Source organism: Podarcis raffonei, chromosome 4, assembly GCF_027172205.1.
Source record: "Podarcis raffonei isolate rPodRaf1 chromosome 4, rPodRaf1.pri, whole genome shotgun sequence".
Taxonomy (NCBI): domain Eukaryota; kingdom Metazoa; phylum Chordata; class Lepidosauria; order Squamata; family Lacertidae; genus Podarcis; species Podarcis raffonei.
The window spans coordinates 34,572,341-34,860,698 of NC_070605.1; the positions used below are offsets into that span (position 1 = coordinate 34,572,341).

Below are 288,358 nucleotides of genomic sequence, written 5' to 3' on the forward strand. Positions count from 1 at the left end.
AAAGGCCCAAACTATATATGATGTAGGAGACATTTACTTCTTCTTTTTAAAGTATAAAATCAACTGGGGAAGGGCCTGAACAGGATCCAGTCACTGGTGCTATTGGAGGCTGTCACTGGTGCTATTTGACTCCATTTCCCTACACTGTTTCCCCAACTAAAATCAATTATCGCAAAGCTGCTATTAGTTCTAGTTGAGGAGTGGGGAAGCCCCCACATGGGCTAACATCAATTTAGAAATGGGGAACAATTACTATAGGGCAATAGGTAGTGGGGGAAAGGGTTAAACTTTGATCAATTTCAGCCTACAAAATAAAAAGAATTTTGAGAAACCTCATCATGACTTTCATGCGATTTGGCCCAAAGTCATAGAAAACTGGATAAGTGCTTAATTAGATCTAATCTGAGGCAGTGGTTGTTTTTTAAAAATCTGAAGTTTTTTGCCAAGCTGACTACTGCTAGATGCATCTGATTCACTTTATCAAGCATGTTAAATTTTTAACAAATCATTCATTGTTGTTATTTCTTATAACTGTGAAGGATGAGTTTACTTCAAAGCATCTGACTCAAACTCTGGGTTGCAACATTATTATGTTTTTCTGTTCAGAGTTCCTGCACACAGCCAGCTCATATGCTTACCATATGAATATTATTCTTCCTGTATTCATTGTACTTTATTTAAACTGGATTTTATTTTCCATTTCACTTTTGGCAAATAACATTGTATTGGTCTTAAACAATCAGCTATGATCCTAGCTTGGCCTCTGACATCCAGCTATTTGTAGGGGTGTTGCACAAACACGAGTACATGGATATACTGTGTTGCCTGCCTTTACCAATGCAGATAACTCAGGTTGACGTAGCAGAGGGAAATCCTGAGATGCAAGGAAGAGAAACCTGAAAAAGTAAAGAAAGGAGCTACAACTGTGTGGTCCATGAGCACACCTTGGCAAAATAATTTCATTGCGATGTCTTCACTCCCATAAAATATGCTAATGAAAATGAAGCAAGCTTTTCATATCTTTTCTTTAATCCCTCCTCATAATAGCAGGAATGATTTGGCTAAAAATAGTCTCATTTCACAGATGAGAAATTGAGTTTGAGATCTACAACACAATTCTACTAGACTTTTAGAAGACATTTAGGGAAGCTTTTAATGTTTGATGCATTACTGTATTTTAATATTTTGTTGGAAGCCGCCCAGAGTGGCTGGGGAAGCCCAGCCAGATGGGTGGGGTATAAATAATAAATTACTATTATTATTACTATTATTATATTCATGTTTACTTGGAAATCCCACAGTATTCAGTTGCTGACATCCAGGTAGCTCAATATTTGCATGATAATTTTAATACAAATAATTTTAGTACTTTATAATTAATGCAATATTGTATCATTGATTATCATTGAATTTATGTAGCTTAACCTAGGCCAGCATTTTAAACTTTCTAATAGTGTCCCCCATTAGCTCACATCTTAATTAAATCAGGAGCTCTTTACAATACACTATAACCAGGAAATATTATTTTCCCTTTCTGTCTGTTGGCCCTGTCTATTGCAATACATTCAGCTGATCTTAGTGGAATAAGGTGATTCCTGGGTGACTATACCTGAAATTTCAAAAGACCATGCTTAGTCATTAGGGAGAAACAGTCTCGTGTATGATGCTTGCTACAACGTGCTTTGAGAGCGCCTTCAGCAATAACTGAAACTGGTTTACTCTGGTGAAATAGATTGGTTCTGAGGTGACTTCACTCTGACTTTGTACTTCATGCAAAATTCAACTGAGAGAGGGATCCAGATTATGTTATGAGGTTGATGAAGACTCAGGCTCCCCAAAGTTTCAGAGGGGAGAAGCTCCTTACATGATGTAGTCTAGACTGAAGTCTTGTTCTAGAAGTATAGACTAATCTAGGCAGGACATAGAAGCAGCCCTGTTTCCTGAGCCCTTTCCACTCCTTGAAGCAGGGCCTTTTAAAGCCCCCAAGAGTCCTGGGTGGGGGGTGTACATTCATTTGAGAGGCTCTCAGGAAGAATGTACTGTTTGTCAATATCCATGTGGTCCCTCTGTGTATGAGACCTGGGCCTATCCTGAATATTGTGGACATTACCCTTAATATAGAGCAAAGGCTGTTTTTAGATCTGACCTTGGATCGGGGTAAAACTCATGAAACTCAATAACAGAAGTTCAGTTGAAGTTCAGCAAGGAAAGAGAAAGGATGCTGTTGAATGTACAGAAGGGAAGCCTTGTGGCTAATAACCTTCTAGTACACTAATTCTCAAGGATTCCTCCTGCTATTTCTAGATCTGGATAGCAATCAATTGTGACAACACAGATTCAAAAATAATGGGTCAGATCAATGGGTCCTAAACTACAAAATGATAGGCGAAACAGTCATGAGAACTGGTAGTGGTTGTGACACCATATTATTCAGAGCCTCTTTGTTTTTGAAAGTTCATATAACAATTGCATCACCTAAAATTCATGTCAGCTGCAGCCACAAGGTCAGATGCTTAATTAAGGCACAGCTTTTTATCTAATTGTGTGTGTGAGAGAGATACTTAAAGGATACACAGAACAACAATATCCTTGATAAAATAATATAACCTAGTTGTACCCAGAGTAGACCCACTGAAGTTAATGGACATTCAATTTTTTATCAGTTATATACCACTTTATCTTCAAAGGAGCCAAAGGCGGTGTATATTGTTGTCCCCTCCCCATTTTAATCTCACAATAACCCTGTGAGGTAGGTTAGGCTGAGAGACAGTGACTGGCCCAAGGTGACTGAGTGATGTGCCCATCATTAGGGTTTATTAGGGTCTACTCTGAGTAGGACTTAGTGGAATACAACCTAGAAGAAGAGGAGTCTGGACTTGATATCCCACCTTTTACTCCCCTTAAGGAGCCTCAAAGCGGCTAACAATCTCCTTTCCTTTCCTCCCTCACAACAAACACTGTGAGGTGAGTGAGGCTGAGAGACTTCAGAGAAGTGTGATTAGCCAAGGTCACCCAGCAGCTGCATGTGGAGGAGCGGGGAAGCGAACCCAGTTCACCAGTTTATGAGTCCACCGCTCTTAACCACTACACCATGCTGGCTCCTATTGTAAGAGAGCACAGATGCTGGATCTAGTGGGATCTGAACTTGGGTCTATATACTTTCACACATTACCGACTACTTACTTACACAAACGTTTCCCATGCCAGCTTCTAGCATTTTCCATATCAAGAAGTTTGCCTTGGTTTCTAGTGAATAATCAACATTGGATCCTACACAGCAACCTTTCCACCAATGTTCCAGCACCATCTTTCATTCAGATGGTTCAAAACTGACTCCGGATATTATTGACGGTGACTTTTGACCAACTGGATCCGAGAGTCAAATATGTAGCCTAAGGAAAGACACTTGCAGAATCTGCAAAATCCCATGGCCTGAGATGCTCTCTCAGGAACCATAGGATTCCACCCTTATAAATGGCCGTAGCCATGATTTTTGTTGGGGGGAGGAGAAAGGCCTTTTGTTGGGGAGGGGGAGAACCCCAGTAAGCTATGTATTTCTATTGATTTGCATTGATTTATGGGGGGGGGGGCAGCTGCCCCTCCCTGCCCACCCTTGACTATGCCCATTCCCTTATATAAATGACTTGTGATCCGCCCTGTGATTCTCGGATGAAGAGAGGTATTGTGATAATAACAATATTTAAAAATTGAAAAATCACTTAGAAGCATCATTTTTGTTGTTTAGTTGTTTAGTCGTGTCCGACTCTTTGTGACCCCATGGACCAGAGCACGCCAGGCACTCCTGTCTTCCCCTGCCTCCTGCAGTTTGGTCAGACTCATGCTGGTAGCTTCGAGAACACTATCCAACCAATTATCTCGTCCTCTGTCGTCCCCTTCTCCTTGTGCCCTCAGTCTTTCCCAACATCAGGGTCTTTTCCAGGGAGTCTTCTCTTCTCATGAGGTGGCCAAAGTATTGGAGCCTCAGCTTCAGGATCTGTCCTTCCAGTGAGCACTCTGGGCTGATTTCCTTAAGAATGGATAGGTTTGATCTTCTTGCAGTCCATGGGACTCTCAAGAGTCTCCTCCAGCACCATAATTCAAAAGCATCAATTCTTCGGTGATCAGCCTTCTTTATGGTCCAGCTCTCACTTCCATACATCACTACTGGGAAAACCATATCTATGCCTTTTGTCTTTGTCCATGGAGTTTTCATGGCAGGGATACTGGAGTGGCTTGCCGGTTCCTGCTGCAGGTGGATCACGTTTGGTCAAAACTCTCCACTATGACCTGTCCACCTTGGGTTGCCCTGCACGGCATAGCTCATAGCTTCTCTGAGTTATTCAAGCCCCTTCGGCATATGTTTATTAAAAAATAAAACAGAGAGCCCAGTGTATCTATGTGTGTGTGTGTGGTGTGGGGACACCCGCAAGCCACACCTATCAGGTTGCAGCAAAGGTGCAGTTCTTTAAATCCCAATTCAACGACCGCCTCCTGAGCCCTCCGCATTGCACTTCTTTACAACGCTCCGCGGGGGCGAACAGAGATTTCCGTCCCCCGCTCCCACCACCACAAAAAAAACCCGAACCGACACCGGAAGTTGCGGGGCGTGCCTCCCGCGCGCGCTACTGCGCAGGGCCAAGGTGCCTTTGGCGCTCGGCCGCGTGGGCAGCGGCGCAGATTTGTGCGAGTCAAGCGAGCGGCGCGCTTCAGAGAGAGAGAGAGGGACGTACGCGGAGACGCCCCATCGCGGGGCTCGTCGGATGGAAGCGCAGGGTGTCCTGGACGGGCTCCGGTCCCGCGTGCTGTTGCCTCGCCGCGCGGGGCGGGCTCCGCGCGCCTTCGGCTGGGCTTTGCCCACGGCGGTGCTGTGCGGCTACGGCTTCTTCGCCAGCTTGCGGCCGTCGGAACCTTTCCTCACGCCTTACCTGTTGGGGCCGGACAAGAACCTCACCGAGACTCAGGTATTCCGGGGGCGGCGGCGGCATTTTTAGTCCGTAGCATTTCGAAGAGGAGATTCGTCCGGGGGGGGGTCTCCTCGGAAGTAAGCCCGACCGAGGTCTGTAGAGCTTTACTCCCTTCAGTGCTAGTAGCCCGGGGCTTTGTGTTTCCGCCTCAGCCGTCGGTCCTGCTAAGGAGAGAGGGCTCTTGAACATGTGCAGAGGACGCTTTCCTAGCGCCGAATTATTGCGGGTATGGGTTCCAGGTAGGCTGAAGCCCCCCCCCGACCCCCCTTGGTTTGGAAAACTAAAGTTTCCGGGGACTCGGCATGGATGAATGGCTGGCTGCTGGAGCTATAGGGGAAGTCAGAATTACGGGTAGATTCATAAGCGCGTGATCCCCTTGGTGGAAGCGGGAGGGAAAGCGGATGTCGCGGCGGGAAAGTTTGGCACTGTCCTGAGCAGCAGCAGGTGGATCTGCTGACTTCGACTTGCCAAACGGTTACTAAAAGTACGGGGACTTTTCTTGCGTCATTAGCCTGCGATGGGGTCCTGCTGTCACTGGTATACTGCATAGTATGCAGAGGTTGACAGATCAGGGTGGGTTTGCTTACTTATATTTTTACTGGAATCTTGTGCAAAAGGCATGCACTTAGAATTAAAGAATCCTGAGCCCACACATTTATTTTGAGTGCCGGAAATCAATATAGCTCATAATCCTTATTTAAGAAAAGTCCTTTCCTCATGTGAACACCTCTGCTTCCTTAATTTCAGAAGTAGAGTATAATGGGAGTATACAGTATAATCCTTTGTTAGACGACTTGGAATCATAGAATTGTAGAGTCAGAAGGGAGCACCAAGAATCATCTAGGTCGATTCCCTGCAATGTAGGAATCTTTTGCACAAAGTGGGGCTCAGGCTCACGACCCTGAGGTTAAGAGTCTCACGCGCTACCAACTCAGCTATCCCAGACTTGGATTCAAAAATCATTGTTGATCTACTGCAGAATCCTATAGAGCCATACGCTTCAAACTTTTCAGACCCAGAACCCACTTTTAACCCAAACATGTATTTGGAGACCCATTTCATAATTTTTAACCATATTGGTAGAACATGAAACTCTTAATCTCAGAGTCATGGGTTCAAGCCCTACCTTGGGCAAAAGATTCCTGCTTTGCAGGTGGTTGGAATAGATGGCCCTTGTGGTCCCTTTCATCTCTACAATTATATGATTCTATGATTTGCATGGTGGTAGTACAAATGAGTGATATAATTGCTACCAGAAGATCTTGCTCTATCTCCTGCCCATCCCTCACCTAGTTCAAACTTGCATCTACTGTAACTGTTTTTGGAATTGCCGTCATTCACTCAGTTATTATGGAGACTTCAGTTGCTGCCTGTTGCATTTTAGTGTTTTCTCATTCAAGCCTTGGCCTGCAGCAGTTCTTCCAAGCTGCAGCCCTAGGCCATCTTGCATGGATTAAGCATTATTGACCCTTGGTTGAGGGCTTGGGGAGCTTACCTTTGTTCCCCATCACCATCAGCACAAGCTGGTTGACTCAAAGTTGTTGAGAGAATCTGCAGTCGGTGTGCTGCTGGCCTTCAACCTCATCTAAACCTGTGGTCGCTTTTGGCACCTGGTCCCTGCTTCAGTTTTTCAAGGGATGTATTGTCTGCGTTTTGGAGAGAGTGCACATGCTTGACCTTCATTTTCTTAAAAATAAGTAAATTCATTTCTGTTTTTTGCAGAAGGAAAGCTAATAAAAACAAAGGTAAACAGGACAGGAAATAATGCCATTTGAATTTAGGAAACTAGTCATTAAAGGGCTGAACACCTTTAGTAGGGAGAAAATCCGTCCAGGAAACAATTAAAGGACCAATTTCAGTAATGCGCCATAATGAACAGGTAGACCTTTGCTGGTTGAAGACTGCATCATTAACATACTCTCCAAGGAGTAATCCCATTGATCTGAATAGGACTTATTTATGAGAAACCATACTTTTAAAATTTTGCCCTTGGAGACAGGTATTGCAAGGTTGTAATGCGTAGGACACCTGTCACTTGGATACTTTCTAAGTAGAAATCATGAAACAAGTTCCATAGTTCTCCTACCTCTATCAGTTTTTTAACTGGGTTTTTTTTTACCTTTTATGAATAATGACAATGAAATAATGCAGACTGTCTCAACCTTTAGCAATCTGTAAGTCCTTGCAAATGATTTTATCCTGACTCTTGCAGATGACAGCAAAATTGACTGTAGATTTTGTGATAAGGTTCTGAAATATCCAGTCTTACAAGTTTTTATCTACTCAGCTCACTGCTCCTTTTTATACATCTTGATCTTTCTTGCAACAAATCTTTTGTGACTGTTGTTTCGATTAGCTGTGTGTGACTCCATATTTTCAATTCTGTTCTTCTAGGTTTGTGTGCTTGTTCTCCATAGTGAAGATTAAAAAACAACAACACATAACTTTTTCGTGCAAATGAGCTTGTAAACATTACAGGGTCATCTTCTATTGCCTTTTCCAACTAACCCCACGTGCACTCTGTTTCAGTATGTATTTGGTACATTTCAAGCTGGAAATATCAGCCTGTACTACTACTGCAGTGTCCAAGCCTGAGATTAATAAAGTGTCATGCCAGCCAACCCTAGTAAGGCACTGCTTCTGAAACTTTGATTTTGCACCACTCTTCTTAACCTATTTTACCTTCTCTTCTCCCTCCCCCACTCTAGCCAGCACAAGTTTATTTTTCTGCAGTGAACACATAAAAATAATTCCTTGCAGCTGTGTGTAAAGGTCAGTGGGGTGGAGCCTGAATACAGGGATGGGGAGCCTCTGACTCTCTAGCTGAACTGCAACTCCTATCAGCCATGAATATTACCCATGAAGCCCGGGACTAGTGGGAGTTGGAGTCCAACAAGAAGTTCTGGAAGGCCACAGGTTGCCCATCCTTTCCTTAACAGAGCAGGATATCTCTGACTCAATCCTAAAACCATGAATAGGGAAACATGAGGGGGAAAATAGCTGTTCTTCCTGAGGTTGTTTCTTCTACAATCACACTGGGGTGATGGAGTGAGGTTGCAGTGTGGACCAGCAAGCATACTCTTCTCATTCTCCATTTTCCCTCTCTAAGAAATGACTACCAAATGCCATCAGATGCTCCATGCTTTCTAAGGGACTCTGACTGTATGATAGCCTCTCTAGAGAGAATTTGCTTGGCAACTACCCCTTGCACAGTTTGATGTTATGCAAAAGCTTGGATTTGAAAGAGCTGTAAATTATACCTGTTAGAATATGAATTTTCTGTTAACAAATGTTCATATCTTTTTCTTCTTCATTTAGGTCTTCAATGAAATTTATCCAGTATGGACTTACTCCTATTTGGTGCTGCTCTTTCCTGTCTTCCTGGCAACAGACTATCTCCGCTACAAGCCTGTCATCCTTCTACAAGGACTAAGCCTTATAGTGACATGGTTTATGCTGCTTTATGCAGAAGGACTGCTGGCTATTCAGTTCCTGGAGTTCTTCTATGGACTGGTGACTGCCACAGAAATTGCCTATTATTCCTACATCTATAGCGTTGTGGACCTAACGTTGTATCAAAAAGTCACAAGCTACTGTCGGAGTGCTACACTTGTGGGTTTTACAGTGGGCTCTGTTTCTGGACAAATCCTGGTGTCTGTATTTGACTGGCCTCTGTTCAATTTGAATGTGATCTCTCTCACTGCCGTGTCCGTTGCCTTCGCCATGGCCTGGTTTCTGCCCATGCCACAGAAAAGCCTTTTCTTTCACCATCGCCAGTCAAGCACCCAGGTCAGTAAGGAAACGAAGGTGGTAGATCCTGCCTTAAAGAGGGTTCCTGGGTGGGAAGATGTTGAATCGGAGATCCCTTTAAATAGAGATGATGAGCATCCAGCAGTGCAACAGGTAAGCAATAATTCTGTTTTCCAGGGGAATGGAAGGTGCAGCTCTCTCATTGCACAGAACATCTCTGTTGGGTTAACTGACCATTACATTGTCTGTTGCTTGTGGCATGTCAGGGCAGTTCATTGGGTTTTCAGGTGTCTGATCACTTTAAATTCTGGGGATGTGATCTTCAGCATGCCTCTGGCAGTGGAGTCCTATTGCCTCCTGGAACACGTACAAGTTCAGGCCAATCAAATATGCCAGTTTTATTAACTTCCAATTTATTATTCTTGTTTATGAGATGCCTCGTTAAATGAATTTTCTAGGTATTCAAAGGGAGAAAAATATAGTATTACAATAAAAACCTACAATTGCGTAAAACAAGCCAGCATAAAAGCCAAATACAAAAATCAGGCACAATCAAATACTGTACAGAGTGCAGAAACTGGAACCATCAAATGCTTATGCTAAAAACACTAACCATTCCATAGGAACATAAAAATAAAAAAGGCCTGAGAGAAGAAAGCAGATTCTTTTGGGAATCTATTGTTGCTGGGGAGGAGAGGTGGTAGCTCCAAGAACAGGTATTCTTGTGTGTTTCTGAAGGTGGGCTTCAGAACCCATCTTAAGAATATGATACCTTTAAACTGTAGACATTCTTCGCAAGTACAGATGCTACCACAAGCTTCTTAGGAGAGCCTATGGAGAAGTTTTGGCCAATTGTCAGGGTAAACTAGGTCCAGAGATAAGAACCAATGAAGTGAAGACTGGGTCAGAAAAAGTGAGACACTTGTGTGGAGATGCTTCTAAAGGAGTTTGCAGGACATAGTGAAGCCTGAATGAGCACTTCAGCAGAAAGCAAACTTCTGCAATTGTGCAAACAAATCTAGAAATTACTTTTTCAAAATCCTGTCCCTTGGCCAGAAAGGGTTCTGTGTTTTTGTTCTTGTTTTGTTTGCTAGGCTACAATTGGTAATTAAAGCTCTTAGCATTCCATGGAATTAAAGTTTCCCAGTCAAGCTCTGCTTCCCTAGCAGAGGATTAGCATGAAGCTGAGGGAACCTGTATGGATAGATGGCAGCGCTTTCTTCAGTTCTATGTAAATTAGCACAACAGTGTATTCTGGTATAGGCTAATACTGTTCCTCCTCCTCTCCTATTCTCTCATTCCTTCATCTCTCCCCACCCATGCCTTCTACCGACATTTTGCAACTCAGGTGTTTTCATATTGTATTCTAGTATTCTATACATTGAAAGTTGAATGTATTGTCAGTGCTGTGTCCACCAGCCTACTCAGTGCACTGATGTTGAAGTGAGAGTTCTGAATGGAGAAAAAGTCCATTCTAAAAAGAGATTCTTTAGTTATAAAGGTAAAGATAAAGGTATCCCTGCCTGTTCAGGCCAGTCTTGCCAGACTCTAGGGTTGTGCGCTCATCTCAATCTACAGGCCGGGAGCCAGCGCTGTCCGCAGACACTTCCGGGTCACGTGGCCAGCGTGACAAGCTGCATCTGGCGAGCCAGCGCAGCACACGGAACGCCGTTTACCTTCCCACTGGTAAGCGGTCCCTATTTATCTACTTGCACCCGGAGGTGCTTTCGAACTGCTAGGTTGGCAGGCGCTGGGACCGAACGACGGGAGCGCACCCCGCCGCGGGGATTCGAACTGCCGACCATGCGATCGGCAAGTCCTAGGTGCTGCGGTTTTACCCACAGCGCCACCCGCGTCCCTTTAGTTATAGGGAATGGCAAAAAAGCCCCTTATCTGCAGGCTGTGTACACAAGCAAACTGCAAATACAACTTGGTCTTGGCCTAAGCACATATAATCTTAAACATCCTGGTGGAACCCTACAGATTATAGATTCCAGGCAGCAGGCTCTGAGAGAGAGGAGAGAATACACATGCAGATCTTGCATCAGTCTGCTAGGGTATTGGCGGTCTGCATTTTTTTTCCCTGTCTTTGAGTATAGACCTCTATAGTTGCTCCTCTTTATCCTGTGCTGAGGAGGGAACTTGTGTTTCCTTAGTTCATGAAAACTGAAGGCAGTATGTTTTCTTTGGCACCACTGTGCAGCACAGCATGATTTTGGAGCATTTGGAGGGCATCAGCATTTGGAGGGTGTCAGGTTGGTGAATAGGTGTTGATGTTGGCCAGTTTTTGCAGAATTTGTACACTTGCTCCAGCATATGTTTTGTGTCCCACTTAAGGAATCGGAAACTAGACTGCCATTAATAGGCTTTTTACTCTCTAAAAACAGCTTGAATGCTCTTAAAAATGCAAGTTCTAAAACTTTAGTAAAACACTGGATCTGAATTTAGGTGTGGGGCAGTATTGGAATTTCCCCCTTTTTCCGGTAAACCTGCTCCAAGCTGCCCATGAGTTTTACTGTTGGGAAAGTTATCCTTTCTCTTTTGTTCACAAATCACATTTTGTTCACCTTGAAAAGTTACATTCACTCAGAGCCGCTGTGCGATAAATTACTACAGCAGCAGCATACCACTTGCAACTCTTGCTGTGAGTCTTACTGTGCAGTCACGCTGCTTCGGGACTTACCGTACTTTGCTAGCCATTTCATCAGTAAAAGGTGGAGGAAATATTATTGTTTATTAAATTTGTAAACCACCCTTCATCCGAAGATCACAGGGCAGTTCACAACATTAAAATACAAAATGATACATAACAAAATAAAAAACAAACAAACCAATAACTCCCTCCCACAAACACATTTAAAAAGCCATAGAGTGTGAATGTTAGAAGGATGCTGGAATGAAGTTATATGGCTTTAGCAGAAATGTTACAAAGAATTAAGTAAAAATAGATTGTTAATGGACTAAAGGGAAAAATAAGGTTAGATTGTGTTAAGATAAATTATAGGACAGAAAACTGAGGAAGATGGAAAGGATTTGCTGAAATAGCTAACTGAACTGGAATACCAAAAAGGGAGGTGCGAGGAGGTCGCTGAAACAAGTAAATGAAAGATAAGATATGGAAATATTGGATGTGTTTTTAATTGTTTCTGTTTTTGTTTTGTTAAGATAAGTAGTGTTTTTGTTTTTCTTGTATTCTGTTTTGTTTAACTCTTTTTTTTGTAATCTTTAAACTCTTAATAAATATTATTTTTTTAAAAAAATTAAAAAGCCATAGAATGTAAATAAACATTGCTTTGTCCCTGTGGGAAAAAAGAGTTAGCTAGAGTAACTAGCAGCAGTGTACAGCCATTCTCTCCATTGATTTTAAGCGTGTTAAGCTTGCTTGGCTCCCATCATGAGAAACATAATTCCCTTGTACCATTGGATGTGCCCTAGCTTGTTTCTTCAGTAATAAGCAGATGTGGTTAGGCATTCTTTGATTGTGGCTTTAAACCACATGTGGCCTAGCCTGTATTACTCCTGTTGTTGGATGGCCACTGGACAGAGATGATGGGAAGTATAGTTCAATAACGTCCGGTGGGTTACAGGTTCCCTAAGGGATTGGGCTACTAGCTGTCCGCTGTCATATATTGACTAAAGATGGCGGGTTCTGAGTCCTCTCTACAATCTCTTTTTTATGATTATGTGGCATATCCATTGCCTGTGTATTTTTTGGCACATTTTGCCGAGTATTTCAAAATAATAATAATAATAATAATAATACCTTTATCATCATTGTACAACCTGTGTACAGTGAAATTAAACAAGCCTCCCTCCCTCCCCAACACACTATTGAGTAATCATGGCAGCTGTTTCTTAATAAGTTACAGCCCTACCTCAGTTGGATGTACGTTGAAAAAGTATGTGGTTTTAAATATTAGGGCTGAGCGGAGTGCTTGCTTGTTTCAATTGTGGGAGGGAAAGTTGCTCATCTTGTTTGTTGCCTGTTTAGTCTCTGAAAAGCTGCTTCTCCAATGCTTTAAAAAAATTGTTCTGGGAATATACTGGGTGATACTAAACTAAGTTTTACTCAGAGTAATGAACATGACTAAGTTAGGTCAGTGAATATAAATAGGTGTACTCTGAGTAAAACCTGGTTGAAAATGACCCACTGATTTTAGTTAATCAGGCATATTAACTAGCACAGCCAATTGACAGCAAGGAGTAGTGCTTTTTAGGCTACCATTGTCTTCGCTCTGTATGCACAAGGTGAAATATTATGCTGCCGCCTGCAATGGAGGGGGGCAGACTCCGTGAGGGCTACTCAAGAAGCCCTTGTGGCGTCTCCCACTGTGTGTGTGTGTGTGTGTGTGTGTGTGTGAATGAATCCTTTCTGGATCCTCCTCCTCCTGTCATCTGATGCGGCTTTGCATCGACTTCTCCATTCAAAAGAAGCTGGTGCAAAGCCCTGCCCCGTCTCTGGGCTGGTGTGTGTGTACGTATGTGTGGAGGGGGGAATCTCCCTTCCACACATGGCAGCCAAGCTGGGTGGTGGAACACCTCTTCTCTCATCGACTCAGCAGCAGGGGAGGCATTTCACAGAACTTTGCTGCCGGTCCCTCTCTGCCCCTAGAGGCTGGGGAGACCAGTGGCAAAGCTGGGTAGTGGAAAGGGTGTGTTGCCTCTTGGGGGCAGCTTCCTCACCCCACCTCATTGGCTGGCTGGCTGTGCTTGTACCCTCCCCCTTAATTGCTTGAAGGGTATCTGTGCAGTTTTTGCTGGAGGTGAAGGCTTAGCATCCTGCACCTTTTAGTTCAGCTGTAATAATTCCCCATAGCTGAATATACAAAGAGTATTATCATTCTTATCTTGATCGTAGTCATAGCAATCCCGTGGGGACTGTGGCTGTTTTTATTTATCGGAAAGGAACTAAGGCAGAGAGCAAATGCGTCACCTACTACAGCACCTTGGTCATGGGCAGTTGGGATCAAGCATATAAATAGTCTCCCTTGTTAAAAACAACTGGCATGCTATGAACCTTTGGCTGTTTGACCTCAGCCATAGAGTAAATGTTTACCTGCACAGAGTATAGGCAAGGATTCCATGTGTTACAGCCGATTGTAGGGTGTTTGGGAGTCGTGGTGTGCAGGGCTGAGCAAGCGTTGCAAGCCCTGGGCCTTGGAAGTTCTGGGCACAGGGTTTGCCAAGTGGTTTTTGTAGAATTCTCCATGTGTCCAACCATTGCTGCCCCATTATTTAAATGACCCACTTTCTACTACATGTTGAATGTTGAGTATATGGGATATGGCTAGCAGGAACTAGCGCTGTCCATCTTCACCCCAGAATTGCATATTTCTTCAACTAATTCTCCACCCAAAGCCACTATCCTGCCATCCCATTGTTTTGTCCATACATGGCATAGACTCTTTTCTAAGCAGGAATATTATATTTGTTTAATACTGTAGGTAGCAACGTATTAACAGTTGAAGATTTTGGGTGGCCAGTTCGTATGATGTCTCTGTGCACCACACAACCTTTTTACCTCTCTACCCAGATTCCATCATGCAGTTTTTTTCCTAGCACAAACAGGCTATTTTTGTACAATTATTCAAAGATCAAAAAGAATTGTGGTGGCATGTATAATCAGGCAGGGCCCAATCCAGGATGAGAAAAGGACCATAGAATCATAGAATTGTAGAGTTGGAAGGGATCCCTAGGGTCATCTAGTCCAACCCCACGAATGTATCTGAACTATTGGTCTTCAGTTTCACTGTTATGGATTCATCTTTTTATTGGAAAGATAGCCAGGGGCTCTCTGGTGGTGCTTCTTCTTGAATAGGAGACAGTTTTATATCTTTAGCCCTATTTAGATCTGTATTCTTCCTATTGTGCTGTTGTACATGCAAGTAACTGACAGAAAGATTAGCTGAATTTTGTGTGTGTTTTAAATCTATGCAGGAGGAGAGAGTGGACATTGTGAAAGTAATCAAAGAGCTCTGGCAGGACTTCCTTCGGTGCTACTCGTCCCGGCCTCTGTTGTGTTGGTCTGTTTGGTGGGCGCTCTCAACATGTGGTTACTTCCAAGTCATAAACTATGCTCAAGGTCTATGGGAAAAAGTGCTGCCTTCTCAGACCTCTCCAATCTATAACGGTGGTGTAGAGGCTGTTTCCACACTGTTGGGTAAGTTCCCTCTGTAACTATTTTTTTTAAAGAGGTAAGAGCTATGCTATGGGACTATGTTAAGCACTGGATCTAAAGGACTAAACATACCTTACCTACAGGGTATGTGCATTGTGCAGCTGCCAAAACTGGTGCTTTCCTCTTTCGAGCAAGAGACCCTTTCCCGTAAACGGCACTCCCTTAAATTACTGTTGAGTGAGTTTCATACGATGTGTGCATGTGATGACTCACTTGCTTTTGCTAGCAATTTAGTGTTTTGAAATTCTGTCTGGAGATGATAGTGTTTATAGCAACCTCCTGAGGAGCTTTACCCAAGCAAAGTATGCCCAGGTTTGGTACATGAATATGACCAATGCAACACCAGTTGGAGCAATAGGCTGATGCTTACACAGGCTTTTGTGCACAACCACAATTGAGTAATGATTGTAACTGCTAGTACTGGGCAACATTTCTACATTAACCTCCCACCTCTTTTCTCTCTGCCCTCAAAATTCTCAAGCCTGCTTGCACCATATAACTGTAAAAGCCCTGAAATGGGGATGGTTAAACTTTTTTGGGCTGAGGGCCACAATGACCTATGACAAGGGAGTCACATATCAAAGTGGGTGTGGCCAATTTTACTTCTACAGTGGTAGCTCGGGTTACATATGCTTCAGGTTACAGACTCCGCTAACCCAGAAATAGTGCTTCAGGTTAAGAACTTTGCTTCAGGATGAGAACAGAAATTGTGCTCCGGCGGCGCGGCAACAGCAGGAGGCCCCATTAGCTAAAGTGGTGCTTCAGGTTAAGAAGTTTCAGGTTAAGAACGGACCTCCGGAACGAATTAAGTACTTAGCCCGAGGTACCACTGTATTTAGAAGACAATTTTGGGTATGTGTGTGTTTGGCGGGGGGATGTCTCGCCCCAATTTATTATTATATATATGTAAAATGACATATTTCAGGGATGTGTCTTTTGGGTGGCCACAAAAACTGGGGGGGGGGGATGAGTGGTGGATGTGGGCCACAGATTAGGCAACCCTGCCCTAAAGGCTAGCTAAATACAGTTTGTTTTTTGCACTTACAGGAGCTGTGGCTGTGTTTGTTGTGGGCCACATAAAAACATCTTGGGCTACCTGGGGCGAGATAGCCTTAGCCATGTTTTCCCTCTGCATTGCTGCCGCCGTGTATATCATGGACAGTGTTCATAACATCTGGGTCTGCTATGCTGCGTACATAGTATTCCGAATTGTTTATATGCTGCTCATCACAATTGCAACGTAAGTAGATCTTTGCAAACTGACAGTTTATAATTTATCATCCATGTTTCAGTAAACTCAGCACAGAGCTGTAGTGCGTTGTAAGCACTGAATTGATGTTCTGCATTTAAGAATGTCAAACAAGCAAAGGCAATCAACGTGCATCTAGATTCTTGAATTTTAGAATGCAGTGCCTTGTTCAATTATGTCTGCTGGAGCACAAGTCAATCAGGTCAATTCAGCCTGAAATCAGAAAATTGTAATATAAGCAAAGAACAGCGGGTACTTTTATTCAATCTGTGCTGTTTACATTCTGTGGCCTAATTTAAACATGAGCTCTGTTGGTGGAACATGGGACTCTTAATCTCAGGGCCACGGGTTGGGCAAAAGATTCCTGCATTGTAGGGGGTTGGATTAGACGATGCTCGCGGTCCCTTTCAACTCTTTTGATTCTATGGTTATGTAAGAAAAAGTGCCTGACATTTTGTTTTGAATTGAGTTACTAATGTTGCACGTAGCAGATGAGGGTTCTGTTTTCAATGTAAAGTCGGGTTTGCATACCTGGTGTCACTTTGAAACTAGGCCTGGGGTTTCCAGCCTGTCTTATGCAACCATTTGTCTTTTTATTTTTCTGGCAGTGCACATCTAATTGCTGTCATGCCAAATGACTGCGACTTTGGGCATGCAGCCAGTAAGACACTGGCAACCAGAAATGTCAGAATTAAAAATAGATTCTCCATATTATGATATCCTCATGTGTTGGGTTTCTTCCAAGCTTATTTGTTTGGATAAAGGTGAAAGTTAGGAAGAGCAATAAGTGCTTTGTAAGCAGTGTTTTCACATGCATCAGCTATGTTGTGGGTTTGCATAATTCATTTTGCAGTGTAATGCAATAGTTCAGGAAAGCACACAAACTAAGACAGATTGTCCTAGTTACTGCAGGTACTATAAAGTAGCTGAATACTGAGCAATGGGCAGTAGTTATAGACAGTACATAAGTAAGAATAGCAAGGACACAGGTATCAATAGCTTTCATCTTTTAATTGTCATGGAAGGGAAACTGTATTATCAAGAGACTCATGTGTTTACATGTGGGAACAAAGAAAACTGTCTTCTACTGAGCTGGATCAGCTATCTTGGTAATTTCAACAGAAGTTCTGCTGGATTCCAATTTCAGTCAGTTCCAACCAGCATGGCCAATGGTCTGGGATTACGAGAGTTGTAAACCAGCAACTTCTGAAGGGCCACAGACTCCCCCCCAGTGATACTGGCACCAGCTTTGCAGGGTTTCAGACAGAACTTTCCCAGCCCTTCCAGGAGGGATTGAAGCTGGGATTTTTGCATGGGAAACGTGTGTTCTACCATTGAGCTACAGTCCTTCCCAACTGATGTTCATTATTGTTTTGGAACAGTGCTTTTTGCTTACAAAACTGGAGTTGGGTGGGAGTTATTGCATCCAAAAGCTTAAAACCACATCTGGATGACCACCCATTTCTCTCAAAGCCTTCAGAGAAGGCTGTTGTACAACTTGCCCTGAAAAACTGTGCCAGTGAGCAAATGCAGATAAGAACACCCTGATTTTCGGTATAAATTAATTCTATGTGTGCTTTCAGAAAAGTAAGCCCCATTGAATGATTGGAGTTACTTCATAATAAATGTGCATCAGATTGGGCTGATCTGATGCTTTGCAGATTCAACCTAGTTTTGCTTGGCCCTCTACCAGCTGCACTGGGAAGCAGTGATTCTTAGTTGGCAAAAATGACTGACTGATTTCCCACCCATTGAGTCTTCTCAGTTGTAGTCAGAATTAACTAGTCACATCTCCATTGTGCATCTTGGCTCCTCCCTTCTGCCCACTGTTTACAAATTCTATGCAATTTATCAGTCATTTTATCATTAGAGCTCCTGGCAGTTAATATTTCAGCACCTCGTCTATCCTCCTCAGCACTGAATTAGGTCACTGTTCCCATTTTACAAATGGGCATGTCAGCCTCCATTTCCTCCATTGAACAAGCTGGGATAGTATAACCAGCTCAACTGCTTTGATTTTCCCTTTGATATACTCAGCTGGGAAATGACATCTATGTGTGTGTGTTTTGGTTTGTGGGTTGAAGCAATAAGATCACTGCATATGCAAATATTTAAGGGCAAAATTACACATGATGGTGGCACTTCATTGTGTTATTAAATTTGGAGCTGCCACTAATCATGTAGAGCAGGGGTGGGGAACCTTAGGCTCAAGGACCAAATGGGATTTTCCCATTCTCTCTGTTTGACTCTTGGGACTCTCCCCAGGCCAGGCCCATTCCCATAGGCCACACTTTCTGTAAGTAATTTTACCTGACTTTAATGTGTCCTTGGATTGTGGTAGTGCCTCGTTCTTACCTGGAAGGATGATGGAGGGATGTGCAAGAACTTCTTGGCTTTTGTATGGCTGGAATGCATCCTGCAGTTAGTAGAACTGTATATGCAGGTTATCTGAAATCTCAGGTATCTGAACACAAACCTTGCTACATGAACAGCTGATTCAGATAGCTGAACAGCTTGAGTTTGCCCACTTCCTTACCTGTTTGTGAAGGGAAGGAAGAGGTTTGGACAAATCAGGAGCAAGAGAGATTTCCTGGGAATGCATTGAGTTCAGAAAACAGGACCTGCATGTATCCATTGATTGGCTCATTTTGCATGTGCACACTCCTCCCCTTTATGTGGTCTCCAAAAGGTTGCTGACAAGGAATGCAGCCTTAGGATTGAAAAAAAGCTTTCTCTCCCGATGTAGAAAGAGGCAAAATATCCAGTTTTTTAAAAGCAAAAGAGATGCACGGGGTATAACTTCTTCCCTGCGTGTAGGTTACTTTTCCATAGGCAAGTATCTTGCCATGCATCTTCTTCTCCCTGGGGGCTTTGATGACAAGAGTCACCCCAGCTGAGATTAAAAGTTACTGGGATGAAAGCAAGCCATGGGATGGAGGATGAGCTTGTTTCCTTGGTCCCATATATATAACTCATTTGCTTTTAAAATATCTGATTGGGATATTTCCATGGGCAGGTGCATCTAGTCCCAGGGTAACTAGCTTGGTGCCCTCCAAAAATTGGACCCCAGCCGGCATAGCCACTGATGAAGGATGGTAAGAGTTGCTGGCTGGGATCCAATGTCTGGAGGGCAGCACACTGGCTGCCCTGATCCTGTATGATCCCAACTCTTTTGATTATTAACTTGTGCGGATCTCTTCTGTTTGCCTGAAAAGAGGCTTTTGTTTTCAGTACTCATGCTCTCTATTTCTTCTTCTTTTTCTGTGAAGTTTCCAGATTGCAACAAATCTAAGTGTAGAGCGCTATGCTCTTGTTTTTGGCGTCAATACATTCATTGCCCTGGCACTGCAGACTCTGCTCACATTGATTGTTGTTGATGCAAAAGGGCTTGGCCTGGACATATTCACACAGGTAAGGCCCATTTTGGCTGGGTGGGAAAAAAGAGGGTATACAGCCTTCCTAGTAAAAGCCTTTTGTCTGCCTCAGGGCCTGAGAGGTCATTCTGGTTGCAACAATTTTTCATTGTGGGGTGGATAGTGCCTTGTCCTATGCTTGCTGAGGGGAGGAGGTTTCCTTCATACACCCCATTTTCTAATACATGTTGGGAATGCTTATCTGTCTTAATGAGTTGCCGGGAGATAAAACCATTGCACATGTTTTGCTTGAAATGGAAGCTTCTCTCAGGCTTGGCTTCAAGACTGCTTCCTATTTAGATATACCTAATAAATGCATTGACAAAAATGGGTGGCGAGTGTAAAATCGAGCACAAAATGTGATTCTTACTCATTATAATAAAATGATGGCTCAGACAGCCCACCATCTTAGTGCCTGAGACATAAAATCCAAATAGTGACTGCCAACCTCCCATTGTGCTGAAGATAGCACTATTTATTGGCTGTTTACTGCCCTATGATGTGCAACATTAGCTTACCAGCCGTCTTACCCTTCCTAATGGTAGGACTGGCCCTGATTTAGGTTAACGAACTTTGCTTCTCAGTTCACCACTCTCTTCTCTTTTTGTTCCCTGCAGTTCATGATCTATGCCGGCTACTTTGCTGCCATAGCAGTAGTGTTCTTTATCAGTGGGACATGCAGTATTATCAGGAAATCCTGGAAGAAGGAGAGGAGAAATGAAGCAACAACAGATGGTGCTTAAAATGAAGAATATGGACTTGTTAAGCCCCTGTGTTAGGGAAGGGGGATCTATTTAAATATGCTGGTTCCTATTTATTAATGTATCCAAATGCTGTTAATTCAAGACTGTTACCTAAATTGTCGTGATACATGTTTGTACTATATTAGTAGCATAAATTAGGAACAGATTTATTTACTTATATCTTACGTAAGTAAGAATTTTATATGCAACACATTGGTCTTGGATAATGCCTTTTAGGTAAAAACTGCATAACTAGAGATGGTCAGAAGCATCCTTGAGGTTTACTGATTGCTTCCTGAAACAGGCAAGCCCATAAATCAGCCATTGAAGTGAAGGTGTTGTTGAAACTAGCCCAGTTCATGCTGTTACAGGGGTCTTGGTAGGCTGGGTTTTGCAGGTATAGAAGAAATATTAAGGCAGTGAGGTATATCAAAAGTAGTCTTAAGTCAAGTTGGACATAGCAGAAGAAGAACTCTCCCAAGGCTGGTAGATGCAAACTCATGAATATTGAATAGACTTATCATATACATGTGCAAACACATATCACAATGTAGTAGGTCATGTCTTGTCTGCCTTTTGATATTTCTAAAGGCTCAGCTTCCTTTGATTACCCTTGCACAGCAAGGTTAAATAGATGGATTATCCTGCTGACCTTATGACAGTTTTACATCTTCATTCATAAATAATATAGGGAGCACGTGATGAAAATTTGGCTTGGTTTGGCATCCTTAAAACCTCAGTTACCCCTCGATTCCCTGTAAGCTTTCTTCAACTTCACAGTAGATTTTCATGACATCTGGGAGAATGAACTCTCACAACAGTAATGTTATTTTGCTTAACTCATTCAAATAATTGAAACTTCCTTGATTAGCATTTTCCTCTATTGAAACTTCCTTGATTAGCATTTTCCTCTATTGCTAATGGGGACGCGGGTGGCGCTGTGGGTAAAAGCCTCAGCGCCTAGGGCTTGCCGATCGAAAGGTCGGTGGTTCGAATCCCCGTGGCGGGGTGCGCTCCCGCTGCTCGGTCCCAGCGCCTGCCAACCTAGCAGTTTGAAAGCACCCCCGGGTGCAAGTAGATAAATAGGGACCGCTTACTGGCGGGAAGGTAAACGGCGTTTCCGTGTGCGGCTCTGGCTCGCCAGAGCAGCGATGTCACGCTGGCCACGTGACCCGGAAGTGTCTCCGGACAGCGCTGGCCTCCGGCCTCTTGAGTGAGATGGGCGCACAACCCTAGAGTCTGTCAAGACTGGCCCGTACGGGCAGGGGTACCTTTACCTTTACTATTGCTAATATGTTTTCCAGTGGTGACCAAATGCGTTTGACTGGATGAAATCTCATCCTCAAGAATTTAGAATCTCTGATTCTATTCCTCCATTGTAGGATGGATATGGAATGGGATTACACTGCAAGAGTGTTTACATGGTTTGTGTTTGTAAACACTATGGGGAACAGGGATGCTGCTAAATTACATGTTCTATTTCCTCTTCCCTTCCATGTCCACTTACTTTGGCCACAGTTACTTCCTGTGGCTTGCAAAATAATTGCAAATGAGAGGGTTGAATGAATTAGTAACAAGGAGCATTTGCCTCAGGATTGCAGAGTTGTTTCCTGGCAAGCTGCTAAGGATGTTAGACCAGCCCAAATAATGAAGCTGTTGTCAGTGGTACATACTTTAACATGAAAAGCATTTCTATGTAACTTAAAAGCCATAAGTAGGTTTTACACCTGAAGACTGCACATTTTCTTTAGCTGTGTATGCAGACTTTGGGAGTCCAATGCTAGTTGTGTTTCCTAATTCATGTAAATCAAGCAGACATGTGGTGTGGTTGTTGTATGTTCAAGATAGAAGTGCTCTGCAAGTAGGAAAACCAGTTTGTAAAGTATAAGTCCTGTCCATTGTAAGTATCCAGTACTTGTTCATCTAGTGCTCTCTTTGCCACATTAAAATCCAAATGAGGAAAATGGAAAGAAAGGATGGATATTACTCCTGAATTTACAGTACTGACCCTGGCTATCATATGAGATTTAGCTTTTATATAATATGTGAAGCATACCATTTCCCCTAATGTTCAGAGAGCTTTAACTTGGACTTTAATTTTAAATATGTTTTTCATTGGAGGCAATGGATTGAAGGTTCAAGAACTAACTCATCAAAAAAAGCCAAATATATTTGCAGTTGCTTTTGTGGTGAGATCCAACTGCAGGTCTGGCTTCTAAACCAATTTCTAGGTACAAACTGACAGGACTAATATTTCTTAGTAACAAGGCCGTCCATCCATCCATCCATCCTAAGGTAATTGTAACAGTTTACTCAAGTTGATGAGGAAATAGCCATGTGAATCCTAGATTCCTTTAAACACACACTTGAAAACATTGTTAACAGGAACAGGTGAGAATCCACACCCATTCAGAAGCTTGAGAGAGAAGTGTTGGGTAACCAAAAGAGGAAGCTGGACCTATAATCAAGCAGCAAATTCTTATTGCCTCTGGACCAAGATGTGACATTCATTTCATGAATGTAATTTACATGCATTAATATATATATATAAATAAGCACTGAGGTTAGGCCTGAGCAGCTTTGGGACTGGGGGTCTGTGAAGAGGAGTTTTAACTCTTCCTCCTATTGCTGGGTTCCTAATAAAAATTACTTTTATTTGCATTTCAAGGGAAACCTCCCTTGGTGTCAAGGGGAACTTCTGTGGTATGAAAACAGCATCTTCTGAGAGGTGTTTTGTTGTGACACTTACAGGGAGAGAGTTAAACTCTAGGCTTCCCTTCAGCTGCTACTTGCACTGCAAATGTGAATGTTAAAGGAAAGCGCACAACTCTAGATTAGCCTTCTGTGTTCCTCCTGGGAGGAACTGAAATAACTAGAAGACCTCATCTCTAGATAAATCCTGTTAATATAATGTAGATGACCAAGATGTCTTCCTTGCCTAAGAGTTGCCTTGTAGTAATTTGCATAACTGGTTATGCAGCACTAATCCAGTCTGATGAATGTAAGCTTGGAGATGGCTCCAGGTTCTCTTGCATTGTTGTAATGGTATTGGGATAGGAAAACACTACTCTAGCCAAGTGGCAAACCTATTTTTTAAATCAAATAAAATTATTTTATGATATTCTTTAAAGTTTGCTTGTTATTAATAGTGCAATGTTATAATTACATTAAATGATCTTAACAAGAGTTCTTACAATTTCATGAGAAAATCCAGCTCCCAAATTTTGCTAGCAGAATAAATCAAACACACTCCTCTATAGCTTAAGAAAATATATGTAGCTACATTACAGTGGTTTTCAACCAGTGTGCTGTGGCAACCTGGGGTGCCTTGAATGATAGGTTGCTGTGGGCAACACTAGCCTCTGTCCCTCTTTCCTTCTCTCCCTCCTCTGATGCCTCCAAAGGCTTGCACAGCTGTTCGTTGTGGCAGCTCTGACTACAAGCTCCCCAGGCGAATGGTGCCTCGGTGCCTCGAGCTGGAAATCGAATGCTGCAAACCCGGAAGTAAGTGTTCTGATATGTGAACTTTTTTCAGAATCCGAACTGTTCCGTTTTGAGTGTTACACTTCCTTTTCAGTGCCATACTTCCGTTTTGAGTGTCCCTGCTCCTGCTTCCACGGGAATAGGAGCTAGATCGGGCTGCTCAGCTGGGGAGGTGCAGGCTCCCTCACACTTGCCATTGAGGGGTCTGCGGCTGGGGGCTCCTTTAAACTTCTCCCTTGAGGAGAGCATCAGAGCCCCTGCAGCACCGGAAGGCAGCCAGGTGGAATAGTTGCTGGGGTGGCGAAGGTGGAGGCAGCCCGGCAGCTGCATCTGAGAGCCCCTAAACTGCCACTGAGGCAGCTGTTGGGCTGTCTCCACGTTGCCACGAGATGCTCCTTTAAACGTACGTTGAGATGAACGCAGCTACGCACCCCTCAGTGGAAAAGTGTGACGGAGCCTGCACCTCTCCAGCTGAGCAGCCCCATCCAGCTCCTACTTCCATGAAAGCAGGGGGGGCGGAGATCTCTCAGTTAGGAAACGGAGGCTTCGTGCTCCCCAGCTGTCATTCAAAATTAAAACTGAAACTATCCAGAAAACCACATAGCCAACAAACTTGCAAGTCTTGAAAAAGCAGCAACACAACAAATTGAAAAGAGCAATCAAATCGCAAATGAATCAAAATCACAAGAAAACATAAAACACTGACCCTAACCCTAATTCTAATCCTTGCTCTCAACGCTTACCCAATCCTAAAATTAACCTAACCCAGAAATGATCTTGTTAGATAGTAAAATTCATGTTAAATTGCTGTTTTAGGGATTGTTTTTAAAAGTCTGGAACGGTTTAATCCATTTTGCATTCCTTTCTATGGGAAAGCGCACCTTGGTTTTAGAACGCTTTGGTTTTAGAACAGACTTCAGAAACGGATTAAGATTGGGAACCAAGGTACAACTGTAGATGAATCAGAAGTACGAGAATACATCCATCCATCCATACCGCTATTCGTTATGGGTGTCTGCTTCCCAATAGGTTCTAAAGGCAGTTTACAATATACGTTTTTTTAAAAAACAAAAAACGCACAAAAGTTAATAGTGGTAGTTCTAGAATAAGCGTAACCCGCAATCTGAGATCATTCCATTTAAATTCGAAAGTCAAAAATGCACTCAAGATTACTTTTTCATCATAGGCGCAGATAAGTATCCCAGTTGTAATAAATATACTTTTTTACTCCCCGATGCCATGAGGGAAGGAGGTCGAGAGGCCACTAGCCCTCATTAAACGACCTTGAAGCTGACCGGTAAAATGCCTTCCTTGCCAAGTTACCACATATAACCTCAGTTTAGCAGAGCAGGCCGGCGGGAGAGGATTTCCCGCCCTGCGTGACGTTTCGCGGCGTCTCCATGGCGACGGCAAAGGGCCGCGGCGGGGAGCCCGCGTTTGTCCTCCCGCCGGCTCGTGCTGCCTGCGGTGGCTATGGAGACGGCGAGCGTGGTGGGCGGCGCGTGAGAGGCCGCGTGTGGACCTTCGCAGCCGCCGTCGTCCTCCGCTTTGGTGAGTGGCGTGGGGAGGGGAAGTCTCGGCGGCATGACGGGCCGCCGGGGGGCGCAGCGGTTACCATGACAACGCCATGGAGGGCGGGTCGCGGCCCGGCGCCGTCCACAGGTGGAGATGAACGACGGGAGGGCGAGGGCCGAGGCGGGTCTGGTCGAAGCGGACTCCGGTCTACGGCCAGCAGCCAGTCAGAGCCTGGGCTCGGTGGGGCGGCGCGGACCCGTCCGAAGCGCCCCCCTTGGCTGGTTGTCCCTGCCAGGAGGGGCGAGGGAGGGTCGGGCAGCCGCTCTCCGCCGACGGAGCCGAAGGGTCGGCCGGGAAAGGCAGGAGCGCGGGGCTTGAGCGCCTCCTCCGGCCCCGTGGTTTCGGCAGAGAGCGGGCCTCGCCCTAGGGTGGGCGGGGAGGCGGCTGCCATGGCGACGGGCGTAAATCGCTTTAGGCGCTCGGGAAGCCTCGGCGTCCGAACAGGCAGGTTTCGCCTCGGGAGGGGCCTCGATCTTTCTCATCAAGTGGCCGCTCCGAGGCTTGGTTTGGATCCTCCGACTGGATCCGGAAAGTTGGTCGGAGGCTGCTTTGCAGGCGATACCTTCATCGCCCAGCCCGGCAGATTTGCATTGTAAGAATGGGATGATGCTTGGCCAGTTTTCCTTGATGGATCAACGCTCCACTGCTTACTTTGCAATATGTGCTGTTGAGCTTAGTGGAATTTATTTCTGAGTAGGCATGCATAAATGGTAAAGGGACCCCAGATCATTAGGTCCAGTCGTGGCTGACTCGGGGGTTGGGGCGCTCATCTCGCTTTATTGGCTGAGGGAGCCGGTGTACAGCCACCATGACTAAGCCGCTTCTGGCGAACCAGAGCAGCGCACGGAAACGCCATTTACCTTCCCCCTGGAGCGGTACCTATTTATCTACTTGCACTTTGACGTGCTTTCAAACTGCTAGGTTGACAGGAGCAGGGACCGAGCAATGGGAACTCACCCTGTCGCATGCATAGGACTGTGCTTTTAGTTTATCAGTAATCAGGTTAATGTGACACTTACTAAATAACAACCCGAATTGGTGACAATTTTTTAAAAAAATTGTTGTGAACATGTGTCTGCCTATCAGAGGGCATTTCATGCATTTCTCTGCCAGTATGCATAAGTAGCAATGCAGTGTTGATAACACATTCAACCCTCGTTAACTGCAACATAAAAGAAAAGTGAATAATCTTGTAATTGGAAACATGATTAGTACAGAACAGGAACTATAGAGTTCAGGCAGTATTTCTTGTATCTAGGACTCTCAAGGAAACTTTCTATAAGTTATTTGACCCAATCTTGTAGACCTATGGCATTTTGTACAAGCTACAAAAAGCTGGGTGACTGTAGGTGGTCATGAAATTTGGGTAAAAAAGCAGACATGGTCTGACAGGCAATAAAGGTATGGAATTACAGCTGTGAAATAATCGGGTTCAAGTCATGAAAATATTCTGCAAGATTGCCTTCTTAGAGTCATTAAAGTGTCCATATTCCAAAACACTTAGTTTCTTTGTAATGAAACACTTCATATATTTTTTCAATTTGTAGCTTTCCATTAAGGAACATCCACAATGAGTGACAAAAAAGACACTAGTGAATCTTCAGACACTGGAGGTCCCACAGATGGTGGGGACTACGAAGATGATTTTGAAAAAGATCTTGAATGGCTAATTAATGAAGAAGAAAAACAAATCTCTAATGATATACAGGTATTAGCAAAATACTACATTAGTCTTGTGCCAGTATCTCAATTCCATATGAAATGTGCTGACGTAAATAGATAGACTGGAATGAGAGGACATTTATGATTCTTAAAATATTGTTGGGTATAGGCTGAGATCCAGGGAACTTAGACCTTCAAGATCAAGCCAGTGCCAACTTTCAGAAACACCTGGAGTGACCTCACCTGACATTAATGGTACAAGAGGAGATAATTCCTTGTGTGCACCCAGAAGTGTGTGTTGGAATGAAGAGATTCTTTGGTTTGCAGTCTAGGGCTGCAATCCTAAATAATAATGAGTAGGCTCTGTTAAACGCAATGTAAACATGCATAGGATTGCACTGTTTAAAACTTTTTTAAAAACAGTCAATCTAATATTTTATTGAGATGACATATATATATATATATATATATATATATATATATATATATATACACACACACACACACATATATATATACACACACTTTGGTAGAATTGGTCACTTTTAAAGGAGGATACAGTAGTATCTCGGCTCCTGAACGTCTTGGGGGTCGAACGTTCCGGCTCCCGGACAATCAAAAACTGGAAATGATTGTTCCAATTTTCAAACGTTCTTTTGGAAGCCGAACGTCCAACGGGGCTTCCACGGCTTCCAGTTGGCTGCAGGAGCTTCCTGCAGCCAATCAACTTGCGCTTTGGAAGTCGAACGTTTCGGAAGTCAAACGGACTTCCGGAACGGATTCTGTTTGACTTCCAAGGTATGACTGTAATTGACTTCGAATAACTCAGCACAATTGAGTGAGGAATGGAACCTGGGCTTCCCACATCCAAGCTCAACTTCTCAGTCATTGCACCTCACTGGCTATTCTCCTAGAATGTTGTTTATACGCATTTTGAACTTAAGCTATTAAGTTTTTATTTAGTTACAACGAAAAGCAAATTTGCCTTGGGAACTGTGTGAATTGGCTCCAGGACACATAGTAAGCTGCTTTATTCAGAGCTGGACCACTGGTCCATCTAGTTCGGTAATGTCCATCTCACTGGCAGTGGCTCTCAGGGTTTTAAAGGGGACATGCTTGTAAGATGCTGGGGATTGAAGCTGGGATCTTCTGCATACAACACAGATGCTCTACCCCCAAGATACAAACCTTCTCCCATATTCTTAAATATAATTGTTAATGACACACTGGTTGTATGTGCAGATTATACTAAACCATAGTTATGCAACATGAGCAAAAGAAGTGAGTTGCGATCAGCCTCAAGCTCATACCCCTCCTGCCAGAGAGGAGGAATTTGAATGTTTTGCTTCTGGTTCTGCTTGACACTGGTTTGTTGTTGGACTGACTAACTGTGTTTACTTTTAGCTATGATTAGTTTCAAACAAGCCAATTTCAAACGATAGTTACCAAAGCTGGCTTGTTTAACACTATTTAAGATTAACCACATTTTTTAGGTCCAGATGATACGGCAAGTTTGGTTAATCAAAAGTGGAAGTGAATTATTCCAAATTCCTTCCTGCATGGGATAAAGAGAGGAAGTGTGTGGAGTATGTCAGAGAGGAGGCTAGGCTTGTTCATTTCATAAAATGGAGTTTAGCATGACATTTGAAGACAGTCATTTTATGTGTGCTTCCCATTACATACTAACATAAATAGGTACTTTGAATTTCTTTGTAGAATCATGATGAAAATGAAGGTGTTGACAAAGACTTAGAATGTATGGAAGACAGAATAAATTCTCCACAAGAATCTTTTGAAGGTGATGAAGTGGGAGAACATCCTTCACAAGAGCCTCCTGAGCCTGAGGAAGTTCTGGATGAGAAGTCACAAAATGAAATTTATTCAATACTTGAACTTGATCCTAAGCAGTTGGAGCAAACATCAGATTCTGACAGTGAAGGTTCTTGTCAGGAATCAAAGCTAGAAGACCAGGAGGATGATGATGAAGATATAAAGCGGTACATCTTAGAAAAAATTGAGGAAGCCAACAAACTACTTCTATCTCAGGAACCTTTAGATGAAACGAAAGAAAGGAAACTAAAATTCAAGGATGATCTAGTAGATCTTGAAATCCCCTCTTTGAAAGCTTTAGAAACTGAAAAAAATGATTCCCACAAGAACATTTCAGGCAGACTGTCTCAATTGCACATTTGTAATGGAGCAGGAAAGGAGGATATTTCTCTTTCTATTAATGGTGGTACAGATGATGAGCACAAGGATGGCAAGATCCTAGTAGAAAGAGATGGGAAATTTGAACTCCTCAGTATCCATGACATTGAGAGCCAAGGCTTCTTTCCTCCACTAAGTGTTTCTTTTAGTGACATTGAAGCTCAACACATTTCTCCTAAAAGCTCCTACAGTACTGCTTTCAGCCCTGTCTGTATAACAAAGGAAGACTCCTTAGGACAAACATCTGTGACCAGAGAAGGGTGCATTCGTGTCCCTCAACCACCACCCATTCGGCCATGCTCAGCAATCAACATTACAAGAAACACAGAAAGGGGGAAAAGTCCACGAAGGGTGCAGTCAGCAAATGTGAGTCTCGGTGCAAGAAGCTCTACATACTGCCTGTCACCCAGGCAAAAAGAACTGCAAAAGCAAATGGAACAAAGAAAAGAGAAATTAAAGAAAGAGGTGAGAGTACAAAGGAAATGAGAAGATCAGTGCACTGTAATTGGGTCTTGTTTTCGACACATCCCTCCACAACTCACTTTCTTGTTAAGAATAGCAAGGAGCATCTTGTGCAGAGTCCCATCATTCCACTAGTACAGCTGCAAGTAGTAAGCCCTTTTCAGTTGTGGCTCTACAATTGTGGAACAAGCTGCCTGTGCATATATGCAAGTGTATTTCACTTTGCCTTCAGAAAGAGGAGCATTAACTACCTTTTAAAAACCACAATTTTAGGTATTAGTGCTGCTTTTAGCATAATAATGTAAAATTGGGGTGGGGGTGGGGTGACTGGGGTTCTAGCCTAGCAGTCGGTTTTCAGATCTAGCAGGTAGAGCTGAAATGCCCACAAGCCATTCACAAAGGCAATAAGCTACCCCCATTGTTTATTCCCACTTCAACTAATATTCAGAGATACACTGCTTTTGAATATGAAAATTCCCTTCAGCTGTCATGGCTAATAGCCTTTAATGAGAACTGCCAATTCCGCTTTTAATACCATCTAAGCTAGTTGCCATCAATTCATCATTAGCAATAATTAAGTGTTGTATACTGTATTTGCTTTCAGTGTAAAAATGTATGTATGTATCTTTAAGGCAGAGGGCACCAATCTTTTTGGGCCACTGGGTACACTGGGAAATTTGAGGGAGTTCTGAGAGTACCAGTCACAAAATGACTGCTGTGGAGGTTTGGCATAACACAAAATGGTTGCCACATCTAAAAGAATGGAAAAAGAGATGGGCACTCAACTGTACCATTTTGTGGTCCTGGTAGCCACTATCATTAGAAAAAGACACCTATATCAGTCACCATCATGCTCACTCCTTGCACCTCTGCTCTATTCAATATGGGAGGATGGATGTCCAGTTTTAGCATTTAATAAAACATGGGCATGTTTAGAGGTGTGTGTGTGTAGTGTAGGGGAGGCTGAGCCAGTGCAAACTGGAGCTGAGTAGGAAGAGCAAACAGTAACTCACACACTCTGGATTTTTAGGGGACATATACTGAGATCTTTGGTGCTAATGCCCATGGGCACTATTCTGGCAACCCCTTTTGTAAGGAGATAGGTTTTTACCCAGGGACACGGGTGGCGCTGTGGGTTAAACCACAGAGCCTAGGACTTGCCGATCAGAAAATCGGCGGTTCGAATCCCCGCGACAGAGTGAGCTCCCGTTGCTCGGTCCCTGCTCCTGCCAACCTAGCAGTTCGAAAGCACGTCAAAGTGCAAGTAGATAAATAGGTACCACTCCGGCGGGAAGGTAAATGGCGTTTCCATGCACTGCTCTGGTTCGCCAGAAGTGGCTTAGTCATGCTGGCCACCTGACCTGGAAGCTGTATGCCGGCTCCCTCGTTCAGTAAAGCGAGATGAGCGCTGCAGCCCCAGAGTCTGTCACGACTGGACCTAATGGTCAGGGGTCCCTTTACCTTTACCTAGGTTTTTACCCACTTTCAATAGAATTACATTTTGCTCCTTAAAAAGTCTTGTAGGAAAGATTTGTATGACTTGAAGAGAAATCTGAAGTAGATACGGTGTTTTGCATATCGACATCTTGCTTACCTGTATCTCTTCCACCTAAAACCACTTTATCATTAAAGCATTGCTCAGATGCAGTTCCCCTTATTGTTGGTTTTGTGCTGTGGTTTGAAATTGGAAATGGGGAATGGGAGGATCTTATAAAGAGGTGCCAAGTAATATGTGACTTCACTGCAGCTGTCTCTAAACTTGAAATTCTCCTTTTTTTTTAATCCTTCTAGTATTTTTAGACACAAATAATGATCATTACTGTCCCCACCTAGCTTGCAGATGTGTAAATGCAGCACCAAAAAATCATTCCATTCACCTTAATGTTCTTAATATCTCCCAGACACACTGATAACATTGTTGCATTGTAACCTCTGAAACACATTACTATCATCACTCTGTATTCATGCTCCGGTTCTTTTCAGGATGGTCTAGAATAATTTCAAACACCTTTTACTACCGCTGCTTGAAGAATTGCTGAATTTTTGAATTGGGATTGTTGAAAAGTTCACATTCTTTGTTCACATTTTAATGTAAGGAAGAAATTCGGAAAAGAATACAGGAGGAGGAGAAAAGGAGAGAGAATGACATGGTCTTCAGAGCTTGGCTGCAGAAGAAAAAAGGGCAGCTGCAGGAAGAGAGGCGAATTCAGAGGGCAAAACAGCTGGAAGACTTGAATAGCAGAGTAAGTTTTCCCATGCCTGTTGTCCTGCTGCAGCCTGTTTTAATTCTAAAAAGTTGAAACGAAGAAAAACCTAATCTGCCTGACAAGGATTGACGGCAACCTCACCTATTTTCAGAACTGTAGCTGCAAGCAGGTATATGGCCATGACAATTTTAGGATCACTTGCCTACAGTCAATACAATTATCAGTTATTTAGAAACCCATTTGCTATGCTGTCAAGCATCTGCAAGACTCTTTTTGTGGCAGTTGTGGTATTTGCATGCTACCCTTTAATTAAATTTAATATGGCAGTTTCCCCCCTAAGCAGATGTCTGTGTCCGGTGTAGGCATCCATTGGAGACTACTTATCTATGTCATGACACATTTATTTGCTTTTATCAAACGTATTTAATGCCTGGTATAACTATGCAGAAGGCATAGAAAATAAGGTGGCCTTATTTGTCTTTGGCTCTTGGGATGGTGGTGGTAAAGAGTAAGGAGTGTGCAAGACCTTTTTATATCCAAATAATAATGATGATGATGATGATGATGTCAGTTGCTTCAGTCTTTTTATGGCAGCTGCATTTAGCCCTTATTGTACAGGAATATTGTTCTTACTCTAACTTGAAAGTTCTCAGTGAACTAAAGGATGGGGTATAAATTCTAATATCAAACATCTCATACTAAAATCATTGTGTTACTGAGCAAAGCAAATCACTTGATATGCAAATCTGAGGCTCAATTCCAAAAAACAGCATCCTTTTGTGACTGACCAGCTTGAAAACTGAGTTACATCTAGTTTTTTCTCAGGTTGTGAAGTTTTTCTGATGTTAAGGTTCAGACTTCCACTGCAGGTAAGTAATATTGTTTCCTCCAAAATGTATGTGTATATATTGGAATATATATATATTTATATAGCCTTTAGTGTATCTAGCCATTTCTGGAAAGCTGGTATGCTGCCATGAGCCTTAGCTTCAATATGTGTGAATCTGAATGCCTTCTAGATGCATTTTTGTGGATTATCAAAAAACTATGCCTCCTCAAAATATATACTGAATACAGTCGTACCTTGGATCCCAAACGCCTTGGTACTCAAGACGTTTTGGCTTCTGAACATCACAAACCCGGAAGTGAGTGTTCTGGTTTGCGAACATTCTTTGGAACCCGAACATCCGATGAAGCTTCTGTGGCTTCTGATTGGCTTTGGGAGCTTCTTGCAGCCAATCAGAAGCTGTGCTTTGGTTTCTGTACGTTTTGGAAGTCGAACGGACTTGTGGAATGGATTCTGTTCAACTTCCAAGGTGTGAATGTAACTGGAAAGTGGTGTAAAATGCTCACATTAGCATTGTAAACAAGTTGCTAATATTTGATTTATTTGGAGTAGATCTCTGGGGAGTTTATTTTTCTTTTGAAGCAGGAAAGCAGAAATCCAGAAGCAGCTTACAAGTCATGGCTTAGAAAAAAGCAGATAGAACACATGAAAGAAAAACAGATACAGAACCTGAAAGAGCAGGAAGAATGCATGTTTTTCCTTCCAAGAACAGCGGAAAATGACAACGCTTATAAACAGTAAGTTGTTCAGTGTTGTGTTTGTCCTGTTACTGCCTAACAGGAACAATTCCATCTCACTTTTTATCAACTTAATTTGGATTGTTTCCCTAGGAAGCAGAAGATGACAGCCTTTCCCCTCATTCCGAAGTGTCTTCCCTCACTCTACAGTTTTCTTCACCCTCTAGAGCCCATGCATTTCTGAGGAGCATCCTCCTGCTAAAGAGCAGTGCTGCTCTCTTAACATCAGCATTGCAGCTGCTTACTAGGGTGGTACATGGGCTGGGTCACTGTGAGGATTTGGCTGCACAGGCACACCAGCAGAGTATATGGTCATGTTGGGAAGGTGCCTATGCAACACCATTTAACTGTACCTGCTACTAAGACAGCAGGATATAGCACTAGAACAATACTGAATTGCCAAGAGCCAAAATTTTAGAAAATTGAGACTGCTCCCAAACTGATCGAAAGGGGCTGTGGAATATCATATCATTATATTTCACAGCCCTCTTTAATTCATGATGAACTCAATTCTTATAACAGGAACTTCAAAAATGCATATTAGCTCTCAAGCGTTATTATCTAGTCAAAAGCACTTGTGGTCCACCTAGTATTCAGTGTTCTTATAGCTCTATAAACTATCCTCTGATGCTGTGTTCTATTCTGGAGAGTGTGCTGTTTTTGCTAAGGGTAAAGTAGGTGACCCGGTTTTAGTAAACCTGGAAGAAGTAATCAAATTAAGCTTGGACCACTTCATATTCAGTTTTTCAAAATAATTAATTTCTCTGCAGATGGCTAAAAAGGAAGAGACGGGAGAGGCGAGAAGAGCAAATGGCTGCCAAAGAGCGAGCAAGGCAGCTTAGGCAGGAAGCCAGAAGAGCAAAACAAATAGAGAATATTCTCTGTTCAATTTCTGAACCAAAATCTCTTCGCTTCACGGACCAGTACAGCTGAGATTTAGAGTCACCGGATGCCTCCAGTATGACTCACAGTACCTTTGTATAGCTTGCTCTTGAAAGCAGCTTCTTCTGGGATGTTTCATAGTCCTTCAATAACGGCTTAATTTTCTCAATCTTACTAATCTCTCCCCCTCTTAAACTTGGAATAAGTCTCTATTTGTGAATGGGTTGGGGTGGTGTTCTTAGTTCTACAAAGCAAAAAACAGAATAAATGCCCATATGGCAATTGTGGTGTAAATCCTTTTTAAATAGCTTGCCTTGGGGGCCAGTGTTATCTTCATACCAAGTATTTTGTGTAAAAGCTACACTACTGTCACAGCTGATGGCAATGTGCTAGCACATAGCACTAAGGACTTTACCAACATCTAGTTGGCACTTACTCCTGGACATTGCAGTTTCAAAGTTCTGTCCTAATGTTCTTCCCTGTTATACTGATCCTGAATAGGTAGTGGAGGGGGCAGTGTGAAAATAACAACTGAAACTTAATGGTATTCACCATTTCTTCAAGCACTGTTTGCTCATTTGGGGGTACTTACTGTGCCTAAGAAATGTCATCCTTTCCTAGCACAGAACCAATGGAAACAAGCACAGACTAATTACTGCATTGGTGAAGGTAGGTAAATGTTAGAGAATGGTTCTTGTGCTCAGAACACAACTAGTAAAGTGCAAGGTGCTTTGATACTGTCTGACATTATTCTTACATTTTTGTCAATTTGTTCTCACCCATACAGTACACATTTGAAGATAAACATTTGTTGCTATTGCAAAAACAGCACACATAATCATGCATTATTAATTTTAATTGTCAAGTTACTTAGCAAAGGTTGTTCACATATACCAGCTTTGGAAGAGGTAGAAAATTCCCCCTGCAAAATATGCAGCTAACATTTATTGTAAAATTGTCAAAATCAGAGTAGGCCAAAACTGCGGCATGTCTCAATCCATACATTCCATTAACCGAACATAGGCTGTTGCATGCAGACACAGAGCAGGTACATCTGCTTAGTATTTCAGTGTAATATGAAAACGTTAGAAATGTGATTGTCCCAGAAATGAAAGGAAAAGCCTCTTCCTTTATATATAGCAGTAGACCCTTTTTACCTATTTCCAAATTAAAAGATGAGAAAGGAATCCTCAAGGCTTATTTCCCTAAAAGTACAGGTAGAAGAGCAGTTCTGTCACATTTAATAGCACCAATGAAATATGTCCTTATATAAGGTCCACCAGGAATACTTATAGGCTGTAAAAGCTGGTTCAGTAGAGATACACAATCCACAGAGAATCACCTCCAATAGTTTGACCTAGAAGCTTGTTGCTACTCTTTGGCTTCAATTTTTGTGCATGCCAGAATTCATTTTGCCTCAATCAATAACCAAATTCATTCGAGATCAGTTTCTATCATAGTAAGAATGCTGAGCTCTCACATTTTCACCTGCTATGTAACAATTGCTATAATAGCACTAGAAACAGGTTCTAAAAGATACTGAAGCACAGCACTCACTATCATTCTAAATTAAAATAAATACTTAAACTAGTTATCTGAACTTCTTCACAGAAATAAAATCCAAATGCTTGATGCTGGTAGGGTTTCTATAATACTCCCCTTCAGCCTTCTCTTGAAAAAAAGTTTGCATGTCAATTCTATTTAAGGGCCTATGCACACACTGTTCTAACATTTTCTTATTTGCCTTGGAGAACAGCTTGTGTTGCTCTTATTGCATTATGATCCCAGCCTGATAAAAAAAAGTTTGATAAAAGAACTCTTAGAGGTCTGAAAGATGTGTGACAAGTATATTTCTAGCACAAGCCCACCCTATCTGAAAAAAAGCATAGAAAAGTGAATACTGATCACTAAGAAAGTTAGCATATTCAGAGACAACATCTCTGGCTATTAGGCATAGTGTCTTTTTTTTTTTTTTAAAGCGCTATCAATTCTCCCTGGCAGTGATTGCAGCAGTTGAAAGTTATGTTCTCATATCTAGTATATGGGTGAAACCGTCCAATATTCTTCCTTGGGGAAAGGAAAGAGGATGGTGAAGGATCAGAAAAAGGAAGTTCTGGAGATGCTTCTGTACGAGTGCCGGGATCCAGCATTCTCAGAACCTGCAAGAAAATAATCATTACGTTATGGTGAAAGTCTTGGAGCAGTGCATTTTACATGATGAGCTTCTGAACTCCTTGCTATTAAGCAAACCCTTATCCACTTCATTAACAACAGTAAAGGTAGGATGGGGCAATGTTTTTATCTCCAACACTGTTCTGGGCTGGGGGAGAACTGCTGTATGTTGAGCAACAGGTATGGAAACTCCAGCGATCAGGAATCATGACTGGTGGCAGAACTGCTCCACCTGCCCCAATGTCTTTAGATGCAGTTTCTTCTGCATGGGTAGAAGTCCTGCATTCTAATATACTGCACAGTTCAAACTGTTTAGGGCCAGGGCAACTGTCCCCATCTTTCACTGAATGGACAGCCCATGTAAGCTGGGATTTCTTTAGTTTGTGACTATACAATTTTGTATTCAGAGTATGATAGACCTGTTGGGATAGGGTTAAAGGCTCAATAATGTAGCACCAGAAGATAATGCTTTCTGTTTTCAGAAGATGACATTGAAACATCTTAATGCTCAAAAGAGTAAATTGAGAAATCTTTAATAAAAATATATATTTTTTTAAAAAGGTAAATTGTGAGGCCAAAATGAAAGGGTTTTTACCATTTCAGCCATTTTCTCAGCAGGTGTGTTGCAGAGTTCTGTCAGCGAAGAGCCCTTTTTGGGACTGTTAGTGCTGTCACTGTTTCCAAGCAGGTGTGAGGTCACTGCTCTAGCTAGCTTGTGGTTGACAGCTGCTAATTCTGCTGTACTATGAGGCTGTGCGCTAGGATAATAAGTTTGCTGCCTTCCCCATTGCAGAGAAACCAGCAGCTCCTCCAGCAATCTGTATAGAAAATAAAGATAATAGTTTATTTTGGTGACTAACATTCTAGACCGCTGTGAAAAGATTTAGCAGGGTAAGGAAGGAAGGTGGGAGACAGCATTCAACTGCAGAAACTACCAGATACAATCTTGATGCTAAAAGGAACATCGTACAGTTTCTGGACAAAGTTTCTGATTGGAAATCTTGCATGAAGGACTGGGGAGACCTTGAGCACCTCCAGAGCCCCTTCCTGAAGCGGAGGCTATGACAATGTGTGTTAGAAGAATCCCAAGCCATGAAATGGTATGCAACGATAAATCTGTTAACTGTTAAGGAGACGTAAGAATGCTGTTCCCTACCCCAACCCACAAATATGGATATGAATGACCCACAGGTACAAATGGGGAAGAAGCTGTTAGAAGTTGGGGGAAAACCAAATGTTCATACTTCTGTGCAGCAATCATTTCTTGGCGAAACTGGTCACGTTCACTTAACAGATCCTGAATTGCACTCTGTGCATCCCTGGTTTGACGCTGGAGAACTGCTCTGGAATTCGTCAGCTCATCAGTCATCACTCTGTAGAAGAAATCCCAAATGTGGCTCAGACAGGTAAAGGAATTTATCTACTTAAAATCCTAATTCATGCTACATTAGCAGATAACTTGCTGTTTACACATGAAGTGGTAATGCTTACAGGATGCACCCTGAATGGCTGTAACTGAAAAATAAGAAGAAATCGGCTTGTTGATCCGAAGTACATTACGTTGTTATTATGACGCTCTTAGCCTGCTCCCCACTCGGGAACACTTACTTTATTCTCATAATAACACTGCAAGGTATTTATAATTTAAAGTAACCATTTCGCAAACCACCAGGGCACTGTACAACAACATAAAACAATTTTTAAAAGCATACAGAAAATTTTGAACAGCCACATAGGCCTGCTAGCATAAAAAGTCAAAAGGGAGGATGCCTGTCAAATCTCTACTGGAAACGTCTTCCATAGGATGGAAATGGTAGTAGGAGAAACCACCACCCACTCCCCTCTGGACTGTTTCAGTGATATGGGATATGAATTAGACTGAAAGAAGGCAACTTTGAGTCAGTCACCCTGAGAACGTAAATTTGCTGCACTGACACCTGAACACCTTATTCAATGCACCTTATTTACCTTCCTATCCAGCAAGGTGCAAAACAGTAGCAAGGAGGAGGGGTAATTCTGGCCGGCTACTTCTTTGGGAACCCAACTTCTTAACTGCTTTTTATCTTTGGGGCTGTGGTGGTGCTACTGATCAAGAGCTAACTGAACAACACTGTTAGGCTTGTGTATCTTTTTACGGTATTTAGAAGTGTAAAGCAAGACACATCTGGGAGTGGAAGGCTGATACTTGGCCTTCAAGGAAAGAGGAATTGTGGATCTGCTGCATAGAAACTGACTGTACTCTCTCTTCAATCTCATAAGCAAGCCTAAGAGGGAAGCAGCTCGGGGTCAGCAAGATGGGCTAAGTCTACGAGGCCCCCAGTTATACTATTCAAAGTTATATGCAGCACAGGAGCAGCAGTCCTCAGAAAGCCCAGCACCTCCAGCCTTCTTCCACCTCATCAGTGGCATCTCCAACTGCACTGCTATGCCACTGCTCAGGTCTAGGTTGTTGTGAATAAGACACGAGAAGTTTGACAAGGCTTTCCTTACCCTCAACTGTCTTTTGGCTCTTAGCACCCAAGGATCTATCTTAATCTTAAACAGCCATCAATCCCCCACAAATAGCTTTCCTGTATCCCACACATGGGATCCTTGCATGTCCTCTAGGGGCCTAGAATCGATTTATGTTCAACTCAAGAACTTCCGCTCAAGGTGCAGATTACCAGTTGTAGTTCAGCAACATCTGGAGGGCCAAAGGTTCCCCACAGCTAATGTATCAAGACAGCCTTTATAAAGTTGCATTTAGGCACAATACCTGCTTGCTAGGAATTTGCTCCTCCAAACATCACACTGTATAGACATCCGCTCTAATTGCTCAGATAATTGTGAAACATTTCGCCCTAGGGCCTCATTTTCAAGGATCAGTTGATTTTTTTCACGTGCCATGCGTTCAAAGTGATACTGCAGGTCATCCCCCACAGAAGCAACAAGTAACTTCTTCAACTCCCGATTGACCTAAGACGAGACAATTATTTAACCATTCATCATGTGTCAACAAGGAATATGATCAAGCTACCGCTGGTTAATATTGAAGCTATCAAGTACAAGATGCTAGAAGGCTCCCCTTCCAAGCTTAGCAGATTTTCATAGTAAATATATATATAGGACAGATCACTAAGAGACAGGTGTGTATCCTTAAACAAGATGCCTGGATACCCAAACTATAAGCACACTAATACTGTATGCTAAGATATTTGATACAACTGTAGCTGCTTAAAGTAACAAATACTAAGGCGCAATTTGCTAAAAGATAAATATATACAGTGGTACCTCTAATTGTGGACACGATCTGTTCCGGGGTGCCGTTCGCACCCCGAAAAGTCCGCAACTAGAGTGGCGCTTCTGCACAAGTGTGGAGCGCAATACAGCGCATGTGCGAAGTCCGCAAAACACTTCTGCACATGCGTGCGTAGCAAAACCCAGAAGTATACACTTCCGGGTTTGCCGCATTCACAAGCACAAAAGACGCAACATGAACCTAACGCAACACAAGGTATGACTGTATACATCTCAGAGGCTATTTTGCAGCTTTAACATGTTGAGACCAATAGCTTTCATGTTGCCACTTCCATGAATTGCTTCTACAATGTCATACCCAATTAGCTGATCATATTGATCTCTGTAACATCCCTGCCTCCAGAAAGCATTGGAAACTATTAAAGTTGCATGTCTCCATAGCACCAAAAGATCAAAATCATGTGGAATAATTCAGGTATTCAAATGTGCTAGCTACTCATATGGTCTCTGTATGTTTTCCCCTGTGGGACAAATAGCTGCTTGGGGTGGGTAGGATCTGCTTATGTCTCCACATGGGTGCTGTTAACTTTTTTTTTTAAAAAGGGGCAATCCTCATATTGTATCACATCTAGTTTGGTCTTAAACAATGAGTGTGTGAACCATCTGAAAGCTGCACCCCTGACATTTTTTCATAGCAGGTAGAAGGAAAGGAAAGACTTAGTAGACAACTACAGTATATAGCCCAATTGGCCCTTAACATCCATGAGCAGAACAGTGAGGATGAACAAATGTTACTAACTGCTGAAAGAAGGTAAAACAATACCTTTCCCTCAATTTAGTCTTTCATTTGATGTGCATTAATTCAACACCACCATCCAAAATTAATGTGATAGAAACTTGTCCATTAAAATTGCTTGCAGGCTTCCCATCAAAGGCATCTGGTTGGCTACTGTGAGAACAGGATGCAAGACTAGACAGGCCACTGCCTGATTCAGCAGATCCCTCTTCTGTTCTTAACTGATATCCCATCTACTTTATCGCCTTTTCTTTATGGTTAGCACAGCCACAATAATCCCAATGATACATTCAGGACTAATTTATATGTGGTTGTGAGCTTATACACTGTCTAAGAACCCTTACCTGCATAGGAACTCCACAAAACGAACACTCCTAACTATTGAACCAACCCATATACATTTACTGGCATTCCAACAGACACAGGGCTGGCAGACAACTACTGCTTTCCTATGGGCTGGGGCTTAAACTATGAATCTCTTAAACAAGACACTGAATTATAATAGATACCATCAATTTCACCTCTTGATCAGCCACCGTCTTATAATAAACACTCATGTCTTGTGCCTAACTCTAAACACACTAGGAAGGACATCCCATTGGACACAACTGAACTTACTTCTGAGGAAGCTTCCATAAGAGTGTGCTATTTAGGGTGGAAGAAACAGGGAACATATTGTTGAATGGGGTTTCCTGTATCTTCCCATGAACCACGTGACCACTGTTTTCAAGGCAAAACCTTTTTGTCATTTTCATGGCTGATATTACTACTACTACTACTACTACTACTACTACTACTACTACTACTACTAATTTATTATTTATTCCCTGCCCATCTGGCTGGGTTTCCCCAGCCACCCTGGGTGGCTTCCAACAAAAGATTAAAAATACATTAAAACACCAGTCATTAAAAACGTCCCTAAAGAGGGCTGCCTTCAGATGTCTTCTAAACATCAGATAGTTGTTTATTTCTTTGACATCTGATAGGAGGGCGTTCCACCGGGCAGACGCCACTACCAAGAAGGCCCTCTGCCTGGTTCCCTGTAACTTCGCTTCTTGTAGTGAGGGAACTGCCCAGAATGCAATATGAATAATTGTTATATTGCAGTTCCCTACTGGGAGCCCCGGTACAGGGCAGCTTTTAAAAGGGAAAAAAGTATAATAGATTAAATCCACTTCTTGGTCCCTCACCTCTGTTTGCACATGGAGCTGATTGGAAAGGCCTTCCTTATCCTGTAGCAATCTTCTTTCAGAGTTCTTGAGCTTTGCTATTTCACTTCTAAGCTCTTTTTTAGAACCCGGAATTTCATCTAACAGAGTGAGGGTTTCTCTTTGGTGTCCTGAAGACTTGGGCATCTTTGCATTTTTGGTAGGAACTACATGGTTTATAGCAGCTTTGGGAACCAGGATTCGCACAGCTTCGATCTCCACGGCCGTATCACCTTTTATCTTCCCTAGTTGAAGAACTCCAGGACTTAGTGAAGGAAGAGCTTTCTTGTGTGGGCTTCGATGGGCATGACTGGCTGAGGACTGGATTACTTCAACAGATTTGGGTGGTTGCTCCATTTCCATGCCATCACCAGGTCCACGGATAGGTGAGGTGGCATATTCAGCTGAAGCTTGGAGAAAGAAAGCAGAAAAGTTAATGCAAAAATAGATATTTCGGTGAGATAAGTACTTGTCATTGGGTTTTGTCCAAAAGCTTCTGTTTCTTCATTGCATCCCCTCCATTGCATGCGGCACTGTTAGCCAAGTTTTTAAAAAGAAAATTGTATAACTAGACATAAGACCAATTTAAGAACTTGTTTGCTAGTTGATTTTAACAGTGGCCATATTTACACACTTAGTACCACCCCCAAAAATGATAGTTTGAAGCAGATTACCACTCAGATAGCGTGATACAATATAGCAGATTTATTTTTATTGATTTAATGTCGGAATATCTGTTAAGAAAGGTTTTGTATATTTGATCTACTTGGCAATAAAAATATTAAGTAAAAACCCTAAATGATTAGACCTTGCAATTACCATACATTTAGCCTACTTCTTGGTCTAAACAGATAGTTTTACCAAAGTCTTTCCTTTACAAATAAGTGAAGAATGCATAGTTTAACACATTTGTTTTTAAAAAGGATGAACACTTACTGTTTACTGTATTCTGTAGTGTTGTCATCTTGTTGATGGAGCTTCACACACAGCAGATAAACACTAAGCGGAGGAAAAAGAAAAATGCATAAAATCTCAGTTGCATATTTTAGCTGCTAATTCTTCTGAGAAATATTCTGAGAAAACCAGTAGTGCATCCTTTATGAAGCCGCATTGCTCCAATCCAAAAAGGCAAGCACTGTTTAGAAACTTCCTGCACACGTAACCAATGAGGGTGCAAATGTACATCCTAGCTGTGTTAATTCAGGATCCTTACGAATTGCTTGGCCACAACCAAGCTCTGTGGCTGTGAATGGTGGGCAGAGTGGCTGCTGTTATTCTAAGTACCTAACAGTTCGCTTGGTGAGACAGACAGACCAGAAGTGATGAGCGGTGGGCATTAGAAACATGAAAAAGCAACAATAATGCAATTATCTAGCACAGTGCATTGCAGTTGCTGTAAAGAGCAGAAAAGCAATTAACTGGACTACCAAAACATTCAACAATTTTCAAGTGGCCTGTGTGTGGGAAGCTTAGAAACCACTACCTTGTACCAAATTAGATTATTGGTCCTTATAGCCAGAGGTGGTGCTAGGTTTTTCAAAGGCTTGGGGACCAAGCTTATGACACAATTTTATTATTATTTTTTAAAAATATTGTGTTTCATCCATAGATCTCAGGGTGGTTCACAGTATAAAAAAGATAAAAACACAAAACACATAATAAAAACAAGAAAAACACATTTAAAAGGATACAGGATGCATACAAGTTAATATGTTAATTTATACATATAGATGCATATTTAGGTCAACTTCAGAAGGAGAACCACCCTGTAAGCAAAGTTTTTTTAAAAGAAGTTTGGGAGCAGGGAAGGAATAGAATCAATGCCACCTCTGTGCCCAGCATGCAGCTCAATATTGTCCGTGACTGGCTGTGGATCTCCAGGGTTTCAGCCAGGGCCTGCATAGCCGCAAAAGGTAAACTACCCATACAGTTGGGCAAAACGTACAGGAGAGACAAAGAGGTTACTTTCAAACACTGCACCAGCTCTGGGTTGGCCCAACACCATAGAATGGCAAGACACAAAAACTTAAGACACAGTGAGACTATTATTTTGAAACAGGAAGTTGACTAAGGCTGCAACTCTAATCATACTTAGGCAGTAACTTCCACTGAACTGAGGGGGTTTAATGTGAACAAACATGTTCAGAATCAGGCTAGTAAGTTACTTCTCTTCACCATCCTGGCTCATGACAGGTCTTTTCACCCATCAGAAACTGGCCCTTGAAGCTGTTGTCTAGAGTCTTACAGTTTTGGCATTCTTAATAACTGACAAACCCAAAGAGGCAGAAATTGTGCACTGGAAACTCAGAAACTAAGTTGTAGTGTCCTATACTAGAGATAAAATTCTTTACCTGTAAAGAGGCAATAGGGTGATGCTTCTTCCGCAGGCCGTGTGCCTACCACAAATTCAGCATGTGTCAGATTTTCACTTTGTATCTTAAATCCCTTCAGCCTCATCTCACTGGAAGCCTACACTCCTATGCACATTTACTTGTGAATTAGTCCCATTTGAATTCACTGGGTAGGACAGATGTCAGTCCTGCAGATCCACTTTTACTAAAAACCTTCCACCAGCTTGAGCCAGGTGAAAACGTCATGCGTTTCAAAATTAAAAATTCTGACGCTGTGAATTTGTTTTGAGCACTAGAACTGAAGTGAGCTCACAGTCCTCACACACTGATCTCTGCTCTTAAGTCTCTCCCAGTCCCCACTTCAGCAGCATAATTTGGCATTTGGTTGTCATTGTTAAAACAGCTGGGAGTCAGAAATCCTCACCCATCTTTTCCATGCCTGCTAAAAACATTCCTGTTTAGACAAGCCTACCCAGATGTTTGGAAAGCTGAGGTAATTTTAATCTATCTGAGTATTTTAACTTTTGCATGTTTTTAAAGTAGGGTATTCCCCCCCCCCGATTTAATCTTTTGCAAACCGCTTTGATCCCCCCACCCCCGTTTTACAGTCAAGAGGTGCATAAATTTTATGAAACAAAAAACAAACAAAAAAAGAACAAAAAACAAGCCCACCCAGAAGCCTCTAGGTAGATCCCGATCCACCTTCTGCCAACATCTGCTATGCAATATACACACTGGCACAGTACTACGCCCGAATGAGAAAAAAACGATTCTGGCTACCGCGCAGTACACTTTCGATGGGATCTACTTCCCAGGAAGGGCAGTTTGGGAAATGCAGCAGCAGCATAGCTGTCAGCCTTCCCTTTTTCTGCGGGAAATTCTCTTATTCCAGCGTCGTTTCCCGCTATCCCGGATTATTAGATATCCCGTAGACTGTCCCCGGGACAGGTGAGGCTGCTGATCCCTTATTTTCAAATCTGAAAGTTGACAGCTATGAGCAGCAGGTTGCTTCGCTACGAGGGAATTCAACAACGCGTGAAAAGGCGGTTTCCTCCCACCCGCCGCCGCCCAGGCCGCCCCCGCACCGCACAACACTCCCTCGACTTACCAGCGGCCCGGATTACTTGCGAGTACTTTCCCTTGTCGCCCCTCTCACTCCCTCGCCATCTCTCTCACTCGTCCGCCTTCTCTAATCAACTTCCGCTCTATCGACTTCCGCGTATAGAGGCATATCTAATGGACTGGCGCACAGAGGTTAACTTCCGGATTGCTTTCGAACTTCCCGGCCTTCCCACGTCGCGAGAGCCGCCCTAACAAAACCAGTTGGGAAGCGCCGGGTTTTAGTGTACCATTGATTTGAGTGACATCTCTTTCCCCTGCCAATCCATACAATACAATACAATACAATACAATACAATACAATACAATATAATACTTATTTCCTTGGCAGAAAGGCAACAATAAAACTTCAATTCCATTTGCAAAGCTAAGCAGTGTCCGGTATGGTTTCAAATTGTATAGGGCACCGCATGTTGAGATGCCTGCATTGCAGAGGGTTGAACTAGATGACCCTAAGGATCCCTTCCAGCTATATGATTCTATTCCACATTTCTCTACGCCCCTCCCCCCATGGGCAGCCGTCACTTGGTATAGGAAGGTGAAGCGGGAGCGGGAGCTTCCAAAAGAATTTCTGAGGCATGACCGCGAGAGAAGTGCGCATTTGTATACTCTGCAATTTCCTATCTCTACGCTTCCGTGCAACATCACAGCGATGACGTCCGCTTATGTTGCGCTCCGTATGCTTCCTCGCAATGGGGAGTAATAGCCTGGCTCTATCTACCGTCAAGGGCTAGAGCGGCGCTTACTCTGAGCCAATCGGGAGTCACCGCCGATGGCGGTTTTCCGCTTTCAACGGAAGTTTCTTTTCCGCCACCGCGTCCTATGCGCGCGCCGGGAGGGAGGCGTGGCTTCGGTTGCTAAGAAGCGGTTTTGGTTGGCGGGCGGGCAGAGCTGGACCGTTTTGTTGTTGGAGGGAGCTAGTGTTGCTTGGGCTGAGGCAGAGGAGCGTGAAGGGCAGGCGAGGACTGTACCATGGTGAGTGGGTGTGGGGTTGGAATGATGCATTAGCTAGTCGCCGTGTGTGTGTGTGTATATAATGCTTCTGCAGTGACTCCCATTGAGGGATGGTATGTTAGCGAAGAAATGGCGCTTAATAGCTCCTCAGTGGGGGTGATTTTTTTGGGGGGGGGAATGTTGTGTTTTGTGACGTCACTGATTACATTTATTTACCTCCTGCCTTTCTTCTGAGGAGCTCAAGGCAGTGGCTTCTGTTACTCTTCTTCCTAATTTTATCCTCACAGCAACCCTGCGAGGTAGGCTAGGCTGGGGTTGAGTGCAAGGCCACCCAGGGAAGCCCATGGCTGAGTGGTGTTATAGTAATAATAATAATAATTTATTATTTATACCCCACCCATTTGGCTGGGTTTCCCCAGCCACTCTGGGCGGCTTTCAACAGAATATTAAAGTACAATAGTCTATAAAACATTAAAAGCTTCCCTAAACAGGGCTGCCTTCAGATGTATTCTAAAAGTCTGGTAGTTGTTTTCCTCTTTGACATCTGGTGGGAGGGCGTTCCACAGGGCGGGCGCCACTACCGAGAAGGCCCTCTGCCTGGTTCCCTGTAACTTGGCTTCTCGCAGCGAGGGAACCGCCAGAAGGCCCTAGGTGCTGGACCTCAGTGTCCGGGCAGAACGATGGAGGTGGAGACGCTCCTTCAAGTATTTAGAACTTCAGTGTTCAGAACTTGGACCTTCTTGTTCCTAGCCTGACAGTTTAACCACTGTACCATGGGTGGGGGAAGGATTTTGTGGTCCTCCATGTGGTGTTGGACTCCCAACTCTCATTAGCCCCAGCCTGCGTGGTCAGGGGTTATGGAAATTGTGTGGCCCAACAATGTTTGAATGGCCACAAGTTCTTCATCTTTGCATTACACTATACTGGCTCTCCTGGTGGTTTCCTGATAGGTTACCTTCTTCCAAAACCTGGAGAGAGAGAATGATCAGTTTGGAAGAAATGTGACAGCCAAGAGTTTGAGCAAGGGAATGCCAAAGTAGAGAGCAGCCCATGTATATATTAGTCTTTGGGGATTTACTGAATGAATGCAGATTTGCTTCCACTGTGCTCTCCCTGTTTTTGTATAAGGATAGAATAATACTATACTATTACAAATGTAATAAAACAAAGGCAAAGGGAAAAGACTTAAGGGACATGTGTGCTTCAGCACTGAAGAGGACAAACTTCAAGAGAGAACATTTGAAGCCCCAGCAACAGACGATTAGATCTAAACTATGCCAGCCTATGGACTTCAAAGGGGCTTGCTGTAACTGCTGGTCAGTGGATACTGCGATTCCCTTTCATTCGGTCATAATTTTATTTATATGCTGCTTCTTCCATGCAAAAAATCACGCTCAAAGCAGTTTACAACAAAGGAAACAGTAACATTTCTCAAAATCAACAATCACAAGAGCAATGCCATAGTACCATAATAAAATAACAACATAATAGCAAGTGTAACAACATAAAAAAACCATTTCAGTGCAATAAGTATAATAAGATTACATTAACAACATAAATCTTGCTGGCAATAGGGAGTTTGAGTTTTACCTTGGTCCTAGAAACACCTCTTCCATCATGTGGCTCACCTTTGACGTTGTCTCCTATATCATAATGATGTCAGATGATAGACAGGTGGGTGATGGTGCCCAGATGCCAGAGTTGGTCCATGAAGGGTGGAGGAGATAACCCTTGCTGTAAAGAAAAGTGAAACATAGAGCAGTGATGTACTTTGCATGACAATCTGATACATAATAGCAGGGATGCAGACATTCTGTACCTTTCAGACAGAACGTTCTCAGGGTGACTGACTCAAAGCTGCCTTCTTTCAGTCTAATTCATATCCTAGCCTGATTGCTGAAACAGTTCAGAGGGGAGTGGGTGGTGGTTTCTCCTACTACCATTTCCATCCTATGGAAGACGTTTCCAGTAGAGATTTGACAGGCATCCTCCCTTTTGACTTTTTATGCTAGCAGGCCTATGTGGCTGTTCAAAATTTTCTGTATGCTTTTAAAAATTGTTTTATGTTGTTGTACAGTGCCCTGATGGTTTGCGAAATGGTTACTTTAAATTATAAATAAGTACCTTGCAGTGTTATTATGAGAATAAAATAAGTGTTCCCGAGTGGGGAGCAGGCTAAGAGCGTCATAATAACAACGTAATGTACTTTGGATCAACAAGCTGATTTCTTCTTATTTTTCAGTTATAGCCATTCAGGGTGCATCCTGTAAGCATTACCACTTCATGTGTAAACAGCAAGTTATCTGCTAATGTAGCATGAATTAGGATTTTAAGTAGATAAATTCCTTTACCTGTCTGAGCCACATTTGGGATTTCTTCTACAGAGTGATGACTGATGAGCTGCAGGTGAACATGAGTCATATGCCATTAGATAATGACTGTCCACCTGACAAACTTGGCCCAAGGGGTGGATGTGGGAGATTAGGGTCCAGTCTGCTGACCAGATCCACCCCAGTTATATACCAAACTGTTACTTTAAATATTATATATACAATGTATCCTGAACCATGGCCAGCCCAAGACATTTTGGCACCTGAGACTGACCCCAAAATGGCTCCAGGGAAGAAGGGTGAGGGAAGATCTACATCAGGAACAAGGTGTAGGGGAAGAAAGATCGACATTGGGATCTTCTGCCCTAATGGCTCCTGCCACCTGAAGTAGTTGCCTCACCTTGCTTCATGGGTGGGCCAGCCTTATCTTGAATACTGCAGATATTAAATGGGGATCAGGGAATGGGTATTATGTTGTGGTAGCAAATTTTCAGGGTACTGTTGTATATATGCATTGTGGCCTATAAAATTGGTGCTATAAAATGGAAGGTAGGTGGTACAAAACCACTTTCCTATATAACCGGTTAGATGAAACAAAATGTTTGTGTGTGAACCATTGGGGCCTCAAAAATACCTATTAAATTTATCAAGATTGTATTGGAGTATATATTGCAACTCTTGTGAGTCTGTTGAAAGAATAACAAGTGATATTTACTTATTTGTTTATTCTTCTAAAAATAAGCATCATATTTTCATCTAATTGTAGATAACTGTGATTAGATGTGATGAAAATAATTTCTAAAAAAATACTTCATACATTTGGTGAATTTCCAAAGTAGGATTATACTGTATTGTATAATAAAAATATCAGTTTTAGAGGATCGTCATCTGGCAAGATGAAAGCTAGCTTCTTTCTTTAGCCTTAGCCCTTTGTCTGCTTTTATTTTTAGCTCAGCTTCTGTGCTTGCGAGTCTGTGATTTAAACTTGCATCATGCATAAAATGAATTTATGTGAAAGTGGGCAGTAATTGTTCTTCAAGCTCACTTCCCCCTCAGCTGGCCCTCTTCCTAAAAGATGACTTTTAAGTGTAACTGATGAGTTTGTTAATGTTCTCAAAATCTCAGGTAGAATTTTCATGATGTAAGCAGCCTCCAGAACGGCCCCTAGTTCAGCAAGAGCAGAATTATGTTTGACTTCAAAGAAGTATGGATAGAAATAAAGGGCTGTATCTAGCTTATTTATTGTTGGAGTAAACCATTGAAATGAATGGACCTAAGCGAATCATTAACAGTATTTTCGATGGGTCTATATTCTGAGTAGGAGTAACAGTGGCTACAATCCCAGTGTTTGTATTTATAGACCGTGGAGAGATTTCTGGGAACTTGTAGTTAGTCACAAAATCTCATGCCCATATCAACCTTGAATTGGGCATGCTGCTGATGCGCCCAGTGCACTGCACTGGTCATTTTTTATAAGCCAGGGCCTCACATGCCTCATGTGCAAGAGTAGGAGGCTAGGGTGCTTAAAATGTTTAAATAATGGTGTGAATTTGCTTGAGTATACATTTGATTGGTTATTTGCCGGGTTGTTTTTTTTTTGGTCATTTGCCAAAGTGTACTATGTTTCTCTCATATATTTGTTCCCGTCCATAGTTTAACAATAATTAATAAATAAAACAATTTCTCCTAGTTGAGACTTGATATACTCTGACTTCTGTGGAGCACTAGGTGGAGCCCTTTAGCTGACAAACCTGAACCTGCCATTTCTTTTAAAGGGTGAGTGTTTGCCTGCTGCCCATTACATGCTAACCATATTAGTTGGACCCATTTGTAAACATTCCCTATCCTTGGAGCATTGGAAAACATACTGTGGTAGCTGGAATTACTTTTAAATCGTGTTAGCTGATGCACTTATGGAAAAACATTCCATGAGCAACAGTTCTGTTGTGCAAACAGTTCCACGGGCAACAGTAGTGCCACACAATCAGCATTGTTCTGTTTCATAAATACTTACAATTTAAATGAGACAATCCTCTGTTAATCCATTCAGAATAATAAATAGCACCATTTTACTAAGGGAAAAGATAATACCAATGGAACCAAAGGGAGCAAATGACCGGAAATCCAGTTTAAGTCAGAAAGGTAAAGTACCTACTTCCTGGTGGTCTAATTTCCCCTGTGCTTGCTATAATGGTTATTGATTCTAGTGGAAACCCAGTAGCAGGACGGCAGGTCATTCTCAGTGACAGAAAGCTCCAGATTTAGTCCTTGACATGAAAGGATCAGATAGCTGATAATAGGAAGGCATCTCTATTTGAAACCCATGAGATTTTCTGCCAATCCAATATAGGACTGCTCTGCAAGTGTGACTAAGACTTATGCCCTGGTCTGTTTATGCATCTCTGCCATATGCAGCCCCTGTTCAAGCAACCACATTATAGCAGAAATGTTAGAAACATCTGGTTCTGTGTACTGCAGCCGGTTACATTGAATATCTGAAATGGAAATGAATCATTTGTTCCTGATCGCTTATAAGACAACTGATCACAAATGTCATTGTTCTTTTGAACTGAGAGAGGGCTTGTGGTAGAAATCATGCAGAATGGCCCTTCATGTTTTGGCAAAAAAGTAAATTTATAGTGTAACTTTTAAATGGGCTAATTTTATGAGTTGATCTGAATAAATAAGGTTATTATTTTGTTGTTAAGGTTGTTGTATTTTGTATTAAGGTTGTTATTTTGTACTTGTGCACTTATTTCCAGGAATTTATACTGTGCCTGTCATTTGGAATCCTCTTGGTCCCCCACCCCCCGCAAACTTTCCATTTTCATCATTCATTACGTTACTCACTGTACTAAAGATATTAGATAAAGTTTTTTTTTTTACACATACATACACCTGTTCAATATTAACTTGGTATCTGTCTTTATGATAGAGGATTTATGAGTATGCCATCAGACATTGTCTGCGCTGGCTGAAATCTGTATTCGGCTGAATTGCTCAAGGGTTAATATTTGACACAACACGAGGTGAAAGAAGCGTTTTAACTTTAATGACAGCCTTGGCAGGAGACTATTTGGTTAAACTATAGTACACAATGCATGCTGGCTCAAAATGTTCCCAGTTGCGAAGGAGAAAGGGATTGGCTGAGCTCTTGGCCTTCTGTGCAGCAAGGTAATAAATTTTTAATAGGCCATGATACTCTCAGAACGTTCAAGGTAAATGCTAAACGTGTGCTCTTTGGAACCGCCTTTCCAGCTATTTGGTGCTAACATACACCGGTATCAGCTGGTTGAAGGTCACCTTTCACCTTCACTGCAGTTTCAGGAGAGTCCACGTGTTTTAGAAGTGCTTGGGAAAAGTGGAATGCAGAAGAGCAACGTAGCGTGGTGGGTAGAGTGCCTGGCTTGGATCTCAGCCACTTGAGTTGAAATCTCTCATTCATGTGCACTCCTACGTCCGTTGCCCTCTGTCCATTCAAGGAATGGTGGGATAGAAGTCTGATTTGTAACTGCATTCTGAAACGATAGTGAAAAATTAAGCATTGGAGGAGTGGTGTTGAAAGGTGCAGTGTGCGATTTGTGAATATTTCCTTTCAAAGACCCATATGTTCATAAACGAACACACATTTTTATTTCTAACTTCTGGTTCCAAACCTCTGTAGGGAAAAACCTAGACGAGAAGGCCTCAACAAATGTCTGCGTTCGTTTCAGTAAACTGCTCTAGCACCTACTGAGGCCTCCTCATTTTATTTTTCACTGGCTTTCAAAAGTGTGTGGCCAGTTGTGGTTGTGTACAAGGCTCCTTACTCAAGTGTCCTGCTGCCAGCATTTGAAATTTGCCTGGTGCATTTTCCTCCTGGCTATTGGCCACTTGTGACCACTAAGTGAAGATGGCCAGGTGCCTGATGTCTCCACCATCTGGAGGTGCATGCCTGGGGATTCTTGGATCGTGACTGTTTTCACACACTAAACAACACATCCTGTAGAATTCTATCCATTATATTTTATCTGTGCAATCAGAATGAATTTCAGGAACCAAAAAGTCGTATTGAAAACTGCTTTCAAGCTGTCTGGCCCCCAAATGGCGTCCTAGGCATTCCATTTTTGCAACTGTAACTTCTGGTTTAAGGAGCCACTTGGCGCTTATATATCTGAGTTTCTAACACTGGCTGCTGCCCCTTTGTGGAAGCCCCATTTTGCCTGCCTGCATGTTCCTATAATGCCCTGCTAGTATCAAGTTTTATTCTCCCCACTCTGGAAATTCTGTTTATTAAAATGGGCAAGTATTGCTGTCTTGAGGAGCACTTTGTTCTTATTAAAGGTAACATTTAGAACTTGTTCTATATTCAGTGAGAGCAGAGGGGCCAATTTTAGCACAACCTACTTGGTTTTAATTACAAGACTCTGATTCTCAAACACGCTTGTGTAATTCGTCATCTGTGGTTTGCAATGCTCTTTTATTTGGCTGGTACAACTTGTGAAGAGACGTGGCCTTGCCAAGCAGCAGTAATCCCATATTCACACCACATAGTGCTGCTTATGCCTGTGTGGGCTGGCATCTTTTATCTGTCAGAGATTCATCTCTCCTCTGTCAGAGACAAAGCATAGAACTATGCATCCATAACTGTTTCCAGTAGGATACTAGTTACACAATCATTCTGCCCCAAAATTAGGTTGAGTAGAGCTTCGGAAGCTGAGTCAGACAATTGGTCCATTAGTTCAGTTTCCATTGAATTGCTGTGACTCTCCCAAGATTTCAGGCAGTTCCCCCCCCATTATTACCAGGATTTGAACCCTGCATGCAAGGCAGGTGCTCTGCCATTGACTGAACTAGATAAACATGGTATCCTTCAGTTAATACATACAGAAACTGAGAAAGAGAGTTGTCACCTTTTGTCTCTCTGAAATAAAATATTTCCACATAGGTGGCTTAGCCCTTCGGTGTAAAAAATGCCTTTTAGGTTGCTTCTTTATGCAGAATAAATAAATAAATGGCTGAAGGGATTAAAAAGAAATACCTACCCAGTGAATGAAATAGTGTTAACGTCAATGTAGTGTAGCAATAGACCAGGTCCTGAATTTCTGCATTCCATCTAATTTACCCTCTGGACTATAGAAATTGCTGAGAAGCTCTAATTAGTACTAGTCTGAATAAAGAAGGTTTTCACATTCCACCTGAAATCCAACAGTGAAGAGTTTATCTGGGCCTCATGGGAAGTTCTGTGAATTGATTATCACAGTGTACTTTTCATTAGCTGAAATAGCACTGAATGAGATTCTACACTGAATGGCTGCATGTTGCAGAATTAAACATACTTTATCCTCTGCTCCTATTGGTTTGTTTTCACAGAGCCTCTTTTTCCAGAAGATAAAAAATCTTGGAATTCATATGGGCAAAGGCTCTCCTGAAGGAACACTGGGCCTAAGCCACATTTCAAGATGTTCACATTTCACAGAGTTTTTCCTTGTTCTGTAAATCTGTGCTACTCACTTTCTGCAGGTATGCTGAAATGTAACACCACAGTCCTCTTTATTTAATTTCTCTGATGCCCTCAAAGCTACTGCTTATATAGTCATTAAGTAAAGTAGCACGGAAGGGAACCACACCCCCAGAGTTTCACTTTACCACATTATACATACTTTGCTTTGTCTTAGACGTTTTTGATAAATCTAATTCCATCGCTTTAATTTGGGGATTATTGAGGCATGTAGGTGGTTGAGCTATTTTGCCCACAATTACACAGCATGTCAAGAAAAAAGCTGGGAACATAACTTGAGAGTATTGGTGCTTTGCTTTCCAATATCGTTCATTAGCCTTTCCTTTCACTAAAGTGCAAAAGAAGCCGAATGCAGTGTTTCTTACAGTTCTGAACATTTTATTATGGAGTAGCAGAGGAAGGCTTAGCCCCATGCAGTGCTTTGGCATTTTACTAATATAGCTTAAATTGGCACAATCGTGTTTCCTTTCTTTATTGATCTTGGTAACAGTTTGTACAAATGCTTTTTTGGCTTCCAAATCTCTCTATAAAATGGCAGCCTATTTTTCTTCCTTAGAAGCTAATTATTTGGGGAGTGATCCTTCCTGCACAGCATAGCTCCATTCCACAGGTGAATCCCCACTGAGTTTTTAAGCAGAGGTTGGATGGTCATCTGTCATGCATGCTTTAGTTGAGATTCCTGCATCGCAGGTGGTTGGAGTAGATGATCCTCAGGACGCCTTCCAACTCTGCAATTATTTGGTTCTATGCTTTAACCTGGTCCCCATTCTCTTGGATTGCTGGGGCCTTTGAATGCATGCCATGACAGTTCTCCAGAGTACTTTTGGGTCAAACAGCTTACTTCCAACCCAAATTAGATGCCACATTGGATACTGAGTCTTGAGCAGAGCTGTTTGTCCTGTTGTATGAGGAAAGTTTCAGTTGTTGACACCTAAGTATGTGAACAAAACAGTTGGGGCTAATGTCCATCATGGCTGTATACTGGAGGAGATAGTTCAGCTGGTTACTGCTAATTATCAAAACATATTTGAGGGGGAGGAGTAATACATACCTCCTTAAAAGTAGCAATTGTAAGACCACTGCTGAAAACTCTTGGTCCCCTTGTGCTGGAATATTGTACCCCTGTTTTTCTTTTGCCCAGTGTGTGTGGTCCTATGGCTGGTGGCTTATTGGCTAAACCATTGACTTACGAAACAGGTTGTCTAATGTGCATTTATGTCCTGCTTGCCCCCTTCCCATAGGCATCTTGCTTGCCGCTGTGAGAACATGATGCTGGATGGGCTTTTGGTCTGATCCATGAGGGCTCTTCTTATGTAAATCTATTTCAAGCCAGCTTCAAGCCTAGGTTTGGGTTAAAGGCTGCCATTTTCCCCTTGGTGGTTTACCTGCACTGTTGGTCCTCATGGATCTCTCTGTGGCTTTGAGACTATTTGCTTTGTTATCCTTCTGGATCACCTGCATACATTATTAGTGAAGGTACTGTTTTACTGTAGTAGCAGTTAGGAGATGGTGCTGGAAGATAATTGGTCTTCCCTGTGGAAACTTTCCTTTGCAGTTCAGTTCTCCAGGCTCCTCCTTGTTTTCCATGCTTTTTAACCTCTGCATGAAGTGCTGTGCAAGATCATTTGAGGAAATGTATCATCGGTTTTATTGTATGCTACTTTGAGTGCAATTTTAATACAGAAAAGTGGGGTATAAATAAGTAATAATTAAGGGAATTAAAATCTGCCAGAGAGATGTTGCTTCAGGTGGTACTGCCATCTGAAGTATCTGTAAATAAAGCTTTTGTGGCACTGGTATACTGCGTTGTGAAGTGTTCTGCTGAGGGAAATTCACTATTTCATTGTGATCTTTATGGATCCTTTAAAAACGTCTTTTTTAAAAATTCTGCCAGACTTTTTGAGAAGCAGGATTGGCTCTGGTTTAACAGGAGATGAATTGATGCCAGCATTTTGTGTACTTTGTATTACAGATGAATGTTTAATGATGTTTTATGATTACTTTATTGTAAGCTCCTTTGAGGATCTTTATGGCTCAAAAGCAATCTTAATCTAAATCATAATCTAAATACGATGATATTGAGCCAGTCAGTTTACTTTTCTCTTTTAAAGCAACATTTAAGCTGTAATCCTATACTTGTATACCTGGGTGTAAGCCCCATTAAATTTAGTGGAAGTTTCTTCTGAGTAAACCTGACCTCGATGTGTCGGACGTGGGAAAGGCTGTGTGCATGTGTTTCCCAAGGAGCTGAAGCCCTGCTCTTAACCAGGATGTTTGGTTTTCTTTTCCACCTGCTTTATTTTCTTTACTCACTTAGCCTCTTTTATAGAAACAAGCAATTTACCATTAGCATATATTTAAATGAATTGATATGCACAGTGGTTTTCCTGCTCCTCTGGGTGAGGCAGTGACCTTAAATAGGAGTTGCTAAACAACCAAGTTTGTTTACTTCTCTTTGCAGCTTTACAGGAGGTATAAAGGATTATGCTTCTTATGTGCAATTGGTCATATATAGTGTAAATAAAATTTACACTAAAAAGAAACATTAAACCAAGGTCCGTGTGAAGGTAAATAATGTGGCTAGGTAATTACTTTAGTGTTTCTCTATTGGTATTTGATGTTCAGGGTCATTTGAGGAGCTTGGCTTCTTCCTTTCTATTACTGAAGTTAATGATGATTTCTTCTCAAAAGCTTATGCCTTTCCTTGTCTTGGAAATGATTCCATACAAGAACTTGCTTAGCTAAAAATTGGAACTGGAATACAAGAAGGGGAGGTGTGGGGAAGTCAAGGAAATTGGTCATTGACAGTAAGAAATGTAAATTTTATGTGTTTTTAATTGTTTTTGTTTTTTCTTTATTTTTTGAAAATTCCAATAAATATTTATTTAAAAAAAGGAAATGATTCCATAATGGGGAAACGACTCTGGCAATGCTGTCTACTTTACTTTCTGTATTTTGAATCAGTTCATCCTGACTAATTATAATATTTACAAAGCCCTCTTTAACAAAAATATAGGGTACATCTACTTTTTCAGGAAGTAGTAGCCTTCCTGGGGTGGGACTATATAATGCAAAACCTTTAAATCCTCAAATAGCATGTAGGTAGCATAAAAAAAATGGTGGGGGGACCTTTGGCAGAATGACAGGTGAGTGATTGGCATCTGTGGAAATTGCCGTTAGAATAGAGCGTTGACAAGGGCAACAAAAGCTTCTCAGGTTGCTGCTATGCCTCAGCCTGAGTTGGATAAACAGCAGTAAGGATAAGGAAGAAGAATTTTCCATGCTCTTTCATGTAGGATTCTGCAGACTGGGGTGATAATGATGACTTGTTGCCTCTTTTTCAGTACAGGCAAAGTATGGAAGCAGATTCTGAGCTGGGGAAAGCAGGCTGAGTCACAAAGGGGGTTGCAACTGTTTTCTTCTGCTCCACTGGGAAATGAATAGCACAGAACTGCTTCTTTGAATGTCATCAGCTCTTATGGAATGCTGGTGGTTTAAATGGCAGGTTTTGACTAATCTCCATTTATAGGTGGGGAGAAGGTCAAGGTTTGCAAATCAGGGTTGTTGGGAGTATTGCCACCTTGATTGCTGGGAATGGCTGGGCAGGGGAGTACCAAGGATTTAAACAAAATAACCCTAATCTTCCTGTATGGCTGGGAATGTTCTACAAGATGACAGTCCTCTCTGAGCAAAGAGTGGTTTCTGGGACCTGGGCTGCAAGGCTGTGTGTGAGTGAGTGAGCGAAGAGGAGAGAGAATCATTGTACTTTGAACTTGGGCAGAGAGAGAAGAGAGAAAATAATTTATCTGTCATTAGCTACACGAAGGTACACCCTTGAAAATGTCTGCATAAGAACATTAGAAGAGCCCTCCCCAATGAGAATGAGGTCCCATGTATAGCCCAGTCTTCTGTTCTCACAGTAGCCAACCAAGGGTGAAGCCAACAAACAGGACATAAGCACAATAAGACTCTCCAGCAACTGGTATTCAGGGACATATATGGTAGCATATAGCTAGCCATTTATAGCCTTTTCCCTGATGAATTTATGTAATCTCTTTTTAAAGTCATCCAAGTTGTTGGACAGCATCACACCTTGTGGAAGCAAATCCCATAATTTTAATGATGCACCGCATAAAGTAGTAAGGTCAAGAATTCCTTTCTGGCAGTCTGGTGCAAAATTAGGTGTGCTTTTATCTCCATTATAGCCTGTAAGAGAGCACATCCCAGCTTCTGCCAGCCTAGCAGTTTGAAAGCATACCTGTGCAAGTAGATAAATAATACCACTGCGGTGGGAAGGTAAACAGCATTTCCGTGCGCTCTGGCACTCGTCACGGTCCTCCGTGCACCAGTAGCAGTTTAGGTGTGCTGGCCACATGACCCTGCCTGTGGGCAAACCTGCAGTGAGATGAGCACTGCATCCCATAGTTGCCTTTGCCTGGACTTAACCGTCTGGAGATCCTTTACCTTTTTACCTTTTTTATATTACAAAGTCCCCATAAGTCTCCAGGGGCCTCTCCCTCCACAGGAAACTAAACTTTGGAACTTCTTGCTGCTTGGGGAAGTGGGAAACACTTATGCCAAGTGTTCTGTTCTTAGACGCTTGAACCAGTCCCTTCCCTTGCTCCCATTCTTGTCTTCCTTTATCAGATCCATTCTTTGTTCTTTGTGTTTGCCCCATATGTTGCATGCCCTCCTGACAAACAGCCGTGTCATCATCAAGTGTACAGAACCCACCACTATTGGCTTGAGATATGTGTTTAAACAATGACAATAATTCTCATTTGACTGCAGAGGTTGGTAGTGTTTACTTTCAGGGTTTGGTCAGGGAGAGTGTATTTCATCTCAAATTCCAGAGTAGGACTTCCTGAAAAAAGTCAGTACTGTAGTGCTAAAATATAGCTGAATGTAGATATGAAATCTGCCTGGGGCATATACCCTGGATAGATTAAAAAGCATTTTGGGAAAGGGGATTGGAGGGGCTGCTATTCGCAAGAGAAATCATGATATCCATCTGCACATAAAAATCTCCCCATGTGCTTTTGCCCATTTTACCTACTGAGGCTGTCTTTTCTGCATAGTGCTATATTGTGCAGTGCAGTGTGGGCGAGGGTTGCTGCAGAGAAGTAGACGTGCCGTAATGTGACACATAATTTTCATGGCAAGCCCTGCCCATATTAAAGATCATGGCCTAGGTAGGAACTTGATGGGAAAAATTGGAAAGACTAATGCTGCTATTGTGAGGCCTCTTCCCCTGGCAGATGTCTGTGGGTGAGGTGGTGTCACCTCAGTAAGAGTCATTGGCTTATGTTTAAAATAGCTTAAGGCAGAATGTAATGGTAATAGTAGTCATACTTCGCATTTAGATAACTCTTTTCAAGTGTTCAAATTCTTTATGTACTTTTATCTCTCAGTAATCACTAGAATGGCCCTGCAAAGTCAACAGTAGTTGTAGTCTCCATATTGCAGTCTCCATCTTGTTCCTTTTGGGAAACCTCAGCGTCTGAATGATGTGTTGCTCTGGCCTAGCAATGTTGTTGCTATGTGCTGTGCCTCAGATGTATTTGCTGGTCGATCAACCTTTCATTTGGATGAAGTGCATTTTCCTGAATTGTCTTTTATGAGATTACCACTAAATTCCTACGTTCCTCTTTTCCCTTTCTTTCAGAGCCAGGATGAAAGATACGCTTTCATTGCAGAGTGGTATGATACAAATGCTTCACTTTTTCGACGCTATGAGCTTCTGTATTACCCAAAAGATGGATCAGTGGAGATGGTAAGACTTGTTGTTATTTGAATTTCTATACCACCCTATACCCGGAGGTCTCAGGGTGGTTATAAGACAACCTTGCAGATTGCATTAGTTGAGAGCAAAATAGGCTACCCTTGGCATTATAGGTTTGGTCTTATGTGAAGCCAAAAACACAAGAATTGCTATTCTCTCTTAGCCGCTAAATTGTCCTAGAAGAAAAAAAAGCTTTTTTTAGGGCCTCCTGATGATACCATAAAACATCTTGGTGGTGGTGGTGGTGGTGAAGGTTATTGTCAAACTAGGACTAATTGAACAGCCTTGCTTGAGATTCATTCATCCACTGAGTACATGGAAGACTTATTTTGAGCGCCAGCCATGGAGGTGTGAACCTATGATTCTGCTGCCTTTCCCGGGCTTCCTGTATGCATAGCTATTTACCATGGGGATGGTGAAAGCTTTGTCATGAACTGGCTCATATAAGGCAGGGTTTCTCTTAATTGAAGACACATGGCGCCACTGCCTCACTGAAGCTAAGCAGGTCAGGATCTGGTCAGTGCCTGGACAGGAGACAACCTGGGAACTACATGCATGCTGCCTTGAGTTCAGTGATGGAAAGAAGGTGATATATGAATTTAAACTATCAAGCCAATATATGGTTTCCAAGGTTTGTCTAGCTTCACCTTATTGGCCTCTGTTTTAAGAGTTGCACAGAAGACAGAGATTATGGCTGATCATGTGGAGTCCTACCCATGTGATTCAGAGAGAGGATGGAGTTACCTTTCTTTTGTGCTCTTATATTCTCTTCTGCATTCTGTTTCAGTGAAATTGCCAATTACTGCAATTGTTCCTGGTGTCAGAAGAAACAAGATATAGTGTACTAATAATAGCAGAATCTAAATCAGGGAAAGAATGGCTGCATTTTATGCCAATACAAATTATTTCTTTGGTTGGTAAGAGGGCATCTTAATTCTGGGGTATCAGAAACTCACTTTCCTCTTTGCAAACAGAAATTGGTTCAGTAATGCATCTACTTATATGGCCATCTTTCATTCCCTAATGAATGCTTATCTTTACCAAGTTGTTAAAGAAGAAAGCAAGTGATAAAGGCAACTCATTGTAAGACATACTATCAGTCAGTTTATTACCCTATGTTAACCCCCTCCCCCAAATGTCCTTCTTAGAATTCAATTTCAGATGCTTAATGATTTGTAGACCGTTAAGATCTGGGACCCATGCACATATCACACAGCTCCTGTAGACAAGCTAATGCTGAAACTCATTGAGCGTTGGGCTGCTTTGGGAGGAAGAAGTTGGGGCGGGGGGATAAAACTAATTAATATTAATAATAAATGGAAGCAGCAACCATCTGAAAAAAGGAGATGTTCCAGTGTGCCTGTAGAAACTCATTCATGTCCCTAAATGGGTTCTTCGGTTCTAAGCCAGCCTAGTTCACTTACTCGTGGTTATTAAAGAAAGCAACAGGGAGAGGAATAAATCTGCAAGCTGTATTTACCAAATCAGATGTTGATTTTGCTTTTGTTTACCCACTTTGCTCTGCACCTGCTTCTTTGTTTTAATCAGATTTATAAATAACTTAAGGTGTACAAAGCATATAAAAACCTCAGAGGAAGGGGAATTGTTTTGTTGTTTTTAATCTTCCAATTTGTCACACTTCTTGGTAGCGATTGAGAAGAAACTGGAGCATTTGCAGTAAATACCAGAAGCTCTGGCAAATATTATGGAACAGAGCCAGGAAGTAATTGGGATCCAGTATTTTGAAGGTACATTGGAGGAAACAATAACTTTATTATTTGACTACAGTAGCAAACCTACTATTGGATTTTGAATGCCAAATAAGCTAGAGTAAAAATAAGTTTTGTGTTCAGTCGTGTTCAGACATTCTGTGTTGAAGCAGTTTGGTTCCCCTTTCTCTCATTCCAAGTGCCTTCAGTTTGGGATGGTTATTGAAAGTATTTGTTTATTTGGATTTATGATCTTCAGTCAATTTGAGGAATATCCAAAAGGTTACTTTTGAAAGTGATAAATGGTAAGACAACTCAGTATATTCAGTTATTACTGTAGTACTATATGCAACTGGATCTGCTATTATGTGTTGGAGACTGATGCTTCAATCCTGTGCACACTAACCTGAATATAAGCTGTTTTGGACACAGTGGGCTTATTCACAGTGGGCTTATTCATACCTTGTGTATGATTATGAATGATGATGATAATAAATGTGTACACATAGTAAAAATGTAAAGGCATGTATACAATGTGTCTTCCTTTCTGGCTTGGAAAAAGTAACTCCATATAAAGATAATTTTGGCCATATTTGCAAGTAATCAGATTTACATTTTTAATAAATATGCTCATCAGTAGGAATTGTTTTTAGGAAAAGCTATGAACAGAATTTGTTTTGCCATTATTATTTTTTTAAAAAAGTATGGTTAAAACTGCAACCCCATATACATTTACTTGAGAGTAAGTCCCATTAAGTTAAGATTACCAGATTTTTTTTTCAGTTGAATCCAGGGACACTTTTCAACTGCCTCCTAAATAGATAGATTTTGTCAGGGGACTGATTTGTAAATTCGGGGACTGTCCCCAGGAAATGGGGACGTCTGGTAACCTTACATTAAATTCAGCCGGGCTTACTTCCAAGTACACATGTATATGACTGCACTGTGAAGCAGATCATTTAGTTCAGCTCATGATAGCTCTATTTCTTCTGTGCCTCAAACCATTTGGTATAGGTGCATTAGAAAAAGGATCTCTATAAATGCAGATTGTGAAGTATGAAGCATTGTAGAATCCAGTACTTCAGAATCTTGTTCTTTAATTATTATTTTTTATGTATCCCTCTTACTTTCCAAGGAACTCAAGGTGGCTACCAAGTCAGAATACAAAAAATAAATAAAAATTAAATCTAAAACAACTCCCAGTTTAAATCCCATAATAAAAACTAAAAACCAAGAAAGCACAGTAAGTCTAGCACAGCCAAACACCAGGACCTCCCCCTCAACCAGCCATCCCCCAACTAACTTTTTGAAGAGCTATGTCTTTTCTAGCCATGACCTTAGCCCCAGTTCCCTTCCTATTGAAAGAATATAATTTTGGGGCCTGACACATTTTGCTAGGCATTCTGCAGGATAGGTATCATCCCAGAGTACGTCCTAGCACTGGTTGCCATCAGCCTTGCCTTCTGAAGTTGAAGAATCTGCAGCAGTGCCTCAGATGAAGTTTGGAGCCTTCAGAAAGAAATGTATGGAAGGAAGTGGCTCTTAAGGTACCCAAGTCCCAGGCTGCTTAGCACTTTAAAGCCCTAACCCCAAGCAACTTGAATCGAACACAGAAGCAAACTGGTAGCTGGTGCTAGTTTTGAAAAATTGGCACGGGCACATAACAGTAGTCAAAGTAACTTTTAAAAAACAGTATCTGTTTCTCTTTGTGCATGATATTCTTCTTCTTCTTTTTAAAAGTAAAGGTATTTTAGACCTGCATGTAGATTATTCCGTCTCTTTACCTTACCAGTATGACATGAAGAACCGCTGCCGATTCCTAAATCGCATCAAATATGAAGATCTGCAGTTTAAAGATTTGTTTGTGGGCAACAAAATTACTATCTTCTCACGCCACCTCAATTTGGTTGACTATGGGGATCAATATACTTCCCGCATGTTGGGCAGTCGCAAAGAAAGGTGAGAGGATATATTCTTTGAACCTCTTATTTTCTACCTTATAAACTTGAGGCTATTGAGATGTCTGTGCTCCTTCATACTCTTGCTGGCCAGGGTGCCTCGACCAGCTGGTAGCCTCCAAGAGAGAAAGGGCAAAGAGAGAGCCTTGCTGCAGTGATTGCTTATTAGTTAGGGATGCCTCCTCATTTCCTCTCCTCTCTCTGTGCATCACAATAGCGCACAGCCCTCTAGGAGTTTATTGTCCAAATGTTACACTAGTTAAAGCACAACACCCACTCCTCAGCAAACTCTTTCTCTCGGCCCCCTAAGGAGAAAGAGAATGATGTGCACCCCTTAAATTCTGGTTATATTTCAGTTACCCTTCAATCTCTGCGGAAAGAATAAGAATCTTAAGTGCTAGCACTCAAGTGAGATAGCAAGATACTCCCTGGATGTTGATGATTAATTTGTTAATCATCTTCTATATAATCTTCTTAAGGCTATAAACAATAAAAATAATATATTACCTTAGAGGGTTGTCAAAAGCCAATATCTCCCTCAGCTAAGTGACCCTCCAGCCCACAGTGTGAGAAAGAATATTAACAATGAACGTTACTGTGATGTTGTCACAACCCAAAATATCTCTCTGCAGCCCCCTCTCTATTCAGTATGGGAATAATAGAACTGCACTACAAAAGAGCAGGAGACAGGGAGACCCTCATTTTCCTGGTGTGAGACACCATGATTACTGCCCCCCAATATTCCAATTTAACAGGCCTCCAGAGGGCAAGGCAGAAAGGGCAGCCATCACCCAAGTGCACATCCTGTTGCCACTATTCTCCCCTTCCCATCCAACTTTTTGTCATATGTGCCACTTGAGAGCCAGCGTGGTGTAGTGGTTAAGAGCGGTGGGCTCGTAATATGGTGAACCGGGTTCGCTTCCCTGCTCTTCCACATGCAGCTGCTGGGTGACCTTGGGCTAGTCACACTTCTCTGAAGTCTCTCAGCCTCACTCACCTCACAGAGTGTTTGTTGTGGGGGAGGAAGGGAAAAGGAGATTGTTAGCTGCTTTGAGTCTCCTTAGGGTAGTGATAAAGCAGGATATCAAGTCCAAACTCTTCTTCCTCTTCTTCTTCTTGTACTGGTCAGATATTTGATCCAAAACCTTCAGCTGGTTATATGAAGGATAAAAATGCATATAACAGACATAATAACATATTTTTGAAATGGTATTTGTTTAGTTGGAGATTTACTTAAGCTCATATTTTGACAACTTATTTTGACTATATTGGTTTCTTTCCCTTCCCTCTCTAGAACCTTGGCTTTATTGAAACCTGATGTAGCACTCAAACTTGGAGATGTCATTGATATGATTATTAGAGCTGGTTTTACAATAACTAAAGCCAAAATGACAAAAGTTTCAAGGTGAGGTTTTAATAATTTGAGATTTTCAAAAATTGGTTAAACTATTGTTTACCTTGAATGGGTCACTGTTGCCAACCTATATCTCCCCATATTACCTGGTCATGTTCCATTAAAGCAGATCTGTGAATCCATCATGCACAGCATTTTCGTGCTCTGTCCATCCCCTCCACAAACAGCAGCCAGTGAATCAGAGGGGAGATGGGAAAGGCTGAGCCCCATTAAGTGCTATCACCCACATGCTGAACTGAATACTAGAGGAAAATGCAGGGAGGAGATCCATGGGATGGCGGCAGCCATGTATTTAAGATACTGTATCCCTTTGGGTCCTAGCCATGATCCAAACAGATGTGGTGAAGTAGATGTGGTGCAGAGAGATGTGGTGTAGCACACTGTATGCTGCTGCATATGCATATTTTGTCATATGGGATGTGGGTGGTGCTGTGGTCTAAACCCAGTGGGCTTGCTGATCAGAAGGTCAGCAGTTCGAATCCCCGCAATGGGGTGAGCACCCATTGCTCTATCCCAACTCCTGCCAACCTAGCAGTTTGAAAGCACGCCAGTGCAAGTAGATAAATAGGTACCGCTCTAGCGGGAAGGTAAATGGCGTTTCTGTGCGCTGCTCTGGTTCACCAGAAGCGGCTTAGTCATGCTGGCCACATGACCCGGAAGCTGTATGCTGGCTCCCTCGGCCAATAAAGCGAGATGAGCTTCGAAACACCAGTCGTCCGTGACTGGACCTAATGGTCAGGGGTCCCTTTACATACATATATGTGTGTGTGTGTGTGTGTGTGTGTACGCCAGCCTGAAAGTGAGATGAGTGCCGCAACCCCATAGTTGCCTTTGACTGGACTTAACCATCCAAGGGTCCTTTAGCTATCTTGTCAGGGTTCATGCCCCAAATGACCCGGGGCATGCCTGCTCTGTTGGAAGCAGTGTAGATAGCTCCAAAACAATGCCTGCTTCCAAAAAAATCCCTCAGATTCAGTAATCTCCATTAGTAAAAGGTTTTCTAATGCAAAAATAAGCTTGGCAGTACAATTCCAGATCCCTGGTGGAGTGTGCAAAGATCCCTGAGTGAAAACCTGGACTGCTGCTCCCAGCTTGTGGAGGCAGTACTCAGCCTACTCCGTCTGACTTGGGATATGGCAGCTTCCTTTGATCCTGTGAGGATTCAGAGAAACCTGATGGCGCAAGCAGAACTCTGCTTGTGGTTCTGTGTGTGAAGCCATTGCTGATTAATAATTGTTTTTCACAAAAGCATTAATGATGCGTGTTTTTAAACAAATCTTTTGTAGGGCAGAAGCAATAGATTTCTACGCAGATCACCAAGCTAAGCCTTATTACAAGTAAGTTTCAATTTGCAGGGTGTTTTGACTTGTACAATGTGCCCAGTGAGATATGAACAATATGAAATTGACATTGATTTTTGCTTGATGTTTAGATTTAGATTTATACCAATAAATTGTGGATAGTATTTTTAGAGGTATATAGGACTGTGGAGGCTTGCAGGGTTGGCTTACCTCCTGGTTTCTCCCCACAATCCTGAAACTGAGCAGCAGCAGCAGCTGCCATATACTGAGTCATGGTCAATGACAGCAATTACAACACCTTACCTTGCTTATTTAACTTGCAAAGCCTTAAATAGTTTGGAATCAGGTTATTTGAAGGATACCATAAGAATTTAGTTTCAAATGGCTTGCAGGTATGCTGCCAAGACCTATCAGACTGGTAAATACCAGAGACCGGACCTTATTTAGTAGTGGCCCCTCATCTATGGAAGTCTCTCTCAAAAGAGGGACCTATAGCCCCATTCATTTAAAAAATGCACATTTTTTTTAAAAAAAGATGTGTTTCATTCTGCATTTTATTGAGGTGTTGGCTGCTGTTTTTCAAATTGTTACTGTTTTTAGTTTGGAATGGCATGGGTTTGTTTGTGTATTAACATTTTCCTTGTGTTGTAAAATAATTTCATAAACCTCCTTAGGAAGGCTTTGCCCTGAAATGCCTCATGTATATTTCTGAAATATAAAGAAATTATTCGGCAGTTGATGCTTTTTCCTCATTACTAGGCAAATGAGAAGGGCTAGTAGCTCAGTGATAGAGTGAATGCTTTTGCAATGCTGTGCAGCATATGTTCATGTGTGTGTTTGTGTGTGTGTTGGGTTAACAGGAGCCACTTTTTATTTTTAATATTTATATTTTATTAAGGTGATTTCAGTTAAAAGAAATAAAGTGATACAGAAAAAGAAGAAGGAAAAGTGAGAGGGAGAAAAACAACAACAAAGATACATATAAAAGCGAAAATATGAAAAAAAACAAAATACGATATTCCCATACATTCTTGTGATTGAACCCAGTTACCCATGTTTGAGCAGTAACAATGAGTGGAGATTGACAGAGGGAGAGGCTTACCATGCAGCCCAGATAGATTTGGCAAGCCTTATTTGTCCTACAGGCTGCCAGTTCATGAAGAACTAGGAGCCTGGCACTTATGCAACTACTTAATCTGAAATAAAACAATGATAGGATAAGAACTTGGGTATTTAAGGGAGTCTGCTTTCAGCTCCAGTGCAGACTCTCTTGAAATATTAGATTGAAATTATTCCAGATGTTGTTGTCTGAAGGTACTAGAACAAGCAAGCTAGACCTTTTTGGGAACTCATGTGAAATTGTGGTTTTGTTGCAGCTTTGTGTTTAGAAAATGGCTAATTATATGCTGCATTATATCCAACACTGTGCAAACAGTTCCACTCATACAATAGGACCCCTTCCATTCCTAATAATAATAATAATAATAATAATAATAATAATAATTTATTTATACCCCACACATCTGGCTGGGTTTTCCCAGCCACTCTGTGCAGCTTCCAACAAAAGTTTAAAAATACATGAAAACATCAGTCATTAAAAACTTCCCTAAACAGGGCTGCCTTCAGATGTCTTCTAAACGTCAGATAGTTGTTTATTTCTTTGACATCTGATGGGAGGGTGTTCCACAGGGCGGGTGCCACTACCGAGAAGGCCCTCTGTCTGGTTCCCTGTAACTTTGCTTCTTGCAGTGAGGGAACTGCCAGAAGGTCCTCGGCGCTGGATCTCAGTGTCCAGGCTGAGCGATGGGGGTGGAGACGCTCCTTCAGGTATACTGGACTAAGGCCGTTTAGGGTTTTAAAGGTCAGCACCAACACTTTGAATTGTGCTCGGAAACGCCTCCTACATTAAGGTTACCAGACGTCCCCCTTTCCTGGGGACAGTGCCCAGATTTACAAATCAGTACCCTGACAAAATCCATCTATTTAGTAGGAAGTTGAAAAGTGTCCCCGGATTCACTGAAAAAAATCTGGTAACCTTACCCTACATGCTCTCCCCCCCAAATCTCCTCCAGAGGGTTCCCCAGAGGGTTGAAAAGAGAAATAGGAGGAAGTTCCATTGTGCAAGGAGAGGTCTGTGAGCAGGACAACAGTGTTGCATACCACCCTTGGGGCTGTTGGTTTGCTTGCATTTAGGGCAGCTGAATCCCGTTTGAACGTCCTGTTCAATGTGAATGCTAACTGCTCTCTTTTCTGCTTGCAGTGAGCTTCTTGAATTTATGACAAGTGGCCCCGTTGTTGCCATGGAGATCTTGGGAGATGATGCTATAAGCCAATGGAAGAATTTACTAGGACCTGCAAATTCTTCTGTGGCCCGTACAGATGCCCCAAATAGTGTTAGGGCATGTTTTGGAACTGATGGCATAAGAAATGTGGCTCATGGTCCAGATTCTTTTGCTTCTGCTGCTAGAGTAAGTCCCCCCCTCCCAAAAAAAAATATATTTGATAAGGTGAATCTTTCTGCATCTGTATGACTGGGCTTTTACTGGCATATATATTACACAAAAATGAGCTTGGCTACTTCCAATGTTTGTGGTCTGAACTAGGTTTAGCTACATGGCATATAGTAGCTATATGGCTTAGCTCATCAGAAAGAAAGAAATACCCCTGCTTTTCTCCCCTTACAATGCAGAGGGAAAGGAAACCCTTTCTCAAAACTCTTCTAGAGAACCTGTGCTTGACAATCTCTACAGAAAATTTTAAAGAAATGTTAGGAAAGGGAAAGGCTTCCTTCCCCACTGCCTGCCTTTATGCTGGAAAGAGGCAGGGGTGGACTTTGGTAATATGGCGCCTTGAGCAAGGACGTACCCCCCTTGCTTATTTTCATGCCCCCATCCCTCTTGCCTTCTGTTCTGCGCATGCTCTCAAATGCGCTATGTCATAGTTGCGGCATATTTTGTGCCCCTCGGCTTGGTACCCTGTGTGGAAGAGCCACCCACCCCACCCTAAATCCAGCATTGATGGGCTGGCTGCCATGTACCTTAAATGTATGAGGTGACCGGGGCTTTTTTGTTGTTGTTTAAAAGGAGGAGACTGTGGTGCTTTGCACCTGTTCCCTTGGCTTCCCAGAAGAGCTACAGCAAGGAAATGCAGTACGATACTGTATTGCTCTGAGATTCCTCTAAGAAGTGTGGCAGGCAACTGCGTGATGTTTTGCATCACTGAATCTTTGCTAGGGAGTGGCCATAGAGGAAGTTGTGTTGTGAGCGGTGAAATCACCTTCTTTTAAAGTAAATCAGAACAACCACCAGTCAACTCATAAAGCTGAGCTGAGTGGCAGCCCCTCTTTCCTCCCCTCTCCAAACCCCAGGCTATTTGGGAGCTTCCTCATTGGTGCAGCATCCCAGACCAGCATCCCTTGTCTGACCCTGACACCGCTTAAATTAAACATGTGGTAATATTGGAGCTTGGTCCCCCCCCCCCCCATCTTGTGAGAGTCAAAGCTGCATGTCCATAAGCAAATACACTAAGGAACAGCTCAGAGTTTTAATGACCTTTTGTTGCGGTGGATTACGAAGCCCATCTGAAAGTTCTCTGCTGGAACTGCAGCTTGACTAAAGGCCAGGCTTCTATATATATCTTTACAAGCCATAAGAAAACAGACTGGACAAAAGAGCACTTTTGAGCTTTGCTCTTCAATACCTGTTTTGCTTTCCATGGAAACACGTTTCTTACGCCTGTCAGGAGTAGCTAAGAATAGTGTTGCGCACAGCGCCTTAATTACTCACTTATTTGTTCTCTGTGGAATAGCAATTGCTTGGGAACTCTGATATTTTTCTGCCTCCCTTTATTTTTTCGTTAAAATTAGTTATTTTAATGTAGAATGCTAGACAAATAGAAGAATCAACATTTTTATTTGTTGTATTACATACATATTCATAGCACTATAAAATTCATGTAACTAAGGAACTACAAAGTGTGAAGGCTTGGCCCTTGGATGTATCCCCACCCCCCAGCCCAGCAACTGTTCAATAAGAAACTTCTTTCCCTGGTTTCCAGTCTTTACTTCTCATTTTTGTTACCTTCTTCCCTCCACTAATTTCTCCTTATTTTGTTGGGCTCAGCAGAGAGAGGGAAGTGACTATAGGTTCAGGTTCCTTAGTAACCCAGGCCCACAGCCCTAGAGATGACTGCACTGCTAGGCAACTGGCATTGTTTGTGCTCTTGCTGGTGTAGCAAAACATCTGGCAGTCACACATCTGGTCTATGTAAGCCTGATGCTGTGGAACTCGTAGCTGTCCAATGGACAGGCCAGTTGTGGCAGAAAAGTGAGGCCTCTGGAGCTGGAGTAGCATATATAGACTCTGGAAAGTACATCAGTACGTTCCTTTGGGTTATTTAGAGGAGACATGAACGCTAAAACAAAAATATATAGGCCTGAAAGAGAAGGCAAACTTTGAGAGGAAGAAAGAAAGTTTAATATCTTGGACCATGCATTTAAAATGTAAGTGTGTGCTCTCAAACCCATCACAGCACCTTGTAACACCTGATTCTCATACCAAGATCTCCACACGTACTATTATTGCACTTAGTTTAAGTCTCTGATCCACCTCATGTGTGCCTTATTAAGCTACCCTGAAGTCGACTGTCTTTTGCTGATTTAAGCACCTACAATTTGTTAGCAACTGTGCAAAACAAACCTCCATAGCTTATGAAATTGGTAAGCTGTGAACTACAGTACATTGCAGCTCTCTGCTCATGTGTGTGGGCTTAACACTGCATGTGCTCTGGAGGAAGAGAAGATGCTTCCAGCGCCACCCCACTCAGATGTTGAACTGGAGGGAGACTTGAACCCTAAAGAACAACAGTGCTAGCAATTCACATTAACAACATTTTAACAGGCATTTCCCAAAAAGTAAAAAAATAGGGACAGTTTAGATCAGAGAATAGGGACCGTCAGTAGCCAATGGGGTATTGAGGAGCATACTGGGAAGCCAGGTAGCTCAGTTGGTTAGCTGGTGCTGGTAACGCCAGGATTGCAGGTTTGATCCCTATATGGGTCACCTGCATTGCAGAGGGTTGGACTAGATGACCCTTGGGTACCTTCCAACTCTACAGTTGTATGATTTATTGCTGTGTTGATGTTTCTTTGCCCTGAAATGCTGCAGGGATCATTTAATATAGGCAGAGAAAGAACAAAATGGTGGTAAATTGAGTTATTTTAAAATGCTTTTGCCTTGGAGGGATTACAGCTGTGCTTTTAAAAATATAGTTCATTTTTCGCTTTTAAACTAAGTATTTAGTTGCACAGTTCTCTTAGACGTGACTACAAATTCTAATACCCTAGTGTTTTTGTTTTACTTCATAATTATTGGAGTGGTACACAGTGGTTCGGATTGTGTATTGAATGAGCAGGTAGCACAAACTGTTATGTAGCCTTGTACCAGTTACCAAGGAAACCTGTAGGATGCAGCATCTGTAAATTGTTCTGCGAAGAAAGAAATAGCTATTAAAGTCAACCTGGACTAAATCGTTTGCCCTGCATACAAATGAAGGGACCACCTGTCAGAATTTGTTATAGTTAAAGGTTGCTTTGTTCCTTCCCAACCAATAGTAGGTTGCATTTACAGTTTGTCACCCACTGAGTTTTCTAGGGCAGTATCTCTATCGGCATGTGAGACATACCACTTCTAGGATTTGCTTCTGCTTTTTGTGAGTTTTGTAACCATGGGTGTGAGGTTTTCCATTCCCGGGGATAGAGAGACTCCAACACTCAACCATGCAAGATGGCCAGAAACATCTCACCATGGGTTGGTCTCTGTGCTGTTGACGTTTTCTTCCTCCCTTCAAGCCTTGTTTCTCCCCACTTGCAGAGATGGGGATATAGTTGTCCTTTCTCTTCTCTCGGTTGGCTGTGCCTGGCCTTTTTTCTACCTGTGAATCTTCCACTCCTATCCTCTCTGTTCTCCTCTCACTCTTCCAGTGCATTGCTTTGTACCTCTTCTCCCAAGGGAGGGGAAGAAACAAGAAAGCCAAAGGGCACCCGCCATTCTGATGCTTGTTAGGCATTCCTTAAGCATGCAAGATGGTCTGAAAGATGTCATTGGGGGAAAGTGGCTTACAAATATGATTATAGAGCCGCTCTACAGTTAAGGCAAGATTTTTTTTTCAACATTTTGTCATTACAAAGTCTGAAAATTATGTTAATCATGAAATCCAGATAATTTGTCTTATTGGTACAAAACCTAGCAAGGTGAGTTCACCTTGTAAAGGATGCTTGCCAGGAAGAATGGAGTTAGTCTTTTAAAAATGTTGTATTGAAGGGCAGATGCCCTATGTTTGTGCTCACTCAGAACATATCTTAAATTATGGAAGGTGAGTAGTTCCCTTTGCATAGGTAGCAGCATGAGCAAATTTGAACGTGAAGCTTAATGGAATACCATATGTGTATGGGGTTTAATGGAGTGTAAGTGTAAATATGTTCAAAACCATGCTTCTGGAGGAAAGCGTCACAGAGTACTTTGAAATACAGCCAACGGCTAGATAATAATAAATGGGGGAGGACGTAGGATTTCAATATTGCTTTGGGAATATGACTCTGACCCTCATAAACATAACTGGTGTCCTATGACTATGAATCATGCAGTTGTGCACAATTAAATGTATTTAATTCCAATTATTTTCAGGAGCTGGAGTTGTTCTTTCCCTCCAGTGGAGGCCGTGGACCTGCAAACACTGCAAAATACACACACTGTACTTGTTGTGTTATTAAGCCTCACGCAGTTAAAGAAGGTAGGTGACACTGAGTGCCCTTCAGCACTCTCTTCTTAGCTGAATAGCTGCCTAGATTTAGACTTGCACTATTGCTACCATATGTGTTTTATGCATGGCTGGAGGTAAGAAAGTTATGTTTTTATTTTATTTTAGCTCCCAGCTTGTTGAAATTTAACACAGACCCAATTGCATAAATACTTGCGTTTGAGAAATTATGTTCAACAGCGGTTGATGTTCTCTGTACTGCTACAAGGCTGCATGCTTTAGATATTTGAAGATACAGTGGTACCTCAGGTTAAGAACTTAATTTGTTCTGGAGGTCTGTTCTTAACCTGAAACTGTTCTTAACCTGAAGCACCACTTTAGCTAATGGGGCCTCCTGTTGCTGCCGCGCCGCCAGAGCACAATTTCTGTTCTCATCCTGAAGCAAAGTTCTTAACCTGAAGCACTATTTCTGGTTTAGCGGAGTCTGTAACCTGAAGCGTATGTAACCTGAAGTGTATGTAACCTGAGGTACCACTGTACTTGTCCATAGAAGGCCCATGTGTGTGTAAGTAGCAAAATACCACAAAACCTGTAATGTCTGACCTCCTAACCAGAGGCAAATGAAGAAGAAGCTGAGTGGGTGGTGGTGACCAGATGCTGAGCATCTGTGATGTCCTTGCCACACTTCCATCTTGGTAACTTTGTTCCCTTTGTCTGGAAGAGAAGAAGCATTCTGTGACAGACAAGCTAACAAAGCATTCTGCGACAGAGTAACCCAACTCCTAAAGGGCTGCAAGATGGCCTCAATGTACACCATTGTTATACACACACACACCCGGCATCACCTTTCTTGGAAATACGTTCAAACAGATGATATTCCCTTTTCCGCCAAATAAAGCAATCAGGGCAAGGGGAGACTTTGAATTGGAGGACATAGGTGCACTTCCTTTTCAGGTCACTTGGGTACCTGGAAACATGCCCAACAGAATTTTAGCCTTCCTTTAAACCAGTTATAATCTGGCAACATCTGGAGAGCCACTAACTCCCCATGCCTGCCTTAGACTAATTTACACATGCAGTACTAAAATACAGAGTTAGCACTTAAAAATCCTTGTGATTTATTGAAAACATATTTGTCAGCGCTGCCCAAGGTCCCAGCTCACACAAGACCAACGCTGCTTCTTGCTCAAGTTTAAAAGTCTTTATTGAAGTTCAGTCTCATTTCCAGACGCGCAGCGCGCAACGCTACATCTATCCATCAGACCGTAGAAGTCCCATCTGAATCTCCTCCCCCCTGACACCAGCTTAAGATTCTAGCCTTACTCCACCTCTTCCTCTGTTCCTTCTTTCTCTGGGTCCTTCTGCTAGTCGGAGTCTCAGCCCTCCGAGATTCTTCTGACGCTGATTCTCCCGACTCCTCCCCCCCCTCTTTCGGGCTTTAGGACCTGGCTCCCAATCCGGGTTTTCTGCTGTCCCGCGCTCCTCCACATTTGAACTTGGCGCGCGCGCGCAGCCTCCCACTTTCCTTCTGACCGTTACACTTGTGTCACTGCTCCCCCTTCCGGGGAGGCTAGCTGGACCTGGCCTTCCCTCCGTCTCCCCACTCCCCGATGGAGGAGAAGCTGGTCCTGACTCACGTGACTCTTCCCCCCCACTGTGCTCTGGTGGGGGAACTGGCCCTACTCCTCCGCTACTCCTTTGGGACTCCCCTCTGGTTCCTTGTTTACGGATCGTCCCCTCTGGGATTCGCCTCGCCCTTACCATAGGCGCCCCCTCCTGGGAATCTTCTGATTCGCTGGAGAAGCTCATGGAATCTCTCGGTCCACTGTCATATTCCCCTACGCTCCCCTCTGATTCCTCTCCTCCGCTCTCTATTTGCTCTCTCCCCTGCTCTTCTGCTCCTGAGCCTCTGACAATATTAATTTTTGTTTCTTCATCAGATCAGCTGAAATGGTTGATGTCTAAACATAACCTTATATAGAAAACTGCTTCCTTTCCCTACCATCAAACATTGGGAAATGATTAAGACTGTTTACAGTATGATTATATGCTTTGGTTCAGCTGCTGATAATTTCTAAAACAAATTTGTATAAGAAGTAAATGCTAATCAGAACCTTATTGTGATCTATGCAGCCTTTGGGGCATTGTAGTTTTTAGACCCCTCTTCCTAAAAGTTGATATGGAAGATTCGACATCAAGTTACCAGGCATTTGGGGGGGCAGCTGGAGCATATTTAAACTTCTTACAAGTGAAGATTCTGTGGCTTTTCCACCACTAGGCAACTGTCATAAATCATTATATGGTGGGATAAGGCGCATGTGAATCAGTATGCGTCAGCTGTATTCAAGTTATCCAAAGCCAGCATTCACTACTTTTCTAAATGATGCCTAGAGGAAGGCATGTTAGTCTGTTGCAGAAAATATTACAATTCCTTGTGGCAAAATGATTTGCATGCTATCTTATCAATCCAAAATGCTGGTGCCTATTATATGACTTATGGGTACTTGGGAAAAGATCTGCATATTTCTTAGTAACAACCCTTCTACTTGCCTTACTTTAAAAAACTAAGGCTGCATTCTATATCCAGTTACCTTGGAGTAACTAGCTAATCTCACTGGGACTTAATTCTACATAGAAATGTATAGGATTGTGCTGTCAAAACAGCCAGCGCCCATCCTATTTCTGCTGGAACTAATCTGACAATTGCAAATAAAATCTGTCCATTGCATTATTGGAAGTTGCTCCCAGATGCTTAAATACATCACTCCTCTCAGCTATCTACCATCTTTCAGTGCAACGTTTGCTTTTATGATTTAAAACTGTCTTTTCTTCCTGCCCCTTCTACTTTGTTATGGAAATAATGGAAGTGCTTTTCAGAGATTGCCAATACCTATCTTCAAGAGGCCTGCAACTGTTCAGTTTTTACCTGTATTTAAATACACATGTTGTTGTTTTTCTTCTTAAATTTTCATCTAAATTATTCCACCATCTACTGATTAAAAATATTGGTCATAATTTAAAGCCGAGACCATGGGTTCTTATCTTTTCTCTGTCCTTATTGTGGGCTTTTAGCTCAGTTCACTCAATAATAGTGGAGGAAGACACAGATGCTCACCTGGATTTCTCATTTTAAAAAGCTTCTGGGTTTGAATCTGTCCTTGGCAAACCTGATACAAGCTTTGTCTTGGGGGCCTCTTGGTACTGCTGAGGACCTCATGTTTCCTGCAGAGAGCTGATTCTCAATGGCTGTGAAGTCCTCTTGTATCTTAGCTTTGCTTTTCCACCTGAACCCATATTTTGAGAGCAGGGAGCCAAGGTAGATGATGATTTATGTCTTTGGCTTAGTTTTTTGTATCCCCCCCCCCCACTTTGGTGGTTTCTCTAGATCTTAGCTGAGACTCGTATTCAGACCACGTGGAGTGAGCTACTGCCCATGTGCAGCCTTGTTTAACAAAGGAACAAAAATAGGGATTATTGGTTGACCCTGTATCTTGTGACTTTGCAAGAGAAATCCTGTGCTCAGAATGTGCTTTCCCTGCACTTAGTAACCACAGACAATGGTTGCTGTTCCCAATCTGTAAAGATGGGTGAGGGCTTCTAAATTAAGCAGAGTATATCTGCTGCAGCTTCTTAGAATTTAATCACAGAGCGAGGCAGTTGATTTTCCAGGTCCGTCAGCTGTGCCGAATTTATCTGTGTTGTAAGTATTATCCTTTGAAGGCAATTGTAGTGAGATATAATTGAGGACAAGCAGAGTGGCGAGACCCAGAATGCAAAATGCATACCTTTTTCCCATGGTGTTTTGCATAAATTGTAATTCAGAAGGAAGTCAGCTAACAGGAACGTGATTATAGTTTCAACTTAGGCTGAGATCTAAGAGATCAAAGTCCACAGGCTCTATATGAATTATTATACATCAGCTGAATTGGCAGTGCAAAGTCCTCTACAGATCATATCTTAAGAACTGTTAAAGCACTCCCATAATGTATGTTCTTATTGGACTTATGCCCAGTAAACTGAGGTTTTGATAAGGGAGCTCTGGGATTTACCAACAACCTTCCTCCCAGTATTCACACAAGGAGGAGGACACCTTCTTTCTTCTTAATCCCACCCGCTTCTTCCAGCTGTATTCTCCTCTTGCCCTTGTTCATTGATTTTTATATTGGAGTTGAAGACTGTAAAAAATTGCCTAAAGCAGATACAGTGGTACCTTGGTTCTCAAGCGCCTTGGTACTCAAATGCCAAAAGCCCGGAAGTAAGTGGTCCGGTTTTCGAACGTTTTTCAGAAGCCAAACGTCCAATGCGGCTGTCGGCTATTGTTTCCGGGGCACCTGCACCAATCAGGAGCTGTGCCTTGGTTTTCGAACATTTCGGAATTCAAACGGATTTAGCGGTGTGTGTTCTGAATGCCATAGCTGACTAGCTGGCAAGCCAATTAATAGATTAATCTCTAAATCTCAAAATGCAAAAGGTTGTTGTTCCAACCTGTAGTTGTTCATGCATGTGCAGCTTTTACCAAAGCCAGCACCCTCTGATTACTTTTAAGTTTTTAGATCTGCTTTCTTTGATTTGTCCTTATATGTCACAAAGCAGTGAATTGTTAAACTGCAGAGTAGATGTTGTACCGCATCACTTCATCTGATTAAAATGCGCTTGAAGATTATTTGTTCTGTATTGGTGCCTAGTAACCTAATGCTGTCTTGGAGACATAAAACCTTCCCTCTCTTGTTTTTTTTATGCCCAGAGTTATTTGTTATGCATTTTTGCTAGGATTAGTATTACATTCCTTCAGTTGTATTTAGTAATGCCTGTGATTTCTTTTGTACTTTGTCACTAAAAATTAAATCCTAAACGAACACTTAATCTGTGGCTCTGATTTGGCTTAGCGTAATCACATTTTAAAGATGTAGTCTTCCTAATTTTTAAATAGCCGGTTTCCTTATTGAGTGAGGTCTGAATATTTTAAAATAAGTTTAGTCCCCCCTCCATGTTTTATGGGCACCAAAATATTTGTCAAGTGCTTTCCTCATTATCCAAAACTCAAATGTTTTTGGTGCAGAAATCAAAACCCGGACTTTTACAGAAATAAATAAATAAATAAATTATACTTATCTGTTACAGAGCTGGGCATATATTTGAAAAGTGAAACTCCTGTTTCTGAAAGGCTTCAGTGTTAAGGATAATGCATGCTTTTAAATTTGTCTTTCTGTTTTATATTGTGATCATATGTCACAGTATCTGTGATATTTTTTCTCACCTAGCTTGCTCTCTGTTTCTTGCACTATTTCTCACTTTCCCCAAAATGTAGCAATATTTGCACATCTCTAATGTTAGGCCAGGTAGAAAAACTATACAAATTGAATGAGTTGCACTATTTGGGGACAAAGCTTATAAATGGGAAGGGTGGTTTGCATAATTTGGGTGTATTTTACTTCACCTTAAATGTGAAAAATCAGTGTTGTATAGCATAATCCTAATCATTTTTACTTGGAAGTGATTTCAGTGGGATCTACTTCTGGTTAAATTTGGTTACTGTTGAGTTGCAAGGAGCCTAAACAGTGACATTTCTTCCTGACTTGGTCACAGCCTTTTATGGTTATTGTGAGCCCATATGAGCAATGTGCCTGCCTCATATACCCCAAGTAAATGTGCAAGACACAAGTGTTCTCATAAAAGCAACTGTATTATAAATGTTTGATGTACTATAGCAAAGTAGTCCCAGGACCCCAGCATTTGAGACGAATTTCTGTAACCCAAACCTTTTTCTTCACAGGTCTGACTGGGAAGATAATAAAAGCAATACTTGATGGAGGATTTGATATTTCAGCCTTGCAGATGGTAACTCTTTCTTCTTGGTCTTTGGTCAGACCTTTTCTCTAATGAGATGAGGGAAAAGCAACCTTTGCCACCTGTTGCACTCTCTCCTACACTAGCTTTTTAATGCATTTCACCTGGGCAAAGCCTTTCCTTCAAGCAGCAACTCCATACATATCAGCTGCCTCTTACACCTGCCTATTTTTAAAGGGTGTCAGGTTCCCAGTCTGCTCTCTTGCAGAATACAGAAAATAAAAAATAGCCTTTTCAACCCTACTATACCCCCCAAAATTATTACCAGAGGAGGAGAAAGCTATATTTGGGAGTAAATCCCCATTGAAATTGGTTGATAGAAATGGACAGGAACAGGCTGCAAATAGTCTATATTGAGCAGTGTCTGCCTGGTTTTGCTCACAGAGGAACAGTGAGAGCTGTTGCCTTCTTTCTCATTTATGCACAATTTTCATTCTTGCTGTCTCTGTATTTTTCTTCCTTCCATCTCAACAGGTGGGTAAACAACACCTTATTATGCTGCATTTCAATATAAGCTCAGTTCCTTTTGGCTGACTTTGACTAAGGCTGACTTTGACTTATCAAGGTTACTTAGTCTTTAAAACTAAAATAATGCTAGCCAGCTTGTCAGACGGGTCATGTGGCCAGCATGACTAAGCCACTTCTGGCGAACCAGAGCAGCGCACAGAAATGCCATTTACCTTCCCTCCGGAGCGGTACCTATCTATCTACTTGCACTTTGACGTGCTTTCGAACTGGTAGGTGGGCAGGAGCAGGGACCGAGCAACGGGAGCTCACCCCGTCGCAGGGTTTCGAACCACCAACTCTCTGATCGGCAAGCCCTAGGCTCTGGGGTTTAAACCACAGCACCACCCATATATATATATATATATATATATATATATATATATATATATGCCATTATTTAGACAACTGTCTATTATTTATTATTATTTATTACTTCCATTTGTATCCTGCCATGTTGCTCATAGCTGCTAACAGCGACAAGATAAAAATACAGTAGAGGTGCTAAAGGTTATATAACCAACACAAATACAAAAGAGCAGATAAAAGTCAGAACAATAAAAATCCAAGTATAAAAACAGTCGGCAATTAAACACCTTGAGCATTGCAATAAACAAGTTGCCCTGGCAGGCCAAAGGTTTGTCAAAATGAAAAGGTATTTACTTGGCACTGGAGGGTCAACAGACAAGGGGGCAATTGAACTGTGGGAGGGAGGGAGCCCCAAAGCTGGAGCGCAGACACTGAAAAGGCCTTCTCTTGTGCCCCTGCCAAATGCACTCTAGAGTCTGGTTGACCACAAACTTGACATGAGCCAACAGTGTGACGCGGCAGCTAAAAAAGCCAATGCAATTCTGGGCTGCATCAATAGGAGTATAGCATCTAGATCAAGGGAAGTAATAGTGCCACTGTATTCTGCTCTGGTCAGACCTCACCTGGAGTACTGTGTCCAGTTCTGGGCACCACAGTTCAAGAAGGACACTGACAAACTGGAACGTGTCCAGAAGAGGGCAACCAAAATGGTCAAAGGCCTGGAAATGATGCCTTATGAGGAACGGCTAAGGGAGCTGGGCATGTTTAGCCTGGAGAAGAGGAGGTTAAGGGGTGATATGATAGCCATGTTCAAATATATAAAAGGATGTCACATAGAGGAGGGAGAAAGGTTGTTTTCTGCTGCTCCAGAGAAGCGGACACGGAGCAATGGATCCAAACTACAAGAAAGAAGATTCCACCTAAACATTAGGAAGAACTTCCTGACAGTAAGAGCTGTTCGACAGTGGAATTTGCTGCCAAGGAGTGTGGTGGAGTCTCCTTCTTTGGAGGTCTTTAAGCAGAGGCTTGACAACCATATGTCAGGAGTGCTCTGATGGTGTTTCCTGCTTGGCAGGGGGTTGGACTCGATGGCCCTTGTGGTCTCTTCCAACTCTATGATTCTATGATTCTATGAAATGGCAGGACTGAGAAAAGGGCTTCCCTACAAGATCTTGGCACTCAAGCAGGCTCCTACAGGGAAAAGTGTTCCTTCAAGTAACCTGTTTCCAAGCCAGCTAGTGCTTGCATAATGAGCACTGTAATGCTTACCTTTCTAATGTAAAGTGGTACCTTGGTTGTCAAACAAATCGGCTCCCAAACGTTGCAAACTCGGAAGTGAGTGTTCCGGTTTGCGAACATTCTTTGTAAGCTGAACGTCTGACGTGGCTTCCACAGTTTCCGATTGAGTGCAGGAAGCTCCTGCAGCCAATTGAAAGCCACGCCTTGGTTTTCGAACCATTCCAGGACTCCCGGAACGGATTAGATTCGAGAACTAAGGTACGGCTGTATTTAGATCCTCCTTGTCATGTGGCTCTCTGACCCCCAGCATGAATGTGCTGTATATTCCTCCTTCCCCTCCATTTAACAGAGTTGAACTTGCAGCAGCAGTGAATGAAATCTTTTTTTAAAATGCGCTTTGTTGAGTTTTGTACAATCTAAATGGTACACAAAAGAGTAGCAATAAAATAAAACAAATATGGGTATTTTGTGATTTGTTTGATAAGATGAGACATACATGTGGAAAACAGAAAAAAAAGAATGAATCACAAATGGGATCTTGATCTCTGGTGTCTTTTTAATTTTTATCAGCTTTTCCACATAATACTCTGTGAGGGATTAATTGAGAAATAAGTTAAAGTCTCCTCAGGTTGTGCATGAAAAGAAAAGGGGCAACAATAATGCTTGGAGATGTATACACTTGTTCCCACTGTACACAGAATAAATACTTTTCCTTTCTGTTCTTTCTTACATGCAGTTCTATATGGACCGCGCAAATGCAGAGGAATTCTACTCAATTTACAAAGGGGTTGTCGCTGAATATGCTGTAAGTAAGCGCTATAAAGTCTCTCTTTGTTTCAGGGCCCATTTTGGATGGAATCTTAATGGACCGTCCTGAAGGCTTATTGTCAAGGGCATGGCACAAGCTTTGAGGGATTATAAAGTCACTTTTCAGTGCTGCTCTTCATCTCAGCCACAAAGATTTCAACCTAGTAATGTTTTTGAATTGGCAAGACAGACTGTGCAAGTGATGATTTTAGTTTGGCTCAACATAAAACTTGTCTTTTTCAAGTATTTTAATGGCTAGTGAAACACGGCAAAAGTTGTATCTGATATTGCTGCAGTGGCTGAGTTGAGTAGGTTTCTTCCAGCAAAAATTCTTGATACTAAGAGGTTTGTTTGCAACATAACCAAATGGATAGTGTCTGTATTTTTTAAGATCACTTACCTCACACTGAGAAATGATATATGCATTGCGACTTCCTTTGTCCCTGCCAGCAGCAGCTGTGGAAAGGAGGCTTGGAAAACCACAGCATGATGTTTCATTCATTCATTCATTCTTTCATTTATTTATATACTACATTTCCACAAGGTTGTATCCAAGCCGGTTCACTACATGTCAGATGAACATATCAATACAACAATTTAAAATTAAAGTATTAGCCATTCCAAATAAAATTTAGTGTCAGTAAGTAAATCCATGATAAGTATCAGTCAAGTCATACAACTAAAGCAACCAAATAACACAATAGAAATAAAGCTTAAAATTGAACACGAGAGAACAAAGCTTAATCAAAGAAATAAAATACCGTATTTTTTGCTCTATAAGACTCACTTTTTCCCTCCCAAAAAGTAAGGGGAAATGTGTGTGCATCTTATGGAGCGAATGCAGGCTGCGCAGCTATCCCAGAAGCCAGAACAGCAAGAGGGATTGCTGCTTTCACTGCACAGCGATCCTTCTTGCTGTTCTGGCTTCTGAAATTCAGAATATTTTTTTCTTGTTTTCCTCCTCCTAAAACTAGGTGCGTCTTGTGGTCTGGTGCATCTTATAGAGTGAAAAATACGGTGTACAGTATATTCCAAAGAGGTGATGTGGTATGGAATAAGTTCTCTTATGGATCAGTACTTGGTTAAAGAACAGGATGCAAAGAGAAAGAATAAATGGACACTTCAAGCAATGGAAGGATGTAAAAGATGGAGTCCTTCAAGGATCTGTATTAGGATCTGTGCTTTTTTGCTTTTTTGTTGATTGAACACAGTGGTGGCCACAGTGGTGGTCTGATGAGAGTCACTATGTCAATGAAGTTAAAGAATGCAGACTAGCCCCAGAATATATAAAAATCATGAGAGAACTGACACATTTCATTAGGAACATTTCTGTTAGAATGGATAGAACTGCCTTTGAAAACAACATGCAGAGAGTGGTCTGGGCTGGCTTAGATTTTCTTAAAATAAGAAATGATGCAAATTGATATACAGTGCAGAGTAAAAGGTATAAAAACCATTTAACAAGCTGTTCCTTTTTCCTGTTGCAGGAGATGGTTGTAGAACTTTGCTCAGGCCCTTGTGTTGCTCTAGAGATTAGGCAAGTAGATCCTGAAAAAGTATTCCGAGACTTCTGCGGGCCTTCGGATCCCGTAAGTAACTTACTTGAGAAGTTTGTATTGGGGCCAAAGCAAAAATGATGCATGAGGTTTGAGATTGTCTCCATGAAAGTTTTTGGTTTTTACTTTAAAGGAGCCTGGCGGCAGTTGGCTTTGTTTTTTATTGGAATTTAGAAAATTTCCCAGGAAATCTAAAATTCCTTCCAAAGCTGCTATTAGTCCTACAGGGGAAAATATACCTGCATGATGCAGGTGCCTAACACCCTGTCAGATGCTGTTGTGGTTCCTCGAGAGTAACCAGGTAGGACTCCGATCTGTCTTTTACAGGCTTTATTTTGGTGCAAACTATTTATAGTGCAGGGCATCATAAGTTCATGTCTGGCTCAATCACTAGCAGAATCCGGGAGTGGTCTGTTCTTGTACCTCCCCCAACATAAAGTTTTGTCCCTCCCTGGGCCTCAAGCTACTGCGCATGATGGGCGAAGGCAGGGGTGTGCTTCCCTCCTCTCCGGCTTGCTCAGGCACGGTGTTAAGGCCCTTTCTAGCATCCTCTGGCTCTTGCACCTCTTCTCCACTGGAGGTGGGGGTTTCCTCCTCACCGGAAGAGGAATTGCTTCACAAGATTTTCGGAGGCTCCCTGTAACACAGTTCCCTCTCTATCTCTCGCCTCTGCGCCGATGGCAGTTCCCTGACACACCCCATACCCCACCTTGGGAAAAGTGGATATCATAGCAGCTACAGTGGAAAATAGATGGGGCAAATAGGGGAGGGAAGCGTTAAACACTCTCTACCTTAGTGCAGCTTCTCCACTCAAAACTGAACCCCCCTCCCCATAGCTTCTTTAAAGTTCAAAAATTGGGTAGATTCAATTGTAGATCTTTTGTGTTGCATCTGATTTGCTACTCAGTTTTAAAAGGAATGGACAAATCTGTTAATTTCACTTTCTTTGAGTTTCTCATTTCTCTAGTCTCCAATTTGCCACATTACTTTTTAAAAAATGTCCTCAAGGAAATTCATCAGCATTTATCCTACTTATACACATTACCTCAAGCAGTTTCCCCTAATAAAGTGCATTTTTAATTTAATTTTAACAAATATATTTATATATAGTTGTTCACATATTTTGGTTTTTTAAAGATAGCTGTGCTTTGGTTTCCAAATTGGTCTGAGAGGTATGAATTAGGTAGGGTCTATTAAAATGCAAACCAGATTTCTCCCCCACCCCTTCTGCATGGCAGCATAGTAACAGATAACAACTTTAGAAGCCTACATTTGAAAAATGTTCTATTCAGCTAATATAATGATCACTTAGAGTCATGGTTTACAAGCAGAAAGGACAGCTACACCTTAACATGTGTCATTTTTGTTGCTGTCATGATTATTTATGCAGCTATGACCATTGCTAAGCCTTTTTTGCATTAGATATGAAAGTACATCATTCAGCTACTCTAATCTATGCCAATTCAGTGCTTGTTACTCAGAAAGCAGGGTGAACAACCATACTTTAGGATATTTGCCTCTTGCTACTAAGCCATGTTGGCAACCCTAAAGCTCATGCTGAGCTACTGTTCTACTGGGCTAGTGTTGTTGTCAAAAAGGGGTGAAAGTGATGCAGACATTTAATAAACCTAACTATCTGTAAAATGGCACAGATGGAAGGGGTCAGGCCATCGATCTATGGCAGAGCATCTGCCTTGCATGCAGAAGGTCCCAGGTTGAATCCCCAGCATCTCTAGGTGGGCTGGCAAACATTCCTGCCAAAACCCTGAAGAGCTGCTACCAGTTAGTGTAGGCAGTGTTGAGCAAGATGGGCCAATTGTCTGACTCGCTATAAAGCAGCTTCCTCTGTTTCCTATGACACTGGTAGCCGCTGCCAGATTAAATATTTTAAATATTTAATCTGGCTACTAAATATTTTAAATGCTAGCAAAAATCAGACGGTACAATTTGACTGCTTAAACAGTCATGATTCTAGTAGTGCACTCCTATGCACATTGATTTCGAAGGGAGTCCCTCTGTGTTTAAAAGAGGTTACTCCCATGTAAGGCTGCGCTTCCTACTTATGTGGAAGGAAGCCCCATTGAATTCAATGGGAGTAACTTCTGTGAATGTATGTCTAGGAGGAAGGATCTAGATACATTCAGATTGGTGCAAGCACATTGTCATCTTCTGATGACCCTCTTGCGGAATTCCACACCCGAGAAACAATTAATTACTTACTGTGACGGTAAAACAACTTAGCATATTTGAAGGCAGATGAGTTTATGATTACAAATAATTAGGCTGCTCTTCACATTGCACTAAGCAATGCAAACAGAAGGGAAAATGGATTCTCCGTCAATGACAGACCGTTATCGACTGGAGTTAGAAAACAGATCAATAAGAAGCTGCAATTAGTATGTCATGCTGTCTGTGGCTGTCTCTAGCGGAAAGGACATGGTTGGATTTTTTCAAATGTTATTTAGGGTCAAATATAATCAGTGTTCCCTTTCCTTATTAAAGATAAATAAATTCTATATTGCATACACTAGTTATTGTCAGTCAGCTAGAAACTTTGCATTTTAAGGTGTTTGCTTCTGAAGTGGGTAAAAGGGCTTGTGAGGATGTGCAGGCCTACCTCTGTCCCTCCAGGACACCATGCCCCCAGTGGGTGATTGGCAGTCTTCTAAAGGGGACCATTTCTATGCGTGTAAGGTTGGGTTCCCAATCCCCATGTTAGAAACGTTCCACACCATACCATATTTTTAAAAGTTTCTACTCAGCTTTAATCCAAACATCATTTGTATGTGTGAGTTGAAAACAATAGCTTCAAAATACTATGAACTCTCAAAACATTCTTGGAAAGCGTTCAATATTTGGTTTTTAACTCCATCCTGAACTTTAATGACTCTATGAAGCAGTTCTCCCATTTATTTCTGGGAGGGGGGTCATGTCCCTGCTCGTTAACTACAACTTCATATTCCTGTGTAAAAGTACAGCCTCTCCATGAAAAAAATACCAACCCTCTGTGCAGAAATCTGGGAATGATTAAGATATATCAGGATATATCAATAGAGGCTAGGTCTGTCAATGGAGATTCAGGTGAACACCGGCATTCCTTTATTAGCAAAAAAAAATCTGCTGAATTTGTGTTGTTAGAGCTATTTTGTGTGTATATGCAATATAGTTTGTGCTAAAGGAAACATTCCTGTTTTAAAAAAACAGCCGCTGCCACCATTTGCAATAGCTGACAGCCAGAGCAGCTGCAGTGTGAGCTTTTAACTCTGTGGTTCCTTTCTCATTGTCTTATAAACCATTCATTAAACAAAGCCTTTTTTAAAAGCAAAAACCAACAACCCTGAATGTGAAATGTGGGCGACTAAATGACTGTTCGGTGGATTAATAATTTAGGGTTTGCTCACTGGTCTGTTCAGCTTGCTTCTCCTTTCTACTGCAAGACAACCTGACCAGAATTTTGATCAGTTTATTTCTTTGCAGTCTCACAAACATCCCTGACTAACCAAATTTGAGATTATTACTTTTTAAAAAAAAGAAAGATACAAACAATACTAAATATAACTGTTTTGTGTCACTTCATTTCAGATGTGCAGGGATAATTCCCAGTGAACCAGCATGGCACTGAGAAGGGTGTTGACAACAATTCTGGGCTATTTTAAAATCCCAGCTCTGGGTTAGGAGGGCACAGCTTCTCTTGCTACCTCACTCAGGGCCATTTCTCACCTGAAGCAGAGCAAGCCAAAGAATACAACCCACAGGGAGCTGTAGCCAATCACAAAGCCAAAAATTTAATGTGTAGTGCTGCAGATCCACATTTTGAATATTCATTTCTATGCTTCTTTGCTTTGCTGTGTACATACCACACAGTTAAAGCATATCTATCCTCCGCTAAGGAATCCTGGGAAATGCAGTTTGTTAAGGGTGCTGTTGCTCAGTGAGGTGTAAACTATAATTCCCATTATTATTTTTTTTGTGTGTGTGTATGCTTTAAATATATGGTATGTATGCAGCCTTAGTCTAGTCCATGGGTAGGCAAACTAAGGCCCGGGGCCGGATTCAGCCCAATCGCCTTCTAAATCCAGCCCGAGGACAGTCGGGGAATCAGCATGTTTTTACATGAGTAGAATGTGTCCTTTTATTTAAAATGCATCTCTGGGTTATTTGTGGGGCATAGGAATTTGTTCATCCACCCTCCCCAAAAATATAGTCCGGCCCCCCACAAGGTCTGAGGGACAGTGGACTGGCCCCCTGCTGACCCCTGGTTTAGTCACCTCAAAAGTTATGAACTCTATCTTGGAATGTGATTTTATTTTAGACTGTGATGACTGGCAGGAGTGTAGAGCTTTATCCACTACTCCAAAAGCCCCCAGAATTTCAAAACTATGCAAGATTGTTTAGATAAAAGCTTCTCCTTGCATGCAGAACAATTTTATACAGGTGCTGAACTTATTAAAGCCCTAAGTGGCTTTGGGATCCAAATGCCTGAAGGAGTGTTTCCTCCCACACCAGCCTTCCTGTGCATCAAGTTCTTTAATTAAGGCCCTTCTCCAAATACCATTATTTATGTATTTATAGCCTCTGCTTAATCATGTTGTGTGTTTGTTAATCTTATTGCTGGAATCCATTAGATGAAGGGTAGTCGAGAATTGCTTAAAATAAAATGTTTTACTCAAAAGTCAATCCTGCTAAGTTGGGTGGGACTTAGTAAGTGAGTTTAGGATTGCAACCCTAGCCAGGCATTACAGTAGTTTGTTTTGTGAAGGTGCATACAATTGATGAGTGCATCTACACCAGTGGTGGTCCAATACATTTTGCTACTGAAGGCAAAGGACAAGATGGTACCCCCACCTTCCATTCCTGCTGAACTAGGAGCTGAATCTTAACTTCAGCAGTGATGATATCATCTTGTGAACCTGGGACAGCAGGCTAGCTTAGGGGGTCCAGGGCATGCCATGTGGCATGTAGAGTTCTTTCCTCCCACAGAGAGGAAAGAATGAGGGGCTCTGGGCACCAGCTGTGCTGCTGCCGACTGCCAACATCTGCTGCATGAGACCATTGCCTTACTCTGCCCAATGATAGGGCCAGCCTTTACCCTCGTGGATTCAGTAGATACTTGCAAAATTCAAAATGCAGCAAGCTGTTGTAGATTGGCTAATTTGATAAGACCTGTGATTAATGAGGCAGGTGCCTGTTGTTGGTTGTCATTCGCCTGATGCTTATGAGGTATGCGTGTTGCTTTGCTTGTTCCTGCTAATATAAAGTGGCAGGCATCTCTCCCCCCTTACAAATGGATAAATAGCATGTAGGTAAATCATTAACTGACATTAGAGTGGAATTAGCCATTCAAGCCTTTAACAAAAATCTCAAATAATGCTTTATTTATTGATTCATAAAGACTTCCAGTATTTGGCAGCCTCTAGTAAATTTTGTCAGTGCAGCTAAGAAATAAAAGAGCTAAAACAAGGGTATACAATATTTATTCAAATAACATTTATTTATTAAATGTATTTTTAAACCCACTTTTCCATCTGTATGGGGATAGTCAATGTGGTGCTCTGCAGGTGTTGTTGGACTTCAGCGTCCATCGTGCCTGACCACTGGCCATGTTTGCAGAGACTAATGGGAGTTGTTGTATTAATGCATCCTACCTAGCAATGGAATATTTTTATTTATTTATTTATTTATTAAATTTATGTACCGGTCTTCATCTGAAGATCTCAGGGCCGGTTCAGAGCATAAAAATACAAAATACGTAATAAAAACAAGAGCAAAAACAAAGCAAACCCATTACCACCACCCCCCAACAAATTTAAGAGAACATAGAATATTAATTAGCCAAAGGGCTGGTTGAAGGAAAAGTTTTTGCCCGACACCTAAAGATGAAGGCACCATGTGAGCCTCCCTGGGGACAGCATCCCACAAAATGGGGAGCAACTGCAGAAGAGTCCCATTCTCACGTTGCCACCTTCTGGACCTCTCATGAAGGAGGCACATGAAGAAGGGCCTCAGATGTTGATGAATACAGAGAAGAGCTACTTGTCAAGATCTTTAAACTTTGAGGAGATGATATAGGGAGAGGCAGTCCTTCAGGTACTGGGGCTTGATGAAGCCATTTAGGACTTTAATAGGCAAACATCCCTTCACCAATTTCTCACAGAAGCAAATAAGCAGTCAATGACACTCCTTCAAAATTGGTGTAACATGATTACATCTGACTCTACCGGTCAATATTCTGGCAGTCCAGCAGCTGTGCATACAACATATTACAGATAATCTGGTTGAGAGATAACCAGAGAATAGATTGCTCTGGAAAAGCTATCCCTGCTCAGAAAGGGGTGCAGCTGGTGAACCAGTCAAAAGTGGGGAAATGAACTTCACACCGCTAGGTCCACATAAGCCAGGCATGGCCAAACTCGGCCCTCCAGATGTTTTGGGACTACAACTCCCATCATCCCTAGCTAACAGGACCAGTGGTCAGGGATGATGGGAACTGTAGTCCCAAAACTCCTGGAGGGCCAAGTTTGGCCATGCCTGACATAAGCCTCCAGTGATAATGCTGGATCTAGAAAGACTCCCCAGCCACATGCCTTCTCCTTCATGTGTAGTGCAGCCCCACATAGAACAGGCTATATTTTTTCTCAAACTTGAGAACCACTTACCCATAATGTGTTGCATGTTGTCAGGATTCATCCTCAGGGTTTTGTTTTGGCCTTCATCTAGCTTAATACTGCCCCCAAGGGAAATAGATGCAGTCCTCAAAAATCTGAAACCACACAAAGCCCCAGGCCCAGACGGCTTCACAGCAGAATTCTATAGGAAATTCAAAGAACCCTTGATGCCTTACATGACCCGCCTATTCAACGACATCATAAAAGGGGGTCCCATCCCCAAAACCTGGACCCACTCCAAAATAGTCTCCATCCCAAAACCACTAAAAGATAGCCTCAATGTAGAATCATACCGCCCAATCTCATTAATAAACCAAGACTACAAGATATTCACATCAATCTTGGCCAACCGCCTAAAAATCTTCCTACACAAGTTAATAGCCCCAGACCAGACTGGCTTTGTCCCTGGCCGCAATATAACAGACCCCATCAGGAAACTACTGAACCTGATCGAACACAGCAAGGCAACCAAACTCCCATTGACAATTATGTCCTTAGACATCCTCAAAGCCTTTGATTGCTTAGAGTGGAAATACATATTAGCAGTACTAACTAACATGAAATTTGGCCCCAACTTCCTACAAATCCTCAAACAAATATACTCCCAAGCCTCAGCAAGATGCAGAACTAATAATATGGATTCTAATACTATAGCTATCCAAAGAGGCACGAAACAAGGATGCCCACTGTCTCCCTTCTTATTTATCCTGGCTCTGGAACCCTTAGCAATCCGCATCCGAGCAGCCACAGACATCAAGGGAGTGGAAATAAAAGGCAGAACCTACAAATTAGGGCTCTTTGCAGATGACCTAATGGTCACAACACCAGACCCCATAAACACAGCAACCTCCCTAATCAGAGAACTCAACACATTTGCAATGGTGTCGGGCCTACAGGTAAATTTCACAAAGTCAGAAGCTATGTGCTTCAACACTCCTCCTCACACCCAAAAAGAACTCACGAAGGTCACCAAAATAAAACTTTGCCACACCAAGTTCAGATACCTAGGGGTACAAATAACCAGAAACCTCAATAAACTGCACCTCCACAACTACAAGCCCCTGTGGCGACAAATTAACAAAGACCTAAAGAGATGGAATAACATGAATTTCACTCTCTCAGACAAAATAGCCATGATCAAAATGATCACACTCCCAAAACTAACCTACCTATTCCAAACCCTCCCAATCTGGATCCCCCCTACCCAACTCCGCAGTTGGCAGAGAAAACTACACTCTTTTATCTTCTCACATAAAAAACCAAGAATAAGCCCCAAATGCCTGCACCTCCCCACCTCAGAAGGAGGATGGGGAATCCCCAACATAGAAGCATATTACATTGCCAACCAAATATGACATATAATCCCATATATACTCAAAGATGAGACAAAACAATGGGTACACCTAGAGAAGGACACAATTGAAAATACCTGCACCACAGCATACCCACTCCTCCCAAACAAACTAAAGAAAATTCCCACAACACTCAACAGGTACACACAGACCATGCTCAAAGCATGGAAAACACAAATAGGCAAACTATCCCCAACCCCATCCCCACTAATCCCCCTGGCGTACCACCCATTATTCCACCATGCAGCACAAAACCTCCAGATAAAAACCTGGCGAACCAAAGGCTTATATCGCCTAATAGACTTTTATAAAAATAACAAACCTTTGTCAACACAAGAAATACAAGACAAACTAGAAGACACCCAAATGCCCTGGTTAACACAACACCAACTACATGCCCTCTTAAACAACCCAACAGTAAAATTAGCAGCAACTAGGCCCCTGACAACCTTCGAAAACCTCCTCCTAACAACAAAGGGAAACAGTAAAGGGACGGTATCCGCAATATACAAAATACTACTCCAAAACCCCACAAACCCCCTAGACGCAATCAAAAAACAATGGGAGAATGACATAGGCTATGAGATTAACCCCACGCAATGGACCAGAATGTGGTCTAAACCTCCCTTTAAATCCATATCAACGAAAAGAAAAGAACTCACACTGAAACTCACCTACAGGTGGTACCTAACACCAAGGAAACTAGCGCTAATACGCCCAGGAACCTCACCAAAATGCTGGAGAGGGTGCACCTCCACAGGCACATACCTCCACATGTGGTGGGAATGTCCCAAAATCAAACTATTCTGGGCAACAGCCATACGAGAAATATGTAAAATAACTAAACAAGTATTAGATATCACCCCAGAATTGGCCCTACTAAACATCTTCCAAGACAACAACGCCCATTTACACCACAAAGAACTCATAACCCACCTACTTTCAGCAGCCAGAAACACCATAACCAGACACTGGAGAGACCTGTCAGGAGTAAGCATGGACCAATGGTACCAAATAGTATGGGAAACAGCCCTACTGGAAAAATTAACTAATAAACTGAAACTGACACGGGGACAAACAGAAGAAGACACCTTCACCCTGGTATGGCTCCCCTTTATCACATACACAGCCCAACAAGACAATGACAATAATCCACCAACAGCATACAAATCAATATGGCTAACCTGATCCAAAACACCCACCCACCTCACTCACACACGAAAACAAAGATCACCACAGCCAATCACAAACAAACAATCACACCCTACGCCAACCCCAAACTCTCTCACCTCCAAAGGAACACAAGTGAACAACACAAACAACGCTGACACCAAACTCTACATAAACTAAGCATAATAGAAACATCGCCACCCGACCCCACCCCCATCCATCTTCCCTCTCTCCACCCCCCTTTCTTTTTCCTTTTTTTTTTCTTCTCCCCCAATGCCTCAACAAATGAAACGGATTTGTAAAAATGTTACATGGGGGGAAAAAATACGAGGCATTACACTTCTGTAAAACAAGAAAATCCTAAATAAAATATTTTTTTAAAAAAAGAAATGAGGGAAATACAAAAAAAAAAAAAATTCCTGCCCCCAAGGACTGATGTGGCACCTGCACAGCGTCACCTGACTCTGATGACAACGAGAAATAGAGCTGAGTGTCGTCAGCATGCTGTGAAGCCAAGCAGAATTTCCCCAGTGTGACTGCCTGAAACCAGACCTGTGGGCAGAAGCAGAATCACTGTAACACCATGCCCCCAATTCCCAAATTATAGCACTGACCCAGTAAGATACCGTGGTCAATTATGTCAAAAGCTGCTGAGAGAGCAAGAAAAATCAATAGAGTTGCATTTCCCTTGTCTCTCTCCTGATAGAAGTCAACAATCAGAACAAGCAGGGCAGTTTGTTGAATCCAAATTGAAATAGGCCCAGATAATAAATTACCTCCAAGTGTGCGAGGAGTTTCAGCACCACCAGTGTCCTGACTGCCTTGCCCAGTAATGGGATATTGGCAACTGAGCAGTAGATATCATCTCTTGCAGGAGTAGTGTGTCCTCCCGCTGCCTTCCCTGAAACCTCCGCCATTGGCAAAGAAGTGGCACCAGTATCGGTGCTGATTTCAGGTGAGATCTCTCATGTTCTGCAAGATCTTGCATGATTTCAGGTGAGATCTCAACAGAAATTGGTGCCAATGCTGGTGACACCTCTCTGCTGGCAGTAGGGCAGGTGGGGCACCTGCAGGGGATTCCAGCGCCAGAGGCAGCTGCCACATCCTGCCTAAAGGCTGCATTGGCCCTGGTACCTTGGGTCCAAAGAATTTGAGGTTTTATCTTCTGTGACCATCTACCTGGCTTTAGATGGAAGTGGGTCAAGACGTAGATGTCTGGGCAGCTTCACGCAAGAGAAGGTGACCCTTTTAGGTGTATTTGTGAAGTTTGCAATACAAACATTGCGGGCCTCATTGCAAAGGGCTCTATCTTCCCTGTGGCTTCTTTCAATACCACTTTGCTTGAAAGCCCAGAATCACATGGCAAGGACTAACTGCACGAGTCATTGCTGCCAATGGAGGGTGGGGGTGATCACGAGGGATTTGGTCAACCTACACGAGCAAAGGGTCTTCATTGTCATCCTCACCCTTCTGTGCCCACGGCCCAGCTTGCCAAATGCTGGAAATCCAAAGCCAGCAATGTGAAACTAAACGAGATACTTTTCATAGACCAATTCCTCCCTATGCTTCGCAGGAACTGGCTTGGCCAGTTTGAATGCTGACACGTTGTCACTCAAATAGCCATTTTTGTAAAATACCATGTTAAGTATGTAAGGACTGTAAATGCTGCATGTCAACAAGAACTTGCGCTGGAAGCCTGCTGTCACAGAATTGGTTGATTTATTCAACCCAGTATATGAGAATCTGCTTCCTCTTTTTCAATAGTCTGTGTTCTGCCCTTTTCTGCGAAACCCGTTTTTATTTGCTTGCCTGTTTGGCGCTCTATCACAGCAGGAGGAGTTCTGGGCTGGTGATATCAAGTATCCTGCAGGGCTTCCCCAGTGTTGTTGTTACTCCAACACACCACCCCAGTCTTGCTAAGCGGCAGCACCACTAGTGCAGGGAGCTGGCCTTCTGAACCATCTCATAATATCTCTCAAATGTTTGCTGAGGAGGAGGTAAATCTGAGCACATTAGCCACCATTTTTATTGGTTCTGCTCCCCTGCCAGTGGCCAGATGCACTGAAATTTAGAAGGCAAAGCTTTCCCTGTCACTTACTTTCATGCCAAGAATATTTTCATTTGCTAACTTACTACAGATTGTCAGGCTGCAGTTAAGGACAGTGTTGATCTAGTAAAATTGGTCCCACTCAGCATGCTGGAATGTTGTAAATGTTGACTGGTCCTAATAAAGGCAATGTTTTACTGTCCCTGGAGTTTGTTTTTCTAATTAAAATGTTATATTGAATTATGAATATATACACAATATATTTCATTCAAATTCAAATATGTTTTATTGGCGTGTGTACACGCATTAATGAACTAAATGTCCGTCTCATCTTTGTCCTACTTGTTCTCAAATCATCCCTGAAATGTAGGTCAGATAGCTACAAGAGAATTTACAGACAGCGAAGAACAAACAGTTCTTAACATTTCTAAGGGATTTACTGTGAACAAGTGTTCTTCCCGCTGGACTTTTCATTTGGTGTCTGATGCTGATAGACTTTCTCTGCTGCAGCTTTGCCCAACCTGGTGTCTTCCAGAAGTTTTAGACTAGAATTGGGAGTAGTCACAGTAGTTTCTCTTGCAGCGTTAAAAAATGAAGCCTCACCCACAAATAGAGAGGAATTTGACAGGTACTCACCCCATGAGCAGGGACCCTGTAATATTTCTATGTACCTTCTCTATATGTATGATTGTACTTTGATTTTGAAACAATACAACCTCTACAAAATGCACCCCAAAGTTAATTGCACCATGTAGTCTTTTGCATTGCCTGATTGTAAAGCTGGTTTGGAATCTTATACTTGTTATTGAATGGGAAATTATATTCTGAAAAGGATGGTTGCTACCATTTAAATCAATTGCCTTTAATGAAGAGACAGACCTTGGCTCATTTGTCACCTCAGTCTTGAGTTGCTCTCCATCAGGAAAAATTACAGTTCAATTACTGGTTTCTGCCTTTTTTTTTTAGTGGAGCTTCCACTTCTCCAATAAATTTGTACAGACTTGCAGCTGCACTTTTGTCAGCTGATGCCAGAAGCAAGCAGTTTAATTTATAACTTGAACCCTCCTTTACATGCTGCTTAGAAACTTGCACATATTAACAGGTGCTTTTTTGATGGCAAGGTGGAAAACCTCTGCACTGCAGCAGTCTGTTTTGTTAGCAAAACTGCTCTATAGACTTTATTAAAAAAAACTTTTATTATCCAGAGCAGCATCTCCCCCACATGCTTGAGCCTGCATGAGATGTATGGATAATGTTGATATGTAGATGTCCCAGTTTTCACATGGCTTACTAATTGGAGCTTACTTTTGAATTTCAGCATTCAGACTGGCAAGCTAGTAGGAGGGTTTATAGTTCTGCAGTGTGTATGACATGACAACGGACACATAGGACTGATTGAAATTGAGGAGTACTTCTTGCAATCATTTTTGGCAGACCAAAAGGTTCCAACAATTTTTCAATGGTTGTTACAATGAGGAAACATTTTCCGCACCCTGAATTGGCTCCATTTGTTCTTTCACAATGCTGTCACATAGCCAAATCGGATTCGCTAAAAAGCATTGTTACATTATCCATTTCAGAATATGATCTCCAACTGGTGAATGTCCACACAATTTGGATCTCACAAAAGCTGTCTATTCTATCCCAAAATTGAAAAATAAAATGAAATGTGCTACACATAAAGAGTTATAGGTCTCAACAGTAAGATCTGAAGCAAACCTTTGACAACATTGTGGATATCTTTTATGACAGAGAAAATAGAGATCAGAAGTTAAAGAATTAGGAATCAGTTTTAACTTTATATATTTAACATGAGATGAAAATCCTCCTCTCTTGCATAATGTTGAACTAGCTTGAAGTAAAACGTATCATTTTAGCCCATCTAAAATTATAGCAATGTTCTATGGCAGAAGCATTGTACTTATTGCTATGTAGTATTCTTGTTTGCTACATAATGCTAATTGTTAGAACATGCACCTGTGATGAATTTCAGAATATTAGTTTTTGATAAGAAATACGACACAAACAACCAGCGTTCTATGGCACCATAAAGACAACCAGTTTGATGTACTACAATAAAAGTGTTAGATTTGAAGGTGCCCGGGGATTCAATGTTGGTCTTGTACAGTGGTCTAATTTAAGTATCCCTTTGGTATGTGGCACAGTGTTGGCTTGCCTCCCATTGCATGTAAAAACTTGAGGAAATCAGAAAAATATTCAAGCTGTAAATGCGGGTGGAATCTCAACTAGAAAAAAATCCAGGTTCCTGCTGCTCTAGGTGCCTAAAAGGTGACACTTATGAATTCTAGACTGTTGCTCACCATCTTGGGAAGCATTCTTACCTAAAAAGAAATTGAAGTTCATTTAGGTACTGGGCTAGTAAAAAAAAAAAAGATTTCTGTCGAGCAGATTGGTGGAAGTATCCATCCCTTGTTTGCCAGCCTGTTTGGTTTCCATATGTTCATCATAGACAACATGGTGATTCTTTCCCCATGGCCAACATATTGAAACCAAGTAGAATGGCAGAGGGCAATAGCCAACAGAAGTACTTCAGTTAGTGAAAGGACTTCTGGCTGTGCAATGGAACTTCCCCTCCCTCTCCTCTCCTGGCATGCACTCTGGCTTCCCCAACCCCCAGAAACAGATTTGGGGTGTGGCATAGGGGATGCACAAGGAGAAGAGAGGGACAGGAAATTCTATTTCATAAGTGGAAATCCTTGACCTAGTGGAAACACCAAGTTCAAGACAACTCAGAGAGACCACTCTTATTTGCTTGCCTGCGGTGACCAGGTGAATTCTTAAATGCAAGGCCTAAGTGGTACTTTACTTCTCTCTGGTCTGTTGCTACGATACTTTTTTCCTCATTATTTTACAGTTCTTTGTATATGTGAAGGGGAAGTCAGGATTGAGCCCTTTTACTTTTGGTAAACACTGTACTATAGTGCATAAAGAGTTCTTTATTATATAAAATGCTTCTATGAATATATTTCTGTATCTTCACATAACAAGCCACTTTCTTCACCTGTTAATATTTTTATGTTGCACAGGAAATAGCTCGTTTTCTGCGTCCTGGCACGCTCCGTGCTATCTTTGGTAAAAACAAGATCCAAAACGCTGTTCACTGCACAGATCTTCCAGAGGATGGTCTTTTGGAGGTAAGGCTCAGTGATGCATCTTTATATTATAGGATGTTAAAGGAGTCTGCGAAGCTGTTTTGAGCTGTACAATGAGATGCTAAGCAGAAGTAAAATTACTATTTAAAAAAAAATTATAAGCCTTTCACGTTTGGTAGGGATATGGGAGAGGGCCTTCTCAGTGGCTGCTCCCAGACTTTAGAACTCCCTTCCTAGAGAAGCTAGAATGGCTCACTACTTGTTGTCCTTCCACCGGCAGGTGAATACTTTCTTGTTCCAATAGGCTTTTAGGAACCGACTGCTTTTAATGAAGGTCTGGTGCTGTGCTGTTTTTATTGTGATTATTTGTACGGTTTGAATAGATTTTATATACGTGTGTAGTTCTAATTCTGTCAATGTTCAATTGTTTCTTAATGATTTTTTGGTATGTTTTTTGCATGGGTCCCGTCAGGGGAAAATGTGGGGTATAAAGGAATACATAATAATAATGAATGGTGGCAATAATTTTAATGGAATTTTAGTTGAAGTCGGCATCATGTGCAGTTACTTGTACAGTTTTTACTATATTACTAGACAATAAACAACTGAAGCAAATGGAGAATTAATTCTGAATACAGTTGGCGAACATTTTGCATGGGATTTCCATTCCCAGCCCCCATGCACCTTGGTGGAATGCATATAAGCATGCCCCGCCCCAGTTACGCCCCCATTCTGCCCTTTTTGTGACTGGGAGTGATTGTGCATCATTTGGATGTGCGTTAATCGGTTGCTGCCTGTAATAGCAGAAGCTGAAAATACTCTCCAGCAAGAGTTTTTAAAGGCTTACATTTTGTAGCCTTCATGGGAATTAGATTGAAGGGTGGTCCATAAATCACTATAATAAATGAGTAAACGTTTATATACAAACTGGATTTTTATTACTTTATTAAAGTAAATTACTCTAGGGTGAACTCATTAGGACTGATTTTACATATTTTTGTGTATGTGTGTAGTAAAATCCCCCACTCACCCCTGATGCATGTTTGGCTGTGGATGTAGCAGTTCATCTGAAGCATAAACACAATTGATTTATAAAACTTTTATAATGCTTACTGTAATAAAGATCTCTAAGCAGTTTGATGTGCTACCATAAGCCTTTGCCTTGGATAATGTCAACCTTCATGGCTCTTTTGACTATTCTTTCAGCAGCAGGGGTGATTCTAGATCATACGGTGTCAGGCGGCTGTAAGCAACTCCCGCAGCCGGTTGCCAGGAACGTACAGACAAGGAAAAGTTCTTACCATCTGCTTTTTATTCTATATTTACAGAGAGAGGCTTGGAACACAGCCTCTTGGATAAGGGCGTTGTCCCGAGTGAATCTCCACCCCCCCTTCTCCCCTACTTCCTCATTTGTCTTCAGCATCACCCCCTCTATGGGTGGCGCTTAGTGCTGTCTGTCTTCAAGCTCTTTGCTCTCCTACTTTTAAGGCTCGCCAGGTTCTGGGACATGGTGGGTCTGGATTGCTTTCCAGTGATAACCTGTCAGCCATCTGCTGCTCTGGCTCTGCCTTCTCCTCCTCTCCCATTATTTCCCAACTTTCCCCCTCATCTTCCTCTGAGCTGTGACTTCCCTGTTGAAAGCCCTGTTGAAATTCTGAACTGTCTTCCTCTTCTCTGGAAGGGTCAGGCTGGGGAGGTGGTCTCCACCATTCCTCTGCCCAGTCCCTGACATACGGATGCTATCAATATGCAGTAAATCAATATGGGTCAAAGACAGAGTATTAACAATTGCACCTTTGTGGCTTGCAAACCATTGGCCTGCTCTGCTGCAAAGAGCATATTCTGTGTCAGAATGTGACTTCTTTTCAGTGTAATTGTAATATATCAGCATTTATCTGAAGTTTGGATGTTGCGTTTGCCTTTTAGAACAAGTTGGTGAGGAAAGGGCAACAGTCATACAGAATAACACATGTTTTTGTTTGTTATTATGATATGCATTTTGTGTTTTTATATTTTAAACCGCCCTGTGATCGTTGGATGAAGGGTGATAAAGAAATTGAATGATTTAATTAATGCAATGTGGGGGTGATAGTGCTTTGCCACATGCAAATAGCGTGAGCCCTTGCTTTGCATTTCTTTTTAATAACATAGGCACAATACTCTGTTGCCATTCTGTAATTCAGTCACCCATTGATGCAGCTTTAATGCCATCAAAGCACTTTGTGTACTGGTTACTTCTCGCCTGGCAATTGGACCTTATTCAGCAGTTGCAGTGGATGTCTTATCAGTTTCACATTAATAATGCAATGGCGCACTGAACGCTGCCTTCCGATTCCCTGGCACTTGCAGTCAGTGATTTGAAACCCCTGCACTCGGATGCACATCTAGTGTTCTTCTTCTGTGGCCTCAGGTTACAAGGTGGTTAGTGGCGGCCAGTTTTATCAAAGCCATTTGATTGTGGCTTTTGGCTTCATCCATAATGTTCTTAGTACAGTGGTACCTTGGTTCTCAAACGCCTTGGTACTCAAACAACCTGGAACCCAAACACTGCAACCCTGGAAGTAAGTGTTCCGGTTTGCGAACTTTTTTTGGAAGCTGAGCGTGCTCCGTTTTAAGTGTTACACTTCCGATTTGAGTGCTACACTTCCATTTTGAGTGTTATGCTGAGGTCTGTCTGTTTTTGCTATTTATTTTGTGTTTTTGTTTTTACAGCTCTTTTTGTTTTGTTTTTGTGACTGTGTGGAACCCAGTTCTGCTACTGATTGATTGATTGTGTGACTGCAGTACATTGTTTATTGCTTTCATTTTATGGATCAATGGTCTCATTAGATAGGAAAATTCATGTTAATTTGCTGTTTTAGGGATTGTTTTTAAAAGTCTGGAACGGATTAATCCATTTTGCATTACTTTCTACGGGAAAGCGCACCTTGGTTTTGGAACGCTTTGGTTTTAGAAAGGTCTTCCGGAATGGATTAAGTTTGAGAACCAAGGTACCACTGTACTTCTACTCCAGCAAAACTGGGTTGCCTAAGGAATTTGCATAGAAAGCTGCAAATCCCGATCTCCTTCTCCTCTCTGCCCCAGTATGGTATAAGGCTACCGTTTTACTTATTTTTAAAAGTCAGACAATATTAATATTGGTTTTGATTGATTTAAAAACACACACTACAGACCATTAACTGTAGAGGAGTTGATGGCACCAGTATATATAAAAGCCAGGTATATAAACAAATTTTAGTGGTAATTTTTGGAAGCTTAGAACATATTTTTATATTAGCAATTTCTATACTCTTTGATGAGGAGGGAGTAAATCTTAATTATACCACTGGAACTAACATCTCTATAGTTTTTATCTCTGACAGCCTGATCACAAGCAGGTATAATCAGAAACAAGCCCTACTTTCAGTTGGGCTTGCTTCTCAGTAAATATGCTTGAGATTGCAGCCTTGTTTTAGCCCTTCATCTGCATATTGTGAACGGATTAAGTATACTTAAAAATATGTTGCAACATAATATGGGCAAACTGAAAATAGTGAAGTTAACTCGTTAAGAGATGGTGGATCCATGCAATGTTTTCATTCCTCTATTCAAAATGTTGACACTACTTATGAACTGGGTTGTGAAGAACTGCAAAAAAATAGGTATTTTAGCAGGTGGGGAATTGGTAAGCAAAACATCTCACTGACAAAATTAAGGGGAATAAGAGACTCTGTTCTGAGACATTCTGTTGCTGCTGGCATGGTGGCCTCCAAAAATATCTTCCACACTCTTGTGAGTATGGGTGTTTGCCCAACAATCCCGATACTTTATGTGGAAAGCACATTTCGACATTATCACAAGCTAATAGTCTTCCTATTAGACATATCTAAAGTGATAATGAAAGACTTAACGCCCTGTGTGTGAGAGACTGTGGGAAGAAAGATTGAAGTCTGGTTTATGCAACTGGGTTAGGAGTGTCCATTTCCAGCTCTAGCCATTCCTGAAGGGGGATAACTTTGCCACAGTGATAAATGAACTGGAAACCTCCTGTCTAGATTTATTCTAAGTGGGGCTATCCTTGAAGACTGTTCAGAGACTGCATCTGGTGCAGAATGCTGCCCTGAACAGCATGCTAACTTGGAAGATTGTTGTACCTGTTCTGCATGAACTGTACTGGTTGACATTTTATTATGTTTTTATCTGTGCTGGAAGCTGCCCTGAGTGGCTGGGGAAACCTAGTCAGATGGGTGGGGTATATAATAATATTAATATAAATAATATAAATAATAATAATAAAAATAAATAAATATTTCCAAACTCAATTTAAGATGTTGATGTTGACAAAGAAGGCCCTAAACAGCTTGAGCTTAAGTACCTGTGGAATTCTCTGCCTCTGGAGGTGCATCAGATGTTATCAGAACGTCAGTACCAGTGGCACCTATTGACCTAGGCTTTTGGGTCTTCATTATATTGCTTAAATAGGTTCTTGCCACACTTTGAGTTGTTGAACCTCTGTTACCTTGCTGCTATTTTGAGTTTATAATACCTTTTTGTCATGTTAATGCATAATCTTATATTATTTGTTGTTGCTATGCTGTGTGTCGTACTTTTATTTGTGAACCACTCTGGATTTATTTATTTTTTCAGTCAAAAGTTACTGGATATATGAACGCAAATAATAATACTAGACCCATGTATACAACAAACCTCTCTTAGCTGCCCAGTGTAGTTGGGATAGAGAAGGATACATATCCAGATAAATAGCTGTTGTGCAGCAGCAATGTTGATTTGGTTAACATTAGATGCTAAAGTACTCTGTCATAAGGTGCTGTAGCAGTAAGAGACTTGCTGTGGTGCAACTCTTCAGAGCAAGCAGGAAAGGAACGCTCTCAACTGAATGTTCTCGTCGTGGGAATTAGAGTGACATGACCCAGAAATGTAATTAAAAACCCTTTGATGTTCTTTTCCCACCATAATCTCTCTTCCTGTCCCCACTTCAGTTTGGAAAGACAATAAGGAGGAGCGGTTCTGTGTAAACTGTATCACATTTCAATATCCTGAGGGCAGTCTCTGGGCCAAACTTGATACAGCAATAGGAGAGAGCTGGTCATGAATCTCCTGCTGTTTTGAGAAGTTCAGTTGCAGTTGTATGTTGCCTGTATGTTTTGCCCTCGGAATAGCAGCTGTAAGAATCCCTGCTGGATCAAACCAAAGGCCCATCCAAGCATCCTCTTCTCCCAGGGACCAACCAAAGGATCATGGTTAGTCCACAAGCAGTACATGAGCGCAATTGCATTCTCCCCATATAAGGCGCTCTGCCCTGCCCCCAATCCACCCTTTTAGTGATGTCTTAGGGTCACTTCCAAGCACAATCGCCCCTCAATCAGATGTGTGTAAATCGAGAGTTGCCTGTGTTTACTTACATTTATTTAATGGGATTTGTGCACCACTTAATTGTAAAAACAAACAAACTCTTAAGCAGTTTACATAAAATAAACAGAATAAATTAGCAATTTAAATATGTTAATGTCTATGTATATATGCACATTTTAAAAATCATTACTACAATTTACATTTCACAAAAGGCAAGCCAATTAATTGCCCATCCAAATCAATTATTAAATTAGAACCTCATCCCAAACCACACATTTCAGTTCTTAACTGGTTAATTTCCTTCCAGATGAGCCAGACTTGGTTCCAAAATCAATTTCCCTTCCATTAATTATACCAATTCAATTCAATTACCTCAATTCCAGCCCCCTCCAATCAAATGAATTTCAACAAGAATAGGGTGGGATCACCATTCACTTCAGGTGGTAGAGGCCAGTTGGGATTCTTACTATGAGGCAGCCTAGGCAATTGTTCATTTGTTCTTTTTAACCTAATTAAGCCAGTAAAAAAAAAGCTGCCAATTGAACTGATGTACAACACTGTCAATAGAAACCTCAAATGCCCCTGGGTTGGGAAACAGCGTCCCTTCCTTTTCCATTTGGGGGACAATTGTACAGAAAAAGGTACCATTTCCTTTTCAGTACAGGTGTTTCTGGAAATTAAACATTACCTTCTCCAGGGGCATCATTTGACTGACTTAAGTTTAAAAAGAGAGAGCTAGGATCTGTGGCCACCTTGACACATCCTGTTTGTCCAATATTTGATATAATAAACTGGAATGTGATCTCAGGAAACACTTGAAATGCCAGTGATCCAGCAGGAAATGCACCATTTACTTGGTGGTGAAGGTTGGTGGTGATATTTTATTTATAGATAGAAGGTGCTCCCAGAGAGTAATCAATATAGCAACAGTAAGTTGAGGTATGTTGTAGGACTAGCTCCTGTATACTTTTATTGTAGAAATCTCCTGAGACTGTACTACTTTGGGTTGCTGGTAGGTAAATCCTTTACTATCCACGTGACACACAAAAAATGTTGTCTGTTGAAAACTAGCAAGTTGAGGAGAAACATTCTAGCTTCACCTTACTCTTGACAGGAGGGTTTTCTTTGTGCATGGTTTTCTTTTACAAAGAAGAGCATTCAAGCATTGAATCCACCCAACTGCATCCTGAAATGGCACATCCAGGAGACCTGTGGGTCATATTTTATTTTATATTGGCCTCTTATACTTTCCGACGGGAGAGAAATTTTCATTGTCAGTGACTCTTCCTTTATTGTTTGACCCTGGACTTTACGCTTCTTCTGCCTTCTGAAAATACCTTCACTAAGCACAGTGAAGTTAATCAATAACCCTCACATGACTGATTTGAGCCAGGAAAAAAAGGAAGGAATTAAAAAAGCTATTGGCTGTCCCATAATTAAGCCCATTTCATTCATAAAAACTGAATTGCTGTTTTTCTCCTGCGTTAGTGGAGCTAAAGCAGTAACACACCTATTGCAAAGTCCTCTTCAGCTTACTGAATAAAGGGCTATAATTATTATATATCAGAATATATTGGTGTCTGCAGTAACATTTTTGAGCAACTTCCTTCTTTGATGTTTTTTTAAGGCACATAACTGAACTTTGAATTAAGTGCAGTCACAATTAACCTTGAAAAGTTGTAATTGTGAAGTGGGTTCCAGATACAGTGTCAGCTAATCTTTTTTTCTTTTAACTATGCAAAAGCACACCAATACTGAGTTGATGTATGCACACTTTTAAAGATTTTTCTACACATTATGGGGAGTACATATAGGCCAGATGTTGCTAGCTTACAGATCCCATCATTTCTCACTATTGACCATGCTGACTGGGGCTGATGGGAGTTGGAGTCTAGCAACGTCTGGAGAGCTATAGGTCAGTTACCCCTGATAAAGTCACTCTTGAAGGAAACAAATGCCATTATATCCATCTGTCTTTAGTCAAAAATGTTTCTGTAGATCAGAGTTGGGGAACCAGAAGTCCTCCAGACTTGCACTCCAACCCCCATCCGCCCCAGCCAGCATGGCAAATAATTGAGAATTGATGGGAGTTGGAGTCTTAACTACATTTGGAGAGCTGCAGGTTCAGTGTTGCATTGCATTCAGAACCCTGAGGAACTCCTCATTGAAGGCTCAGTGGGACAAAAGAGCACGCCCCAAGCATCACCATCTGGAAATGACCATCCAAGTAGGACCAGAAGCACCACAAAGTGGTGACACCTCCTCACTAACTGGGACAGCTGTTCCAGAATGATACCATGGTTGATGGTATTGAAAGCTGCTGAGAGATTGAGGAGTATTAACAGGGACACATTTCCCCTGCCTCTCTCCCAACAGAAGTCATCATATGGGGCAACCAAAGCAATTTCTGTGCCAAAACCGGGCCTAAACCCTGATTGAAAAGGATTTAGAAAATCAGTTGCCTGGATCTGATCTGTGACCACTCACTCAAAACCTTGTCCAAGAAAGAGAAATTGGCACCTGGCCGGTTGTTACATAGATTTTCTGAATCTAGGGAGGGTTTCTTGAGGAGTGATTTTACCATTGCCTCCTTTAAGCAGGCAAAGACCACCTCCTCTCGCAAGGAGGCGTTCATCACCTCCCTGGCTCAGCCAGATATCCCTGCTGCTAGTTTTTATCAGTCAAGAGAGGCAAGGGTCCAGAGTGCAAGTGGTTGCCCTGAATGATCCAAGCACCTTGTCCACATTCTCGATCCTTAGTAATTGGAACTCATCCAACATAACAGGACTAGTCAGTGCTCTAAACACTTCTCAAGATTCATCTGCTGTAACAGTGGAGTCAAGGTCCTGGCAGATGCAAACGATTCTATTCTCAAAATGCTTTCCAAACTACCTGGAAAAGTTCTGCTGGATGTCACAATGAGGATGCAATGGAGGCAGCAAAGTAAGCCTTCTTTGCTGCCTTCACTGCAACTAAGTAGGCTAAGTGATGAACCCTCACCATTATTTGATTGCATTTCACTGGCGTTTTCTTCCACTTGCATTTGAGCCGCCTTCCCACTTGTTTTCTCACTCTTAAGTGCTAGAGTATACTAGGGAGCCAAGCGAGCTCCACAAAGTGGGAGAGGGCACTCAGGAGCGATTGTGTCACCTCAGTAAATATGATAAACGGTACAGTAATAATAACAATAGTAATCCACAGTCTCAGCGGTGTTCTCCATAGTTTCGTTTTCCGAACTCTCGGCAAACCCGATAATGCAAACTCTTCTTCCCAAAGAGGGAATGATCTAATTGGATTGCAAATTTCTCATGTGCTATTGTAAACCAGTAGTCTGTGAGGCTAGATTTCAAGTTCTGTTAGCAGAAAATTCATTAAATGGAAAAGCCCTTGGTGTAATTTTATAAGAAGTAAAACAACATATAGCAAGATTTCAGTAATCTGGCCCAGTTTCATATGCTGAACTATGCCAATTGGATTCCTATAGCAAGACAGTTCATATAGACCCCCCCCAAAAAAAATTCCCCACCTGCTCCAAACAGCTGCTCCATGCAGCAGATTGGAACCATGAGAAGTTTTCTTTTCAGGCATATTCCAACAACTGTCATTAATATGTTGCGCTCAGGATATGCCACAAGTATGCGTAAAATGAAGGGAGACGCTCCTTGCCATCCTTGAAATAAGCTAGCGTTTTAAAAACTGTTGCTATATCAGCACAGCTGTTGTGACACGGGGACAGATTGTGGTAGAGCTGTGTAGATCCATGCTTGAGATGGTGGTGGGAGGGAGAACAGTGTGTGCTCTTAAATGCATTCCAGGCCAGAAGCTCTGCAGTAGATTTCACCAAGCCACCTTTAAGATGAAGCAGGATTTGGAGGAAGTTTGTAGTACGCAGAGACAACTAGGTCCATTTAAGTGCCAGCTTACCACAGTGTCAGTGTAACTGCATGGCAGACCAGGTTTTTTTTAAAAAAATAAATCCATCCCGTCTAATGGAGAGGAAAAAATTACTAAATATCCTTACTTTAATTAATAATCAATGGAAGTAAAATGGTGGTAATGTTCAGATTACAGGTTCACAAAGTGCTTACATGCACTCCATGGTAAGTAGCCATTTGTTTAATGATTTATTGTATTTTACTCCAAAAGAATCATTGTAGAAGCTCAGACCCCCAGAGTGTGTCTGTGTCAGCTCATTTTCATGTGATCAGTTTTTGTTTTTCAAAATAGCAGGAGGAACCAGTGCTTCCTGAATCATGGTCACCAGAAGGGCAATTGTATTTGGGGACTGAAGGATGAGTAGGAAGAGAAATTGTGAAATGAATGTAAATGTGACAAGGAGTGCTGGTGCCACGATTCACTACCTCGCTTTGTAGAAATGCAAAATGCTAGTTATTGGAATCTCCCAAAGCAGAGCAGTTTGGCCTCTGAGCTTTGTGTGTGCCAGCACTCCTTGTTCTGTACATTTAGCACACTGTAACAGTTTAGCACACTGTAACAGTTTTCATCTGGGACGCGGGTGGCGCTGTGGGTTAAAGCCTCAGTGCCTAGGACTTGCCGATTGAAAGGTCGGCGGTTCGAATCCCCGCGGCGGGGTGCGCTCCTGTTGTTCGGTCCCAGCGCCTGCCAACCTAGCAGTTCGAAAGCACCTTCGGGTGCAAGTAGATAAATAGGGACCGCTTACCAGCGGGAAGGTAAACGGCGTTCCGTGTGCTGCGCTGGCTCACCAGATGCAGCTTGTCACGCTGGCCACGTGACCCGGAAGTGTCTGCGGACAGCGCTGGCTCCCGGCCTATAGAGTGAGATGAGCGCACAACCCTAGAGTCTGGCAAGACTGGCCCGTACAGGCAGGGGTACCTTTACCTTTACCTTTTACAGTTTTCATCAGTGATGTTTGCCAGTGCCCAGGTCCTTTGGAGTCCTTTGCCTGAACCACTGCTCACACCTTTTCATAGTGTTATAATGTACTTACTTTAGCCAAGTTTGAAGCATGCTCAGTGATGAATGTTGACGTTAAAGGTTCTGAGTGCTGAATGTGACGTTTTTACAGCTCATCTGCTTTGCTTCCTCTGTAGAAACAACTTGTTCTTGTATGGTACTTGCCTCTGATTTAAAATACGTAATTTGGAATGAAAGTGTGCTTGGTTGCATTCATCATATGAAACAGTGCCAAAGCCTGTATGATATGCCCTGATAAATTTTGCGACGCGGAGTGAGTGTCCAATTCCAACTCCACCAATTATGTTTCACCTGCCTATATATGAGAGATGTAAAACAACTTAACAGCAAGTAAGCCCTCTTCACATCACGTATTTTACCGAATCAACCTTTGGGCAAATATTTAAAGAAAAATAGTAAGCTTTTATCAGTTGAAGGCTGACATCCTATACCTGGGAGCAGGGGTGGACCTTGGGAATATGGCATCTTGTGTAAGGCCAAAATTTGATGCCTTCCCTGCCCCTACCCTCACATCACCTTCTCAAAGCTGGCTAGGCAAGGCCTTCAGCTTTGGGAAGGAAGTGTAAAGCTTTGGCAGGGTCCTGGAGCTCTCCTGTCTCCTTCCCAAAGCTGGGAAAGCACTAACTACGCTTTGGGAAGGAGGCAGGATGATGCCCTCTCTGTTTGGCACCCTATGCAGGGAAGCCAGCTGTGCAGTCCTAAATCGACCTGCTGGGTGTAAGAGACCCTGAACTCAATGGGTTTTACTTTTGAATGGACCTGTAGTGGGGTGCAGGAGCAAAGGCTGGCTGGCTGTTGAGTGATGCTGCATGATAAAATGCCTTTGAAATGGAAAGGCATTTCAGAAACAGATTTGTGATACGAAAAGGGGGAGCAGCTGTTCATTTGGACTCCCCCCACCCAGGTTAAACATTTTCCTGGCCTAGCAGAAGCCCTAAGCAACATTTCTGAACCTCCCTCATTTAACTTTCATTGCGATAGGGTGAGCTAAACATAAATACACATAAATAAATGGAAATTCTGAATATATGTCTCTACGTTACTGAGAGTTGGCAATCCCCCCCCCAAATGAAAGCTGGGATATGATGTTGCTCATTCTATCACTGTTGCTATACGTAATTTGTTTTCTCATTATAAAATCTGCAATAAAATGCAGAATCACAAAAATTCAAATTTATTGAAAGATGCAAGTTTAAATTTTCACTGCACTGTGGTTTATTTGCAATAAAAAACTATAAAGTGTGAGAATGTTTAACTATACAATGTATAAAAATGGCTGCAAGCCTACATTTTCTTGACCTAGTATTCCGTTGCAGTGCAATGCTGTAATTGTCTTCTCAGAAGTAAGTTCCATTGAGTTCAGTTGGGCTTCCTTTTAGGTAAGTAGGCATAGGATTACAGCCTAAGGGTTCTGTTACATATTAACTTCTGGGTGACTATCCAGCCAACCTTTTAGCAGTTTGGAATTTAACTCACCTTTTCAGAGGGCCGTCATTTGTAAAACAGGAGAATCAATTATTTAAAGTAGCAGCATCCTGTTTATCACAGGCTGGTCCTTCGTACCACATTTCCTCTCTTTAAATAATTAAGAACAGGGCCATTGTTTCTCCCTGTCATTTGGTGATGCTGCTGTTGCAATACAGCCATTTACTAGGGGCAAAATCCCACACAAAATGCTTTTGCTGTTTAGTGAAGAGGGGCATTTTGAGTGCTGGTAAGGCAGTAGACATGAAACTTTCCATCTCATTTCATGTTCAAACATACAGCTCGTATGATCTACAGGTTTCCTCATATCATCTTTTAGGACCTCACCTTTAAATAATAAAAAGAAAATATCTAGGAAATAGCCTGCAGAAATGCTAAGAGATACACTTCTTACTGATTTCTTCTATTACTTTGGTTCACTGTTTGCTGGTTTATGTGTGCACTTGTTTTTGTTCCTTTGCTTTTTATAGTGCGTGGAGTAATTTTATTGCTTCATGTGGATTTTTGTCATGTTTTCAATCTTGTTAACTACTTCGTACTTTCAAGTAGAAAAATGCATGTAATATTTAGAATAAATAAAATATGAGTGCAACTGTTCTAACAATGTATGTGCTCGTTAGACAATGTTAATTAATGCAGCAGTTTTGTTTCATAGTATTTCTTCAAGTTGAGTGTGTGGTTAAGGCATGAAAATCATCTTCTTCACAACTTGTACGAGAGAGAATGGTGGTGGGGGTTTTTTTTTGCATTCTAAGTATCACAGTTTCTTTGTTTTACCCATGCTTTCTTGTATAAGCATTCTGAGGAAACTTTACAAACCAAACTTGGGCAAAACTGATTATGCATGATCTGTTCTGGATTCATGCAGTCTCCAAAAACCTTTTGTACACTTTACAAATGCATATTAGAATCCTGAGAATCTTACGTCTTCCTTCCTTCCTTCCTGAAGTAATTTTCTACTTCATGTAGCTGTACAGGTTAAACTTTTACTTGGGATGGCAAATCCCCACTTGGCAATTAATCTCTCTGAGTGACCTTGGCCAGTCACTCTCTCTTAGCCTAACATACCTCACAATGTGGTTGTGAGCATAAAATAGAGGAAAGAGAAAGTGTATATGGTGCCCTGTGTTCCTTGGAGGAAATGTGAGATATTAATGTTGAGGTAGCCCTCCAGCAGCTAAAAGGGGTTGGAGTGGCTCCGAACAGGTTCACACTTTTGTATAGAACAGGCATGGTAGACAAAAGGAGTGTGTTGGTTCTCATTTATTTTTAAAGTGGACAGTCCCTTAGGAATTCTAAGACTCTGGAATTACAACTCAATAAAAGTTGGATATATTGTTCTGATTCAGTACAATAAAAGTGCCAGAATGACCTGCCAGAAATGGCAATTGGTGAATTGCAGGCATATCTGCAGCTGCTACCTCAGAACAGGACTGGCTGGCTTTTTAATAGTGTATTCTAGAGGCTTTTATCTGATAATTTCCTTCCATTTTGGGTCACAGATGACTGGAAATGTACCGTGTCCAATAACTCCCACCTGAATCTCTTTGGAGGATAATGATTTAGTTGTGGAGTAGAAGTCAGACCATTGGGCATCAAGTTCTCTATTCCATAAAAAGGTAGAGGGACCCCTGACCATTAGGTCCAGTCGTGACCGACTCTGGGGTTGCAGCGCTCATCTCGCTTTATTGGCCGAGGGAGCCGGCGTACAGCTTCCAGGTCATGTGGCCAGCATGACTAAGCCACTTCTGGCGAACCAGAGAGCGCACGGAAATGCCGTTTACCTTCCCACCAGAGCGGTACCTATTTATCTACCTGCACTTTGATGTGCTTTTGAACTGCTAGGTTGGCAGGAGCAGGGACCGAGCAACGGGAGCTCACCCCGTCACGGGGATTCAAACCGCCAACCTTCTGATCGGCAAGTCCTAGGCTCTGTGGTTTAACCCACAGTTGTATGTATATTTGTGATACCCTCGATAACATGTTTGAAATATCTTTTGATACTTTTAAAGGGTGCAAGCTTAAGAATTGACAAAATCCACCTGTTGTAGAATTGGGGCTTCTGAAATGAAGCATCCCTAGCGTGCCCTCTCCCACAAATCCCAAAAGCCTTAAAAATAAACTAACCCAAAACTTTTGTTGGGTTTTTCTCTACATACGGGTTAGCTGAATACTTAACTCCTTCTGTTTGTGTAGGAACTGTAATCTAGAGAAGGCATGTGGGACACATGCTCCCCCTTGCTGTAGACCCTGTTATCTCCAGGGTCTGCAGCTCAGGAAAGTGGGCCTCCACATCACCATGACCGCCATGGTTTTCCAGCTTTCAGGATATTCCCTCATTGCCCTTTACAACTCAGTGGATGGGGGGACTGGTGCAAGTTTGAAGTACAGTCCCTTCTAGAGCAATCCAGGATGTTTCAGGCCTGCATGTATAGGAAGGAGCACCTAGCACTGAAGAAATTGACTAGGTGGTAGGAGCAGCAATGGCTAGGTAGATGGATAGTGCAGATTTGCCAGGGCTGAGAGTAGCTGCCATCAGTTGCTGGATTTGTGGGCAGGATGGACCTGTGGGAATTCATACAGTTTGAAGAAGTGCAATCATCCTTGGTGGAATAGTGCTGTAATCCTGCCTTAAATTCCTCTGAGGCAGGAATGGGGAAAGATTTTTTAGCCAGAGGAGTCACAATCTCTTATAGGCACACTTCTAAGGTAAACATTTCAGGGGTGGGTGGGGCCACATGCAAAAGGGGGTGGAGCAATGGTTGTGGCTCTTACCTTTGTACATAGGTAAAGGTAAAGGGACCCCTGACCATTAGGTCCAGTCGTGGCCGACTCTGGGGTTGTGGCGCTCATCTCGCTTTATTGGCCGAGAGAGCCGGCGTACAGCTTCCGGGTCATGTGGCCAGCATGACTAAGCCGCTTCTGGCGAACCAGAGCAGCGCACGGAAACGCCGTTTACCTTCCCACCAGAGCAGTACCTATTTATTTACTGGCACTTTGACGTGCTTTTGAATTGCTAGGTTGGCAGGAGCAGGGACCGCAGGGTGAGCAACAGGAGCTCACCCTGTTGCGGGGATTCGAACCGCCAGCCTTCTGATCGGCAAGTCCTAGGCTCTGTGGTTTAACCCACAGCGCCACCCGCGTCTCTACCTTTGTACATAGACTACGTTAAAAGTCAGGAGGTTCTGCACATATACTCAGCTATCCATCCTTCATCCAGGCAAGCATTTGAGGAGAGTGCAGAGCAGGAATGGTGAATGGTGTGACCTGGAGAGAGATGTGGCTTGTGGAGATTCCTGAGGGCCAAAGAGAGATGGTTTCATTTGGCCCCTTGGTCTTGAAGTGCCTCATGCCTGTGCTGAGGCATGAAAGAGCATCACTTGTCAGATAGGCACCTGATAGCAGAATTCAGGTTGTGGCAAGCATTCCTGCTTTACTTTTCAAAGGTGCTAAAAGCTGCTGTTGTAGACCGTGCCCACTATCTGTCCTCCATTTCTGTTTTAGCAGTTTTATTATTTGGGGGATTCAACCCTGAAATTTTCCCAACTAGGTTTCAGTATTATTTCCTAGCATTTACGGGATTAACCACAGCCTTTAGCGCAACACTGTTTCCACTTCTCTGAAGTGTTTGCTTTTCTTTGAGTCTTGCATCTGACCTCTCACTGCTTTTAGGGCACACACTGTTCAGGAGATAATTGTACGCACCAGTGGTATGGTTAGGACTTTTGTAACAGGTTTTATTATGGGTTGCACAACTATGTAAACTTCCCGGATGACTGGAGGGTAGCAAGTATGAAAATGACGCTCGTTCGTATGCTGCAGGGCAACTTTGTGTTCTCCAAGGTGAGATGATGAGCGATAAAAGCAAAGCCATTAATTCTCTCTTAGATACGGGAACAGGAAAGAGTTAGTTTGTGTGGAAGGTTTTGGAGGAAACAGGGTATAAATTTCTGTGCCGAGGTGGTTGTGTCATGTGGGATTCCCAGAGATCAGCTCCCTTGGTTACAATACTAACTTCTGGTATCCAACCCTTTAAAATAATTGTCAGTCTAGGTCCTCCTTTTGCTTTTTACCTTAGGAGGAGGAGGTCAACACAAGAGCCAGCAGTTAGGACTGGGAGACTGGTTTATCAGCTCACCACTTTCTAGTTCTTTGGAAATTACCTGTGAGAGTCCACACCTGAAAAGGATAGGTAAAACTATTAAGTAAATGGTACTTACTTCTTTCACTAAGAAAGAGACCATAAACCAACTGTTTCAAGAGTTGTATCCGTGTGTCTTACTTCAGAGGACGGGCCTTTTAGTTGAAGGGCTTGCTGATCCAAGTCCATTTTAAAGATAAGGAATCATAAGAAGGGATTGCAGGGGCCTTGAATTGCCCATCAGTATTTAACCACCTGCAGAGAAAGCCCATGGGAATCCTGGCCAGTGTTCCCCACTGTAGTGAGATGCATTGTACTACTATTTAAATTATGAGGAATTACGTCTAAATTTTCATCTGTACACACCCTATGCATTTTTTGCATAACCTTTATCCTCCCTTTTTGGTGAGGTGTAAATGGCCACCCTAACTCACTTTGTTCCATTCTGTTTTTAAGCATGGACTTTAAGAAAATTGATTGAAGAACATCCGTTTATGGCTGCGCTGCTTACAATGAATGGTGCATCTAGTGTTTCAGAATGGGGTGGGAACTGTTGTAATGTACGAAGAGACACTTGCAATGCTGAACACAGAGATAATCCAGAGTTCCCCTGCTCCAGATCAAGCCCATTGCAAATCAGAAGCCCAGTATTGGTACAGTCTCTGCTTTAGAATGGGCTTCCTGCCAGCTCACTCTTCCTGGTGCCTCCCTTCCTTTTGCAAGCAATTTTATCATTGGAAAGGATTTGGGAGCAGGGAGAGGTGGCTAACAGTGGAGGGCATTGTAGCATGCTTAGAAAGTCTTATCCCTCTTCATTCCTGAGCATGCTGAGGAACAGCTATGCTTTCAAGCGTTTTTCTAGTCCTTCATGTTTGCCAGTCACTGGTGCCCTTCTTCCACACTCTGCAGAGGCAAATTTGGGAAGGGGAGGGAGCGACAGGAGATGCTAGTAGGAAGCTCCCAAAGGTAAGCCCATTTTGTGGACTTAGAGAACAATCAGTTAGCATGTGCTAGTTTGGCTCCTTTGGGGACACCAATCTAATTTTGTGACACACGAGAAGGAGTTTGCTCATTTCCTGCTAACAAATGTCTTCCTACACGGAGGCAAAGCACTAACCTCCTCCAACCAGAACATGTCGTTTATTGCCACAGGCCATATTTTAGCCGGTTTCGAAACAGTGTGCATGAAATGCAAAGGACGTTTTTAGCTGGTTGTTCAGGTTACAGTTTCGACTAAAGCTGCTTTGAAAATAACTCATGGTCTGCAATAAGTTTGTTTCTCTTCATAGGTCCAGTATTTTTTCAACATCTTGGACAACTAACTAGAGGCAGCAGAATTACGGGGCATACAAAAAACAAGCCAGAGGATGGAAGATGTGTGTTTATTCATTTATTGACCAATGTTTTAACCTGACTGAAATACAAGATCAACAAGAGCACTGTATTTTCCTGGCTATTACATATGTTAGAACATAGAGGTTTGCACTTTAGACAACATTTAACACCAGTTGATGGGGGTAACTGCATTGCTTTTCATAAAGTTCAAAATAAAGATTTATTTTCAAACATGTGGCTTTGGTTTATTTTTATACATTACACTTTTTTTCTTGCAGAAAAAAAAATAAAATTGTACAACTGCATAAATATAAAATTCTTCCACCATGGAAATGGTTAAAACATTCAATAAAGACAGCACCACTGCATATGATGCCTCTAGCAGGAAAAGAAAATATACAAAGCAAAATAATTATTCCTGTCACTGATGAGAGTGATAGGCTGACTCAGATCTCTCACACAACTTCAGAACGGGTGCGGGGAGAGGGGGAGTAGAGAGAGAGAGAGAGAGAGATAGAAAGACAACATTCGCTATAAAGCACAATACATAATCACCTACGCTCCTTAGCGTTGCTTCAAAGTCAAGGTAATTTTCCCTGCCACCACACTAAATAAAGTCCTAAGGCTACAGGGAGGAAGGGGGGGAGGCTCTATGGAGTGCTGCTGAATAATCTCACAAGTGGGCCTTTACCATTTTAAAAATGAACAAAAATATAATAATTAAAAGTACCATGCCAGTTTTAGTCCCACTGAGTATTTACACCTTGGACAGCAAATATTTGCTCACAGAAAGTAGAAAACAGGTACAATAATACATGGCTTGAAAAATGATCGGAGTAATGCACCTATAGTACTGTACACTAAATAAAACTCACAAGGCAGCAATATTTAGGGGGCAGAAACACTGCTTACTACAAGTCAGTTATGGAATAATAATTTACAGTAGAAATGGGCATGTCCCAAGGCTCAATTCTGTGTTTGTTTTGTTTTTGTCATTTACAGTAGAATAAATATCTTTGTTGCTATTGCTACACTTTTAAGTTTACATTCTAACCTAGTTAAATGCAGAAAGCTAGTGTAAAGCATATAGATTACGTGTAGGTCCCATACGTATGACAGTTTTGTTCAAGACTAGTAGGTTTTTGTCTTTTTTATACTTTTTTAAATGGCTAAGAGGAGAGAGAAGAAAGAAACTGTGCTTGCGATCAGCTGCTTTTTATGTCAAATTTCAAATCAAAACGTCCCTGGAAACGATCCTTGTCACTGTAGTCGATGTTCTGACCATAGACCTTGCACTCGACACGCACTTCCATATCATACGTCAGGTTGGTGAACTGCACGGCCACAAGGGGCTGCTGGTATTTGGGCTGGAGGAGCTTGCCGTAATACGGATAGTACTGAAGAGGAAAGCCGCCATAGCCACCCATGCCGTAATATTCCACGGTGCCAATTTTGTCAATGTCTTCCTCTTTCTGAAGGAATGAAAGGGAGAAGTCACTTGCAAGTTCCGCATTCTGCATGCTCTGCGTGCCATATTTTTATTGTTCACTATTTGGTCATGACTTAAAGCTCACATTTTGAAAAACAGACTGTCCCACTGAAAAGTCACTTGAGTTTTCTATGTACCTTTCCAACACATTTGAGTGATTGCAACTATGGAATGAGTGACGGGTAATGTCTCCTTAGATGGATTGCCTTGGCCTCACTTGTAGCATGCCAGAAGATCCAGTGATGGCCACTTCCACATTGATGGAAGAACCACTCCCCATGTCATGAGGAATGCATGAAGGAATGGACAAGTGGGGGTCACTGCCACAGTCCTTGATCCAAACTTTCTTGCATTCAGTTGAACATCTGGAAAGTCCACACACTGACAACTGTGCAACTGGGAATCCTGTATTTCCAGGGTTCCCAGTTGTAGAAAAGCAAGCCTTCCTTGTGTACACAAACATTCAGCTGAACACACCAGAGAGGACCATGTTGTGTTTCTGCTCTCCTTGAGAGATTCTGAGAAACACCTGGTTGGCCACTGAAGGAAATAAAATAGCCTGAACTAGACTGTCCAATCCAACAGCGCTCTTCTGTGTTCAGCATTCCATCCCTTTCAAAATGTGCTAATAGCCCTATTCAGGAATTATGATGGGGTGTTAATTAAATACTTGAGGGATGGCTGCAGTGATGAGCACACCAGCTCCACCCTCTCAGTTCTTGTTCCACTGCACAAGTTGGAGGACAATCTGAAGCAGGGAGCCTCTTGTTGTTGTGGAAGCCCCACACGTTTCAGAACACTGATTTCCCAGGGTTATAAAAAGCAGGTGGGGCCCCTACAAGCACTTGGTTGAGGCAGTAGCCCTCCCAACTCATGCAGAGTGACAAGAACAACTAAATAGAGCTAGCACACATGTTCCCACAGCCCCACTCCCCATTCTCAGCATTTACATAACATGCCATCTCAAGATTTCGCAGCTAGTACACAAGTGTGGCAACTGGAATCAAGTTGTGAGGTTGGGTTAGGCGTTTTCAGGGTGAGGTTTGTTGCTGCCTTTTACCCAGCACACACTTTTTCTACACGGACCCATTCTGCATTTCTTTCTCTGCCCCTCTCTTCTTTTCCACATGCTAGAGAGGGACAGTGTTTAGTGATCTCACTCCAACTCCTGTTGGGCAGGGAAGAGGAGGAGAGATTTTGACTTGGTTTGGCTTCAACTGAAGGACATTCTCTCATGACAGGAGCTGTCGACACTTCTGGTATCAGGTCTCGGCTCCTAACGGAAAAACAAAGGACTGGGTTCTCTCCGTTGGGTGTTGTTTGAGTCTCTACTTTTAGAAAAAGCAACAGCTGCTTTATCTTGGTATAGAGTGATACTGCTTTGCTTGGGCAGACAGTGAACCACTCAAAGCAAGTAAGAGGAGAGATGGCAAGGGAGTCCATTTAAAAGCTAACATGCATGCAGACAACATATAGGAGAGCAAACATAGGAAGGTGCCTTATACCAGGTCAAGTAATTGCTCAGCCTAGTTCAGTATTGCTGGCACTGACAGTCCAGGATATCAGGTCTGTTTAGGTTCCTAGCTTCACATGGAGATGTCGCCTGGGACCTTTTGAACACAAAGCTCTAGCACTGAGCAAGCACCTTTCTCTATCAGCAAAGTACTCCTGCTCAGCAACCTGCATTCATTTCACTGTTGGACTTGACCAGGGTTTCCTGCCATGATGAATGCTTGTTACACAAGTGCTAGGTATTTCAGATTTTCAGAGCTAGGGTGTCACTACAGAGAAGGGTCTTTAGTTGCCACCTGCCTCGCCTCTGATGGTGGCAGTAGTCTCCAAGGGAGATCATAATGTATGGTTACGTGGATATAGAGGCAGCGATCTTTCAGGTCTCCCAGGCCCAAGCCATATACGGGCTTCAAAAGCATCACTGTGAATGAGGTGCCCAGATGTAGGGCAGAAGCCAATGTAGCTGCTCAAGGACTAGTGAGATAGGATCCCAATTTAGAGGCAAGCAGTTGTATATTTGAACTGCAGTCTCTGGACAGTTTTCAAGGGCAGCCCCATCTACAACAAATTATGGCAAGAACTTGAACTATTTTACCTTAGCAGCGCAGTGAACAGGAATGATATAAGGGTTGAATCTTGCCTTCACCTCAGGTGGGATGGAGTCGTTGAGTGGAGGCTAAGAGGAAAACAAGCACATTACAAATGGTTTAAACCAACTTCAAAACCCTTGCTAAAAGACAAACTCCTTTCTTCAATAAGTGTATTTGCCAAATATAGCCTCCAGAAGCCAAGTAAGATGGTCAAGTGCCTATCAGTTTGGAAGTGAAATGGGGCAAACTAAAAATAAAATAGGAGCCCTACATATATGGAGGGCTCCCTAGGGATGCAGAAGTGTATACGTTTGTAAATTAAAAGAAAACAAAAGTCTGCAAAACCTGCATAGACAGAAAAAAACCCAGAGAAACCCACCTCACAGGGTTGTTGTGAGGATAAAATGGGGAGGTGAGACCCATGCACAACACCTCAAAATCCTTAGAAGAAAAGGTGGTGACTAAAATAATTAAAGCATATTTCCCCCACTTGTGCTTTTCTAATCCGGAAACTACTTTAAAACTAACAAAGGCTTTTATTTATTTGAGCTCTTCTTTGCCATATAGGGGAAGGCTAGTAGATTTGTGAGGAAGAACTGGGTCCATAGTCTCAAATCAGCCAACATAAGCATGATTTTCCATCAGTGGACACAAGCTCCAAATACTGCTCACAGACCCTGTGTGAAGCAAATGAAAAAAATATCCAGAAAAAGTTTGAGAACCCTCTTAATTGCTACATAGCTGGTCTAGTAAGCAGCCCTCCTCACCACCACTTGCCAGTGGAAAGTAAGTTTGGTCTCCTGGCAAAAAGGCATACGATCAGTATTTTAAAAGCCAGCAGGGCCTCAAGTCTAGTGGTCACCCCGTTGTGTGTGACGAGAAGATGAACAGCGTTTCCACTGGTAAGAAGAGTCCAAGCAGCCACCAGGAGTTTATTTGAGATCAGTGGCAAAGACGAATAAATGGAAAGTAGCGTATTTTTCCAAGGTTTTTCGACTCAAAAATCGTGTCCAAAAACTGGGGTAGTCCAAAACATGGAAAGTGGCATGTGGGTGAGAAGCGGTGCACCAGCCAGCCAGCCAGCCAGTTGGCAGGAGCGCAACTTCCCCTGATGCCGCAGCGGGCGGAAAACAATCTAGGGAGTGTTTCTTGCCCGCAGCTGCGTGGGGGGAGAAGCTCAACAACATTGGGCCATCTCCCCTCATTTTCTTAAAATTGAGTCCCCAAAAATAAGGGGGCGGGTCCTTATACATGGGGGCATCTTCTTGACGGAACAGTACCATAGATATAAGCAATCTTGTAGAAGCTAAGACAACCAAAGACTCCCCCAGCACCCTCCTTTTCCCTATGTGGTTGTGCTACCAATTCCCACTTTTTCCTCGCCCCCCTCCTTTAAAAACAGGCCTAGCAGCACTTGCCTTTGGTATGAAGCCCATAATCCTGTTGAGTTTGATGAGGACACATGGTTTGCCTTCTTTGTAACCAAAGCTGGGGTCACTTATCCCAGAGCAGTTGTCCAGCCAGGAGCGAAGGAACCTGCAAGATGGCTTCTTGCCCAGGCTGGGGTCAATAGGAGCTTCACCTTTGTGAGTGGAGGGTTCAGCTGGAGGTGGGGGGAGGGGGAGAAAAAGAAAAACCTTGCTTATACGCAGTTTGGTCAGCTTGCCGCAATCCTCAGTCATCTCAGGGATATTCAACCTTAAAGGCTCCAACTAAAGGTGTCTAATGGTGAATCCTACGCCTGCTTCATATTATGAGACAGTGTAATAATTTTGTATGGGAAGCATCCACCTAGCCTTAAGGAAAACTTCTGATAATGAAAAATTGAATATTTCCCAACGTGCACTTGTTTTTCCTGCTTTAATCTAATTGCTTGCAGCTGCCAGGTACCAAAACACACAGCCTGCAGGCATGTCTCTCTGTGACATGTGCAGTATTGATCATGCCCTTTTCCTGTTTAAAAAGGATTGCATGCACGAGCTAACTGCTTGGGGATCACAGGAGCTCTGTCTCATTTCAGAGAGGCCTGTCCCATGTCTGCCAGATCCTACAGAGAACAGGGCTCCTTTGCCTTTAATAGTTATTGTAGGAAGGTCACAAGACATGTGGCCTCATCACCAACATGGGCTGTTGTGTTAATCCTACAGTGCCTTCCAGATGTTCACTGGAGACTTTGGCTCCGTACACGATATACCTTGATATTCAAAACAAACAAGTTTCCCTTGCAGAATTCTGGGTGCTGTGGCTTATGCCTCACAGAGTTACAATTCCCAGCAACCCTTAAGAAAGCACAGTGCCCAAAATCCCTTGGGGGGGGGGAAATGTCCTTTACAGATATATTGTGTACACAGCCTAGGGGTTTACCAGCACCATCAAGCTAAGATGGTGCAGCAAACAAAATTACTGTCCCCAAATGCTACCATGGAAGGAATTCTCTAGTTTTAAAACTGAAAGAGGTTTACTTTAGGTGCACAACTCTCAACTGATGTTCTTACAGCCTGGTCTTTTCAGTTGCTGTGTTGGCAAATATATAATGAATCTATAGCAAAACTACACACAACAGCAGGGTTCTGGTGTCTCCATCCAACCCAAAACATTACAGATCAGTGCTATCGTACCAACCACCACCAGGGGCTAAGGAAATCCAGGGTATTTGGTGAGGTTATTTGGTGAGGTCAAGCCATATTGTCTTCAGCAGAGCCAGGGTTACTGAAGCATGAGGAGATAGTTACAGTTTGTTGCTGGGGTCGTAATAATAATTTTATTATTTATACCCCACCCACTTGGCTGCGTTTCCCCAGCCACTCTGGGTGGCTCACAGCACATATGGTGGACAGGGAATCAACTGAGTTATTCGCTTAAATAAAAGTGAGTTCCCTTTTTCCGAGTGGGACTGGAAAAGTTACTGGCAAGGGTTGCTAGGCACCAGCAGCACTTTAGATGGACCAGACTAAAAGCAAATACATTAGAAACAAAAGTTACGTGCAAATAAAATCTACTCACTGGCACAAGACTCAAGCTCAAAATCTGCATCTTGCTCCTGATTAAACTCATAAGCCTTCAGAAATGTATCCATGAGCTTCGTGTACTTCTCATATGTGTTTTTATCACTGGGGTTGAAGGAAATCTCCATTTTAAATACCTGGGGAATAGCTGTCAGTCCTGGAAAGGGAAAAGAAGAAATCATGTAACACAGAGACACACAGACCAAAGACAACTGTTCTGTATCGTTTTGCGCTTGCCCCACAATGAAAAGGATCACATCCAAACTTTCCTTATGCAGCAACAAACCAGAATAATTTTGGAACATGTATCGGTGCAGAATATGAAATGCTGAAACTGTCACCTTCCTCACCCACCAAAACAAAGAGAGCAGACTTTGGTGCTTACTGGCACAAGGCTTTTATTTTAGCTCTATTTGTTTGGAAGTAAAATACTGTATTTTTTGCTCTATAAGACGTACTTTTCCCCTCCTAAAAAGTAAGGGGAAATGTGTGTGCGTCTTATGGAGCGAATGCAGGCGGGAAGGCTCTGCTCAGCACTCCCTTTAAAGAGCTGCGCACACGCTCCACACGCTCTTTAAAGGGAGCGCGGCTCTTGGGGGAGCCTTCTGCCTTAGCCGTGCGCAGCCTCTTCCGGGCAGCGGGAGCCTTCATCCCCCTGCCCGGGAGAAGCTGCGCGCGGCTATCCCATAAGCCAGGACAGCAAGAGGCTATCCCAGAAGCCAGATCCTTCTTGCTGTTCTGGCTTCTGGGATTCAGATTTTTTTTTTCTTGTTTTCCTCCTCCAAAAACTAGGTGCGTCTTATGGTCTGGTGCGTCTTATACGATGCTTCATGAGCTTGAAAAATCTACAAGCTCTTTAAATTCAGAAATACCTTGTTCTAAAATTCTAAACTTAAGAACTACCTTTAAACAAAACAAAAAGTACAATTTTATTCTCTCCACATCTCTGCAGAATTTAAAGGTACATCAAACAGAGAGGCTCATCGAACACCCTCCTCATATGGCACTAGAGAGTTGCAGCATTTTCCTGGAGTGCACAGAGGACTGCACATTGGCTATGTGTATATTCCGAGTAACATAAAAAATTCCAGGGTGATTCTGGCCAGGGGCTCATGTTCCTGAGTCAGATTGCACAATTCACAAAGCACATCAGGGACTCCCTAAGTTTCTGATTTCCTCTATGGCCTCAGCTGTCCCCAGAATTTCAATGCACAGCCTGAAATTTGGCAGGCTCCATCCACTCTTCATCCACTTATGTGAAAAGAAAGAAAACAAACCCTTATAAGCAGCTTTTTGATTCCCCATTACACTCACCAAGGGCAAAGCAGCTTCAGGTTTAACAGATCGGATTTGGACCCGAATAAGAAATTGAATCAAAATGACACAGAGTTGCCCTAAAACAGATGAAGCTGCTTACAGAAATAATGCAATTCTTGTTGTCACTTCACATCCCTAACGCAAAGGGACGCCTTTCTCAAAAGCCCAAATGTATAGTCCATATAAGAGCTTCAGGTGTAGGATTTCACCTAGGGAGACCCTACCCACATTAGAGCGCTTCTGTATTGTAGATTATTCCAGAGATCCTACAGGTGCAACGATGTGCCTGAGTTAGCATGAAGGGCATCAGATTTCCAGAAGGACCCTTCACAAGCAGCTGGTTTTTCAAAAGATGGGGCAATGGAGACTCAGGCTGGATCTAGACACATCAGGAAGCATTTCAGTTAAACACACTGTAAAATTTGTATGAGAAATCAGGCTGGCAAAAATGGAACTCCACAGCGCCAGCTGGTGTCACAGTGTTAGAATGCATAAACAACACATATAAAGTGTTCTTTCTTTGCCAATGTAGCTGAGTCTCCAGTCTCTTTTCCATTTATTTCACTGAAGGGGTTTCTGGGAAGGGAAGTTGTCACTTGTTTTTGCAGCACCCACAAGTCACGTCAGCCACACATTTGCCATGGCCCAGACAAGCCAGTTTTGAGTAAAGCCTGACAGTCGATCCTTGTTACGTTGTACAGCTTACGAGCCGCAGAACAAAAGATATATTTACAGGTCTGTGAAATCCTAGGAGGGAAAACTGCACCCGCATTGCTCCACCATGTCAAGTACCCAAATGGGAAGGGATTCAGGTGCACAGACTCCTTACTAGATCAAAGGAAGCAGCTCTATCCAGGCATTCATTAACCATGGCAGATAATGAAAGTGCTGTGAAGGGAGGCAGGATACACTCCTGACCTACATAGATTTGAATGAACCCCCCTCTGTCCCCGCACTAGAACATCCTTAAACTATTAGCTAAGATCACTGAACACACAAGATGCAGTGATGGCCACTGACTTACACGACTTCAAAAGGAGATCAAATTTATGCAGGATAAAGCTATCAGTGGCTACTTGTCATCATGGCCATATTCTAGCTCCTGGTTGGCTACACATTACACCAGCCTTCCCCCACATGGTGCCTCCCAGATGTTTCAGACGATGACTCCCACCATCCCTGATTTTTGACCATGCTGGCTGGGGCTGATTGATCCCTGTGCTCTTGCATTGACCATCACATCAGGAGGTCCATTCTGTATGATGTAAGAATTTGAACTTTGGTGTGGAGGCACCCATCTTCAGCAATTTTATCCCCATCCCCAGTGCATTACACATCAGACAAGTGTTGCCTCTATTGTCTTTTCAGCACCTGTCAAAGACCTTTCTCTTTCAGCATACTTTAGTGGAGGTTTTTATCTCTGTCTTGCTCTGCACTGGACTAGAAACTGTATACAGTGGTACCTCTGGTTAAGAACTTAATTCGTTCTGGAGGTCCGTTCTTAACCTGAAGCACCACTTTAGCTAATGGGGCCTCCTGCTGCTGCTGTGCTGCCGCCAAGCAATATCTGTTCTCATTCTGAAGCAAAGTTCTTAACCTGAGGTACTATTTCTGGGATAGCGGAGTCTGTAACCTGAAGCATCTATAAACTGAGGTACCACTGTATATGTTTTGTTGCTGGTGTTAAATTGCTTCTGGATGCTTCATGGGAAGCAATTCATCAATGATGAAATATTATTTATTTCTCAACACATGAATTTAGGCATCTTAGGAACCGTTTGCATAAACTGCATTTAGCTTGCATGAAAATGCCCAATCTAGTTGAGCCCTTGCCTGTGCCACTCAGCACAATAAAGGTGAGAAAGGGGCAAGGGAGAATTACAAACAGTGACAGCAAGAGGCCCGTAGTTGGAATGCAAAATATTCAGCTATCATGCCACTCCACACTCATTTCATTGAACTAGCCCTGCATTTGCTTTGTGGGTCAGATTAGGAGCAGCAAAAACTGAATACAATAAAAATATGTTCTTTTTCTAGAATAAGTTCTCTTTCTTTTTTGAGGGGGGTGGGGAGGTAGAGGCAAGAAGGGAGGTAATGGAAGATGATATTTGCAAGGGACAGATACATGTCACCATCCCGTACAAATGAATGCATTCCACATGTTTGTTCTCCCATAAGGTTCAGGTGGAGTTTTAATTGAATTACCCGATGCTTGCTTGATATTGATGCTGAAAGTAATGGGAGATGAAGTTCATGCTGCTTCACTGACGGCCACACACTGAGTTTGCTGTGGCACAAGCTCCGTTTCCCTTTGGCACATCCAACTTAGAGCCGGCAGCCAAGACCTTTTCCAGACACTGCCATTATATAGTAGTTGTTTCTATAACCAAGCTGGGCTCTCGGTTCTCTTTCTGCTATGTCTCTTTCTCTCCTACCCCGGAATTCAGCAGGTTCAACAAAATAATTGGAATGGTTTAATGTAATAGGGCCTGAAACACATACAAAGTTTTATCCTTGTCCTCAGGTCCTGCTTGTGAGCTCCCCTTTACAGCATCTGGTTGTCTACTTAGGATGCTGTACTAGATGAGCTATTGGCCTGATCTAGCAGGCTTTTCTTATGTTCTTATCCTGTGAGAGATTCCCAGGTAGGGGAATGAGTCGTAAAATCTGGGGTGATCCAAGAATGGTTTTGTGGACTGTTAAAGGTACAGTGGTACCTCGGGTTACATACGCTTCAGGTTACAGACTCCACTAACCCAGAAATAGTGCCTCGGGTTAAGAACTTTGCTTCAGGATGAGAACAGAAATTGTGCTCCGGTGGCGCAGCAGCAGCGGGAGGCCCCATTAGCTAAAGTGGTGCTTCAGGTTAAGAACAGTTTCAGGTTAAGAACGGACCTCCGGAACGAATTAAGTACTTAACCCGAGGTACCACTGTACTGCTGTTTTACAACCAAGTTCTCCGTGCTCAGACAGACTCTTCTGCAGTGGCCAAGTTTGTGCAACATGTTAAACCATAGTTAAATACTTTACCATAAAAGCAGATTTCACTCCTCATCTGGGATGGGTGAGAACAACATGTCATGACCCCTGGTTTATCGCAGCCATCCACCACCCCAATATACATTCTGTTTTCTGACTATCTTAAATTGGGTCTCTATAATAAAATCAGTTCTCATGCCAGAGATCATCTCCATACCTGGAAGATTAATAATGGTAGTCAAGGGATACAACAATTTGTTGATCAACTATTCCCAGCTGTCTCAGGTTCACTACATTTCCCCCTGTAGTTGAAATTCTTGCACGTGCAAAATTATTTCTGCTGAGTGGTGCCGCTGCCTATTCCATGTACATGTCACAGGAAAAACACTCGTGCCACAGTTCAGACATTACAGCAGCACACATGTTTTTCCTAGTAAACATGGATTAGTGCAGCACTGGAAAGCTCAGTCCATGAAAAGGCTCGCACATTACAAAAAAATTGTTTGCACCTTACTATTCTAAAAACGGAAACGCCATTTGTCTCTACAGGCTATTTGAGAACTAAACAGAAATCTTTCATTAATTCTTAAGATACAATCCAACACACACACACACGGCTTAATTTATTTCCACCTATACTTTCCACAGCTTTGCACTGCATGCCTACCTCTCCAAAGTAAATAAATGTGTCCTGGCTCTTGCTAAAGGGCAAACAAGAATAACTCCTTCCAACAGCCCTGCCCTTCTCAGTAACCTTAGACCAACAATGCAGTGTGGGCATGTACGACAGGAAGCAGGAGGAGAAAGGCACCCAAATGCTACTAAAGAATTCAGGAAATAAACATCGTGCCAGTAGCTCACACTTACCAAAGGCAAGCCCAGCTGGCAGCCACTTAAGGCACCCACTGGGACCCTGCAGACCCCGGGGATGAAAGCAGATTTATTTGTTTTGCTGCTATTCTGAGGGCTGATTCATGAAGAAAAGGCATGTGCTACAGTCCTAACTAGAGTGAATCACTTTAAACTACTGGATCATAGAGAACTGTGTTAAAAAGCTTCCTGCATGTGGAAAAGCTACCACATTAGGGATGAGCGCTGTTAGTCAAGCTTCGTCCGAGTGTGTTTGAATGAGGATCCTGCAGTAGAGACCATTCACTAGGTTTCCCCTTTGAAATAAGAGTATTTCCTTTCTCTCCGGTGTAGCATTTGTTCCCAGAACCATCTGAGTCATGAATCAAATGAAGTGGAAAGTTTCCAGTGTGATGCTCCGTTACTAAGAAAGCAGATTACAATAACTGACAAGAAGGAAACGATTGGTTGCAAACAAAGTCAGCAGATAGAGAATAATGTTAAAGCAGTCCTATGAATAAAATAGATAGGTTAGGTTCATAAAGATAAGACTGGCAAAATTATTGCCTAGAGATTAATATGAATTGCTATCAAGCTGGCCAAAGTTCTGCATCATTACCCAATTGCATAGTCAGCATTGAGGGTCATGATTAATGCATGTCCCCTCGATTACCATGGGTTACCTCCAAGTATGATAAACTCTGGACCCAAATCACTGCATTTATTTATTTATTTAAATGTTCATACCACACCTTTCTATTAAAACACCTGAATGTGGCTTACAGTGATAAAAATCAAGGCAAAATACTTTTTTTAAAAGATGAGGGAGATCAGGAGACAACAAAAGTTCGACTGAAATCCTGGAATGTTTAACAAGGTCAGCCATTCCGCAGGTTCCGAGATTTATCTGGTGAAAGGTTACAGCTGTTTGTATTCCATCAAAGAGAATCAAGAAGAGCCGGTTATAGATACACCTCCTAAGAAAGCGAGTTTAATACCCATGGTGGAATTAACTGTTCAGTTACAACTGGTTACATACAGGATTCCACCTTCTTTCCAAATGTGGTTGCCCCTTTCTCCATCATTATTGCTAATAATTACTGAATAACTATGTATATGCCAGCAGTCGTTCAAAGTGTCAGCATATGAGACACACTGTGAGCAGTTCTGAGACCCTGACAACCATTTTTCCTTGGCAGCAGGTGGACTGGATGCCATTTTAAAATATGGACTTCTTTATGGATTGCAAACAGACCCCCGACCAAATATTCCAAAAAGTTGCTTGGGTCAGCATGCCTTTTAAAAATCCAGACTGCTGGACTTTGAATTGTGAGCAGCAGGGCAGGAGTGCCTAGACAGGGTCTAAGAACTTCCACCCTGCAGGAAAAGGGGAAGCAGTAACACGTTGCTGATTGAGAGGTAGGAAGTGGTGACTATCTTTAGTCTGGGCATGTGCCTCCCAGAACATGCACTCATCACAGCTCTTAGGAGCAAGGTAGCCGTAGTATGGAATATAATTGTGGAAGGGACCTCGAGGATCATCTAGTCCAACCCCCTGCAATTCAGGAATATGCAGGTGGCCCATACAGGGATCGATCCTGCAGCCTAGGTGTTATCAGCACCATGCTCTAACCAACTGAGCAAACCAGGCTATATTCTAATCTAAGCGGGATAGCAAGATGTTCTGGGCTGAAAATAATAAGCACGTCAGTCTTCTCATTATTAAATGAGCACAAGGGTAAAGAGAGGAATTAAGTATCACAGCTGAACTGTACATCTACAAACTGAAATTAGCAAGCCCTGAAGTTACTAAGGGAAGGCAGTCCTCTCCACACTGGAACCATCAACTCCACAAGCTGTGCAGAAGCACCAAATTCTATGGCCCCACCTTCCATTTTTGTTCACTAGGACATTTGGCCAATCTTGCCAGGTGGTCTAGAGACGCACAGATCCTGGCATGATGCCTTCAGCTCAGGGAGCTGGACAAGAGTCACAGGCTCAAATAACTCATCCAAACCCAGCAAGTCTACATTCGGCACTAGATAGAGTCGTTTTTCCCCATGGTGAAGCCAAGAGCACAGCAAGGAGCCAATTGAAGGGGCACAAATTGTTTTTAGACACAGAGAGCTATGTGGTTCTGCCAAGTTAATAAAATAGGGATTAACACCATGATAGCTCCCAAAAAATGAGCAGTGAGGACAAGCTCAGGTCCAGTTTTTTAGAGCCCTGAGCAGGGTGTGCTTGGACGTGGTCCCTCCTCAATATCGATTGCCCCTGCAATGCCCAATACCACTTGGTTACACACACACACACACACACACACACACCCTGCAGCAGTGCTGCTTCCATCATCAACCTTGGCCTTCCCTGAAGGTAAGCAGGCTTACCTGGTGGGGTGCTGTAATGGGAGGAGTAAAACAGCACCACAACAGCCAGCCCTTTATAGCACTAATAGATAAGCCCATGAGTGAGTGAGAGCAGGCAAATAGTGGCTGCAGCAGCACAGCTACTGGGGGAGCCCAAGCGATGAGAGGCCGGGGGGGGGGTCCAAGTAAGATGTCAGCCCATTGGACCTCATTCTCCCTTTTACCCTCATAATTCGCCAGTGAGGTAGGTGAGGCTGGATGCAAATGGTCCAAGGTCACCCAGTGAGCTTCATGGCTGAGTGGGGTTTTAAACCATGGTCTCCTGGTCCCAACACTTTAACTGCTCCACCTCACTGTCTCTCTTGAGAAACTGAGGGCTGTTTCATTCATGTACGAATTCTGGGGCTGAGAGAGACTCTCTTCCTGCTGGAATTTCTAGAAACCAAATCCACAGAGTGCATGTCATGACTTCTTATCTGAGTTTCTGGTTCACGTACATCATTGGTGTCTATGAATACACAGTGAAAAATCCACATACCACTACTGTTACATGTTACATTCTATAAAAGAATCTCTGGCAAATTCCTACAGAAATTGCCTTTTATGTACGAATTTTGTGGTGTTAAATCAGTCCTTAATCAGGCCTTGATCAAGACTGGGTTGAGCATACAAGATCCTCAACATAATTCCTACAGTATGCTCTATTTCTGTTACAACAGAAATGCCCACGACAACTGACATCAAAGGTTAAGGCAGCAAAACAGTAAACATTAGGCAATACTTTTAAGTGTCATGGTCCTAACCTAAGCTAGTTATCATGCCAATTATAAGATATTGAAAAAGGTTTCCACCTAGTGGCACTATATAATGTTGGCTGCAATCTTTGTCTTAGGATAAGCATTTATGCATTGCTAAAAAAAGAGAAAATGCATCACAGGGGAAAGGGTTGCAGAAGAGGAGCAAACACTCCAGTGTGTTAATTGATAAGTATAGATGCAAATTTAGAAATGATTGTGATAAGTTTAATAGAAATACCATACACCTCACCCTAGTGGAGGAAACTGCCTGTTCATTCTCCTCATTGATGGGCAACATCAAGTCCCCTGTTCTGCCTTCTGGTGGTTTGTCTCTTTAAACCAGACTTGGACTAGACAGCCCTTCAAATGGAGGACTATCCTATGTAAACTAAGACATACGACCATCCTAGTTTCCCATCCACTCTCTTGTCTCTCTCATGGTTTGGCCCAAGTTAATGGAAAACCAGTGTGGTGGCAACTGACACTGGCAGACACGACTGGCTAGAACCATGGGCTCAGACATACTGAAATGCTATGGCTGTCCACAAGGGACAGTAGGCACACAGAAGAGGTGATGTGCTTGAAATGGTACTAGCCAAAAAAGGCATTTTAGCCATAGTGCAGTTCGAGAGAGAGATCTTGCTGGATCATGCCTATGGCTCATCTAGTCTAGGCCAGCAGCATACTGTTCTCATAGTGGCTAACCAGATACCTACGGGAAGCCCATAAGCAGGATCTGAGCATGACAGGCTGTCTTCCCATATGATTCCCAGCGGCTGGCATTGGGATGCCTACCATTGCAACAGTCAGGGTACAACAGAGACATCACAACACACTGTGAGAACGCTATCTGTCCTCTCTGCTGGAAACTTCTAACATACCGTATTTTTCGTCCTATAGGGCGCACCGGCCCATAGGACGCACTTTTTTGGGGGGGATGGATAAAAAAAAATATTCCCCCCCCCCCCAGCCACGGCTGCAGCCCCAAGCCTTGCACACACCTGCCCTCCTCCGGAGGGCTCTCCGTGCTTCGGGCGGCAGGCTGCTGCCTGCAAGCCTTGTGAGCCCGCGGGAACTCCCACCGGGCTTGCAAGGCTTGCGGATAGCTTCCTGAAGCCTGGAGAGCTAGAGGCACTGGTGCGCACTGACCCCTCTCACTCTCCAGGCTTCAGCGAAAGCCTGCATTCGCCCCATAGGACGCACACACATTTCCCCTTCATTTTTGGAGGGGGAAAAGTGCGTCCTATGGGGCGAAAAATACGGTACCTGGAATCCTCAAGCACAGGATAGCTGCTGTGCCTTTAATCACACAGCCAGCCTCCTGGCTGTCACAATAATGGCAGCCTGCACGGCATAAGGAGCAGAATGGCTACAAACACACTGTGTATGGTATGCAGAAATGAAGTTGTGTGCAGATAGTCTTAGGGGGGTAACTTCTAGCATTACATCTGTCAAGGAGGAGACATGCAAGTAAGACTTTGCAACATGTAGTGGAAATGCCTGGAAAGAACCACTAGTACGTTTCCCTTGTGGGAGAAAGGCATGTTTGGACATTACCATTTATTGCAGAGAGTCCGCTTCTATTCCTGCATGTTGTAATGCCTAATAAGGTGCAAAGAGGCCAAAGAGATCTTAGATAGGAAACTCTAAATGCTATTTCTGAGACCAGATACTCACTGCCATTTTGCTGCTTTCCATAAGCTGTTAGCAGTGCAATCATGTTGCCATCATATGCAGGGCACTTTAAATGGTAGCAGCCATGGAAGACCTCCTGGTCAGTTTCTGGCAGGAATTTCCTGGTCCGCAGCCCTTCACCACTATGCTAGCCTTCCCTTCTGTGTCTGTGATTGCTTGCATGTCTTACTTTGTGCAAGTGGCCACAGAAGTAAAGATGTGGTTCCAGAGCCAAAAGAAGTGTGCGGCTGAAGAATGAAGCCCAATAGGCCCCTTTCATCTACTGCTGCCTTGATTGCTTACTCATTATATAGCAGAAGTTTCCACTAGGTTATTGCAAGCTACATTGTTCTTTGACCCCTATTTCTTCAATGTGTGGAAACTCACCTCTTACATAATTTTAAATGCTGTAGCTAAATTTAAATTTTAAAAAGAAGTTAAGAGTTTCCCTTTTGTTAGGCTCATAAACCTCTTTTGATTTTGTAAATAAAGCAGACATTCATCTGCAGACAACCCCCCCTTTTTTTTAGCCTGGGATAAGCTATTTTTGCAAACTTTTAAGTGCCCACTACTGGTTACTTGTTAGAGTAGCAGGTAATTCCAGTTTAAAATTTGGGGGTGGGAGAAAGGGAACTAAAAAGAACTGGGGTGATGGGGATGCAAAATAAATCACATGAGGGTGACTTGGAGTTTCCATCCCGACTCAAGTTCAAATAACTAAAGACGGAAAGATTTCCTCTTAAAGTGGAAATAAAGAGATGCTGAGTGTGTGGGGAGAGACTTCATCTGGCAAGGCCTCCTTCCACCTGCCTTGCCTCATCCTCCGGCCCTAGGAGTCCTCATAAGGGAGCTGTTCCTGGAGGAAGAACTGTGGGGGAGAAACTTCGTCGGGCAAGGCCTCCTTCCACCTGCCTTGCCCCACCCTCTAGTCTCTGCTTCTCAACTTGTATTGTATTATTTTATGTACTGTGGGCTTGCCGTTGTTTTATTGATTATAGTTTAGAAATTATTTATTGTAACTATTGAGTGGGTTTCTGTTTAACTTTTATACGTTGATATTATTTTATACTATTCTAATGATAGCTGGATGTTACTTTTTTGATGTAGGTTGCTTATTTTAAAGTTTTGTTTTATTATCACATTTTTGTACTGCATTAGATTGTTATAAGATGTACATTTCTTGTTTCTTCAGCTTGTAAACCGCCTTGAGTATTGTAAGATAGAAATATGGTATACAAATTAAAAATGATGATGATGATCTAAGGATCCAAGTCACTCTAGAGAGTTATGCTTCAACATGTATGTTTTAAAGCAGGGTTGTAATTCCCCCCCAATTTCTTTTTACTGTTTTATCTTTTGTAAATCACCGAGGGTTTTTAAATAAAAAAATCAAGTGATGTATAAATTTTATGAAATAAAGAAATAATAAACAAAACTGTGGTGTACTGGTGTAAGGGGCATGGGGCAGGATGTGTTTTATGGAGCAATTATAATCTAGACTGACTCGCTGGATCATCATTTCATGTTGTGCGGATGCCTGATGATTGTCTTCCAAAGCAACTACTCCATTCCAAACTTAAAAATGGAAAGCGTAATGCTGGTGGTCAACAAAAGAGGTTTAAAGACTGTCTGAAGGCAAATCTAAAAAAATGTAGTATAAACACTGACAACTGGGAAACACTGGCCTGCGAGCCAGTGGCCTGCGAGCGCTCAGACCAAAGGTGTCATGGGCTTTGAAGACACTCAAACTCAGGACGCAAGGGAGAAACGTGCTAAAAGGAAGACATGCTTGGCAAATCCACACCGTGATCAACTCCCGCTCGGAAACCAATGTCCCCACTGTGGAAGGACGCGTGGGTCCAGAATTAGCCTCCACAGTCACTTACAGACTCATTGTTAAAACCGTGTTTATGGAAGACAACCTTACTCGGCTACGAGTGATCACCAAAGAAGATAACCTAGAATAATGACACTTTAAAAATAAGGGACAATGGATGACTCTAGACAACACAGTAGGAGAAATCTAGCAATGTGGCGTGCAACACCAATTTATCAGATTATTGCTTGTGGTATAAATACTCCCAGAATGAACTTTTCAAACCCTTATTATTCAATGTTTTAGAATTCCATGCATAATGTTTTTCTATAAAATGATAGCTATTTCGCATAATATATTGAACTGCGTAGTCCACTGAGTAGCCTAATGTTTGCCATTTATATCACAGTCCTAGCAAAACATCCACCAGTACATGTGTAGGGCTCTCGTATGACAACAGTCCCTGGAGGGGATTGTGGTAAACAATATACCCCCAGAAGCTTAGGCTACCACTGTTGATAGTGGCTGGGCCACCCAGTGTCAAGAGTGTTCAGTTTTGCCTTCAACAGTATCCTCGAGGGCCTTACTTAATTTATGGGAGAAAATGCACAGGTGCATTTAGAGTAGGGTCCTTGGACTATATCCAAGTAACTTGTTCCATCAGCGTAAGGATTTTCACTGGCACAACAGAACTTCCCCTTAAACTGGCTCTTGGTTTTCCCCATAATCCTCCGGAACAGACTCCAGGGGCAGGGTGGGGAGTGGTGGTGGTGGGGAGTTCTGTGCAAGCAAAAATCCTTGCAGAGACAGAAAAAGATAGTCGGAGACCACCCATTGTCTGCTACCTATGCCTGATCACCCCAATAATTGAGAATTAATACTGTGCTTGCCACCTGTACTTGTGAGACCTGTTTACTGTACTCACTGCTACAGCAGCATTAAAAATACAATGTTCCAACATTTGTTCCAACTTGCATCCTGAGCCGACGTCTTTGCTCAAAACGGGGGCAGCCAATGGAAAAAAACACAGTGGTTCAACTTGACCTCAACATGAGTGTGTGTAGGCCTTGCTGGGGATTCAGTAAGGAGGAAAGGCATTTCACAGTGGGAGCTAGCCCACCAAGAAGCATTCTGGCAGTGTTGCTGCAGCCGTTTAAATATTATACTGCTATTTAAAGCTTCTGAAGAGTTTTATAGTGAGCGAGAGGGAGGGAGGGAAGGAAGGAGGGAGACATAAATGATGACTGCCTCCAGCATCAAGCAACCCTGGGGTCATTTGTAATATGGAAACTAGCAGTTGCAAGACTCCATGCACACACACACAGCTGGTTCCTACTAACTGCTGGGAATGGATAATGCTTGATAGAGGCTTGGTGGAGCAAGCAGGGTAGCTGCTGTTCTGTCAAATCATCCTGCTTACTTACATATGTCCAGCTTATAGGCACAGGTTAACAGCCATTTTCTCAATGACTGTGTACACACCCTACATTTAAAGCACCCCCCCAAAAAAAATAGTCATGGAAGCTTTCGTTTCTCCATGCCAGAGCTACATGGGTCTGAACAAACACAAACCCCCGTGTTGCAAAACGTAACAATCTACAAAAAATGCAAACGCAACACGCTGGCTACTAACCGTTAGTGAATATATAATCGGTTATGATGTCATTCAAAATATACAAATAAGCCACTTCAAAATAATGTGTATATCATACAACACATCTCACAAAATATACAAGTAACTACAAGTTATATGTATCAGAGTCAAAGAATCGAACAAATCAATGAATAGCGAGAAACGCCAAGTCATCTCTCAAAGGAAGACGTCTCACAAAAGTCTCAAAGGAAGACATCTCTCCAAAGTCTCAAGAGGGCAATATATCTGGAATAGTTCAACTGTTTTGGAATAAAGTCTTCATCAGCGAATAATTATCAATGAAATATTCATACTAGTGGGGATCATGCTAGTTTATCAGTGCTCACAGGGGCTAACAAATAAGCTAAAAATCAAGACCCCTGTGAAGTTTCATGTTATCCTTCCATGTCACAGATTGTTCCCCAGCCCAAGCAACGCCACTCCAATCCTAAACATATTTCTAGACAAGTGTAATGGACAGTTTCAACATCTGAATAAGCATAATTCAGATTATAGCCCAAGGGGCAAAACAGAAGGTAGTTAACTTATTTAGCAGCTAGCCTAGATTAGAAAGCAGATGTTCTGAGCACAACTTAAGACTCCCAGCACCAGATAGCAAGCACTCAAGGGGGCCGCTTTGGTTGGCATGTGAGGGATGGCAGAAAGTTAAGGTTGTATCTGACACTGTGCAAGTGGTTTTCCTCTCAATTCAGTGAGACTTTCCGTTCCTCACTTTCCCCCTTTTACCCCCCAAAATCTTCTCCAGGGGGGTCCCCTGGCTTCCTGGAGCTGATTTTAAGGGCATGGGAAGCTGCAGAAGGAAGGGGGGAGGTGTTATGTTATGCAAGGAGATGCCACTGCAGACAGGAAGTGTTGGATGCTACCCACAACTTATGCTGGGCATCTTGTCCCTTGCAATGGAGCCAGGATCAAGCCCTGCATGCTGTGCCTTGGTAGCTTTAAATGAATCTAGAGATTACTCTAAAAAAAGTAATTGCTCCTTTAGGGATTATTAGACTCAGTGACAGCACATCATTCTCTCGTTTACTTTGGGGCTGCTTTTGAATCTAAGGATGTGTGCCATATATATAGGTACTGTCCACAACTGTGCTAACATTTACTCCTGGAGTGTATGCACACATTATTGTTCCTTGGTTCATATATGAACAGAGAACTGCTGTGCTGGGGATAGTCCTGCCTCTAAGATGCGAAGAGGAATACACCGGAGATGAGAATCCACCAGAACTAACCCTTCCCTCATCTCCAGGTAACTTCTACTCCTTTACAGTATTCTGTTTTGCACACAATCATCTGTTGTCCAGCTATCATCAGTGGCATAGTGTGCATTTTATTAGCTCATGCCAATTTGCCAGTAGTGACATCTCCTGGAAAGGCAGAGACTTTTCATCACTGGCACCTCACTTGTGGAATACCCTCCCCAAAGAAACATGGTTGGCACCCACTCTGCTCTTATTTAGATGCCAGGTTAGGACATCCTCAGAGGCGTTTTTATGATTTTATGTCTTTCAAGCATAAATTAGCTTTAGGAATTTTCCACTCTGCTGTTAATTGTTTCATGGAATTCTTGTATTCTTTTTGTTGAGAATTTAAATTTGTAGACTGCCTTAGATAAATTTGCAAGGAAGCATGGTGTATAAAAGTTTGAAATGAACTGAAACAAAAATTATTTCCATTTTCCTTTTTTTTTTGTATCTTGTGCCAGGCTGCACCCTATTCCAGAACATCCTTTTATCCTGCATTCATCCTTCTCCTTCTTCCACTAAATATTTCTAACTGCAATGGCTTTTCTGAACTGCCCTAACTGTGCTTGCCCCACCGTTCACTAAATGATCCCCTTCTGCATCGTTGCTGATCTGAATCACAGTGTTTTCTTCCCTGATGCAGACTGTAAGCTGCAGGTTGAGAACCCAAAGCCCTTCAGCTCTTGCTGTTCCGCAGCTCCCATTGTATTGACCTTTGGGCCCTGCTGGCTGGGGCTGATAGGAATTGGAATCCAGCAATATCTAGAGAGACGTGTCCCCACCCACCCTGTGATCATCCGAGATAAAGGTCCATGTCCTTTTGGCAGAGAATCTTATTGTGCAGTCTGCACAAATGGTTAAATGCTAACAGAGTCATGACTGAACTGAAAGTAGAACCGCCTACTTTTAGCCTGAAATGGAAGCAGACAGCAAATACCTGGTGGGAAACCCAGTTTGCCCTGTGATGAGTGACAGTGCTTAACACAGCTTAGATGTGTTTGCAATCCACAAGAAGTAACTCAAGGCACCAGGAAGGTACTGTGCCACATAGACAACAAATATTCTTGTGGCTCCTTAAAGGCTAACACATTTCTTATGGCATAAGCTCTTGTGGACTAGACCCCCCTTCATAATTGAGATATTATTCTCAGTTGGCAGGTATATAATATTCCTTATGGGTGTGAATGGTTAAAACAGTAGAGTAAAATGGAAATTAAATGCAAAATGTATAGTCTGTGACAGCTGGCGAAAGGCTGTAGCTCAGTAGTAGAGCCTCTGCTTTGCATGCAAAAGGTTCCAGATTCAATCCCCGCCATTTCCAGGTGGGATGGGAGAGAACTGCTGCCAGTCAGTGCAGACAATACTGAGTTAGAAGGACCAAGATCTGACTTGGTACAAGACAGCTTCCTATGTTCCTAATTCGATTAAAAGTTTGGTGTGTGCAAAATAAGCACAGTGACCCTTCCCAGCAGCAGTAACTGGTGATCCCATAATCACCCATGTTTTGTTACGCTGATTAGCACCTGTAGTGGGACAAGACAACACAGTCCCTCTTCACGTCCAAACAGACAGAATCAAACTTCTTGATTAATTGTAATTCAGTGGCTTCGTGCGGGAAGTCTCCTTTAAAGTGCCTTTGTTGAAGAATGGAAACTTTAAATTAACTTAGCAACGCTAGAATGGTTGCATTATTATCAATTAGTGGCCACTTAACTGAATTGTGACTGGCTGCACTTTCTGGTTTTTGCTGCCATTTGACCCAATTGCTCACTACTTCCCCCCCCACTACACTAGCATATGTGTGTACACACACGCCTGTCAACTTCATGTGTCTGATGAAGTGGGTTCTGTTCTGTAAAAGCTTGGGCCATAATAAATATGTTAGTCTTGAAGGTGCTACAAGACTCCTTATGTGTTTTTTGCTGCAACGGACTAACACAACTGCCCCTCTGGATGTTGTATCATGAAGATGAAGCACAAATAAGCCCATGTGGAATGGTCTGCAGTCTAATCAGACACAGAATCCTAATACGCAACAAAGGATCAAGTTTAAATTAGTTGATGCACATCTCTGCCTTTTCCTGATTTTCTCTCCAGGGTGCTCAGAAGCAAAGATGGGCAGCAGGGCTCTTGCTCCTTTAACAGCTATGTAGAAGAGAGAATTTTACCAGAAGCAGCTTCTCCTGAAATATTTGATGCTACATAACTATGAGGGAGATAGGAGTCCTTCATCTTCATATCTGGGGCTCTCTGAGGTGACCTGCCCTAAGCAATAAAAGTCTTTCTTAGAAAGTGAATTTGTTGTGTCAGAGCACCATAGCACTTTAGTAGAGCAAATCTAAATAGGCAGCCAGTGATTCAATCCCTCCCACCAAATACTAATACAGTGGTACCTCGGGTTACATACGCTTCAGGTTACAGACTCCGCTAACCCAGAAATAGTACCTCGGGTTAAGAACTTTGCTTCAGGATAAGAACAGAAATCGTGCTCCGGCGGCGCAGCAGCAGCAAGAGGCCCCATTAGCTAAAGTGGTGCTTCAGGTTAAGAAAAGTTTCAGGTTAAGAATGGACCTCCGGAACGAATTAAGTTCTTAACCTGAGGTACCACTGTAGTCTGGAAGTGACGCTTCTCTCTTCCCTACCCACACTGTTTTAATGGAGAGTTAAACCATAATAACAAGTGGTAATTGTGCCACTAAAGATGAGGTCTCAACTAACTTTGCCTCCCACCCCATCAGTAGAAGACTGATTGGTCTTCAGCTGGTGGGACAGAGCTCAGTACTGAATCACAGGCAGGGAACCTGAGGCCCTCCAGATGTTGTTGGACTTCTGCCCATGGCCATTGATGAGGGACAATGGGACTTGGAGCCCAACAGCACATTTATCCCCACAGCTTCTCTAGCCTTGCTCTAATGAATCACAGCTATACTTGAAGTGGGCCCAAACAGCACCACAAATACGAATATATGGTTCAAAACTAGGAAGCAGTCCCCCAAAATGCACATAGGAGGCTGAAGGTGGGTCTCAGGTCTGAAAAGATGGAAGACTACTGGGATAGAGTACTGGGCTTGGATGCCCAGCCTTAAAACTCAACTCTGTTATAAAGCCTAGAGCAAAGCAATCTTGGCCTAAGGTCACAAAGGTTGTTGCTCTGAACTTACCTGAACTTACTAGAGGAGCAATGAGATAAAAACCCATTGGAACACTACACCGAGAACTGGAGGGCACACTTTTCTAGCAGCGCTGGCCCAAGGCATTTTGGCACCTGAGGCAAACCACAAAAAATGACACACGCACCCCAGCCAGGGAAGAAGAGATGAGTGAAGATCTACACCAGGAACAAGAGGGGAAATCAATCTTACCCAACGGTTTAAGTCAGAATCGAAGGCTGTCAGTGGGGAGAGAAAAGGCCGGCTCTGAGTCTCACCAGGAAGATACAGAGCCTGGGAGACCCCAGAAGGCAGCCCCCACCATCTCTGGGAGAAGATTGGCAGAGCCTCCTATTCACCAAGAGAAGCGGCACTGCTGTGGGGGTGGGTAGCGCAGAGGAAGTGGCAGGTCTGGCCCCCAAGGAGTGTGACGCAGCCATTGCTGCCACTGCAGCAGCAGCAGCAGCAGCAGAAGTAGTAGTAGTAGTAGTAGTAGTAGTAGTAATGGGTGATGCATTCCTTGGGAGCCAGATCTGCTGCTCTCTGTGGATCCTGCTGCCTGAGATTGAGCAGGCTCTGCTTCCTAGTGAAACAACAGGCAAGCCAAAATTTCCTTCTTTGTTACAGTAGACTACCAAGTCATCTGTGCCTGACCCTACAAGTTTTGAGGAAATAAAGAAGACCATGCAGCTGTTGAAAGAGGCAGTCAAAATCCAGCAGCTCTAAATAAAACCCACTGCAGCACAATAGGCAAGCACACACCACTCCTTCTGTGTGTGTGTGGGGGGGGGAGCTTTGACCAGCGCCCCTCATCAGTGCACATTGTTACCTGGGGGTGCTACTCGGTCCTGATACTTGGGCTCGAATTCGCTGATGGTGAGCAGCATGACTTGAATGGTCCCAATGAAGATACCAGCCAGGCAGCCGTAGAAGATCACATAGAAGAGTAAGATCTTAACTGTGGCAAGAGAAAAAATAAACACACAAGAGTCAATGATGGAAGGCTAATTATGCAAGAGGCCATTTGGGTTCCCAGCAGCTTCTCAAGATTACAAGTGCCAAGTTCTGCAACAATTGCAATTAAAGAATCACGGAGTTGGAAGGGGGTTCAAAGGTGATGGAGCCCAACCAGAGATGTTGTTGGACTTCCACTCCCATCAGCTCCAAGCAGCATGGCCAGTGAGGAAGGATGATGGGAGTTGGAGTCCAAGAACATCTGGAGGGCTACAGGAAATCCTGTTACAGCACCCCAAAGGCAATGCCCTCAAAGAAAAACATGTCATTGAAAATAGCCTGGACAGACCTGAAAATACTATTTGTGGTATCATATCTCTCACTTTCTCTCTGGCAGAGTCAGGACTGCTGCTCACAGAGGGAGCAATACTATGCACGTTTACTTAGAAGTTTTGTAGAGCTCAATGGCCTTAAGGACAGAAAAAAATTGTGGGGTATAAGTCTGTTCATTGATGGTTATTAGCCATGACAGACATGTAGAACCTCCAAGTGCAGAAAAATTAACTTTGTTGTTGTTTAGTCGTTTCTGACTCTTTGTGACCCCATGGACCAGAGCACGCCAGGCACTCCTGTCTTCCACTGTCTCCTGCAGTTTGGTTAAACTCATGCTGGTAGCTTCAAGAACACTGCTTTCTGCTCATTGTTGGAAACAGAATACTGGACTTGGGTGGATTTTTTGTTTGATCTACTTATGCTCTTGGTGGGATTCAAATCCAGTCATCTCTTTGCCCCAGCACCACAAATTCTAACAGTGAACACAAGCAGTGAGTGCCAATAGGACTGCAGTCAAAATGGGGACCCCAAGATACAACAGGGAAGCATTCGGGTGGCTGGCAAAATGTTGAGGTTTGCAGAAGTATTTACAAAAACCATGAGGGGGCAAGAAACAGTCTGAAAGGTCTGAGCACGTGTAGGAGGCACAGAATGTAGGGTGATCGCTGAGAAAGGAAAACAGAACATGGAGAGGAGGAACAGAGTGGAATGCCCTACTTAGAGAAATTGACTGGTTGGAAATTCAAAGTGGAGCATTCCTTTAAGAAAGGAGGATCCACTGCAAAATTTTATTGTGGGTCTCACTATAATAGGCTCTAAACATAGCGGGTCATGGAGTGAACCTTGGACCTATCATACCTGCCCAACCCCTGCTTTGCAGGAGACCACAACATGTGGGCAAGAACGTACACACATGATAGAAAGAGCTAGGTTCCTATGAACACAGAAATACACATGTAACTCTGGGCTACATGCAACGGCAGAGAGCTCTTAGGCACAGGAAGGCAGCTAGAAGCTCTTGCACCAGTGTAAATGAGGCCTTGCCGCCAAGTAAATGTGCTTGTGACTGTGACATCACAGACCCAGTTTGGGGGAGTCACATCCATATCTGAAGATGCATGAAAATTCAATTCCATGTAGCTCAGATGATTAGAGCATGGCAACAATAAGGCCACAGTTGTGGGTTCAATCCCCATACCGGCCACCTGCATATTCCTGCATTGCAGGGGGTTGGACTAGTTGACCCTCGGGGTCCCTTCCATCTCTATGAATACATCAAGAAACACCAAGTATGGCAGATCTCCAGAGTCAAAATGCCTTTTGCCCAGCATTTATTTCAATTGTGGCCCTGTGGTCCTATGCGCCCAAACAACTTTTAGCTTGCTTTTATGTAGTGCATTAATAAAAGCATCTTGTAAAAGTCACACATTTGACTGCACTTGAGTTGTAATCAGCTAGTTTCATACGCAAATTACAGATGCAATTAAAGGGTTTTTGTTGTGGTTAAGGGAAGGCAAAGGGGGACATAAAACTTTATTACTAGGGTTGTTCCCAGGAATTGTGCGCATACTGAAATCTGGTTTTATCAGTTGCGACTTTAGAGGGATTACCTCTATAACATTCTGTGCTAGGCATCACAAGGCAGCCCTACTGGGTGAAGATGCCAACTCATGCCCTATTGTTTTTTGTACTAAGAAGTCCACAGCAGCAAACATGTTGGTACTCAAGAGATCCACGCACTGCAAGACTACAAAGGGGTGTAGCGGTTAGAGCGTCAGGCTAGGACCTAGAAGGCCAGGGTTCAAATCCCCACTTACTGGGTGACCTTGGGCCAGTCAATGTTTCTCAGTCTAACCTACCTCACTGGGTTGTTGTGGGGATTAAATGAGAGGGAGAACCATGCATGTCGGATAAGAAGTTGAGAAATAAATGCAATAAATAAATAAGTAAAGTATCGGAGGCCCCATCTGCACTGCACATTTAAAGCAGTATTATGCCACTTTAAACAGTCACTACTTCTCCCAAAGAATCCTGGGAACTGCAGCTTGTTAAGGGGAAAACTTTCTGACAGTAAGAGCTGCTCAGCAGTGAAACCGTCTCCGATGAGAGAGGTGGTGGAGTCTCCTTCCTTGGAGGTTTTTAAACAGGAGAGGTTGAGCGGCCACCTGTCATGGATGCTTTAGCTGAGATTCCTGCATTGCAGGGGGCTGCAGTAGGTGACCTTTGGGGTCCCTTCCAGCTCTAAGATTCTATGATTCTAAGGGGTGTTGTTATGAGATCCTATTCTCCGCACAGAGCTACAATTCTGGTTTAACAGTCAATCCCTCTTTCCTGGGAGCTCTCATAGTTTTATTTCTTTCAGGGGGACAGGGGTCTGCTAACAACTGTCAGCATACGTAACAAACTACACTTTCCAATATTCTTCGGAAGGGGGAAAATAATATCTATCTAAAGTGCTAAAATAGTCCTTTAAAAGGAGTGAACACCAATACAGAGAAGTTGCCAGTGAAAGATGAAGCCCTAATCAAATAGGGGTTGTTTTCGTTTTCCTTTGAGGGAAATTAGACATGGAGACCAGCAGCAGTACTTTTTTTTTTGCACACTTGGGGCTAACACACTCTTTGGTAACCAGGCAGCAGTAGGCAAATAGCTGTGACGTCAGAGAGATTTGGACATTTTTTCCAGAGTACAGTCATAGGAGGTGCTGTTGTAACGAGCCAAAGAGTATGTCCGCTTACAGCAAGGTGCTGTGGGTAGGTTTTACTTTAATAATAAAAAAATCAAAGTGCTTCAGAGAGTCAGGTGTTTTAAGTCAGATTTCTGACCAGGATGTTAACAAAAACCAACCACATCAAAGTACACAGCCTACTGTGCGCTATGGAAGGCATCTACTATATGAAGAAAGTGCATGGGCTATAAAAGAAACAAAACAGCTTATTTCCTAAGACACAGGTAAGAGCCTCAGCTGGTCTAGCTGTTCGGAAAGAGGAAATCAGGACATTTTACTGGCCCTTCCAGCAACCAGGCATCTTTGCTTCTAAGGGATTCTAAGCAACAGAGTCTCTGAAGACGGGATTTTGTCTGAACACCCATTTTGTAGCTCAGTCTCTCTGGACTCCAGCTCCTCTCCCATCGTTAGGCAAGAATCCCCTTTTGCATCTGCCTTCTATGCAGACTCCGGCCAAGGATTTGAACCGGGAAGCTCCGGATATGTGGCACTTCCAACAGGACACTGACTGGCTGGAGACGGTGCAAGTCTGGCAGCAGCAGCTGGCAGAAACTCATGTGTGGCTATAAAAAAGTTCCTATACCAATACGTGAATCATTTCAAAAATAACACCGTAACCTTTTCTCTTCCCCCAGCTATCTTTTAAAAAAGAAGAAGCTATTTATAACATCAGGTCCTCTTAAATAAAGCCATTCTTATTCCTTACGAACAATCTTTCTGCTCCCCCTTTCCTTGGATCCATTTGCTGTTTTGGCCTTAGCAATCAGAGATGTTTCTAAATTTGCACAAAGAGTTTTAGAAGGGAATGGAAAGTTCTAGATAAGACGGAAACTCCTCTGATGGATGGATCTACAGAGACACTCAAGATCACCTGCGGAAACCTCAGCAGAGGGAGAAGGAGGAGATTCAAGGGCACCCTCCCCTTCCCTTCAAGGGCAGACATATCTAAATGCCTCCAGTGCCAAAAAGCTCTGGGCATGCTCCATTCTACCCCTATGGGTATTGCTACAGACTTTTCTATCTGCTAACAACAAAGGGAGGGGGGTTGTGTTAAGCGCTTATTGTCTGTCATCAAAGGAGCCTGCTCAAAATTAATGCTACCCTCTCCACAAAGCAGGTTAGGATACAGTCAACAGCAACATGGAGCATTATGAAGGGTCATATTGAAAGAAGGAAAAGCAGTGGGAACAGTTTGATGCTCAGGCACCTTTCAGAGGTGTAAGCAAATGGAGAAGGAGAAACTGTATGTTTGCCTGAAAACCTTCAGTGTCCTTTGCATTTGAGCCGGCTTGTGCAATGCAGAACCAAGGTGGTCAACTGGGGAAAGGGCCTCAGTCCTGGACCAGGAAGCAAAAGTGTGTGGGGGGGGGAGGTTTGTGTGCGTGAAGGGTAGCAATGAAAAAACATTAAGGTTTGACTTTTTAATTTTTTTTTAAATGGGCCCTGAACCTCAGTCTCATTCAAGTTGGGTTTAGTTGCTAGGAGACAGCCTTCAAGGACTTTATTATTCCTAAAGCTCCCTTTGCTTTTCCACCTGACCTTTTCTCTTTATCTCCGCTGCCAGCAGCTCAAGCAGGCCTACCCCAAATAAAGGTGTGCGTGACAAAAGGATGAAATCCGGCTTCCAAGCAAATGTGTGGTCAGTACCAAAGGTGGTTGGGTGGTTGTCCTTGGTGGTTGCGGTGGCACCCCATCCTCTCCCCATTCCCTTAGGGATCCCAACCCAGCCTTCCATTACCTCTTTGCTTGGGAAGGTGTCACCTTGACTAACCTTGAGCTGTGATGCATTATTAACCCTTTTGGGGTTGGGCAGAGTCTGGAAGGCAACCCTAACTCTCTCTCTGTTCCTTTCCCACGAACGATCACATCTCATCGTGGCCATTTTAAAGAGGTAGATAATGCAAACACACACAAGGCACCACTACCGCGTCCTTTCCCCTCCCTGAGTGGGCAATGGAGGGAGCTGCAGTGGTTGAGGAGCATGGCGGGCGGGGAGGAGTAAGAGGGGTGTGTGTCGGGCTCCCCCCTCTTTCCGTCGCCCCCACCCCCTCCACCCTGCCCGCAATCACGACTCAGGCTTGGCTGACTACATCAAGTGCCCTTCAGCACGACCTTTGCAGGCGGGGAAAGCAAAGCAAGGCGCAAAGGAGAAGCAAGCGGCTTTTTCCTCTAGCGCAGAGGCAACAGGCTGCTTCGGAGCGACCCAAGTCATCGCGAGGGGGGGAAAAGAGGGGGGAAAGCTGGGGATTCCCCCCCCATCTCTCTCTCTTCTCCTGTCTAGACGGTCGCGCCTGGGAAAAGCAAGCGAGCCGGCTAGCCTTAGTAAGCCCGAGGTGCATCTTCCAAAATAGCGAGGAGGCACGAAATGAATGAGACCCTTCTTTCCACACACGCCAAAACCACACCACACCCCGGCAAAAAACACAGAGCGACGAGTCACACATTGCAGGGAAAGGCGCGAGCCTGGCACCGCGCACGATCCCAGGCAGCCCTGGCGCTGCAGAGCGGGTCGCTTCCCTCCTCGACACGCCGACCAAGTGGTCGTCGGAAGCTGCCCAGCAGGGGAGGCTCGGGGTGGGGAAGCCAGCCTTGCTGGGCAAGGAAAGCGACCGGGAAGGTTTCACGCACCTTCTCCGAGCCGCCTGCCTCGGATCACAATGAGGCGGGCGAGCGAGCGGCAATTTAGTCGCGTGGAAAAGCATTTCTAGGCAGGGCACGAACAGGGGAGCTTCCACCTGCCGCCCACTGCCTACACACACGAGCGCGCACTACGGCTCTGCCTTCCCGAGCGGCTCGCCCGCAAGACCGCCTCGGGGGGTGTTTGGAAAGACGGGAGCCGAGAGGGCAAAGAGAGAGAGAAAGCGTATATGGAGGAAGAAGGTACTCACACCAACTGCCCCCGGTCCTCCCTAGGAACTCCTTCTTCTCCGAGTTCCAGATGAATTTCTTCCAGTTGCCATCGCCTTCCTTCTTCCCGCGAGCCATGAGCGGAGGTCGGCGCGGCTTGTCGCCTCACGACCAGGAGTTCTGCAGTCCGGTCCCCCTTCAGAGACCGCAGCCTTCTCTTCGGAGCGTCCTCTCCGCGAAATTCCCGCCGGCAGGGCGCTCGCGCTCTCCAGGCGACGCGGGGACCAAAGGAAGGTCTTTGTGTGCCCGGCGGGGCGTCCCACCCTGACGAGGTGGCGCTGGCGCGGGCGGGCGGGCAGGCGGGCGGAGAAGCGCGCGTGTCGAGTAATCCGTGCCCGGAGAGAGAAAGAAAGAGAGAGACCGGCAGCCGGGCAAAGCGGTGCAGGAGGTGGCCTGGGGGCGGGGTGGAGGGAGAGTGAACCAGAGCGCAAGCCGGGGGGGTGGGAAGGGAAGCAGAAAGCACGAAACCTGGCTCTGCCCAAGGAGAAAAATTAGCTGTGTCCCCTCCCACTCGTGCGGGATATATTGCCCAACTCCTGGGGCGAGCGCCGCCCACCCAAATGCCGGTAGCCAATGAGAGCGCCGCCTTGCCGGCGAGGGCGTGGGGCTTCGGAGGGGCGGAGGAGAGGACAAGTGCGCGAGCCGCAGGAGATGGCGGGAGCCGGGCTAGGTTGTTGGCGACGGCGGCTCTTCCCGCTCCCTTGCGTACCCCTCCCTCCCTCCGCCCGGGCAGGCACCTGCTTCGCGCGGCGGCAGAAGCAGGGGAAGGAGAGAGGCTCCACCTGCATGGGGAGGAAGGGAGGGAAGGGGAGAGAGAGCCAGGCAGGCGGGAGCAGGGCAGCCGCGTTCTCCGGGCAGCTGAGGCGCAGCGGCTGGCGGGTTGGGCTCGGTGGGCAGGTGGACGGAGTCGGCGGGCGAGGAGCCTGCTTGGAAGCGGGGAAGGTGTCCAGCCAGTCCCGCAGAGAAGCAGCCGGCGGCAGCGGGAGAGGCGCGCGCCTCACCTGAGCTCAGCCAGGGGTGGGTCAAGAAAGCAGCAGGGGAGGAGGGGAAAGGTCTTGCCTTAAAAAATAAACCAGCCTAGGGGATCCCCCCCTTCCAGGCAGTGAAAATGGGGCAGGCTGAAAACCGTGCAGGTCTCTCAGCGTGTTGCGTCCATACCATGAATCGCAATATGGGGTTGTTGTTTTTCCCTTTGTTTTTTTCCTGTTCCTAAAAGGAATGTGGAAAGACCCGCGTCAAGTCCTGGTCAAAGGTGCGCGCCAGGCATACGGGTGAAGCGCCTTGTTCTGCCCGAAGCGGCGGCTGGGAATGGTGACCAACGGCTTCGCCTGCAGCCGATCTCGGGGTGGAGAAGGGCTGGGAGGAGGCCCCGATCCAGGAGCTCCTGTCCCCTAGAGGTGCGCGCGAGCGCGCGCCCTGCCCGCCTGCTTGTCCCTCCCGTTCCTCGTTCGCTGCTGGTGCCCGCTGGAGGCGGGGCTTCTCCGCCTGCCTGCAACGTCATCCCTGCAGCTTTCTGCCCGGGGAATGCCCTTCCCTGGGTCAACGTCCCCACTAGCACGGCTTCGTGGCGGCAGCCACCTTCCCCATTGCGGAAACTCGTTGCCCGCTCAGCCAGATTGCTTCATCCCAAAGGTCAGGTAGTCCCAGGACTCACCCCCAACCCAACCCCAGTGCTGCAGGAGATTCCAGATATTCACTACTTGCATCCCAAAATGTACAGTACAGCTATTCCCTTTGCTGGGCAGAATGTCTGGGATAGCTCAGTCGGTGGGGAATGGGTTCAAGTCCCACGTTGGACAAAAGATTCCTGCATTGCAGGGGGCTGGACTAATGACCTTCGAGGTCCATTGCTCCCATGCAGTCCTCAGAGGTGGCAGCTGGGGACCTTGGGAAAGCACCCAAGGGTATGGTCCCAGGGACCAAGGAATTGCTTTCTGCATGGTGGAACTTTCCTTCTTCACATTCCCTGTTCTCCCATTATACCTGCAGAGTCCTTGAGAGCTGAGCAGGAAGAGCAGTGCACAGGGATGGTATATTTGTGGAGGGAGACCTCTCTCCACTGTCTTTGGGCTCTGCTCCACCCTACACTGCTTTTCTGCTCCCCTCCCCCTGCTCCCTGCTCCACAGCTCAGGTCGCAGGCAGAAAAAGATGACAATGGGAGGCTGAATGTCAATAGTACATCTCAACCCCATGCCAGCACAGCCCTCTCCTATGTTTGCATTGGAACCACCTGCAAGTATTTGTAGGCAAGTGGCCTGGGAGCAGGAGGCCTGTGGGAAGGGACTGTAGCTAAAAGAGTGATTGGAGAGGAGGAGGCAGGACTTCAAAAGGGAAAAGAAAAGAAAAGGGACAGCCAGGGAAGGAGAGATCCGGCTGTCAGGGTGGGTGGAATATACATGGCAGGAAGTGTTTCCTTCTCTGTTTGACCTTGAAGAATGTGCTGCTTTTGGACTTGGAGAGCCCTGCAGTAACATATACAGAGAATGCTGGTCAAATTAAAGGCAGTTTCCACAACTACTGATTCTAATTAGGGCCTCTCCCCTGCCCTTGATCCCCTCCCCTCCCCCTTTTGTGTGGAATCATACACTGGCCTTGAGACACAAGAGCTCTCCGCATGGAGAAAGCCATTTACTACACCGTGTAGGCAGCAAACCATCACTGCATGGCTTCTTACGCAGGAGTGCACTCTCTCACACACACCTCTCTCTGTGCACCTGCCTAGGCCCACTCTCTGACACCCAACCAGGGCAATTTGTATCTTATAAACAAACACAAACAAACTCTTTTACCTTAGATGCAAATACACATTTAACTTTGTGGGTAGTTTGGCCTGCTTTGCCGCCACTTTTTTCTGATTGTCTGCCCAGTGCAAATTGCTCGTGTTATAATGGCTTTCTAATGATCCAGGTGTCTGTGAGTGCATTGGTGAGAATATTCACCGCTTCCCCTTGAACACTGGTGAGAAACAGAAAGTTGAAAGATTTGGGAAAGGAATAGGTAAATTAAAGAAGTAGCAGAGATGGAAGGTCCATCTATCTAAATCGGGAGTAGTCAACCTTCTTATACCTACCGCCCACTAATGCATCTTTCTTGATGGTAAAATTTCCTTACTGCCCACCAGTGCTCGATGGAAGGAGGATTCAGCTTGTGCCATAGAACCCCCTACCGCCCACCTAGAACCCTGAAACGCCCACTAGTGGGCAGTAGGTTGACAACCCCTGATGGGGCAGACCAGTATTTAGAAGGATGTACAGCAGTTGGGGTGCAGTATAAGTGGCCAATGGGGATAGGGGGTGCAGAAAACTTTTGATTGTTTCCTTCATAGTACAACCCCCCAACATAGGGGCCATTGATTGCTGATAGTTTTGGGATGGATGAGGGTAAACAGACTGAAATATAGTGAAGAGAATGCAGAAGTAATGTTGTTTGGGAAGACCACTGCTTTGGAGAGAGATTTGCAATGGGGAGTTGGATGGCATTACATAGGCTTCCTCAACCTCGGCCCTCCAGATGTTTTGAGACTACAATTCCCAGCATCCCTGACCACTGGTCCTGCTAGCTAGGGATCATGGGAGTTGTAGGCCAAAAACATCTGGAGGGCCGAGGTTGAGGAAGCCTGGCATTACACTTCCATAAAGGAAAAATAGGTTTTTTAAGGGGGTGGGAAGGATATTCCTGGACACAGATGACCACATTGGTTAGGAGTGACTCTTACCAGTTTAGGCTGCTTTGTTAACTGTAACCCTATCTAGGGTAAATTTACCTGGCCTCAGTAGCACATGTGCTGGTTATGTCCAAACTAGACTAGGTAGGGTTGCTTTTGAAGATAGTTCAGAAACTTCAGCAGGTGCAAAATTTGGCCACCAGGATGCTTGTGCAGGCTGATTACCCATTCTGGGCTCAGTTTAAAGGGATAGCACAAATCTTTAAAGTGCTGAATGGTTTGGGATCAGGGTCAGGTTATTTGAAGGACTATTCCCTACTCATATGAATGAACCAACCCAGGTCCTAAGATTGGCCTCAGAGGCCTTGTCCATGGTACCCATCAACCCAACTGACGTTAGTGGACAGGGCCTTGTCAGTGTTGGCCCCACATTGGTGGAATTTTCTCCCTCTAGAAGTCCAGCAGGCCTCCTTTCTTTAAGTGGTCCCTAAATACTTTTTAAAACAAACACATAAAATCCTGCCACAGTTTTTAGCCGATTGCTGGCCCCTATATATGCTAAATAATTTTCATAAGGATTTTAAAGAATCCACAAATTGCTGTAGAAATGCAGAGAACTGAATTTAAGATTGGGAAAATGAGAAATAGAGAGGCCCCAAAATAGACTGGTACAGCCATCCCTACATGCCCCATACCTCTGCATTTAAAGCTGCGGATCTACTGCCTTAACATATAATTGGAGCCTGTGTTTGAGAAAGTTGTGCCATTGGCCCCTGGGATGTGGCCTCCGCCACCTGCATATAGCTCTATTCCACTAGGAACAGCAGTAAGCAAAGCCATATTTCCGTGCTCGCATTACTGAGTTGTGTGTGTCCCTGTGTCCAAGAGGTCCTTTTCTCCTTGTCTTTTGTGATGGCAGATAACTAAGTTACTATTTTAGAAATGGCATGTTTTGAACAAATTGTTTTTGTGTGTATGAAATTGCTTTAATTGCTTTGATGTGTGAGGTGGTTATGTTTTCATTGTTGACGTTTTTATATTGTTTTATCACTTTGAGATGTTTTACATTACAGGATGTGGTTCATAAATGGAAATAAATAAATAAATATGTTTGTGTGGTTGGTTTTTTTTTTTTAATGATTCAAGGAGCTTGTGTCTTTCTGAAAGGCCTCCCCTGCTGCCAGTACTTTTCCCCTTCTAATCTGAGCTTCAGCGTCTCAGTACATAACTAAGGCCCATTGTGACATCAACAACTATTAGACTAATTATCTCCTTTTGCCCTCTCCATGTTAGAATGTTTGGAAATACCAGGCTTACGGTGGCAAGCTGAACCATGCAGCAGATTTCAAGCATCCCCACCAATGTATTGCGGGCATCCAGTTAATTATATTACTAAGGCCTAGTTTGTTCAAATGGATTTTACTCATTATGGACCATATTCAACTAGATTGTTGTGCTGGTGGAAGCCAGTGCGCCGTCCCCAAATCTACTCTGGAGGGTTGGAGGAATTAGGGTGTCAGGAGGAGGAGGAGGAGGCAGGAGATGGGAAGAAAGTTCCATTGTGTAAGGTAACCTCTTGGGCTGGCTTAATCTTAGCCTTAGCCCTATGTTAAATACAATCCTCTGTGTAGGGCCTGGTGTAGACCAAATAATAAGCCTTCATTCCTCATGAATACACACTTCTGCCTCCAGGAATATTCCTAGTAAATCAAGAAGTAGAAGCAAAAGCGTTGCATATTGAATCTGATTGAGCCACACCTGTTCTTGAGGTAGAAATAATTGGTGAAAATGCACATGCTGTAGATGAATGAAAATGGTCTAATAACTCCTTATTACTATGCACATTTGTTTCAACAGCTGAACTGCAGCTTCCACTTGGGGATAGGGGGTTCCCTATCTTTTGAGGTGTCACCTTCAGAAAAGCAGGATTCCCCAATCTTTGCTCGCTGTTGAGCACTGAAAATACGACTCCTGAGTGTGTAGGAAGGGACCTCCAGCCAAACATTTGGTAGGCTGACAACATGGAACAGATGGGACTGAAATATATTTCATCTATGCTACCATCCTCCAGCCCACATGGCCAGGAAGGCAGGAAGTGGGTGGCACAACATCTCATCTCTGATTGAGAAGCAAGAGTGAAGCACTTGATTTTTCTCACTTGCTCAGCATTGTGGGTTACTTTCCTGATGCACTGATTGGGTTGGAGACTAGCACATTCAGAGAATGGAAAGGAGGACTCATTCCAGGATGCTAGTAGCCTCCCATGGAAGGATGTCTTGATTCAGAGCCCATCTGCATCATAAACTCACTGAATATAGGAATGTGAATCCATACCAAGCCTTTGACAATAGACCTCTGAAGGGCATCATTATGGATTTATCTACAAGCCAGTTAGAGCCAAAGGAGTGTCTTGATAATGGGTGTTTCACTGTGACATTCTCTTTGTCTGATTGGCTAGAACTACTTTTCTAAATGTTCATCCTTGCTATGGCTTCATTCATTGGCTAAAAACACTGAAAGGTGGAAATAGACTTTTCCTCCCAAAACAAATGAAGATAATTTTAAATATAGTTTTTTAAAAATACAACTTGTCACAGAAAATATAGCCTCTTGGGTAGTGTGTCTGGATAGTGCAGTGAGCTAACCACTCATAGCAGTGAAATTTCTATGTTGTCTGAGCCATAAAAGTATTTTCCCCCCCTCGCAATAGTGGTGCCCAGTCACATGCATTATCCACACATCTTCCAAAGTTCTGGTTTTGGCTGTCAGCTATTGCCTGTGTTTTTAACTGAAATTTTTGTCCTTAGAAGTCCCTACTAAAGAAGACTGGCAGATTAAGGTAATGGAATATGCAGAAATGGCTAACTTAACTTGGAAACTTAGAAATCAAGACGACAACAAATATAAAAAAGAATGGGAAATGTTTATTGAATATACAAAAGCAATGTAAGGAAGTCAATGCAGGATTTTTTTAAAAACCACCCCACTTGTAATGTTATGGATAATGTTTAAATAAGGAAGTAATTAGAGATAAAGATTTTTTGTTGACATGCATAAATGAAAATAATACATGTGAACCAGGGGAGGAAGTGGAAGGAAGTCAGGGGATTCGAGGAATCCCAAAATATGGATCAATATTAAGAGTGTATATAGATGTTTTAATTGTTTTATTTTGTGTGTGTTTTTGTTTTTAATGTAATGATTGTTTATTGTGAAAATTAATTAAATATATATATAAAAGAAAATAAGAAAATTTTGTCCTTTATCCAAAACAATGGATCATGGCTTAATGACATGCTATGCGTAAGAAAGGCCCAGTGTCCAGTCCTAGGCAGCTCCAGTTAGAAGGGTCAGTTGGCAGGTGATGGAAAAGACCTCTGCCAGAAACTTTGGAGAGCTGCTGCTAGTCAGAACAGACAATACAAGGGTAGCTGGACCTGACCTGGTATAAGGTAGACCCAGTGTCCCTAAAATGCCACCTTTACAAAACACAATGGAATGGGACTTTGCCTTCTCACTGAAAACCAAAAATTTATATTGAATAAATATTTCTAGTAAACTTTGTAGCATGTAGGAAAGCTTTCCTCCCCATAAAGTTTGGCACCATCCACCTTTTTGCTTTATACAGAGAGAAGTTCCCTCGGGGAAGAACCACATATCCTGCAGAATAAATTGTGGTACAGCAAGCACATAACTTCTGATCAACTCTGGCATTCTTGGTTTTCTTTCATTTGTGGCAGCCGGCCAGTGTAAAGACAGGCAGCCATCACCGAAGGTGGGTTTGGCAGCTGAAACCTCTCAAATCCTTCCTAAGCTTGATACTGGCCAAAAATCACTCTCCTCTTCTGTCAAAAGGAAAGGAAGTGTGCCAGTATGTATTCTGTACCTATTAAAAGTAGTGAAATACATTCCTCCCCCCACCTCTCCTTTATAATTCACTTTCTAGAACATATTGGGTTTTGCCCCTGAGGGAGTTTTACACTACATTAAGCAAAAAGGTACATACCCTTTTAGAAACTCATGGATAAAAAGTTAATGGGACAAAAAAAAAAGTATAAGGATGGTGCTTGAAATAATGTAATAAGATGAATCGAGTGCATGCACGTGGAATGCAAAGAAACAAAACTTCCCACCTTCTAATTCTGTTTGAGTTGTTAAATCAATGAACTTACATTATAAAGGAGCAGATTTCCCCAAGTATAAGACTAGAAAAACCTTAGTCATTGCTCCCTGATTAATTAGAAACTTGTTGGTACTCCAAAACACAACAAAATACTTCCATTGTATGGCTTGTGGTCTTAAGGAAATCAGCCCTGAGTGCTCACTGGAAGGACAGATCCTGAAGCTGAGGCTCCAATACTTTGGCCACCTCATGAGAAGAGAAGACTCCCTGGAAAAGACCCTGATGTTGGGAAAGATGGAGGGCACAAGGAGAAGGGGACGACAGAGGACGAGAGGGTTGGATAGTGTTCTCAAGCTACCAGAATGCGTTTGACCAAACTGTGGGAGGCAGTGGAAGACAGAAGTGCCTGGCGTGCTCTGGTCCATGGGGTCACGAAGAGTCGGACATGACTAAATGACTAAACAACAACAACATGGCTTGTGGTCAGTCTTCTCCAACCAGGTGCTCTCTGGATGCTGTGGACTCCCAACTTCCATCAACCCCCGCCAACATCCTGTCCGTGTTGGAATATGGTTAGCTGTTATTGTGTTTTTATTGTAACACAATGTGATTGTTTTTAGATATAGGGTGGTATAGCATTAAATAAGTAAGTCGACTAGGAGGCTGCAGCTCAGGGGTAGAGCATCTGTTCTGCATGTCGAAGGTCTACAGTTTAATCTCTGGCACCTCCCAGGAAGTCTGGGAGAGACTCCTGCCTGAAGCCCTGGAAAATCACTGCCAGCCAGTGTTGACAATACTGGGCTAAGATGTAATCATACCACCAGATAACCTATTTAAGTCAAAATGCTAAATTTTCCATGGCCTCTAAGCAGCTAGATTAAAAACATGGTTACACCCTGCATCCCAAGATTGCTGATACGATCGAGTGATTTTTAAATGTGCTGGCTTACTGTAAATTATATAAAACTGTGTTAGCAATAGTGGCATTGAGTGTATTCAAAGCCTTTGATTGCGTTGATTGGAATGTAGAATTCATATCCCACTAGCAAGTTGGCATCAAATTTGAAAGGGCAGTATGTGCTATTCACAATCTAAAGAAACAATACAAATGAATGGATGTTGACTCAAAATAAATGCAGTTGAATTGTGGTACAAAACAAGGTTGTCCCCCTTTCTCCCTGGTGTTCATTTTCCTTTTTTTAAAGAAATCTTTTTTATTTCTGATGTTAAAATGCAAAGTTCTGAGCATCTGTTCAACCTAGGATCCTTTTGGGGAAGTCATGGTTTTGAATGTGTTGAATTTGCTTTGAATGTATGGCCTGGATCTGCCCATATCTTTCACAACAGGTCGATTCTGGATCTGCATAGTCTATTTGGCTGTTCTACTTTGGACAAGTCTATATACTTTGGCTGTCCTCATTTCTGATTTGCATCCTAATGAAAAAGAGAAGTGAAGTGAATTGTTACTATACTTGTGCTTCTCTCAATTATATATTGCTTGTTTTTGATAATATAATAAAATGTCTTTAAAAACACAGCTTCCTCTGCTATAATGGAACAGCTTAATGTAGTTATGTTGGGTTTAAATATGTTAATAAGCACCTCAGAGCTTCTACCCTTTCCTGGGAAAAAGTGGGAATGCATCACAGTTTATCAGAATGATATGGAAAACAATCAGGCAATCAGGAGTTTGGACAAATAGGAGTGCCCCTTGCAAATATTATATTGATGTAGAGATACACAGGAAATGCCCAGCAAATTCATATGTATCTAGCTAACTGGAATTGTGTTAGGAACATAGGAAGAACATAAGGAGCTGCTTTATGCTGAGTTAGATCCTGGCTCCATCTTGCTCAGCATTGTCTATTACACTGACTGGCAGTGGCTCCAGAGTTTCAGGGAAGAGTTTGTCTCCCAGCCCTACCAGGAGATGCTGGGGATTGAACCTTCTGTAGGGAACACAGACTCTGCTTGTGTTGGAAGAGCCAAATGTCCCTCCCTCCCTTGATGAGCTGAAGAACGCCATCAACTCTCAGGCATGAAGTAATCAATACCAAGCAATGTGTCCTCCCTGGGAAACAGATTGTCCTGATCCATAGGGAGACCCACCACCATAGGTATGTGGTGGCCTAAGCAAGGGCAAAGTTGGTAAGTCCAGGGTCCCAAACAGACAAGAAGCCAAAATAATGGAGGATCAGCACCTTGGAGAGGGACTAAGGTCCAGGTTTCAGTACCAAGTTAATAATCCTATAACTGAGGCAGAAAATACAAGTTGTCTCAGCAATGTCCTGGGGCAACTGTCTGATCTTTATAGCCTTGGCTAAGTATTTATTGAATCTAGCCAGTTAATGGGCCAGTGTCTTCTTCTGCAGCTGTTTTCTTAGACTTGTTAGTATGCCTCCTTGGGAGTCTCTTGATTTTCCAAGGAGTCTGTGGACCAAACATTGTAGTTCCATTGATTACAGCTCTACATGGGGGGTCATCCTTTTCCTCCCCAGGGCTGTTGAAGGACTCTATCTCCAAGGATTCCTGGTCTGGGGCCATGACACAGATCTTGTCAAACAAGCATCATGTCATTTGCTGAGAAGACAAAAAGCTTGGTTGGATCTCCTGATCGGCTGGCCTTTAAGGCTGGCCTTTCTATGAGTTGAAGAAGGAAATCTACCCCCTCAGTCCAAAATTTACTTTTCCATAATTTGGTAAGAAAGCTTTCATGCAAGGGATGCGCTGATTTGGCGCTCTGGTGGCAGCAGGAGGGTGGGGATAAGATTGCTTCCAAGAAGATGCAGCATGAACACACACATTGCAGTTGTCATGTGGTGCATGAAAATCAGGCACGTATGGTACCATATTGAAAACAACCCACTATTCTCTTTTCCCTGTTTGTTTGGTGTTTTTTTTTGCTGGATAACCAAGAGGCATCTTATTATCAAAGAGCAAGGATGTCTGGCTCTCAAAAAATCATAAGGAACGATTCAATCACAGACACCCCTCCCAGTGTCCTGTTGCAGAGGACAATCTCCTGATTTACTGTGGCCTCTTGAAGAAGAACTTCTCTCCACCCCTCCTTCCACGCAATAGGTCATCTTTGCATTTCCCTTCCTTCCCTTTTTCTCCTATCAGCTCTTGCACAGGAAACCACACGGCTTTGCAACAATGCACATTTCCATCCTAACTTCTTTCGACGTTGCCGAAAGTCAGCATGCTGAATTTATGCTGAGCTGTCTGATTGTTTTCATGATGACTTTTTGGATTTATTACAGTAGGTATTGAATTGGTTGTTTTTGCTACACACTGCTTGATGACGAGCGTTTTCTTAAAAGCCAGTTTATTTATTAAACATAAGGATGAAATCCTAAGGACTCGTGTATGTGTGTGCGTAAACTGAAGGTGGTTGAATTGTTTCATTCACTGCCTTGAGAGGCTTATGCTAGCAGGTTGGGTTTATAGAATCACTGAATTGAAGAGCTGGAAGGGACCACAAGGACCATCTAGTTCAACCCCCGGCAATGCAGGAATCTTTCACCCAATGTGGGACTTGAACCCACAGCCCTGAGATTCAGAGCCTCATACTCTGCCACCTGAGCTATTCTTCAGGGGGCTAACAGTTGTCTTGTATTCCTTTGTCATTTTCTGGTTCCTTTGGCAACTATTTCTTTCCTCATGGAAATCACAGAAGAAGAGAAATCAAACTATGCTAACTTGAGGACTGAAGTAGTTTCCTCTCCGATTTGTCTGGGGAGCCAAGAGGCCAAAGTGGTCTGCTCATGGCTTCAAATCTGTCGCCATACTACATTTTCAGCCATACTGATATCAAAGTGCTCTCTGCATCCTACAAGAGTGAGAATTGATGCTTTCAATGGGCACCTCCCAGGAACTTCAGGATTTCAGGGTTAAATTTATTAGACTTCCCCCATTAACCTAAATTTGTTCCATGCATCTCCACCTAGTATCCCTTCGCCATTTTTGGCATGCTGGCCCAATCTGAATATTCCTTGCATAATCCATCTTCTATTTCCATAACTACTGGCTTACTAATCTTTTGTAATATAATACAATTGGAGTTGGACTAAATGGGATTTGGGTTCCCTCCAATCGTGCAATTTTACAGCTGTAAGATGGCACTGAAGAGACTGCTAAAATGGCCAAACCAGTTTCTATATTAAGTAAATAGCCTGTTACGTATTGGCTGTGTTATGTAAGTTTGGGCCAAAGGGTTGCCACAGAAACTACAAGCTGAAGAAACTTCTAACAGGCGAACTGAAGGGGACAGGCCTTCTCCCCTCCCTTAGCTGGAGGTGACATAAGCAAGGGCTATGAAAGGGAACAAAGGTGAGGCAGTTTTCCAACTGGGCTGGAAAGCAACAGGGAAGCCTGATTTGGCCTCTGTGAAATTCCAGTGCTATGGCATTAGGGAGTCTCCTTAGGAACCTGGTGAGGTGGAAGTCTTCAGGAATTAAGTACAACCTGTTCTGGAAACGGTTGCAGTCCCCCTGAAGGAACAGATTCATAGCCTGGGAGTATTCCTGGATTCCAAGGAAGGCTTATGCCAGCTGAGGCTGATTTGCCAGCTACAGCTGTTCCTAGATAACTTGGCCTCAGTTGTTCCTATTCTGCTGACCTCTCATCTAGGCTACTGTAATGCACTGTGTGTGGAGCTGCCCTTGGAGACTTTCCGAAGGCCGCAGCTAGCGCAGAGTTTGGCTGCTAGGATGGTGACTGGGGCAGCCTCATGGGACCATGTGTCACTGGTCCTGAAAGTTCTGCACTGGCTGGGCACAATACAAGGAGTTAGTGATAGCATACACCTCCCTTAATGGCTTGTGAATCAAGTACCTAAAAGAGCACCTTCCACAATATTAACCATCTCAGACCATATGATCAGCAGGTGAGGGCTTGGTTGGTGTTAAGCAGTGTCAGGGCCTTTTCAGTGGTAGTGCTTCAGTTGTGGAATGCCCTCTCTGGAGAACTGTGTTTTTCTCCCACATTATTGACTTTCAGGAGAAACCGAAAAACATCCTCCATGTGTAGATGAACATTTGTTTGATGAATGTGTGAACTCGCTCTTAGTCTCATAACTGGTGGTGGCAACTGCAGTGGTTTTAATACCTAACAGATTATTTTATGTCAGCTACCATGTTAGGTGAATCTCTTCTGTAAACTGCTCTGAGGTGTGTTTTTTAAATGTGGTATATACATTTTATGAAATATAAACACACAATAAACTAGCCATTATCACTATCAGTACTATAACCATAATCAATACTAGTAGTACTGGCAGCATTTAACATGTCTTTAGACAGGTCATACTACTTCTGATACTAACCTATGTACATCTCAGGTAGAGAGGGGCAAATTTGTTGATTTCGGTTTTTTGCTTTTCAGAAATTAAGTTCAGTTCTCCACATTTCTGCATCAGTTTGTGGGGTTTTTCCCCAGTTCAAATTTTTCATAATGCACATGTTTGTATGCATTTGGCCTAATATAATTTTTTTTGCAAAACAATTCCCCCTAACCCCCCCTAATTATTTTCCCAAACATTTGCATTTTTTGTTGTTGCAAACTTGACCCTAATATATGCATTTTTATGCACATTGCTTGCCTGGAGATGATTCAGAGAACTGTGAAGGCTGTGTTTTGGCTTGCATGTCATTTCAGAAAGTGCCAATTGCCTTTAAATGCAAACTGAATCAAATTTCTCCCCATCCTTAATTTAATTTGCACGGGTGTGAGGAGTGCAGCGGGCATTTCCTTTCTACTGTTTCCTTGTAGCAGCCCCCACAGCATCTCAGCCTACATTGTAATTTCAGCATGATTTCTGGGCATGCCTTTCTATAGAGTGCAAGTCCTGTTGTGTTAATTAAAATCGCCTTTCTCATCTTTTTCCTTGCAAAGACAGACTCTCATGTCAACAGTTGCCCTGTCACCCAGTTAGATCAGCTTTGCAGTGAGCTGTCTGCAGAGGCTATAAACAAAAACAAAAGAGGAGTGAGAGCCATTCCGCTCCATGCAGTGATGTCTTAACATATGAAATCCCCTATGAATGGGAAACCTACCCTAAAGGCAAACACTTCGATCCACCGCTATCACCAGGGACCTTGATCTGGAAATACTTTGTCTGCTCCATGAGCATCTGACTTTGAAGTCTAGAGCTGTCCTACAGTACAATAAAGCCAATGAACAGGAGTGTATAACAATCAGCCAATCTGTGGCTCCAACAGAGTGTAAGATGAATACATCTGATGCTACTGTATATTTCTTTGTACATGTGCAGGGAATTCAGGGTCAGGGAGCATGGGGATTATTTCTACAAATTTTACAGAATAATAATAATAATAAAAAGATTTAAAGATGATGAAGAAAACAATTACAACTCAGAAAAAGAAATACAAAGACCCTTTGTGCAGTTTATTTGCATGGTGGTAGATTGTTCCTGAAAAATTCTTGAAAATTGCATTTATTAATTTTGGGTGAATGTTAGTCATCCTCAGAGTAGATTCACTAATGTCAATGGATGTAAGCAGGATAGACTAGAATTTATTGAATTCGTTTGCATACAATATCAAAACAAAACAAAAAACAAAATTATATTTCAGTTCTACAGACAAGTAGAATATGTTAAAGATGTTTACTAAAATAACTAAAAATTCAAAAATAGTGGGGATACATTTCACAATGAACTTATACCCTCAAAACGCAGAGGATTCCAGCGCTAACTCTCTTGTTCCATCCGTACAAGGATTTCCTTGTACAATGTTTCCCCCTTTCCTCACTCATGAACCCAATAAATCTGCTTTTGGTATTTCTCCAACCCTCCAGAGCGGATTTGGGGAGGGCATGGGCAGCAGATGGGGTAGGAGGGGAAAGTTCCATTGCAATGCAAAATCTGGAGAGCTGCACATTTCAAAAGATGGCAATGTTTTGGTTCAAATATTCTTTTGGCAAGTGTGAATTATGTAGACATGCCTTTAAAGACAAACTGAATTGAATTTCTCCCTCATCCTTAACTGCCATCCACACAAAGCTTCTACCTGGCTTCCCCCCTCCTTCTTACCCTGCTCAGAGAAAAGGCCAAGGGTGTGTGTTTTTCTTCAGAGTGATGCATTCTGAGCAAGGCGGTTGGGAGACTGCCTAGAACTGCCATTTTGCTGCAGTGGCTGGAAGTTTGGCTTTAAAACATCATAATAGAGCAAACAGTTTCCTGGCCAACTTACCCAGAATTCATTGCTCCGAGGAAGGACCAAGCCCTGATGCTTGGTCCTTTATCAGAGTGTGGCGGGGGAGGAGGGCAGAAAAATAGGTTAAATGGGCAGTATGGTGACACTGATGTTTCTGCCCGCAGTAGCAACAGGTGGGGAATTGATGATGAAGGGTAGAAGGAGAGGAGGAAGAAGAGAGGGGGTGGTCTCCCGCCCCAGGATATGTAGGCTCTTGTGCTGTCTCTGGTGTCATGGGTCACAAGGGAGAAGACTCAACCTTGCTGATTTTGCAAGAGACAAAATTGGTATTTGAAGCATGGCATCCTCTGAAAACCTTACGGTGCGGGTTCATAGGGGAGAACCTTTTGGTGTTCCAGTTGCTACAAAGAAGGTTATAGTTGCTCCCATGTCCTGCTCCCATTAGGACACAAGTAGCTGCATTCTGTATCGAGCATTTTCAGCTGCAGGATACATCATAATGAGTGCACCAATCATGGTTGATGGGCCTCCATCCTTCAGGAAATAATGGAGCTGTTTCAAGCCAGTGGAAGATAGTAAAATGCTTTCCTGGACTTGAACACCAGCTAAACATCAGGTGGTATTGCCAGATTCAGTAGGAGGAGAATCTTCATCACCGATTGTGATCCAGTAAAGGGGGATATTTATCATTGATTGTGATTCACCCCTCCAGTCAAGATCCATGCTTACCAACCATAATCACTGCCCTTTGATGACACAAGTACTTCCTGTGTTCCTCGGTGGTTGTCGTAGCCAAGAATACCTAAAAGATCTGTTTGCCAGTTATTCTGAAAGCGTTTCCACTATATTTTAGGAATGGGGAATATAGATGGAGCAAAATAATTTTCTGATAAATACAGCTTCCTGCATTCAACTGCAGGTCTCTTTGTTACGCTTTGATTGTATAGTTTCCTTGTTTTGGTTTAGACTGTCTCTGTAAGCTATCATTTAAATGTGTCCAGCACAAAAATCTCCTCCGGTCCTTCCCAATGAGAAAACAAAAGGAAAAATAAACAAAACACCTAACTCAGAAAAGTAGAGGAGCAGCAAAGCAACGGAAGAATATACGTCAAAAGAATAGCTGACTGTGTTTTGGAGAGTGTTTTGTCTACACTTTAGGATCAGCAAACGACAATTACATTTCTCAGATGAACTGATAATTCTTTGAGTTGTTTTTCTGGATTTTCTCCTGTTTGGATATGCAGGTTGAACAGGGCCAAACTAAAACATTTTGCTGCCTGAGGCAAAGAACAAAATGGAGTCCCTGCCCCACCCCCCACCTTCCAGGTACATTCACACAACCAAGTAATACAATAATGTAGGAATATTTATCCCTGTAATATTATTATAAGCCCCATAAACTTTCATATACACCATTTAAATGTCTCCCCCCCACACACATTGGTTCTTATTAAAAGCTCTGGGGGAGAGGGAAAAGGTCAACCGGTAATGTATTTTATTTGACCAAGTTTTCAGGCTGCATTAGGTGAGATTTAGTGTTTGACAAAGTTCTCCCGAAGCTTGGAGTTTGGTCTAATCCACCCTCAGACATGGTCTGTACAATGAAAGGTATTACCTTCTCCCTCTTTGTCTCTTATATGCTAATCCACTGATAGACATGGTGGGCCCAATTAAAGGTATTAGCTCTCCCTCCTTGTCTCATGTACCTTGGGACCAGCCTTTGGACGGCTCCATCTGCACTGCAAATCATTTACTCATTGCTGGGAGCCATGCCCGATGGTTTCAAGTGCAGCTCAACCTTTATGCTTCATTTCACCCTTGGATTTCATTGTGTTTAATTCCTCTGTAAGACATCAGGATGCTTTAGCTGAGATTCCTTCATAGCAGGGGGTTGGACTAGATGACTCTTGGGGTCCTTTCCAATTCTAGAATTCTAGTAATTTATACCACTCTAAGAGTCATGGCTTCTCCCAAAGAATCCTGGGAATGGTATGCCTCACAGAGCTGCAATTCCAACACCTTTGATGAACTACAGTTCCCAAGACACTTTGGGGGAAGTATTGATCTTTAACTATTTAGTGTGGGTGCAACCCATTTCACTGCCAGGTATACATAGATTTTTAATCTGTTGCATCTATAGCAATTCTGATGAAGTGCTTTGCATATTTATTTTCCCACAGTAATTTTTATAAAATATGCCTCTATTAGTCCCATTTTACAGATGTGGAATGGAGATGGAGAAGGGGAATAAATTACTTGCGGAGGTCACTTTCAGGTCTCAAAGCCCCATGTTCATTGCACTACACTATGCTCCGCAAATGTGAGATATAGATATATAGATATATATAATCAAAATGGAATCCAAACAATTCTTTGAGGCTTCCTTAATACAGTGGAACCTCGGGTTAAGTACTTAATTTGTTCCGGAGGTCCGTACTTAACCTGAAACTATTCTTAACCTGAAGCACCACTTTAGCTAATGGGGCCTCCTGCTGCCGCTGCGCCGCCAGAGCACGATTTCTGTTCTCATCCTGAAGCAAAGTTCTTAACCTGAAGCACTATTTCTGGGTTAGCAGAGTGTGTAACCTGAAGTGTATATAACCTGAAGCGTATGTAATCTGAGGTACCACTGTACATTGCACAACTCAGATCTATTTCCCCTGAACACTGAACTCACTAGGCTGTACTTCTGAGCAAACATGCACAGGCTTCAGCTACGCTACAGTGAATTGTGGACTTGAAAACTCCCAGTTTTCAGCCTCACCTCAGCCATGAACTCATTAGGTGGCAAACCACTCTTGGCTTTACTCAATTGGGGATTAGGGGAAAGAAGTCATTCTACTTTACAGAGTTGTTGTAAGAATTGTGGAGATAACATATGTGAAAGTGTTTGAAAACTGAAAACGTGTTGTTATGATATTGATCTGTTTCCTCTGAACATGGGTCACTAGCTGTACTGTATATGCTGGTCAGGCAGGTGCCTTCTTTGTTTTTTTGCAATTCAGACAGGCAACAAAACCCAGGTGGTTTATTTAGCCTTGGGTGAGACATCATACATGGCTAGTGGTCTGCATTTGGCTTTGATAGATCGCCAGAGGAAGTGTTCAGAGGACATCCCTCAAGTGTCACAAGCAGTTGCAAAACCACATGCCTTGACCCTGTCCTGCTCTTTCCAGCTGCACACTGGGCGACTGTGAGAAAAGACACTACTCACAGTGCCCAGGGCACAATGTCAGTGGGGTGTGTATGGCTGGTGCATGCATCCGTGGGGCTGTGGACACAGTTTCACAGCTCCCTTGCACATTGTGAACTGTCCTGAGAGCATTTATGTGCTGAAGATGCAGGACAGAAACAAATAAAACAAGGTAAAACTGGTGATGGTTTCAGTGCAGCTGGCAACATCATGATGCTTCTACTTTTGTTGGAGAGAGAGCACCATGTTGGACCTTGTTGGGGGGTGGGGAACTTTCACACATTGTGTTGAAAGAATGTTGTTGGAGAGAACAGTAGCTTGATCTGAGGTGTAGCCAGAGCTGACCTTTGTCTATGCTTAGCCATGGTATCTGTGAGGCAATAAGTTTTCCACAGAGCTGTGGCTGCACCTCTGAAGTAACATCCTTTTTAGAAGGCTCCCAGTGCTAAAGTCTTGACTTGAAATACAGGTACGAGCAGTGGAAAAACACTGGGGTGAGGCACTGAGAGGCAAAAACAGTATTCCCCTTGCGACTGAACGGTGCCTTGTCCCTTCCTTCAAGGCTCCTGTTCTGACTTGAGGCCTTGGCCATTGCCACTTGTTATGTAACAAAACTCGGCACCTGCCTTTGGGATATGCCATAGGGAAATGACGCCTTTTGGAATTGTTTGAAGGAGAAGCAGTGAAGCTGAAGTAGTGAAACAGAGCCAAAAGTCCTGTCCTTAAATCTCTTGTACTAAACGTGCTCACTATAGGTAGTACAGTGGTACCTCGGGTTACATACGCTTCAGGTTACATACACTTCAGGTTACAGACTCCGCTAACCCAGAAATAGTACCTCGGGTTAAGTACTTTGCTTCAGGATGAGAACAGAAATCGTGCTCTGGTGGTGCGGCGGCAGCAGGAGGCCCCATTAGCTAAAGTGGTGCTTCAGGTTAAGAACAGTTTCAGGTTAAGAACGGACCTCCGGAACGAATTAAGTACTTAACCCGAGGTACCATTGTACTAGAAAACTCTATTACCTCCACCACCACTACTACTACTGAATCTGTATAAATAGTAGCACCACTTATTATGTATAAGTTCTACAAGTAAAGAATATTTGTATATTTCCCCCTCTCTTGCATATTGTTGCTGGTTGGCATAATTATGGCTGCAATCCTAGCCATGTCTCCTATTGAATTCAGTACGGATTACTCCCAGGCACATGGGATTAGGAGAGCAGGTTTATAGTAATTTTGATAGTCCTTGAAACAGGCAAGGAACTACACAGGCCCATGACAGTTCAATCCCAATGAAAACTGAAGTCAAGGGTTGTCATGGTCAGGCCGCTGTCAAAACCAAGGCCTCAGCCAGGATGGGACAGGGGGTCCATTGCCAACTAGTGCCCTGCTCCACCTTCTCCTTGTTGCCATTGCCTGTTTACTTGCTCTTTCTGAGTGTCTGCTGACAGGAGAAAGAACAGCAACTTCTGTTCAACTTGTTCTTTTCCTTCTGGGCGGCTGTGCACATTGAACCCAGATGAAAAGTCCAAGAGAAGAGGCAGCCATCACAGTGGCAAAGAGGTGAATCTACTCCGGTGGTGACTATGACGATAGCAATTAAATTTATTACCCATCCTTCATCAGCAGGTCTTGGAGCAGGCTACAACAAGTTAAAACTGAGGATTGAGAACAGGGGGGAGGGGAGGAACCTTTCACAGAAATAGGGTGGGTCTTGAAAACACACAACTCAGGGAAAAGAGGTGCATCTTGAGCATTCACCGAAAATGCAGTTCCCAGAGTGGTTTAACAATCAATGCCTCTTCCCAGAGCACTCTGGGAATTGCAACTCTGTGAGGGGAATAGGGGGTGGCGCTGTGGGTTAAACCACAGAGCCTAGGGCTTGCCGATCAGAAAGTCGGCGGTTTCAATCCCCACAACGGGGTGAGCTCCCATTGCTTTGTCCCAGCTCCTGCCAACCTAGCAGTTTGAAAGCACAAAGTGCAAGTAGATAAATAGATACCACTCTGGCAGGAAGCTAAACAGCATTTCCGTGCGCTGCTCTGGTTCGCCAGAAGTGGCTTAGTCATGCTGGCCACATGACCCGGAAGCTGTACGCCAGCTCCCTCAGCCAATAAAGCGAGATGAGCGCCGCAACCCCAGAGTTGTCCGCGACTGGACCTAATGGTCAGGGGTCCCTTTACCTTTAAGAACTCTCAGCATCCTTCTGAAACAACGCTTCTCAGAATTCTTTGGGGGACACCATGACTGTTTTAATGGTATGATGCTGCTTTAAATGTATTGCGCAGATGGGGCCTGAATGGCAACCTTTGGCTATGCTGGTTAGGGCTGATGGGAGTTGGCAGTCCAACAACATCTGGAGGGCCACAGATTCTCTATCCCTGCCCTCCTTAAAGAGCAATCCCGTCTCACCAGACCAAAAGTACAGATGGAACTCTCTGCCTTAACAGCTGGAAGCAATTTGTTAGGGTGTCTTGACAGGTTGGCAGGCTTCTCTTTTCAAAGAGCAGCAATTATAAGAGAGGCCAGAGTGGTGCTGGAGGTGATGGAAGAAACCATTTAAAAAGGATTTATACATGGAATTTGGCAGTTCTGACTCGGGTGACCTTTGCCCACATTGGACTACCTCTTGCATTGAGCCCCTGCACAATTCCAAGCCACTTGTGTTTTGTTTTGTTTTAATTTTTAAAGTAACCTAATTATAGGCAAAATTATATGCGAAAGTGTATATTTTACCTATAACACGCATTACAAAGTCAGGTGCTATATTTCTGTAAGTTTGTGGTATGTATTAACAATCAGACTTACTTTGTGTGTGTATCAGGGTGAAATGCAGCTATTGCCAACTCAGCTCCCTGTATTATAGAAATACTTCATTGCCCCCCACCCCCTCAGATCTTTAAGTCAGAACTAAGGAAAGGCAACAGCACTGAATGCAGCACTCAGCTAACAGCCCCTGAATTGAAGAGCTATTTTTAGGGCAACTTACTCTCATTCCTATTGAAATAAAGAGGCCAAGTAGTAGTTCAATACAAGTGTCCATTTCAGGTTATTTATAGAGACAAAGAGCTGAGTTGGCAATAGGTGTATTCAGTAGTGGATGGTGCCCAGGTTTGGTGGAAAACAGGGAAACCAACAGTAGATGAAACCAAAGACAGGCAGAGCCAGCTCATTTTGGCCTCATCCTCATCCCTGTTGAGTTCTGTAAGGAGAAGGAAACTGAGCCAGTATCATCTCTGGGCTGATTGCAGGTGGGAAGGCAGGCAGGCAGGGTCACCCACCTGCCAATCATCTGATGCCATGATGACACCAGGCGACTGCTAGGTGTGCGGTCTCACCCACCTGTCATAGTTGACCCAGGGGGGCCAGGGAGGGGTCTGGTTTGCCTACAGGAAATGCTCATCAGCTGATGAGTGGAGAATTCAGTCCTGCTCTCTGTGCACCTTGCAGGGAATGCATTGGCAAGCAGAACCTGGCCCATCAGCTGATGTCACCCAGTGGCGCCTGTTGGTTGACAGGTGGGTGCAGTTTTGAGGAAATAGCCTTGTGGGCCAAAATGGCAGGTCAAGATTGGCCTGTGGACCAGAGATTTCCCACCCAATGCTAGATAAAGACATGTGATAGTGAACATGTGGGTTGCCTTGTTGTTCTCCACACGAAAGTACATTTCATAGCTGTCAACGTTTCCCTTTTTAAAAGGGAAATTCCCTTATTCCGAATAGGATTCCTCGCAAGAAAAGGGAAAGTTGACAGCTATGGTACATTTCCATTGGAATTATGCAGCATGAGAATGAAGCAGTCCTTTTATTTCCAACTAAAGTATTAGGGAATAAGCTGTTTCATTTCTTGTTTAGATGCACAACAGCATATAATGCTTCCTGTGTGGGGTTTGCACAATTGTTTCAAGGCATTCATCCTCCAGGTCTTTCGTACTGGTAATTACCAAGTTGTTAGCCTGTCTCGGACTTGACACGAAACACGGAATTGTACCTCCCCCTCTTTTGTAGCACTGTAGCCATCAAACCAAACCAAAGCTAGTAGCTACACCTACAAAGGAAGGAAGCAGTTGGTATGTTTGAATTCTAGCCTTTTCAACAGACAACAATATGCTTTTTGTGCCTTTCTTCCAGGGGTATATCTTTATAAAACCTTAACTGTTACAACCTTCCTAGCAGGTGACTATTATTATCTCCAAATAACACACAGTAAAACAATCTGTCAGTGGCAGGTTCTAAAAGGAATCCAAGCCTCCTGACATCTCTATTCTCTCTCCCTCTAACTTGCAGGACAACACAAGTAAAATGAAAGAGAAACTTTCCCCCATGCCCTTGGGAAAGAGCTACAATTCCCAGAGTGGTTTAACAACCAATCTCTCTTCCCAGGGAACTCTGGGAATGACAGCTCTATGTGGGGAATACAGGGTCTCCTAGCAACTCTCAGCACCCTTAACAAACTACACTTCCCAGGATTCTTTGGGGGAAACCATGATGGTTTAAAGTGGTATGATACCATTTTAAATATATTGTGCAGACAGGGCCTGCATACAGGCAACTCCCATTTTGTGCACATTCAATGCACAAGCAACCATGTATGTGTGGTGTGTTCAGCACCAGAATAGGGCAGAACTGAGGCGGTGCGGGCTTACACGTGCTCTACTGACGTACACAATGGGTTTGACTCTCTCATATAATTTTAGAATTGGAAGGGATCTTGGTTTAACCTCCGGCTCCACGCAGGATAAAACATAGGATGCAACTCCAGTGTCCTTGACAGATGGCTGTCCAATCTCTGCTTAAATACCTCCAGTGAAGGAGAGCACAACACCTCCCCAGGCAGTCTGCCCCAATATCAAACAACTCTTGCCATTTATGAAGTTTCTCCTAATTTTTAGCTGAATGTACAATATCCAAGCATTGGTTCTAGTCCTGCCTAAGCTGCCTTCAGGAGCAACAGGGAAGAGGTCTTCTCCATCTTCTGCAGAACAGCTTTTGGAGACAGCTTTCATCACTCCCTTTAATCTTTCCTTTTCCCAGTTAAACATACTTAGCTCTTTCAACAGTTCCTTGTAGGGCTGGCCTTTGAGTAAGTGTGCTTCAGGACGGCAGCTTGAAACTCTGACCTCAAACCAGATGAATTCCTGCTCAAACACCTCCTCTCTGGGGTCTGAGATCTCACTAGGTATTGTCCAGTCCACACATGGATGCCACCCTACACCCACTGCTTTATGGTATATCTTTGCTCAGATTAATCCCTTCTTACAAAAGATGATCCCTGTTTGCTCAGACTAAATGTCAATATATCTCAAATTCCAGCATTCCACAGGTTCAACCAGAAACCAAAAGCGAAGCTTGAAGGCAACAGTCCTCTCCTTCTGTTGTTCCCTAGCAACAATTAATTAGTAAACATTAATAGTTTGATTGAGAAATGGAGTATCTTCGTAATGGCATAACCAGTTGCACGAAAATGTACGCTGTTGGGAACAATGTAAACGGAATTTTGTTGTTATCCTTATCTTTCATTCTCTCAGTATTCTATTATCATTTCTCTTAATATTTTATCTTACTGTATTTCAGTAAGAACTGCAAGCAGTATGAAGGTCCCTGTGTGTGAGAGACAGGGAAGGGGAAATCTCTCAGGGTTAGAGACTGGAAGAAGAGAGGGATGCCACTAGATGAGAGCTGGTAGGACACATCCTTTTCTGTATGGGACAAATGTTAAGATATATTTGTGAGAGAGAATCCTGTATTTTTCTATCTCTTCTTTCTTCTTTTATTCTCTCTGTTAAAAAATATTTTTTGTGTAACTAGTTTGTCTTTTATTGTACTGTGAAAAGTGTTAATAAATCTTTATTTTTAAAAATAAACAAAAAGGGAAAACAATTATGTATTGTTAATCATTCAGCTTTTATTGTTATGAAATATCAATAAGTGCCAATTTTTGAGGGGGTTAAAATAAACAAATAGGGCCTTGAATTTCATGTCTTCCAACCACAATTTGCCTTCAGTTCCTTCAGGCATGGTTATGATTGTACTGTAAATGTGCCAGTCTTGTCTTGTAATGGGGAGTGACACTTAAGTGAGACTGTTGTTGTTGTTGTTTAGTTGTTTAGTCGTGTCCGACTCTTCGTTACCCCATGGATCAGAGCACGCCAGGCACTCCTGTCTTCCACTGCCTCCCGCAGTTTGGTCAAACTCATGCTGGTAGCTTCGAGAACACTATCCAACCATCTTGTCCTCTGTCGTCCCCTTCTCCTTGTGCCCTCCATCTTTCCCAACATCAGGGTCTTTTCCAGGGAGTCTTCTCTTCTCATGAGGTGGCCAAAGTATTGGAGCCTCAGCTTCAGGATCTGTCCTTCCAGTGAGCACTCAGGGCTTATTTCCTTCAGAATGGATAGGTTTGATTTTCTTGCAGTCCATGGGACTCTCAAGAGTCTCCTCCAGCACCATAATTCAAAAGCATCAATTCTTTGGCAATCAGCCTTCTTTATGGTCCAGCTCTCACTTCCATACATCACTACTGGGAAAACCATAACTTTTACTATACGGACCTTTGTTGGCAAGGTGATGTCTCTACTTTTTAAGAAGCTGTCTAGGTTTGTCATTGTTTTTCTCCCAAGTAGCAGGCGTCTTTTAATTTTATGGCTGCTGTCACCATCTGCAGTGATCATGGAGCTAAGTGAGACTACCCATTGGTTAAAAGTTGTCTTTGAAGCTCCAAGTAGACAGGCTACTAAATGTGCTGAGCATTTTATTGGATAATTAGCACAATTAAAGATGGAGAACAAAAAGGGAGCAGGGGCTCTTAGCGCATCAGTCTCTTTATGCTTTTCCAGAGACAGATCCTTTTGTTTGTCTGTTTTGCATCACAAAGACCCTTAGCTGCCAGAAACCATTCCAGCTCATTAGCTTTGCCTTCTTCAAATGGGCTGTGATAAACCACCCCCCACAGCTTGCAATCATTTTGCAGACAGTTTTCCTTCATAGAATCATAGAATTGTAGAGTTGGAAGGGATCCCGAGGGCCTTCTTGTCTAACCCCCTGCAATGTAGGAATCTCAACTAAAGCATCCCAGGCAGATGGCCACCCAACTCATGTTTAAAAACCTCCAATGAAGGAAGCTCACAACCTCCCAAAGGAGTTCATGGGTACATCGGTCCTTCTTTCCCATGTAGCATTGCATGCCATCCTAACATCTGAGCGGTGTGAGACGCCATGGGTTCAATGAGCTCACCTAGGGCTTGGTTTCCTTGGAATGAGGGACAGCGGAGGTTGTAGCATCTTTATGATATATGGTTTATTAACACACATATATAGAGACGCGGGTGGCGCTGTGGGTTAAGCCACAGAGCCTAGGACTTGCCGATCAGAAGGTCGGCGGTTCAAATCCCTGTGACGGGGTGAGCTTCTGTTGCTTGGTCCCAGCTCCTGCCAACCTAGTTCACCAGAAGCAGCTTAGCCATGCTGGCCACATGACCCGGAAGCTGCACGCCGGTTCCCTCAGCCAAAGTGAGATGAGCGCCACAACCCCAGAGTCGGCCACGACTGGACCTAATGGTCAGGGGTCACTTTACCTTCCTTATAGCCTGAGTTTATGATGGAGGGGCTCATATCATTAACACCCAAGAAGGTCTTGCTTCTCCCATAGCCACAGCCTAGGATTTGAGCAGAAATCAAGCATGTCTCTCCCTCACAGCCTGCAGCCTGCTTCTCGCCCAGCTCTCTTACACAACTATATTGCTTTTGTCTTTCTCACTACCAGCCAGGTGGGGGAGGGGCCCACCCATTTGCCCATTGGCACAGAGCAACTGCCTTTCTTATACTAATGACCCATACATAGGGCCATTAACAATGGGACCCTCCCTTAGATTTTAACCCTTGCTAGATCCAGGAATTAGAAGGGACTCAGACATCATGCAGCCTAACCCCGCAGAAACTGACAACAGTATGATTTTCTTCCCTGTTTTTTAGAGAGGGTTGCAGCCTTAATATACACACATGTGCCTCTCAGAGCAATTCCCATTGTATTTTATGGGACTTGTTTCTGAGTAGAGATGTAGTGGGGGAAAATTGAGCCTACTTTTTATTACAAAAAAAATCCAAAAATGGGTTATAATAACAATAATTTAAAACCATATACATATAAAGCAACAGGATTCGGGTGGCCTGTAACAATATTAGAGGTGGATGCCCTCCATCATGGAGCTTTTAAGAGAAACAGACTGGTGAGAAATTCAGTACTGTAGTGCAGTTGTTGCAGCTCCCAGTTGTGATCTATTAACTGATGAACTGATTAACTGATGTCTACTGAGCTGAAACCTGAGGGTGGTTTTCTTAAGCAAACTCTGAGCATAGCAACTGCTACTACTGCAACCATCCATTGTGTCTTATAAAGAAAGGCACGAAATTGCTCAGGGACATTTGGAAATGAAAAACACAGTTGCCTCCCCCTCAGAATCCGCACACATCCAAAGGTCTAACAGCTTTCACTTGCAATTCAGGCATAACAAAAGCATTTTTATCAGCTGAGGATATGGACACAGCAATTAGATGTGTAGGTGGAAGTTGCACACTGCCCTGGATTGAGAAGAGAGAAGGGGGAAGGGGGAAGGGGGCATATGCCCTGGGTGGCAGGTGTAGGGGTGTGTGTGTGTAACAGCACCCTACCCATGGGCACAGGCAGGATTTATATTGGGGGGCAGGACCCCCACCTGCCATCATCCTCTGTCTGGCAGCTTCCCTCCCCCCCCCTACATCCCTTCCCTTTCCACACCTGCCACTGCCTGAAGCAATGCAAAAGCAAGCCCCTTTGAAATGGGCTTTTTTACAGGGTTTGTTCCCATGCTTTGGGAAGTGGAGGAGGGGAGGGTCATAGCTCAGTGGCAGAGACTCTGCTTCATATACAGAAGGTCCCAGGTTCAACACCCCCCCCCCTCCACATCAAGGAGGGCCAGGTTGTGTAGGCAAGACTGAGCTAAGAAGTGACGTCTTAATTATTTATTTGCTAAATCTTATCCAGCTTTTCTTCAAGGGAAGCTGGGGCTAAGCTTCCCTGGAGGCCTCTCATCTAAGTATTAAATGCAGACTTGCTCAACTTGATTTGAAGTGGAGGGAAAATCCACCTGGATCATTACTGCGCTTTAAAATTTGTTAAGGTGTATCCAAGCAATAAGCATTGGAAAATGATTTTTTTTTTCCGGACCAGTGACTTCCAATCTCTTGTTATTTTGAATTTGCAGGTTTGCAGCTTGGAGTTCACAAGCAAGGAGTGGGGGGCAGCAGTACAGACTTTGCAAAATTTGTAGATCTGGCACTGATTGCACAGTTCAGTCAATTTCCCCTTGAAAGCCAATTGCAGGATTATCGCCGCGTAAGCTCTAAAGCTTGTGTTCTCTTACCAACAAGTGTTGATAAATTAAATGTTATCACCTTACTTGCTTTTGTGCCTTCTGGGGCTGATTTCAGCAAAATACGGGGGCAATGAAATCCTTGCTTGTTGATCTGCGGGTAGTGTAAGCTACTGTACGGATGCCAGGCAGGCAAGGTGGACTTTTTTTCTCACCAACAATTGCAGCTGAAATCTTTAATGGAAACATAAGGAGTGTGTCTTCTTTGGAATAAAGGAGCTGGACTCCTGATGGCAACTGGGCTGCTATTGCTCCAGCGGCTGCCTCTGAAAAGAAGAAGTGAGAAGAGTCTACTGACCTTGCCAAGCCTCTCCTACTTGCAGAGACTGGTGGAACAGAGGCACGAAATGGAGGGAGGAATGTGGCAGTACAGCAGAGAAGCATCACTAGAAAAGAAAATGGGCACAATCTGCAAGTCATTGCAATCAAGAGTAAGCCATTGGTAATAGTGGTGTTTTATGTGAAATTTCTGGAGTCCAATCTGGAATATATTCAATAAAGGGCTTTTAAACTTTGCCAAGAATCTTCCCCCACCCTGTGCACATCTTTTGTGCCCTCCACAGTGGTACTCCAGAGAATTAGCAGGAATGCCATGGGAAATCCTTGGGGCCAAGCACTGAGGGTAGCTTTAAACATTACAAAATAGTGCCGACAGAGGCTGCCTGATTTTTTTTGAGATAATATCTGGCTGACCCTTTGTTGTATGATCCCAGGGTGGAAGAAAACTAATGCAGCACAATTTACAAAAGCAGAAACAAATACAGCATTTTTTCAGGAAAGAGCCAGAGAACTACAATCTCAGCTCCTCAGTTGCAGCAGCGCTGTGAATGACTCATGATTCATCTTTTTGCACATTCTGGGTAGTGTGCAATGCATGGACGTGAGATGCACATAAAAGGAAGAAATGGAAAAGAGAATGTGCACATTGTACACACATTTTCTGTCCTCATGTTCTTGGCAATATGAAACTGTGTAGAATCTAACTTGGGAATGACACACAAGCCACCTTCACTTGACTTTCCTTCTGAATTTGTAAGTCACTCACAGCACAAGGCACCGAAGCTCTGACCTTTGGCCCTGAAAAGAACTGCCTTGAATTTGCCACTGCTGGGAGTAAGGGAGCAAAACAATATAATCAAAGGCTGTTGTTCTGAAATGTCTTTGGAGCTCACAAATCCAATTAACTTTAGAGCCTGCAGATGGGTTTAAGGTTGCAGCCTAAGCTGCAAACAGAAACAAAGCCACTGAAGAAAAGGTTGAAGAGATAAAGGACGATTGTTTTTAAAGTAAAGTATTACTGTTTGGAGTCATTTGAAAGAAAGGTAAAAAATGATGCTGAATGGAAGGCAGGGATAATCAGATTAAAATGCTGTAACCCCAGCAGCATAGGTCAGCACCACATAAAATCGGGGTAGGCAATGTATAAAACCAGGGTTAGGCAACATCTCCAGATTTTTTTGACTACAACTCCCATTATCCCTGACCATTGGTCATGCTGGCTGTGTCTGATGGAAGTTGTAGTCCACATTTGAAGGCCGCTACTAGGGATGGTGGGTTTTAGGTTAACTTCACACTTACTCTTATTCTGTAGTGAATTTGTATACCACCCCCCATCTGAAGATCACAGAGCAGTTCACAACATAAAAATACACAATACATAATAAAACAAAGACAAACCAATAACTCCCCTCTCACAAACACATTTAAAAGGCCTTAGAATGTTAATCAGGCAAAGGCCTGGTTATAGATAAGTGTTTTCAGCTGGTGCCTAAAGATATATAGTGAAGACGCCTCATGAGTACGTCCCACAAGCGGGAAGCAACCACAGAAAAGGCCCATTCTCACGTTGCACACTCCGGACAGTTCATGGAGAAGGCAAGCAAAAACGGGTCTCAGATTACAATCACAGGGTTGGTTCATATGAGGAAAGGTGGTCCTTGAGGTACAGTGGTACCTTGGGTTACAGACACTTCAGGTTACAAACACTTTGGGTTGCAGACTCCAGTAACCTGGAAGTAGTACCTCAGGTTAAGAATTTTACCTCAGGATGAGAACAGAAATAGCGTGCTGGCGGTAGTGGGAGGCCCCATTAGCTAAAGTGGTACCTCAGGTTAAAAACGGTTTCAAGTTAAAACAGACCTCCGGAACGAATTAAGTTTGTAACCAGAGGCACCACTGTATTGGGGTCCTGGGCTATTTAAGGCTTTATCGGTCAAAAGCTGAAGTTTCCAAACCATCTTCAGAGGCAGCCCTATGTATAAAATTTGCTTACAATTTGGGGTCTTGTAGACCCAATTTGAGTTTGATTAATTTTTTTGGTATATATTTCATGAATCCCAAAGTTTGAGAGTCAGTATTACAGATGTTGCAAAGGTGATCTGATGTGTTGTGAGACAACCCCATTGAAGAAGATAACAGACATTACCCAGACTTCATTGTTGGTTGCAAGGGGGTCCCTGTAAGAGTTAAAGCTTCAGGGCCCCCCAAATATAGGTCCATCACTGGTTGCAACATAACAAAAGTAGTCAGAAACAATAAATACAACACCAAAAATACACAATCAAATTGAACAATCCCCACGTTTATAATAATAATATCTAAAATAAAGATACAAAAAATTATTTTCAGCAAGATCCCATTTCACAACAAACGCCATAAACAAGTCTCCAGTCCACCTAAAGTATGAGGGTGAAAAGCAAACATGAAGACTAACAGCACGCTCCTACGCACATCTAGTCATAAGTCTCACTTTCAGTGTGCTTGCTCCCAGGTAAGTGTGCAAAGGATTATTAAGTAAAGCATTGCGGGAATCCAAAGCATGCACGCCTGTCATTTAGAGAATGCAAGGCCTGCAGGAGTAAAATGTTTTTATTCCTATTTGGAGGTATGTCTGTATCTTGCATCCTCAGTTACATTCCTAGGATGTGTCTGCAAAACTTTCTTTTTAAAAATTGGGTTCTATGAACATCTTTACACTATTTATTTTTATTTCAACAATTTCCAGAGGGGTAGCCATGTTAGTCTCTTGCAGCAAAACCAAGAGAGAGGCTTGTGGCACTTACAAAGCAATGGCAGGGTCTCTGTGTTACCAGCAACTGTTTTTGGTAAATTGCCACTTCTAACTGCATAACAATCACTATCTGCTCTTTTCTGCCTTTCATTTCCCTCTGATGTCACTGTTTACACGACCCTCAACCGCCAAACCATGTCTATATATCATATAGCTGACAACTGAGAATCTCACTTTATACAACTGATGAAGTGGATTATAGTCTACAAAAAGTTTATGCTACAATAAATAAATTGATCAATATGGTGCCACAAGACTCTCTGATGTTTTTGTTTTACATTTTGCATTATGACCAGTTTGTTCAGAGACACAGTTCACTGAAACAAAGATCCCAGCACTATATTCTATTAGCAGTTGCACAAAAGTTAACACTATTAATATTTCTTAGAACTTTTCTTTCATGTCTACATAATTCAGCACCACCTAATGCCTTTCCTCTCTTGTGGGTTTCCAACTTTGCAAAACTCAGTTACTGTGCGAGATGTGTCAAGGGTTATCCTGCTTCATTTTTTATTTTATTTTTACTTCTGTAAGGTTATTAGTGTGTCAACTATGTATCAACCTATTTAACTTTGTTCCCCACTTTTCCTTTCAAAAGAGAGTAAGCCAAAAGACACCCCATAATCTTGAAATTAAGTGGGTATGTACTAGATCAGCCATTCTCAACCTTGGGTCCCCAGATGTTGTTGGACTACAACTCCCATCATCCCTAGCTAGCAAGGCCAGAGCTCTGGGATGATGGGAGTTGTAGTCCAACAACATCTGGGGACCCATACACAGCAGTGCAGGGACAGATCAAATCATAATGTGAACTGGAAAGGAGAGGTGCTGTATTGGCTGAAGCAGCCCTATGGTAATACAGCATGTTGTAGTGGTTAAGAACGGTGGTCTCATAATCTGGTGAACCGGGTTCGCTTCCCCGCTCCTCCACATGCAGCTGCTGGGTGACCTTGGGCTAGTCACACTTCTCTGAAGTCTCTCAGCCCCACTCACCTCACAGAGTGTTTGTTGTGGGGGAGGAAGGGAAAGGAGATTGTAAACTGCTTTGAGACTCCTTAAGGGGAGTGAAATGTGGGATATCAAGTCCAAACTCCTTCTTCTATATGTCCTCTTTTGAGATTCAACTTTGTGCTGTACATAGTTGAAAACCATTTACATTTCTGTTCTGCCTGCTGAAGAGTTCTGTGTAACTCAAAAGCTTGCTTACTTTAATGCCAGAGGCTCTGATTAAAGTGCTATTCTCTTACTGATGCCGTATTTCTTCTTACCTGAAACAACCACTGCAATGGCTGACTCTTTGCAGCCCCGGCATGGTTTATTTCCCTCTGTTATTTGATTTAGTTCACCTTGTACTTATAGGCTTTGTACTTTTGCTGTAATCTTCCACTACTACAGAGTTGACCTATTTGGGTGTGGCTGAATAGGAACCCAATATCCTTCAGGGCACCTTTTTGCAGCACACTTCTGTGACTCATTTGCAACTTGGAAGCTTTTAGAGGTTTAGTTTTGGAATGGGCGGGAAGCAGAAATAATATTTTGCTTTGAACATGGAAGAGACGTCTCTTCAGAAATGTCAAAAAATTAATATGGTTTTCTTACAAGTGTTCTGTGTAAGGTGTAATGTATGCATGGCATGCCAAGGCTGTGGTTTTTTTCTTTAAAAAATATACATTAGCATTTCAGAATTACAACTCCAGTTCCCACTTCCTCAGTTAAGGATTAAAAAAAGACTTTTAACTTTTATTTCTTGGGTCCTTTCTGTGGGCAGGGATGTCTGGCAAGTCGCTGGCAGCACAATTCTAAGCATGTCTACTCAGAAGTAACTCCCACTGAGTTCTAGGGAGCTTACTCTCAGATAAGCATGTATAGAACTGTATCTATAGTCATCTAACTGTGTGGAGTGGGAGCCAAATACAACATGAATTCTTTAGAGAAACTATTATTTAAAATTTCCCTTTCCTTCTGAAGCATAATGCAGCAAAGCAAGATTCAGTTTTAGAAAAATAATTAGGTCCGAAAACATGAACTTGAAGCAAGGCCGTTTCATACATTCCAAGAAACAAAACCAGGTTTTGTACTGAGTGTTCACAGAACGAAGAGCCATTGCTAACCCTGACTTTCTGATAGATGCCCCTGCATAATACACATTTTCAAACACCTGTTTGTCACATTCATACTTTAAATACACTTAATAAACAGCTTTCTAGATGTGCTGTCCATGTGAGTGGGGATATGGACTCCTGCCTGTATCACAATGCCCCATTGAACCTACTGGAATTTTCCATCAATGTAATGCAGGCATAGGCAAACTCGGCCCTCCAGATGTTTTGAGACTACAATTCCCATCATCCCTGACCACTGGCCCTGTTAGCTAGGAATGGTGGGAGTTGTAGTCCCAAAACATCTGGAGGGCCGAGTTTGAGGAAGCCTAATGTAATGCATCACATCCAGGGGCATTAACTGGTACTTAAAAAACTGGCGCTCCTTTACTTTTGGTTGGATAAGGGCTCTTTCCCATCCTAGGCAGACATTATTTCCATACATTTAATTCATGTAAGGAGGGGTGTGGAATCTCCCAGTAGCGGATATCATAGTGAGGCAAAGGCACTTACCTGACCTTCTTGCAGGCAGGCCACTGCTACTTACCAGGAGGGGTGAGGCAATGGGGAGGGTGGTGTGGTGCAAACACACTGGCAGGAGATTGGCTCCGCTGATGCATTTGCACTGCGCTGCCTTCCCTGCCACTTCCTCCTCCCAAGCAAGCAGCAGCAACTCCCTTGCCACGAGGTCAGGAAAACACCTCTGCCCCACGACACCATCTGCTACTGCCTGCTCCAGGCTTCTGAATACAGCTGACATGCGTGCAGCTGGAAGACAAGGGCTTTTGATCATGTGCACAGGCTCTGTACAAACATTGAACTGAGCACATGGGAGACAGGGGAGCAGACAGCACATGTGATCCTATTCTCTCCCTCCATTTGTAGTGAGATCATCTGCACAAGGCTATGGCCTTTCTGGTTTCTGGGCTTATATGAATCATCCCTGCCATATTTTAAAAGCTTGCTTCCAGGTTGAATTAATCTCCGCTTATCTCTCCCAGAGCCAGAAAGCCATCCAGAATGTAATTGCTCTCTACAAGCTCCCAAAAATATTTTTTCTGTAAAAGCTCCAGGGCACACACAAAAACACCACGCAAAGGGATTTTTGACACCCACTTTGGAGGATAGACATTTATATCTTCGCCACCTATGAAATATGTGGCCACACACACATACTGGAGAAAAGTCTCCTCATGCAGAAATACACAGACTATGTTTTCTTTAAACCCATTTTTGGAAGCACGGATGAGAAACATAAAGGACAAAAGAAATATTTTCCCCTCCTGACCAGAGTATTCTAAATGTGTGCTATCCCAAGTTGGAATGTTTTCAAGAATAAGTTGTTACTTGATTTCTGTCCTAGTACTGCCTGTTCGGTCAGGTTACTGGCAGGTCAAATCTTCTACAGGAGTGCTGGAAGTATGAAGATGAATCTTTGTAAAGGGCAGGCAGGGAAAATGGGCCAGAGGGAAAATGGTTAAACATGTACCTCTCTGTTCTTCCTTTCTCTGCTCTCTGGCTCATTCTGTCCAGCATAATTTTGGTTGTTAAAAACTGCTGAATAAAATATATAGGCACACAAAACTCCATGTAAGGTGTAGCAACACCCCCCCCTTTAAAGTTACTTGGGGAAATAATGACCTGTCATTTGCCAGTCAGAAGGTTTTATAGCTAAACAAGAACTTTAACTCGGTTTACAAATGGCCATGAGGAGGAGTTTGGAAGATTTCCCTTTCATTTTAGATTAATTGCATTTTGTCATGACATTCAAGCTCAGAAAAGCCATAGCCTGTGAAACTGGCTAGTTTAAAACAAAAACAAAAACCATAGTTAAGATTCACCACTGTTTAAGGTTCAAATGCAACGCAAGCTAAGGTTTAATCTAAAAAGGAAGTGGGTGCTCCCCATTTCAATGTTTTATTGTGTTTTTAATATTCTGTCTGGAGCCACCCAGAGTAGCTGGGGAAACCCAGCCAGATGGGTGGGCTATAAATAATAACAACACAACAATTTATTACTACTACTACTACTACTACTACTACTACCTCCGGTGACAATGCCAGGGGAGGAGGAAGAATGGGGGAATGTACAAGCCCAAGACTTGCTGCAGCCTGCAAAGCTAAACCATGGTTTAGTTTAGTTTAGTGCTACATGCAGTCTTTAAGCCACAAGACCTATTGTTGACTTGAGAATAGTAATAATGGGTTGGATCCAGACTTAGTCATTCCTCGCACCATATAAACTGACCCGGACTCTGCATTCATCATCTGAGGCCCTTCCTTGTGTGTCTCCTTCATGAGAGGTCCAGAGGGTGGCAACACGAGAACGAGCTCTTTCTGCAATGGCTCCCCGTTTGTGGAATGCTCTCCCCAGGGAAGTTCATCTGATGCTTTTATTATATATCTTTGGGTGCCCAGCAAAAACATTTCTCTAAAACCATATCTTTGGCTGATTACCGGTAATATTCTACAGTCTTTTAAATGTGTTTGTGGTGGTGGTGGGAGCTATTGTTTTGTTGTTTTCGTTTTAACCATTTATTTGTATTTTTATCTTGTATTTTTATTTTGAGAACCGCCCTGAGATCTTTTGATGAAAAGCAGTATATAACTCTAATTAATTAATTAATAAATAATAGAAGAGTAGACCCACCAAATTTAATGGGATTTAAGTTAGTAATGACAAATTTAAATCCCATCCATTTCTAAGCATAACTAAGTCAGGCTTCAAGTCATTAATAATGCTAACATTGAAATCTTAGGTGCCTAAGTCCTTTGTATTTGGGTCTGAAATTTGGATATGCCTCTGGAAATTTCCAAGCTTGAAACAAGACAGACATTATTTCGATGGAGTAACCTGAAATATCATCATTTTTGATCAGGAACTGAAGCTAGAAAGGGGCAGAAGAGTAAAGATAAGAACTTGCATTAATGAAAAAAGTGGTTCATAGTGGATAAGTTAACCAGTAACCGGGTCAAGATACAACTACAACAGTTTCCAGCCAGCCTGGAAAGTTTCTTCTTCTTATGTAAGAGTTAAATTCTCACTTAAGGGGAGAACTATGTTCTCCTTAAGTTTATAAATTTCATTCCAACACAAATTAATGAGCTTTCAAATATATTAACCCTTAAGTAGAAGCTATGTGGTCTAACCTACTTTACAGGCTGTTGGAAAAATAGGATACTGCTTCAAGCTCTCTGAAGGGTAACCAAATGTAATCAATAACCGAATGCAAGCAAAAATTAAGCAAAAGGAATAAATTAAGCAACAGGGGGCCAATGCAGAGGTCAGTTTAAATGGGACGGCCACTGAAAAGCATTAACCAAACCATGCAGAGTGTAAAACTTCAAAAGATTCTTAGCCTATGCACTTGTCTGCATGGGTAGCAGTGTCTAGCCGTATTTACATGCAAGCAATGTTTGCATGAGTGAAGAACCACGTACGGCACCAACAGGCATAAATGCTTTCCACCAACCATATAGCTTCAGCTTTCCTAAGAACGGTGGCGGGCCCATAGGAGAGCAATACAAATTAAGCACAGATACCTTGAAATAAATGAAAAGCAGAGACATCACCTTGCCAACAAAGGTCCGTATAGTAAAAACTATGGTTTTCCCAGTAGTGATGTATGGAAGTGAGAGCTGGACCATAAAGAAGGCTGATCGCCAAAGAATTGATGCTTTTGAATTATGGTGCTGGAGGAGACTCTTGAGAGTCCCATGGACTGCAAGAAGATCCAACCTTTCCATTCTTAAGGAAATCAGCCCTGAGTTCTCACTGGAAGGACAGATCCTGAAGCTGAGACTCCAATACTATACCCACCTCATGAGAAGAGAAGACTCCCTGGAAAGACCCTGATGTTGGGAAAGATTGAGGGAACAAGGAGAAGGGGACGACAGAGGACGAGATGGTTGGACAGTGTTCTTGAAGCTACCAGCATGAGTTTGACCAAACTGCGGGAGGCAGTGGAAGACAGGAGTGCCTGGTGTGCTCTGGTCCATGGGGTCACGAAGAGTCGGACACGACTAAACAACAACAACAACAACAAAAGAGCTGACAGGAGGGGAGATCAGCAAATCAACCTAGGATATGTATGGTGGCGTCAGAAGGGAATGTTAGGAACTATATAATAAAAGTAACAGTTTTATTATTTGTACCCCACCCATCTGACTGGGTTGCCCCAGCCACACTTTCAGCCTGACCTTTACACAGAAGCCCATGACTGAGGTTCCATATGACGAGAAGCCTCCAGGTGACTGTAGCAGCTCACAGTTCTCACAATGGCTACAGCTCTCTTTAACCTTTTCTTCCAATCCACTATCATGGCTGCTGCCGTCTGTCTGTCTGTCTGTCTGTCTGTCTGTCTGTTTACCTCCTGTTTACAGTGCCAGGCTTCTTGGAGCAGCAGAGAGGGTGAAAGAAATTGTTGCTCATCACAACTTCCTTGTCCCTCTTTGCTGCTCTGAATCTAAGAAGAGGCCGGGCATTGCAGGACCAAGTGGGCAACTCTGGGACAGTGACACAAGGGGGCTCTCCACCTCTACCTGCTGCTGCAGTTGAGTTGTCAAAACTTGCTAGCTGCTACAGTCACCAAAGGCTTCTGGCGAGAAGCCTTGTTCACTGGCTCCTGTGTAAAATGAGTCATAGAGGATGCTAAAGAGAGAATTTTTTTGAGGAGCCAGAGGATAGCAATGCTGATGAACTTCAAAACTTAAAGGCTCATAATTTGAACTTGCAAGCTCATAAAATTTTTATTACAAGGCAAGCCACTTTTGCCCTTAAACTCTTGATCTGTTCATAATTAGAACGCAGATATATCACGAGCTTATGTGCCTATTTGACATCCACATAGCCTGTTCCATATTCATGAGATGAAGTGCTCAGAAGACAATAGCTGCTGTTGGCACATGCTGAGAAGTTGGTTACTTTAACTCCTTACTCTCATGTGAAATCTAAATGTCCTTGATCACGGAAACTGACCTGAACTTTTTTTTCTAAAAGGGAATTTACAGAATTACCCTTGGCTCCTGTGCAGTCAAATGGTTTGGCAATGCCACACACTACTCTGTGTTTGGTTAGAGTGGGATGGATCAATGCCATCTCTTACGTGAACTTAACTACTGGGAGTGTTCCTCTGAGGTCATCAAGAAGGCCTCTGTATTTGCTTTATGGCTTGTTGACTTGCTTGTATGGAAAGAAAGCCTCTTGGACCACGTGCAGTTTGAGGTGCACTGACCTCCCAGCTCAGGCACAAAATATGTGTGTGTCAATTTACAATCCTCAAAAGTTTTTTTTTTTAAATAAATGTTTATTAAAGTTTTTACATATCAAAAAGTTCATCATTTCACATAGATCATTCCATTAAATAAAGCCCACAGAAAAAAAAGAAAACAAAAATATATAGCAAAAAAGAAAAATAGAAAAAAGAAAAATCCACCTTTTAAAGTTATAAAATTCCATGTCCCTCTGTCCTGACCTCCTCACATCTCCCTTTTTTGTGTTCCTCTTTACCAATCTAGTTCAGCAAGTTCAAACCCTTATTCAAATCATACTTACAATTATATTTTTCTAATTATTATGTCCCAAGTTTTCGTTGTCTTAACCCATTCCTCATCTTATATACTAAAGACATAATTTTATTCTGTTCATAACCCCCTTCTCCTTTTTAGAATTCTTCTTTTCATTCACATTTAACCAAATCCCACATGCCCTGTTACCTTCACTTCCCACATCATGTTAACACTCGGACATTTTGCAATGTTTTTGTAAATAGTCCTTAAACTTTTTCCAATCCTGTTCCATCAGTTCTTCTCCCTGGTCCCGGATTCTGCCAGTCATTTCAGCCATCTCCATGTAGTCAATCACTTGCATCTGCCACTCTTCCACGGTGGGTAAATCTTGTGTCTTCCAATACTTGGCGAGAAGTATTCTTGCTGCTGCTGTTGCATACATAAAAAATGTTCTGTCTTTCTTTGGCACCCGTTGGCCAACTATGCCCAAAAGGAAGGCCTCTGGTTTCTTAGGAAAGGTAAATTTAAATACCTTCTTCAGTTCATTATATATCATTTCCCAGTAAGCCTTAACCCTTGGGCATGTCCACCAAAGGTGAAAGAATGTTCCCTCAGCTTCTTTACATTTCCAACACTTGTTGTCAGGTAGGTGATAAATTTTTGCAAGCTTAACTGGGGTCATGTACCACCTGTAAATCATTTTCATAATATTCTCTCTTAAGGCATTACATGCCGTGAATTTCATACCTGTGGTCCACAACTGCTCCCAGTCAGCAAACATAATGTTATGACCTATGTCCTGCGCCCATTTAATCATCGCTGATTTAACCGTTTCATCCTGTGTGTTCCATTTTAACAGCAAGTTATGCATCTTTGACAAAATCTTAGTTTTTGGTTCTAACAGTTCTGTTTCCAATTTTGATTTCTCCACCTGGAAACCAATTTTTTTGTCCAAATTGTAGGCCTCTCTTATTTGATAATAATGAAGCCAATCTCGCACTTTGTCTTTTAATTTCTCAAAACTCTGCAGTTTCAGTCTGTTACCTTCTTGCTCCAAAATTTCCCAATATTTTGGCCATTTGGCCTCCATATTAAGCTTTTTCTGAGACTTAGCTTCCATAGGTGACAACCACCTTGGGGTTTTACTTCCCAGCAAATCTTTATATCTTGTCCAGACATTAAACAGAGCTTTCCTGACAATATGGTTTTTAAATGCCTTATGTGCTTTAACCTTGTCGTACCACAGATATGCATGCCACCCAAAAACATTATTGAAACCTTCTAAATCCAGAATGTCCGTGTTCTCAAGAAGCAGCCAGTCTTTTAACCAGCAAAATGCTGCTGATTCATAGTACAATTTAAGGTCTGGCAGGGCAAATCCACCTCTTTCTTTTACATCACTTAAAATTTTAAACTTTATTCTGGGTTTCTTACCCTGCCAGACAAATCTAGAAATATCTCTCTGCCACTTCTTGAAACAATCCATCTTGTCCAAAATTTGCAAAGATTGGAACAAAAATAACATTTTCGGCAAAACATTCATCTTTATAGCTGCAATTCGACCCAACAAGGAAAGCTTCAAATTAGACCAAATTTCTAAATCCTTTTTTACTTCTGACCAACATTTCTCATAATTATCTTTAAATAAGTTCAAATTTTTCGCAGTCATATTAATCCCTAGGTATTTCACTTTCTTAACCACAGTTAAACCTGTTTCATTCTGAAACCTGTCCTTTTCTATTGGTGTTAAATTCTTCTCTAATACTTTAGTTTTTGACTTATTTAATCTAAATCCTGCCACATGACCAAATTCTTTAATCAATTCCAAGGCTCTTTTCATACTAGATTCCAGCTCCTGTACAGTCAAAACTAAATCATCTGCAAAGGCTTTCAATTTATATTGTTTAGCTCCAACCTGTATTCCTTTAATGGACCGGTCCCTTCTGATCATGTTCAGCAGCACCTCCAGGACCGAAATAAATAATAATGGAGAGATAGGGCAGCCCTGACGTGTTCCTTTTTCTATCAAAAAAGTTTTGTTTTTTTTAGAAGAGCGTTCACTGCAACACAGTTTGCAACACAGTTTGAGCTGTGGGGAAATTTGCACATCACCGTATTTCGGTAATGCTTGAACTTGTGTGTCAGCCAAGACCTCTCCTCCAAAACTCCTGCTACCTCTGCCTCCCTGCGGCCTCCCAAGCTGAGTTCATGGGCTAATGTCTTGATTGATGATTCCAGATGAAGGAGACAAATGCAAGCATTATTGTTCTCCATTTGAGAGAATCAAACATGGGAGTGACTCTGATCACTACTCATTGTACTTAGCTACAGAGATGAGTAAGTGCAGTGTTGTAGTGGGCAGTGAGAGAAGTGATGGAACTTGCATCGCCTTGCAATTAGAGAAAATAGGTTTTTAAGTTATTTTTGTTTTTTATTTCAGTTATTTATATACAGCTTTTCAGCAAACACACACACACACACAAGTTCTGAAATGACTTTAACTCAGTAAATTTGAGCGACAATTTAAAATGCCCTAAAATGTAATTAGAATCAGTGTACTATAATAATAATAATAATTTATTATTTATACCCCACCCATCTGGCTGAGTTTCCCCAGTCACTCTGGGCAGCTTCCAACAAAAGATTTAAAATACATTAAAGCATCAGTCATTAAAAACTTCCCTAAACAGGGTCACTCTAGAGTGTCAGACTTGAACCCTGGAGACCAGGGGTCAAATCCCAATTCAGCTATGAAGTTCACTGGGTGACTCTGGGCCAGTCACAGCCTCCCAGCCTAACCTGCATCACAGGGTTGTTGTGGGGGGTTAAATCAGGAGGGGGAGAGTCATATATGCCACCTTGAGCCCCTTGAGGAAAAAAAGGTAAGATATAAATGAAACAAAGTTTTCATGGCAGTTTATTTTTTGTTCTCGTGAAGACTTGTGGCTACACCACCATAAACACGTCTGTTCGTGTCTGATCTCAGAAAATGAGCAGGGAGAAGCCTTGTTAGTTCTTGGAATACCAGGTGCCAGAGGTCACCTTGAAGGAAAGACACATTAGGGTTTGAACACGGATGTGAAATGAGGGTCCTTCAGGCATTATGGTGGAGACTGCAGGTGAATTACTGTTTCTGCTACAACTGCCCCCACGTTCTCTGCTACTTAAAGGTAAAGGGACCCCTGACCATTAGGTCCAGTCATGACCGACTCTGCGGTTGCAGCGCTCATCTCGCTTTATTGGCCGAGGGAGCTGGCGTTTGTCCGCAGACAGCTTCCGGGTCATGTGGCCAGCATGACTAAGCTGCTTCTGGCGAACCAGAGGAGCACACGGAAACACCATTTACCTTCCCGCCGGAGCGGTACCTATTTATCTACTTGCACTCTGATGTGCTTTCGAACTGCTAGGTTGGCATGAGCTGGGACCGAGCAACGGGAGCTCACTCCGTCACGGGGATTCGAACCGCCGACCTTCCGATCGGCAAGTCCTAGGCTCTGTGGTTTAACCCACAGCGCCACCAGCGTCCCTTTCTCTGCTACTTACAAGCACTTTATTTACCTGCTGCAAACATAGTTTGAAGCAGTTATTCAGGCACTGAGGAATATCTTATATAACATGTGTCAAACTGACAAATGAAACTCCTCATTGTTAGGTGAAGAACGAATGTGGTGAAGTGGAATACCCTATTAAATGACACTGAATCTACAGAGTTCTTTCAAGTGCCGTCGCTCACCACCAAGAAAATACATAGTTCACCATAGTCCATTTGATATGCTTTCCTGCTGTTTCCTTTGCGATCTTCCTGTGAATTCATGGACATCAACGTCCGAAGTAGTGGAGGATTCCTTTTCTCAGTCTTCGCCACATTACCTTCATGCTTTGGGGCTTCTCAAATTTCTCTTCCTGTGCTTCACACTCTACATTTTCTGATGACACTATGGATGACTACCCATAATTCTCACTGTTCTGCCCATTACCTCTTTCAGAGGAGGGAGAAAAGGAAAATGTTCTTTGAATTGCAAAGCAGAAGCAGATACTCTCATTATGGATCACGCTTAGCTCTCTGTTTCTCTGTTTTTACCATTTTCAAACATCTCCCTCATCTCTATACCCACCTGAATCTGCTATAGTCTCAAGACAACAACACAATTCCCTTCGCGTTCCATCTCCCAACTGCCATCACAGATGTGTTTCTTTACCCTCCTCCTCTGATGCAATTGTGCTGGGTGGTGGAGACAGACATGAGCAAGGCTGTGGTAGAGACCAAACTGGGAACAAATAGCCGTTCAGCTGTGGCCCAAAGAGATGGTCCGATATAAATATAGGAGCACAGGAATCGGCCAGGTACTGACTCAGACCATTGGGTCCTTTGTAACTCAACTGTCTGTACTGTCTATGACTTTGCAGGTCTTCAGATGGGGACACTGGAAAGGTTAGAGAACAAACCTAGGACCTTCTGCATTCAGTGTATGTGCCATTCCACTGAGCTATGGGCTTTCCCTAAAGGCAAGGATGGCACACAAAGCACAGCTGGCCATCAGCCATGGCTTGGGGAAGGAGATGGGTTATGGTGAGGGGATTTCATGAGGGCCATCTACAGGGGCTTGGACCCATTTGCTCCGCTGGTCTGTCCTGTTCAAGCACCCTACACTAGATGCTTATAGGAATCCCAGAAGCAGGACATAACAGCAACACATGTCCTGAACCCCAGCCTACCCGGCAGCCAGTCCCACTGGTGTATACAGGCCAACGACAGAGGCTAACAATAGTCCAGAAGTTCAACAGTTCAGGAAACATGGTCCAGGTTCAATACAGCAAACCAAGTCCAACTTCTAACAGTCAGGCCAGGTTCCCATCTCTGTAGCCAATTCAAGATCAGGGAACCTGGGGTTCAGTCCCCAAAAGCAGGCTTGTGGAGCTCCTAGGGCACCCAAGCTGTGGTCCATCAACATGGAAAGTTGAGCAGACACAGCGCATGTGACCCCCACCTGTCCGGAGCCTAATGCAGCTGAGGAATCCCACACCTCCTCCCAGAGCTAATAAACCCCAGCTGGCCAACTAGTGAGCTAGGCTGTGGGCTCTTGCCTGTCTCAGCCTCCTAGAATGCACCTTCCATTGCCCCCGGTGCCTCAGAGCCCACCATGCTTATGAAGACACGGCCTCCTCTGGCTCCTGAAGGAACGTCTCCACCCCCATCATTCTGCCTGGACACTGAGGCCCAGTGCTGAGGGCCTTCTGGTGGTTCCCTCACTGTGAGAAGCAAAGCTACAGGGAACCAGGCAGAGGGCCTTCTCAGTAGTGCTGCCCACCCTATGGAATGCCCTCCCATCAGATGTAAAAGAAATAAACAACTATCTGACATTTAGAAGATAGCTAAAGGCAGCCCTGTTTAGGGAAGTTTTAATGTCTGATGTTTTAATATATTTTTAACCTTTTGTTGGGCGGGGTATAAATAATAAATTTATTATTATTATTATTATTATTATTATTATTATTATTATTATTAGGGTCTTGCCCCTCTGTTTCCTTGCACTGACTCCCCCCCTCCCCTCCCCATCCCCTCACTGAGTTAGACCTACTGACCTGGTGTAATTCTTATAGGAAACCAGTATCTGACTTAAATCCAAATTCTCCAAAGTAATGAAGACTGATGTTTTGTTTAGTGCTGTCCAGCAGTGACTTTTCTTGCACTTTCGCAGAAAACTGGCTTGTGTCCCAAAGGATCCAAGAGCCAAGACGTACATTTCTGCCTCTTATTCAGAAAGCCCTGGTTCTTGAACATTAGAAATGTGGTTTTCTGGTTGACATTTCTTCCATAGTCCCACACTTCTGACTCAACTCAGGAAATCTACTGTATTTCATGTCATGCTTTGATTAATAACGGGTGAATTCGCCTTGACTGAGTCAATTCAGAATTGACTCAGTATTTATTTATAAGCTTTCTTGGCAAGCGTTAAAGAAAGAACAACTCCCCTGTTTCTGACTGGGTTGACATGCCTACTCAAAAGCAAGGTCCACTGAGCGGAATGGGATTTACTTCCGGGTAATATAGAATTGCAGCCTTAGCATTCTGTCCTGGCTTGCAATGTTGACACAGGTGTGCTGATGGAGTGAAGAAAGGCTGCAGCATTTGGGACTTTTTAGTTCAGAGAAAAGGCGAGTGAGAGGCGACATATTACAATGGTACCTTGATTTTATAACGTAATCCATTTCAGAAGACTGTTCAAGTCCCGAAACGTTCAAAAACTGAAAATTCAATACAGAAGCCACGTTTCTGGTTCGACTTCTAAGGCGCATTCGAAAACCGAAGCATTTACTTCCGGGTTTATGGTGTTCGAAAACCAAAATGTTCGTCAACAGAGATGTTCGAAAAGTGAGGTATCACTGTAGAAGTTTATAAAATTATGCATGGCATTGAGAAGGTGGATAGTAATTTTCTCTCTCTTAACACATAGACATCCAAGGAAGCTGAATGTTGGAAGATTTAGGACAGATAAAAGAAAGTACCGTATTTTTCGCTCTATAAGATGCACCAGACCACAAGACGCACCTAGTTTTTGGAGGAGGAAAACAAGAAAAAAAATATTCTGAATCCCAGAAGCCAGAACAGCAAGAGGAATCATTGCACAGTGAACCCTCTTGCTGTTCTGGCTTCTGGGATAGCTGCGCAGCCTGCATTCACTCCATAAGACGCACACACATTTCCCCTTACTTTTTAGGAGGGAAAAAGTGAGTCTTATAGAGCAAAAAATACGGTACTTCTTCACACAATGCATAGTTAAACTCTGGAATTCACTCTTCCTGGAGGCATTAATGGCCCCCAACTTGGATGGCTTTAAAAGAGGATTGGACGAATTCATGGACGAGAAGGCTATTGAGGGCTACTAGCCATGATGTTGATGCTCGTACCTCCACAGTTGGAGGGAGCAATTCCTCCAAGTACCAGTTGCTGGAAACAACTGGAGGGGAGAGTGCTCATGTGCTCGTTTTCTGCTCCCTGGTTTCTCACAGGCCTCTGGTTGCCCGCTGTGAGAACAGGATACTGGACTATTCTTAGGTTTCAAAGGGAGTGGTGGTGGGGAAAGTGCAAATACAGGGGCTGATGTTAAGCCAATACAGAATGGAGAGCAGTGTGAACAGTAACTAAAATGCTAGTTAATGAAACAATGGTAAACGTGCTAAAATACGTTGTGTAAACATGGGAGGCTATGCTGTGAAAAATCGAACATTCCTTGGCTCCTGCATTGCTGGATCTCTGATCAGAAAACCAAGGGTGCCAATGAGTCCAAGGCATGCGTTGAACATTTATTTCCTTATAACCATAGGACCTGAGGTCCATCTAACAGACCTGCCATTCCAATGCACTTTAAAAATCATTAACAAAAGGAACTGATACTGAGCCAGTTCTTTTTCCAAGTGTAGACTTTAGCCCAACCAAGTACAGCCAATTCTTTACTGGAAGCTAACTCGGCTATCTGTGAGATCAAAGGCAAGAATTTTTATTATGTTACAAGATTCATCTGCTGAAGTCCAGTAACTGCTAAGAAATCTTGCACCTCCTTCGGTGTCTGATGAAGAGGGCTGTCCCCTACAAAAGCTCATGCCACAAAGAGCCGGCTAGGGACATTGTCACAAGCGAGAATAAAAGAAACTCTTCAATGCAACTGCAAAAGTGTAAAAAAAATGCCGAGAATTCATATTTGCTATACAAGCACTCTATACCTTCCCTTCAGCATAAAGAATGATCATGGCCAGACAATCATATAAATAGTGCGAGAAAAGATCAAAGGGGATTTGATGGCTCATGTGTGAAAACAGGCTGCAGTCCTGAAGACACTAACTAGGAGGTAGTGATGATGGAGGTAGAAATTTGATTCAGGTTGATTTTAACACAAAACGACCCAGCTCTCCAAAACATTATGCAAATCAAAACACAGCTAATCTTCAAAATACACGCTTCTTTGAATTTTATGATATGGTTTGTCAATCAAATAATATGTACAATAATGTATTTGTTATGGGGAAATATATTGTTATGACTTTGTGGGTGCTTGACCTCTGCTAAATTCAAGTTACCAATAGGTGCTAGAACTTAATTGAGGTTTGTGTGTTAAAACCGTGTGTCAGGCTCTTACGTCTTAGAATCTAATCCAGACCTGTGTGCATTTAAGCCTGTGTATTAGACGTTTCTAAATCCTCTGGAATTAGAATGTGTTAAGGATTGATTAAGCCAAGCTGGTGTGTCCTGTGATATAAGAGCTAATTAAGGCAAACTAATTTCCTTAGGATGGGATGTGGGTGGCGCTGTGGTCTAAACCACTTAGCCTAGGGCTTGCCGATCAGGAGGTTGGCAGTTTGAATACCTGTGACGGGGTGAGCTCCCGTTGCTTGGTCCCCGCTCCTGCCCACCTAGCAGTTCGAAAGCACGTCAAAGTGCAAGTAGATAAATAGGTACCACTCCAGTGGGAAGGTAAACAGCGTTTCTGTGCGCTGCTCTGGTTTGCCAGAAGCAGCTTAGTCATGCTGGCCACATGACCTGGAAAAACTGACTGCGGACAAACATCGGCTCCCTCGGCCATTAAAGTGAGATGAGCACTGCAACCCCAGAGTCGTTCACGACTGGACTTAACTGTCAGGGATCCTTTACCTTTACATTTTTAATTTACTTGGAGATGATAGCCTGGGGTAATGATCTGTTAACAGGGCAAAAGATCAAAAGAATGGCTCCTCTCCCTGTGTTAGAAAAGGCCAGAGTTTACGGACTTTAGGAGTTAAGCAATGGAGTCAGTAAGCAGTGGGCTATAGAGAGAGTCAGAGAGCAACGTTTGGGATCTGTTAAAACCCCAGCCTATGGAAAAAGCCGGAGCCTCTTGGAGTGTAATGCTGTACACCCCTTCACTGTAGGCTCAGGTTTTATATATGTGTAGATGAACCATATGCCTCAAAGATACCACAGTCTCTTCTGTGCCTCAATTATCCAAAAGGAAAAACAGACCCTTGGTAAGAACACCTGGAATCTTGCACTGCTGTAGAGATTGGGGTGACGTGTAACAATATTATGTGGGAAATTGCTTGCAAAATGTGTTTATCAGGCAAAATTGCATTAAAAAAAGTGGGACATTAGGAGAAGGTTGCACTAAAATGCTGACAAATTTTTATGAGGACTTTTTAAAAAATTGCAGAGAACCAAAGTGAAGAATGAAAAAGAAGAGAAACTGCAATTGACAGATTCAGAAATTCCTACCAGAATTGAACACAGTGCGATTTACATAGAAGACATGCATAAGATTACATAGTTTGATTACTGTTTAATGGCAATTTCCAGAGGTGTACTCATAAACATTTTACGGCATACACTTTCATGGATTAAAGCCCATTTCATTGGAGGCATGAAGTGTTTTCCTTAGTTGCAAATAACACTTAGTACATTTGATGAAGCAAACTGTAGTCCATGAAAGCTTATGCCATAAAAAAAAGTTACTCTCACAGGTGCCACAAAACTACGTTATTTTCACTAATGGCAGAATCTTCTGTGTTGAAGCAATTGTTCATAGGGCCACCACTAACATCTCAACATTAGTCTGCCTTCTCCTGGACACTAAACTCCCATTCCTTTGTTGAAAAATCATTGTGGATTTGTCACTGGGACTTGTCATTCTTGGTGTGCATTCACCCCTGCCCTCCAATAGAGAGCAAACAAACAAACATTATTTCAGAATTGAGCTTTAAAGAAGAAAACTGGAATAACTTTACCTCTGGGCATGTTCAGAGCTCAGAGTGTGTTCTCCCAATTTCACGACAGAACAAGTAGACAAACATGAGATTTGGAGCACTTTCTGGATTAGCCCTTGCGGTTGTTTTTCCTCCCAAATAATTTAAAAAGGCCAGGTTAGGCACACTTGTTTAAGCGTGTGACTAACACCGTATGCAGTTTGGCTATGAGGCTCACTTAGAAATTCATCTTGGCACCTTGGGCATTGGGTTGGGAGGAGACCCTGTTGGTCCTTGACATCCCATGAAATGTGAAATGGAAAGGAAGGGATACCAGTCACATCAAGGGAAGGCCCTTGTGGTGCTCAGTGGTAAAGCATTTCCCAGCTTTTTCAGGTAGAGCTGGGAGTGTCCCCTGCCTGACACCCTGGAGAGCCACTGCCAGTTAGTGTGGACAACATGGCGTGAGTTGGACCAGTGATAGAAGGCAGCTTCCTATGATCCTGTGTTCACCATCCATTATGGCTGTGAAATGTCCTATGATGGCATATAGGATATGGGATTGAGCAATCAAAGTTAGCTAAACCGGTTTCTCTCTCCTTCATCAAAGGACTCAGCATTTTCCTCCCCAGAAAGATTTCCTGTATCCAAATATCATGTGTCAATAACATTTATACTTCCGTGCCCTATTGCATCAATGTGAATTATGCAGCAAAGTGGAGTGGCATTTGTTTTTAAATCCTTCCAGACCATTGTACCACACGCTTTCCCCTTCTTTCCATTAAGGGGACATTCATAAACTGAGAAATGAATCCCAATCTGACAGGTGGATTGGTTCCTCTGATATATTTTGGATTTTCAAAATGTGAGTCTCTTTGATCAGAAAATTGGAAGCATCAAGCTTGAGGTAACAGCAGTGGTGTAGCGTGGGTTGTCAGCACCCGGGGCAAGGCAAGTAATTTGCGCCCCCTAACCCGTGGATTTTAGCACTCGAGTCTCTTCCACTAGATTAGTGCGCCCCCCCTCAGATGTTGCGCCTGGTGCGGCTGCCCCCCCCCCCCGGACCCCCCACGCTACGCCACTGGGTAACAGATATTATGCTACAGAGATGCAATCCTAGCAAATGGACTCTTCCTCCTATAGGGAGATGGCAATTGGGGAAACTCCTGTATAATTTACTTTGAAGACTGAGGAGAACATGAGTATTATTATTTGTACCCCACCTTTATTTCAAAATAGCTCAGAGGAGCTGTTTATCACAATCCCTCTGTGAGATAGTAAGGTTAGGCTGAGAGACAGCAAGTTGCTCAAAGTCACTCAGTTGAATACATGACTGATACCCCCCCCCATTTGGTTTTCTTTCTGCTGAAACAAGAGATGGGCGGAAAATACAGTTTGGTGCTCATTTCAACATGAACCTATGTAATCTTTTATTTCTTGAACCTTGAAAATTTATTAAAAATCAAAGAACCCAAAACTTCTCTCTCTCTCTCTCTCTCTCTCTCTCTCTCTCTCTCTCTCTCTCTCTCCCACCCACCCACCTTCTCACATTCTATCCACACAAAATGAATCTGAACATGGTATTTTAATAAGCCAAGGTTTAAAAATCCACAGAAGCATAGAGTATAACCTGAGTGGTAGCCGGTGCAATTCTTTGGTTCACCATGATTGAAATGAAACAGGATATCTGTTTCTCTTAAGCCTATTCTGCTTTTAAAAGACTGCTATTTAACACACCAAGGTTTCAGTTATGTAGGTTCATATTCAATATTGCTAGTATGTAAGAGTGAATAAAGGTCTATAATAAATCCTTGAATACAGGCTTATTCAAGTTTATATATCTTATCATACTATTTAAACCTTTCACAACATTAAAAAAATGGCCAGAGCAAGAGATCCAGTATTAAGTAGGGCTGAGATTGTGGTAATTCAGAATCCTACTGCTATTTCTAAATCCCCTGGAATCAGCAAATGTTAAGGGCTAATTAAGGACAAATGTTGTCCCCATCTTTAAAAAGGGGGAAACGAAGACCCAGGTAACTAGTGACCGGTCAGCTTGATGTTGATACCAGGAAAGGTCCTAGAACAGATCATTAAATGTTTGGTCTGTGAGTACTTAGAAAAGGATGCTGTGATTACTAAGACCGAGCATGGGTTTCTCAGAAACAAGTCAGGAAAAACAAATATAATTTCTTTTTTTGATAAACCTTGGTGGATCAGGGGAATGATATGAATGTAGTGTATCTTGATTTCATTAAGGCTTTTGACAAAGTCCTCCATGAGATTTTTGCAGAGAAGTTGGGATTCAATATGACCTTAACAGATTGGAAAACTGGGCCAAAACTAACAAAATGAATTTCAATATGGACAAGTATAAGATTCTGCACTTGGGCAGGAATAACCAACTGCACAAATATAAGATGGGGGACACCTGGCTTGCCAGTAGTACATTTGAAAAGGATCTAGGGGTCTTAGTAGACCACAAGCTTAACATGAGTCAACAGTGTAATGCAGCAGCAAAAAATGCTGCATCAAGAAAAGTATACTGTCCAGATGAAAGGAAATAATAGTAATAGTACCACTTTATTCTGCCTTGGTCAGACCGCATCTGGAATACTGTGTCCAGTTCTGGGTACCACAATTTAAGAAGGATATTGACAAGCTGGAACATGTGCAGAGGCGGGCAACCAAGATGATTAAGGGTCTGGAAACCAAACCTTATAAAGAATGGTTGAGGGAGTTGGGTATGTTTAGCCTGGAAAAGAGGAGACTGTGAGGAAATACGATAGCCACCTTCATCTAAATGTTGCATGGAATGTCACGTGGAACATGGAGCAAGCTTGTTTTCTCCTGCTCCAGAGAGCAGGACCTGAACCATCGAATTCAAGTTAAAAGAAAGAAGATTCCAACTAAGCATCAGGAACAACTTCCTGATGGTAAGAGCTGCTTGATAGTGGAACAGACTCCCTCAGAGGATGGTGGACCCTTCTCCATTGGAAATTTTTATCAGAGGTTGGATGGTCACCTGCCATGGATGCTTTAGTTGAGATTCCTGCATTCTCTTCCAACTCTATGATTCAGTGTTTACTGGCATTTGGGCCTCTATGCATTCAACACCTGATTAAACCACAGTCCTTGGTAGAAATTTCTCTAGTAACGATTCAAAACTGCCGTCAATGGTCCATTTCTTTCCTTTGCCAACTCGCATTTCTATGTTCCCTTGTCTTGCTTTGGCTACATTTGCCCTCCATTTCAGCCATCTTGACATTGCCATTTGTGTAAAAGGTCCAAAAGCCACAAAAAGGTCTGCTTTATAGCGTGTGCACTTATCTTTTGAAAGGAATCTTGTTTTCTGATGTGTTTTCCCCCTTCTGTGAAAAACATCCTCCCGTGTACCGCCTTGATGCAAGGAACAAAGAGAACTTGTATAAATGAACAATATGGTGGTGGAAAACAAAGGGCAGCATAGAAGCAAGAGGGCTTTTTTCTTTTCTAGGCACCCCGCCTCCCGCAGAGGCTAAAGCTGTGCCATACAAACAACACAATTCAACTGGATTGAAGAGCTCCCCAGAACTGAACTGGCAGGAAGCCTAAAAGGAAACCAGTCAGGAGATCTGCCAGCCTGGGGTGGTGACACTATGAGCAAATAATGTGAATTAAAGGAACAAGGCTGCACAATCATTACATCCCAAAGAAACGTGGTAGGTTTGTAATGCTGGCTCCCAGCTGAGTCTCATGAACAAATCAGGAGCCAGACCCTGATGCGTTCACTCCCTGCTTGTGGCTCCTAGTGTAGGAATGGGGTGGATTTCATCCTTAAAACCTCCACCCCGCTTCAGGTCAATTTTGACAGGTGGGCAGGGTTGGCCATCTCTCCAAAGTCCATTTGAAGTCCGTTTGCAGGCACAGCAAACAAAGAGAGGCTCAGTGGCAGCGCCACTCAGTTGATCAGTGTTGACTGCAAGCCCCCTTGACCGCACTAGGGAGCCACTTCTGGGTGGGTGGTCTCTGGCAGAGGGGACCCCAGAGTGCTACTTTCTCACTCATTAGTTCTTGACGAGCTGAGAGCAACAACAATGAATCAGCTGTCAAGGAAATATCAAGGAAATAACTGCACAAAAGCTGAGTTTGCTGAATGCAGCATATTGCAAACATGGCCTCTCTTGACAGGTTGTTTGTGTACATTTACTCTGCACTTTCCTTTCTGCCCCCTTGTCTCCTTTGGCTGCTGCAAGAAGCTTCTTTACAGGATCAGAAACATGGGCCCAAAAGTTGACACGCATGCCCTTTGTTTTGTTTTTAATTTCTGTCCCCTGAATCCAACTCTGAAGAATGCTTTGGCAGAAAATGCTGCTGCTGCTGCTCATGTGAGCTGCAGGGGATGGAATGGTGGGGCACCTGACCTCCAGTTGGTTGTGTCACTGCTGCTTATCAGGAGGTAGTGGGAGGGAAGGGGTGGTGAAGTCAGCATGGTACAAACACACCAGCAGAACCAAGTCGCTGCTGCATGTAAGCCAGGCACCCAGCTTTCGTTTACCCCCCCAGGGTGGTGTAGTGGTTAAGAGCAGTAGACTCGTAATCTGGGGAACCGGGTTCGCGTCTCCGCTCCTCCACATGCAGCTGCTGGGTGACCTTGGGCCAGTCACACTTCTCTGAAATCTCTTAGCCTCACTCACCTCACAGAGTGTTTGTTGTGGGGGAGGAAGGGAAAGGAGAATGTTAGCCGCTTTGAGACTCCTTCGGGTAGTTATAAAGCAGGATATCAAATCCAAACTCTTCCTCTTCTCTTCTACCCACCTAAGCCCCCAGATCCCTCTCAAAAGCTGTTCCTGAGGGTTGGGGGACTTCCCCACTGAACAGTGGGATATGGCAAGGGCTGTAATAGGTAAAGAGGATTGGCAAATCAATCAATCAATCAATCAATCAACAAATCCCAAACACTTTCAGTCAAACTAGGGGTGAGGAACCTTTCCAGCCCAAGGGTTGATTTTCCTTCTGGGTATTCTGAGGGCCACATGCAAGTGGTGGGTGGGGCCAGGGGTTAAAAGTAGGCAGGACAATTAAAGTGGATCTGGTGGTTGTAGATTTCCTACAACTGCTATCTTTTCAAAATATCTGGAAAGAACAAGGTTGGGAAAGCTGTGCTTTAACAAGATTTAGAATGGAGAGCCAAGTTCCTAAGTAAGCAGCCATGCCAGGGTAGAATAATAGAATTGGAAGCGCCCCTGAGGATCATTTGGTCCAATCCCCTGGATCAAACCTGCAACCTTGGCATTTTCAGCAGCATGCTCTAACCAACTGAGCTTTCCAGGGGTTCACATTTCTCTTAAGCTGCTGCAATGAATTTTTCTTCCTTACCAATATCTCCCATTTATTATCAAACCATTTTGGTACAGATGGAACTTTGATAGATTTCTAGCTTAAGAACAGAAGGATTTTGCCTGCCCTTATTAGAAACACAATAAATCATTTTGAATATACTGGATATTAAGGTCCATAAATCCCCCCCAGCAAAATTACACCTGGCTTCAGCAGCACAACTATCTGCTGATATTGATAACCTATGGGGCACACTGAACATTTTTCATGGCTCTACACTTGTCCCAAGATTTCCTTGCAGACTATGCTTGTGCTCTGGCAATTCTCAACAGTGTGAGATTGCATCTCAGTGAGGACAAAACTGAACAGAAAAGTTTAAATACACAATTTGGCTCCTTCTGCTGCTTATTATTAATTTATTGAATGATAAAAAGAAATTGCCCAAGATGCTGATTGCAGAGATTAAAGATTAGGAAGGAAAAAACTATATGAGATTAAAAGGCATTTCCCCGCAGGGATTTGTAACAAAAGAGGCCCTGTTTTCACTAGCTTGTTACTGCCAACATTCAGCCTCCTTGCTGGAGATGCTTAGGCAATCATATCTAAGGTGACTTTGTTCCATGGCAAAATAGGAGCCATTAGATAACAAAATGGAACAGGAGCAGAGATTCTGCCAATGGGCATTTGTAGATGCATTTGAGTGAATTTCTGATGAGATTAAAAGAGAAGAAGTGAAAACAATGCTCGTAAAATGTTACAGCATAAATTATACATCCCAACACACTTAATTACATCATAGCTGTCTGCTGTACAGCTGCTTTATTCATCAGCTCAGCTGATCCGTATGTCTGAAAGGACACTCACACAAATGTTGGTGCATAGTTCCAAGTCCAGAGAATTTCCCTAGCCTGTCTTTGCTGAGTTTTTATATTACCTCACATTATATAACATAGGTCTGTGTTGAATGTTTTGCTTGCAGAGGGCCTGCAATGCCCCCTTCCAAACCCTTGAATGGAGGCATTTCCACAGTTGTTCTCTACTGGTCCTTTGACACCATTTCATCCCTCTTCCCCATATTTTCTCTCTCTCCAGGTAATCCCAGTCAATCAGTTGTGGCTATACAATGATGTTCCAAAGCTAGTTCAGAGAAAGGTCAATGAATCATGGCCTCACTCTGAATGGACAAGACATGTTACCTTTCAGATTTGACTACATGAAGCCAATTCAGATGCTTCCTGCTTTTATTTAGAGAGGGAAAACACTTTTGTCCCATTTTGCAGTCCTCCCTCATCACAAAAAGGTTACAACTCCATGCTCTTGGTCACAGATGGCATACAAACATGCAGTAAACACTGATGTGTAATGGGATCTTTATTCCAGAGTCATGGCACACCATGAGTTAAACTTTACACAAGTATATGGGAGAATTAGTACTCGGAGTACCAAACAAAGCTTACAATCAAAATAATATTCAGAAAATAAAATAAATATTGATTATAGTATGGACTTTTATATGATGGGAAAGGACTGGTTAAGCAAAGAGCACCTAAATTAGACCTGGAGCTTGGTTACAGCTGGGTCAGGTTGACTTAGAAGCAACCAAATGGAAGGAAGGGATGCCAAACAAAGAAATGGAGCCTAATTACTAAAATCATCATCATCATCATCATCATCATCATCATCTCACCCACCTGGCTGGGTTTCCCCAGCCACTTTGGACAGCTTCCAGCAGAATATAAAAACATAATAAAACGTCGAACATTAAAAACTTCCCAATACAGGACTGCCTTCAGAGGTCTTCTAAAAACTGTGTAGTTCTTTATCTCCTGGACATCTGATGGGAGGGCATTTCACAGGGAAATGAGATCACTATATGTTGGTAGCAGCAGTAGAAGCATGACTACAAGGGCAAGCCCAATACATTTTGCTACCTGAGGCTAGGGATGGATGAATCTATCAGTTCTGATTATCTCAGTTTCTCCTTTTACCAATCTATAATTCAGTTCCCTATATTTCTGCAGGAATTTACATTACTTTTTTGTTTAAATCCTCCAGAAAACCTCTCAGCATTTTACTGCAAATTTCTCCAAATAATCACATTTTATATGTGGCTTTGACAAAGGTACGTATTTTTGCAAGAAATTTCCCCTAATATAACACATTACGAAATTTCAATCAAGGTCAGCATGTACAAAGGAAAGCTTTCTTGCCCCAGCTGTTCTAAGAGACATGCTTAGCTTTTCCCAGGCAAAGTGAAAATAACTGGAGTCAAAATGCTTAGAAGAGCAGCAAGGCTGAATACCTCAACAACAAGTGTGCTTTTATTACTGATGAGATGTCCCTGCCTTTTGGCTCACCAAACTCCCCAAAAGGGCTAAAATAAATAATAAGGTTTACAAGAGGGCTACTGGCAAGATAATCCTCTATAAAAATAATGACTGTATACCTATATACCTGAAGAAGCATCTCCACCCCCATCGTTCAGCCCGGACACTGAGGTCCAGCTCCGAGGGCCTTCTGATGGTTCCCTCACTGTGAGAGGTGAGGTTACAGGGAACCAGGCAGAGAGCCTTCTCGGTAGTGGCACCCGCCCTGTGGAACGCCCTCCCATCAGATGTCAAGGAAATAAAAAACTATCTGACTTTTAGAAGCCATCTGGAGGCAGCCCTGTATAGGGAAGCTTTACTGTTCTAATGCTTTACTGTTTTTGATGTTTGATCTTTGAATTTATTGGAAGCTGGCCAGAGTGGCTGGGGCATGCAGACAGATAGGTGGCATATAAATAAATTCTTATTCTTTTTCTTGGCTAAAGATAGGGAGGACTTTGTATTCTCCTTTAAATCAGGAGACAGTTTGACAGACACTCCACACTTGGATGACTATCATCCTATAGGAAGATTGTGAAGTCCTGCCCACTATGGGTCATAAATTAACAGGCTTCTCTTGTTGTTAGCCCTCCACGAAAGTAATGAGTCCACTTGCCCAAGTATTTTTATTTTATTGTCAGCACACCAGTAGCTGTATTTACGGAGAGAGCGGCCTCAGTTTTGCAAAGCTTCCTAGCCACCTAGAGGGGATATTTATTCACTACAAGCAACCAAATGCAGGCTTGCAAATTGCACATCGTACGTTCCCAATCTTGATTTAGTAAAGCTGCACAGACAATTAGACTCTGTGTACTACTGATGAATAAACAAGTCAAGACAACTCAATGTCTCTAGGGAAACATGGTTTCAGTCTGAATTATGGATAATGCTTTTAAACGATTAATGAAACAGTTGATGAAGTTAAAACGACAGCTGTTTTTCCATACAGGTTTCCCCTCCCACTTTAAGTTCCTTACAAATGACACCTCAACAGCCTTCCTGAAATATACTCGGAGTCGAGTGTGAATTTCATGCTCTTTTTTCAGCTCATAGTAGCAATGAATGAAACTTTCCCCAAAAGGTCTAGCTATATATACATTATTTACCCAATGGGCCCCGTGTGATTGGCTAATTCCGGGCTGCTCCTGTAGGCCAATCAGGTTGCAGATTCACCTCCTCCAGAAGCCTGATTGGCTGCTTCTGCAGGCCAACCAGGTCGCTGATTCACTTCCACCTGGAGCTGGATTGTGTGGCTCCTGCGGACCAATCAGATTGCTGCATTCTGGATCCTATTGTTCTAGGATTCAGCTCAGTACATAACACTTCCCCAATGAGGTTCTCCTGATATTGCTGAACTCCAACTCCCAACAGTCCCAGTCAGCTTGGCCAATGCTCAAGGACAACGGAAGTTGCTTCACAGCTACAAAACTCATGACAGTGAGATGGTGCAGGTTTAATTACGGAGCCTGACCATCCACGAGGAGGCAGGTTTGTGTCTTTGGAACAATGTGGTACCCAATGAGTAAACAAGTGGTTATTCTTGATCTGGACATTCCTGTGACAGTAGTGCCATTCTGATTCTTCACTCCTCGATGGGAGATTTCAGATTTGGCAATGAACGTAAGAAGATCCCTGTGGAATCAAATGAAGGGACCATCTAGGCCAGCCTTATAGCCTCACTGTGACCAAGAACTGGACTTTCCTCTGGGAAGTCTGAAGCAGGACATGAGAACAAGGACGCTCTCTGCTTGTGCTCCTCAGAAACTAGCTTGCAGTAGGGCTGCCCACAGTCCCCCTGATCCACCCCACAACTCTTCCTCCTCGCCAGTCCGGTTCACCCTGGCCCAACAGATGCAGTCCCAACTTATTTTTAGGGGTGGAGTGGGGGTCATGTTCAATTAAGGTAAAAAGGGACAATCCCAAATTAAATATACCCCCAGAAGGTGGGGTGTGTGTCTCCATTCTGCAGGATGCTCCTTTGCAAGTGGTTTCTCTGTGGGGAAGCCACTTGTGAGTGAACACCCTGAACCTCACAGGATCAACAGGTGTTGAGCAGAAGCCTTAATACTATTGGTGTCAGGCAGGAAGGAGAATCATGCACCATTAGGCTCCTACCTTCTCCTGGGGAGATGGAGGCGGTGATCAGGTAGGTCTTGGATTTCCTGTTAGTTTCCCCACCTGATGCCCTGCCCCCTGATAGCCTCAGATCGCTCTGGGCCATCCAGCCCAACCCATCTTCATATCTGTTCAATCTCAACCCAGTTTGACAGATGCCTCTGAATATGCCCAGTTTGGCACAGAGCCCTGCTGTTCAGAGACATACTGCCCCTGCCATAGGAGGTAATATGTAGCCATCGTCACTAACAGCCATTTGATGACAGCAGTCTTCTCCTACCTGGTGCCCTCCAGATGTTGTTGGACGACAACTCTCTTCAGTGCTATTTTTCTAGAAAAAGTGGTGTCAGAACTCACTATGACTCCCCCTCCTTCTATTAAAATGGCAATAGTGCCCACCTGAGAGGTACCAGAACTGAGTTCCTCCTGTTGTTTGGGGCTAAGGGGAGATTGGAGAACAACAGTATCTGGAGATAACAGGCTGGGGAAGGTTGGTTCATATGCAGTGGTAACTTGGTTGTCAAACTTAATCTGTTCTGGGAGTCCGTTCGACTCCTGGAATCGTTTGTAATCCAAGGCGTGGCTTCCGATTGGCTGCAGAAGCCACGTTCGCACATTCGGCTTCTGAAAAACTTTTGCAAACCGGAACACTCACTTCCGGGTTTGTGGTGTTCGGGTACCGATTTGTTTGGGAGCCAAGCCGTTCGACAACCAAGGTACCACTGTATTCTTAAATTTGGTCTCTCAAATTTCAGTGGCACCCTGTGCAACGCTAAAATCCCCCCCCCAACTTTCACACTCCGTTCTACAGCATTATTGTGGTGTCTTTTGCAGCATGGTGCCCAGTGCCAGTGCACTGGATGTGCCACCCTAAAACCACCTCTGCCACCTCTATCAACCTTCTGCACCAGCAGTCTATAAGCACCTATTTAACCAGTGCGAGTAGACAAGTTAGTACTAGTCAAAAGGGATCCAGCATGGATGCTAGGCAGCTGCAGTTGGATTCAATCAGAGGAGTGAATGCCTTGCAGGGGAGGTTGATGGAGGACCCTGCAGTACTTTTCCATGCCTGCTACTTCATATCTGTTCAATGTTCTTTCTTTTCAATTCCAGACCTTTCAGGTTTCTGTCTAATCAACATTTAAATTATCTAAGCTGCACAGTAGCGTTGCCATGGCAAGCCCAATAGGTTACGGCTAGATAAGTCACTGTTTTTGTAGGACTTGTAAAATAGGAAGAGAAATGTACTGGAGCAGTTCTTTGAAAAGAAAAGGATGTGAAGGAGGTAGGGGCCACAGAATATCTCTATGGTCAACGGTATTCATAACCTAAATGCAAAATGGCAGGGAGAGAAGCCACGTTTTCTTATCTAGCCTTTTTCAGTCTCCTCCCACCATTACCTTACACCCCCTTAGTATTCCCATGAAGCTGTCCAAGTTGCAATATTTTTCTTTTTTTAAAAAAAGAAACATAACTTCTAAGCCAAAATTCAAGTATGAATCATTCCTTTCTTCTCCTCCCTAAGGCTTTTGATACCAGCCAGAGAAAGTTTAAACAATGCTTTTTTTCCCGTCTGAGGAGTTGCCAAGCCTGGCAAAATGAGTAGGACTTTTAGAAGGACTTTGTTCATGCGAGGCAAAAATATTATATTGGAGTAATTTATCCTGAGGGCTACAAATGGCTCCTTTAGTTGGCTCTAGCCTCAAAGGCAACAGGGAACCCTCCTCCATCTCCACATCTTGATTAGCAAAGTGACACACAGCAAGCAGAGAGGTTTGTGGACAAATGCAGTCTCCTTGGGCTGAAGAACTGTGGCTCCAAATCACTCATCTCTTTAATAAAGGAAGGAAGGAAGCTGCTTATTTATATATTTCATAATATTTATACACTGCTTGATTGTAAAAAAAAAATTCAAAGTGGTTTACGCTCTGGTGGAACGCTCTGTCACAAGAGACTAGGGCCCTGCAGGACTTGACATCTTTCCGCAGGGCCTGCAAGACAGAGCTGTTCCGCCAGGCCTTTGGTCAGGGCACAGCCTGACTCCCTCCTTTGGCAATCTTCACAGAACTTTAGCCTAATGGTTGCCATCAATTTGATTTGAATTAATTTTATAATGAATGATTTTAGAATGTTGTACTATTTTATTGTTGTTAGCCGCCCTGAGCCTGGCTTCGGCTGGGGAGGGCGGGATATAAATAAATTATTTATTATTATTATTATTATTATTATTATTATTATTATTATTATTATTACAAACAAGTAACATGATAAAGCCAAGAGAAAAACAAAATACAACTAGCCATCATGTTAGTTACCAACCATGTTAGTGTGTGCAAAGTGGCAAAACTGTTGGGGATGCAACTGAGTATATTGGCTACTATGAAATGCTTTTTTCGGGCCTAATTTCAGCAGGAGGAAGGGTGGGGAAGGAGGCCCTGTAGGTGCCAGGAAAGGCCTCTCTGGGCTCTGGTGCAGTGGCGTAGTGTGGGTTGTCAGCACCCGGGGCAAGGCAAGTAATTTGCGCCCCCTAACCCGTGGATTTGCGCCCCCTAACCCGTGGATTTGCCCTAACCCCCAGATGTTGCGCCCGGTGCGGCTGGCCCCCCCTGCACCCCCCACGCTACGCCACTGCTCTGGTGGGCCCATGGGCACCTCGTTGCCAACCTCTGAGCGAGTCAGACAAACAAGATGGTGACTTTCTTTTTTAGGGAAAACACCCCCACCCCGAGGCAGAGATTGTCAGGATGCCGATTTCTCTGCTCAACATCAGAGTCAGCGTTCATTCAGCACACCTGAAAAGGTACTCAGAGCCTGGTTCAGGGCTGGGTGACTGGGTCATAGAAATTCACTGGCCCATCTAGCCTAATATTGCCAACACTAACTAGAAGCAGCTGTCTCCCTATTGGGAGATGCCAAAAATTGAACTCAGGACACTCTGCATGAAAAGCAGTTGCTCTACCACTGAGCTACAGTGCTTCTGCACCTAAAATGGATGACAAAAATGATGTGCAGTTTCATAGGCACCTGTAAAGGCATCATCTGAAAGGCAACGAACTCAAAAAATAGCTCAACAGTGAGCCAAATAAATATTGGCTGTGGATTTCAGGAGATGAGAAGAGGAAAATTGAACAGATGGAGAGGTGAGTTTAAGATGTTTGCGAGCATCCACTGGCAAAGAATGGCTTGAGATAAGACAACCACATTCCTCTCAGAAAGCAGAGACTCCCGTCCTTCCCACATGATGATGGATGGTGGTGATGATCAAATCAGCTGGGGTCTGATAACAAATCTACAGACTCCAAATGCCTACATCTTTTCATAATCCTGTTTTGAAATACATTTTTGAAAGTGTTTTTCTGATTTGGCCACCTGTTGTTGATTTTTTCTTTTTTAAATCTCTTGAGCATTTCAGCAGATAACTAGAATAGGCTAAAACAATCTTGAATTTAAACCTTTCCTGGAAGCCATGAAGGGGACTGAGCAGGCTGGTGTAGGAGGAACAATGCACTAAATTAAAAAAAATAAATAAATGGGGGTGGGCCTGCGTAATGCTGGCTAACAACTTGGTGGGAGCGGGCATGGAATGGAGTATCCTGGAATAGCTCAGGAACCCTGACTAGGAAGTGAACTGAGCAACACCACAGAGAAATTCCTTGCAGACCTGTTTGGCCATGGCATTCTGATAAGAAATGAAGGGCCAGCTTCGTTCTGCAACCTTATCACCACTGAAGCAGAGAGGCTAGATGTTCAAAGCATGCCTCATGTAAGTGGCTTGGAAATGAGTTCCACATTGCCAGTCATTTGTGATAAGGAAAACCAACAACAAATCCCTAGAGATATAATTTGTGATTCACGTCAGCTTATTTGGGGAAAGGGGGGAAATGGCTCAATTTTGTATAATTCCAAATCTGTTCACTGCACATAACTGTGATTTATTTTTCTTTGAAATGACCAGTTTGTTTGCCTGTGTGCATCTCCAGATATGACAAAGACCATGAAAGGCATTAGCTAGGTCCACAGTCGGGGGGGGGGGAGGCAGGAGTTTGAAAAGTTCCTGCCAATACAGGTGGCAAAACATAGTCCTGGCATTTGCTAGTAGCTTACTAGCAGGAAGGATTCTCAAAGGGCTCTGGGGGCAGCAAACTGAGTAAGAGACAACACCCACTTTTTCCTGAGTGTATTCATTGAGGCTTACTCTCAGGTAAGTGGAGGTAGGCTTGCAACTTAAGGCACAATGGCTGGGAAAGTTGAGGGGTTATAATAGGCTTGGGAATCTAAACAAGACAGAGTCCCTTGATTCTTTCAAAATGATTTTCTTGCTAGAAGGACTAGTGGGGCTGCAAAATTCAAAGCAACAGCACAGAAAATCTGGGTACAAGTGATAATGTATTAGTCTCAGTTCTTCTATTACTTATTTCATACACTGTCAAGCCCCTACACAGTAAAAGTGAATGCAGCAGGAAATCTCATTTTTCAATTAAAGATGCTGGTTTAGTGAAAAGTAATAATCATAAATCTTCCTTCCACTGCAGCCTCCACAGCAACAGTATTTCGTTTCAGCATGAGTAACTGGGATGCAACCTACAAATTTTTACAAGTCGTGAGCAATGCAGGAAAAGAGCCCTGTTTACTTCATACAATTTAATGAGTAGAGTTTCACTTATTTCCAGAAATAATGATATCCACCTAATAGAGTTTAACTATTGATTTTAATTCTGCAGTATAATTCTACTCATATATGAGAGCGCAGCCCTGATGTTTTATTAAATGGAGCTTTTTCCTCTAAAGTTGTGCATAAGTGGTGCTTTTTTGCAAATCTCCTTACCGGCATGATTTTTCTAAGCTTGCTTCATATGATGATGCCATTAATTCTGCCAGCCTCAGACCCATTTCGGCAGTGCGTTCAGCCAATATCACATAAGGGTAGCCAGAAAGAACTCTTCCCCACTTTAGATCTGCAAAGTAAAATAGTACCGATAGAACAGCACTGCTAGGAAGAAGGAATAGTGAAGAAGAGAGTCACATTCACACCATACGCTTAAAGCATTTTTATGCCACTTTAATAATAATTTGTTAAGCATGCTGAGAATTTTAGCTCTCTGATGAGACTCCTAGCAGCTTTCAGCACCTTTAACAAACTACACTTCCCAGATTCATTGGGAGGAAATAATGACTGGGGCAACCCAGTCAGATGGAAAGGGTACAAAAGAATTATTATTATAATTATTATAAAGTGGTGTAAGAGTGCTTTAAATGTATGGTATGGATGTGGCCTTAAGGTTTGGCGATTAGCAAGTGATGTATTGTCTCTAGGTCAGCCTTGCAGGTTAAAACCACACAATTTAAGAAAGCCTTAGAAATAGTCTACTATCTACACCTCTGCTCCTTTTCAGTTTTTCAAATCCTTTTGTGTGGTTTGAGAAAAAGATGGAAGAACCACAGGGAAATTACAGAACAACTATTATAGTCATAGTTATTTACGGTATATATTGCATTCCCCGGAAACACCCAAGTATAAATACAGTAGTACAATAGCAGTGCATAGTATAATATCAGTTCAACGCACACAGGTCAACACTTAAGATCTCATTTAACATACATAACTAGTTAAGCATGGATAAAGCTCACAATTAGGTCAAGTAAAAAGTGTCCAATAACTTCACATCCAAACGCAGTCCCAAAGCTAGCAGCCCCATCCAATATTTTATGCCTTAAAGGTAAAGGGACCCCTGACCATTAGGTCCAGTCATGACCGACTCTGGGGTTGTGGCGCTCATCTCGCTGTATTGGCCGAGGGAGCCGGCGTACAGCTTCCAGGTCATGTGGCCAGCATGACTAAGCCGCTTCAGGCGAACCAGAGCAGTGCACAGAAACGCCGTTTACCTTCCCACTGGAGCGGTACCTATTTATCTACTTGCACTTTGACGTGCTTTCGAACTGCTAGGTTGGCAGGAGCAGGGACCGAGCAACGGGAGCTCACCCCGTTGCGGGGATTCGAACCGCCGACCTTCTGATCGGCAAGTCCTAGGCTCTGTGGTTTAACCCACAGTGCCACCCGCGTCCCTTTATGCCTTACCCTCCTCCAAATTCTTTTCGAAGCAGTCCCCCTTGGAAGGTGCCTGGAGCTCCTATGTAGGGCCAGGTGAAAGCAGTCAGTCAAGTTGCAATCACAGAATCTTTCTCCCCTGCCCTGCTCCATAGAAGTGAGTGGACAAATGCATGGTCCCAAAGTGACATTTTGCGCCCAAGATGCTACAAAACCTCTTTAGAAGCATAAGCTGGAGTTAACGTAGCTCCACTCTACTCCTCCCTAAGTCCCTTCATCTTCTGCCCACCATGACTTGGCAAGGTTTGAAATCCCTCCATGCTGACATCCAGGTCAGACTTCTGAACTTGTCTTGTGAAGTGTTCTGACACAAATTCGGCCCTCTGTCAGACTTTGACATCATACTTGTCAGCCATCATGTGAACAGCAAGCTTGACTTTTTGACAGCTGTTATTAGGCGGTTGGTGAGAGGAAACGCATGGTGGATACTTCCTCAGAACCGAACGGATTTGTTACCAGATTGTGTAGTCTGTTGATTACTGACTGAGGTGCCACACAGGTGGTCTAAAAACTCGAGGTGTGCATTCATTTTGTGAGCAAACAATTGAAACAAAATGAGCTTCATTTGTTTCATGCATTTCTAGTATGCAAAATAACAAAATTCCATTTGTTTCACTTCTGTTTTACAATTAAGCAATCAGGGGAAAGTTTGTAGGAATGCAATTCAGATGAATGAAAAAGGAAAATGCTACCCTGTCCTGCTATAAATTGGTTGTTCTTAAAGGGACAGTGCATGGTTCATTCTCTATGAATGATTACAGAAAGCTGAACGTTTTTAGATTCAGGAAACACAATGCAAAGTCAAACTATGGAAGTCATTCTTACAAAGTGTAGTGATGGCTACCAACTTGGATTTAGCTTTGCTGTGTTAATTTGAAGCATGTAGTAGGAGACAAAACCCTGTTTTCATCCTCAACTAAGAGGTTCAATTTGCTGATAAAAGCCATTTCCTCTCTTGTTGAGGAATGAGGCCTTTCAGATCATACAATGTAGCTCAAATTTGGGTCTCAGAATTGCTTTAAATCAGGGCCTCCAGCCCATTCTTCTCTCAAACTCCAAAGCAGAGCTGCTGTAAGCACAACAAATATTCCTTTGCATTGCTGGCTTGAAATCAAGCAGATGATGTCCTTCTGCTGGATGTCCTTCTGCTGGCATTTCTCGAGATGCAACAGCAAAGGAAATGTTTTACGTTGGGCCTCCTGAAGTCATTGTGATATCAGGTGATATCCACCTGTCAAACTAGCCCACCAAGGGGAGGGGATGTCTAATAAATGAGCTATTGTGGACATGTTTTTAGAGAGAGAGAGAGAGAGAGAGAGAGAGAAGGCAGGCAGGCAGGCAAAAATTGGACTTTATAGGAATTTTAAGCTCAGAAAACTATTGCCTTTGTCTACATGTTCATATATAAAATGTATGCAACCACATTCAAAATGACACTGTTTATATATGGCTGCTTGAAACCCAGAGGCTCCAAAGAACTTCTGTTTCTTTAAATTTGTTCTGTAAAAGCTATTGAAGGGAGGGAAAAGGGAGGGAGGGAGGGAAAGACAGTGATTGTTTATTGAACCACCCAAAATAAGCCCACAAGACCTATAATTCCTCTTCCCTCACTGGTAAAAAGGCATATAAAAATACTAACTTGCAAGAAAATGAAAGATAAACAAAAGGAGGGAAACAGTAGAAATATTTCCAATGTTGTCCAAATTTAGCCACAGGCTGTATCAACTACACGTTCCTGAGGGATTTGAATGATATTAACTTTGTGGGTATCCTTAACTAAAAGCAAACCATTATTTTCACAAAGAGTTAGGCTTGGCATTTCCTTTTTTTGTGGAATGAATGCATTATTATTCAATAAATGTGCAGTTATTTTCCTTAGTTGCTAGCTTTCCTGAGAAGCAGTGCTTCTTCTGTGGGGTATTGCATGTCACCAAGACTCAAGCAACAATTGTCCCTGGCCTAAAAAATGCAATTTTGCATAGAATATGAATTCTCCGTAGGATATGTGTAGATTTAACATCAAACCACAGTTGGGCATATTTTGATCAGGCTCGGAATTCTCTCCTCTCTCTCCTCTACCTCTCAAAGCTGGCTGAGATTCTCTCCTTCTGAACCTTGTTTATGGCAAACCATGGTTTCCTCTTTCATCCATCAGTGCAAACTATGGTTGAAAAAACAAAGTGTGGTTTGAGATTGCTTGCAAACCACAGTTTAATCCTGGTTTTCAATACTTGTTTGCACTTGTTTACAAACCATGATTTGCATGTTTGGATGAAAGAGTCGTAAACAAGGATCACAATGAGGAAATCTTGATGTGCATGAAGAAAGAGGGAGCAGGAAGATGGAACTTGTGAGCCTGAGATTTCTCAGCTCTTGCTCAGGTAACACCAAACCATGGTTTGTTATAATGTCTGAACCTATGGTACACGGCCTGATTAGGGCACTGGCTGGGATGTAAAATGGGCCCTCATTCAGTAACTGAGGGAAAGCTATTTTTTAAGAGCAGATGCTAATTAACACCAATTAGCTAGAAGAGAGCAAGACCAAAGAAGTGGAACCTCCAACAAGGCTCCTCCTACTGGAAACTGGCAGGCCACCATGAGCTGCTGCCACCTGCTAGATTTCCAGCCAAATTATGCAAAGTGTGAAGACTGTGCAAACATTATTCTGTTTATAATGCTGCATTCACTGTTGCCAACTTCACTGCTCAGAAATGATTTCTCAACAACTCTTATGACTTACATTTTCTTTAGCCCTTTTCTGTGAGCTGAGCCTTGAAAAAGGAGGGAGAAAAAAAACTCCACAACTCCAATCCACCTTTAGAGGCCAATTTCAAAAGGGATATTTCCCCCGTTTGGCTGTGTTCCCATTCCCCCACCCTACAGTCTCGTAGTTTCTCTCCTCTTATCATATACCAGGCACAGCTAATTAACCAACGGCACAGCAGGATACCCCCTCCAAATCCCACATATGCAAAAGAAGATAAGAACTGCTGTGAAAACCACCATCTTAAAATAAGTGAAGACTTTTTCTTCTTCTTCTTCTTCATGAGTGGCTACCCCACTTCCATATGAAGTGTGTCTTGGGAGCACTGAGGCAATAGCAGGGAGATGGGAATGACTGGCAGAAATCCCCCATATGATACAGCTAAGGTAATGGTGGTGCTCAATAGGAAGAATCATATCTAGGCAAGCGTTGGCATCAGTGGTGGCTGATACCCCTGTGACTGCTAGGGTAGAAGACAGGTTGACCAAGGGTAGGTTAAGGTTACCAGACGTCCCCATTTCCCGGGGACAGTCCGCAGATTTACAAATCAGTCCCCTGACAAAATCCCTCTTTTTAGTAGGAAGTTGAAAAGAGTCCCCGGATTCATTGAAAAAAATCTGGTAACCTTAGGGTGGGTAGAGCCAGAGCCAAAGCCCAGTAAAGCCAACAGATTCAAGTTTTCTCCTCGTTCTACAAAAGTAACACCAAGAAGGGAGCTGAAAAGCCACTGGTTGCAAGTAACAAGGCAGGGAGGTGGGGGCTGGTTGAGGCCAGATTGGGTTTGTATGGCAGAGCCCCATTTGTCCTAATGGACCAGCCTTCATTGGTTGGAATACATCAACAGCTTCTGATGTCCACTGCCAGCTAGGGACAGAGGAGGATCTGTTGTAAATTGGTTTATACAGTGGTTCAAACCTGATCAAGCTCTGCTTGTATTTGACTGCCTTTTGCATCAAGCACTGAGCTATATCCAAGCCACCTATGCATTGTCCATCTTTTTAAAGCTCGGCTAATTATTTGAAATGATTTATATTGTTATGTTACGTTATATAATTTGCCTTCTTCAAATATCTCAAGGGCTGTCACGTGGAAGATGGAGCAAGCTTGTTTTCTCCTGCTCTGGAGGGTAGGACTCGAACCAATGGCTTCAAGTTACAAGAAAGGAGATTCAAACTAAACATACAGAAAAACCTTCTGACAGTAAGAGCTGATAGAGACTGGAATGGTCTCCCTTGGGAGGCGGTGGACTCTCCTTCCTTGGAGGTTTTTAAACAGAGGATGGATGACCATCTGTAATGGATGCTTTACCTGAGATTCCTACATTGCAAGGGGTTGGACTAGTCACTAGATGACCCTCAGGGTCTCATCCAGCTCTATATGATTCTATGCAAAAAAAATATACATATCATACATCTAAAAAAATCAATAATAATAATAATAATAAATTTTATTTATATCCCGCCCTCCCCAGCCGAAGCTGGGCTCAGGGCGGCTAACAACAATAAAACAGTACAAAAGTACAACACAAACAACACTCTAAAATCATTCATTATAAAATTAATTAAATTCAAGCCACTGGCCACCATTAGGCCAGAGCTCCACGAAGATTGCTGAGGGAGGGAGTCAGGCTGTGCCCTGGCCAAAGGCCTGGCGGAACAGCTCTGTCTTGCAGGCCCTGCGGAAAGATGTCAAGTCCCGCAGGGCCCTAGTCTCTTGTGACAGAGTGTTCCACCAGGTCGGAGCCACAGCCGAAAAAGCCCTGGCTCAAGTCTCATGCTGCAGCACAGTTTGATAAGCATACTAATATAGACATATTTTTATATAGTTCTATGCATGGTTGTATGTGTCTGTTTATGTGCCAGGTACTTAAAGAAAGCTGGAGTTTATTTGTGTATACTATGTGTACAATAATGTGTATAATATGCAAGAAGTGTTTGTATTTTTAGAAGAATGGGAGGGGAAAAAACCTTTCCTACTTGCCAAGATTAAGATGGGAATTAGAAAAAAACACAATGCTGTGCCGATAAGCTTGACATCAAGATTTTCAGAAAATTCCATCCTTACTGCCAACTCCCACTGCTCTAGGTCCTAGTGCCTCCTTGCTGCCTTTCATCTGCCCTGAGGGAGAGAATGCTGATAGAAGCAGGAGAAAGGAGCAGCAGCATGCACTTGCCTTGCTTTCTCCTCCTAGGCGGTGATGTGAAGGGGGCCCAGAAGTAAAGGGCAAGCCGATGGGCAGTGCAGAAAGCCGTGAAGACTGGAGAGGAGGAGGAGGAAGAAGGAAAGTCACAAAAGACATCATGTACAAGGGTCCACCAAAACCTGAACCAGCTCTGTAACTTGGAAGCAGTTGCTGTTTCTCTAGTGTCAGCCATGCCACATCTCTGAAGCTGTGTCCTTCTTTGTAAGGGACAGTCCTCTAATTTGCAGGTTCTCTATTTGAGGGCTGCCCTGTCCAATTCTGATTTAAATGTAAAGGTAAAGGGACCCCTGACCATTAGGTCCAGTCGTGGCCGGCTCTGGGGTTGTGGTGCTCATCTCGCTTTCTTGGGTCATGTGGCAAGCATGACTAAGCCGCTTCTGGTGAACCAGAGCAGTGCACAGAAATGCTATTTACCTTCCCGCCGGAGCAGTCCCAATTTATCTACTTGCACTATGATGTGCTTTCGAACTGCTAGGTTGGCAGGAGCTGGGACCGAACAACAGGAGCTCACCCCGTCGCAGGGATTTGAACCGCCGACCTTCTGATCGGCAAGCCCTAGGCTCAGTGGTTTAGACCACAGCGCCACCCGCCACCGATTTAAATGTAAGGAACCATAAAAAAAAGAGAGTGCAGGACTCCTGAAGTTGCACATCAACATTAGTAGCACCTGGTCAGCCGACTGAGAAAGCAGACAAGTCTCCCAGTGTTTTCCCCACTATGTATTGTACTTCTATTTAAATTATAGCAATTATCACTGATTATTTGTCTATACAAGCAAATGTTTGATTTTTATGCAAGCCAGTTCCATTTTCCATCTTCTTTTTGTATTGATGCATAGCTATGCATCCTGAATTTGATACTGATCTGTTCTGACTTCAGGGCCGTCTTCTGGTGTCACATAATTGGTTCCCGTGGATTTCTTGGTGGTTGTTTATTTCTTTCTTTCACCGAAGTGGGATCCCCTTCTTGGGTTTTGTGTCACATTGATTTCTATGAAACTGCGTGCTATGAGATCAGACTTGGCATGAGGGACATGTCACATCCACTGTGCCTCCCAATGTGTGACAACTCTTGGAAGGAAAAAAACCTGAAAATGACGCCACCTTACATCTCATCACATCTCTTGAAATTGCTCGTGTTTCATTTGTGTTGCCAATTTGATGGAAGTGTTAATCAAAAATCCATTTGACAGCATCTAGTAACAGGCTTCAGATGCCTATTTTTTCCCTCCATAACTGTCTTTTAAGAGTTTAGTTCTTTTGTTTTGATTTGACAAAAGGTTTGTGTAGGTGGAAGACCTGAAGTTCCATATGGATCCCTTGAATTATTTTAGACACACAACAATCCTCGTGTCAATATAAGAACCTCTATTATTTTTTTAAAATCCTTGTAGTAAAAGAAGCATTTTAAAAGGAAGCTGTTCTTATATTTGATTATTTTTAGTCAATCTTAACCTAGTTTATCTTCTTTCCAGTGAAGGAGAAGCTTACGCTTTCATTTTTATTTACTACGTAAGCCTGAAATTAGCTTCATCAGCATATATTACATACAAATTGATGGTGTTTATATTGGTGGAGCCTCTGAAATGTCATGTTCCATGAATAATAGTGACTTTTTTTTGTTTAGGACTGAGGATTTTGTTTTAGATTGAGATCTGGCAAGCAGAGATATTATTACTTGCCTATCATGGATTCCTACAGGAAGGAAGTCTGAGGCATTGAACTGCTCCAATAGATTAGCCAAGTCTGACCTAGAAGTTCTTATAGATGACAGGGTTTGTGCTCCAGCTTATCCATTTTTTAAGTAGTGTCTCCTGAAGGTCTGTTTGCTCAGTGCTCAAATTATTGGGGAAAAGTCTTGGGGTGAGGCTAAGGACTTCATAAACCCTACTTCCCACAATTCCCCCAGTTTAATCCAAATATGTACCCATATCCTTCTAAAAACTCAGGGACACAGAAAGCTGTCTTCTCCAGAGTCTGACCATTGGGCTGACCATTAGCTTAGCATTGTATGCAGAGAATGGCAGCAATTCTCCAGGGATTCATAGAAGGAATATTCCCATCCCCATGTGGAGATGCCAAGGATTGAACCTGCGGCCTTCTGCAGATACACAACTACTCAGCTATGACCCTTCCCAATAGCCAAATAATTTATGGTACTACTAAACAGTAGCTATGGGGCTGTCCCAAAAAGTAAACGTGCCCCTTCTAATTTACGCATGGCACTTTCCTCTAATTTCCTCCTTTGGCCAGGGCTCAATTGTGGCAGAGGGAAGGTCTTCTATTGAATCTAGCTTAGGAGCTGTGGTGTGTGATTGAACCTTGACAATCAATCAGTCATCCAATCAATCTCTTTATTGTTGTCAATGACCAGTATTCAAAGAGAAGCTTTTCTACAAAAATGTAAACTAATTCCAACAAAACAAGACCAATAACTGTATCATGCTATAGAATGCCAGGCACAGAAAACAGAATTAGTCCCTAGTGAGTTTTATATGCAGAACCAGAGAATATAGCCACATTCTGGAAGGGATGGGTGCATTCTGGCTGGAAAGGAGTAAAAAAAGCCTAATCATCTTGGGAATTTCCATAAAAAGGGTTCAGAAAAAAAGTTATGTGTATCATGATAAAAGAATAATACAAAAGAACATCAATTCTATCTCTGCATTCACAGGAACATTTGCATTAACAATAGGGGATTTGGGGAAACCTCCCCTCCAGAACTGCTGATGGGAAGAACATTTAAAAGAGCCTGAGTAAAGGCTTTGCCATGTTATTGAACACAGAGCACATAAAGATAGCTCACGGGTTGATAGGACTGAAGAGCTCTGTCAGTTAACATGTTATTTCAGGTTAAGCTTAAATCATGTTGGCATTCAGCATCTGTAATGCATTGCCTGAGTATTGCTCAGGCTGATTCATATCCCATAGGGATAAGGTAACCCATGAAAAACCCATAAAGTTGCAGCTTTGCAGTCAATTCCCCCGCCCCCAAGCTTGACTGAAAGTCATTCTGCAAGGTTAAAGGGGCCAGACTAGCTGGAACCCTGACAATTATACTCTTTGCCTGTAGGGTTGCCTGAGCATGCTATCAAGAAGTTTAGACTCTTAATTCATCAGAACATAGAGTTCATCAGAACATAATAAGTGTAGTGGTCAATTTCATAGTTAAATCATGTGCTGTGTGAAGAACAACTTCGTTTTGTCTGTACTGAATCTTCCAACAATCAGCCTTATAACCTTTAATCATAGGGGAGTTTCTCCAGCACCCGGGTCATTTTCCTTGCCCTTTGCTGTGTCCTTTTCAGTTGCATACCTCTTTGATCTTCGTCCCCTCAGTTCTGTACCAACAGTATAGAACAAAAGTAGCAGAAATGGCAGTCCCTGTGTAACGGCGGCTGCTCGTACCTTCTCTGATGACTGCAGTTCTCTGTGGGAATCTTCTTGGTGACAGTTCACAGCAACTGTGTCTGCTATGTGGGAATTAACAGAGTCAAAGGACAGCCTGGGTAAACACAGACATTACACTGGCGGCCCCTGAGTGCATCTGAAGGACACCACGATTTTACAGAGCAGGGGAGGCCGGTGTGGACAAACATCTTGGAAAAAATGTTGGGTGTGTGTATGCAGGGGGGAAACAGTATCCAGAAGGGGCAGAGACTTCTGGGGATGGGGTGGCAAGACATTCACATGACTGGGGCAGTTTTGAGGGCTCAATCTATCTGGGTAGAGAAATATACCCCAAGGGTCAGTTGCAGCTGTGTGTTTATGTCTCCTTCTCCCTATGTGGGAATGGACCTGTTTAGTTTTGGTCCTTTAGCTTGGTGCTATTTATTTACTCCCTCAAAGGTTAGAACAGAGACCATAGATTAAATCATAGAATTATAGAGTTGGAAGGGACACCAAGGGTCATTTATTTCAACCCACAGCAATGCAGGACTCTTTTGCCCAATGTGATGCTTGAACCCATGACCCTGGGATTAAGAGGCTCTACCAACTGAGCTACCCTGGGAACATTTGCAATTTTAAGAAAGTGCAGTGGATGCCCCTCCCTATTTCTCTCTCTCATCTGCTGTTCTCTCAGGATACTCCCTCCTCTAGGCAGAAAGGAAGAACACACACACACACACACACACACACACACACACACACACACACACACATATTTTCCATTAGGCCTTGGTAAAAGTCAGATCTAACAGAATTAAAATGGATCTCTCAAATTTGCAGGAATTTTGCAAAATCTCCATTATATAATTATAGTTCCAGTGCTTGCCAGTACCATCCCCCCATCCCCCCGTCTCCAAATAATGTTGACCCCTCTCCTTTCCTTTATTCTTGTCCTCCCAGAATTAAAGTGAGAGGAGAATGGCATCCGATCAAAATTGAATGGAGAAAAGGGGAATTATTATTAGTTATTGGGGACCTTGCATGGGTACCAAAACAGGTATTGGTGGGCAAAATGGTGCCCGCAGGCACTGCACTGGCAAACCCTTGAGTAATGCTTCAGCTTACAGCTTAGACAATTTACACCACTCTTCCTGCAACCTTTCCCCCTTCTGTTGTTTCCTTCCTTGCCACCCGTATCAACTTAGGCTTCAGGTTTCTATAACTGAATCATGTCAATAGTGGGATGCTTGGCATATATTTTTTTTGGTAACATGTTATGCACATGATTTACGCCAGATTAAAACTGGCAGGAATGTAGTTGCGTTTATTCTAAAACTGCCTTCCTCAAAAAACAGGAAATGGCTCTTGAGAAAACTTGAGCATAGAAAAACAGACTTGCTCGCCTGCCATCATCACTGTCACAGCCTCTTTTGCTAGGGTATTGGGGAAGTCTCAGATGGTAGAGCCTCAATTACTCAGCAAAGCCACCTGGGGGCCTTGAAGCCCTTGGAACTTAGTGGATGGGGAGGGGGGAAAGAAAGCTCACCTCAGCAGCGGCTGATTTATGACTCCCCCATCTCTAGTGAAGGCTGTAGGCTTCTTTATTCAGGTTCACAGCCCCAGGAGAGAAGGGAAGGGGGTCACTTCGTCACTTTCTTGGAGTGGCTGGAGTCCAGATTGTTGCTTGATCAGCAGCCTGGTTGTTTCCTTCCTTTGGTTGCCTCTCTTTTCCTCTCCCTCTCCTCCCAAACTCTCTTGCTTCTATAGTTCTGGAGCCTGGCATGTAGGTTATCTGGCCCTGGGGGCACTTCAGTGTAAACATCTATCCAGGCAGGTTGGGGCACAAAGCTACAGGAGAGCCTTCTCTGCATCACAGCTCCTGACAATTTCATGTTTCCAAACATTTCTACAAACACGAGAAATGGGAGTCAGGAGAACTTGGGGGCTACTTTCAAATAATGAAACTCACATTTTGGGGATTCTAACAAGACCTTCCAGGTCTTGAGAGCTGCAGGTGCCTTGGCAAGTTCGCCTCAGGTCTTGTTCCTTAAAACCTAGCTAAGAGAAATAATCAATACAACTTGATGACTTTTCCCATGCCTTTTATAGCTATGCAAATCATTGGCCCTCAAGTTAGTAACTTGGCAGCAGTGCAGGGTCAGGGACAGGGACGGGAAAGCATTTTCTCCTGTACCTCATTTTAATAGAAATCAATTTACTTTGTAGATTTGTGTCTCTTGTATTTTTAGAAGTCGCTGTTGCTAAGGCAACCAAAGTAGCTGAACATTATGTTTTGCTAAGAACAATGCTTGCTTAAATATTCAGGCAATTTTCCATTGTCGAAAGAAATGCCAAGATCAGGCAGATTATGCAGACCAGATGAGGGAAGTTTAGGTTGGGCCCGTTTTCTTTTCTTGAAGAAATGCCTACGGTATGCAGTGACGACAGCCATTCCACAGCTCTAGACAAATGTATGGCAGACATATGGCAACCACAGAACACGATAACAGAAAGCAAAAGATGTCCCTTTCTATTGTATTCTTCAGTAAAAAGAGCTATCTATTTCAGTGTTTTTACAATGCCTGGAGAATTTTAGCTTCTTTACTACAAATATCACTATTACTAATATTAATAATAAATTCAAAGGTAAGTAGCAAGGCCAAGGCCTTGGAAATGCTGTAAGGATAGTCTTTAGACTAATTCTTTTTGTCTAAACAGCAAGATTTGTAGACAACTTAATAAAAGAAAAGAAAAAATTCCTTTGAAGTACCAGTTTCCTATTTATAAGAAAATACCAAGGATATCAACAAATTTTTTAAAATACATATCCACAATAAAATGATCAAAATACAGATAAAGTGAACTTTTTTTAAAAAAAATAAATGTACAGTGGTACCTCGGGTTACATACACTTCAGGTTACACACTCCGCTAACCCAGAAATAGTGCTTCAGGTTAAGAACTTTGCTTCAGGATAAGAACAGAAATCGGGCTCTGGCGGTGTGGCGGCAGCAGGAGGCCCCATTAGCTAAAGTGGTGCTTCAGGTTAAGAACAGTTTCAGGTTAAGAACGGACCTCCGGAACGAATTAAGTACTTAACCCGAGGTACCACTGTACTTAACAAAATTTCTTAATCTTGCCTGAACAAAAAAAGTTTCTATGCATGTAAATCAGCATGTGCAAATTTTATACAAGTTTGAGCCGCCTTCTCTATTTTGGGTGACTTGTAAGTGTTCTCCCAAAGTACAACTTGCGCTGAGAGTCTCCTTCTCTTGATTATGAGAAAGTAGTTTTCCTAATGTCTTACATAGTATGCATAGTACCCAACCTAACATACCACAGAAAGTTCAAAGTTGTGACCTTAAATATGTCCTGCAGCAACTGATTCATAGGTCTGCTATTCTCCAACTGCATCTGCCATGAAGTAAACATGATTCATGGAGTGTATTCAATTAACCACAAAATTGTTTTGCCGTCCCATAATTCACACTCCAAGTGTCTGTAATGTGCCTGAAATGCATCAGCCAAAGCTAAATACTACTTAGTTTTTAAGAAGTACCCAATATATATTTGTTTTCACATTTGCATGTTGTATCATGCAAACAATTACCTATGGAATGCTTAGAATATCCTTAATAACAGATTTATCTGGACTGAAATTAATAAACATCAGGATAAAAAATTGATTCTTCTATCCCATAGTTGTTTATAATTTTTGATTTTACACAATTATGACCATAATATCCCTCTACCATTGGTCAATAGTTAAATGATTGTCTGAAAATGTGTGCCGCAATCAACATATTGCGAGCAGAATAAAAGACTACATCTGTAGTAACTTTTGTTGTGGGGTTTAATTGTAATTCAGAGCCAGAAATCTCTTTGATACTTTGCTTATTCCTGCTCCTAATAATTTTTAACTAGACAGTAATCCCACCTTATATGGGCAAAGATGCCCTTAAGCTTTCTTAAATCTCCAGAATAGACCAGATATTTGTTGAACATTTCCTTACAGTTGATGCTCAATTTTTTCTCAGGATGTTCACACACACATCACATATTTTTCATCTGAAATGGTGATACTGAATTTCTTCTTTCAGTTTTTTTTAATACAATGTCTACACCTGATATTTGCTTCTATTAAGATCTTGTAAAGTTCTGATAGCCAATCTTTTTGTTGTCATGAAGCACTCAGCTGGCCTACATCATTTTATTGCCAAATGTTTTGAGAGATTTCTTCCCATTTTAGTCAAAATGACACAATTAAGACATAAGCACTGTGCTGATATTGGCATCTACAACCACCATGGTGTTGGTCTCAAAGTATGGGCATAACTATTTTCATAATCATTTACTGACATATCTTCGTAGCCCATCCTAATCCTAGATCGTATGGTGGTATGTACAAATACTACAAATTTGAGAAGAGGAGAATATAATCTGTGTCTGAAGGGGTCCCTGTGAAGTTGTTCCAGGAAGTGGCATAGTGGTAAATTTTGAAATATAGAAGCTCACCATGACAGTCCCCATAGCCACAACCCCATGGTGATCCAAAAATGCTGTCAGCTTTGTTGATCTATAATTATATATAAACACATACCTAAACAAACACATGCTCACTCACTCACTCACTCACTCATTCACTCACTCACTCACACACAGCTGTATATAGTATAATACCCAATTTAATGGGATAAGTTGTGAGGCCCTCCAAGAGAACTCTGCTGAGGATGTCAACAAGAAGGAAGAAGCCATAGAGCACAGCCCTCCAGCTCAAGCCCCAAACTCAGAGCTGTTGAGAATCTCCCACTGGAAGTCTCACAGGCCTCCTCTTCCTTGACTGAGGAGGAGGAGGAAGAGGTGCAATCTAGGCTGCATCAACAGAAGTATAGTGTCCAGATCAAGGGAAGTAGAAGTCCCACTCTATTCTACCTTGGTCAGACCACACCTGGAGTACTGTGTCCAGTTCTGTGCCCCACGATTTAAGAAGGATTTTGACAAGCTGGAACGCGTGCAGAGGAGGGTGACAGAGATGATCAAGGGTCTGGAAACCAAGCCTTATGAGGGATGGTTGAAGGAGTTGGGTATGTTTAACCTGAAAAAGAGGAGACAGAGGAGATATGAGAGCCATCTTCAAATGGCACATGGAAGATGGAACAAGGTTTTTAAGCAGACGTTGGGTAGCTATGCACTGCAGGGAGTTGGACTAGATAACCCTCAGGGTCTTTCCCCTCTCCAATTCTAGATTCTAACTCTGGGGAGGCCCCTTCAGTGTCAGAGAAGGTGAAGGAACTGCACCATACAGAATGAGCTATTAGGGGAGGAGAAAAGACAACCGTCATCTCTGAGGCACACAACTCCTGATGTTCCTTTGATTCAGCATGGCTCTCCTTCTGTTCTCACGGTGGGGGAAGGGGCAACCTTGCAAAATGTATTTTCATGCTGTGAGGTGAGGTGATCATGAGTTGCTGGGAGAGAAAGAGCAGGGAGGATGCAGACTGAGATAACTGAGAATCAGGAATGAGTTTATAATCAGTAGCCCTGTTCAGATGTTCAGCTGAATCTATGAGTAGGGCTACTAAGTCACTGGATGAAAAGGAGTCTGGGTTGTTGTGTCTCAATGCTACCATCTCCCTTCAATCCTCAGTCCCTGCCAGGTGGCACGTGTGAATTATTCATGCCTCCCAGGGTACAACCCAGTCCCTGTGCTACAAAGGATTTGGCACATACTAACAAATTTTCCCAGAGGGGATGCTTTAAATTGACGAGATTTCCTATCTTTGAAAAGAGACAGATCATCTCTTTAGCAATAAATATCCCTTGATGGAAGAAGACAAAGGACCTGCAAGGGCAACTGTGAGAACATCGGGACTGCTGGCATGATCAAAGTCTCCTGCTCCTTTTGAGCAATTTGCATTGCCACTCTTTGGGGACTGGGAATAGAGATCCCAACCTGGATTGACTGGTGTTGTTGCTGCTGTATGACCCAACCCTCAAATTTCAGCATGACCAGATTATTTTGCTGTTAGAGATAGTTCACAGTGTGAAAATAGCATTCTCATTCATATAAAAATAGAGGAGTGTCTGGCATGGTGGGGGGTGCTATGTACCCGCCCTCTCCATACTGTTGCCCCACCCTTGCCACTGCCCCAGTAACCATCCATGACTGCCACTGTCAGAAGGGCAGCTCCTTGGCATTGCCCTGATGTGTTGTCCACTCCTGCAAAATTTGATACCCCACTTTCCCCACCCCAGATGGTTTACACATTACGATAACCTTTATTGTCATACAATTGTATGTTTGTCCCATACAAAACAACAAAATTGAAAAAATCTACACCAGACATTCAGAAACCAACAAGCCTGCTATCCCAACTATCCCAGCCTGGTTAGCCCCTAAAAACTCTGATACACAATGTTTAAACAAGGATAAAAAAGCAGGAACCTATCATTAAAACACAATTTACTGACTAAAAGCACCATCAAAGAGAAGCAGCACAAATCACCTAAATTAACAATCGCTCAGTTAGATTAAGTAGCAGCAGAATCAATAGCCTGTGTAAAGAGAAACGACTTCATTTTCTGGTGGAAAACGGAGTGGAGGATCATCTAACTTCTTAGGGCTGGCAGTTACAGGGTGCCACCATGGGAAAAACCCTCATGCATCTTACCATCAGCTGTGCCTCATAAGGCAATGGCACTTGCAAGAAGGGCCCAACAGCTGATCTTCAGGGACAGCGGAGTGGGATGCCTTCTTCCCCTCTGCTCATAAGCCTGAGAGCAGGACCACCAGAACAACCCTTCAGCCTACTTTCCTGCTGGTAAATTCTAGACAAGTAAGACACACAAGTAGTAGGGACGCGGGTGGCGCTGTGGGTAAAACCTCAGCGCCTAGGACTTGCCGATCGCATGGTCGGCGGTTCGAATCCCCGCGGCGGGGTGCGCTCCCGCCGTTCGGTCCCAGCGCCTGCCAACCTAGCAGTTCAAAAGCACCTCCGGGTGCAAGTAGATAAATAGGGACCGCTTACCAGCGGGAAGGCAAACGGCGTTCCGTGTGCTGTGCTGGCTCACCAGATGCAGCTTTGTTACACTGGCCACGTGACCCGGAAGTGTCTCCAGACAGCGCTGGCTCCCGGCCTATAGAGTGAGATGAGCGCACAACCCTAGAGTCTGGCAAGATTGGCCCGAACGGGCAGGGGTACCTTTACCTTTACCTAAGACACACAAGACATGTCCTGTGTGGGATGTCACTGTCATTGCTGTAACGCTAGACACTTTTCGCACTGCAGCAGCTAAAGCTGGTACATTGGACTAAGCCCAGTTTTTCAGTTGCTGCTTGTAAAGTTCATAGCAATGACCTGCCCCAGGGATAACTGTGGGCTCCAAGGTTTGGTGGTCCCTCCCTGAATAGCCCTGCATTTCTTTCCCCATCACTGTTACTGCAGTCCATTTGCTTGTCCTGTTGCTGTAGGCCCAGTCTGAGCCACTGCCCAGAGGCCAGTGACAGCAAGGAGGAGGGTCTGGGGACTCAGGCAGCTGGTAGCACCAATCTCTGTTCTACTGTGGGAGCCATAAGTTGTCTTCAATCGCTTTCAGTGGAAATGGTAGCCTCTGTATGTGAAGGAATGTGGAGGTAAGGCTGCCCCACCCCAGTAAAGTGTCCTAATGCATCCAATGAGGGTGAATGCTCAAATAATAGGTCATCTGGTGGAGCCCTAGAAGTAAGCCATTTCTAGATAGTTCATGAAAGCTCAACTTCAGAGGGCATATGTTGTACTGGACAGATTGGGCTTCCAGCACAATGTCCAATATAAAAACTGCTGAGAACATAACATAATGAGATAAGATTTTGAAAAGTAATAAAATGTTTGCTTGTTGGGTTTTATTTTAAGCTGTGGAAGTACTTGCTTTTTTGTCCTGCACACAATCAAGACATCTATAGAAAGTACATTTTGATTAAATGCAAAGCAGATGGACAGACTTAAGTGTATGGACCTACAGGCTCAAGTCCTAAGAAAAAAATATCATTTGAAGCTTGGAAATGCTATAGCCTTAAGAGTGGAAGCCCAGGCATACATTCTTGGGAATGAATCCCACAAAAATTACTAGGATTTGGGCTGTCAATCTGATCCAATTGTTTTAAAGAATATTTTATATCTTAACAAATTTTTATTTTTAGCTTCAGCAATTATTGACATTAGATGTCCATCTAGATTCATCCAATACATTTAAGCACCTTAGGGGTTCCAAGTGTGTCTTCCTAAGAAGCATCTTCCAGATGGAGAGGGGTTTTTTGTTTTTGTTTTTAAAAGAAAGCATTAATGATTTTAACTATGTTAAAACCAGCAGTGAAAACACACACTTTCGTTTATCTAATTTTACAAGAATGAAGCGCTGGATTCATTGAAGCCGATGGGACCTGCAGATGTTCAACATTCGCACAAGATTGGATTACTTACTCATAAAACTAAAGAAGGTTGGAAATTAAATATAAAGCTAATTCTGCAAAACTGGCCTGGTTTCTGTGGTGCAGGAGAGAGAGGGGGACAAAAACATTGTTTTCCCCCTCGGCTTTCATAATTCAGTCAATGTAATTGTTACTTTGTTTAGGAAATAATTGGACTCCGAGTGTCTCTGTGTAAAACAATATAATGTGGCGTCCATCCCTGAACAACAGCTACTAGCAATCATATTGAGATTTGCATCTACTCTGACTAGTCTGCAAGGGGAGGAAACCTGGTAGCAGGGAATGCCCCTTGGCTCCTGACCCCAGGAAGTCAGTCCCACCACAGCATTGGCCACCAAGGGATTCGTAGGTGGTGATGTGTATTTTCCCTAGCCATTCCTACGAGTGAAGGTGTCCAAAACTGATCAATTGGGCTTTGCTTAAGAGCCTCCCTGCACCCAGGGTCATGCCCAATGTGTGACACCTAGAGGTTTTTGGGTGTGAGACCCTCTGGCCAGGGCCCGCTCCTCATGCACACTGAGGGGGCTTACCTATCTAGAGGCCAATCAGCAGCAGTTCTGAGGAAGGCCATCCTTGTGTCCTGAACCCCAGCATACCTGGAAATAAGTCCTGCTGGTGCACACAGTCCCAAGGACCAGGCTACAGAGTAGACAGACAGTCCAAAAGGTCAAATACCAGTCCAGGTCCAATACAATGAGCAAAGTCAAACAGTAAGGCCAGGTTCCTGCTTCTGTAGAAGTTCCAGGGTTGGAAAACCTGGGGTCAGTCCCAAAGTCACCGTCTGGTGGAGTTCCTGAAGCAGCCAAGTTGTGGACCTTTTATCCCTTCCCATCTTGATTGATGCATCTCGGTTGCTCCAGCTGAGCAGCTGTGTCTCTCCATTTGTTGAGGTGTGTGATCCTCACCTGCCCTGAACCTTACCTAGCTGATTAACCGCAAACTTCCTCCTAGAGCTAGTGAGCCCCATGTTCTCTACCTGGTCTACTATTTTGGGCTGTGTTCCCTTACCAGCCTCAGTCTCCTAGAAGGCACTTCCCTCTGTTTCTGATGCCTCAGAGCCTGCCCACAGAGAGGGGGGCACATCTGTGTCCCCTTCCCCTGGCCCCCATGAACTGCCCCTTTGATGGCCTCTGGTGTCCCATGAATACCTCCTAAGTCCCCAACCTTTCCTTGCCCATCTTCAGCTTGTCCTGGTGTGTACCAGCCATGGCTACACCCCTTATTGCAATCCTCTTCTTCCTTGAAGTCCTACCAGTTCATGACACCTTGTTTGTGGGCTTAACCCCATGTATTATGCTGCCCATTACACCCACATAGGGTCAGCCACCATGGCCTTCAGTTGGGGACATCTCCCTTTTCAGATTAAATCTCTGGGTTACTGGCACACACAAGAGTAATGTTCACCCAGGGGCTTACTCTCTTCTGTTGATGGTTTTCCCCAGGGTGTGCAGGGAAGTGTGCATCTGCATTATGTAGTGGGTGAGGCTGCATGCTACATCAACACCATTGGGCCTACTCCTCAGTTTAGAAGCCCAGACCCAAGTTACATGGTTGGACCAGAGAGGTATGTGATGGGACAGCCTGATGCCTTGTGTTACCGCACCAATTGTGGCTACAGGCCTGCTGGATGCAGTGGTCATTCTGCTGGGTGAGAATGACCTGGGAAACAGAAAGGCATCAACCTCACCTTTGTGGCCACTGCAGATCTTGCATCCCTTCATGGAAAGCACCCCCTACTGGCTATTATTTGGTCAGAACTCTTGGCATGTCAGCACTGGCAAGGCACTACAGAGCCCGCATGTATTCAGTAACAAGGCCCTGTTCAGACCTGATGGGGTGCACCTCTCACCAATCAGCAAACAAGCTAGGCTGCTGTATAATCACAATGGTCTGTGGGATTGGTTGCAGATGTGAGTGGTTTGGTGGCAAGCCGGTGGAAAAGGGTCAATTCGCGTGGGAACTAAAACATTGGTTTGGATCCTTAGTCAAGGCAGAGGGGGGTTGGGAGCCTCACCCCTCTCAAATGGAGTGGGGTACCCTGTTAAAGGGATCCAGGGAGAGGTGCTTCTGTCCAGGTGCCCAGACAGGGGCCAATGGGCCATAGTATACCCTCGGATCTTGTGGGGGGTCACTCCTATTTGATGCACATCCTAGAGAGATCATTAACCCAGGACAGACCCTGACACTTAATCAACCAGTCATCAGGCTGGATGATTCAGGATGCACACCCAATGCCTACGTCAAAACCTACAGCATACCCTCCAGCATGACATGGCCCAAATCTGGGACACCATCTTCCAGATCCAAAATTCTGTGCAAGACCCCAGACCAGAGATCTCAGCCCAAAATCAAGAAACCAAAAATGGCCGCTGTACTCTTGCAGGGGGAAATGGGATGTCCCAGTTTTTCTGGGGTGCTTGAGGGGTATGTTACAGACATTCATAATGAACCTGTGGCCTGTTTAATCCCGACATGTGTCTGTGTTTGTTGTAGCCCCCCTGACCCTCCACCAGCGGAGAGCTCATTATGCCTGGGCCCACAAGTTCTCCTATGTCTTAGATACTCCTTTTCCGTTCATGACCTGCAGAAAATTCCCTCTTTTGAAGTGACAGTAAGAAGGCCATGTTGAGAACTGATATTCTTCCTAACCTTGTTGAACAGCTAGCTAAACTTTCGGACTTCCGGGTTGGCACCATTGTTTAATGGCGGATTCCCTCCGAGCTCCGGAGGGAATCGGCTCCGTAGCGTCTGGGTCTGCCGCTGCGGCGAAGCGGAGACCCTTAAAATCACAGGCGCGGATGCCTGTGAACACAGAGACTCGGCGGGCACCATTTGCGCCCCCCCAATCCGCGACAGAGCCTTTTTAAAGGCTTCGGAACGGAGGCAGGGTGAGGCGTGGTGCTGAGAGTACTCCCTCGCCTACGGAGTGAAGCCGCAAGCCATTGACAGAGAGCGCCAACTTCTTCTAAGATCGATTGGATTCTAAAACATCAACCCGTGAGTAATACGGAGATTGGAACTTTAAAAAACTTTTCATTTTGGATTTGGAACGAGCGGGAAGGGGCTAAAAAGGAAGTCCACCCCCCCTCTTTGTAAACAATTTAAAGCAAAGGACTGGGCAGCTAAGGTCGAGAGAATTTGTTTCTTGTTTTCTTTTTAATAAAAGATCCTGACCTCACGGTTTTGACATTAAAAGAAGATATTCTGGAGGATAAAAAGAATTTTGGGAGCTGAAACTACACGCCCCCCCCTAGACCCGGGAACGTCCTATGAGAAAGCCTGTTGCATGGAAGATTTTGACAGCTGTCAAGTGAGCTGCTAGTCAGCTAGTTGTCAGCTGGAAAAAGAGAACATTGTTTCTGCTGTTTTTGCTGGTTTATTCGGTATAACTTGTTGAAAATAAGGAGGGTTGATACAAAATAACTGGACTTTTGGTTTTGAGCTGAAAGGAACATCAAGGAATTAAAATCCCCCTAGAGGGGTAACAAGGATACTACATTACAAAAATGGCTGGAGTGAGTAAAATCCAAGCAGAATTGGACAGAGCATTTGTTCTCTTGGGAAACTTACAAGATGAATACGATGCTTTGTCTACAGAGGTATCGCTACTACACTGGAAAGTAAACAACAGTTTGGAGTCTGATAAGGACTTGAAGCAGGAAGCCTTTTCAATTGAACAAATAAATGAAACTGAAAGCGTAGATACGATGGAGCAATATGTTGTTTTTGAAGAAAATGAAGGAGGAGCTGGAGGTTTGCAGGAGTCAAAGGAGAGCTACAATATGAGGCCTGACATGATGATAAAAAAGGACAATAAAAATCGGATGCGGAAAGCCTGGTCTGATTGGGAGTCTGGGAAATGGAGAGATCCCCTTTGGAGGAGATCTGAAGACCTGAGGATTACAAATTTGTTGAAGGTGAAAGCTGGAGCTGTGGGGACATTTGGATTTGAAAAAAATTTGAAACAAGAGTTGGAGTACCCCATAGGCTTTGCTTTTAAGTACGGAAGACTGGCTAGAAGCAACATGGATTCTGTTGGGCCGGAGCCCCTCCGAGACTTGGGGCTTAACATCAAGGACTATCAAAGAGACCGGCAGAAAGGAACTAAGAGAGATATAAGGGCCTCGGACGTGAGATCTCCGGGCTAAATAAATAACATAAAGACTGATGGATATTGGTTGGGGACAGGAACCGGGAAATGGGTGGGTGGAGGTTGGGAATCCAAAGGGTACATAAGGATAATTTGCTTTGTTTTGTTTGTTTTATATTTTGTTAGTGGTAAGGAAATTGGGTAAACCGTGGAAGGGAAACTTTGGTCGACTTTAGGAAAAAGGTTTAAGAATAATTAATGAGGTATAAGTATTGAGGTGTAATTTTAATAAGGTGAAATTGGTTTTTTCTTTTTAAATTAATTGAAAATAAGGCTAAAAATAAATTGAGGAAATGGAAAAAAGAAGTAAAGTAAAATAATAATATGTTAGAATAAATGTTTAAGTTAAGGTGAAGAAATAAGTTAAGGACTTGCTGAATTGACAATTTAAATTGGAATACAAGAAGGGGAGGTGTGAGGAGGTCTGAGAAATAAGGTTGAGGAAAATAAGTATCAGAAACTTTATGTGTTTTTTTCTATTTTTCTGTTTAGTTTTGAATATTATGTATTTTGGGGTTTGTTTTTATTTTGTTTATTTTTTTGTTTTTGTTTGTTGTGTGTTTCTTGAAAATACCAATAAATATTTAATAAAAAAAAAAAGAACAGCTAGCTAAACTTTCACCCACCTATTTGACTTTTGAAATGTGAGGTGGACAGCCTAAAAATAGGGCCATAATTGAAACTAATTTATGCCAAGGGCGATGTTTGCATGGCAGCATGCAAACACAGTATAAATGTTAAACAGGTCCGGCTCTGCTTCCAACTATATCGCAAACATTTTCTGGTTTCTATGCTACCAGCACTGCAACTCCTGGATTTGAGAACCAGGCCCAGCGAAGAGTTGAAGATGATGAGAGATGCTTTGTCGGACATAGAGGGAAGACCACTGGGCATTTTGAAATCTGCTGAATAGGCTTTGTACAAAAAAGCCCTGCTTTGATTTCGGAAGTGTAATAGCTTTCAGTCTGCTGGCGCATATCAAAATGACAGCCTGGAGCTCAGCTGCCATGGTGCTCATGTCAGAATCAAATTACCCCAAAGGTCAGAGTCATTAACATGCATTTTAAAGGAAACGAAAATACCAGTGAAAAACTTACAAGCTTTCACTGCTGCAGTATGTAATCTCTGCTGGCACAATCTTCTCCCTAGTTTTAAATGAAGATTGGGGTGTCCAGGACAGGAAAGAAAGAGAGAGCCATTGTGTACATGCAGGGCATCTTGCTACAGTGCAAATCTTTCTCTTTTGGATGCTATTAACATTTTCCAGTACGAGTCAAATTGTGTTGATGTGGATTCCTGTGCAGTATCTTATCTTCTCTGAAAGCCTGGAAGGGAAGTCTTTTTATTATTATGGATCAATCAAAGCATGACAATACCTAGGCCATAACTCCATATCTTTGAATGGGCATAAAACTCGACTGCAATGCAAGCTACCCCATGATACATCAGGGATGCCTTTGTCAACAAGAAGTTGAATTGCTCTTGAATCCTTCCATTAGAGCATCTAAACATGTCACTAGCACCTCATAGTCAAGGGTACCCAATGCATTCTGTATTTCCCCTTGTATGGCCCCTTTCCTAGGTCTCAAGAAAGCTAGTGACTTTCTTTTTTTTGGACAGAACTGTTCTCCCTCCTCTTATATGACTCCCTAGTAGCTCTTATTTGAGAGGTGCACAGCTATATTTTTCCACTACAGAAAAAGAGATCGCTGTACTAATTTTAGGAGCAAAATAATCAAACTGATAACATCAATTTAATAGGAGCCCAGGAAAGTATCATTGGAAATTAAAGGTCTAGCTGTGGCAATGATGGCTTTACCGTAAGCCATCATTTTTTTAGGCTAGCAGTGAAAAGAAAAATGTGTTATTCCTTCTGTTTGGGAGAAAGAGCTATATAAGATATAAGTGTTTGGTGGGTGAGAATGCTCCCACTGTAATTTACCTCAAGACATTTTCTGAACTTACATTCATGTGAAACTGCTCCCCCCAAAAGCAGGATGTTGCTAGGCACTCAGGGCAAAAGCCCATAAGACAATTTAAAAATAAATAAATGTATAATGCACTTCTGGGCAAATTAAAGATGGCGAGTGGCTAAGGCTTCACCAGCTATGCGTTTTGGTTTGATATCCAGCCATCTCGTAGACCAAGTCAAAACAAACATTTAAAAGAGGGGGAGGGGGAAATCTGGGGCCTGTCATAAAAGACATGGGGCTCAAGTCCCCTGGAACACTCCCTAATAACAGCCATGCTTAAAAGTCACCGAGTGCCTCATGACTGCTATCTATGCAACCTGTTTCAAAAAAGCCCCTAAAATGGTACCATAAATCTATTCTTGCTGTGGACACGGCTTCAAGGGATAATGTAGGAAAGACACATACGCCAACACCAGAAAATTTGGCCTGAAGCACAGTCTAGTTTACTAGACAGTATCCAGGAAACTCTAGAAAGCCCAAAAGAGAGAATGATTGATCATGATCATTCTCTCACTCGTCGTGGGAGTCACAGAGGATATCAGTCTTTATGAAGAACCCTGAATAAAGGGAGCCTGCTGATGTGTTAGAAGGGAACTTGTGATGGAAATTGCTGCTAAAACTGATGGGTGAATTGAAACACGTTTGGCCAGGACTGTGTAATATTATGCAATATGAAAAAAGTGGAGTTGATACATTCTTTCACCTTTGGTGGACGTGCCCAAGGATTAAGGCTTTCTGGGAGATGATCTATAATGAAATGAAAAAGGTATTTAAATATACCTTCCTGAAGAAACCAGAGGCCTTTCTCCTGGGCATGGTCGGCCAATTGGTGTTAAAGAACGATAGAACTTTCTTTATGTACGCTACATCAGCAGCAAGAATACTCATTGCAAAGTATTGGAAGACACAAGATCTACACACCCTGGAAGAATGGCAGATGAAGGTGATGGACTACATGGAATTGGAGGAAATGACTGGCAGAATCCAAGACCAGGGAGAAGAGTCGGTGGAAGAAGATTGGAAGAAATTTAAAGACTATTTACAGAAACATTGTAAAATTAATGAATGTTAAAATGATGTCGGAATGAAGTTAAGTGGTTTTAGCAGCAATGTTATAAAGGAGTATGTTAAAATGGATTGTTAATAGGTGAAAATGTAAAGTTATAATATATTAAGATAAAGAATTAAGATAAAAACAAAGAGGGAAAGGATCTGCTGAATTAACCAACTGAACTGGAATACAAAAAAGGGAGGTGTGAGGAGGTCAGGGAAATAAGGAAATGAAAGACAAGACATGGAAAGATGGATTTATTTTTAATTGTTTTTATTTTTTCTGTATTTTGTATTTTTTGCTTCATTTTTCTATCTCTTTTTTACTTTTGTAACTTTTTCTGAAACTTCAATAAATATCATTTTAAAAAAGAAAAAAAGAAAAAAGTGGAGTTGAGACTGCAGCGGCAAAATTCTGTATTACTGAAATAAATCTCATTTATACAAACTCTAAAAGAAGTTTAACTGTAGGCTAAGAGGGTTGTAAAATGAACAGAATTGTCAGTCATTAGCAAGCATTTCCAAGGGCCAAAGGCATCAATAATGGCATCTGAGAATACTGAATAATAATAATAATAATCCCACCCTTCACCTCTAATGCCCCAGTGTGGGTTCCAACGTGGTAATACAATGTTACAATGCAATATTAAATGCAGGTTTAAACGACTTGTGTGAAGCTGTAGACCCCAAAGCAACTATTTTGAACAAAATTACTGATGTTTGGACACCTAGTTAACATTTTACATCAGGAGTGGCTAACCTGCAGCTTCCAGACATTGTTGGACAACAACTCCCATCATCCTGGGAGTTGGCTGTGTTGGCTGGGGTTGATGGAGTCCAGTAACTTCTGGAGGGCTGCGGGATAGACACCCCTGCTCTACACCTTTGCTCTAATCCCATTGGGGTCAAATCCACATGGCGACTCTCTACCCCCCCCCAACATCCACTCTGCTCAAATATACCTTTAGGAAAGGGCTGTATACCGATATCTCTACAGCCAGGCATCTTGGCATTTGTCAATAAGTCATTTTCAACATCGTATCCATTTTACAAGTTAAATTTGCCCACAAGAGCCTGGATGCTGGGATGCATGTGATAACCAGCCCTGATTTCCAGCAAACTATTATAAATGGAAGCTGAATTGGTTTAAAACTTGGATTTCAGTATTGTATAACTGTCTTGTTGGCTGCCATAGAAGTGTTAGGATTCACTCTTTCGGGTTGGCGCCTCCGGCAATGGCGGAGCTCCTCTGATTGGGAGGAACTTGCTCCGTGAAAAGCAGGGTCTGACCGCCACGGCGAAGGCAGAGACCCATTGAAATCACAAGCGGGAGAAGCTTGTGAACATGGGATTCGGCTGGCACCTTTTGTGCCTCCCCTACTTGTGGGGAAACCCGGTTTTGGGGATCCGGAGCAACGTGGGGTGAGTGGCGCGGTGCTTCGAATTGACTGCTTCTTTCACGGAGTGAAGCCGCATTGCTGTTGCCGGAGAGTGCTGACTTTTTCCTGTGGACAATTGGATTTTAAACAACTACCCGTGAGTAGAATGGAAAATTGGATCTTTAAATACCTTAATTTGGCACCGTCATACATAGCAGCGTCATACATAGCAGCGCAACGTGTGCGCAGGCAGCGGTTTGCCCCACCCCGGGTGTCGATTAGCCTTCGTTCACCCCTGATGAAGGCAGAAGCATGGCTGCTAGATCCTAAAATTGGCAGTTGGGAGACTTTCCCGCTGTCGAACAACCCGTAATGTCAGAAAGTTCTTCCTGATGTTTAGTCGGAACCCCCTTCTTATATCTTGAAGCCATTGCTTCAGGTCCTGGCCTCCAGAGCAGGAGAATCTGTGGCTGGTTGGAATTGTAGTCCAAAATTTCTGGAGGGGACCAGGTGAGGGAAGGCTGCTATTGGCTATTTTGTGTGTTTGTGAATTTCATTTGTGTAAACAGCCCATTATATATACATTATATATCTGTTTTTCCAGTATAACATCTATTTGTTGATGCTTGAGTACATTGGTTTTAGTTTTTTAGTATTTCCAGGTAGCATCTCATTGTGGAGAACTTTGAACATTACTTTCCCTTCCTATTGTACTGATGGAGATGTTGCTGGGAATTTTTCTGATCCCCATAGCTTTTACACTGAACTCTATTTAGATCAAAGGAAGGAGCTCAAAGGATGAGCATTCTGGCAGAGCACTGTGACTGTTGTGTAGCCAAAACTAGTTCCTATGTGAAGTGAACTATGGGTGAGCTTGGATCAGTCTCCAAAAGGATTATAATTAATATTGTGATTAAGATAAAAAATCCTGTAATAATTTTGTGTTTTTTTCTTTCCTGAGGAAGGTTTCTGAACGGTGATGATAGCAGCTGGGAAGCCAGTGGTTTAATCTCTTATGCCTTCTTTATCTGTAAGTAATATTTCCTCACTGACTTCTTTCTGCATCATCAGGTGACCTTGACACTCTGCCAAGTGAGGTGAGCACAGTTAATAAATATTCAGTTTTCCATCATTTTTGCTGGGTCAGAAAATGAACCTTATAAAGATTCAGTTGAGGGTTTATTGCCCAATTCTCCCTTTAGAGAGCCTTCTTTTTGCCTTGGCAATGGAAAAAATGCAGGTAGTTCGAAAGCACATCAAAAGTGCAAGTAGATAAATAGGTACCGCTCCGGCGGGAAGGTAAACGGCGTTTCCGTGTGCTGCTCTGGTTCGCCAGAAGCTGCTTAGTCATGCTGGCCACATGACCCGGAAGCTGTACGCCGGCTCCGTTGGCCAATAAAGCGAGATGAGTGCAGCAACCCCAGAGTCGGCCACGACTGGACCTAATGGTCAGGGGTCCCTTTATGTTGCTCCATTAGAAAAAAAAATACAAAAACCAGCAACCAAACTTTTTAAGTTCATCTTTCAAGAACTCATCTTAATTCTCGATTCAAAGTCAAAAATCCCACCCCACGTGTTTTGCTTAACATCCGGCCTGAAGAAGAATTCTAGTGAACCTGAAAACGAGCTCACTTCTTTTTAGTGGAGATTGTGTTGCTATTTGGATTTTTTCAGCCATGATCCTCTGAGCCGTCTAAAAACAACAAAAGGAAGTGGCTCATAGTAGGTCCTCATTTTATTCTCTCTTTCTCTTTTTTCTTTGTAGTAAAATGTTCGAGTGACACGTTGGCTGGATGGCAGCCAAATCACTCTGGTATTAACCTTTTAGCCCCTTCAACCAAAGGAGCGTGGAACGAAGCAGAAGGAGCTCCAGGGTGTCAGAAATTCCGAGTCTGAATGAGAAAATGCAGAAGCCACAGGAAATTCACCTATGATGAGTCACTGACTTGTGGAAGAACGTGGGAGAAAAGAACTGTTCATCTTCATGATTTGCTTTCATCCTCTGCTGTGCTGCCTTTCTGTCACCATCCTCAGCGCCAATTGAAAGCAGTTACAGTGTGTACATATGAAAGAAGGTGCTCTTTTGGCTTAGGAAACATGTGGCTAATTGTGACTATGAAGGCTGCAATCCCAAACCCACTTACTAGAGAGTCCCCCCTAAACTACCGTATTTTTCGCTCTATAACACGCACGCGACCATAACACGCACGTAGTTTTTAGAGGAGGAAAATCCGTAGGCATGCCACCCGTAGGCATTCCCTCCATAACACGCACAGACATTTCCCCTTACTTTTTAGGAGGAAAAAAGTGAGTGTTATGGTGCAAAAAATACGGTAACTTACCTCGGGTTAAGAACTTAATTCATTCCGGAGGTTCGTTCTTAACCTGAAACTGTTCTTAACCTGAGGTACCACTTTAGCTAATGGGGTCTCCCACTGCCGCCGTGCCGCAGGATGTTCTCATCCTGAAGCAAAGTTCTTAACCTGAGGTACTATTTTTGGGTTACTGTGGTATTATTTCTGGGTTAGCGGAGGAGTCTGTAACCTGAAGTGTCTGTAACCCGAGGTACCACTGTACTTGTGAGTAAACATGTATAGAATTTCATCATAAGCTGGTGGTTTCTGCCTATGAAAAGCAGTGAGATCCTATCTATAATCAGTGGCATAGAAGCCAATTAGCTCACTTGCTGTGGATAACTATAGTTTGCAAGCACTCAAGAGAAATACTAAGCAATATGGAAGAGGGATGATGATGATAATTTATTTTTCATTTATACCCCACCCATCTGGCTGGGTTTACCCAGCCACTTCTGGGTGGCTTCCAACAGAATATTAAAAAACATGATAAAACACCAAACATTAAAAACTTCCCTAAACAAGGATGCCTTCAGATGTCTTCTAAAAGTCAGATAGTTGTTGATTTCCTTGACATCTGATGGGAGAGCATTCCACAGGGCGTTCCACTACCGAGAAGGCCCTCTGCCTGGTTCCCTGTAACTTCGCTTCTTGCAGTGAGGGAACCGCCAGAAAGCACTCGGTGATGGACCTCAGTGTCCAGATTGAACGATGGGGGTGGAGACGCTCCTTCAGGTATACTGGGCCCAGGCCATTTAGGGCTTTCAAGATCAGCACCAACACCTTGAATTGTGCTCGGAAATGTACTAGGAGCCAGTGTAGGTCTTTCAGGATCAGTGTTATATGGTCTTGACAGCCACTCCCAGTCACCAGTCTAACTGCCGCATAGAGACACCCCAGCCTGCTGTTGCCTACTCCACCTTTTTCTTTGGGAATGAAAACCTGCTGTGGATACAAATGGTCTAGTCAAACTTACAGACATGGATTATCTCCCCATAAGACTTCTCCTGTACACTATTTGAACCTTGAGCTGTATTTGTTCCTGACCATTTGGGGCACAACACCAAAAATAGGCATTGTGCCCATGGAGTAGAAGGTTATCACTAGCTATGAGCCATAATGGTTATGCCTCTGAATGCCAATTGCTGGGAATCACAAACAAGAGAGTGCTGTTAGGCTTATGTTCTTCCTGAGGCCATCCCATAGGCATTTGGTTGGCCACTGTGGGAAGATGTTTGACTAGATGGGATTTTCATCTGATCCAGCAGTGCCTTTTTATGTTGTTCAGTTCATACACCCATCTTCTACATATATGTCAATGTAATGTAACTGTGAAATTATCCAGTTGTATGGGAAGTACATGAAAAGGTGTACTGGAGAAAAAGTTGGCTTTAATGTGACAACTGAAGTTGAATGTTTGAAGATTTGGAACAGATAAAAGAGAGTGGTGGAGTCTACACACCTATAAAAACACACACACTGTGAAAATGCTTTTTTTAAAAATGTTTTGAAAAATGGATTCAATTTGCCATAGCTCACCATCGCCATCTAGTGTCACATTCTTATATTGCTCTTTACAACACACTTAAAACGTTTTATTTGCAGTTGTGTAGCTGAGTCCGGTTTGCAAGTGTTGCTTCACATCTGCATTATCTTGAGAGGCAGCAGGCTACGGCTGGCGTTATTCTGTGAGAACCTTCTTCCCAACAACAGTGGCAGGTTTCCCATATGATTCATGTCTCTCCGATTATGTGTCTTGAGGGGCATTTCATTTTTGGAAGCCACCCTTGGTATGTTGGGAAGTGTGACAAGTCCCCTCATTAGCTGAGTTTCCCAGCCGTTGAAGTGAACAAAATATTATATTGGTAAGCTGCAACTGTCCAAAAATTATGACTAAGCCCTTAAGACTGAAATAGGTTTAGATCTTAAAGATACAGGCACCTCAGTAAATACACTGGCCCACATCCTTTCACTAATTTGGGTTTTCTTTAATACTGAACCTCATTACTCTGCCAAGCTTTCCTTTTGTTTTTTCTTTTTAAAAAACCTACTTATTATTATTATTGATTTATCATAAACATTTGTACAAATTAACACATAACCATGCAAATAATAACAGAACCCTAGATGGAGCATATTCAGTATATATATATATAAAAAAAATTACAGAGATGCAGTTACATATAGCCAAGTTTTAAAGATGTTAAGATTGCTGTGTAGTTACTACTTAAAGTTATAATAATGCTTAACATTTGTATAGTGCTTCCAAGCATTGCAAGCCCTTCACAAGCCTTATCTAGTTGTAATCTACCTATAAGGCAACTCAATATCATTATTTCCTCTACTACAGATGGCTGAGAGAAGATAACTTGCCTAAGATCACTTAAGTGAGTTCATGGCAGAGATGAGGTTCAGACAACAACAATTTATTATTTATACCCTGCCCATTCCTAATAATAATAATAATAATAATATATTTATACCCCACCCATCTGGCTGGTTTCCCCAGCCACTCTGGGCAGCTTCCAACAAAATATTAAAAACAAACAAAAAAAATCAGACATTAAAAACTTCCCTAAACAGGGCTGCCTTCAGATGTCTTCTAAACATCAGATAGTGGTTTATTTCTTTGACATCTGATGGGAGAGCGTTCCACAGGGCGTTCCACTACCGAGAAGGCCCTCTGCCTGGTTCCCTGTAACTTCGCTTCTTGCAGTGAGGGAACTGTCAGAAGGCCCTCGGAGCTGGACCTCAGTGTCTGGGCTGAACGATGGGAGTGGAGACGCTCCTTCAGGTATACTGAGACAAGGAACTTTCCAATTCCTAGCCGAGTCTCTTAACTACTACACTGCACTACACCAGTTTACAAAAAATGTGCCAAGACTCCTCGAGTTTTTATGACAATGGTTGTAACGGATATCTGCTGCCACTGTATTATGTTCACCCTACTGGATAAAGATCAAATCATATGTGTTGCTCCTCCCACTTCTGCCTCTGGCCTCACTCACCATTTGCATGTGGCCCCTGAAAGGTTAGGGTGCAGCCCTCTGTCCCCCATCCCTGCTGTATAAGCACATGATGCTCAAACCATGTTGTGTAGATAGGTCTGAACACGTCTGTCATATTGTGGGCATTCTGTCCCAACAGGAGCATGGTGAAGCTAGCAGCAGCCAAGCCACCTCTTCAAACAACAGCAAAGTTTGTTGTTGTTAAAAGAAAGAAGCAGGAAAGAGGGGAAAAACCCTCAGCCACCTCATATTTGAAGGTAATACCAAAAATTTCAAAATGAAATCACCTAAACCCTGGAAATCATTGAATACCCTCCTCTTTGAAATACCCTCCCCTGTGAAAGGGGGCAGAATCTCTGGCACAGCTTGAGTATTGGCAAGTCTTAGCTAAAAACCTAATGGAAAGTGAAATCAATAGATGGTGAAGCAAAACCCTGGTGCAGAGAACTATTGAGGCATATTGGAAAATTTGCATCTCTGTAGGGAGCTGGTATCCCTTGCCATCTTGAACCCGTTAATCCTTGTAAAGAGATTCTGGAGACAGGCAGTTGGGTGATGACTCTTGTCAAGCAGAATGTGCTGCCTCTTTGAATAGGCACTGAGTACAAAGGGCTAGACCAAGGACTACTGTAAGCTTTGACAAGATCCTACATGAGCCACATTTTCCATGTCCCTAATGCAACAACTGAAGTAGTGAACATGTTTAATGTGGCAGAAATCCAGAGGAACAAGCCTGCCAAAACAAACCCAGGCAGCCCTCCAGCAGAATGCTTTGGAGTCAAATGTTAACGTGCACGAAAGCTTTAAGGGGGAATTAAAAAGAAAGAGAGAGACTCTTTTACCAAAGAATCACTATGGTCTAGTTATCGCAAACTGTCGATAATGTGGTAAACTTGTGTCTGGATTGAACTACTTCAGATTACAGTAGAGGTCTGACATAATGGAATGCTCACTTATGGGGAAAATATCCTATATGTAAAAAATGGGAATTCTAGGCTAGCATCCTTCATCCTCTATAGTTTCCTAGGTACAGGGTAGTTTTTTGTATGTAAGAGCATTCAATCATCTGAGTCCAAGTAGCACACTCCAGAGACAGCCTTGACCCTATGGCAGCAAGTTAGCAAGACAGAATCTGTAGCAGTGTGTGTTAATGATTTTTTAAAAGTTAGAAACAGACATCCTACACTTCCACAGATATTCATAAATCAGTTTAAAAGGCAGTTTCAAATGAAAAGGGGTAAGTGTAGAAATTAGCTACTGTACTCTACCCACTTTTGCCTTTAGTGCAGCCCACCTTGGGCATGTCATCGCCCCCTCCCAAAGCTTGTCCAAAAGGGAATATGGCCCCCAGATTAACAATAAATAAATCTCCACTCCGCTTTGGAAGAAGGGGTGGGATGGAAATGTGACAAATATTCCAACAAAGAGGAACACAGACTACACCCAAATATATAATAACATGCCCCAGAAGAATAATGCCTGAATCGGTTCTGTTTTATTTTAAAAAGAAATGGAATCTCATGCACTTGCACAAAAGGCAGCACGTAGATGGGACAAGCAGATGACAGGAGCTCAAGGAAGCAGTGAAGTGAAATGATTGGTAGTTGAATTTTCTCTTGTAAAAGATAAACTTCTGGCACATTTACAAGGAAGCCGTATCCATGCATCACCTCCCGTGTGGCAGCCACATCAGACGCGAGCCACGGAAGACAGAGGAGAGACCTGAGAATTCAAGGAAGATCAATTTCGCTATGCAAATTTCCTTTGTTGTCAGGAATACAGAAATGCACAGAACCTTCTCACTCAGTTAGTCTAAACTACCCATTTAGACTATAAATGCATATGACCAAACCAAGGATCCCTCTTTATCTTTCTTGACAATGGTTTTCAGTGGAGGAACAGTGGGTGTGGGTGTGATAAAACTTTTCTTTGCACACCATCTCACCATGTTTGATCAGGTCAACACACCTTGTAGAGCAGGAGAAGGTAAACCAAAATGATTGATGGACTAGAGCTGCTCCCCTATGAGGGAAGGTTATTTAAGCTTAGACAAATGGTCAGAGGGGACCCAATGGAGGCATTTACAATGATTCATTGTGTGGCAGAAATAGTTAGGAATATGTTTTGCTCTGTCTTTCATACTACTAGGAGATGAGGTCATGCAGTAAAGCTGAATGGTGGGAGGTTCAGGACAGAGAAAAGGAAGTCCTTCTTTACACAGTGCATGGAATTTCCTGACAGCTTGTATGACTTTAAAGGGGGATTAGACAAATTGAGAACACAGCCTGTTGGATCCTATCTAGTCCAGCATCCCATTTTCACAGCCTATGGGAAGCCAGCAAGCAGGCTCTGAACACAACCGCACTCTTGTAAGAACCACTATTAAGAAGCTTACTGGCTCCCATGGTGAAGGTAGGGCTATCAGTGGCAAATGGTCATGATGGCTATATATTACCCCCAGTATCAGAGACAGTACAGTGGTACCTTGGTTCTCAAAATTAATCTGTTCCGGGAGTCCGTTCGACTCCCAAAACCATTCTAAAACCAAGGCACAGTTTCCGATTGGCTGCAGGAGCTTCCTGCACTCAAGGAGAAGCTGCAGAAGCCACATCAGACGTTCAGCTTCCAAAAAACATTCACAAACCGGAACACTTACTTTGGGGTGTTCTGGAGCTGATTTGTTCAACAACTAAGCTGTTCGGGAACCAAGGTACCACTGTATGTATCAGAATACCAGTTGTTTAGGATCATTAGTGGGACAGTACTATTGCACTCATGTCCTGCTTGTGGGCATAGCTGTCAACGTTTCCCTTTTTTAAAGGGAAATTCCCTTATTCCGAATAGGATTCCTTGCAAGAGATGGGAAAAGTTGACAGCTATGCTTGTGGTCTTCTCATAAGCATCTAGGTGGCTGCCATAAGAACAGAATGCTAGAATTGGCGAGCCTTTGGTGTGATCCATCATGTGGGGAAGATGAGTGCACTGATTTGGAGCACAGACCCAGCATACAGGGGACACAAGACGGAGGGCTTTTCTGCACTAATGGCAATCCAGGTTTTCTGCAGATTGCAGTTTGCTCTGATTCAGCAGTAGAGATGGGATTTTCCCAGTGGGGCAAAAATGAAACAAACGCTCAGCCACAAACCTGAAAAGCCTAGGCATGTGCCTAGAAATGTGGAGCAAATGCGGAGTAGATGAGCCCATACATGCTTTGCACCTCCAACTCATACATTACCAGTCCTTTATGTCTTTGCTCGTTGCTCTCACACAACATGCTAGGGTGGGGTCTGGCTCTTGAGATGGTACAGAGCAGATTGGCCCAATCTGGGGGCCACAGATCAGGGCCTCAAAGTGATTCAGGTGTGGGGGTGTATGCGTAGTCCGACTTCTTGATTTGTTCTGCTACTGAAAAGCTTTTTGGAATACTTTACTAATGTTTCAGCTGTATCTACTATCTTGTTACTGAAACCCATACCTCCATGAATACAGCAAACATCTTCCTTTGGGATGTCAACGTTAAGGTAATCATTTATTTTCCCCCTGGATGTTCTGTTCATGAGAATAAGACTATTGCAGCATGATAATTGTTTAGTTGTACCATGAAGAGTTGAAGCGCTGATGTTCAGCGTGGCATTCCTGCAAACGTTTATATGGTTCAAAGTTCAATGTAAAGCCTTGCAGTTTCCTGGAACTTGGATCCTGTTGTTAATTTTTGAACTACGTGCGGCTTACTCAAGAAACTCTGCCAGTATTAATAGCTCATTTTAGTATAATGCTGTGGGCACACTGAGTTCAAGAAGTACTTCAGTGTGCAATTCTCTTCTTAATGGTAGATCAGAATGGGTTACCCACACAAACCTTTTGGGAGCAAGCCTTGAGCATCAAGGAATGCTACAGAGATTTCTTTTGCAAGCAAAGGTTTGAGTGTCAATGAGCTTGCTCTGTTCTGTATTATTTTTGAATTTGGTTGTCTTCATTACTGTAAATAGGCTTGTGGTTTTGCCTGAATAATCTGATGGATAATTAGGGAATTAACCAAAGGAGGTGGATGGTTCTTAATGTTCTGGAATCTCTCTTCAGCCTTTGGAATATTATACCCATCACAGAATGTTAGAGAGATGGAAAGACAGTTGGGAGGAGTATGAATTTCAGTGAGTAGGGGAGAGCTATGATATGCCAGAATATTAAGATCCTTAGGGTACATCTGCCTCCTTAAGAGCCTGATGCAGGATTAGCACCTCTGCCTGTTTTTAGAAGTCTGTCTACTCCCAATAGGCTCTGCTTATATACTTGTGAGTCAATAGATATAGCAAATGCATCACAAGTCTCCAGCACTTTTTCATCCATGTTAAATCCAGTAGCACTGAATACTTTCACTTTCGGATGTAATCGGTTGATTACAAAAAAAAATATTATATTGCTAATACAAATGAAACTTATTACTTCATGTACATACATACTGATAAGTACTTTTCCTCACCATGAAACTGGCCTTGGATATGGCAGGATTCCTGAAGGTGATTTTGTGCTATACAGGGATGATGTGAAGCAGTCATAAAACTGATTGAGAGTCAGTGGTTGCCTGTGTTTCGGAGCTTGCCAAGATGATTTATCTCCCTGCTGTGCTTATGAGTTCCACATCAAATGCCCTGTATTTACTGATTTGCCTCTGATGCATCTAGGTTGACGTCATGGTTCCTAGATGTATCTTTACAAAGGGGGTGGCAAGTCAAGGAGGTACTGGGTGGTAGGGAATAGAGAAAAAGGGGTCATGCAGAACGACTGAACCATAGGAACTAGCCCCACTTTTGGCATATGGAACTAATTTGGAGGGCTTTTATAGAGCCACGTTTTCTATCTGCCTGCACAAACAAAAGGAATCTATTACACTCATAAATCTTTTCCCCCTCCTTCCCACAAAAGCCAAACAGAAGGCTGGGAGATGTGCACAAGGAGCAGAAGTGGTTTCCAAGAAGATTCAGGGAAAACAAAGCAGGAAAGAATATGATGCAGTGCCAGAATATAAGTATATCATGCCAGGGTGGGTGTGAAAGGCTTGATGACAGCAGCCATGGCCACAATGGTTTGTCATTTTTTGCACGAGTCTTCAGTTCATGCTCTTCACACTTTACTCTTGTCCTCAGCCATGGCATAGGGATGGGGAAGAAATTGAATTTGGATTCCATTTTTACAGGAATGTACCTAACTCACACTTCCTGAAAAATACAGACAACACAGCCATCCTTCAAAATTCTTAGTTTTCTGAATTTTGCATTTATTAGGGGGTAGTGTGCAGGGAAAATGCATATGTTGATGCTGGGGGAAATTGCTTGCAAAGATGTCTATATTGGGCAAACTTGCAGGAAAAGTTGTAATTGGCTGATTGGTCTGTCCCTAGAATGTCCATAAGGAGATCTTGTTTCTTATTTCGATAAACTACAGTTTAGTGCTATGTCTGAAACCTAAATAGTTGTTGCTTAACTGGCTTGGTTACTTGAAGGAAGCCAGATTTATAACCAGTGGTTTGAAGTTTGCTCATTCAACTATCTTCAGTCAAGACTAAATTAAGTTTTTTTCTGAGTTTGGGCATAAAAGTAAACTGTGGTTAATCTAAAGTGAAAATTTCCATTCTCCTCTTGGTTGCACAGGGGGAAGGGCACAAACCTAAGGTTTGCCTGTGATCGTTCCTCTAACCACTGTTTATAATTTCAGCCCAACCCAGCCATGGACTGCACAGGGAGAAATCTAGGCCCATTCTAAATTTTCCATGGAGATTGATGAATTGATGGGACTTCTAAAAAAATTTACTAAGTATGGGCATACTCTGGTAGCCCATGGGTTTAATTAAGCCCACCAGGCATCCTAATTTGACCCACGGGCCTTTTTACCACAGTCACACCCAGCTGTTTTGCACCTGACATCGGGTGTGGGTCAGGTTACGCTGATAATACACCCCCGATTGTTTCACTGAAAGCTAGGCTTGCCTTTGTTGTTGCTTTACTCTCAACTAAAAGGAGCCAACAATAGCAGGAATAGAGTACTGGATACAAGGGTGAGCTGGGAAATCTCAGCTCAAACATAAAGTCTTTAAGTGCTCTTAGGCAGGTCACTATTCCTTCAAGGCTCAACCTCCGCTTTGTAATATGTGCATGTCAAGTATCTTCCTTATTAGAATGCTACATTTAAAAATGAACAGATAATGCTTTTATTGTGTTTTATATCATCTTTTCAGCATTAATTTTTTTAAAGAAAGCAACAGCAAGAAATAATGCTTGATCATGTAAACAACCTTTAAACTTTGTTTCTCAAAGATGCATAAAGATGGAAGCAGATGAAAATGAGAATACTCTACACTTCCTTTGCTCCAGTGTGCGTAGCGTGTCCATAGAGGAATTAAGCCCTTCAGCAACGCTTTCAAGAATGAAGCAATCATTGTGCTTCCCTGAGAACTACTCAACACTCAGGCTGGACTCAATCTCATTCCCATGACCAGCCTGAGAATTACAGTCCACTTCTGACGCTTTAACTCAGAAGATCAATCGAGCGCTGACCTCTGCTTTACCCCTGTGGATCTGTGGAGAGTTATTAAGAGTGATTAGTTAGGAATTACCCCACAGCAGTTTGCAATGATATTATTATTATTGTTCTGTCATGGCATAGACACACTGCACAGAACAACAGGAACAAGTTTCCAGCGAAACCCTTATCCTGGATACAGCCCAACTCAATGTACAGACATAGATTTGTTCCCATGACAAGCACCAGAGCTTTTGCACATCTTAGTACTGTTGAGTAAGCACAGCTTCAGGAGAACCCAGAAGACTGGAGGTATTGGGTTGGATCAAGACTTAGTCATGCTTAGAGTAGACCCTGTTCCATTGATTTCAATGGGTCTACAACTCTCATCATGACTTATGTCTGACTCTAACCCAATATAAGCTAGCAAATAGCCATCACAATAGGTATAGGTCATGTTTAGAGTAACAAGCCAACGAAATCAATGGGACTGAAGTTAGTCCAAACTTTCAACTACCTGTTATGACAGGTCGAGTGTGCATGAAGATAGTCTCTAGATTACACAGCAACAACAATTTTATTATTCATGCCCTGCCCACCTGGCTGGGTTTCCCCAGCCACTCTGGGCGGCTTCCAGTAGAATATAAAAGTATAATAATGTCAAACATTAAAAATTTCCCAATACAGGGCTGCTTTCAGGTGTCTTCTAAAAATTGTGTAGTTCATTATCTCCTTGACATCTGAAGGGAGGGTATTCCACAGTGCGGGTGCCACCTCCAAGAAGGCCCTCTGCCTGGTTCCCTATAACTTCACTTCTCGCAGTGAGGGAACCTCCAGAAGGCCCTCAGAGGAGGACCCCAGTGTCTGGGCTGAATGATGGGGGTAGAGACGCTCCTTTAGGTATCCTGGGCTGAGGCCATTTAACTCCTCCATCCCCTGCATCTGACAATGTAACTGTCTGGAGTAAGATACAACTTTTGGCCTCTCTAAACTTCCTCTCTCTTTACTATGTTTTATGTGCAGAGCTGGGCAAACCAGTTTTCCCCTGGACTGCTTTGGGGAACCTGGGAAATGAAGGACCTTTCCCTTTTACTTACTTTTAAATTAGGGCCTTGCAGTGACTGTCGTACCAAGAAGAGAGCAGGGAGCAGGTAGGTTCCTTCGGATGCTTACTGAGTAGTCAGTGCTTCCAGAACAATGTCCCCTAGGAGTTGTAGTTCAACTAAGGGTCACTGTGATGCCCATGTCCCTTGGAAATACTACAACTCCCAAGAGAAACTGCTTTGGAAGCTTTGACATGCTCCACTGCCATGGCACCATCCAAATGTAAAAGTAAGTAAAAAATGGAAGTTACATAGGTGGTATCAATCTGAGTCAGTGAAGGTTTAGGGAGCTCAGAGGTCTTTTAAAAGCTCACCTCTCCTTTGAGCCAGGCTCAAGTGAATTCTCATGTCAAGCCTAGTTATGTGACATTTCATGACTCTTTGTGGGGATATATTACACCGTGTTGTCACCAAAGCTACAAGAAAGGAAAGATTAGAGTGGAAAGTGAGGCCTTCTTAACCATTCCCCCTCATGCGGTTTTCCACTGAAAAAAATCACCCCCTTCCCTTGCATGTGGTTTTTATGTCCACTGTGAGGGGAAAGACAAGAAGTGGAAGGTAAAAGTAGCTGGGGAGGGGTGATTGTCAGTGGAAAACATGCATGAAGAGAAAAGGTTAAGAAGCTGATATAATAATAATAATAATAATAATAGTAATAGTAATAGTAATAATATCCTCTCCTCTCATTCAGATCTTCCATTTCAGAATGCAACTTCAACAGCTGCATTCTGTAAAAACAGAACCCTCTTCAAAAGTATAACAAACTACACTCATCAAGTAACCCCTTCTTGCAGTGGAGGCTGATGCATAAGGAGAGTAGAACACTGCCCCACTAAAAAAACAGTCATCCTTTGAAGTGTCCCCACAATTCTTCACATTTTGCAGTGTCATTCTGCAGACTGGTAATGTGTACAAAAATGTATTTGGTAAAGTGTGCATAAAATATTTATATTGGTGAAATATGATAGTACAGTGGTACCTCAGTTACAAACACCTTGGGTTACAAACACCTTGGGTTACAAACACCTAGGGTTACAGACTCTGCTAACCTGGAAGTAGTACCTCAGGTTAAGAAATTTGCCCCAGGATGAGAACAGAAATCGTGCGCTGGCGGTGCTGTGGCAGCGGGAGGCCCCATTAGCTAAAGTGGAACCTCAGGTTAAGAACGGTTTCAGGTTAAGAACGGACCTTCAGAACGAATTAAGTTCATAACCAGAGGTACCACTGTAATGATATTAATAATAGTAATATTAATGACATGATATCAATGTTGGTGAAAAATAACGAAGCAAAACTGCATTATTAAGGAAAAATGCATTGCAAATATGTATGTATTAGGCAAAACGGCAGATAAAAATGTGTCTATTAGAAAAAATTTGCTCTAAAATGAAGCGTTTGGTGGCAGCTTTGACCACATGCACCTCTGACATGCACCATTTGTGGTGGTGGTGGCGGCCAACCTTCAGCGTGGGCTAAAAAGGGTTAGCCATCACATTTCCTGGATATTTCATTTGCTCATCCACATAATCTGGCATTTTGAGGTCTCTGCTTTCAATGCTAGATGCAGTTTTTAACCTGACAAGATGCTGAAATATGGCAACTCTTGCACTGTATGATGTGGCAAAAAAGAAATGAAAAAGCAGGCGAGTGCTGGTGGTGGAAGAGTCATTGCTATGGTGATTAGCAGCTCTTGCAGAGGCAAACTCTCTTGGGTATAATGTCATCTTCATTGCTGGAGTTGGACATTTTTCTGTACGATGATGAGTAATCACCCAGGACCTCAATGTAAACCTAGAATGTGTCTCACTGTAGAGCTAGTTATGCATGAGGATGTTATTTGGCAACGTGGCAGATTCATATTATCATATAAAATTATTGTGAAATCACAGGGACCATGTGAGAATCTCAGATTTCTTTCTTTGAAGAAGAGAAAGTGTCTGATCAGTCTTGCAGTGCAATCCTATGTATGTGTACTCAGACACATGCCCCACTGTGTTCAATGACGATTATTCCCAGGTCTAATTAAACAAACTAAACAAACAAAATATATTAAGGGTGTAGGAATCCCACCCCCAAGAAATGAATGGTGTCCATTTAATACTTACTGTTTTAATTATTTGTATATATTTGTATAAATATGTTTTGAATTTATTTATAAAGATAAAACTGGAAATAATACTATTACCAACACTATTATCAAGACATGGAAGCACAGCTACCTTTTCTTTTTTGTAGGCTGCAAACAGACTTCACTTTCACAAAGTCTAAAAACATTTTTTTAAAAAGTTGAAAATGGAGACATTTGCAGTTCAAAACACAAAGGTCCAGGCTGGATATAATTCCCCACCACCCTGAGAATTGAAGCTGGTTGGAAGAGGGAGCCCTGTGCATGGTGTGTTCATCTCTCTTTCATCCCTGGCAAACAGATTTTGCAGCTTTTTCTATTCTTTGTTTCAAAAACCTGCAGATCCTGTTTTTAAGGAAGGACCATATCTCAGTGGTAGAGCATATACCGTATTTTTCGCTCTATAAGATGCACCAGACCACAAGACACACCTAGTTTTTCGAGGAGGAAAACAAGAAAAAAAATATTCTGAATCCCAGAAGCCAGAACAGCAAGAGGGATCGCTGCACAGTGAAAGTAGCAATCCCTCTTGCTGTTCTGGCTTCTGGGATAGCTGCACAGCCTGCATTCGCTCCATAAGACGCACACACATTTCCCCTTACTTTTTAGGAGGGAAAAAGTGAGTCTTATAGAGCAAAAAATACGGTACTTTGCATGCAAAATATCTCAGGTTCAATCCCTTGCATCTTCAGGAATATATCATCATCATCATTATTTGCAGTTGGGGGAAATTACTGGTACTTTCAGAAACCCTGGAGAGCCATTGCCTGTTGGTTTGGAAAATACTAAGCTAGATGGCTCAAGTGGCTGACTCACTATAAATCACTTTCCTATATTCCTTCCAACATCCAACAACAGGTGATAATGAGTAAAAACATATATATGCATATGCAAGGGCAAACTATCTGAAGCATCAGACTCATATCATCAGAATCAAGCCTCTGACTCAAATCACTTTCTGCCCTCTGAAAATCTGTTCCCCAGCCCCAGAAATAATCAAAAACGAAAACATACTACTCAAGTATTCCAACACTTGGCCGTCTTGAAAATGGATTTAAAAACACCCTACCCAATAAACATTGGGTGTATGGTTCTAATGTGAGATTCAGCAACTTGCCTATATATCCACTTTTGCTTGGTAATTTTTTCATCCAGGCTGTAAAAAAAAAAAATGTTTTATAGCATTGGGCCAATGAGGTTTTATGGTAAGAAGTTGGAATGGTCTTTCTATTCAGAAGAAATCTGTGAGTATTTACTAGTAATGCAGTTTATAGGATTGTCAGAGGAGTGCCATTAAAGCTGGATAACTGCAGAATGCAAGATGCTTTTCGGGGAGGTTTCATATCCTGGAGCCGTTATAGGATTAGCATAAATTACCGCTGTTTGCTAGGCTGTCAGCATGAGAACAAAACAACAGGCGGAGACTACGTGTTTAGGAAGAGGATGCAAAATAAGCAGGTGCCACTAGGGATGGGCAGATAAGCCTATTTCCCTTCTGAGTCATAAGTCTGTTTTGTCCCAGGTTTTGCACACACAAAATGAGCACAGGCATTGCATGCATTTTGTACTCATTTTGTACACATTCTTCCTCTACAATATCAAATGTATTTCCAATGTATTTCCCCCAAAATATGTATCTTGGTGTGCATTATTATTTTTTTAACCAAGAGTGCATTGCAGTAATTGGAGAAACACATAATCAAGCACATAATCAGAGCACGCCAGGCACTCCTGTCTTCCACTGCCTCCCGCAATTTGGTCAAACTCATGCTGGTAGCTTCGAGAACACTGTCCAACCATCTCGTCCTCTGTCATCCCCTTCTCCTTGTGCCCTCCATCTTTCCCAACATCAGGGTCTTTTCCAGGGAGTCTTCTCTTCTCACAAGGTGGCCAAAGTATTGGAGCCTCAGCTTCAGGATCTGTCCTTCCTGGGAGCAAGCACTCAGGGCTGATTTCCTTAAGAATGGATAGGTTTGATCTTCTTGCAGTCCATGGGACTCTCAAGCAAGTAGGCATGTATATATATCTGCTTATAAGTTTGGGAGTGAAAATTAGGCCAGTTCTCTTCAAAATGCAGAGCAAGCAGGGGCATCTGCGTCATGCTGGCCCATATCTTCCCTAGTATTATTTATCTTAACTTTCACAGGCAGTGGCTTTAGTTTCCAAGTTCACAAGCAGAGGACTTTCCCAGCCTTTCTGCCCAATATCTTTTCAACAGGAAACGCTACACCTTGTGCATGCAAAGCACTTCACTGCCATATGTGCTCTAGAATTCAGAGTCTGGAGTCCCTTCAAACAAATTGTGCTTTTTGCAGAACAGAAAGCAGAATACCAGATTTCAGGGCAAAATGCTCCTGTACTTTCTGCTGTTGGGCTTCCCATAAAAGTGGCTCTTTCAGCACATGCACATTAGAAGAGAACACATGAACACTTGTTGGATTAGACCAAAGGTTTGTCTAATTCAGCATCCTGTTGTCACAACAGCCAACCAGATGCCAATGGGAAGACCACCTGCAGTACATGAGGGCAATAGTACTTTCCCCACTTGTGGTCTTCAGCAACCTCAGAGGCATACTGTCTGCAATACGGGAGGTAGCAGACAGCTATCATCAGGGATGGATTAAATCTGTCCATTTCTATTCTCTATGTGTCTCATTTTCTCACTTGTTTGGTGACCCCTATTTCCCGTCACAGAGCTACGTTTCTCAGAGTGGTTAAACTATCATTCCCCCTTCCTAGGGAACTCTGGGAATTGTAGCTCTATGAGGGGAAACAGGGTTTTTCTAGCAACTCTTGACACCCATAGCAATTTACAGTTCTCAGAATTGCTTGGGGGAAGCCATGACTGTGTAAAGTGGGGTGATAACTGCTTTAAATGTATAGTGCAAAATCGGGCCTTGGTTAGGAGAAAATATGGGTAGAGGCAGCATGTTTAATAGGTACCCAAATAGTATTTTATAACTGACAAAGAAAGTAAAAAGGATATTAGCAGGCTCATTCAACTGACCAAAGAGGAGACACATGGCAGGAGTTGAAACTAGGAAGCTGGAGGCTGAAGAAGGCAAGTAAAGCAGGTAAGTTTGTTTATTATTATTATTATTAATCATGGTGTGAAACCAATTTTGCAGCAAGGGCAGCCTCAGATGTTTTTCATTCTTTGCCTCCATTTCCACACTTGTACTTTAACACTAACTGTTCTGCGTGAGGAGGATTTCAGGACAAAATTATGGGACATGAAATGATTGGAAATGAAGCCTAATATCTGCCCGGAGACCTTTGCAGGTGCAAACAGCATGGAAAACGAGATGGCGTATAACCATCATGAGCACAAATAACTATGACTGGCTAATTTAAAAGGTGTCTGGAGGGGCCCTCAACTGTTCCACAAGAGTTGCACGTTTTATCCTTTCCCGCCTCCCCAATGATCTGTTGATTTTATCACAGGGCAGCAAGCTTACAGTGCAACAGTTGCATAGGTACATACTTGGATCCAAGACTGTATTTTTTAATCTATGAAGGAATATTTTTCTCCAATAAAAAAGAATGTTGTTCCCCCCTCCCCAAGCCAAACAGAGGCTAGGGGTGGAATATTGCAACCTGAAGTTATTTCATTGTGATTCCTGGAATTCCAGCTTTTTGCCAAATCACGATTGCCTGCAGCAGTAGCTGTGCTTTCAAATGGAAAAGGTTTTCTCCCCCCCCTCCTGTCCCCATCTCCAGCTACTGTATGAACATCTGTGATATATAACACTCACCTCTTTTTATATGGGAGCCCTTGGGATTGCAACTGGTTTATAGTCCTAGGAAATCCCAGCTCAGACGATGTCAGGAATTAATGTGCTCATAAAGTTCCACCTTAAAACTAATTGAATGTGTCTGCGGCCAAGTCTTTCGCCCAGAGAAGCTCCGCTAAACGGTGACACATTGCGTTTGGAGCTAGATATTCCACATCTGGAATCCAAATGTTTGACGTGATGCTAAAAAAAAAAAAGCCAGCACAACAAACCAGCAGGACACTTTACAGCCAGAAACACAAGCAACATGGACCTCGCTCTCCTCTGCATGGTCCTGCCGCTGCTCACGGTGGCCTGGGGCCAATACATGGACTATTATGACCCATATAGTGACTACAGGGGCAGCGACGGATGGGTCAATGTGTACCGGCAGGGTTTCAATTTCCAGTGTCCTCATGGCCAAGTGATAGTGGCCGTGAGGAGTACTTTCAGCAAAAAGGAAGGCTCTGACAGACTGTGGAACTATGCCTGCATGCCTACCCCTCACACCTTGGGAGAGCCCTCAGAGTGCTGGTGGGAAGAGATCAACAGAGCTGGATTGGAATGGTAGGACACCAAGCTTAAACTTTCTTTAGGAGCTGCCATTGTGTTTGTGAGAGAGAGTGTGTGTGTGCGAAACCCATGTTACTCAGCGCCAGGCTGATGTGATGTTTAACAGATAGCAATGCATGTGGTACTAAAACAAATTAATTAAGGAATTAACGCTCTGCTTAAGCCAGTGTGAACAATCCAACAACCTGCAGTGATGATTCTGCTATGTATTTCCATAGATGAGGCAGTCACAACTTCATGTATTTATTGGCTTTATATCCCACCTTTACTCCAAGGAGCTCCAGGTGGCATTTTTGGCTCTTCCCATCCCCTCATAACAACCCCATGAGGCGGGTTAAGCTGAAAGGCAGTGACTGGACCAAGGTCACCCAGCGAACTTCATGGCTGAGTGGGGATTGGAACCCTGGTCTCCCAGATCTTAGTCCAGTGGTGGCAAACCTAGGGCACGCATGCCAGAGTGGGCACTCAGAGCCCTCTCTGTGGGCACGTGTGCCATCGGTCCATCCGCGCCGTTGCTGGGGGTTGGCAAAGTGGGCAGCTGTCCCCCCCAGACCACTGTGGGCAGGAAACTCTCACTAGAGTTCCTTGGGCCCCCCCATGCCACTGCAAGCTGGAAATGGGTTATTTGTTGCTTGTGCGAGCTGGAGATTGTCTGTGGTGATTGGACGGGAGATTATTGCCTGTTGTCGATTGGCTTCCTCTGTGTTAGTTTGGTGGCTGCCTCTCGGCATTCCCCTCAAAAAAGCTCAACAAGCCTTGACAAACACATACACACCGCAAAAGCTAAACAACTCATGGCACTTTGTGTTGGCACTTTGCGAGAAATAAGTGGGTTTTGGGTTGGGGTTTGGGCACTCGGTCTCTAAAAGGTTCACCACCACTGTCCTGGTCCAACGCTCTAATCACAACACCACAATGGCTCCCATTTGTACTGTTCCATTCCTTGCTTCCTTGATTTGTCTCCCTCCTTGTCTTGCAAGCATTGTACTTTTGTCCACCAGTTCAGCAACATTGGCTGGAGTTAGATGGATAATAGTTCTTGTTGTTGTTTGTAATGAGAAGAATTTTTGCTTGGCAGGGCTATCATATTCTGTTCTAGCGAAGCAGATTTTAACAGCGCCAGGAAACCTTGCAAAATCTATTTGACTAGAGAAATATTCCATGCGGGGCAAGAGGGGGGAGAGCAATGAATGTACATGAGCAATGATAGCTCTATTAGAATATGTTCAGCTCTCTGAAGAAAGTGCTGTTGATCTCCCGCCAACATTTTAATGATTTGAGAGATCTGCCCAGTGCTGGATGAATTTTGCAACGAAAGACTCCTGTTCCTATTCAGTTAAGAATGATTAAAAGTCCACCTCAAAAGATAGGGAGGGGATATTTTATGTAGTCCGAGTTCTCAGTTTCTCTTCATATTATGTGGTGCAGAACATTCTGTCACACATACTGTGCACTAAATATTTCTAGGCAGGATGTATCTAAACATGTCTTCTAATGGTTCGGTGTTAAATGCGCTGCCTCATTTCCTTGCTTATGATTCAATATATATATATATATTTGTTTAAATGAAACTATAGATGGAAGAATTATCTTGTCCTTTGACTTGTGGTCAAGTAATCTTTCCTCTCCCCATTCCCCAGTAGTAAGTTCTTCTTACTAAGGTGTTAAGTTGGTTGCAAGGTTCTTCACATTCTCATTTTTACCTTACTGCCTTTAAAATTTGTGTTTGTACTAAAACGGCACCACAACTTTCCCTCAATATCCTAAAGCCAAAAAAGAAATCTGAACAAGAGGGCATAATCTCTCACCACCCCACCTCCCCTAGGAGCCTTTGGCACTTTGTGTTAAACATGAAAATGTTAACTGAACTCAACAAAACATTTTCACATCTTTTAACTGTATTGCTCATCATTGCATATATTTTTCTTCTTCACTTTGCTCACACAGAATGTGCTTATTTGGCACAAGATAGGAGAGGGAGACCTGCCAGTTTCTTTGCTAAAAAAGAAAGGAAGAGATGGTCTGGAGTTATGTCTTTAAAGGTGAAATGGAAATAAGAAAAAGCATCTAAATCTGGAAAAAAATATGCATGTTAAGAAAGCATTAACACTGACCTCTTAACACTCTGGTTTGGAAATACAAATGGCCATTTTCCCCCCATGTATGCTATCGTTAGCTAATATTTTGCCTAGAAATGCTGATGGAGTCTATGAAATAAAACTCATCATACCAAAGGATGTACATTTATTTCCCACCCTTTTCTCAAGGCCTGGGTTTAGGAAGTAATATATCTTTGTGCCATTTTATCCTCACAACGACCCTGTGAGGAAGGCTAGGCTTGTTGAATGGTCTCTTTAAATTTGAAGGTTCATTATTGTTCCACAAGATATGTATGTCTTTAAGGGCCAGAGCAAATAACTTGTCCCAGTTTTACAGCTGTGAAACAGTATAGCAGGTGCTGCTAAGTTGTGTTAATTAAGCTGTGTCAGCAATTGGGTATAGTATATAAAGAGCAGCACCTAGCTCTCTCAGTACCCTGGGGGATGGGTTGGGTCATGCTTCTTGATGTATTTAGTGTAAAAGGAGTTTTTGTTTTTGTTATTAAAACCTTGCTATTTTTGAGTTCCTTGTAATGCGTGGTCTCCCCAGCAAGCTTTCTGCAGTGCAACTAAACTGCAAATAGCCACCAAGGCTAGGCTAAGAAAGAGCTGGGACAGCTTCATGAGCCTGAGTTCTCCCACTTGCTAACCTAGCTCTCCCTCTACTCCACCACACTTTCCCTGTGACTTTGGCCACAGATGACGATGATTTTGGTAATGCTGCTAAAAATGGCAAAGGCAGTTTTACTAGTGATGACAGCGGTACACAAGAGTGTGTAGCCACAAGCAGTAACAGGTCCACCGTACTGCCTTCTCCTCTTTTAAAAAGCATTGCTTGCTTCTACCTATGCAGCTGGCGATAACATAAGATGTTCAAGCACACCATCATAAAATTAGGTCGCATCCACTCCAGACATTTAAAGCACATGGCTTCCCCCAGAGAATCCTGAGAACTGCAGTTTCTGAAGGAAGCTGTGAACTGGGGACACACACCCTGCACAAAAGTAGTTGTGGGGGTGAGGAGAAAGGGCTTGGCACTGAGGAAGGCTAGTATGGGGCAAGCAGTGCTGGAGCCTGGGCAAACTCATTACAAACTGGAGAAGGGATGCAGCTCATTGGTAAGCAGAAGGTCCCAGGTTCAGTCACTGGCATTTTCAGGTAGAGCTAGGGATTGTCCCTTGACTGAAACCCTAGCAAGCCTATGTGATTCTAGGCTGTACTGAACCAGATTGACCGATGGGTCTGCCAGAGTGTAAGACAGCTTCCTTTGGTCTTTGAAAACTGCTATAAGAAAAAAAAAAACACCGCTCCCTTTCCCTTATGGGGTATTCCGGAGCCCGTATAGAGTCCTTAAGTGGGTTCCCCAATGGTAGGAGAAAATAACAGAGGCCAACCAGAGTATACTGAGAAGCAAAGTGGCTAGTAAGCCTGGTCTTTATTAAAGGAACTGTTGCAACAGGGTCCCCACTCACCACATGCAGGAGGGAGGGGAACCGTGAACAATGGTGCGCAAGCCCTTATATAGATTTTTGAAATTGCCCACCCTGTAGCCCAAGGCCACCCCCCAAAACATCACAGAGGGAGGCGGTCTACAGCAGAAATCCTGTTTGCCAGGATACCTGATAATGGTCACTAATTGCATTACCTGGGCAGTCTGGCCATTCTTTTGTGATGGTTAATACTTTAGGTCCTGAATCTGGGTCACAGGCTCACCCTATTCATACACAAATACACCCTTAAGACAGTATTTGCAAGCAAAAAGACAATGGGAAGGCTTTCCTCATTTGCCTCCCTTACTACAGAGGAATATTTGAGGTCACTGGGAGAGTTAAAATGGCTTCAGGATTGCTCTCCCATACTATTGCAGACACATTTCATATATTTAGATATGTGTGCATTTATGAATATTTATTCTATATCTGAGACCTTAATTTTTTTTTTAACAAAACCATATCCAAATGCAACTATCTTCATTCACCCCTTTTTGCTGACAAAGTCGAAAGTGAGTGTAAGGGGAAAATGACTGGTTAACAATTCAAGGCTGTAGAGCCATTTGAGGTCATGTTCCTTTGGAATGTCTGGCTTTACTTATCCAAGCTGAAACTGAAATCCTTACGTGGAAGTTTTACCTAGTATGAGCACCTCACCCCACCTTTGTACCGTTTAATGATTTTAAAAACAAAGCAAAAAACTTCCTTGATGGCGGCACTGGTGACTGTGAAGTGATAGATGAAGCCATTAGCCCCAACTACTATTTGATGGTGATATGACACAGTAACCGTATCAGCGCTTGAGAAAGAAAAGCACATGAAACAATCATCTTGAAAGAACTGCATGGCTTTTATGGTAATAGCTGAGCAAAGCAGCCCTAGTTTATCGGCTGTTTTGAAAAACGGAACACAGGGATTTCTGTGAAATAGTGCCAGCGAAATAACTGCCACACAGTGGTGGCACTATTAGAAGTGCTAATAGATTTGGTTTCCATGACAGGCAAATAGATCTTTAAAAAGCACTTATTCCTAGTCTACAGCAGCATTTCACTTTTGGAAGAATTTATACCTTTGCCAGCAGCCCCTAGAGACTGCAGATAATTTTCTTAGTGCATGTATGGTAGACTATCACAAGGGAAGGAGAATCATCATTATTAACTATTATTAAATTATTGATTCTGCTGATTTATAAACTATTTCATAGCTACAAGCTATCAAAGTGATGTACAGTAAGTTAAAATGAAATACAAAAGATAGACTGCAAAGACAAAACCATTTATAAGATAGGCAGCTAGCAATCCATAAAACAAATAGCTTATGAGAAAGCCTTCTAAAACAAAAATATATTTAAACTTCAAGGCACCAGGAGCTTGTCTGATTTCAGCTGGTAATTGACTCTGGAAGGTTGGTTTCTGGTACAAACTAAGAGGAACCTTGTGGCATGCACAGCAGTGCCCTATCTGAGGAGCACAGTTTTTGGGCACAGTTTTTGGGCAGGCATACAGCTACAGGTATGAGACCATTTAAAACATCAGAAAAAGTTAAGCTTCAAGGGCTGGCGCTGTTGGGGAGTCACCAATGTCCCGTGTACTCAGGAGGGTTGGTCTTCCCATCACAAAATGTCAGCTGCAACTACCAAAGCTTGGTAGTCCTTTCAGGGCTGGGCAAAGGGAAGCCAGTGATAGAGTCTGGGTTGCTTCTCCATATTTTGCAATGTCGCTTGCTAGCAAAGAAGTGTGCATATAAATGCATAGGTTAGTGAGAACACCATACAAAAAATGCAATACATATGGGGAAATTGCTTTACAAAAATGTGTTTGTGAGGCAAATTTGCACACAAAAGGTGACTATTAGGAGAAATTTGCACTAAAATATTGATGAATTTTCATGAGGACTTTTTTAAAAGTTGCAAACTGATGTGGAAAATGGAATGACATGGGTTGCACGTCAACCCAGTCTCTGAGTGGTGCAAGAGTCCAGGGGTTCCAAGCACTCACCTAGGGTTCCATTTCCTTGGAAAGAGAGACAGCGGGGACTGTGGTGTCTTTAGGATATGTGGTTTATTTACTCATATACACAACCTGAGCCTAAGATGGAGGGGCTCACAGCATTTACACTTTCTGATAGTCACAGGCTTGGAATCAAACAGAAATCAAGCATGTCTCCCACTGTCTGGCTTCTACCTGCTTCTAGCTGAAGCCCCAGGACTCTGGCTATTGTCCTTCGAAGTAGCTGCCAGGTGAGGAGAGGGAGAGGCTCGCTCATTTGCCCACAGGGCACCATCACTTCTTTTGCTACATTAATGGTGGTCCTTAGGTGACAACTATGCCCATTCTCTCACACAAGAACTTGCCTGACTAGTTCATCAATGGAATCCTCCATTTAGATTTCAATCCTTGCTGGAATCAGGACTTTGGGAGTTAGAAGGGACTCAGGCATCATGCAGACCAACTCTTCAAACTCACAACAATAATATTGGAAAATTAGAAACCAAGAAATACAAAAATAGTCATATGTGCTCATCCCTAGTTGCTAGATTCCAGTACTCTGCAAGAAAGTATTTACAGGCATGTTTATAACAACAACAACAACAACAAAACTGCTACTACTAGTAGTACAACTTATTTTCATTATCCTTTTTCTCTTCAGGTATCAAACATGCTCAAATAATGGGTTGGTGGCAGGATTCCAGAGCCAATATTTTCCATCGGTGCTTGATCGAGAGTGGCAATTCTATTGCTGCCGCTACAGCCGGAGATGTCCATATTCATGTTGGTGAGTTTACAAAAGTGCACTGAGTTTTTAATGCATTGAGAGCATTTCTAAAAAAACACCCAAGATCATTCCCTTAAACTCTGAAAGCAATAAAACCTTTCCAGAGATGTACAATTAATATTTTGTAAATGATTGTGTAAATGATTCCTCAGAGAAAGCCTTCTTAAATAAAAATGCCTTCAGTAGGTACCTAAGCATCAAATACTATGTGCCTGTCTGATTTCAGTTGGTTGACCCCAGAGGGCTGGAACTGTAATACAAAAAAGAAACAGTTTCTAGTACAAACTGAGCTTTAATATAGAACAAAACAGGGTAATTTGATGTATCACAAGCTGAGCGACTGGGTTGTTGATATAGCTGTCCAAATTAGAAACCAGGATGATTTTGTCTGTGCACATAAGATGAGCACTGGCAAATTGCTTCCTTAAATGGACTGACCAAAGGTGATTCAAAGTATCATAGACAAACAGAACTACAAAGGAAGTGAAGTTTTCAATTAGATGTGCACAAGATGTTTACTTGCCTTTTAGTGGGCCAGCTGCTGACCTACATGCAGCAACAATGCATACAAGTCCAGAATAAAAATTGCCTTGCAGATAGGAGGGAAAGTAATCTTGGATTTCCCTTCATAAAATCTTCAAACATCCTTCCAAGTGTCGGCTGATGTTCTGCACCTGTGCGTGAAGCAACGGCCCTGCCAAAAGTCTGCCTTGTGAAGGAGGTGCTTTCTGCTTTACTAGCGAAGGTCATCATTAAGGCCTTTGCTTACATTTATGAAGGAACTGGTTTTGTGCCTCAGTGGGACAAGTCACGCTACTGTATCATTCAATTCAGTTGTAATCTTGGAGCATCGATTTGCCATGTCAATTGAAGGCTCTTGCCTGGCAGCTTCGGATGCTGTTCATATCTGAAGCACCACCTCCCTGCTTCTGACATCCTCATGAGTGTGTGCTTAGGTATCCATCTCTATCTTTACACATGAGAACATAAGCAGAGCCTGCTAGATCAGGGCCAATGGCCCATTAGTCTAGAATCCTTTTCTCACAGAGGTCAACCAGATGCCTGTAGGAACCCTGTAAGCATGAGCTGAGTGCAACAATATGTTCTCTATTTCTGATTCCCAGTCAATGGTGTTGTCCAATCCACTTTTTGAAGCCATCCAAGTTGGTGGCTGTCACTACTAGTGAATTCCATAGTTTAACTATGCAGTGTGTGAAGAACTATGTTCTTTATCTGTCCTGAACCTTCCGATGTTCATCTTCATTGGACATCCATGAGTTCTAGTTTTATGGGAATGGGAGAAAAATGCGTCCCTGTCCACTTTCTCCACCCTACACATCAGTTTATATACTTCTCCCATCCCCTCCTTTGCTCACATTTTCTCTGAACTTAAAGAACTCCAAATATTGTAGCCATTCCTCATGGGAGAGTTGCTTCAACCCCATGCTTGCCCTTTTCTGGGTCTTCTCCAATTCCACAATGTCCTACACTGTGCACAGAATTTACCCTTAAGACTTTTCAGCAAAGATACGTTTTATTATAAAACCTTGTTAAGTGTAGCCTCCTCCTAGTATTTCCATTTTACAAACTAGATACAGTCGGACCTTGGTTGACGAACGCCTTGTGACGCCTTGTGCAGGAGCTCCCTGCAGCCAATTGGAAGCTGCACCTTGGTTTCCGAACGTTTTGGAAGTCAAACGGACCTCCTTTACAGATTGTGTTCGACTCCCGTGGTACCACTGTACTCACTTTGTGTTTGAGCAGACAGACTGGCCCCGCAACTTCTGTGTTTAATCAGGATTTGTGCAGAGTCCCTGAGTCTACATACTGACTATTACAGTACTGCGTCATTTTATGAAACCAAGCAAACCTTGTGCTCAGAATCCTGTTGGTTGGTCTCTTAATGGTCTGACCTTGCCCACAAACAGCTATTTGCATTTTATTATTATTATTATTATTATTATTATTATTATTATTATTATTTTGTATACTGCCTTTTATCCGTAGATCTCAGGGTGGTTCATCACAACATACCCTCTTTATGACACAAGCCTATGCATTTGTTAAGCCCATGAAGTTCAGAGGGATTATTTGTACATCAATGTGCATAGGATTACAGCTTTAAAGTGTAATCTTATGCACCTCTACTCAGAAGCAAGCCCTGATGAAATCTATGGGACTTACTTGCCGGCAACTGTTCCAGAAATCCAGCCTTCATTTACTAGGAACCTGTGAGATCTCATTAGTGCTGAACGTGGTTGTCTTGTTCTTTTATATGGGACAGTTTTATTACTCTATCAAAATATAATCTTGGAAGGCAAAGTAAGGTATTTCCCTGGGAAAGGCTCTAGCAATCAGCTACATTTTATGGTTCTGTGATGAGAGGCCAGCTGTTCTATAACTTCCAGCGTTAGCCTGGAAGGAATAAAGAAGAAAGTTAAATAGAGAAGTAGCAAATTCTTTGCAGATGTCACTGTGATGTTGCATCTATCTGTAAATGTATATAAGTGGAGGGAAATCTCAATCCTCAGCTTGAAGCAGTCTGAAAGATAAACAGCATTTGGAATGCTGTTTATAATAACTTCCCTGCTCCAAGCAAGCAGGGCTGCCGAGGTCCAGAAAGGTTTGGCTGGTGCTACAGCTGCTCTCACTCACCATTGCCTCTCCAAGCAATGACCACATTTACCAAGACCTTACAGGATTATGGGCCCTAGCGGATGCAACTGTTTCCTCTACACAGTTTGCCATTTGTTAAAGGTGTTGATGTTAATGGACTCTTTCACTGGCAATGTCAGTGTCTGGAAAATGGCGCAACTGCAGAATACAGCTGGTATCCCTAGAAGGGAATGGAGGAAGTCTCTTTTGCTCTTCTTCATGCCTCCTTCCAAGGAGAGAGCCTTGCTGAAAGGGTGCTACCCTTCCCATGTTGCCCTCAACATGGCTTCTCGCCACTTCTGGTGATTTTCAACACAATGGCCTGGAAGGAGCTAATGTGCAGCTGGTCCCCCTCAATAGGAGCAGGGAGAGAGGTTCTTTCTCCTCCTTCTTCCCTCCTCCTGAGGAGAGCTGCCATGGCGCTGATACTGCTGCAGGGCAAGGAGGAGGAATGACCACCTGCACCTTGGGGCCTCTTCTCTCTCCTATGCTGTGATGAGATGCCACCTCCTCAAATTTGCTGCCCCAAGCAAATGCCCCGTTTCCCATAAATACATCATTGCCTACCTGGGAATGCCTGGGATTGCACCTGGTTGGTTATTATGAGAATAGGGTCCTGGATGAGGTGAGCCATTGGTCTGATCCAGCAGGTTCCTAAGGACTTTCCATATGCAAAGCAGATGCTCTACCAATGAGCTACAGCTCTTCCAAGGTTTCTTGTGTTTGAAGATGACACAGACATAGCAGGAAACCCGAAAGGCAATTGTACATCTCCCTTCCTTCTTCCACACATGCACACCACATGGCAAGAGAGAAACTTACATAGTACCATTGCTCTCTCTATAAGGCATGGGAGATAAGTTCTCTTTTAAGAATTTTGAGCCGTTCCAGAATTTCAGAGTCAGTTGTTCTTGTTTGTGTTTGTTAGAGAATGTTCTTCTATTACTGGCAATGTTTAGACAGTGCACTGAATGGTCTTTTGAGGGCGGGGGCGGGGGAGATGAGAAAAAAGAGCCAGGAAATGATCTGTAATTAAACCACATCTGCTATGTACATGACATAGTAAACTACTAAACAGAAAAACCAAGTTGTGGAATATATGTTTAATTATATAAAAAATAGGGCAATTTCAGTGTGTCTATAATCACCGAAAATAGCTAAGGGCTTGTAGACAGAGAGACTCCACTGAAGTAGAATAACCAAGTGAGACACTATGTTCTCCTCATTTCCATTCCTGACTCTGACACAGGCTTCTTGTGTGTACTTGGGCAAGTTGCCTAAATTTTCTATTTCCCTTAATCATTTGACCAAATGGTGCCTTGCGGACTACAACTCCCATCAGCCCCAGCCAGCATGCAAAGGGTGAGAGGGGTCTCACAGGGGCTGAATTTTCGAGGATGCCAGCAACCCTTAAAAAGTAAAAGAGGAGGAAGGACAGCAAATCCAGGCCCAGTACAACAGGTTACTCCCTGGGCCAGTCTCTTAAGAATGCCCTGAGTAGCAGTAAGACATCTGTATTTGATGAAGCATGAATGGGTAAACCAACATGCTGCACAAATGCAGACAATGTTGTTGTTGTTGTTTTATTTTGCCCATCTGACTAGGTTGCCGTAGTGACTCTGCATGGCACATCACGTGTCACACATCCGAAGCATTTCTTTTCGTTGAAGAAACTAGCAAGAACTAGATGAAAAGTACTGAAGACAAGAACTGACCAAGACACAACTCTCTCTCTCTCTCTTTACATTGCTTTAATTTATTTATTTGTTTATTTGAAAAAAAAATGTACTACCAATATTAAGGTGAGGGTGGGAATCATGGCAGTGAGCAGCATAGTATCCATAACAGATCTACATCCATTTTAAAAAAAATGTCACCCATCAGCTTAATATATCGACCATAGATGGCTCGGGTGCGTTTCAAGCAGGTGCCTAAATGCCAATACTGTAGGTGCCTTCCTGCTGTTCATTGGGAGTGCATTCCAAAGGGCTGGTGCTACCACACCAAAGGCCCTGGACTTAGTAGACACAAAATGGACCTTAGGAGAAGACCTTGCTCCAACAGAACCATCTGCTTAATGCTAGATTGAACACAGCCCCTCTGTGTTTGTCAAGAGCAGACATGAAATCACAGGATGTGGGGCAACTACCCACACTTCAGTTCAAAGTGGGCGTGATATGCACTAGGTTAAGTTACATGAGTGAACAGGTTTTTTAGTGGGCTGACAAAAGCAAAAGTCATAACATTTGAAACATAACTGTTCTTACTTTTTCTAGAGAAGGCAAATAACTTGATTCCCCCCTACTCCTCCTGTTTAAAAGGTTGACAACAGAACACCCAGAACACTACGGGGAAGATATGGACATGATGATGTATACCTATGATCATTACATCCGTGGAGCAGCCACAACTTTCTCCGGTGTGGAAAGGTCAGATTCAGAAATTCTCTTGAAACCTGAACCTTTCCTGTGCTGCAAAGAAATGGTTTGTTACATTGTAATATCCCCCCCCCCAAAAAAAAACAATGGTGTGGAAGGTACAACATAGACCAAGGGAGGTAGGGACTATGGACATGGAAGACACAAGTTCCATGATGATCCCTCTTCATGCATTCACTGAGCTGGAGACAGAGTGGCAATCTAGCCCTTGCCCAATCAGAGCAGTATGGGACTTCTGTATCCCACCCCCTCCTTATCCCTTAACCAATCAAAGCAATAGGGGACTTTCCGTACCCCAACCCCTCCAATCCTCCTCAAGGAATCCTAATTGCAGGGGCAGAGGACTTCAGCTCAAGGGCTGATTGTAGCCCTTTGAGTCTCTCTATTAGGCTTCCAATAGACTCCAGCCAACCCCCTTCCCAAAACTACAGCCCTCACCAGCCCTGCTCTCCTTGAGTACTTTTGCAAGGGTCAGTTTTTCCTTGAATTGTGATAATTCTTCTATTGCTTGTTTGGAAGGAGGACTGGGAGATGTGAGTAGGTGGGAATGGAGTGGGGAGAGACCTCTGATTGTTGAGTGTCTCTGGAATGCACCCTACTCTACAAAGGTAGAGGCCATACATCCATTACCCTGCCTAATTTATGCTTCTGGCCCTAACCACCACTTGTATGTGGCCCCCAGAAGCTGGCCCATAAAGGAATGTGGTCTGAAATTGTATTGTAGGCCTAGCAATGACGGGTCACATTTGCAGCTTCTCCTTTGGCTGAGGGCAGAAGTATTCATTCCCAGGCAAACTCTGCCCGCCTCCTATTTTTCTTTTTTCAGAGAAAATGAGGTCAAATTTCATTGAAAGCAGTAAAGGACTTGCATTGTACTAAGGCATTTTTGTATTTGAAACAAAATGCCAAAAATGATGCCTTCTCCCCTGTTCATTTTTAATTATGGGAAATGTCCACCACATACTCAGTCTCTCTAGCCAAAGCATCTGTTTCTGTTTGCTTCATGGCAATGCTTCCTCTCCCATTGTTTCCTGGAGAAAGCTAATGTCTAGAAGTTCCCTAAACATCAAATTAAGGTTCCTCCAACGACCAGAACCCTGCTATTTAGGATCCAACACCCAATTTTTGTTGAAGTTTCTACCTCCAATAGTTCAAAATCATGAGATGATGATGATTAAATTATTACCTGCCTTTCACCAGCAGATCCCAGGGCAGGTAAGATTCAAAATTCAGAATTAAAAACAGTTAGAACAGATTACAGCCACAACATACAACTCAGGTGTCAAAGGCCAGAGTAAAGATGTGCGTCTTTAGCATTTGCCAAGAGCTGTATATTGAAGTACCCAGACACACCTCTGTGGGGAGGGAATTCCACACCATAGGGGCTGCCACAGAGAAGGCCATACTCTGGCTACACCCTCTGAACTTCCAGCTAAAGTCATTTAGCTAGAGATGATCAAGTCGAAAGAAACGAGCAAAGTTCATCCTGACAGATCACAAAAACAGAAGCCCAACCAGAAGCCTTGCTCTGTTGCAATGTTCTGTCTTGGTCATCACCTAAACACTTCTTTCCTCTATCTTTTCCCTTGCAGGGATCGCCAGTGGAAGTTTATTATCTGCAGGATGACGGATTTTGACTGCCAGTTTGACAATTTTAAGAAGAAGTGAATATGTGCCATGCTTCTGGGGGGTGGGGTGGTAGGGGGGAAATGAAGGTAGAGGGGAAAGGAGAAAAAAATAGCAAAGGCAATATATCAACCATACACCAGTTTCTTTGCAGATGAGTAAGAATGACTCTTATTCTGCAAAGAGGGCTGTGAAGAACACTGAGCTCAATTTTACAAGACAGGCACATCCATTTGGCTCTTAATTAGGGATTAGATGGGCTGGGTTGATTTACATAATCTCTGCAGAGCATGTGTGCAGAGTACTTCCACTTCCACCCTTTCCTGGCCCTTCGACATACCTGGTGAATGCAACGGCAGGGGACCCATGTTAACACTGTAGTGTGTAGTGTGTGTATTTCTGCCCTTCACTGGGTCTCTTCCAGCACTGACCTGAGAGTATGGGTAGCTGCCTTGTGTGTGTGTGCCTTTAGACAACACTTTGGACCATTCCCTTGACTTTTTAGATTTTTTTTTATTCACAGCTACTTTACATTGTTTAGATGCTTTCTGATATAAACCTAGATGAAGCCATTTCCTTTGCTGTCTAGCTCACCTGTACAGATGCATCTTGATTTTGCATGGCATCTTTGTATCCACTGCGCCCTGTTGTCAGTTTGCAAAAAAGGACCGCCAAAACTCCCAAAATCGTGCATTGCTGATGTTTCAGAGCTAATCATTTGCCAACAAATGCTACCAGTGTGCATGCCTGCTTCAGAATAACCCAGAGCAGCAAGCCAAACCACACAGGATGTTAATTGTGCCCCTTTGCTTGGAGTGCAGACTTCTTATTGCACAAACGAAGCAGTGTGGCAACTCAATCCATATTGAGATCTTGGTGTGGGGGTAGGAGGGGGCTTTAGCTCTCTGTCCCCTGCTGTAGTCTCAATATTTGGATTGCCCTCCATGCCCACAATTTGCATTGGGAAGGAGAAGCAGCTGAGCAAATGGGAGCTCCCCAGCACCACAGAATAATTTCAGGTTCCCTCCTCATCTCGACGGGGAATGCAGTGGTGGTGGTATAGGGCTGAAGCTTCCCTACCCCTGATCCAACTCAGGACCCCACTCTGTCAATTTCTGCAGAAAAAATCTTGCTCCCAGTGCCAAACAACATGATTAATGTAGTGCCCTTACAATTAGAGGATAGCAGAGGCATTTTTTTCTATGCCACAATTTTGCAACCCATGAAAATATATCACATTCATATTATCTGTTGTGGGGAACCCTCCCCCCCCGATGTTGCTTACCTAAAACTCCCCTCATCCTTGGCCATTGGCCATGCTTTCTGGGGCTGATGGGAATTGTAGTTCAGCAATATCAGGAGGATCAAAGCTTCTCCATACCTGTTATATAGCAAGCCCGCCTAACAGGAAGGATGCCAGAGATTGCTTATCAACACCATTGCCTGAAATATGATCGCTTCTACAATTAATATGTCTAAATTTCAGGTGAACTTTGAAACGGTATCAAGTTGTGTTTTTCTTAATGTTTCCTTTGACATCCTGAATAATCAGAGGCCCATGATGAATAAAATAAGACCAGATCTCCAACTTCTAACTAAAAAGGGAATATAGAGTTGCAGTTTTGTGACTGAACACGATTGTGTAAAACTGACGACATCCTGATGTTGTGTGCTATGTAAGTCAAATGTGGGGTATAACTTATTTGGCATTAAAAGGTGTGACCATGTCCCTGAAGCTGGTGACAATTTGTTCTATCACAGGAGAGGATTAAATAAATAAAAAAAGGGAGATACTTAAGAACCCAAAGACAACCCTGTTGAAATAAACTATGCAATTTACTCCAATTGCCTGTATTAGGATATCTTTATTATGTCCGGTATTTACAAGCACATTGTCAATTGTTATCCTAATCAACTGAAAAAATAAAATGGTGATGCAGTAACTTTAAAACATTCTCTCCCGCCCCTCAACTACCGTATGTTTCTACATTTGCTGGTTGCCAAGAAATAAGTCAATCGTGTTCTCAAGGACTCCAGGGAAAGAAGCAACATTCAGTTTTCAGTCAATGACAACAGGAAATATAACTGCTGGCAGATGGAAGCATTATAACTTGTTCTCTTCACTTGACATACCAGGGGTGGGTGGGGGTCATAGCCAGAAGCTGCCAAGAGCAGCAAAGATACCCCTTTCTCTCTGAGCTGCTTCCTTTTATCTGAAAAGGAAAATGGAAATGCCATGTTAGAACTGGCCTTATATCACTGCAGGCCCAATGGTGCCTCACACAATGGGTCCCTCATTTAAAATAAACAAATGAAAGAGTTGGACACTTTAAGTAGCGATGCCCTGAACAAGCACAAATTTCTGGAAAAGACGAGAGACTGCATGAATTTGCAGGCGATAAGATTACAGATGCCTCTGTGAAGAGCAAATGACTCAGTATGATACTGCCGAAGACCTGCACTTTGTTCACAAACGTTTCCTTGTTTGTAGAAGAGCCTCAATGGATTTGTTCTAGCCTGCTTCAGAGACTTTATCTCACTCTAGTCCCTTGCCAGCTCCTGCTGCTCGCCGTGCATGTGGCTCCTCTCTGTCTCTTTAAACAGTTGTGCCTTGTCCATTGTAATGCTCAACTGCAGCAGCCTAAAAGTCACAGGAAGTATGCATCCGCCGCTCTTTTTCTTCATCATGAGTTGTCCCAAGTCACTCGAACATATGGAACATAGGAACATAGAAAGCTCCCTGGTGCCAAGTCTGGCCTACTAGTGACTGGCAGGATCAAGCAGATACACAAGGCTTCAGACACGGGACAATTCCCAGCTTTGCTGCCTTCATGTAGAATTTATAATGGCCAAACTAGATGCAAAGCTAATGTGTCTTTGGGGATTGTGGGTGGTGGCACAATTTTAAGCACATTTGGATTTTTGAGCAAGTCCTCTGGATCAGCCCTCTGCCCAAGACAGACAGTACGCTTTCCCAAGGGATCTGTGTAAAAGTCAGAACCAGTAGAATTAATCTGAGTCCTGAAAAATTCATTGAGCTGAAAGAGGAAGTGGTAAAAAGACTTACTCTTCTCATTTCCTCCCCTAAGTCTATGATCTGTTCAAGGGGGGAAAGGTATCCATCACCTCATGATGCCTAAGGAGGCAGTGAGGGGTAGGGACTCAGAGGCTTCATGGGCACCAGGGGAAGACCTCAAGGAGACCACAGTGCCCCTGGGCACCATGTTGGCAGTCCCTGCAATGTCATACCACCCAACTTTTACAGAGCCCAAACTGGGTTGTGTGTCTTCTGGGACGTGCTCCCAGGTGAGTCACATGGCCTGTACCGTGCTCTCAACCCCAAAAGTAATTTTTTGAGGTGAGAACACGACCTGAGAGTGTGTGAGATTGTGGCACCCAAAATGGCCACCATGATCTCGTGTGAAAAAAAATGTCCCATTTTTTCATGGAGAATTTCAGAGGTATTCAATGCACAATACAATGTGTCCAAAGGACAAAAAATGGCAAAGCACTCTGATGAATGCAACGTTGAATAGAACACCAGACTGTTCTGCCTTTTGTGTCTATTTATAGTTAATGCCTTTTCTCCCGGCCTTTTGTTTTAATGCACATCCATTTCCACCACCACCATTAAAACTGGAAATTGAAGCAGAACTGAAATTACTTATGCACGCAGCAGCTTACTCTTTGGATGTTTATGATCAAACCACCAAGGATAATGGACATCCTTGAGGGTATCTGGTTGTGCAAAAATTATGATGGTAGGGTTTTTGGCTTTTTTTAATCAATGGGATTCTCTTGAAAATGGTGATGATGAGGCAAGAGGACACCATTACGTGGATGGGAAGTCATAATGCTCTTTAAGCATTATGCTTAAAGCATAATGCTCTCTGAGCATTAGGTCCAGTCGTGGCCGACTCTGGGTTTGCGGCGCTCATTTCACTTTATTGGCCAAGGGAGCTGGCATACAGCTTCCGGGTCATGTGGCCAGCATGACTAAGCCGCTTCTGGCGAACCAGAGCAGCGCACGGAAACGCCGTTTACCTTCCCGCCAGAGCAGTACCTATTTATCCGCTTGAACTTTGATGTGCTTTCGAACTGCTAGGTGGGCAGGAGCAGGGACCGAGCAACGGGAGCTCACCCCGTTGCTGAGATTCGAACCGCCAACCTTCTGATCGGCAACCCACAGCGCTACCCGCGTCACCATGCTCTTTAAGAGAATGCAAATGTTCTTTAAGCACAAAGAGTGGACATCTTGTCTTTTGAGAGAATCCCCAGCCAAACAGATTGATGTACTTCCTTCCAAATGTCTCCTTTGAAGGTGAGCTAGAGGGAATCAACTGATAGGAGGGAGGAGGTGGGTGTGATGTGGAAGGGGATTTTTTTTTTACAGGGGGTGTTGTAGGACCACCTTTAATCAAGACGATTTATCACAGGGGAGGTTAACATTTTGGGCCTTAAGACTGCACGGCTAAAAATGAATGTGTCCACACTCTTTCATGCACACTATCATGTGAACAGGCACAGAGGTACACAGCCCCCCTCCCCTGCCAAAATCAGTGAGGTCTATGTGTGAGTGAAGACATTGCTTGAGGAGCTGCCTTAGGCCTCTGAAGTGGGAATTAGCCAACTCTGGTTTAGCACTTGCCCTCTTTTCTTTGCTCCCTGCCCTTTTTCTTTTTTCTTTTTAAAGAACCCCCTGTCAGGCACTGTACACACACAGAATTCTGAGAATTTTGTTTGTGGGTAGGAATAATAACCATCACAATAACAATATTCATTAATAAATAAAAATAAAATAATGACCACCTGTCTGTGAGTACATTCAGTTGTGTGCTCATGGAGTCTGCACAAAACTGTAGCCTGCACATGTTGGCAGGCCACGCTGAGGCAGCTTTTTCTTATGCTGCGAGTCTTCCTTCAAGGGATGACTTTGTCAGTTTTAGTTCTCTCACTTTCTCGTTTTTCCATCTGAAACTCGATTCTCCATATTTCTGCAGGAATTTGTGATCCTAGGGAAAATTCATCAGTATTTTAGTACAGATTTCCCCTAATAAACCCATTTTTATATGCAGTTTTGACTATTATACATATTTTTGCAAACAATATCTCCTTACATAATGCAATGCATTGTTGTATGTTATTTGCACTAATTTTTGCACACTTCCCCCTGAGATGATACCAGATAGATAGATAGATAGATAGATAGATAGATAGATGATAGATAGATAGATAGATAGATGATAGATAGATGATAGATGATAGATAGATAGATAGATAGATAGATAGATAGATAGATAGATGATAGATAGATTCCAAACATCAGTTGGCTGAAGACATAGGAGCCAACTCCTAGAGGTCAAGGTCCCTTCGCACCCCCAATAAAATATTTCAGGGGGCCGGGCCCACCTAAAGATGATGGGCATTGCCATTCAAATGGTGTGTGCACACTGCATCTTGTGATTGATTATGTGGTACAGGGTTACCTGCCCCCCAATATTTTATTCAAGTTGGCACCCCTAACTGGAGAACTGTATTGCAAAGTCTGGATATGCACACATTTTGAAAGGTGTTTGTGTGCCGGTCCTTATATTGTTTCAGAAAGGGCAAATTTGATATGCAGTGGTACCTTGGTTCTCAAACAGCTTGGCTCCCAAACAAATCGGCTCCCAAACACCGCAAACCCGAAAGTAAGTGTTCCGGTTTGCAAGCTTTTTTCGAAGCCGAATGTCCAACGCAGCTTCTGCTGCTTCTGCTTGAGTGCAAGAAGCTCCTGCAGCCAATCGGAAGCCGTGCCTTGGTTTTCAAACGGCTCCAGGAGTCGAACAGACTCCCGGAACAGATTAAGTTTGACAGTCAAGGTACCACTGTATTCACCTTTCTGTGTGGACTGAATTGAATTTCTGCCCCATCCCTACCCCCCGTCTAGGTATCTGTCTCAGTTTTACAAGTCTCAGACATGGAAGGCAGAAGTATGTAATCAAGTGGGGAACATTGTGGGAAAATCCAGACATTAAGATTGAAGACTTGCAGATGATAAGCTGGAGAAGGTTCAGAGAGACTGGTCAGATGAGCGCCTGATGCTTACAGAAATGTTATCAGAACTTCGTGTATCTCTTGCTTCCCAGTACAGCTGGAAATAGCTTGCTAGCCTCTTCTCCCCAGAGAGATTGCAACAGCCCTAGAACTGCCTGGCACTTGAAAGGACATGGTGACATGCAAATTCTTCTTCTTTCCATTTCTTTTTTAAAAATAATAATAGCTGTGTGATCACCCTGGAGTCTGGGAGACTTGCAAACTATAACTGCGCCTTAGCCGAACTGCTGGCTCTTATAACATAAAAAGAAACTGATTTCTCCTGTTAGTAACAATACAAATGGGAACCAGGAGCAATTTCACTGAATGGAGTGAAATTAATTTGAAATTAATGGAATGTAATTTCCATTCAGTGTAGTTAACCTAGTGTAAAATTAGTGCTAATGAGATCAGCACTGGGGATGGGCTCTGGCTCAGAGCAAGAGCACATGTTTGAATGCAGAAGCCTCCAGGTTCAATCCCTCAGATCTCCAAGCAGGACTTAAAAAACACCTGAAAACCTAGAGAACCACTACTAGTCAATGCTGACAATAGTCAACTTGGTATAAGGACATTTTCTCTCATCCTAGTCAGTTCCTCAGAAGAAGCCAGTGATTATGCTATGGGTTGATTCTAGAGGTTAAAGGTTATGGGAATGTAGTCCTATATTCACTCACCTAGTAGTACTTTACTTATTTCTGAGTAAACAGGAACATAGGAAGCTGCCTTATATCAAGCCAGACCATTGGTTCATCTTGTTCAGTACTGTCTACATTGACTGGTAGCAGCACTTCAGGGTTTGAGGCAAAGGACTTTCCCAGCTCTATTTGAAGATGCCACTGATTGAACAACGACTTTCAGCAGGTCAAGGGTGTCCTCCGCCACTAAGCAACATCTCTTCCTATTCAATGCAATCCTAATAACTTTTACTCAAAAGCATGTTTTGCTATATTTAATTCAGCTTGCTCGCATTGCAACAGAAGCAAGCACCAATGAGTTGCATGGGATTTACATCCAGGGAAATGTGTAAAGGATTGTATCCTTAACCTCCTTGGTTCTGTTCAAAGCCATTGACTTGTTTGGGCTGGGTAATGTTATTATATGGCTTATGCAGAACACCTGTTTAGGGAAGCTTTCAATGTTTGATGTATCACAGTATTTTAATATTCTTTAGGAAGCCGCCCAGAGTGGCTGTGGATGCCCAGCCAGATGGGCGGGGTATAAATAATAAATTATTATTATTATTATTATTATTATTATTATTATTATTATTATTATCATCATCAACATAGGCTCTCACTACTGAGGTGATATCTTATTCTATGCCATCACAGTTATATCAGAAAGTATTGCACAATAGTAGTGATTTGTCTCAATGAAGCCAATAGTATGGCTCTAGATGACAACTAGACACAGATCTATGGCAAAGAGTTTGCTATCAGACAGAAATTCAATGAAGTACTAGCAAGCTCTTTAAAAAGTGCATATGTGTGTGGAGTGAGGAGGGGAGGGGATAATCCTTCAGCATGGTCTTTTTACGGTGCCATAGGCTGCTGATTGACCATTGCTTTTTCTAGGAAGGATTAATAGTACAGAATAACTCTCCTTCATACACAAATTATTCCAGCTGCATAGGAGTACACTGCTGTCAAAAGGCTCCCCTATTCATGGAGGCTATTCCAAGGACAAGTCTTAATGCAGTGTCAACAGCCCAGAATAGTTGGTTGATATTTCCTCTCAAGTGGGTTAGAAGATAGTTGGCAATTGTTTTTGCTGCCTTGGGTATCTGAGAGAAAAGTAGTGTATAAATTCTGGCAACAAACAAATAAATAAGCCTCTCTGTCAGCTTGAACAATAGCCCACCAGAGAATGGGGAAGGTGAAGACACATCTCAAGCTATTGGGAGTGGGATAATGGAAGGATGTGTGTGAAGATGAGAAGAAAAGACAAACTGAGGAAGTGTATGCCTTTGCCTGCTGTTGGCCTCCACGTTTGGCAGGGATGGAGAACATTTGGTCTTGAACTACAACCTCCATCATCCCTGATCAATGGCCTTGCTGGCTGGGGCTGGTGGAATCCAACAACATCTAGGGGCCACAGATTCCTCAGTCTTGACTTGGGGTGTACCTTGTATAAAACATATATTACAACAATAGTTGAGGTCCTTCTGAAATGTCTTCTCCAAAGAAAGATACTACTGTCTGTTGAAGTTCTCAACATTCAAGGAAAGCACACAATACTATGCTATCCATTATGCAAATTATGGAAAGATGTTGAGGAAACATCTGGATTGTACATCTCCAGTACTTTTGACCTTTCTCCCCACCCAGTTGATCTGGATGAACTGAAGCAATACTGTCTTTTGCAGAAGGGTTAGACTACAGTTAGGGACACGGGTGGCGCTGTGGGTTAAACCACATAGCCTAGGACTTGCCGATCAGAAGGTCGGTGGTTCAAATCCCTGCAACGGGGTGAGCTCCCATTGCTCGGTCCCAGCTCCTGCCCACCTAGCAGTTCGAAAGCATGTCAAAGTGCAAATAGATAAACAGGTACTGCTCTGGCGGGAAGGTAAATGGCGTTTCCGTGCGCTGCTCTGGTTCGCCAGAAGCGGCTTAGTCATGCTGGCCACATGACCCGGAAGCTGTACGCCGGCTCCCTCAGCCAATAAAGCGAGATGTGCGCCGCAACCCAAGAGTCGGCCATGACTGGACCTAATGGTGAGGGGTCCCTTTACCTTTACTAGACTACAATTAATGGCATCAGCACCTGGGAAGCAGTTATCAAAATACTTCCACATACACACTCTTCCCAAAAAAGAAACCCGTATTTGCATTTCCCAACAATAAACCCTGGAGAGAATTGGCTTGGGGCCTCCTCTAGATTAGCATTTGAAATTTCATAAAATGAGATAACCTTGCCAGGGAGTCACAGGACTCCCAACTGGCTAAGAGGAAGCTAGTGCCTGGCACAGCGATGCTTTTGGCAGAACATCAGCTGGTTCTCAGGAGAAGTCTTTAGATTTCAAGGGACCAGCCCTCAGCTCTCAGTTGGCTCTAAGTAAACAAATCTATTTCTGTTTGCTAAGATTTATCACATCAGTGGGAGGTTCCAGCTGATCTCTTTTAAACAGTACCAGTTTTCCATGTACCGTGGGATTGTTTGGTGAAATTTCAAGAACTGCATAATTTCAGGAATTGCAAATGCATGCAACGCAAGGCTCAAATGCAGATTTCTCATGCTATGAAGAATCCAGTTATTCTCTTCAGTTGGGCACCCTGTTACATTTTGATCATAAACATGACCGGGGCAGGAATTACCATGTATTACAGATTTGCAACCTGGAGGGAAATCATTCCTAGTTGTGATTTGGGGGTGATATCAGTGCTTACTTGTAGCTCAGTAAGACATGGTGACTAGCTATGATGACTATACTCTGCCTCCACAGTTGGAGGCAGTAATGCTTCCATTGCTGGAAACCACAGGAGGGGAGAGTGCTCTTGTGTTTGGGCCCTGCTTGCTATGTTTCCACAAGCATCTGATTGGCCCTGGAAGAATAGGATGCTAGCCTAGTTTGCCCATTGGTAATGTCTAAGCAACACGATGACCATGTACATATGCAATAGACAATCTTTATAGAATTCCTTCAAACCATAGCAAGTACAAAATGAAATCTTTAGTCTCAAAGCCTCTGAAAATCTTTAAATGAAGTGAGGTACCAGACTTTGTACGATGAAAGACAAGCTGTGAAGCTTTCTGTATTCAGCAAATATAATGTCCAACACTGAACAGTGATTCTGGATATTGACTACTGTTTCGTAGAATTCTTTGTTAGCGTGGTGGGAGGATATAGAATTGCTTCATAAACTGAAAATGAAATGTTACTAGTTTGCCCATTGGCCTGATCTAGGAGGCTTTTCTTAGGATCTTAGGACATGTCTTTACTGGTTATACATTTAACCTAGACATGTATTTTATCATAATTTCTACGTTTTGTTATAAATACACACTTTTAAAAACACATTCATTGAACATTTTCTTTTGAGCCAAGAACTGTACAGTGCTACCTCAGGTTACAGATGCTTCAGGTTATAGACGCTTCAGGTTACAGACTCCGCTAACCCAGAAATAGTACCTCGGGTTAAAAACTTTGCTTTAGGATGAGAATAGAAATCGCATGGCAGCAGCTGGAGGCCCCATTAGCTAAAGTGGTACCTCAAGTTAAGAACAGTTTCAGGTTAAGAATGGACCTCTGGAACAAATTAAGTTCTTCACTTACGAGGTACCACTGTATCACAAAATTCAGGGAACTGTGAAATCTAAAGAATAATTACATTCCAATCTGCATATGAGTCTGGGAGGCACAAATTAGGTCACTTTACTAAAAGAATGTGGACCAAAATAAATTCTCCTCCATCACTATCTACACTGTTTCATTTCTGACCCTGATTTTCTTTCCTATCTAGGAACAGGAGAAAGCATATCACCCACAGAGTCTAACTTGCTTTCAGCAGACTAAAGTCAGCAAAAAATAAACAAAAGACTTGTGCAGGTGTGAGAGGTAGATAAGGGGACTAGATTGAGAGACTTTAAAAACCAGCTCAGCCCGCAGGGTCAACCCAGCCACAGAGGTGAACTGGGAGTGATAGTTGCCTCAGTCATGTGAGTATCCTGGAGAGGGGGGAGGGGGGAGATTGCAAAAAGTAGCTCAAGAGGTCTCCTCTCTAGCTGCCCTGGGGTATAGGCACAGTTGCAGACAGGAAGAAATATGGAAATGACAGGCACCAATAATAAAAATAAGGAAACAATCTTACAGTTAGTTCTTTAATGTTATTTTATGCTACTCAGCATACAACAAAATGTGAAGGCTGGGTAGTTGGGGCTGGATTTTAATTTGCCTACAGCACCAAAAAGCTTGGTCCAGCCTTAGCCTGGTGCTTGCACATTATGAAGATTTCCTTTGAACTGTGTGCATGTGTGTGTTTGCTTAACAAATCAGTAAACACTTTAATCCCCACCACAACCAATTGTCTTACATTGGCTTTTGAATACTATTTGGCATTAGGCTTCGGGACAAAATACAAGAAGAAGATTGAAGACTGTGGAAAAGTGGAATGTCCTGGTTTTTGAACGTTTTTCGGAAGCCGAACGTCTGATGCGGCTGTCAGCTATTGTTTCCAGGGCGCCTGTGCCAATAGGAAGCTGTGCCTTGGTTTTCAAACGTTTCAGGACTTGCACGGACTTCTGGAATGTATTAAGTTTGAGAACCAAGGTTCCACTGTATTCAGAAGGATACTGCCTCTGATTATGCAGGCAGAGCACAGCCATTATGGCCAGTAGACACTGATAGTCTTATCCTCCATGAAGCATACCCTCCAACATGTTGAGTCTCAAAACCGGGACGTGCGTCTTCCTGACTGTGTTCCTGCACAAGTCACGTGACCCGTGTGACATCGTGGAGCCCAAAAGATGCACTTTGGGGAGGGGGGCTGCACTCTTGCATGAGAGCACGGCATCCAAAAGTGTGTTTTGGAGTGCTATGCAAGATTGTGGCCCCCACAAAAGTGCTTTTTTTGGGGGGGGTGGGAGATCGCAGCATTAAATTGTGTGAGATCATGATGGCCAAAATGGTTTCTGTGTTCTTGAGTGAACATACAGGGTGTCCCAGGACACTTGTGTGGTGTGCATGGAGACAGATGTTTAGCCACAAAATCAAACGTTCTAAATTGGACGGCTCTAATCAATGGACTTTAACATTCATCCCTATCTGGCAACTAGGACTCACGTGAAATGGGAAGACTCAAGATAGAGACTAAGGAAAGCCACATTCATTTGGTAATGAGTTTGCTCAGTGAATGCCAAAGATGGGGACAAAGATGAAGGAGTATAGAATTTAGGAGTGGTGACAGAGCAGCAGACCTGGTGAAAATTTTTATATACTGTAGTGTTCAGTGAAATAACAAATGGCTGTCCTGTATGGCCAGGTGCGTACAAAAATACAAGTTGTGAAGAATGGGGCAATTTTGCAATCAATAAACTAGATAGCCAAGAGAGCCTTCCAAGTGACTTTATAAATGAAAATGTTAGCCCTCTGGATATCAGATACCTGTCCTGACAGGAGAGTGGCATGCCAAGCAAAATGAAGCCCCTGGGTAGTTTTGATTTATCCATTTAAAATCTCTGTTTAGAAACTCAGATCAGAGAAACTGGGCAGAGACATGAACAAAAGGACAATAAAGGGACAGACATTCAGGCAGCAGGAATAATAAATATGAATAAGACAGGAAGAAAAGGAGTCCAGTAGCTAGGTATGCTATATTTAAAAGTTAGATTTGGGTGTTTGTGGATGCAAACTAAAAGCTACTTTCTAGTCTGCTTCCCCCTATAATACTTGATATATAATGCTTAGGGATGGGAGAATCTGACAGCTTTGGTTTCTCATTTTTCCAATCTTAGAATAACAGAATTGGAGAGTAGGAAGGGATCCCAAGGGACATATACAAATGAAGAGGACAGAACAGTTAAATTACTCCATGTCAGCATGTCTTAATAACCATTTATGCATCCAGTGGCATCCATAAAAGAACACAAGACTCTATAATGTGGGAGCCCCACAGGAGACAGGGTCCCCTCTCCATTTTCTCAGCACAGATGTGCCTTCCTAAGGCAGAGCACACTTGCATCTGCATGGAACTCTGCTCTTGAAATCTTACTTTGGTGGTGCCTTTGCACTTTTAAAAGACTCTGTTTCCACACTTTGCCAATGAGGCAGCAGTGAACTGACCTTGGGGGCTCAGCTGCAGCATTTTGTTTCATTCCACATCAGGCAGTTCAATTTCTAAAACTGTACCCACATTCTCCTTATTAAGAGGATCAGTGTAGGAGTGTGGATATGTGAGTTGTTTTTGCCAAATAGCTCTACCAGGCTCTCTGAAACCTATTCTTATCTTATTTACTATTCTTATTTTACTAACTGGCCAAGAATTGCTGACAAATGCACTCTGACCAGATCCAAATGGAGCCAATTGCTTTGAACCAGAGCAGCGGTTGTGGCGTATCGTTTCAAGAGGGATGCCCTTTTTGTCTGATAGTTTACTATTATATCGGCAGCTGCTGCTGCAGCTGAGTCACTCTTCTTGTGCTGAAAGTCTGCCACAGTTCTTGGGGATTCTGCAGAGTCATAGACTGTGCTGAAAGGATACTCATATGAGCAAATGTACAGCATGAGTTCACCTTTCAAAAGGCAGTGGGGTGATGTCACAGAACAACTTTCTTCCTGATCTTAACACAAGTGAAACAACTTCACCTATAAAGGAATTGCATTCACTTTCAGAAGGAATGTATGATTTCTTCTATAACTGCTGTTTCTCCTTTAATTAGCTACTAACTGTGACTCTTCTCTTTTAAGACCTGAAGAAGCAAGTCCAGATGTGTTTCCCCCCTCCTGCTTCTGAGTATTGTAATATGTACAATTGTTTTAAGTGGAGTTGGGAGATGGCTTTTTTAAAAAAATAAGCATTATTTTAAAAAAGAAACATTTTTTAAAAAATAAACATTATTTACTTCAATCTGAAAAATGTTTATCTTTTATTGGAATATGGTTATGTATTATTTTTATTAATAATAATAAAAGCCTTCCACATACATGTCTCAAGGAGATGTGCAAAATACAACAAAAACAGTTAAAACCAATTTAAAACAACCAAGAAAATAACAGCAGATAAATCTTCAATCCTCAGATGTAGTGCTAAATTTTCAATAGCCCCCCCCCCTGTACATAGTTGTATTTATATCTGTATAATGAATTGGTTACAGCAACTCCATCATTCTAAATGAATTATTTGTTTTTCTTTTGTCTTAGAAGGTATTTCATTTGTGCAATGGCATTTGTATTTTATGTGTATTTTAGCATGTTATTTTTTGGGAGGAGGAAAGATTGAAACCTGTACTCCAAACTGAGTCTGGATAAGAAGAGAAGAAGAGTTTGGATTTGATATCCCACTTTATCATTACCCTAAGGAGTCTCAAAGCGGCCAACATTCTCCTTTCCCTTCCTCCCCCACAACAAACACTCTGTGAGGTGAGTGGGGCTAAGAGACTTCAAAGAAGCGTGACTAGCCCAAGGTCACCCAGCAGCTGCATGTGGAGGAGCGGAGACGCAAACCCGGTTCACCAGATTACGAGACTACCGCTCTTAACCACTGCACCACACTGGCTCTCTAAGGAATAGGCAACCAGCACAACGGGTACAGTCTTGCTATATTGGTCTAACACACACGCACACACACACTATTCCAGCAACTGTCTTCTGTGCCCACTGAAGTTTCTTTAAGGGCTCGAGTGGAAACCTGTATACAGAGGAAGTCCAACAAGCCCATTAGCGTGCAGTACTAGATATATGAGTATCTCTAGCCAATAACAGTGGAACAGGCCTTCTGGGTATCAGTGAAGGAGTCACGATAACACTGGGAATGAGTGGCTATGACTAATTAGTTAAAAGGCACTTCTAAACATAATTATGCAGTGCTGGAAAACTAAATGCAGCTATAAAAGACTTCTTGCTGAGAAGAAGCTTGTAGAATAATGCACAGTTGCCTTCATTTCCATGGTTACCCAGGTGCACATTAAGTCGAAGCAAAGTCAAAAACATGGGGGCTAGTTTCTCACTGCTTACCTGCTCTTTAATCTTCAGCTCGTGGGTCAAATGGGTGGTAGAAACTATAATAAAATTAGTAGAACTTTGCACTTGGAAGGGTAGAAGCAACAGATGGTCTCCTATTTTAATTGGTGGTATAACATTTCAAAACCTCTTTCCTTTCCCTGCCCCCAAGAGAATAAAGCTAAATTCCTGTTCTATAGCTGAACTGAAATCTTGCAATCCTGCTACCAAATCAAAAACTGGAAATTTTCAAATTTGACTTTTGAATCCAAATCTTGATGGTAGAATGTTACCATCTTGGCACTTCAGATAGATAGATAGTTTTTTTCTTTAAAAAATGTTTAGGGGTACTCTCATTTTCTTACTCATATTGAAATACTGCCCCTCAATGAGGCCAAATTTAGATTCACAATTTTTTTAGGGGTATGTGTACCTCTGCGTACACCCAGAAAAAAAAGCACTGGATAGATAGATGATAGATAGATAGATAGATGATGATAGATGATAGATAGATGATGATAGATAGATAGATAGATGATAGATAGATAGATAGATAGATAGATGATAGATGATAGATGATAGATGATAGATAGATAGATAGATAGATGATAGATAGATAGATAGATAGATATAGATAGATAGTCAGTGTTAAACATATAACATGCCATTTGTAAAATCATGCCCTATTTAACTTCAAGAGTGGCTGCTAGCCATGACCTCTCCTCAGGACCAAGGCAATAAGACAAATGAGGGCACAAATTTGCATAAAAATTGCATGTATTGATTTCTAGTTAGAGATGCAAATTTAGAAATACTTCTTGTAATTTAAATAGAAATGCAAGTTGTCTCACCATGGTAGGGAAGAGAGCCTGTGGAAGTTGGGAAAAGAGCTTGTTCAGACTGCTGTCCAGGTGCTGCTGATGGACAACTGTGAGACCTTTGCTCTCCCTCCTTCTGGTTTCTTATTTTGGGAGCAGACTTCCAACTGGACAGACTTTCAAATGGAAGACTCCTAGACGACTGTCCTCTGGTAGCCCCTCAAGCAGAGGACTCTGTAAAATAGGACAATGACAATTGTAAGTGTTACAAATCAATCTAAGTGTGTTGCAGTGGTGGAAAGTGGGGATTCAGCCTCCATCTCTCCACCTAGCTCTAACTAAAGGACAGAACTGCAAGGAGACAAGACACACCAAGAAAGTCCTGCTGCACCATTAGAACCGAGAGGATCATGGTTCCTGCAGAAGCTTCAAGGTCCTCCTCAGTTGGTGGCCTGAGCAACTAGGCTCTAGTTCTAAACACATGAAAGAAGAAGTAACCACTGAATTTAGTGGAACTTATTATTGAGTAATCGTGCACATCATACATTTCAAGCACAGGGCTTCCCTCAAATGAATTCTACAGAGTGATCCCAAGAAAATGAGCTGACAGTGTTCCCCGGTAGTCAAACTGCATATGATATTAGGTAAAGGTAAAGGACCCCTGATAGTTAAATCCAGTCGCAAACAACTCTGGGGTTGCAGCGCTCATCTCGCTTTATTGGCCAAGGGAGCCGGCGTACAGATTCCGGGTCATGTGGCCAGCATGTCTAAGCCGCTTCCGGCGAACGAGAGCAGCGCATGGAAACGCCGTTTACCTTCCCGCCAGAGCGGTAACTGTTTGTTTACTTGCACTTTGACGTGCTTTTGAACTGCTAGGTTGGCAGGAACAGGGACCGAGCAACGGGAGCGCACCCTGTCGCGGGGATTCGAACCGCCGACCTTCTGATCGGCAAGCGCTAGGCTCAGTGGTTTACACCACAGCGCCACCCGCGTCCCACACTGCATATGATATAAGTCACCATTAAATGCAAGGATTTATTTATTTATTTATTTACAAATACCCAGTGCGGGGGGGATCTCGTTTGGGTGCATGAGAATGACAGGAAGTGGGGGGGCTTCATTCTGAGACCCCCGGGTATAGGACAGTATATAAATTCAATAACAGGTCTCATACCAGTGGCTTGTGTGGTAAAATAGAGCATGACTGGACTCACATCGTTCTCCATTCTCCATCCTTGGAAGCAAAAGGTATTATCACAGTAACAGTGACATGTTCCAGCCCAAATCACTAGAGGAGCAGGGCCAGTGAAGGGTGTGGCCTGTCAGGAATGGCCTGGACACAGTCCTGAAAGTCCTCTGAGCTGGGAGTTTCCCAGCCCTGCCCTGAAAGGTCCCGCAAAAATGGAGGCCTCCTACACCAGTTTTTGGTCTCCCTTCAGTAGAAGTGCCCCTTCGGAGGAATGTGGATGCTGCATGAGACATAAGAAAGAAGCAAGATTCTTGTTGTTTTTTTCTTTCTTTCCATTTTTGTGCTCTCTGTGGCTCTCTGGCAGAATTAGTGGGTGTTTCGTTTTCAATTGCAGGAGTGGGAGAAAGTGGAGGCAGATGTCAGATTGTTTAGAAGATGTCTCTGCTAGAGCGCTGGGATATGATGCGCAGCAGCTGTTCTGCTGGCCACTTTCTCGTTTTTACACTCTTTGTGGTCAGGCATTCATTCTCCCCACAGCAGATGGCTGGGGCGGGGAGGGGGGGGAGCAGCAGCAAGATTTTATTTATTCTTCTCCTATAGAGAGAAAATAATAATAGCCGTCTTCAAATATCTTAAGGGCTGTCACATGGAGGAGGGAACATGCTTGTTTTCTGTGAACTGCCTTGAGACCTCCGGGTATGGGGCAGTATATAAATTCAAAATAATAATAATAATAATAATAATAATAATAATAATAATAATAAAAAATTAATAATAATTTTCTCCTACTCTGGAGGGTAGGACTCGAACCAGTGGCTTCAAGTTGCAAGAAAGGAGGTTCTGACTAAACATTTGGAAAAACTTTCTGACAGGAAGAGCTGTTTGACAGTGGAACAGTCTCCCTCAGGAGGTTGTGGACTCTCCTTCCTTGGAGGTTTTTAAGCAGAGGCTGGATGGTCATCTGTCAGGGATGCTTTAGCTGAGATTCCAGCATTGCAGAGGGTTGGAATAAATGACCCTGGGGTCCCTTCATACTCTAAGATTCTATGATTCTATCATTTCCTTCTATTTCTTTTTTTGTTCATTTATCAGAATGCAAGTTTCATTTTTTGAAAACGCTACATTTTTTTCCTTGTTAATTCTCTTTTTAATCCAGAATTCCAGTAACTGTCTGCCCCCTGTCCTTGAACTCTGAAGGATTCCAGCCTAGCTCTTACAGATGGCAGATGAAATGGGAGATCTGGATAGTGCCACTTTGATATAAAGGCGAATCTTACCAGTGGGGAGCGCACTGTTGCACTCAGGATCTGTTTTGAGGGCTTCCCATAGGCATCTGGTTGGCCACTGTGAGAACAGGATGGTGGGCTAGATAGATAAGTCTGATCCAGCTTTCGTTATGTTCTATGTTCCTTTGTTAACCAGTGGTCATCAACTGAGCTGCTATCTCTATATTAAATCAATCAACACAAGATAATATCACCAAGGCAACTATCTGTAAACAAGCAATAAACGTCCATAAGGAGGTTTAACAAACTGAAGGACATGGTCCTCTTTCTATGCTCCTTCCGATGGAAACATGCAGATGAGGACAAATATACCCCTGCTTTGAGTCGTTTACATACTCTCTTCTCTTGTATATTATTTACTGCTCGATGACTAAGTTCTTTAGCGATGAAACATCAGATTACTGGAACGGCATCCGAGCACTGAACCACTGGTATATCACAACTGGACTCTTTATTACTGCATTTGCAATTGTTCAAGATAAAATCTATTTTGGAAAGAGAAGAAATGAGCACTGAACCACTGATATATTACAAGTAAACTCTTTATTTACTGTGTTTGCTATTGTTTAAGATAAAACCTATTTGAGAAAAAACCTACTTTTGCCATTTTTGTGGACGTTTATTGTTTGTTTACAGATAGTTGCCTTGGTGATGTTATCTTGTGTCGATTGCAATAGTCATTGTATCACCACCCTGTTCATTGTTTTATTGTTATATCTCTATATTAGGCCAAGAAGGAAGGCAGTTGAGGAAGGGGACTGAGCTAAGTTTGCAGTTTTTGGAGAACTAGATGCTAGAGTAGGTGTTGCATTCGCCTGATCTAGCATGCTCCAGATCTTAATAATGTGGTAACAGCATTACAGAACAATTTTTGAAATAGAATGATGTGTGGACAGTCCAGTCTAAATCCACCACCATTGCACTGTCATTGCCTCAAGGACACGTTGCAGAAGACACCCACATTAAAAACCCCACTTTAGAGGGGCTTCTATGGGGAATAACATAACTTTAGCAGCTTGCATCTTTTCTTCCAGCTATACAGATTTTGCAACAGAGGTTTCATATAAAATGCAACAGTGGATGATCCAAAGAGCCAGAACTGTTCCCCGGTGTAAGTTTCAATGGGCCTCCCAGAGTCAGCTGGTTGATTCTCATTAATCATGTGCCAACTCTGCGTGATTCAATCACCACTGCAAATTCCCATTCATCTCTACAGACAGGTACTCTCTGTGCTCGAACTATAATTAGATGATCACTGGGGATGGAAGCCACCTGCTAAACAGGCGCTGGCTTATGTTGGCCGTTGCAACTTTTGTTTTGTTTTCATTCATTCAAGAGCAGAGAGGAGATGGGCCACTAATGGCGCAACTGTTGTCCTTCCGCTGGCTGCTAATATTATGTTGACGGATGTTCTTTGAAAGGGAATTATTTTATTGAGAGTCTGCAAGAGACACCAGGAAGAGCACAAGAGGTGTGATTCTTGTTTTTTTAACCCCCTTTCCCCCATTTCTTTTCAAAATGCTTAAGTGTGAACTGTAAGCCATTCCAGAGCCTGGGAGAGAGGTGTTCTGATGAAGTAAAATAAATAAGGAGCAAAGTGTAGGACTCAAAGTTGGGATGTTGGGCTAATTCATCATTTATCATTCATTTAACAAATCTATAGGACGGGGAGTATGGGATGTTAGGGAAGGCTAAACGAGGTGAGGGTAGCCAAGGACTTTCCCTGTATGCGAGGACAGGCTCCAGAGGATTGAGCGAATGAGACCAAAAGTGCGTCCAACAGTCAAGAAGGCAGTTTCTGCATGTACTGTAGAGGGAAGTGAGGGGCAGATATGGCTCATCAATCTGGGAAGGTAGCCCATCCAGGAAAAGGAAAACTCTGATCCTAAACCTCTGCTACCTTGCAGGATATCTTTGGGAGAAGAAAGGGCTAAGGAGTGAACCCCACACAAATCCAGAGTGGAATCCCTAAGACAGTTGGATGGCACCTTATACGCCTCCTTCTGGCAACTCCTGCAGCCAAGCTGGTGCCAAGTGTATTGCTCTGCTTTCTTTAGGACCACATCAGTGAGGCGGGGGGGGGAGGTTGTCTTTTGGGCAGCCCAGAACCTCCATACACACTGCCCAGGCATGCGCCCCAAGGATATCAGTTTGGTGCTGCTAATGCAGAGTTTTGACTTCACCCCTTGAAGCGCACTCCATTGTTTCTTAAGACCAACTGATGACGATGACAACAACAACGTTTTTCAGGGCAAAACTCTGAAAGGCCCACAACTATCATCCTATCTGTTTGTGCTCTTCTCTGTTTCCTTTTTTTCCACGAAATGAATTTCTTGACCCCCTACTGTATAGCCTTTCTTGCATAGGGTTCTCTCTTCCCC

The 288,358-nt window shown here is 42.9% G+C and overlaps 6 protein-coding genes and 1 long non-coding RNA gene across 19 annotated transcripts; 4 read left to right on the forward strand and 3 right to left on the reverse strand.

Moving 5' to 3' along the window:
* The first annotated feature begins 4,656 nt into the window (after positions 1 to 4,656).
* On the forward strand, positions 4,657 to 20,475 carry SLC19A2 (solute carrier family 19 member 2). Of its 2 annotated transcripts, none has more exons than XM_053386137.1 (6): positions 4,657 to 4,961; positions 8,283 to 8,753; positions 14,652 to 14,874; positions 15,940 to 16,132; positions 19,411 to 19,552; positions 20,172 to 20,475. In XM_053386137.1, the coding sequence occupies exons 1-6, from the start codon at positions 4,761 to 4,763 to the stop codon at positions 20,295 to 20,297; spliced, it is 1,356 nt and encodes a 451-aa protein (XP_053242112.1). In that variant the 5' UTR covers positions 4,657 to 4,760; the 3' UTR covers positions 20,298 to 20,475. The 2 variants fall into 2 exon arrangements, with proteins under 2 accessions (XP_053242112.1, XP_053242111.1); XM_053386136.1 differs by having other exon boundaries at positions 4,673 to 4,961; positions 8,283 to 8,867.
* Positions 20,476 to 25,209: 4,734 nt separating this feature from the next.
* CCDC181 (coiled-coil domain containing 181) lies at positions 25,210 to 34,642 on the forward strand. 8 transcript variants are annotated; one of them, XM_053386139.1, is made up of 6 exons: positions 25,210 to 25,331; positions 26,903 to 27,063; positions 28,734 to 29,690; positions 31,784 to 31,930; positions 33,324 to 33,478; positions 34,249 to 34,642. In XM_053386139.1, the coding sequence occupies exons 2-6, from the start codon at positions 26,926 to 26,928 to the stop codon at positions 34,409 to 34,411; spliced, it is 1,560 nt and encodes a 519-aa protein (XP_053242114.1). In that variant the 5' UTR covers positions 25,210 to 25,331; positions 26,903 to 26,925; the 3' UTR covers positions 34,412 to 34,642. The 8 variants fall into 8 exon arrangements, with proteins under 8 accessions (XP_053242114.1, XP_053242118.1, XP_053242113.1 ...); XM_053386138.1 differs by lacking the exon at positions 25,210 to 25,331 and adding an exon at positions 25,338 to 25,442; XM_053386141.1 differs by lacking the exon at positions 25,210 to 25,331 and adding an exon at positions 25,338 to 25,442 and having other exon boundaries at positions 33,327 to 33,478.
* Positions 34,643 to 35,201: 559 nt separating this feature from the next.
* BLZF1 (basic leucine zipper nuclear factor 1) lies at positions 35,202 to 45,399 on the reverse strand. 2 transcript variants are annotated; one of them, XM_053386147.1, is made up of 7 exons: positions 45,233 to 45,399; positions 42,710 to 42,772; positions 41,756 to 42,183; positions 39,288 to 39,487; positions 37,777 to 37,905; positions 37,128 to 37,350; positions 35,202 to 36,519 (listed from the first exon to the last, which is right to left on the reverse strand). In XM_053386147.1, exons 2-7 carry the CDS (start codon positions 42,735 to 42,737, stop codon positions 36,334 to 36,336), a joined length of 1,194 nt encoding a protein of 397 aa, XP_053242122.1. In that variant the 5' UTR covers positions 42,738 to 42,772; positions 45,233 to 45,399; the 3' UTR covers positions 35,202 to 36,333. The 2 variants fall into 2 exon arrangements, with proteins under 2 accessions (XP_053242122.1, XP_053242123.1); XM_053386148.1 differs by lacking the exon at positions 45,233 to 45,399 and adding an exon at positions 43,601 to 43,710.
* A 661-nt stretch (positions 45,400 to 46,060) lies between these two features.
* On the forward strand, positions 46,061 to 115,056 carry NME7 (NME/NM23 family member 7). 2 transcript variants are annotated; one of them, XM_053386149.1, is made up of 12 exons: positions 46,061 to 46,218; positions 59,693 to 59,800; positions 63,311 to 63,477; positions 64,771 to 64,881; positions 66,177 to 66,227; positions 68,452 to 68,659; positions 72,875 to 72,980; positions 78,721 to 78,785; positions 81,583 to 81,651; positions 83,141 to 83,242; positions 97,491 to 97,598; positions 114,780 to 115,056. In XM_053386149.1, the coding sequence occupies exons 1-12, from the start codon at positions 46,216 to 46,218 to the stop codon at positions 114,810 to 114,812; spliced, it is 1,131 nt and encodes a 376-aa protein (XP_053242124.1). In that variant the 5' UTR covers positions 46,061 to 46,215; the 3' UTR covers positions 114,813 to 115,056. The 2 variants fall into 2 exon arrangements, with proteins under 2 accessions (XP_053242124.1, XP_053242125.1); XM_053386150.1 differs by lacking the exon at positions 46,061 to 46,218 and adding an exon at positions 61,459 to 61,557 and having other exon boundaries at positions 59,692 to 59,800.
* ATP1B1 (ATPase Na+/K+ transporting subunit beta 1) lies at positions 114,868 to 146,619 on the reverse strand. Its single transcript, XM_053386152.1, has 6 exons — positions 146,167 to 146,619; positions 140,093 to 140,221; positions 121,420 to 121,578; positions 119,835 to 120,019; positions 118,422 to 118,502; positions 114,868 to 116,297 (listed from the first exon to the last, which is right to left on the reverse strand). The coding sequence occupies exons 1-6, from the start codon at positions 146,261 to 146,263 to the stop codon at positions 116,031 to 116,033; spliced, it is 918 nt and encodes a 305-aa protein (XP_053242127.1). The 5' UTR covers positions 146,264 to 146,619; the 3' UTR covers positions 114,868 to 116,030.
* A 100,426-nt stretch (positions 146,620 to 247,045) lies between these two features.
* Positions 247,046 to 264,750, reverse strand: LOC128412794 (uncharacterized). 3 transcript variants are annotated; one of them, XR_008330160.1, is made up of 3 exons: positions 264,712 to 264,750; positions 263,419 to 263,649; positions 247,046 to 247,352 (listed from the first exon to the last, which is right to left on the reverse strand). It is a non-coding gene; the product is annotated as an uncharacterized LOC128412794 (long non-coding RNA). The 3 variants fall into 3 exon arrangements; XR_008330162.1 differs by lacking the exon at positions 247,046 to 247,352 and adding an exon at positions 259,968 to 260,182; XR_008330161.1 differs by lacking the exon at positions 247,046 to 247,352 and adding an exon at positions 261,200 to 261,281.
* Positions 254,542 to 269,854, forward strand: DPT (dermatopontin). Its single transcript, XM_053386153.1, has 4 exons — positions 254,542 to 254,864; positions 261,109 to 261,234; positions 266,211 to 266,318; positions 267,920 to 269,854. The coding sequence occupies exons 1-4, from the start codon at positions 254,566 to 254,568 to the stop codon at positions 267,993 to 267,995; spliced, it is 609 nt and encodes a 202-aa protein (XP_053242128.1). The 5' UTR covers positions 254,542 to 254,565; the 3' UTR covers positions 267,996 to 269,854.
* Positions 269,855 to 288,358: the final 18,504 nt, after the last annotated feature.

Excerpts from the sequence above, each read along its gene's own strand:
- SLC19A2 (XM_053386136.1), top strand. The coding sequence starts at position 4,761 with ATGGAAGCGCAGGGTGTCCTGGACGGGCTCCGGTCCCGCGTGCTGTTG. Across the intron at positions 8,868-14,651 it reads AGCATCCAGCAGTGCAACAG|GAGGAGAGAGTGGACATTGT; the intron begins GTAAGCAATAAT and ends AAATCTATGCAG. Across the intron at positions 16,133-19,410 it reads CTGCTCATCACAATTGCAAC|TTTCCAGATTGCAACAAATC; the intron begins GTAAGTAGATCT and ends TTTTCTGTGAAG.
- CCDC181 (XM_053386139.1), top strand. The coding sequence starts at position 26,926 with ATGAGTGACAAAAAAGACACTAGTGAATCTTCAGACACTGGAGGTCCC. Across the intron at positions 29,691-31,783 it reads AAGAGAAATTAAAGAAAGAG|GAAGAAATTCGGAAAAGAAT; the intron begins GTGAGAGTACAA and ends TTTTAATGTAAG. Across the intron at positions 31,931-33,323 it reads TGGAAGACTTGAATAGCAGA|CAGGAAAGCAGAAATCCAGA; the intron begins GTAAGTTTTCCC and ends TTTCTTTTGAAG.
- BLZF1 (XM_053386147.1), bottom strand. The coding sequence starts at position 42,737 with ATGACAACACTACAGAATACAGTAAACA. Across the intron at positions 37,351-37,776 it reads GAAATGATTGCTGCACAGAA|ATTGCTGGAGGAGCTGCTGG; the intron begins GTATGAACATTT and ends TTTTCTATACAG. Across the intron at positions 36,520-37,127 it reads CTGAGAAAATGGCTGAAATG|GTTCTGAGAATGCTGGATCC; the intron begins GTAAAAACCCTT and ends ATTTTCTTGCAG.
- NME7 (XM_053386149.1), top strand. Across the intron at positions 63,478-64,770 it reads TTGGGCAGTCGCAAAGAAAG|AACCTTGGCTTTATTGAAAC; the intron begins GTGAGAGGATAT and ends TTCCCTCTCTAG. Across the intron at positions 66,228-68,451 it reads CAAGCTAAGCCTTATTACAA|TGAGCTTCTTGAATTTATGA; the intron begins GTAAGTTTCAAT and ends TTCTGCTTGCAG.
- DPT (XM_053386153.1), top strand. The coding sequence starts at position 254,566 with ATGGACCTCGCTCTCCTCTGCATGGTCCTGCCGCTGCTCACGGTGGCC. Across the intron at positions 254,865-261,108 it reads AACAGAGCTGGATTGGAATG|GTATCAAACATGCTCAAATA; the intron begins GTAGGACACCAA and ends TTTTCTCTTCAG. Across the intron at positions 261,235-266,210 it reads AGATGTCCATATTCATGTTG|GTTGACAACAGAACACCCAG; the intron begins GTGAGTTTACAA and ends CCTGTTTAAAAG.
- ATP1B1 (XM_053386152.1), bottom strand. The coding sequence starts at position 146,263 with ATGGCTCGCGGGAAGAAGGAAGGCGATGGCAACTGGAAGAAATTCATC. Across the intron at positions 140,222-146,166 it reads GAGGACCGGGGGCAGTTGGT|TTAAGATCTTACTCTTCTAT; the intron begins GTGAGTACCTTC and ends CTCTTGCCACAG. Across the intron at positions 116,298-118,421 it reads CTGTTCACTGCGCTGCTAAG|AAAGAGGAAGACATTGACAA; the intron begins GTAAAATAGTTC and ends TCATTCCTTCAG.